The sequence below is a fragment of the Pogona vitticeps genome, chromosome 1 (assembly GCF_051106095.1).
Source record: "Pogona vitticeps strain Pit_001003342236 chromosome 1, PviZW2.1, whole genome shotgun sequence".
Classification (NCBI taxonomy): Eukaryota; Metazoa; Chordata; class Lepidosauria; order Squamata; family Agamidae; genus Pogona; species Pogona vitticeps.
Window position 1 is genome coordinate 34,513,314 of NC_135783.1, and position 288,358 is coordinate 34,801,671.

Genomic DNA, 288,358 nt, shown 5'->3' on the forward strand with positions numbered 1-288,358 from the left:
ATTCTTAACTCCCCGAAGGCGAAGCCCTTTCCGCCGTAGAATATTCGTCGCGCGTGAAAGAGGAGGAGGAGGAGGAGCAACCCGGGAAAGGCGGGAGGGGTCGAGGCTTGTGTGGGGCGGGAGGGAGCTGAGCGGTGCCGACAGCAATGGCAATGAATGGGAGGCGACCGTCTCTCCGCAGCGCCCTGCCAAAGCGCCCCTAGCGTTTCCCCGCGCTGGAAGTGGCCGCTGGCTCCGACTGTTGTTCTCGCCGCCCAGAGGGAGGGCAAGCAGCCGCGTCCCCTCGACTCTTTCGGCCGGGCCGGGCCCAGCCAGCAGGAGGAGGAGGAGGAGAACGGGGAGGAGCAGCCGACGCCGCCGGATGCGGTGAGGAAACGGCTCCGGCTCCCCTGCGCAGCCCTGCCGGCCGCTCACCTGAGCGCGCACTGGCCGCCGCCGCGTGAGAAGGAGGAGCCCGGGAGGCGAACCGCTGCCGCCGCCGCCGCCTCGATCCCGGCCCAGGGGGCGGCGGCGAGGGCGTCCAAGGGACCCAGAAACCATGGCAAGGACGGCGGGAGCCTAAGGGAGGAACGCAAGACCCCGCAGCCGCCGAGGCCTGGGAGTCCGGGGCGGGAGAGAGGCGGCAGCCCACTAGCCAGGCGGGCGGCCGCAGGCTCGGCCCTTCCCGCCTCGGTCCAGGCTTGTTTGTTTGGCGGCGGCGGCGCTCCTGCTCTGCTGCTGCTGCTGCTGCTGCCCGCGCAAGATGTCCACCCGGACCCCACTGCCCACCGTCAACGAGCGGGACACCGAGAACGTGAGTGCTGGGCTGGGTCCCCCTCTCAGGCTCCCTGCCTGCGGGGCTCAGGCACCCCCTAGAGACATTCCGGGGGTTCGGGTTCCAAGGGGGGAAGCGCGGCTGGAGAGGGGCGGGGGGGCATGCATGTCTGGCGGGGCGGCCTTGCACCCTTTCCGGCGCCGCGTCCCCCCCCCCCTCGCCGTCTTCTGGCAGCGCTTGAAGGCAGTGGCCCGTGGCCCCCGGGAGCCTCGCTTGCGTCCTCCCGTCAGGCCTCTGCCGGGTCGCCGCTTTTGCCTGCACCGCAACCACGCCTCAGCGGGATGCTCGCTCTCCTCCCCTCGCCACACCCGGGTGGGGGGCGCCTTGTTCTCCGTCCTGGGGAGGCTGGCTGCCCGCCCCGCCCCGCCTTCGGGCCGCCGGACGCCCTCCTTCCTCCCCTCCACCCCCCCCGCCGGCCGCTTCCCAAACCAGCCCCTGCCAAGTCTTTTCCCCCGTGTGTCTGGTTCCCCTGCCTGCGTTTGGCCAGCCCTGCCTTAGTTTACGCAAAGCCTTTTCCTTCAGGTAAACTTTCCTCACCGAGCCCTCTTCTCTTGCCCATCGTTAGGGAGGACACGCAGGGGCTGCTGGAGACGGTTAGGTCTGGCCTTGTGTTAAGGAGACTTGCTGACATCCTTTAACGGGCCAGGCCTGCAATGCCTGTGTTCATTGTGACCTCCAAAAAGGGGGGGGGGGGAGAAGAGAAGGCAGGCAACTGTTCTGTCAGTCCCCCCCCCCCCCCCCGCCACAGGAGGGCCTGGCTGTCTCTGATTTCTCCTTTTTTGCCCTGTTCTAACTTCTTCCTTCTGGCTTCTGGGTGGAGAGGCCGGGGAGCTGTTGCCTGCCCCATCTCTGTACCTCCTTTCCTCCATCTAGTCGTGTAGCGTTTCCAGGGAACTTTCCTCTGTTTGGAAACCTTTTGGGAAAGAGACCCAAGAAGACAGCAACAGAAATAAAAGGGGGTTATTATTTTTCCCTTGGAAGGTTGTTATAGGAACAGTACAGCAGGGGAGAATGAGAATGGAAAGCTTTACATGATCAGGATTTCTCATATACTGTACATACATTAAAAACGTAGTGTGACTGTTTGGTAAATAGAGATATATATAGTCAGAATGGAAGGAGATACTATATCTCCGCAGATGAGATGTTGCTGAGAATTACTTGAAAGGTAAATGAGAATTACTTGAAAGGTAAAGGAAGGGGGGCTGAAGCTTTAGGTTGTATAAAATGTGACAGTATCTCTGTATGTGCTGTTTCTGGTAGAGCAGGGGTCTCAAACATGCGGCCCGGGGGCCATTTGCGGCCCCCCAGATGATAGTTTGTGGCCCTCGCCTTGCCTGCCCCCCCCCAAAGCATCCACACATCCTCTGCTGTCAAGAGTAAAAAAAAAGCCTTGCCTCGCTCGCCAGCTCTCTCCCAAGACAGCACCTCTTGCACCCTCCATCCAGAACTGCAGCCTGCCAGCCAGCCCAACTGTCTGTCGGCTAAGGAAACTCCTGGGCGGCTTCCTCGGGCTCTTGCTCCGCTTGGCGGAAAATCTGATGCGGCCCAGCCTCACCCAGACTCTGTCTCTAGCGGCCCCCAGGTAAATTGAGTTTAAAACCCCTGTAGTAGAGAGTCCTGACTGATGGGAACTGTGAGAGGAAGAAAAGGGCATATTTCTGATACAGTAATCTAGCGGAAGTTGAATCAAACCCGCCTTTTATTAGACTGATGTGAAATGTGATACAATGTGAGCAGGCCCATTGACTTTGCTGGCACTCCTGACAGTGCTTCCTTTTGAAGGAAAACATAATCAGTGTTTATTCTTTGCCTGAGAACTCTGTGTCAATGTACTACTAAGCACCATATGCAAACTCTGATTTGGGGAGTTGAACTGAATGTGAAAGTGTGTGACAACAACATTTGGAAGAAGAGGAAATGCATGTTATGAAAATGGATTGGTTTTTGAGGTTCATGCAGTTAAAGAGTTCCAGGGCATCTTAATCAGAATATTGTCTAAAGAAATTGTATTGGGGGCTGTTAATATCTGATGATCCTGTTTATTGTGTGACATTCCTATCTGAGTTTAGAGATGATGCTTTCAAATGTAAACTGGAAAACATACTTTCTTGTATGCTATAAAGATCTCACACCCCATAGCTTTTATAACAGCTTAATAGGAGGAGAGATGTTATGGCCACAGAAGTACATGGAATCATTGAATACAGTTTGTAATGAGTAATATGGCTTTACTTTTGCTTTTAATGAGTTTGTCGAAGTTACTGGTGAAGAGAGGCAATGTTTGTGTCTGTTGACAACATTGCAGGGATTGTTTTTGAAAAAATTAAAAAATGTTTCAAATTGACCATTTTAAAAAAGAATATCATTTTTAATGAAGCCAGAGTTGTCACTACTACAGTAGTGCCTCAACTTATGAACGTCCCAACATATGACCATTTCTAGTTACAACCAACTCCAGCCGCAAAATTTTGCTTTGACATGCAGCCGGAGCTTCCAGTTATGAAGAGAAAAAGGCAGGGAATTCAAATTGCTAACCGTTGGTAGGTGAAGAGGCTGCTTCTATGTAGCTCTTTTGCCCCAATGGTTAGAATTAGTACTATCAGAGGAGGCTTCAGACTGCTTTCTGCTTTTTAAAAACTGTTCTGGGTGGGTTTTGCAGCGTGGTTTTTGGCAGGGTGGTGGGATTATGTTTCTATGCTGTAATGGGTCTTGCAGAGTTTGTTTGTTTATTGGTAGTTTCCCCCCCCCATTTCCGATGGGTCTCGCGGGGTTTGTTTGCTTTTTGGTTTTTTCTTTTCCCATTTCCGATGGGTCTTGCGAGATTTGTTTGCTTTTGGGTTTTTCCCCATTTCTGAAGGGTCTTGCACGGTTTGTTTGCTTTCTGCTTTGCTTTGTTTGCATTTCCAAAGAGTCTTGCACAGTTTGCTTTCTGCTTTGCTTTTTGTTTTGCATTTCCGATGGATCTTGCACAGTTTGTTTGCTTTCTGCTTTACCTTTTGTTTTGCATTTCCGATGGATCTTGCACAGTTTGTTTGCTTTTCTTCCCCCCCCCCTTTGGCCGGAACGGATTAATCACATTTCCGATGGGTCTTGCAGTTTTTTGGGGAGTTTTTTGTTGATTTTTTTTCTTCAGCCGGAACAAATTAATTGCATTTCAGTACATTCCTATGGGAAATGGTGTTTCGACTTTCCACCATTTTGAGTTATGACTGGAGTTCTGGAACCAATTAACTTCGTAAGTTGAGGCACCACTGTCCTGCCAAATTGTCTGAAGAGTGTTGAGGTACTGTAATTAACGGTCATTTGTCACTTGTGAAAAATCAGCTAAGGACTCAAGGAACTCACGAATAGACTGAAGAGAAGGGTTTTTGGTTGTTTTTAGGGAGTAGTACACTGGAGCCCTCCTGCAACCACTTTTTTTTGGCAACCATTCTAAACTCTGGAGGGAGAATCATTGAATTTCAGGCCTTTTTTAACAAGTGAAAATGAGTTGTGGTGAGCAACCAGGAGATCTTAACACTCTTTTCTTCTGTGCTTGTTGGAACAAACAGGGCTGAAGGTATCTCACAACAGACTGAACAGGGAGAGTGTACAAAGGAACTTCAAAATGAAAATGATCGGTGACCATATAAATGTATTTTTGTTCATGGGTGCAGCTCTGCCAGGGACAGGATGTGATCTTCTGGTTGTGACCAGGCAATCCTAAGATGAATTGATTTAGTTGTTCTCTTATAACTTTAGTTGCTCCTCATTTCTCTTTTACAGTGGAACTTTAGAGTTAGAAGGGACCCTAAGTCTTACCAAGTCCAACCCCTGCTCCCTTTCAGGAAACTTTCAGCTAAATAATCACTGACAGATGGCTGTAAAACTACTGTTAGAAAGAAAACTTCAAGTGACGCAGACTTCACCACCTTCCAGGGTTGTCCATTCCCCTATTGAACAACACTTCCTGTCGAGAAGCTGCTTCTAGTGTTTAGGAGAAACCTCTTTCTATTTTAAATAGCTTTGTTCAAATGCTATCCTTTGAAGCCACTGGAAACAAGATTTCACTGTCCTCTATGTGACAGCTCTTCAAATATTAGTTAATAGCTATGTTTCACTTCTCATTGTTTCCCAGGCTAAACATAGCTGGCTCACGCAATTGAAGGTTTGGCTTTCAGTCCCTTTATCATCTCGATTACCTTCTTCTGGACACATTAATCTTCTCAATATCCTCCTTAAATTGTGATGCCCCAGCGTTGCAGATGAGGTATGACCAAAGCAAAACAGACTGATGTGATTGATACATGATACTGTACATGGGACATGTTTGCTTAGGACCATTCATTTTCTGTAGTTTTTCCATTTATGATCACATTGTTACAGAATTATAGGTTTGGTGTGGTTAAGGAGTAATTGTCTTACTGTTCACAGAAAGTCAACAGGTAGTAGAATTAATGAATTGGCTAACTGGTTTCTCTTTAGTTTGACTTATAGGTGTTTTTTAAAAGCTCCTTGGCATTCTTATTTATACAGTGGTGCCTCGCATAACGTTTTTAATTGGTTCCAAAAAAAAAAACCTTATGCGAAAAAAACTTTATGCGAAACACCATTTCCCATAGAGATGCATTGGAAACCGGTTAATCCGTTCCAATAGGCACGGATTGCCGTCCTTAAGCGAAAAAACCCATAGGAAACATCGTTAAACGATACAATGTATCCTCCATTGGAATGTATTGTAGCTGACTCAATAGGTTTCAATGGCTTTGTGAAGTCAATTTTTGCAAAATTAAGTGTGTCATAAAAGGGTCAAAAATGGTTTTAAATGCTTGGATTAGCTTCTGCACCCTCTAAAACGGATGCAAAAGTTAATTTGGCTTTGATCTGACTCTTCGTTAATTAATGGTGAATTTTTTTCCCCCAACTTTTGACAGCTGTCAAAATCTGACAGCTCCATTATTTCCTATGGGGGAAGAAAAAATTCACAAAAAATTAATGAAGACTCAGCAACTGTTCTAAATTCTTGGGTTCGTTAGAGGACCCCCTAAGGTGTGTGCAAACCTGATTTGGCTTTGATCTGAACTTTCGTTAATTTTTTGTAAATTGTTTTCTCCCCCATAGGAAAGCATGGAGCTGTCAGATTTTGACAGGTCCATTGGTTCCTATGGGCCAAAAAACAAAAATTCACAAAAAATTAACGAAACGTCAGATCAAAGCCAAATCAGGTTTGCACATGACTTAAGGGGTCCTCTAACGAATCCAAGCATTTAGAACCGTTTTGGACCCTTCTAAGACACTTTTTAAATTGAAAACAAAAAAAACGTTAAGCGAAGCAGGGGACCTAAAACCAAAAACGTTAAGCGAAGCATGGTCCCAAAAACGCTATGCGAAAATCGCCCATAGGGAAAAACGTTATACGAAGCACAATCTGCCTCTGAAAAAATAAACGTTAAGCGAAAAAAACGTTAAACGAAGCAAACGTTAAGCGAGGCACCACTGTACTGCCTTTCTACTTATGCTAGACCTTTACCCAGATAAGTTTTGATATGTTAAAAAGTGCACTAAATAGGGTGTGAGCTGAGGATATTTTCTCTATATCTGTACTTGATGTATCTTCTTTTGTTAGGAAAAGTGAAGGACATGTGGCTAGAGATACAGCGCTCTAAAGAGTAACAGAAATCCTTCCAAAGTGGAGGAGGGGAGTCTGTTTAACTTAATAAGAAATGCAGTGCATAGTTAAGATAATGCTGCAATTCTTGATATTCAGGCAAAACTATAATTTGAAGGCATTTCCCCCTCTTGGACAGATCACATTTTGAAGTTATGTACTGAGAAATTACTTTTTGTTGGTAAAGCATCAGAGTTTGGGGTGATTAGTTTGTTCCATGGATGGATGATAGTGTTTTGCAGTACAGTGGACCCTCGACTTACAGACGGCTCAACTTACAGACTTTTCGAGTTACAGACTTCTCTGGCCGCAAAATTTAGGTTCGACTGGCAGCCGGAGAATTGTCCTACAGACCAGAAAAACCCCAAAATGGAACAAAAATGGAACAAAAACGGCCGGTTACGAGATTAATCTGTTTTCAATGCATTGTAGGTCAATGGAGACTCAACCTACAGACTTTTTGACCTGCAGGCACCGTTCCAATACGGATTAATTCCATAAGTAGAGGGTCCGCTGTAAGAGCAGTTTTTGTTTCCTTGTTTTCAGAAAGCATACAAAAGCTTGCTTCTTTGAGCATTCTTCAGAGTCCTATGCTCATCTTCAAAATGGATTACTTTGGTACTTATTTATGTTATGGTAATGCATAACAGATAACTGGACCTTCTGCAAAAGATAGGAAACAGGAAGAAGTTGGCAGTCTGTGCCCCAGAAGATTTGCCGCCTTTGTAGAAGAAATATCAAGCAAGCAGGCTAATAATTGGCCAGAGTTGGATAACTATGCTTAAAAATAATATTGCATTAGTAGAAGAAAAGGGTGAAATGTGTCCGCATTTAAGAAGCACTTGATGGATGAGTTATTTCCAAAGTTTGGCTTTACTTTGTACCAAATAAATTTGTTATTTCAAGTGTTCTACAGCTTTGTTTGTACATCTGTCCAAAGGACCTGCATTTATGTTACTAAAGCTGTATGGTTTTCACATTAGGTGATGCAGTTGATTTGTGCAGTGCATTCTTTCAGTCAAGGTGATTGGTGTAAAGACTACAATCCCTGGTAGTACATGTAGTGTGATTTCCTGTATACAGGCATAACTGGACCAGCAAGGATGGAGACATGAGGAAGGAATAGCTACATTATTCTGATGAAGATAATGTTTTCTAATCAGTTTTCAGGCAAAGAAAGTGTTATCTTGGAAGCTTGTACAGTGATTTGTGCTTTTGCATACTCGTTGAGCCTTTTTGGTTAGCCTAATAAATCACTTTGTATCACTTTGGTATATATTTGGAAAAGGTTTGTGCCAACATGGTTATCCTTGCTTTGTGACCTTCTGAACAGTAAAAGCTGATACAAGCCATGTTTAAATCTCTGGAGACTGGACATCTTCAAGCAAAAAAGGTAAAAATCTATATAGGTTCACCAGGCTTCCATTTGATCTACAGAATGCCCCTGATACCTTTCCAGGGATTGGTGTAAGAGTTAACTGGCTTTTCTGCCACATGGATGGCATATCAGTCTTTAGTACAGTGGTGCCTCGCTTAACGATTTTAATTGGTTAAAAAAAATCGCTATGTGAAAACATCGTTAAGCGAAACACCATTTCCCACAGAGATGCATTGAAAACCAGATAATCCGTTCCAATTGGAACGGATCACCATCCTTAAGCGAAAATCCCCATAGGAAAAAACGTTAAGCGAAACCCATTGAAATGCATTGAAGTCTATTTCAATGGGGGAAAAAATTCACAAAAAATTCAAAAAGACTCAGAACAATGCCAAATTAAGTTAACGAAGGTTTTATTAGGTGCACTAACGATTCCAAGCATTTTAAACATTTTTTAAATATTTTAGAATATTTTAAAAATAGCAAAAACGGGGCTGTAAAAAAAACATTAAGCGAAACAAGGGGACCTAAAACTGTCATCGTTAAGTGAAGCATGGTCCCAAAATGGTTAAGCGAAAATCGCCCATAGGGAAAATCGTTAAGTGAACCACAAGATCACTCCGAAAAAGCCATCGTTAAGTGAATTTTTCGTTGTACGAAGCAATCGTTAAGCGAGGCACCACTGTAATAACTGAGAATAGAACTTAATGATTTGAATATGGTTTTTATCAGAATCAAGGAGGCCAGAGGTTGCCTTCAGTGAAGTAAAGTACCTAGGTAGTGTCATGAGAGGTGCAAACTTATTAAAGGTGGAGCTTATTAAAAATAGGACTATACCCACCACCAAGAAAAAAGTAAGAGACTTCCTTAGTTTGCAAGGAGGAGGGTATTGCAGGGTATTCATGGCTGAAATGGGGTTAAAAGGCAAGATTATTTGGACCTCACCAAGCCTTCCCTCACTTAAACTAATTTCACAAACGCTAATGTTAATAGCACCAGATCTTGTCTCTAATATTGGCTTAGGAGACTATATTCAGTTTAAAAAGAGGTGGGGAAGATGATGAATTTTACCCTGTTGTGTTTTCTTTGTACAAAATTGCAGTCTTGGGAAAAGCAGCAGTAGAAAAGGAGGTTTCAGCAATCATCTGGACCTATAAAATCCTTTATCTGAGTAGGAAAGTTCGCTTTAGCAACTGATCATTCTCACCTGTGTTGGTGGCATCATGCAAAGGGGGATAATGGGAAATGACTAAGGAGAGTCTTATTGCAAAACTACCAATTTAATATAGCACATATAAAAGAGCATAAAAAACATTGCTGATGCCATTTCCTTCTCAAAGGGAGATATAACAATCATGGATGAGGAATTGAATGCAGGGATGACTCCATAACTGTATTTTGACAAAAATTGTTGCAGATGCACAAATGGTCACCCTGTTTGGATGTCCAAGGTTATTAAGGTCTTTAGTTCTTAAGAAAATGTCTGAATATGACATGTTGCATTGTACCAAATTTTGGGGGGAGGGATACACTATAACAATTATAAAAGCAAATAAAAGCATCAGAGAATCTCATTGGTCCACACTAACATCTCTTTAAGGTCTCATCCAGTCTGATGCTCTTTAAAAGAGGTGAATGAGAAGGAGTGTGTGACAGACAGATCTACTGCCCACTATTTGGTTCAGTTAATCACAACCTTCGGAATGGTGTAGAAGAGAGGGTTGAAGAATAGAATGGCTGAAATCCTGTTGCTTATCATAGTAGGTTGCACTAGAGTAGGCGCATTGAATTAGTGTAAACTTGGTGAATCAACTCTCGGCAAGTCCAAATAGACGTGCTCTAGCTATGAGTTTAGCATGTTGTTGTTTAGTCATTTAGTCGTGTCTGACTCTTCATGACCCCATGGACCAGACCACGTAGGCCCTCCTGTCTTCCACTGCCTCCTGGAGTTGGGTTAAATTCATGTTGGTCGCTTCGGTGACACTGTCCAGCCATCTTGTCCTCTGTCCTCCCCTTCTCCTCATGCCTTCACACTTTCCCAACATCAGCGTCTTTTCCAGGGAGTCTTCTCTTCTCATGAGATGGCCAAAGTATTGGAGCCTCAGCTTCAGGATCTGTCCTTCCAGTGAGCTGAGTTTAGCATAGTAAGTTATAGTAAAGGCAATTCAAAGGGTGATTAAGATGGCCCAAAACATCATTGGCTGTTCACTCCTCTCTTTGGAAGAATTGTATAAGAACAGATGTAAGAGGAAGATATCTAACATACTGAAAGACTCCTCTCATCCGGGACATCAGCTCTTTAAACTATTTCCATCGAGAAGGAGATTCAGGGTATTGAAAGCAAGGACAAGCAGATTCAAGAACAGCTTCTACCCAAGTGCAGTATTGAGTTTAAATGCGGGGTCATAAGTTTTTGGTGGAATTTTAATTGCTGGGAGAAACGGGGTATCTATATTTGTATGGTGAGTGTTGTGTATATTTTAACTTTTTTTGTAGTGGTGTTGTCCAGTTTTACCTTGGAGAAGAGCACCTCATTTCGTTGCACCCACTTGTGAGTGCAATGACAAATTTCTTATGTCTTATGTCTTATAAATAGAGTAGGCAATGTTCCCTCCAAATGGTGTAGCCTACTCTAGTGTGACTTATTACATTAACCAACAGGATTCCAGCCAAAAAGAGTGAGATTGAATATTGTTTGAGTCAGAGGGGGGTGTTTCTTGAGGATTTGAATGTTGTGGGAATGATAGAATGGTTGAAGGATTGTGGTGCAGATGTGAAGGAACAGTGTTAGAATTAATAGAAAGCTTAAAGTTGATACAGATATAGCAGCTGCTGAACATATCTCAGAATAGTTTTCTGATTTGTTCCAGATTTAGAAATAAAGCATTTGTTTTTATTTGGGGATTCTTATCATACTACTGCAAATAATGGATAATAACACAGTCATTCCTTTTGTAGAATTCACTTATTTCATTGGTGGCCCTGTGATGGTTTTGCAGTAGGGAAGTAAACTGAGGTGTAGGAGGAGCCCAGGAAAATGGGAGTTACTCAAAATGCTGGGGAGAACTCAGTTGCACCGCCACAGTATCAAACACCGTTATGACCTGATGTCACACAGTTATTTATCTGCAGAAACACTCTAGTATTATTTCCTGTCACTATATACGGACAAGGAGGACTTAAGATCTAGCCTTTCCTATGTTCCCTTTTCTCCTCTCGCTTATTTCTGATATCTAAGTGAGCATTTTGGAATTTTAAAGACATTTAGTATATATTTTGGAATTTGTTTTGTGCTAAAATGGCTGCGCCCAATCCTGTCTGCTATATTTTTCTTGTAATGTAAGAATGAGCTCTAATGCATCCACTCTTCTGTAGCTTATTTTAAAACATTATTTCTAGGCATGGAAGCCATGCAAATGTTTGTGGGTGGGGAGGAAGAATTCAAATTTTTTATTTGTTTGCTTCTGAATTATACAAAGGGGTAACTATCTCCCAGCTAGGCTTCCAAAAAGTAGCATAGAAAAACAATGAGGACTTTCTAGAAAAGGTATTTTCTATTCCACCATTTGGAGAAAATGCAGAACAAAATCCCATTAGGGTTTATTTAAAAAATCTTCAAAGAAAAAAAAAGAGAGAGCATTTTTTCCATTTAAAGTATTTACATTCGCACTGCTCAATATCCAGTAGTCAGTATTGCTGAATGTTTCTCATCACCATAGTTTTCTGGGACCCAACTATTCTTGAGCACAGCAAGATGCCTAACTGGGAGCATGTATTGCCTTCATATTTTGTTTAAAATGTTTCATTCTGCTTCTTCTATTCGTAGTTCTAAAATAGCCTGATAATTCTGAGCTGAAACCTTAGTGTTAGCAGAGCAACACTTAGGGAAGGAGAAAGTCCTAAAGCATTTGGATGTTGGATTGCAACTTGAATTGTGGAGCTAGAAATTACCTGTCTGTGCTAGAGTATTATCTCCTGCTAACTAAAAAAAGTCCTAATTTTCCCATTGTGGGCAGAAGGGTATATGGGAAGCTTAGACAGGGATATAAATGTATCTTAACTCCTGTGTAAAAAATATGGATCAAAACAAAGGAAAGTATTTCTGTGAGATAATTCCTGTCAGTGTGTCATTGCCTTAAGCAATGTATATGGTCTATTTTCCAAGCATTCCTGGTAGAAAGTACCAGGTTTCCCTTATAGACTGGTAGGGTATGGTGATGAGTGACAGCATTACCCCCCCCCCCTTCAACAGAACTAATTGAGATTATATTTCTATGAAACAACTTCTGAATGCTTGGGTAAGCTGCTACCAAGTCCACCATTGTTAGACTCTCAGCTGGCAGTTATCTTTTTACAGTACCTCATGATTTTGAGTTTAATGGGAGCCTAAACTTAGTTTTAGCTCCTTATCTCTTCCTATGTTGCCTTTTATTTTCATTTCAATGTGAAGAACTTCATACTTTTGGATGGGTAGCAGATTTCTGGCAGCAAATTCAGTTGTGTAAAATAAACCAGACATTTGTCTTGTGTGTTAAGTTATTAGACATAATAGGTACAGCATTGGGAAATAGTTTGTTTGATGATGGGATTTGAGGCGAAAAGAACATTGTCAGGTTTGATTGTATTGGTTGCGTTTTGTAGATATTGTTGTTGTTTAGTCGTGTCCGACTCTTCGTGGCCTCATGGACCAAAGCACGCCAGGGCCTCCTGTCTTCCACTGCCTCCCGGAATTGGGTCAAATTCTTGTTGGTCGCTTCGATGACACTGTCCAGCCATCTCGTCCTCTGTCATCCCCATCTCCTGTTTTCTTCACACTTTTCTAACATCAGGGTCTTTTCCAGGGAGTCTTCTCTTCTCATGAGATGGCCAAAGTATTGGAGCCTCAGCTTTAGGCTCTCTGTGTTGTAACGATAATTTGCATACTCGTGCATATTTCCTGTGATTGCCTTGGGTCACTTGAGTGTGAGAGAGGTTTGTGTTTGGGAAAGAAAAAATCTGGAATTCACTGTAGCAAGTATAGAGAGAAGGAATGTTGTAGGATGGATACATCAAGTCTAAAATATTGACGGAGAATGAAGCATTTCACTTCTGTTGTGTCTCTGTCATTTCCCTCCTGCAGTTTAGCTTGTTTACTGCAGCTTTGCTAGAAATAAATTAACACACTTTTAAATCTTGTAATAAAAAGCACTTCATTAAATAACAGTTCAACATATTAATAATTCAGAAAGTATGAGATAAAATCCTGATAAAACCAGTTAAACATTTTTAAAAAAGGACAGTTCTCCCCTTAAAATCCCTTCCTCAGCGTCAGTTTACATATTAAATACTATGTGTATTATGTATGTTTACTAAACAAAATAGGACCAACTGATTTAAATGGTGCTTCCTTTCAGGTGAGCACACATAAAATAGCAGTCTTACATCTGAGTATACAGACATTCTTAATATTGCATCTCCATCACTGATTTGAACCCAGGTCTCCTGATTCCTAGTCCAGCACACTTTCCACTGCTGCTTATGTACAGGAGACCTGTATATAAAGGTTTCAGCCCAGTAATCTGTGTTGCATCCTGGCTAAGACCATGAACTGTAGAACTGTTAAATGAAACTTTGGTCACAAACTAAGCAGAAGAAATTTTAGCAAGTTACTGTTCTGTTTGTATCCACTTCTCTTTGGCAATATGAGGGAATAATAAGACTGACCTTTCCTACTGAACTATAAGAAGCACTGAGCCCTAAACTACATGTCATGAGGAGATGCATGGATGCTATCCAACTACTGCTCACCCCCCCTTGTTGTGTAGTTAAAGCAAACATATGACATGACATAACCGTGTTTATTTATTTATTTTTACCCCACCTTCATTATTGTGCTAATATGTGACATTGTGTCACATACTTTTTCTCAATTGTACATTATGAGGAAAACATAGGTCGGTAGTTTCATGCTTCTCTCTTCAGGATGCATCATTTGGGCTGAGGATAATTTACTGAATAGTCTGTAGAGCTAATTCATCATTTATGTGGTTTTTCAGCACCTTGTTGTCAATCTGCTATATGTGTTTCATGAGTTTAAAGTTATTAGCCTAGAAATTAGTGCCTGAATATGAATGTATCCATTCCCATTAACTCATCAATGTTAAAGCTCTAAATGGGTGAAATATCCATAAGGGCATTTTTTAAAACAAAGCCCTGTTGTATTAGACCAAATGCCGATCTAATCTAGCATTCTCTTTGTATAATGATGACTCAGATACCCGAAGAAAGCCTACAACCAGGGTGGATTTGATTTAAATCAAATTGATTTAAACCACAGATTATGGTTTAGATTTTACAATTAGATTTTTTGATGATTTAAATTGAAAAAAAAATCACTTTTTAAATTTAAACCTTGATCTAAGTTCATTTTTTAAATCATTGATTTTCGTCCATCCTGCCTACAACTTAAACCACAAGTAATATTATCCCAATGTAGGCTGATAGCCATTGTATCCTGACCTGTGATTTAATATAATCCCCTTATAAAGCCATCTTTGTTGATGGCCATCACTACACCTTGTGGTAGTGGACACAGTAGATTAGTTATGTACTGTGTGAAAACACAAGTCTTCTTTCTGCCCTCATATATCTTCCAGCAATTTGCTTTATTTGGTGGCTCCAGATTCTATTATGGGTGTATGTGGATTCTCCCTCTCTTTTTTCTCTATACTATGAAGTGTCCCATTTAAATAACATTGTTTCTTAAGATGGAGATTCACAAGGTGGTAACCTTTCTTTATATAAGAGCGTCTCTAGTCCCTTGGTAATGTTAGTTGCTCTTTTGTAGAAGGTTAATGAAAGCAGGATTTTCAACATGCAGTAATTATCAGAGAAGCTGGGCTGTAATTGTTGCTTTTCTTCTTTGTGGCTTCTAGTTGGTAACAGCAGGTGCTGGCTGAGTTTTGTAGCTGGTTTAAATATTTGTAGTTACTGCTAGGCCTTTGGACTCTGCTTTTGCACTTAAAATCAGGGTTGCAGTCGTGTTTTGTAAGTTGCTCATGGAGTTAGAAATCCAAAATTCAAATGAAAGTTCTCAAGTTTTTGAATCGTTTTCACATTTTTGTGCGTGCCCATCACCAAAGCGCATCATGGGAGTATGGCATCTATAATATGATGGTATTTCCCATCCTGTTGAAATATGATGCAGCACAATGAGCCTTTCTGCAGTTTGTTGTTATGTGTGCTTTGTTCTTATCAATTCACGTCTGAGCATTCACAAAAGTGGAAACGTTTTTTACTTAGTCATGTAGAATATTCATACAAAGATAATATAAATTGGCTCATAATCCAACATTATTGTAGTTCATTAATGTTTGAATTATAATTATATTAAACCTTGCTGGAATGAACTGAGAATGAAGTTACTGTATTATGCATTCAAGAATGATTAAATTTAGTTTTCAAGCTAACTGCAAAGGGAGACAGGTAGGGAAACCATCGAGGCTTACTGAGGACTGCCCGCTGCATAGGACTACCTATGATTTGCTGTCCTTTGGAAAGGATTCTCTTTCCAGAGAAGGAAACAGGAGAAGATGACACCAAATGCCTACTGTACTTTCATTCTTTCAGGACTCTTCTCTTTCCCTCTCTGGTGCAGTATCAATCGCTGCCAGCTGCTGTGTTAGAACTAATCCTGATTCCCTGATTGCTTTTTATGTGTTACAATTTCTTATGTGTGATTTTATTGGCATATTTTCATGTAACTTGTAACCTGCCTTGGAATACATTGTATTATGAGAGTATGGATATAAATAAATCTAATAAATACTGTACGTTTCAAACGGGGGCAACCATTATGTTAAAACCTGCTTCATTTAGAACATGTAGCACTTGGTATAATGAAAGCATTCTTAACTGTGATGATGCATGTGTTGCTTTGGCATGAATGGTTGATGGTAGAACATTTTTGTTGTTGTTTGGGAAATAAGACAGCTTCCTTTGTTTTGCTCACTATGATTTTATTCTTTTACCTAGGAGAGCTGTTGCGTGAGAGTGGCTGAAGTGCTAAAAATACATGTCTTTTCAGGCACAATAACTGCAGGTCACTCGTATAAAGCTTGACAAATTAACAAGCATTTTTCATGGTTTGTGGGGTTTTTTTCATAGTTTGTGAACAAAGCATTATTGAAGAGGTGAAAATGAAGCCAATTGCTTTTTCACTGTCCTTTAGAGTGAGTCTGAATTATTTCTGTTGTTGTATAGGTACAAGGATATAATGACATTGTCTGAACAGTGGAAGTTGCAAAGGAATATCATATGCAGAACATTCAAGATACTGTAGAGCTTTTAATTGTAAGTCACCCTGAGCTTCTTAGGAAAAAAAAGACAAAATGCAGTAGTGGCAGAGGATCTGTTTAGGAGTAGGCAGGTTTTGCAAGTATCCTGTTGGGTACCTCCACCTGTGCAACAGGAATGACATCATCATCAGTGGCATATTGCTGGTGACTGAAGACTTCCTTTTTTTATTTCAGAGTTTGCCAACCTCATCTCATTGTGCCCAAGTTGTATACATCCTAAAATTGGACAAATAAGTATTTCATCAATGGCAATCTGGTCATGATATAATTTCTGTTATGTTGGCGGAGCTACACAACAGACTACAAGAATGAATGAAGCATAGGTTTAAAATTTCTGAGATAGTTTAAAAAGACAAACATCGAAAGGACACCAAAAAGTTATAGAAAAGAGGGAACACAAAAGAAACATAAAAGGTATCCTTCTTTTGTAAAACATGAATCATTCACGTTCAGTGGTTCTCTTTCAGCAGTAGCTAGAACAGCACACATTGCACAATAGAGAGCTTCTTGTGTTGTTTTTTGTATATTTTGTTTTTTAGTCCTTCCCAAGAATGAGTGTCCAGACTGAGCTACCTTGGAGTTACTTGCCAGTAAATGCTGCAGTAGCAAACTCCCTAAAAGAGTCAAATGCTGCTGCTGTCTGCATCTTGAGAGATAAAGCTGAACTACATGTGACTGTCTCCATATCTGATTCCTGTAAGGACTTTTGCTGCTTTAAGCAAGAAAGTTGGAAAGCTGGGCATTTGGCCTGAGATGGCAGAGGCTGTTTTTATATAACAGCTACCAGAACATCCAGGTAGGAAACATAGACAAGAAAGGTAGGGGTAGAGGTTAGCTGGCTTCCTGAACTGTTTCCCCCACCATCTCTGTTCTTGGCTGGGCATCACAAGAAGATAGTATGTTAGCCACAATGGTCTGTTAAGGCAGATGAAAGCATTGCTGCTCTGTCCATTTGGCTGTGGGACTGGTTGTTGCTGCATCAACTGTGTACTTTTTTCCTCTGCATCATAAGAGTGAGTAGAACGATTGATTACAATAGCATCCTCTGTGCTCCTGGATTAAAGTGATGCAGTGACAGAGAACTGGCTGTCTCTCAGTGCTGCTTTGTGCAAACATACGTCCGTTGTTTAATGCTTGTTATTTTTCCTGACATTATTCCTTGTCCTCTGGTCTCAAGTGGAGGGTACTTGAGCAAAGGAGCTCAGGTAAATGTAGCAAAGCTGGATTCTCGCTTGATCCTCTCTTTTTAATTCCATGAATACTATACAGTATCTGAAAAATCATGATGACTTAGCACAAGTTGTGGCATATCAGCAGATGGATAGCCACTTACACATCACCAGAAAAGGAGGACAGAAGTAGAGCTTGTTGTTGTTGTTGTTGTTGTTGGTGTGTGTGTGTGTGTAAAATTGTGTGTGCTGATTTTTCTGTTATGTGCCACCAAGTCATTTCTAACTCATGGTAGCCCTAAGAATTAACAGCTTCTAAAAAGTTCCAGTAATTAACAGCACCACTCCAAACTTTGAAAATGATGGTGTGGCTTGCTTTATTGTTTGCTCCTACTGTCTTTAGCTTTCTCTGGCATTGTCATCTTTTCCATTGACTCATCTCACAATCAGTCCAAACTATAATAGTCTCAGTTTAGTTGTTTTATCTTTCCTGAAAGTTCAGCTTAACTTGAACAAGGCCCATTTATTTGATTTCCTGGCTGTCTGTGGTAGCCAGAAAACTCTCCTCCAACACCATATTTGAAAGTAATCATTTCCTCCCTGTCAGCTTCCTTCTCACTCCAGCTTTCAAATTTGTACACAGCAATCAAGAATACCATATATAAATGATCTTGGCTTTGGTCTCTAGTGAAATCCTGATATTTAAGGATTGCCTCTGGTTCCTCATAGTTGCCTGCCTTAAATCACAGTTTTCTTTTAGTTTCTTAACCGCAGTTTCCATTTCATTGGATGATTGAGCCAAGGTACAGAAAAGCTGTGACAGTGTTGATTTCTTCATTGCTAGCATTGAAGTTGGGGACGTGGTGGCGCTGTGGGCTAAACCGCAGAAGCCTGTGCTGCAGGGTCAGAAGACCAAGCAGTCATAAGATTGAATCCACGCGACGGAGTGAGCGCCCGCTGCTTGTCCCAGCTCCCGCCAACCTAGCGGTTCGAAAGCATGCAAATGCGAGTAGATAAATAGGTACCACCTCGGTGGGAAGGTAAACAGCGTTCTGTGTCTAAATCACACTGGCCATGTGACCATGGAAAGATTGTCTTCGGACAAACGCTGGCTCTATGGCTTGAAGAGCGGGATGAGCGCCGCCCCCTAAAGTCGGACACGACTGGACAAAAATTGTCAAGGGGAACCTTTACCTTTACCTTAGCATTGAAGTTATATAATTCTTCTGTAGTCATAATTTTCCTCTTCTTAATCTTCTGCCATAATCCTGCTTTTGCACACTCTTCTTTAATTTATATCAGTAGTCATTTTAAGTTATTGCTATCTTCTGCAAGTAATAAGGTGACATCTGCCTATCTTAATTTATTGATGTTTTTACTACAAATTTTTACTTGTCCTCCACCTGAATCTAATCCAGTTTTCATATGAGATATTCTCCATATAGATTGAATCGGACAGGGTGGGAAATTACCCTTGTCTGACACCATTGTGAATTGGATGCCATTCTGCTTCTTCACATTGTCTTAACTGTTGCCTCTTGTCCAGAGCTATCAAATGTTGTGACAGACCAATTTCTTTTAGAACAGAGCAGGAGGGCCTGGCGTGCTCTGGTCCATTGGGTCACGAAGAGTCGGACACGACTAAACAACACACAAATTTACTTGGTATGCCCCAGTAGCTATCATCTACTTACAGTGATCAGACTGTAGAGGCAGGGGCTCTCCACCTATGGACCTGGAAATCAGCTGTTTGGCAAGCCCATAGGGGGAGAAGGAAGCCAGCCTTCCCTCTCTGCCTATGGAGGATGTATAAAAATGGAGAAGTATTCATCCCTTCATATTTGTCGGGATCTCTGGAATTGATGAATATGAAGGGATGAATATTAAAGGAATCAACATTTTTTAAAGAATATCACAATTCATTTTTTATTTGTCTCCGTCTCTAATCTAGTCCCATAATAGAGTCTGACCTCTTAACCACATGGACCTTGGCTTCCCTGATGCTTTCATATTCCCTGAATATATATGTAGAAGTGCTAGATTAGAAATAACTATAACTTAAATGAAATTAGATCGGATCTCACTTGAATGGTGAAAAGCACAATCAGTTAACTTGTGTGCCTGCAGAATCTCCTGCTCATGTGTTGCAAAATGTGGATGGGCAATTTCAGGGCCACTGAAATTTCTCACTGTGTTTTTTCTTTAAACTTTAAATGATATTTGGACAGCCTTTCAAATGGAGACCTTCAAAAAGAACATCATCCTCTGACAGTTCTTCACATGGTAGACTCCCTCCCCCCCCGCCAAAAGGACATGTGACCACCCTAAGAGCTCTACAAATCAAGAGGTGTCATTTTCAGAATTAGTATTTCAAACACTAACTGCTCATTTAGGCCAGGTCTGTTAGCTGGAGATGGAAATCCAATAATATAAAGTTGCACTGCGTAAGTCTGACAATTTCATCCGTTGTGACTGTATTTTGGTGATTAAATGTTGCCTGTTCCCCACTGCCCCACAAGGCTCCTAAGGCTCCCTTAGCATCCCTTTGGTCCTGGGGAAGCCTTTGAGGATAGCTGGATTGGAGTGGGTGGGGAGAGTGATCCTTAAATGGCCGCAGCAAGTCCTGTTTTGACTTTTATTCTGGAATGACTAGGTTTTTCTACAATTCCTAAACCAAGGTAACTATAATTTTTTAATGCGGCAAAGAAGAGGAACAAGTTATATTATCTGTTAAATCTTGGTTATAGTAAGTAACTTTTCCCCATTTCCCTGGCAGTGTACTGTTAGTTTGCAGGTAGCAGTTCTTAAGCACAGCTGCCCAGAGTAGAAGCCTAATGTGGCATTCTGTTCCTGTGGCAGCCATTGGGACCATGAGTTTTCCAGCACCTGGTGTTGAGACACATAGCACCTCAATTTACAGAAGGAGGCCAGCAGAAACAGGATTTGTCCATGCTGCCAAGTCTGTTCCTGGCTGCTGCAAGACTAGGAGGCACTGGACGCTTAACAAATGCCTCTGCTTAAGGAATGGCATTGTAATGAAATAGAAAAGGTAGGCAGCCACGTGCACAGTGGCATTCTTAGTTTTGTGGAGTATTTGATAATGGACAGTGGTCAGTTACTGTGTTTGCCCGGAAATAAGACAGGGTCTTATATTAATTTTTGTTCCAAAAACACATTAGGGCTTATTTTCAGGGGAAGTTTTTTTTTCATGTACAACAATCTACATTTATTGAAATACAGTCATGTCATCTTCTTCTGGTTGCTGCACAATGTTGGAGGGCGGGGTTTCACTTAACTGGGGCTTATTTTTGGGCTAGGGCTTATATTATGAGCATCCTGAAAAATCCTCCTAAGGCTTATTTTCAGGTTAGGTCTTATTTTAGGGAAAACAGGGTAATTGGGAGGAAGCTGATACGGTGTGCTGTGTTACCTTTTCTAATCTTTGCCCGTTTTGTGCATCACCCTCTGTCTCCCCACTTTCATTGCTGCTTTCTCAAAAGATGCGTGTTTACATGCTACTTTCCCATCTTAAATAGATAAGATTTTCCTCTGATCTTTTTTTTTTCATGGTGACCTCGTTCTTTGAATCATTTGGATCAAGGGAACACAGAGTTGTATGCTTTTTGCATGTTGTAAAAAGTGTAGATAGGATAAAGTACTTTTTAAAGGATACCTTCTGAGACAGGTGATATAGTTGAACATCATGGATATTTCTGATTTATAAGTTACCTGTAGATGCTACCTTCTGCTAGTGAACTCATGGCATCATACATGACTGTCTTTCTACCTGCAACAACCTATGAATAGATCAGGCCAAGAGAGAGTGACTGGCCAGAGGCCACCCGCTTAATTTCCTGGCTCACTGGGTACTGGAATCTGGATTGGCAGATCCTACTCAAACACTCTAACCACTGCAGCATTGGCTCAGAAACCTATATGCTCATTTCTTGTCTGTAGTATATTCTGTCCAAAATTCTTCAAACAGGTAATGAGGATTTACCAACAAAATAGCCATTTAAAAAAAATCCTATTGATTGGGCATAATCTTTATTTAATTCTTTTTTTTTTAATCCAGTTTATGAATGTGGCATATTGTTCTTCTGTATCCATGATTCAAGAAGCCAAGAAATGGCCCCATATTGCTGCACAATCTTGTACCTGCATTGCCAGCAAAAAAAGGATGCCAAGCTTTAGACAGCAAAGGACAGCCTAAATGTCGACAACACCAATGGCAGCAGTCAAGATAATCAGTAGGATACCCTCTTCTGCTCACTACCGTTCACAGAGTCATATATAGTCACCAAACATCATGTAGCATCTTTGGATTTTTTTTTCTCAATTACCGAACAGTTGTATAGTGACAAGATGGCTGGAATAATCATGCAAGCTCTGCTAACATAGATACAGACCATTCCCAGCCACAAAGCAAAAAACAGCAATTTCACAGCTTAAATAAGTTAGCGTCTGAATACAGTAGTGCCTTGACTTACAAACTTAATTGGTTACGGAACTCCGGTCATAACTCGAAATGGTCGTAAGTTGAAGCACCATTTAACATAGGAATGCATTGAAATGCAATTACAGTGGTGCCCCGCATAGCGACGTTAATCCGTTCTGGGTTAATCGTCGCTATGCAAAAACATCGCTAAACGGAACGTAAAAAGCCATAGGAACGCATTAAACTTCATTTAATGCGTTCCTAGGGGTTCCTCCATAGTGCTGCCATTTTCGTGCCCTCGGTAAGCGAGGGCAGGGTGCAAAAACACTTACGGTGGCCATTTTGGGCACCCGGTGGCCATTTTGGAACCGCCGATCAGCTGTTTAAAAAAATATCGCAATGCGAAGATTGGTAAGCGAAACACTTACCGATCATCGCAATGCGATGTTTTACCTATACAGAACATCGCAATGCGATCGCATTAGCGATCTAAAAAATTAGATCGCTATGCGGATTCGTCGTTAAACGGTGCGCTCGTTATGCGAGGCACCACTGTAATCTGTTCTGGCCGAAGGAAAAAATCACCCCAAAAAAAAAAAACCACTGCAAGACGCATCAGAAATGCGATTAATCTGTTCTGGCCGAGGGGGGGGGAAAGAAAACCAAACAAACCATGCAAGACCCCTCGGAAAAGCAATTAATCCATTCTGGTGGGAGGAAAAGAAAAGCAAACAAACTGTGCAAGACCCTTAGGGCATGCAAAAAAAAGCAAAGCAAAAAGCAAGCAAATTGTGCATGACCCTTCGGAAATGCAAAAAAAGCAAAGCAGAAAAACCGTGCAAGACCCTTAGGAAATGCAAAAAACAAAAAAAGCAAAACAAAAAGCAAACAAACCCTACAAGACCCATCGGGAATGGTGGGAAAAAACCCAAAAGCAAACAAACCCTGCAAGAACCATTGGAAATTGGGGGGGGGGACAAAAAACAAATAAACCCTGCAAGACCCATCACAGCATAGAAACATAATCCCACCACCCAGCCCCAAACCACGCTGCAAAACCCACCCAGAAGAGTTTTTTAAAAAGTAGAAAGCATCACCTCACCAGACAGTCCGAAGCCTCCTCTGATCGCACACACTCTAACTGCTGGGGCGAAAGAGCTGCAAAGAAGCAGCCTCTTCGCCACCAACGGTTAGCAATTAGCCTTTCCCCCCTGCCTTTTTCTGGTTGTAACTCAAAGCTCCAGTTGCAGGTAGAAGCAAAATTTTGCGGCCGGAGCTGGTCATGAGTGGAAATGGTTGTATGTCGGGACGTCCGTAAGTCGAGGCACTACTGTATGTATTTTTAAACATACAGTATCTTTTAAAATATTTGCACAGGAAAGAGTTAAATGTTTCTCCAGGAACAACTTAAATGTTTTCTCCTGGTTCTGACTGGCAGGGCCAAAAATTCAGATGTCTCCCTCTTAAGTACAGCATTTTGTTTACATTTAAAATGTTGCTGTTTATTTGATCTGTTCTAAATCTGCCAGCACAGAAAGTTGCCGTTGTCTGCACAAGGGTAGGACAGTGTTACTTGTTTTAAAAAACCATAACTTGAACACCATTTGTCCAAACATCCCTGACTTTGGCACAGAGCAAGAACAGATTGTCTTCTAAATCTGTGCCAAATCTGGTGCTTATCTGAGATCCAGTTTCAAAGTAACTTTTTTGTTTTGTTTCTGGCACCCCTCTTTTGTGACTGAATTCTGCTGTCACAAAACATCCATTGGTGCACTCCTGTGCACCAATAATTAAAAGACTGTGTGGGAGAGGATTTTGTATACATGTCTTCTCAAACTTACAGTGAAGCTTCTTGCTTGGAATGTATGCTTTACTGGAAAAATAAATGATCCCCCTTTCCTTTGATGTGAGTTGTAGAGGAGCAGCAAGTACTGGTAAAACAAGTTCTCATTAATAATGAAGCAAATAATTTTTTTTCTCTGTACTTCTGAAAGTTGCTCTTCTGCATAGCTATAAAATTGCATTGTGGCCCAGGTGCTACTATTTATTATTTTCTTCTTAAATTTAATTATTCCTATAGTGAACAAAGGGCCTTTATGCACTACAGAGCCAATGCCCACCTTTGCTGTTTTTTAGTCCAAGATGGTGGTTTCATTGGGGTTTTTCAGAGGCAGAGAAGGTATCCAGTTGATAGACTAGTCTGCCTGGGAAAGCGACCTGTTTCTCGCTTGCTGAGGATACAGCAGAAGAAATGGCTTCAGGCAAGATTGCCCTGTGCTGACTAATTGTCCTTGAGGCCTTGTGGAGCACTGGAACGCCTGCAGCCATCAGCTTGCTGATAGGGCTTTTTGAGCAACTGCAGTTGTGGAACAAGCAGCAGTCTATACAAAAATGAACTGAGATGAAGGACTGCTCTTAGGTCAGTAGAGCACCTGATGAGATGACAGAGCAAGCTGGAAGGACAGCATGTGTTCTTGCGGTCCCTGTGTTATAGGTTTATCTGGCTTATGAAACCATATCAAGTGATAACACCACTACACCATTCCTACTGGGAAAAAAAGGTATTTTGTATGTCAAAATTTCCATATAAATGGACCTCCTGTAATATTTTAATTTTAAAATTATTTAATTTAGTATTCATAGGAACAGATTTTTGTCAGCATTTGCTCCTGGCAACTTTATCATTTTCATGCTTAAGGGAAATAAAGCTATAAAAATGAGACAACAGTAAATTAGCCTTAATATTCATTTGATTCGCATATTTTAAGGATTGCTTTATTTTTTTAATATTACACACATAACATCATCATTTCTCCCAAGGGCTCATCTTTTATTTAATCCTGGCAACAACTTATGCAGGTAGGTAAACCTCATATAGGGTGAGCAGAAGTTCAGGCCAGTAAAGGAGGTTCTGTTTTTTCTAGTCACTGATCAGAAATACAGTAATAGTGGAGTTTTCCTTCACATGCAGAGGAGTCCCTGCTATTAACTCTGATCAGAGACAGAGCGGATTCTCTTTCCTTCAAGAAGCTGACACTTCCAGAAGTTCCTGGGTTACCGGGAGAAGGGGGGAGAGAAAAATATGGTCTTTGTCCTATTATTTTTTACCCACTCTTAAGTGCTGAAAAGTGCCAACCTGATCAGTACTCTAAAGCAGAGTTCCCCAACCCCTGGTCTGCGGCCCAGTGCCAGCCCGTGACCATGGTAGGACTGGGCTGCAGAGACAGATCTTCCGCCGCCCCTGCACGCACTCCCCTCCCGCACACACAACCCACCCTCATGCATGGTTGCCCCTCCCCTCTGAGTGCGCCTCGCCCCTCTGTGAGTGCACCCTGCCCCTCCGTGTGTGTGTGTGAGCGCCTCCACTCCTCTGCGCATGCCTACAAGTGTGCCCCCACCCCTCCTTGAGCACACCTCCCCCGCGCACGGACCCTGACCCCCAACAGTCCACGATTTAGAAAAGGTTGTGGACCACTGCTCTAAAGGTTGTGGACCACTTCCTTCGTAGGAAGCGAGAATTTCAGTCTTGTTTTACTGCACCCACGAGAAAGACTTTAGCGACATGGCTCTTGCTATGACAGATGACACAAGCAAACTGAACACCTTTGCAGTAGTCTATAATGACAAATTGGACAGTTCAGTTTATCACCTACAATAAACTTCAAAGTGTGGTGTGGAGATTTCCTGTGGAAGCAGTTGGTAAAGGAGTAATTCCTCTTTCCTCACTTTCTTGCATCTTCCCTTTATCTACTTTGTAAATGTGATGCCGGTAGGTCTGAAAATAATTCAGATGTGCTGCTCCTAAATCATATCCCAGTCAGTATTTGAAGGGATGCATTCTTCCTCTTACTGCGACAGTTTTCTTCAGGGGGCACAGTAGCCTGTGCTGTATGGTGGCATCCTGAGGATTGATTGAGGGTGGCAGAAGGTGCTGGGCACTGCTACTAGAAGCTGAACGAGAGGCAACAGGCCAGTTCAGGTACAAAACCTTCCTAAAGATTGCACTGGCTCAAAATGGCTCTACCAGGACCGCAGTTTTTTAATTTGAGGAAGTTTACTTGGAGAAATAAACCTGTGTGTGATATTTTCTAGAGGTAAACTAAATACAGGAGGGCTTTGACTACAATCTCCCAGAGGTCCAAAAAGTGTTAACTGCAGGTATTGAGGTAGAAAGTGAAAGGATATTAACCCTCATACCATTATATTTTTGCAAATAAAATCAAATGCACATCCTGTGAATGCACTATACCTGTACTGTGAGTCAAGTGAAATAGCAGCTTCCAGGTGGCGAATTGATTAGATAAAAGGAAGCAGTCAGAGAGAACGTTATATTTTTTCCCCTGACTGTGATTTGAGTCCAAATCTCCCATCCATGCAGCTATCATGCGCACGGTTAAATGGATGGGAGATGTGGTGCAGGAGATCTGCCAACACCTCTATTTTGGACTTAGATAGAAGGTTAAATAGGCACATTGAGCTGAATTAGAATAGCAGCTAATGATACGTAACTGGGGATGTAATTCAATAGTAATTCCCCAGGGACAAAATGAACAGTCAGCAGAAGCAAGATGCCTGTACAAGTCTACTAAAGGTTGTTGGTCAGTATTGTGCTTACAGGTGCCATTGCCAGAGCAGATGTTTGTCTCTATGAGTGTTTCATAGAGTGCTACTTTGCTCATGCACCGCTAGATCAGCAGTGCCACTTCATACGCAATAGAAATTGCTGCAGAGCTTCCCAGTCACACAAATACATCAGCTTCAAGCACATGCCTGACCATGTTTGTGCACAGAAAACTGTTGAATTAGTACCAGGGAAGGTTGTGTTTAATTTTTTAAAAAATCAGTTTTTTTGTAACAATTTAATTTTTTTAAAAAATCATTTTAAAAAAATGATTTTAAATGAAACCATGATTTAACTCAATTTGATTTTAAAAAATCATGGATTTTTATCCACTCTGATTAATACTGCGGTAATAATAATACTTTGAGGTTTTGGGGGGTAACATAAAATTCAAAGTAGACCTAGTAACATAAAATCTGCATTTTCAAAGAATTTCTTCCAAACTTATTCTTCATGATATTTCATATGATTGTATTTTGAACTGCTTCTGGGCTTGTTGCCACTAGCAGTATGGATAATGGGTCTCCATTCTCTTCAACAGCTGGCTGGATAGCTTAGTGAGCTAGAACACCTACTGTGGAGCTAGAGGTCAGGAGTTCAATTCTCCACTTTGCCCTCTAGGAAAATAGCAAAGTGGTATGATCTGCACAGTCCCAGAGAGCACTGCCAGAAGAGATTCATGAAACATTTTTCAGTATTTATTAGTGCCTATCTAGAAGACCCTGGAAAGGGTCAGTTTCAATTCCAATCAGTTTGATGTCACCTGATTATTATGATTATATCCTTTGACAGACACAACTGAATTTCCAGTGGATAAAACTGTTCATCTGTATTATTTTACTTATTTGTGTCACTAGCAATATTGATATCTGCTCCATAGTTTCTTCTGTACTGTACATCTGAGTGTATGTAGGGAATTGTTGTTGTCTTTACTCATTTAGTTGTGTCCGACTCTTTTGACCCCATGGACCAGAACACGCCAGGCCCTCCTTGTCTTCCACTGCCTCCCGGAGTTGGATCAAATTCATGTTGGTAGCTTCAATAACACTGTCCAACCATCTCGTCCTCTGTCGTCCCCTTCTCCTCTTGCCTTCACACTTTCCTAACATCAGGATCTTTTCCAGGGAGTCTTCTCTTCTCATGAGATGGCCAAAGAATTGGAGCCTCAGCTTCAGGGTTGATTTCTTTCAAAATGGATAGGTTTGTTCCCCTTGCAGTCCAGGGGACTCTCAAGAGTCTCCTCCAGCACCACAATTCAAAGGCATCAATTCTTCAGCGGTCAGCCTTCTTTATGGTCCAGCTCTCACTTCCGTACATTGCTACTGGAAAAACCATAGCTTTCACTATGCAGACCTTTGTTGGCAAGGTGATGCCTCTGCTTTTTAAGATGCTGTTGAAGTTTGTTATCGCTTTCTTCCTAAGAGGCAGTTATCTTTTAATTTCGTGATTGCTGTCACCATCTGCAGTGATCATGGAGCCCAAGAAAGTAAAATCTGTCACTGCCTCCATATCTTCCCCTTCTATTTGCCAGGAGGTGATGGGGCCAGTGGCCATGACCTTCTTTTTTTAATGTTGAGCTTCAGACCATTTTTGGCACTCTCCTCTTTCACGCTCATTAAGAGGTTCATTAATTCCTCCTCACTTTCTGCCATCAGAGTGGTATCATCTGCATATCGGAGGTTGTTGATATTTCTTCTGGCAATATTAATTCCAGCTTGGGATTCATCCAGTCCCGCCTTTCGCATGCTGTACGCTGCATATAAATTAAATAAACAGGGAGACAATATACAGCCTTGTCATACTCCTTTCCCAATTTTGTACTAATCAGTTGTTCCATTTCCAGTTCTAACTGTTGCTTCCTGTCCCATATATAGATTTCTCAGGAGATAGATAAGGTGGTCAGGTACTCTCATTTCTTTAAGAATTTGCCATAGTTTGTTGTGGTCCACACGGTCAAAAGCTTTTGCGTAGTCAATGAAGCAGAATTACCAGTTCCTAAAAATAATCTCTGTCCAGTTATTTGGAGATAGTTGTTGAATTCTAAACTTAAGTTTCTTCCAGCTTCTTTTCTCTTCTCCAGTCATGTATCCTAACACTTTCATTATTAATCATGGGAACATTTCTATTTCAATAAAGGCATTATTCAAACACTCTTGAAAATGTCAATGGCAGGTCATTTGTGTGATGTACCTTAAGAAATGAAAAAATCCTGAAGGATTTCAAGGCTTATTTTCCAATGGTATTTTAATGGTCTAATAACTCTTTTATTTACAGTCTTTCTTAAACTATAGGTATCTGTCACTTTCTGTTGAATAGATTAATGTGAGCTTTGTTACAGATTGCTGAATATTGATGAAATACCATTATGAGCAGTTACCTGTGACATTAAAATTTTAAAACCTTACCCTTTGCTTAGAAAGTAGAGACAGTAATGCAAGTAAAGAGTCCTTGATTTGCTGCGGAATGAGCAAAAAGCCAGTTTTACTAATCTTAGCCAACTTCATAGGCAAGAAATATAGTGGACAGAGCTGCTCATAGAGGACCTTTTCATTTAAAATTGAATTTGGGTTTTCTGAATGGCTTCCCCAAGATAAAATACATTTTTTTCCAGCTAACTGAGGCTTATTGAGAGAGCTTGAGTAATCTTTCCATCCTTTCTTATGTTCTTGCAAATTGACTGTGTCATTATATATTGATCTAACAAGGTACTGTAGGCAGCTGTATTTTCTGAATAAAGGACCATGCACTGATTTGCCCGTTTTAAAGAGACAAATTTTAAGCATGGTTTAATGAGTTGCTATGGTGGCCAGTCTGTAGAGCCGCTCAGAGTGGTCGCATAGACCAGATGAGCAGGATACAAATCAAATAAATAAATAAAATAAAAATAAATAAGAGAATGCTCACAGTGGCAACACAAATTTCCCCATGATTTTATAGCTGAGGAAAAGTTTTGATTTTCTGAACTGTCTCTGTAAAAACAATGATTGTGAAGGGTGCTGTGATTATCAAACAAAACTACAGTGCCAGAGAAATTGTTGGAGAGTGAACATAGGATTGGTGAAAACCAGATGTCTTTGGGCAACCACAGAACCAGTTACGTATTTAAACATAAACCCAATATTGCTTGTTTGTTGGATTGAGGATTGTTACTGAAGCTGTTTATTGTCAAAGAAAATTGCTATACAGCAAGCAGTGTTTTGTTCTTTTGCCAGCAGATTGGCATGACTGAAAGCTAAGAATGTGATGTTAAAAGAAAGAGAAAAAAATACATAATTGAAGCAAAGAATTAGCATACTTTCACTTGCTAGAGGAGCTACAGATCAATGGGGGGGACCTAGAGTGTTCTGGAAATGAAACCTTTACAGGGGTAAATAAATTGAAGAATGTGTTCTAATTGATCACAGAAGTGAACGCACACTTGTATTTCACCCAAATGGGTCTGGTCACTAGATGTATGTTAACTAATATTAACTGAATGTTAATTTTATATTTAAACAGTTGGGGAACATTGTGATTACATGTTTTAAACGTGGCTAGTTTAACGATATAACAAAGTGTAGTCTTGCAATTGTGTTCTTTTGCTCATCAACACCGCTGCTCTGTGGTCATCTATTTTATAACCTGTTTTAGGGTAATATCTGACCTATGTCCTTCCATTGATCCGTTAAGAAGGGTGGGAATAAGGCTGTTTTGGGCTGCCCTCTACTCCATCCATCACCAATCTGCTCTGGAGCATGGCCTGATTTTTCAGAACTGCATGGGACAGGGAAAAGGGGATTGAAGGGGAACTAGTTTCAAACATCATGCTTTCTTATTCCTGTGACTGGAGAACACCATTGGTTACTGCTCTTTGTTTTACATTTTGTGAGCTGCTTTCATTTGTTTCATTTGACTGGCTGTAAAAAAAGCATATTTCAAATTTAGAAATAACAATCATTTGATTTTCTTTAACAAATATAATATATAAGCTAAATAATTTCACCAGTTTCCCCCTTCCTTTTCCTCCTCCCCAAAGCATCTGGCTATGTCACTTTCTAAGGTTATCTGAATATATTTGTTCCTACAAGTACAGTATTTGCTGGCGTATAAGACTACTTTTTTGCCCTGAAAAACATGCCTCCAAATGGGGGGGGTCGTCTTATACGCCGGGTGCACTTCAGTTGGGATAGACATAGCTGCCCATAGTGGCCTTCCAATGCTCGCCCGGTGCCCATAGTAGCCTCCCGATGCCTGCCCACCTCATTCTACATACCGTCCAGTATCGCGCGGTATCCAGCGCGGCTGTGGCGAGCATCAGCAGCGAGACAGGGGTGCCAGCCTTTTCAACGTGACTGGCCCGTTCTGCTCGGCGGGAAGCAGCGGAGCTCTGGCCCGCCTCTTGTCTACACAGAGCTCACACATGCGGACTTGCGCACTAGTGCCAGTCACAGGGAGATGCAGGGGCAGGCTGGAGGCGCTGCAGTCGCACTCCGGCTGTACAATGGTGACAATGAATAGCACCTTTTATTTGGTGTGTGGAAGGTGTGCGGAAGAGGGGGTAGTCTTATACGGCGAGTATATAACAAACTCTATATTTTGAGTGGAAATGTTGGGGGAGGGTCGTCTTATACACCCAGTCACCTTATCCGTGGGCAAATACGGTACCATACTTTATCCTACTCTCTGCTGTAGTGGCATAATAGATGCTGAGTTCCATAACTTAGGTCAGGGGTATCTAGACTATTCAGTATGAGGGCCACATCAAATATTTACACATTTTTGAGGGCCGAAAGAGGGAAAGGAGACCCAAGCGACCCCTGACTCCCGCTGTCTTTCCAAAGACAGCAGGGATGGGGGTTGCTTGGGTCCCCTTTCCCCTCCTCTTCCTGTGCCCAGGCAGAATTAGGAAGAGGAACGAAGCCTGATGGAAGCAATCTTCCACCCCCACTGTCTTTGCAAAGACAGCGGGAGTGGTGGATCACTTGGTTTCCCTCTCTCTCCTCTTCCTATACCCGGGTGGAGATGGGAAGAGGAGCGAAGCCTGACAGAAGTGATCCCCCACTATTTGCAAAGACAGTGGGGGTGGGGGATCACTTGGGTCCCCCTTCTCTCCTCTTCCCATGCCCAAGCCGTATAAAAAAGGCAAGGTGGGCTGGATGTGGCCCACGGGCCATAGTTTGGACACCCCTGATTTAGATCATGGTGGACTGAGTGGTTTACAATGCTTGCAAGCAGATGATTAGACTAAATATTGGTCTTTTTTCACTTCTTTCCTGAAAAGTGTAGTAAAGCATCAGTTGTATTTATTAAATGAGTTATTAATTTAACTAGTTCTTAGTTATTTGGAGGGGGGACTTTTGGTGAATACATGGGAGGAAAATGTATTTCTCCAAATTTCTCCATTTCACTACCATGACGCCTTCAAAGCTCTACCTATTTTTTGATTTGTGTAGCAAAGCTATATATTGTACTGTTGGTAAACATATTCCTTATTGTTTATAATACAAGTTACAGTGTTGCCTCGCTAGAGAGTTAGCCCGCATGACAGTTTTTTCGCTAGACATTGACTTTTTGCAATCGCTATAGCGATTCGCAAAACAGTGATTCCTATGGGGGAATTTTGCTGGACAGTGTTTGGTCCCTGCTTCGCAAACTGATTTTCGCTAGATGACGATTTTGACAGCTCCCTCTGTGCTCGCAAAACAGGTGTCTTCGGGACCTAAGCTTCACAATACAGCGATTTAAACAGCTGATCAGCAGTTCGCAAAGCGGCTTTCCTATGGCTGATCTTCGCTAGACAATGACGATTCCTCCCCATTGGAACACATTAAACAGGTTTCAATGCATTTCAATGGGGAAATGCTTTTTGCTAGACAATGATTTCGCTAAACATCATCTAGTGAGGCACCACAGTATACTGAATCGTCTAGCGAGGCACCACAGTATACTGAATGTGAACCGTAATAGAACATTATTTTTTTAAAAAAATCAATGTGATAATAGGATTATTATGATAATATATGAAGATTGTACTTATGTTACTATTAACTTTTTTTGGTCTTGCATAATTGTTTTTATAGATATCCCTGTCTATAAATTGGGATAAAGGTTACTGGTAGAGGCCATTTTTTTTGTTGTGGAAAGAAGGAAAAGGAACAATATATTTTATTTTAACAAGTAAATAACATATTAAAATCATTAGCTTTATGGAAATTAAGACTTAATTTTTTTCACAAAGATGCATGCTTATTGGGTATATTTGAGTGTGCCCTATTATCTTTTCCTCTACCATTGTTTTGAAATGCCACCCAGTGGTGCCACAAGGTAGCTAGGCAGAAGTCCACTCAGCAGAGTGAGAAAGAGCCGCTTCCCAAATACAGCAAGAGTACATTACCACTTTTTGAAGTCAGTAGAGTGACAGAATTATGGTGTACTGAAACAATTAAGTTCAGAGTCTGAAATTACCTCACTTCATTTGCATCTTAAAAGGTGTAGTAAAAGAAATGTTATGTTATTTCAGGCCTTTTGTTGGGGGAAGGGGTGGAATCTTTATGGCAGAACAGAAGTTCATCAGTTTTAATATCAACATCAGATTTAAGCATGTGATCTCAGAATGTGATCTCAGACATGAACATGCTTTGTGAAATCTTGATGTTGTAGCACAGCTATCCAGTCAACACATACATTTCAAGTACAACTCCCCCTTCCCATTTCACTGCTGTTCTAATTGCCACATGAAACATGCAACATGATGTTCCACACAAAGCTGAAATGTTCTGAAGTGTTTGCCATTCTTGGTTGTCCTTTGAATGGATAAGTAATTCATCAATTATTTAAGTCCATTAAAATCGAGATGAGTAGATTGCCCTGTATTGTGGGAGAACTTATTACATATGTCTATGTATATTAATAATCTTCATGCTGGCCTATTGCATCACCTTTCAGTAGGAGACGACAAGGTAAACGTAAAGCAATCTGATCCATTAGGATGTGAATCACTTCAATAGTCTGTGAGGCTCGTTGCCCCCAGCGGAATCAGCGGCCTTGGGGTCTCCTGACAATACCTCCATCAGCTCCAGGTTGCTTGTAAGAGTGCCTTTTATTGGGTCCCGTGATTTCAACAGCAGCTTTCTGTAACTGCCCTCTTGCACCACAGGGGAATGAGTTTCCTTCTCTGGTCTCCTGGAAACAGTCAGTTTGGTATGGGCCTCAGTTCCCATCACTAAGCAAAGTGAAGTTCTGGTGATAACGAAACCTAGTTCAGGACTGAGCTTGGAGCCTTTTTAATGAGGATTGGTCAGGGCAGCTGATGAGCATTAGTTGTCCTCCCGCCCCTTGAGGAGCCCCCTTCTCCTCTCACTCTGGTGTCTGCACTGCCAGCACCTTAGGTAGATAGGGGTGCTGCAGGACCCATTGGATGTCTTCGGTGCCATGGAGCTAGTGGGGCTGCATCCTTCTCTAGAGCTGCAGTGGTGGAATCCCTCCTCCCCAGCCCCTAGTCACTGGGAAGCTGCATGCTGGCTCTTGCCAAGGATCATCATCCTGCTCCCAGAATACCTCTCTGGCTGCTCAGAGGATGGGCTGCAGCTCCTCTGCCACTGACCCCAGGTCTCCTCTTTGACTGATCCCTCGCTAGGTGTCACAGGCCCCAAAGAAGACCCCGATCCTTTATTCCCACCACCCTATAACCCTGCTCTCCTCATGACCTGTCAGCTGTTCCTCATCTCCCAGCTCCCCAGAGACATCTGGGCTTTCCTCCTACCAGCCTTCCCGAGAGCCCAGAGCAGCTGCTCCGCCCAGGCTCTTTGGGGGTGTGTGGGGAGCGGAGTGAGAGCAGAGAGCTCTCCAGGGACACCAGGGGAAACTCCCTCACATATCCCCACATTGCTGCTATGAAGTTGGGGAGAAAAGTACCCTAGAACCTACCTAATGTTTTATAATGTGACAGATTAATGATAGTCAAATGACACTCCTGGTTCCTTTTAGCTTCCTTCAAACTGGAGAAGGGTAAGAGAAGAGGAGACCATCTCCTGCAGTATATAAAAGAGAAGCCTTAGGATACCAGTGTATTCATGTTCCCTGGTGGAGTGTGAGGGTGGCTGCAATGTGGTTACTGCAACGCCTGAAAGCCAACAGAATGGTTACTTTCCATGCTGTCTGCCAATGAAGTTGATATTGAGAATAAACATGGGCAGTAATCTTGCTGACATGGTTGTTTTGTTCAAAGGTAGCTAAGATGTGATATGAGAGCAGCCATATTACTGTTGTTCCTGTACTGCTGCAGATAACAAGTGAGGTAGACCTAGCTGGAGTGCAGTTTGTATATTTCTGATTCAGCTGTCTTAATCCCTCTTTTAAGAGGGAAACACATTCACTCAGTGTGAATACTTAGGGATGGATCTAAGAATTGTTCAGGGTGGTCTACTACTATGCTGGAAGATAAAACTGTGTGGCTGTTCTGTTTAATTGGTTATAACTCCTGGCCCTCAGTTCTTGGATTGTGCCAGCTCCATAGGTATCTGTTCAAGAGCTGACCTGCTAAACCATTGTGTGCAGCAGCAATACATCAAATTATGATAATTGTAGTTTTGTAATAACCTTAACCAGCTATCTGCAAGCTAACATAGGTCGCTGAATGTAAAGTTTTTCCTGACATAACTTGCTGAGAGAACTCCACACTTGTTACTATTGTTTGTAAGAGTCTTGAGTTAATATAGTTATGTGTTCCTGGACTAGAACATACTTCTATTTCTATTAGATTGTTTAGGAGACAGGCTGAGTAGTTTACCTGGTTTTCTTCCAGCAGAGAGAGAGAGAAAAGAAGGAAAAATTCTCAATTTATAGACTAACTACTTTAGCACTTATGGGCTAAACCTCAAGAACATCATTCATCTGCTTTGGAGTACCCTGTCCTCTAGGTTCTGCTCCTGCCATCTTGGAAACATCATACTTTGTACCAGAGCTAATGAAACCTTCCAGGGCTCCCTCAGACTCCCTTTTGCCCCAGGGAATCCTTTGGGAACTTCGGGGGGGGGGGGAGCCTTTAATAGACAAAAATTACTGCCAGATTACCACTACTGGGATTGGTAAAAACAGCATCTTTGGCAAGTTGGATGCAATCATAATTAAATAGGTGTCCATCAGTCTCGAGGGACTATGGTAATGTGCTCTGTATGAAAGATTGGAACAACATCTAGTGTGGCTGAGAACGCCAATTTGAGAGTGACAATCTCTTCCACACTGAAGAAAAATACAATCTGTACTCTCTCCAGCTCCCTGATTTTGCTGCTTTCGGGACTGCCTCTTTGCCTTGGCCTGCTGAACAAGGGACTCTTCAAAATGGGAGAAGCTGTGATGCACCGCCTGTCTCTAGGCTGAACGCTCAGATGTCAAGGTTTCCCATCTGTTGAGGTCCATTCTTAAAGCCTTCAGATCCCGCTTGCAGATATCCTTGTATCGCAGCTGTGGTCTCCCTCTGGGGTGATTTCCCTGCACTAATTCTCCATACAGGAGATCTTTTGGAATCCGACCATCAGCCATTCTCACGGCATGCCCAAGCCAATGTAGATGTCACTGTTTCAGTAATGTATGCGTGCTAAAAATTCCAGCTCGTTCTAGGACTACTCTGTTTGGAACGTTGTCCTGCCAGGTGATATCAAAAATGCATCGGAGACAACACATATGGAATGTGTTCGGCTTTTTCTCCTGCCGTGCACAAAGGGTCCAGGACTCACTGCAGTACAGGAGTGTAGTCAGGGCATAGGCTCTATAGACCTGAGCCGTACTCTTTGTCAGTCTAGAGAACATGGTAGCTGCTTTCCCAATGTGTTTATCCAGCTCAACATCTAGGGAGAAAGTGTCAGACTTATATGGACTTATATGGACAACATATATACAGTGGTGCCTCGCTTAACAGGTGCCCCGTTTAACGACGAAACTTCATAGCAATTAAGTTTTTGTGATCACAAAAGCAATCACATTGCGATGTTCCCTATGGGGAAAAATCGCTTTGCGATGATCGGTTCACTGTTTCGCTTACCGATTATCGCATAGCGATGATTTTCCAACAGCTGATCGGCGGTTCCAAAATGGCCACTGGGTAAAAAAAATGGCCACCCGCTGTGTTCAAGGACAGATTCCTCGCTTACCGGGCAGCGAAAATGGCCGCCGTATGGAGGATTTTCGCTTTAAGGTGTGTTTTAAAACCATAAAACGCATTGAAGGGGTTTCAGTGCATTCCTATGGGCTTTTTAAAATCACATAGCGACGAAATCAGCAATTTTTCGCTGCACGGATTATCGTCGCTATGCAAGGCACCACTGTATGCAACAACTGAGAGTCAGCGTGTGAAGTGGGTAGGGTGTTGATTAGGACTCAGGAAGTTTGGTTTCAAATTCCTTCTCAGCCATGGAAATAAACTGGGAGATGTTTTTGTCTATAAACATCTCACGTACCTCAAAAACCCTATTAGAGTCACCATAAGTCAAAAGCAATTTGATCTCATGTAACGACATCAATGCAATAATTTCTTTAGTCTCATTTTTCCCCTTTGTTTTGACCCAAGCAGGGTTCTGTCTAAGATATGTGCCTGTACGCATTGCAACTCTCTCCCCCATGCACCCACAGTGATTGTTTTCAGCCCCTTTGATTCTAGTCGTGATGAAACCCTGTGGAGGGGACAGAGTTGTGCACATGAGGGGCAGAGCTCCACCCAGTGAGGCTGAAAATTAGAGAGAACATTGAACCCAATCATTTGTTGTTGTTTTTACAAGGGCTCTGATCTACCTTTTCTCTTTCTGAAGCTTTTTTACTTTTATGTTTATTGGCTTTTGTATTTGTTTTACATATTAGACTGTCCCTGCTTGACCAAAATGTATATAAAGACCAACCTCTGCAAAAGACGTACTCAAGATAATTTCTTGTGATTTCTGCTGAATAATGGGCTCTGTCGTTTAGGTAGTAGCCATGTAAATGGGCATTATTCTAGGACATATTTATGGCAGACTCAACAGGCCCTGTGCCCCAAAACAATTGAATCATCCATACATCCATCATCATCGTCATTTAGTCGTGTCCAACTCTTTGTGACCCCATGGACCAGAGCACGCCAGGCCCTCCTATCTTCCACTGCCTCCCGTAGCTCTGTCAAATTCATGTTGGTTGCTTCGCAGACACTGTCCAGCCATCTCATCCTCTGTAGTGCCCTTCTCCTCTTGCCATCACACTCTCCTAACATCAAGGTCTTTTCCAAGGAGTCTTCTCCTCTCATGAGATGGCCAAAGTACTGGAGCCTCAGCTTCAGGATCTGTTCTTCCAGTGAGCACTCAGGGTTGATTTCCTTCAAAATGGATAGGTTTGTTCTCCTTGCAGTCCAGGGGACATTCAAGAGCCTCCTCCAGCACCATAATTCAAAGGCATCAATTCTTCGGCGGTCTGCTTTCTTTATGGTCCAGCTCTCACTTCCATACATCACGACAGGGAAAACCATAGCTTTGACTATTCGGACTTTGGTTGGCAAGGTGATGTCTGTGCTTTTTAAGATGCTATCAAGGTTTGTCATCGCTTTCCTCCAAGAACCAGGCATCTTTTAATTTGTTGGCTGCTGTCTCCATTTGCAGTGATCATGGAGCCCAAGAAAATAAAATCTGTCACTGCCTCCATATCTTCCCCTTCTATTTCCCAGGAGGTGATGGGACCAGTGGCAATGATCTTAGTTTTTTTTTATGTTGAGTTTCAGACCGTTTTTTGCACTCTCCTCTTTCACCCTCATTACAAGGTTCTTTAATTCCTCCTCACTTTCTGCCATCAGAGTGGTATCATCTGCATATCGAAGGTTGTTGATATTTCTTCCAGCAGTCTTAATTCCGGTTTGGGATTCCTTCAGTCCAGCCTTCCGCATGATGTATTCTGCATACAAGTTAAATAAGCCGGGGGACAATATACAGCCTTGTCGTACTCCTTTCCCAATTTTGAACCACTCAGTTATTCCATACCCAGTTCTAACTGTTGCTTCCTGTCCCACATATAGGTTTCTCAGGAGATAGATAAGGTGGTCAGGTACTCCCATTTCTTTAAGGACTTGCCATAGTTTGCTGTGGTCCACACAGTCAAAGGCTTTTGCATAGTCAATGAAGCAGAAGTAGATGTTTTTCTGGGACTCTCTGGCTTTCTCTATAATCCAGTGCATGCTAGCAATTTGGTCTCTGGTTCCTCTGCCCCATCGGAATCCAGCTTGTACTTCTGGGAGTTCTCGGTCCACATACTGCTGAAGCCTACCTTGCAGGATTTTGAGCATAACCTTGCTAGCATGTGAAATGAGTGCAATTGTACGGTAGTTGGAGCATTCTTTGGCACTGCCTTTCTTTGGAACTGGGATGTAGACTGATCTTTTCCAATCCTCTGGCCACTGTTGAGTTTTCCAAACTTGCTGGCATATTGAATGTAGCACCTTAACAGCATCATCTTTTAAAATTTTAAATAGTTCAACTGGAATGTCATCATTTCCACTGGCCTTGCTGTTAGCCAGGCTTTCTAAGGCCCACTTGACTTCACTCTCCAGGATGTCTGGCTCAAGGTCAGCAGCTGCATTGTCTGGGTTGTCCAGGATATCCACATCTTTCTGATATAATTCCTCTGTGTATTCTTGCCACCTCTTCTTGATGTCTTCTGCTTCTATGAGGTCCCTGCCATTTTTGTCCTTTATCATGTTCATCTTTGCACGAAATGTTCCTCTAATATCTCCAATTTTCCTGAACAGATCTCTGGTCTTTCCTTTTCTGTTATTTTCCTCTATTTCTTTGCAATGTTCATTTAAGAAGGCCCTCTTGTCTCTCCTTGCTATTCTTTGGAAGTCTGAATTCAAGTTTCTGTAACTTTCCCTATCTCCCTTGCATTTTGTTTCCCTTCTCTTCTCTGCTATTTCTAAGGCCTCGTTGGACAGCCACTTGGCTTTTTTGCATTTCCTTTTCTTTGGGATGGTTTTTGTTGCTGCCTCCTGTACAATGTTACGAGGCTCTATCCAAAGTTCTTCAGGCACTCTGTCCACCAAATTGAGTTCCTTAAATCTGTTCTTTACTTCCACTGTGTATTCATAAGGGATTTGGTTTAGATTATACCTGAGTAGCCCAGTGGTTTTTCCTACTCTCTTCAGTTTAAGCTTGAATTTTGCTATGAGAAGCTGATGATCAGAGCTGCAGTCAGCTCCAGGTCTTGTTTTTGCTGACTGTATAGAGCTTCTCCATCTTTGGCTGCAGAGAATATAATCAATCTGATTTCAGTATTGCCCATTTGGTGATTTCCATGTATAGAGTCGCCTCTTGTGTTGTTGGAAAAGAGTGTTTGTGATGACCAGCTTATTCTCTTGACAAAACTCTATTAGCCTTTGTCCTGCTTCGTTCTGAACTCCAAGGCCAAACTTCCCTGTTGTTCCTTTTATCTCTTGGCTCCCTACTTTAGCATTCCAGTACCCTAGAATGAGAAGAACATCTTTCTTCGGTGTCAGTTCTAGAAGGTGTTGTAAATCTTCATAAAATTGTTCAATTTCAGTCTCCTCGGCAATGGTGGTTGGATTATTGTGATGTTGAAAGGTCTGCCTTCATATTGACATCATTCTATCATTTTTGAGATTGTATCCCAGTACAGCTTTTCCCACTCTTTTGTTGACCATGAGGGTTACTCCATTCCTTATACGGGCTTCTTGCCCACAATAGTAGATATGATAATAATCTGAGCTGAATTTGCCCATTCCTGTCCATTTTAGTTCACTGATGCCCAGGATGTCGATGTTTATTCTTGCCGTCTCCTGTTTGACCACCTCCTGCTTCCCAAGGTTCATAGATCTTACATTCCAGGTTCCTATGCAGTATTTTTCTTTGCAGCATTGGACTTTCCTTTCACTTCCAGGCATGTCCACAGCTGAGCGTCCTTTCGGCTTTGGCCTAACCACTTCATTAGCTCTGGGGCTACTTGTACTTGTCCTCCACTCTTCCTCAGTAGCATGTTGGACGCCTTTCGACCTGAGGGGCCCATCTTCCAGCGTCATATCTTTTAGCCTTTTGTTTCTGATCATGGGGCATTCTTGGCAAAGATCCTGGAGTGGCATTGCCAGTTCCTACTCCAGGTGGATTGCGTTTAGTCGGAACTCTGCACTATGTCCTGTCCGTCTTGGGTGTCCCTGCATGGCATAGCCCATAGCTTCTCTGAGTTACTCAAGTCCCTTAGCCACGGCAAGGCAGCAATCCATGAAGGGGAACCATACATCCACCTCCACCCAATTAATTTCCTTTCTCATATTTGCCTGTCATATAGCAAAGACTTTCATTGGTTTCCTTTATACAAAATGAATGGCCTTCCGTTGAGAGGACTGTGCGGGAAGTGCAGAAACTAACCCTCCTGTTCTAGAAACCACTGTTAGTACTTTTAAGGGCATCATTGTCCTTGTCTCTCCTGCACGATGATATGTAGCTCACGTTCCACTGACAGAGAAGGCGTTGCCACAGGGGCAGGGCTTGGAGGGCCTCTGGCCACGAGAGTCACGATGACTGGGTACTTCACTAGTTAAGCAATCCATGTCTTGGCCAGTCCTGCCTTACAGAGTTAAATTCACAGTTTCCAATAGTTTAAAATAAAAAACTGGTCCATGTGGATGGCATTTGTGTAAATCACAGATGTTTTTGGGATGTGGGTTCTTAAATACTGTACAGGAAATGCACAGGAAGTAAAAGGAAATGGAACTGAGGAGTAGGTAGAAGGGAAGTGAGTTGTATATCATGGGCCCCTTGCTTTGTAAGCTCTCTCTGTCTTTCAGCTGTATAGTGTTTCAAGTGGGTTCTTCCGTGTGATATTATTGCTTACCAATGAATAACACAGTGAAGAAGTTCCTTGAATATACTCTAAGCCCTGGCAACAATAGATCTTAGAAAGCCGGGTTTTGAATGGGCTTATTATCCTGAGATTTTTGTGAGGATTTTTCCTCTGGGGAGCAGGATGCTTTCAACATCTGATATAATCATAATAGCAAAATAATGTAATATATTTTACTGCTAGTTCCTTCAAGCCTGTCATTAAATACAAAATTTAAATTGTGAAACTTTATTTCTTTGAGAGCTGTGAAAGGCTGAATTTTAATACTGTAATCTGGAAAATAAAATTAGATTTAAGGCTGTGAATAAGGGCTTCAGATGCTGTACTACAATGTAAAGCAGCTTGCCAAAGAGTACCTTGTTTTATTCACTCATCCTCCTACACAATGTAAAAAGCTCAAGTTTTTCCAAATTAGGACACTTCATGCCTCACACATTTCAAAGTACAAACAGCAGTCACAATTGCCAGTTCCTACATCACTGTGTAGACTGATATGGGAGAAATATATTCCTTAATTCCTTATTTTAAAATAAAGAAATTATTTAATCGTGTTTGCTTATTTCTTTGACATAAAAAGAGGACAGTATGATTAAACTCAATGTTATATGTACAAAGAAACAATTTATTTTCATAGGCGCCCTTAGCACATGTATGTTTCTTAGACCATAGCTAACTATGATCTTATGTGCTATCAGGTTACATCCAAATTCTTACAACCATAACGGAAGTTTCAGAGTCAGTGAGATATTTAAGGAGTTGTTAATTTACCAGTACTGTCTCACCACCAGTGAGATTCTGTGGTTGAGTGGGGATTGAAAACCAGGTCTACTGATACCTAGTCTGTCACTACTGTATATCTACTACATCACAGTGGGTACCATAAGGAAGTCTTTCAGCTATCATGTCTTGGCTTCTCTTAGCTTTTTAACAATTTGTTGTATTTTAAATAAAAATAAATGTTGCTTTTTTTGGTAAAGGCATTGGCAGAATTCTGATCTGATCTTTAAATTTAGCAATTGTTACGTATTTAGGTCTTCAACAAAACCTTCTAACCATTCAAGGTCTTCCCAGGGCATACCTTTTTTTTTTAATTAACTGCCTTTCATCTGTTGAATTTCCTGAATTCCCCCCTTGCTTTGGTAAAACATATGTCATTGAACATATTGGCAGAAGAACTGGGTTCTGCCTTGAACCTTTACATGATGAAAATGACTGGTGCTGCAATCTATAATGTACATCTCAGAAAACAGAATCAGCTTTCATTTTAATTGAAGAAGGTATCATGCCACACTAAGATGCTATTGGGAGAGCTGCTATTTAGGTCTCTGGCCATGGAGCCAGAGGTTGGGAGTTCAGTTCCTTATTGTGCCTCCTTGATAGAGGCTGGACTCGATCTATAGGCCCTCTTCCGGCTCTGTAGTTCCAAGATTCCAGTATTATTTTGCAGCTGATCATTTCAGTTATAGCTGATTAGATAGGTCAGAAAAGTGTAATGTCAAGAACTGATATTGGATACCTGGGCTTTTTTCTGTGGTATATTTTGCTCAGTTAACTAATCGTGGGCAAATATTCTTGTGTAATCTTGTCACTGATGATGGAGTTTCTCTGACTTGCCGGGCCAGTTCTTGCTTAAGGAATCCTAACTTTAAGATTTGAGAGCAGATAATGGTAATATGTGTTATTCCCCGACTCCTCTCTTAACCATTATTTAAACATTACCTCAGTACTGAAGTTCTGTGTGGCTAAAGTTAATGGTGGTCCATACTCTCTTGCCTAGTCACACTGGTGTAGCAGAAACTGCAAAACTTCTGGAGGCAAATTGCCTCAAGTTAAGGAATCATTGTAGACATTATCATTTGCATACTGAGTTGTATGAGTCAGCACGCAACTGATAATGTCTGTGGTGATTTCTTAACCGGGGGCGATTTGTTTCCAAAAGTTACACTATTTGCATAGCTACACAAGCAGATGTTGGCAATAATTAGGACATTTTGTTTACTGACGTGTTGATTTGTATCTGGCAATTTTATGCCCCCCCCCTTTAGTTTTGCATTATCAAATTTGATTCTTTAACACATCAGGAATCCAGTGATGCCCAGTCTTGTCAAATTGACCTCTGCCCCTGTCTTACATTTGCCCATGAACTACAGAGAAACTCTTACAAGATGACATGCAATTACTGGATGAAATGAACAGTGTGTTATATGCCATTGGCCAGTGGTGCCCTATCTTCCTGAGAATTCAAAAACAGAAAAAAAGTTTCAATTATTATGTATTACATAAATCAGAAGGCTTAACCTTTGACTGATTTTATTTATATACTTCCAGGAAACTATTACTTGAATAATCTCTGTGTTCTAGTCAGCATGCTAAAAATGAATGGTTTTACATGGTTGATTTTGCATATGTTCTCACTCCAGAACAAATCTAATCCCAGACGTCTTGTAAATGAGGACATAGGGTTCACAAGGAAAGTCTGGGAACAGAGTCAAGATTCTGGAATCTGTTTTGTGAAGTTTTAGCTGCCAGTGCATTAGTTTCTTTAAACAGTATTAAATATTAGGAAAAATTATTGATTTTTATTTTTGTCATGTGGAATAGTATACAGTACTTCCTTTAGACTTCAGGCAATTGGAAGGCATAATTGTCATTAAAGCAAAGCTATAGCTATTTAGAATTAAATAATAATATAATATTTTATCTCCATATTTTACTGCATTAAACGTTCCAGATAGCTGATATACAGTAGATTGCCAAAATACCAACAACTCCCAGAAAGACTTTTTAATATCCTGTAGTATATAACGCACATAGACACCAGAATGAAGATAGGGATGCATGTCAAAAATGATTACATTAATTGTGAAAGGGTGTTGGAAGCATATATGTGTGGAACAGGAAATGATGAAAAATTTGTTTATAGGTTATTCAACTTCTTCCTCTCCTTCTCAGATAACCGAGAAATTGTTCAGAGAGAGTTGTCTGGCTGAATGATAGGGTGTTCTGATTTTCTGAATGACGAATACAATTCTCCTTTTTGAGCATTCTGCCTATCTTGCAGGAACCTTTCAAACATCTCAATGTGATTAATCTGGGGGAGAAGACCTAAATTAGAAATCTTTGAATGTATGCTGTGTCCAGATCATTTGGATCTTCAAAGAATACAATGATTACAGTACCTTGTTTCTAACCATGATTCCATTTGGGATCCAGCATTGCATCTTTATATTCGATCTGAGCTGCTGCTTTTGGACAGCTTTCAAGAACAGCATCTACAAGAGATTGCTGTAACCAGTCTGCAAGCAATAAACTGTTCTAAGATCTTTACTTTCAAGATGCAAGCAATATGATAGACCAATCTGATAAATATTAAACCAAACTCTTTAGCAGCCACGTTGAATCTCTAGGTCAGTTGCTCACTTTCCCCCCTGCACCAAGAGGGGTTTGTGTTTAGATGAGAGCACATGAGCCCTACGACCTTTTCTTAGGGTTTGTCTCAAGGCAAAAGATTGATTAAAAGGGGTCTCACAATCATGCATCTGTAAATTTTCTGGCATCTACCGTGTTTCCCCGAAAATAAGACAGGGTTTTATATTAATTTTTGCTCCAAAAACACATTAAGGCTTATTTTCAGGGAATGTTTTTTTTTTCATGTTACAACAATCTACACTTATTCAAATACAGTCATGTCATCTTCTTCTGGTTGCTGCACAATGGTGGAGGGTGGGGTTTCACTTAGGTGGGGCTTATTTTTTGGGGTAGGGCTTATATTACGAAGGAATGTGGTGGCGCTGCGGGTTAAACCGCAGAAGCCTCTGTGCTGCAAGATCAGAATATTAGCATTCGTAAGATCGGATCCACGCGACGGAGTGAGCTCCTGTCACTTGTCTTAGCTCTTGTCAACCTAGCAGTTCGAAAGCATGCAAATATGAGTAAATAAATAGGTACCACCATGTTGGGAAGGTAATGGAGTTCTGTGTCTAGTCGCTCTCGCCACATGACCACGGAAACTGTCTACGGACAAAAAGCTGGCTCTACGGCTTGGAAACGGGGATGAGCACTGCCCCCTAGAGTCGGATACGACTGGACTAAATGTCAAGGGGAACCTTTACCTTACATTACGAGCATCCTGAAAAATCATACTAGGGCTTATTTTCAGGTTAGGTCTTATTTTGGGGGAAACACGGTACAGGTGGTTTGTGGGGGGAGTGGCGGTTTATGTTACAGTCCCTAGTAATACAACTTACAACACTATTACTTGTTAAATTTGAAATACTGAAGCGTTGTGCTGTATCTTTTTTGTTGCTGAATTATACAACCACTGTTAATGCATTGTATTGTTGCAGCACTCATGACCTCTGAGAGAGTGATCTTAAAAGGCTGAAAATGTTTAAGGAGCTGTAATGGACATTCCATACTCTTACTGTGCATTCAGGCAATGGCAGTTTGAGCTTGAAGGCCAGAGTGTTTCTAAACATTTTCCTAGCATGGTTTCAGGAAAGCATGCTTTTATAGGCGAACTATTTCTTGTAAACACTCATAAAATATACATGTCCTCATAATCCTCCGTGTTGAAAAACTGCATTTTTTGACTGGAAGTAGGAACGGCTCTTTTTTGTGCCTGTCAGTCCATGTTCCATATTCCTGCTTTTTCCGGACATTTACCTCCATCTCATAATAATGATAGAAAATAGTTTCAACTACTGTACATTTTAATTACTTTTGTTGTTGTTGCAGCTGCAGCCTGCAGTCCTCCACATGCTTTGGATATGGATTCTCATCGTCTGCAATAACCATGATGGATAGGGCTGATGAAAGTTGTAGTGCAGAATATTTGGAGGGATCTGTTTTGGGGAAAGGGTGTTGCCGTCAGTGTGTCCTTAAATTAAGTGTACTTCCACCATTAGAGGTTTGTCTTACAATTACATAGTTGATACAGAGAAGACAGTGTGTGATACTCCTCATCTAACAGGCTTCTTTGGCTCTTGCCCTCTGTTGCAAGCCTCAGGCTAGGATTGGCTCACTCCCAGTCCTTACCTACTGTAAATATTGTTATATAGGGTTGGGGTGTTTTGCTTTGTTTTTTGTATCCACGGGGTGGAGGTGGGATGGCTCGGAAACTATCCTTGCTGGATATGGGAGTCCTATTGTATCTAAAAGAAGAGTGCATGTTTGCTCTAAAATAAACATGACAAGTGATTTTACAATATTAGATAGCAATGCAGGTCTCGGGTGATTTTTTATGTACAACCTTGGTGGGTTATGAATAACTTCCTCTGTTTCTCTTTATCTAGAAATGCAAAAAAAAAAATTGATTGGCTGGTGTGAAAATGACTTTTGTTTTAAGATGGGCAGTGCGTATGGAGCCTCGTGGTGCAGTGGTTAAACTGCAGTACTCTGCAGCCAAGACTCTGCTCACAACTTGAGTTTGATCTTGATGGATTTAGGTAGCTGGCTCTTGCTTCAGCCTTCCATCTTTCCAAGGTCGGTGAATTGAGCTTGCTGGAAGGGGGCAATGTGTGGCCTGCATAATTATGTTTTAAACTGCCCAGAGAGTGCTTTAGCACTATGGGGCGATATATAAGCAGCACACTTTGCTTTGGTGTGTGTAGTGTAAATGCAGAGCTCTGAAAGAATTCATTAAGAGAGGAACAGCTGGCTAGATAGCTCATTGAGTTAGGCATCTGGCTTCAGATCCACTGTTTTTCTTGCTTTAAGAACCACCCTATGTAGCCCTGGGCAGTTTACAGAGTCCTAGGGTACCTTGAGAAGAAAGTAATGGTGAACCACCTCTGAGTACGCTGTATCTGGAAAACCCTGGAAAGGGTCGCCATCAGTTGAAATCGATATCACAGCATACAATTATTATTTTAAGCAAGTATTTCTGTAGCACAGAGTTGGGTACCTGATTGTAGAGCCAGAGGTTAAGAATTCAGTTTTCTACTGTGCCCTCAAAAGAACATCCTGCCTGTGTAGCCTTGGGCAGATTGCACAATTCTGGAGTGTTCCCTGCAAAACAGAATAGTAGACCACTTTGGAGTACTTTATATTTAGAAAACCCTGTAAAGGTTTCTATACTTCAGAATCAACTTTATGGAATTAAATGATGATTAAAGTGGGTACACAAGAGGTATCATTGCACTTAAGCCATAATTGTGAGCTTAAATACATTTTGCACTGAAAACACATTGAAGTAAAGATGTCTCCTTCCCCACTCCCTTAAACAGATGTGGTATTCTACTATGGTTTAATGATTAATTGACCTACTCTTTAGTTCTGTGTTGCTGAAAGTTGAATTGCCTAAATATTAACATCATGATGTATGTTCAAATATTGGAATATCTGTCTGCTAAATTTTATCTTTTGCATTCAGTACCATTGTATCAGAGCGTAGAAGGAAGTCGTGAACTTTAATTTTGCTTTTGGAGACCATTTCATCCAGACTGTAGTTTTTTATTGTATTGCTGTCATGCTTACTAGAAACACAATCTAGCATAAATATATTTGATCCTAATGTCATTCATTTAAGACCACTGAATTCAGTGAAGGATTTTGGCCTGGCAATAAAGGTTTAAAGAATCCATAATTACATGTTATTTTTCTTTTTCTCTTTTGCTATTGAAAAAAAGCCAGTGAGTAATGATATTCAGTGATAAATGTTAAAAACCTCATTAGTGTTATAAAGGTTTTAGGTTGCCTAAAGTGTTGAATTACTTCTATTTTCTCTATTTAAGCAAAAATACCGTATTTGCTGGCATATAAGATGACTTTTTTGGCCCAAAAAACATGCCTCCAAATGGGGGGGTCGTCTTATATGCCGGGTGCACTTCAGTTGGACCAGGAAGGAGACGCCGCCACCATTGAGTGAGTGACGCGGGGCCGCACCTGCCGGGGAGGAGGGCAGGCAGTAGGTCCAGACGGAGGGAGGGAAGCAGAGCCGGCCATGCCTGAGCGGCCAGAGCCCACCGCCGGACAGCCGCTTCCCCTCCTCCTCCTCCGCTGCTGCCGCTGCCCACCCGACCGCTTCCCCTGCTCCTCGCCTTCCTCGCCGCTGATGACCCCCCCAACATTTCCACTCAAAATATAGAGTGGACGGCTCTGCCCACCACCAGACAATGGCTTTCCCCTCTCCTCCACTGCCACCGGCCGCTTCCCCTCCTCCTAGCCCGCCTCAGGCGGCCATGAACTTCCAGGGTGGGCCCGGGCAGAGCCCCAGGCAGCCGCCGCTGGTGCCGCAGCAGAGCCGTCCACTCTATATTTTGAGTGGAAATGTTGGGGGAGGGTCGTCTTATACAACCAGTCGTCTTACACGCCGGCAAATATGGTAAATAAATTGATGCACTAAAGCATTAAGCTATAAAATTAACAAATGATTTCCAGGATCTGAACCTTCTCTATATTTCATGTGGTTTCCAATTTAAATATCAATGGTCAGATCAATTAGTTGTATATCACAAATATTAGTATAATAGTGCTATATATTTTCAAATTTATCTTCTAATTTGAGGCATCTGCCTGTTATCTGCCTAATGTTAGACATAAAATTAGTAGCAGTGAAAGTAACTAAGTGCTTCTGAATGAGTAGTCCAGGATTTGTAATATTTTCTCCAGTCCTAATAACGCTATCTGGTTTTATAATTAAGCCCTCTTAATAAAAATGTCAGTATATAGGTAAATCTCCTTTCACTGTGGGAGTGCTGATTGTATTCTGTACACTTGAGAAATTGTTCATGTCTTTTTTGCGAGACGTTTTCATAGTAGTCTCATTAACTACTGGTGGAATAATATGTTGGAAAGGAGACTATGGAACCTGACGTAGACCATATTACCCTCAAACACTCTACTCAGTTCTGGCAGTATCTCCAGGGGGTTTGAAAAACCACAAGGCTAGGCACTTGGAGCACGCACCAACATATCAAGATACAGAGCTGCCATCACACACACTCACAAACACCAAAAACATGGTAGTTTGGTCAGGGTAAGACCTGATTTTAGTATCAGCAACCCTCTCACACAAAAGTCCAGACAACTGCTTGAAAAGACTTTTGTATTTTATTAAAAGGGAAAAAAAGCTTAAAAGGACAAAAGTTCCAAAATGTTACAAAAAGATTGCAAAATATGTTTGTAGCAAAGTACAGAGACAGTCTCAGGCAATGTAAGAGAAACTCACAAGAGAACAGCAAAAGCTAAATTGCCTACCTAATATTGATTCCTTAACAGAGCAATAGCTTGGATCTGGGACATACTCAGAGTGTATTCTTTCCTGGTACAGCTTTGTAGAACAGCAAGTGGATGGCAGGTGAGCAAAATCTGCCTTCTTAGAGACAAGCTAAGATATCCAACTAGTTTCTCTAATCCCTTTATGCAAATAAATGAGCTATATCACATCTGTCACAATCAACATCTTAATTCCTTTTCATGTTCCCTAAAATAATCTTCCCTTTTTCTCTGGCAGCTGCAGTCTGCATAAAATGTGAGATTCCTTATGGGACTGCTTCGATAAAAGATCTCTTTCTTTAAAGTGTTCATTAACAGGAGATTATTTGAAAGTGTGAATTTTCTTCTTGTTCTGGACACATACTGACCTCTGGCTGTTTGATCAGTTTCTCAGGCATTCCCAGAGAAACAAAAAAAAGCTACCATTTAGCAAATTCCATATTCCTTTGTTCCTCAATTTCTTCACAACATGGTTTTAGTATTTGTGATTTGCTGAAAAATGTTGCAGATAGACAAAAACATGCAATAGCTCAATTTCCTCTGACAAACATACCACTTACAGTAACTTTCCTTATTTCTCCAATTATATCTTTAATGCATATCTGGGATCTCTGCATAATTTGTCCTGATTCATGTTAGGAGCTGCTACATTTGAAAGTTCTCAGCTCTGATTCACAACTGAAAAATACACTGCTTAAAAACTTTCATAAATAATTTGATGATCTATTTTAAGTCACTGTATCTGACCAATGAATTACTGCATAAGATGAAATATACCATGGTGAAGAAATGCAATACTGGAGGCATTCAAGAGAAAATTGAATAACTATCTCTCGGATCTGCTTTGATTTGGATTTCTGCATTTGAGCAGGGAGTTCGTCTCCATGGCCTTATAGGCCCCTTCCAACTCTCTGATTCTATAAATGCTGTCATATTTGTTAAAAAAAAATAGGCAAATATTTTGCATTGTCTCATTGAGGCCTTCACAGTCACCTTCCCTCTCTAAAGCAATGAGGTCTGTATGAATCAATGAAGATCAAAAAACTGATTCTAGTAAGTTTGCATTTGTGATCCCCCCAACCCCCCAGTAAGCTTTTGGTGATTCCTGTTACATAGACAGTGCAGTGGCTCTCTAGCTATAGCAGTGGCTCCCAACGTTGGCTAACCCTGGTGTTTTTAGACTGCAATTTCCAGAAGCCTTCACCACCAGCTGTGCTGGCCAGGGTTTTTGGGAGTTGCAGTCCAGGAGCATCTGGGCTACCCAAGGTTGGGAACCACTGAGCCATCATATAGTTATGGTTGATTACAGATGTTTTGTTTTTGTTGTTGTTGTTATCTCCCCCCCAATTGGAACAAATGGTGGCAATCTTTTGATTACCACTGTTGTTCACTGATATTGTAGTTTTACCTCTCAGTTCTGCCACCTTCAGAAAACTTAAAATTTCTACTTTTCTTTTACTCAAGTGAATAATGTAGAATGGCATGCAAGGTGAGAATTCTAGGCATTTCTTAATCCTCTATCACTTCAGTTGAACTTTTGCTAGAATATATCTGACCCTAAAATGTACTTTCAAAATAAAGAATTTTGAGCAGCACATCAACAACTGGGAAGGCAGGAGATTTATCACTGACATCTTGTGGTCTGCAAAACATTGATCTCTAAGGGTAAACTTAACTAGCAATTTCTTCTTTGTGTATGACGTTTCCTCAGAGGTCTGTACAGAAATGTTGGGAGGAGCTGAATCTGTTTTGCATAGTTTGAGGTGGCAAACATAAGTGTGCCCATGTTTTGAGAAAGGAAGTGTGTATGGGCTTGTCCAACCTGCAGCCCAAGGGCCGCATGCGGCCCAGGTCAGCTCGTAATGCAGCCCAGTGCAATTTTTTATTTTTAAAGAAATTCCAAAGTTTCAAGTTACACTGCTGGTGCTTGCGGCCGGAATGTGGCTGGGGCATGTCACAACAGTAGAGGAGGAGTGAGGGAAGGAAGGAAGGAAGGAGTGGGAGGGGAGGGGACAGGGGGGATGCGTGACTGCATTGCACCGTCTCCTTCAATAGGCAGACCCCCTCCCGGCCCCATAAAGCCACCGGAGTCGAAGCTGGCAGCCTCTGCTGTCTAAGATCGCAGCTGCCGGTAAACGCGCTTGGAGCAGGGCTGCAGAGGAAGGCTAGGGCTGCCCCCCCATGCAGCCCAAACCAAATGTATGTGCGGCCCAAACCAAATTTTCATTTTCTAATGTGGCCCAGGGAAGGAGAAAGGTTGGACACCCCTGTTCTGTATGGTCTGAATAGCTTGGTTTTTTAACGAAGTTAACAGCTTTGACCATGACATATTGCTTTAAAGAAAGTGTGGAAAGTGTGTGGCTCATGGGCCACATCCATTCCTGTAAGGGTTCACTGGTGGCCCTTGTTGTTGTTGTTATATTCCATCAAGTCACTTCCAACTCATGGCAACCCTATTAATGAGCAGTCTCCAGAATGTCATGTCCTCAACAGTGCCACTTAGCTCTTGCAGATTCAAGCCAGTGGATTCATTTAGGGAGTCAATCCATCTTACATTTGGTCTTCCTCTTTTCCTGTTGCCTTCCACCTTTCCCAACATTATTGTCTTTTCCAGAGAATCTTGCCATATCATGATGTGCTCAAAGTAGAACAGCCTCAGCTTCAACATATTTGCCTCCAGATGGTTCAGGGTTGATTTGATGTAGGACCCATTTGTTTGTCTTTCTGGCTGACCAGGCTATCCACAAAACTCTTCCAGCACTACATTTCATATGAATTAATTTTTTCCTGTGAGCTTTCACACCAACACATGGCGATTGGAAATACAAGAATGTGAGTGATCTAGCTCTTTGTCTCCACTGATACATCCTTACACTTGATGATCTTTTCTAATTCTTCATTGCTGCCATTTCTAGTCTCAGTCTTCTGATTTATTTTCTGCAGTCTCCATTTGGACTGATGATTGAACCAAGGTATACAAAATCTCTATTTCAATTTCTTCATTGTATTTGTTATAATTCTGTAGTTCTTCTGTAGTCACGATTTTGTTCTTCTTAACATTCAAGTGCCCTGCTTTGGCACTTGCTTTCACTTTCCATGACATACTGTAATTCAGGGAGAACATTTCCAAATAAGAAAAGGTCAGACTTTGAGGTATAACAAAACAGATAACTGATTGTGTGATGTGGTGAGGAATGTATGGCAGAAGCACAGTATGCATTAACGGTGCATTGACAGGTGAAATTGATGCCTGAAATCAAACCCACAGTGACACAGGTCTGTGAATTGAAGGTTGAAGACAATAGGCAACACGAATCGGTTATCATCCTGTCCCTTCATTGTACCATATTGCATGAACTTGAAAATTTACTTAAACATTTATAGCCTGACCTATGTCATAGGATCTCAGGGCAGGTTACAAAGCTGTATAAATAAAATTTAAAAACAAAATATTTTAAACAAATGAAATTAGACAGCACAAAATTCAAACATTCAAACAGTGCATTGAAACCTCTGCAGGCCATGATCTTCAGTTTCCAAAGGTTTTAATAAGTACTGTAAGTATGTCTTGACTTGGTGCTGAAATGACACCAGTGTTGGCGCCAATGAAGCCTCCAAGGGAGGCATTCCACAGTTGGGGTGCTATGACAGAAGAAGCCCTCCTCCGTATCTTCACTTAACAAACTGTTCTCAATGTAGGTGCACAGAGAAGGATCTCTCCAGCAGATCTTTGTGATCAGGCAGGTTTCTACAGAAATATCCTTCAAATATGTAGGCCAAATGCCACTTAGGGCTTTCATTGACAATGTTTGGTCATCTATCATCTGTAAGCTTTTTGGTTGGTTGTTTTCATATGTTTGCTTAGGGAAGACATTAAAGAAAGCAGAGTTTACAATGATGTTGATAATCCTCAAGGATTTTTTTAAAGAAATCCCTCATTTATTTGTATGGGGGAAGGAAGAGGGGTGATATTTGTTTACATAACTGAGAACAACCACTTCCCTGAAATTTTCTCTTCTTGCGCCATTATGATATTTGTTGGGAGGGGGTAGGGTTGAAAATGTTTTTCAATTAAAAATGTTTCAATTCCCAGCTGAAAGTACAAAAGGGTCAGATTTTAAGAAAAGGAAATAATAGCAAAGACAATTATTTCATTGGCTTTCTTCCTATGAACACATAAAGGTAAAGGTTCCCCTTGACAATTTTTGTCCAGTCGTGTTCGACTCTAGGGAGCGGTGCTCATCCCTGTTTCCAAGCCACAGAGCCAGCGTTTTGTCCAAAGACAGTCTTCCGTGGTCACATGGCCAGTGCGACTTAGACACGGAAAGCTGTTACCTTCCCACCAAGGTGGTCCCTATTTATCTACTTGCATTAGCATGCTTTCGAACCGCTAGGTTGGCGGGAGCTGGGACAAGCGACGGGCTCTCACTCCGTCACGTGGGTTCGATTTTATAGCTGAAGATCTACAGACCTTACAGCACAGAGGCTTCTGCGGTTTAACCTGCAGCGCCACCCCATCCCTATGAACACATGATTATTGTTTATGTTTCAGATTTTTATGAGGTGGATTATTTCTTTCCTGTAAGGTAATTTTTTTGTAACTAGCATTTTCTATACAGATCAACAATGTAATGTTGATGCTGTTTTAATCTTACAGCACACATCTGTCGATGGATATACTGAGCCTCATGTCCAGCCCACAAAACCGAGTAGCAGACAAAATGTACCCCGTTGCAGGAACTCAGTCACATCTACAAATGAAGACCATCCTCACATTGGGAATTACCGTTTACTAAAAACAATAGGAAAAGGAAACTTTGCTAAAGTGAAGCTGGCTAGACATGTTCTTACAGGTAGAGAGGTAAGCCGTTCAGTTGTTTTATTTGATGGTAATTTGATCATATTACCTTATACTCTTTTGCCTGTTTGCAGTAACCCTGCTGTTCCTCTAACTCAGCCATTCTCAACGGTGGCTATATGGCCCTCTGGCAGGCCCTGGCACATTTGAAGGGGGCCACAGACCGGAAACAATTCTTCACACACCACCTTATATAAGGTTTGTTATGTGATTTATACAATCTTGATTTGGTCTGTATTTCTTTCATACCGAGTTTATGGCCGTGGCCAAAAAAAGGTTGAGAATGGCTGATTAAGTGTAACAGTTTTTTTTTTTAAGTTAAAGGAAACATGATGGTATGAGAGGATGATCTTTGGACAGAATTAAAACTATTGCTACATTCCTAGGAAGTGGAGGGATTAGGATGGAGTATTTTGAAGAATAAAGTGAGTGTTGATTGAGGTAAAAGAGCAGGAAGATTAACCCTAAGATAATTAACTACCTTTGTCCTGCTAGGACTCCAAACATAGAAGGACTCTCCATCTCTGAGGGAAAAATGGCTTGAAATGGGTTTTTTGGGGGGGAGGGGAAACATGGGCAGGGAAAGAATCCAGTTCACTTCCCTATCCATTCATATTGTCCTTAAAACCAGTTTGAACACAATCAGTATATAATAATTGGAAGGCTGGGTACTCATGTCATGTCTAGTTATGCCCTTCTTGAGAAGTGGGATTTATTTGTGCACAGATAGGATTTGATTTTGGTTTATGTTTTGAGACTTTTTAGCAACAATTGATTCTGCATACAGAACTGTAAAAATATGAGATGACAGTGAAAACGTCCTGAAAGGATTCTTATCCCATTTACTAAAACCTCAAAGAAAGAAAGAAAGAAATGGTAGTTTTCCCCTCCTGCTGCTGCTACTGCTGTTGGTTCGGCTGGATTACATAACTTGTTGCAATTACTCACATTACCAGCATAAGAAATCTGTAGCTGTAGAGGGAAAGTGGATGATAATCCACAAAATAAATTTTCTAGACATAAAAGCATTGTGGTGTGTTTGTTCCATTTTTACTCAGACTACCACGACAATCTCCCTGAAAAGTTTAAATAAATGTTGTTGGAGATATAAGGTAGAATGAAATACTCTACATAAAATGCATATGGACACATGTAAAATACAGTGTTCCCGTTTGAGAGAACCCACAACTATATTTGTATTTTCTACTTGTGAATAATATTCCACACTTCACTTGATACCGTGGCCAAAATCCTGTTGCTTAGTGTAAGCCAAATCATAAGGTTTTGTTGCTGTGAATCATGTTCTGAACATTTTGTTTACCAGGGATGAATGGACCAAAAATTACCATTTTGCTTACTCTAAGCAAAGGGTTTTCAGCCCATAAAACCTTTTAAACATATGAATATGCTATCCATTTCGTTGGAATTCCTGCTACTTAATATAATTTGGGTTCTTGTCTGTATATTAAAAATTGAAAATTGCAAATCTTCATGATGGCCCTATGCAAATCAAGTGCAATCTCCTCCTCTGGCATGATTGAACTGTTCACCACTGATGCCTAAAAGTGTTGGGCATCCCTTTGGCAGCGAGGACTAATTGGCGTGTGTTGCCTCCCCTGCCTGACATTTCTTTTCAGAAGGGAGAAGTGTCTTTGAAAGCATAGATCAGTCAACTATTAGCAGGTGTGATCCAAACCTATGCAGAACATTTTCCCAATTTTGATTCATTGAAATAAGGAAGAACTTTTTGTTTTTGTTGCCGTTAAATCATAGAGTTAAAACAAACTACTATTTATCCAGTTCTAAAGTAATGGTGAACTGAAGCAATGGTGAACAGCATAATGGGGAATTATGGTGAGTTAAAATATGAAAGCAGAAAACTTCTGCTCTTCTTGTGGTCACACTGGAGTATGTGGGCCCCAAGCCTTGTTCTCATCACACTGAATCATGGTTTAGTGTCTGTCCAAACAAGGCTGATATATATCTCAAACATGCACACTTGACTGCACCTTTGAGAAAGATAAATGGTTTTAAGGGTGATTTGTTTTCTTTCCATTCTTAGGTTGCTGTGAAAATAATAGACAAAACCCAACTGAATCCTACTAGCTTACAAAAGGTAAGGTTTTTTAAAAATAATTTACCCTATATACATATTCCAAGAATAAAAACTTTTTTTGTTTTCTAAGGAAATATTAGATGAAATCCTGAAATCTAAGTTGCATTAGAGTAAGCCCATTGAGGTTCCATTGATTCAAATGGACCTATTCTAGTTGTGACTCACTGTGCTAAAATAAGTCACAACTAGAATAGGCCCATTTGACTCAATGGAATTTATGGAGGAATTGAAGCACCAAATCCCCACGGATTCAGTAAAGCTATTCTTGTGTAGCTTACTATGCTAATCAACAGGATTTCAACCATTATTATTGGACATCTACATCGCTTTCAGAGTTGTTGGTCTAGAGTGGTCGAGAAGACCAGAGTTGTTGGCCTAGAGTGGTCGAGTAGACCAGATAGGCGGGATATAAATCAAATAAATAAATACAATTTATCTATAAGACTGGAATAGATGGTGAATGTTGCTTGACCTACATTTTGGCACAGGAGTATTTATTTCATTTCATGTCTATGTCATCTGTGCTAGTGAAGGGACCCATGATGACTCCCAAATAGCTAAAACAAATGCATCTAAAAGCACCATAAAATTGCAACATTAAAAAACAATTTGTTGTCATGTGCTGTCAAGTCATCTCAATTTATGGCAGTCCCATGAATGAGCAATCTACAGAATGTCCTTGTCTCAACAGCGTTGTTTGCCTTTTGCAAATTCAAGCCTGTGGGTTCCTTTAGGGAGTCAATCCATCTTGTATTTGGTCTTCCTCTTTTCCTGCTGCTTTCTACTTTTCTGAATATTATTGTCTTTCCCAGAGAATCCTGTCTTCTCATGATGTGCCTGAAGTAGGACAGCCTCGGCTTCTAAATTGCTAAAATGCAATTTAGCATATAATAAATATTAAAAAGCAGTTCAAACACATTTAAAAATATACAGTCAAAAATAAACAGAGGGCATTCCACAGTAAGACACCTTTCTTCTGTCCAATTTAATTGATAAAAGCTTGCTTTAAAAGGAATGGTCTTTACTTGTACTCCAGATGGACAGCTGGAAGGGTCTCACCCTTGCGAGGGAGGCATTCCAGCAGGATGGCCTCTGCTCCTGGTAGAATTCAGACAAGAGTTGTAGAGTGGTCTTGGCTGTTGTTTGGAAACAGGACATTTCACTTGGTGCTGGATGATCTAAAGTGATGTATACTGTATTGCAATGTGTTCTGTACAGTGATCCTAGAATAAACTGTAGCTTTTCATACCAGTACAAAAGTGGCGGTTAAACTACAGTGAGATGTCTAAATTAATTGTCCGTTTTTTGCATTGGTGTATTTCCGTGGCTGATGTGTTATGGAAAAGTCATATTTCCTCACCGACCAGATAGGCGGGGTATAAATTAAATAAATAATAATAATAATAATAATAATAATAATATTGTGCATGTGTCTACATTGCAAGCCTAACCTCTTTATCCTCCATTGTTCCAGTAATCTACTAGCCTTCCAAGATAGTGAATTTTATCCATTGCAACATGACAGTGGATGCTGTTGCTACTACAGAGTATAATAAGGGCTGTACATCTTCCCTTTGTTCATTTATTAACTCTTTTCCCTCCCTACTCCTCCTCCTCCACTGAACTGGTAATATGTTTTCCTGCTAGTGGAGAACTTGGCATTTCAGTCACACACTGGTTCTGAAGAGAATGGATGGGTGGAAGTTGTTGCCATACCATAGTGTGGATTGAGTGTTCTGCCAACTGTCCACCAGCTAGCTGGAAAAATCTATTTTTTCCCTTTTCCCTTTCCTTGGGATACATCACCAGGCGATCATAAAGAGCAGACCTTCAATACTGTTTTTTTGCAGTGGACTTTCTTTTGTTGCTACTGGTGATATGCCACCATATCATTCCATGGAGAATGACCTTGTGACAGTGTGAGACAGAGGGCGAGAGGGATACCCCACTCACTGGAGAGCCGTACCTCCTCAAGAGCAAAGCTAAGGAAGTGGACCCCAAATCCACACCAGAGCCTACAGAGAAACCTCAGCAGGTGACAGAGATAGAGGAATTGACGGAAGACATGTAGAAAGTGATGATGAGGGAGGTTCAGGGAGAAAAGGCAGGAAGAGAGAGGAAAAAGAGGGTGTAGTTTGAAGCAGGAACAAGGGAAATAAAGAAGAAAGAGAGGCAGTTACCACCCGGTTGGGAATAGGTGTGGATGCAGGATCTCTGGAGGATTATGGGAGAGATTAAGAGTTCCCAAGGAGGAAGCAGATTATACAAGGAGAGCGGAGATTCCACCTAGACCCTCTTACTGGGGAGAGGCCAAGGCGAGAGAGTGGAGGAGAAGATTGAGAGAGGAGAAAAAACGAGTAGAGAGAGAGAGGAGAGAAAGATTGGAATGGAGGGTAATGGAGATGAAGAGAAGGAGTTACAGGGAGGATCCTGGGAGGGTCGAGTTCCCGATGGACAGTTCCTGTGGGATGATGACCTGGACAAGGAGACCGTGCCCCTGCTGAAAGGCCCACCGGGGCAGGCTGTAAGAGACTGGGTCCCCGCTGATTTACCAAGACCATGGAACTATAGTTTTGGAAACCCATTCCTGTTTGAAGATTGGAAACCCCTTCCGGACCCATTGGCAGAAGGAGAAAAGACTCAGAATCATGTTCCAGACACTTGTTTACTGTTAAATACACCAATAAACCTTTCACCTGTTTTAAAACAGCAAAAATCGACTGATTTCTTTGAATCAAATATGGAGCTAAAAGTCAAACCCTCACAGACAGACCAAGCAGTTAATGCTGTGTGGCTATCACATTACCATTTCACCATGCTGGTTTGTAGGAATGGGGGTTTGGATTTTCTGGACTATAAATGCCATAATTCTCTGTTCTGGGAGTTCTACATAACTTGCAGCTACCTTACAGACACCTCAGTGTAATATACCTGGATGAAAGGCCTACATTAGAAGGCTTTGAGGGTTAGTTAGGCCCAAGCTTCCTGTTCCTGCCTCAGTGCTGGCTGGGAGCTTTCTTTCTAAGAAGGAAGCTTGGCTAAGCTAAGTTTCAAAGCCTTCTAATATAGTAGATTCTCCCAGGTATATCATACTGAGGTGTTCATAAGGTGCCTGCAAGACAGGTAGAATCGCCAAAATAAAGAATCGTGATATTTGTAATCTAGAAAATTCAAACATCTCATGCCTGCATAGGGTACCTTCCCACCACTGATAACAGAACACCCCTTTCAAGTCAGCCATGAGCAATGGATCCTCAGAATCTGGCAAAGTATGGGAAAGTTTCAGTTTGTGAGTAGGATCATCATGGAAGAACCATGGAGAACATTTATACTGCCAATCATGGGAGCAAGTAAGATGAACACACTCTGCTGCTTCAAATCCCAAAAGCGATCTATTAATTATCCATTAATCTACTTCCCATTTGTCGTGAAGTCACTCCACCCATTCCATCCCTTCCAACTCTTCCTCATCCATGCCAGAAGTAGGTGGTGTATAAGGTGTCACCACAAGTTGACGGTGGGAAAAGGACTGAGAAAATGCAAGGAATGTGGATATGGCATATAGAGGAAAATGTCACGCACCATCTGGTACAGAGAGCTGGTTATGAGACATTAATCAAGAGGAAGAGAGAGAGAGAGAGAGAAAGGCAAAACCAGCAGAGAATCATAATGAAACACAAAAATACAGAAATAAGTCATATAAAATTTACAGTGGGATGGGACAGTGACTGACTGTTTTGGTTTTTAAGCATTGTTAGATGTTCTAGATTGACTTTTAGTAACTTAGCATTTGATTTCTGTGCTCAATTTGGATTAGTTCATAGTTCTGTTTATAATATGTTTGTGTTTGTAAAATACTTTTGAGAAGGTATTTTACTAAAAAGTGGAGCTTTGCATGTAGAGACTCTGAATAACATCTCTTTCAAAAACATGCCACAGTTTTTTATGATGACACAATTTTGCCTCTGTTGAGAATATCTCTTTTTCTTCTAAAAAAAATTCAGCTGCCTGTCAGAAGGCTTTGTTATGTTTTTTCCCTTCAGTATGCCACAGTTGTTGATAGTTGGGAACCGAGCAACAGAATCCAGGAATAACAGAGAGGCATTTCTCACAGTATAGCTTGGAAGAGCTTCCTTGTGGCAGCTGTTCTATGCTACAAGCTGTTTTCAGGGGCTTGTTGGATAAGTGGTTTAGCTGGGTCTGTCATCTGTGTTTGATGACTCTCTAGACATGCACCATGCAGTGACACAGGGCGTTTTTGGAAGAGTCCAAAGTAGTCTTATTAACCGTGTTTGGATTCAGCTAAAGTCTATTCACTTTACTCTTCTGTCCCATGCCAATAACTGCATTCCTTCCTGGCAAACCTGCATACTTTCTCTAAATAAATAAAGTGCACAACTATTTTGTCACTGCTGTATGCAAAATATGAGATAACGTTTCTGAGCAGATCTTGACCTGCTGGGAATCATTCTTTGCAGATGCAGCTTGCTTGACAAAGAGTGTGCTATATATGTTCACACTCTACTGTAAGAAATGGTCTTTATACCTTTCCCGAAGAGCAAGGCCTGTCCTCAGATTTTTCTCCTAATCTGCCTAATTGCTATTTCTTTATGTACACTTGATCACCAATATGAGAAACAACTAAGTTTTTCTGATCATAGATGTTATTGAGTGTGGTGACATAGTAAAGTTTTGAGTGAAAATGATAAAAGTTGAGCAGATTTCTACTGTCAAAACTCAAAATCTAAGGCTGAAGTGGTGAATCTTTGGCTGTTTCTAAGGGACTATGTTTTGCAGTGGTTGTTTGGATATACTGATATAAAAATCTTTTAAATACAGTGGTTTCTTGTTTTTAAACAGCTGTTCCGAGAAGTACGAATAATGAAGATATTGAACCACCCTAATATTGGTATGGATCTGCCATTTTTCTGCTGAATTACCTGTCATGTTTGCATCTTTTTCTATTTTCTATCAACCTATCAATAGCCCCTGAGCAAATTCCCAGTACTGTACACATAAAGTCATTCTAGTTTTTATTAATTTCTCTTTTTAGTTTCTAAGTACAGTGGTGCCTCGCATAGCGAGGTTAATCCGTTCCGGATTAACCTTCGCTATGCTGAAGCATCGCTGAACGGGGCAGCGATTTCTATTGGAACGCATTAAACATCGTTTAATGCGTTCCAAATAGGCCAAATACTCACCGTTCAGCGAAGCTTCAGGATGGCCGGCAGCCATTTTCGCGCCCTCGCCTCGCTTAACAAGGGCGCGAAAACGCTGCGCGTGGCCATTTTAGGCCATTTCCCGGCTTCCGGCGGCCATTTTGGCCGCCGAACAGCTGATCGGCGGGGGTCGTTTTGCGAAGATCGGTAAGCGAAACGCTTACCGGTCTTCGCAAAGCGAATTTTTCCCTATGGGAACAACGTTGTGCGATCGCATTAGCGATCCGAAAAAACGGATCGCTATGCGATTTTATCGTTATACGGTGCGCTCGTTAAGCGAGGCACCACTGTAATGGAATTATGGCTGTTGTAGGTTTTTCGGGCTCTTTGGCCATGTTCTGAAGGTTGTTCTTCCTAACGTTTCGCCAGTCTCTGTGGCCGGCATCTTCAGAGGACAGCAACCTGTGCTCTAACGGAATTATGTTTCTTCTAGAAAATTGTTAATTGGAACTACAGTTCTTACCAGAAGAATATAACAGGGAAACTGTGGCTTCCATTTGAAGACCCACTGCTCCACAAGAATACAATCAATTTAGTTTTTCAGCTTTTTATGAGATCATGTTTATAGTGGACCTTCTTTTAGTTATCTTCAAAAGAGAGAAGGTTTTTTTTCTGCAAAGGAGGCATCAGACAATCAAAATCAGCCTTTATCAGGCAAAGATTTTCTATATATGTTCAGTCTGAAATCCTGATGATGACCAGCTCCATAAATTTTCAGGCTTACATAAGTTAGCATACTGTTGGTATTTGGAATATCTGAGTAGCCACACCATTGTAGAAAGACAAGAGGCCAAAAAACTTGGTCACAGTCTGCATTGACAGCCACTGTTGACTTTGAAACCAGTCTTGTGCTGACCACTGGGACTTTGAAGAGCACAGAGACCAATCCCAGCCTGTCAGTTCCCATCATGAGAATTCTCATAATTATAATTGATTATAATTGTCAGCTGGTATAGTGTAATGAGTAAGAGCATGAGCTGTAAATCAGCTAGTTCTTGGTTTGAATCTCATGTGCACCCTGAACTCACAAAGTCACCCTAGATACAATACGCCTTCACAGCCTTGGTTTCATATTCTGCAAAATGGTAGATAATGATAGAAATATTAACTGATAATTTTATTATGAAGGTTGCAATGAAGTAATGGATATCAACAAATGTGTATCCTTGAAAGTGCAATGTAGATGCTACCGTTTCCCCAAAAATAAGCCCTACCCCCAAAATAAGCCCCAGTTAAGTGAAACCCCGCCCTCCAACATTGTGCAACAACCAGAAGATGATGACATGACTGTATTTGAATAAATATAGATTGTTGTACATGAAAAAATAAAACATCCCCTGAAAATAAGCCCTAATGCGTTTTTGGAGCAAAAATTAATATAAGACCCTGTCTTATTTTCAAGGAAACATGGTAAGTGTTATTGTATGATTATGTGATGCTGATTTATGGATTTTAAAATTTGATTTTAGTTAAATCAATACCATTTTATTATGAAAAGCTGAAACCAGATAATAAAGTGTGCAATTTTCCCTTTCTGCTTTAGTCTCCCACACCTTTAGAGCCCTATTTTATGATGACAATTCTTCTGGCTGAGGAAGGCAGAATAATTTTGTTCCAGAGACAGTTATTGTTCCTGAATCGGCCAGAGGGCTTGTTGCATATAAAGGTACACACATTGTTGCATATAGGGTATGCCCTTCTTGCTCCTTCCACCATTTGAGTGTGCTGTTTTCCCAACATGCTTGGCTCTTGTTGGCTTATTTTTAAACTCTGCAATGACAACAATTATTTTGTTAAAATACTTGACAGCCAGTGTCCTTCCAATTCTTAACGGTTCTGCTGTTTCCCTCGGCATTTATAGTGTGGTGTGGTTTTTTTTTATGAAAACAAAATGTGCACAATTTCTAACCCAGTCTAGTTGTTGCAATGGGTGGTTTGGTTTTTAAAAATTTCATCTGTAGAACTCCACCTTTATTTCAGCATGGATTCTTCTTTGTTTGTAACTGGGATATGATGTAGTAGCTTGCCACATAACCTCTGCTCATTTGCAGATTATCTTTATTGTTTCAGTGACGGTGATATATTGTCATTATTTTATCTTGCAGTTAAATTATTTGAAGTTATAGAAACAGAAAAAACACTATACTTAGTCATGGAATATGCTAGTGGAGGTAAGTAAATGTTCAGATTTAGTTTCCAGAAATATCTGTTTGAAAAGTATTAATTTGGGGGTCAAGCTGCAGCTGATATAACACCTCTGAATTGTGGCAGTGCATTTGTTATCTACTGGATGGCATACAGTGCCAGAGGAACCATAAACTATAGCATTGCTCTCTCTGTGTGTAATATTGGTACATCCCTACATTTATATTTCCTGAAACAGAACACAGTTCTTTGAAGGCCACTGGGAAGACTGTCTTTTATGTTCTTATTAAGTGTGTCTCTTGGTTAAGAAGGATCTTAAAAATGAGCTCATGTAGGAGAATGTATTTTCCTTCTTCTGCACAAGGTTCAATTGCATGTAAGACTGAATTGGAAAGAATACCCTAACAGACTGGAGAGCTTTTTTTTTTTCTTTAAAGAAATGTAGGAGAAATTAAGAGAATAACTAATCCCTTTCTGATGAATATGGCAGAGTGCTGGAATAATTACAGATATATATTGAGTCCACAGTTCCCCAAAACTCTTCAAAATAAAAAGAAGTATTAATAGAGAAAAGGTTAAACACAATAAAGAGTTGGATGAAAAAGATAAAATATAAAAATACTATAAAGGAAACTTGAGGGGGGGAACAGGGAATATCCTGGTTAAATATACTCCAAATGGAAAGTTGGACTAGAGAATAGACAAGAAAAGGAGAGATTAGGAAATTGACAAAATTTGAGGAGATTATCGAACAAAGAGAAGATCAAGAAGAAGGAAGCAAAAGAAAGGGAACAGTTTAATTTATAAAATTTTTAGTACATTCACGATTTGAACAAGCAATGATGAAAAACAGTGGCAGGAAGACTTTGAGGAAGAAATTAAGGCAGAGAATTGGAACAAGATATGGTCACAAAGAATAATGAATACGTCTATAAGGTATAAAAGGGGAGACATTCTGTGGCACTCCAATTTCTCATAATAGTCTAGATGCTTTACACCATCATACCGCCCTTTAGAATATTGTATTTTTCCATGTATAATATGCCCCCACATATAAGAGCCCCCCCCACTTTTCTAACCCAGAATTCTCTGCAAGAAAGTGGAGTGGGAAGGCAGGGATCAAAGTGCTTTGATCCCTCCTCCTCCTTACTTCTGTGTATAAGACAACCCTAAATTTTTAATCTAAATGTTTTAGAGAAAAGTATCATACATGGAAAATACGGTATCTCCTCCTTGTTTCCCTCCATTTCTGTCCGTCATTTTAAAATACATATCTCCCACCAATGGACAGTATAGACTTCTTTATTATCTTTCTTGCTAAAAAAATTAAGACTGCGGCCTACTTTTCTTCTACAGCTCATGTGCTGATAAAACCAAGTTTGGTTTGTACCCCTTCAGACTGCAGTTATGGTTGCATACAATTTGACGTTCCACAAAAGAATCATTCTTGTGCATACAAAACTAAGCACATAAGAAAGAGTCCTGCTTAATTTGTAAGAATTACCAAAAGTAAAGAAAGTTTGGCCCAGGAAGCCTGTGTTTTGAAGAAAGAAGTTAATCACAAGGAGATGCCTATGTAGTGATAGAACTTCACCTTATATATGTTGGTTGATGCTGTGGAGAATTCAGATCTACAACAATTCCAGTTATTTTCCACCAATGATCAGGGAATTAATGGAGAAGCTGCCAGTTAGATAGTGAGTCATCCTAACAGATCATATTTAAAAATAACCTTTTATTCAGTCACTTACAATGAATAAAATTTACACTTTCGCCTGTAGTGCTGGGAAGCTTTTGACAGAGGATTTCTTTATTCCTATATTTTTGAGGCACTCACTGTACAATGAGAAACTTCTGAATCTATTGTTAGACCAGCAGTCTAGTTAAAATACTGTTTTAGGCCAGTAATTTTTATTGACCTTTTTGGAAATCTGAGACAGATTATTTCTTCTATTAAATTGCTGAAGACTCCTTGTATCTTCAGTTACAGAAAAACGGCATAGGTTCAGCAAGACTAGGAGCCAGTTTGTTAATACATTGGATCATTCATAGTTATAAAAGGATTTATTGTTCTGTTTACTAATTAAGACCTGCATAGTCAGCTTTTCTTTGCAGCAAGAGTATAATTTGAATGCCAAATTTGTGACGTGCTGAAGACATCTATTCCAGTATTTCCTAGAAAATAAATCTATGATCTTAGATCACAAACTGGTATGGAGATCTCAGGGTTTGGTTGTGGGTTGTGGTTGGTGGTATGAGTCACAATAAAATGGGGAAAATAATGAATACCAGTAATCTGGTTTGCTTAAATGAATCTGCTTTGTGACATAATTTTTTAAAATAAATACATACGTAATGCTAGAATGAGTGCTTAGCAGTAATCACAATACAATGTAATACTGTTGTATTCTCCTTCAGGAGAAGTTTTTGACTACTTAGTTGCACATGGAAGAATGAAAGAGAAAGAAGCACGTGCAAAATTTAGACAGGTATGAATTCATTATTATAAAGGGAACTATAACCTTTGTGCCTTCAACAGAAAATGTGTTTTCAGTGTTGAGCATGGGTATGAGAAAAGCTCTGAATAGTAATAGTTTTAAGAATTTGTTGTAGTAAGTTGCACTACAGTGTGTGTTTAGTCGTTTAGTCGTGTCCGTCTCTTCGTGACCCCATGGACCAGAGCACGCCAGGCCCTCCTGTCTTCTACTGCCTCCCGGAGTTGTGTCAGGTTCATGTTGGTTGCTTCGCAGACACTGTCCAGCCATCTCATCCTCGGTCGTCCCCTTCTCCTCTTGCCATCACACCTTCCTAACATCAAGGTTTTTTCCAAGGACTCTTTTCTTCTCATGAGATGGCCAAAGTACTGGAGCCTCAGCTTCAGAATCTGTCCTTCAAGTGAGCATTCAGGGTTGATTTCCTTTAGAACTGATAGGTTTGTTCTCCTTGCAGTCCAGGGGATTCTCAAGAGTCTCCTCCAGCACCACAATTCAAAGGCATCAATTCTTCGGCAGTCAGCTTTCTTTATGGTCCAGCTCTCACTTCCATACATCACGACAGGAAAAACCATAGCTTTGACTATTCGGACTTTTGTTGGCAAGGTGATGTCTCTGCTTTTCAAGATGCTGTCAAGATTTGTCATCACTTTCCTCCCAAGAAGAAGGCGCCTTTTAATTTCAGGGCTGCTGTCTCCATCTGCAGTGATCATGGAGCCCAGGAAGATAAAATTTGACACTGCCTCCATATCTTCCCCTTCTATTTCCCAGGAGGTGATGGGACCAGTGGCCATGATCTTAGTTTTTTTGATGTTGAGTTTCAGACCGTTTTTTGCACTCTCCTCTTTCACTCTCATTACAAGGTTCTTTAATTCCTCCTCACTTTCTGCCATCAGAGTGGTATCATCTGCGTATCGGAGGTTGTTGATATTTCTTCCGGCAATCTTAATTCCGGCTTGGGTTTCTTCCAGTCCAGCCTTCCGCATGATGTATTCTGCATATAAGTTAAACAAGCTGGGGGACAATATACAGCCTTGCCGTACTCCTTTCCCAATTTTGAACCACTCAGTTGTTCCATGACCAGTTCTAACTGTTGCTTCCTGTCCCACATATAGGTTTCTCAGGAGACAGATAAAGTGGTCAGGCACTCCCATTTCTTTAAGAACTTGCCATAGTTTGCTGTGGTCCACACAGTCAAAGGCTTTCGCATAGTCAATGAAGCAGAAGTAGATATTTTTCTGGAACTCTCTGGCTTTCTCCATAATCCAGCGCAAGTTAGCAATTTGGTCTCGAGTTCCTCTGCCTCTTCGGAATCCAGCTTGTACTTCTGGGAGTTCTCAGTCCACATACTGCTGAAGCCTACCTTGGAGGATTTTGAGCATAACCTTGCTAGCGTGCGAAATGAGTGCAATTGTACGGTAGTTGGAGCATTCTTTGGCACTGCCTTTCTTTGGGATTGGGATGTAGACTGATCTTTTCCAATCCTCTGGCCACTGTTGAGTTTTCCAAACTTGCTGGCATATTGAATGTAGCACCTTAACAGCATCATCTTTCAAGATTTTAAATAGTTCAACTGGAATACCATCACCTCCACTGGCCTTGTTGTTAGCCAGGCTTTCTAAGGCCCACTTGACTTCGCTCTCCAGGATGTCTGGCTCAAGGTCAGCAACTACATTGTCTGGGTTGTCCGGGATATCCAAATCTTTCTGATATAATTCCTCTGTGTATTCTTGCCACCTCTTCTTGACGTCTTCTGCTTCTGTTAGGTCCCTCCCATTTTTGTCTTTTATCATGTTCATCTTTGCGCAAAATGTTCCTCTAATATGTCCAATTTTCCTGAACAGATCTCTGGTCTTTCCTTTTCTGTTATCTTCCTCTATTTCTTTGCATTGTTCATTTAAGAAGGCCCTCTTGTCTCTCCTTGCTATTCTTTGGAAGTTTGCATTCAATTTTCTGTAACTTTCCCTATCTCCCCTGCATTTTGTTTCCCTTCTCCTCTCTGCTATTTGTAAGGCCTCGTTGGACAGCCACTTTGCTTTCTTGCATTTCCTTTTCTTTGGGATGGTTTTCGTTGCTGCCTCCTGGACAATGTTACGAGCCTCTATCCAAAGTTCTTCAGGCACTCTGTCCACCAAATCTAGTTCCTTAAATCTGTTCTTTACTTCCACTGTGTATTCATAAGGGATTTGGTTTAGATTATACCTGAGTGGCCCAGTGGTTTTTCCTAATCTCTTCAGTCTAAGCTTGAATTTTGCTATGAGAAGCTGATGATCAGAACCGCAGTCAGCTCCAGGTCTTGTTTTTGCTGACTGTATAGAGCTTCTCCATCTTTGGCTGCAGAGAATATAATCAATCTGATTTCGATATTGCCCATCTGGTGATTTCCATGTATAGAGTCGCCTCTTCTGTTGTTGGAAAAGAGTGTTTGTGATGACCAGCTTATTCTCTTGACAAAACTCTATTAGCCTTTGTCCTGCTTCGTTCTGAACTCCAAGGCTAAACTTCCCTGTTGTTCCTTTTATCTCTTGGCTCCCTACTTTAGCATTCCAGTCCCCTAGAATGAGAAGAACATCTTTCTTTGGTGTCAGTTCTAGAAGGTGTTGTAAATCTTCATAGAATTGTTCAATTTCAGTCTCCTCAGCAATGCTGGTTGGTGCATAAACTTGGATTATTGTGATGTTGAATGGTCTGCCTTGGATTCGTATTGACATCATTCTATCATTTTTGAGATTGTATCCCATTACAGCTTTTCCCACTCTTTTGTTGACTATGAGGGCTACTCCATTCCTTCTACGGGATTCTTGCCCACAATAGTAGATATGATAATCATCTGAGCTGAATTCGCCCATTCCTGTCCATTTTAGTTCACTGATGCCCAGGATGTCGATGTTTATTCTTGCCATCTCCTGTTTGACCACCTCCAGCTTCCCAACGTTCATAGATCTTACATTCCAGGTTCCTATGCAGTATTTTTCTTTGCAGCATTGGATTTTCCTTTCACTTCCAGGCACGTCCACAGCTGAGCGTCCTTTCGGCTTTGGCCCAACCACTTCATTAGCTCTGGAGCTACTTGTACTTGTCCTCCACTCTTCCTCAGTAGCATGTTGGACGCCTTCCGACCTGAGGGGCCCATCTTCCAGCGTCATATCTTTTAGCCTTTTGTTTCTGATCATGGGGCGTTCTTGGCAAAGATACTGGAGTGGCTTGCCATTTCCTACTCCAGGTGGATTGCGTTTAGTCGGAACTCTCCACTATGTCCTGTCCGTCTTGGGTGTCCCTGCACGGCATAGCCCATAGCTTCTCTGTGTTACTCAAGCCCCTTCGCCACGACAAGGCAGCAATCCATGAAGAAGTGCACTACAGTAGGCCTATGGAATCGGTGAGTCAGCTCATCCATAAGTTCCATTGTTTGAAATGGGCCTATTCTAGTTGTGACTTTCTTTAGCCTATTTCAATCAATGGAACTTACAGAAGAGTTGACTCATGAAATCCCCACTGATTCGGTGAGTCTACTCTAGTGCAACTTACTACACTAAGCAACAGGATTTCAGCCAATATCTTTAAAACAAATGTATCTGCTGAAATACAGTACTTTTAAAAAAAAGAATATGTAGATATTTTTTCTCTTGGACTGGCTGGTTTCCTATGGATACCTTGGAGTAACAGGTGCTACTGAAACCTCTGCATACCTCTAAGGGCCTTTTGTGAACTGGATGCTACATTATCTGACACTGTTTTAAAATACCTAAAGAAGAACTAGGAACCAGTGTCCTATATCCAAAATTACTTTCTTAGTGTTGCTTGTTATTCTTTCAAGTTGCTATATCTGCAGTTCATTTACTGATAAGCATCCCATTTCTTTGAGATATATTTAGAAAGACCAACTCTGCGCCATTAGTTATGGTTAATAGGATAGTCCAAGGGGTCATTATCATTATTGTTAGTTGTTGTTGTTACTAATAAGTTGGTTGTTCTGAAAATATGTGATTAAGAAATCATCAGCATATAGAGGTCAAATGTAGAATACTGTACTTAATTATTGATTTTAGGATTTGAAGCTAAAAGATTCCATAATTAAGGTATATTTTTTAAATATGAACATTAGACATGAGTACTCATACTCATTTCCTTGGAAAAACTAATATGAACTGCGGCACCAATTCTGCCCTCCAGAACTGGCCGGGCAACTTACCAGGCTCTGCATGGCACTCAGCTCTGTTGTCATCATTGTTGCATCAATCCTGGAAGGAATCCAGCTGGTCCTTCCCTGCCTCCCTGCACAGCCGGCCACTTGGGGGCAGAGATGGGATGGAGAGTCTCCCCACTCAAGTAATGTGTGGTTGGCTGTGTCAGGAGGCAAGAAAGGGCCAGCCAGGCTCCTTCCAAGACTGGCATGACAATGACAGTCAGGCTCTGTGTGGTGTCCAGCAAGTGGCCCGGCCAGTTCTAGGGGGCAGGATTGGGGTATCATAGTATGGTAAATTTGTTTCTGCAGGGAAATGAATAGAAAGTGCCCATTTCTAATGTACATTTACATCCCTACTATAGGTGTGTTGAGGTTTTAGACCATCAGTTCTTAACCTTTTCTTTACTATAGACCCCCCTTTAAATATCTTTTGTTTCTGCAGACCACCAGGACTTAACTTAAGATTTAAAACTCTAAAGTGCATCAAATATTTATTGAAAGTTTTTCATGAAGGGTCTTAAAATTTGGAGAGAAGGGAGAAATAAATTTGTCTTCCTTTGCTGCTGTGAGCCCCTCTAGTAACTGCATAGTAGCAAGAAATTTCATTTGCTGTCTCTCTGCCACTCAGCATATTCTCACTGTGTGCAAAAATACCGTTTCCCCCAAAATAACACCTAACTGGAAAGCCTTAAATGTTTTTCCAGGATGCTCGTAATATATGCCCTAATGCAAAAATAAGCCCCGGTTAAGTGAAACCCCGCCCTCCACCCTTGTGCAGCAACCAGGAGAAGATGACATGACTGTATTTGAATAAATGTAGTTGTACATGAAAAAAAATCCCCTGAAAATAAGCCCTAATGTGTTTTTTTGGACCAAAAATTAATATAAGACCCTGTCTTGTTTTCGGGGAAACACAGTATCAAACAGTTATTTGCTATCAAACCATTAGTTTCGTAACTGATTTTTACTTTTTGTTTGCTTCTAATGGAGGCGGTAGGTTAGAAAAGCCAAATTTTACACAAACAAGGGAAATTAAGATTTTTGTTCTACATTTCCTTTTCTTTCTTGCTGTGTTTCATTTGTTCATTATAACAAGATTATAACATTTCTTCAAGCCTTCTCAGACTCCCTGTGAGGACATTGTGGACCCCTAGGCGTCGCGAAGAGTCGGACACGACTAAACGACTAAACAACGACGAGGCGTCTGTGGACCACAGATTAAGAGACAGTGTTTTAGACCAACCCCCAGAAGCCCTAGCCAGCTTTGCCAGTAGAAAGGGGCTATTGGAATTGTAGTCTAAAACCACTGGAGGACCAAAGGTTCCTTGCATGAGGACCTAGAACTCAATAACAGTGTTTTGACATCTTGATAAATTAAAAGTTTGTGTGAAGTGAGCCTTGGGTTCACATGCTTCACCATCAGATACACATACTAGTTCAATAATTCCCAAACCTGAGTAACCCAGGTGTTCTTGGACTACAACTTCCAGAAGTTTTCACCACTAGCTGAGCTGACTGGGGTTTCAGGGAGTTCCATACCAAGAACAGCTTCATTACTCAGGGTTGGGAACCATTGCTCACAAGGTAGTTGAATCACAAGGTAGCATTCAGAAATGTTGTACTGTATTCTGCTTTTACTCAGCATGGCTTGTCAAAACCAAAAAACACTGGTTTAAAGTTGAGTATGATTAGTGGCAAACACGCCAATGATGGTTTTCAAACTTGAGACCTGAGCAAGACCATTGGATAGCATTAGTCAAGTTATTTTCTCCATATATTGGTCCTCATGTAGAACAAGACAATTATTTCTTTATTTTTATTTATTTTATTTTAAAATATTTTAACCTGCCTTTCTCCTTTAAAAAACAGTGTTTAAGATTAGTAGCAATGAGTATACAGTACTAAAAGGATCGATGAATATAATACCAAAAACCATAAGTAATACCAAAACACATTCAATGCAATAAGGTACAATAATCTGTTTTAAAAACCCCACTCAGCAGCCGTTCACTCGGGGAAAGCTTGTCTTTGCCTACTTGCTGTACTGTCTTATTGGATTGTAGAAGAGTTATACCCAAGTACTATATATGAAAACATTTTGAATTCTTTAAAGTATAAAAAGAATGCTAAGTATTCTTCCTAGGGTTATTTATGTGTGTTCTCTTCTTAATCATGACAATGGTATTCCAGATTGTGTCTGCTGTGCAGTACTGCCATCAGAAGTGCATTGTTCATCGTGATCTTAAGGTAAGATCATTTCTCTTCCTTCTTCCTTTCAGAACTGCTAATGTGGTGGAACATAACATGACATTATATTCAATTTAGATATTTTTCAAACAATCCTTCATTTCACACCGGTTTTGAGATTAATGATAGGCAACACACGCTCCTGAAGAAGAGAAGGTGTTATAAATGTGGATTTTAAAAAAACCTCTTGGGTAATATATTACCTCTTGGGTAATATCTGCTTTAGTCTTCTTCCCTTTTGATTCTGTCATGGTAACAGCAGGATTCCCATCCTGCTCATATCAAACTTTGAGCTTCCTGCCTTTTTAAATCAGGATCATGAAGGTGTCATTAGTTTATTTGAAATCAATCTCTTCTATTTGCCACTTGTTGTTTAGTCTTTAAGTCGTGTCCGACTCTTCGTGACCCTACGGACCAGAGCACGCCAGGTCCTCCTGTTCTCCACTGCCTCCCGGAGTTGGGTCAAATTCATGTTGGTCGCTTTGGTGACACTGTCCAACCATCTCGTCTTCTTTGCCACTAGTACAGTCTATTAATTTCCTTCTATTCTTATAAATATCTCCATGACCTTTTCTCTGGAATAGCTTCTCTGAGAGAATAGAAAATGCATTTTTAAAAACCTTATTCAGATCTGTGAGGGAGACTCCTTCACTGTCCCCAGAGAGCCATCCACCTCGTCCCTGCACATCTTGGACAATGATGCTAAGCCTGGCAGCTGGGCAGCCCAGGAACACAGAAGGCAAGAAAGGGTGCCCAGGTAAAAGCAAGGTGGAAGAGGAGCCACACTGAAGGGAGAGGCCACAGCCAGGGCCAAAGGGGGGGGAGGAGGGGGAGGAAGTAGTCCACTGCCATCAGAGTCAAGACCTAAAGGCTGTGCTGAAGCCTAGGAAGAACATTCCCCCATGATTTGTGTTTTAGGAGAGGACTGCTCCCTGCTCCTGCAAGATTCTTGGACCAGGGAGTGGGTCAGTTTTGCCCCAAGCAGGAGCTCAGAAGGGGAAACAGCCATCTTCCCCTCACCAGGGCCTCTGAGACAGCAGCCCTAGTATGCTATTAAACCATGACCTTGGAGACTCATTCCAACCCAGAAGAGGTCTTTGAGGTGGAAACAGTGGCACTAGCACTTGTTGCAAGAAGGCCAAGGACCGGACAAGCAGCTGGAGCAAGAGGACCCTCATCAGTCCAGCATTATTAGCCCTCCTTGAGGGGTGTCAGGGGGCTGAGGGCAGTGTTGTGGATTCAACCCCAGCCCCAAAGAATGAACACTAACAGACCAGTGATGGGAACTGGGCCACAAATAGGGACATTGGGCATTAGGGTGCCAGTGAAGGAAACTAAGCCACCTTTTAGAGCTCTGGGACAGGGGGCTCGAGGCGCACAAAGTGACTCTGTAAACTATTTCCCTGCTCAAATAAAACCCAAGTGGTGACATAGTTGAGTGTCCAGAGCCCATGAAACCTGTGGTTGAAGAGGCCCACCTGGCCACTATGTCCCTGAGCAGGGATGGCAGTGGTGACAGAATCTTTCTTTAGAGTTAGGCTTATTCGGTTTCCAATGAAGAAAATGGCATCTAAGAAATCTAATAAGCCTAAACCTAAAGAGACACTTTAAATGTCAGGGTACCTGCAGCAATTAAAATACACAAAGGTTAAAAACAAATTACAAACAAGACATTTACAGTATTTTGTTTGAAGTGAAACCCCACCCTCCACCATTGTGCAGCAACCAGAAGAAGATGACGTGACTGTATTTGAATAAATGTAGATTGCTGTACATGAAAAAATAAAACATCCCCTGAAAATAAGCCCTAATGCATTTTTGGATTAAAAATTAATATAAGACTCTGTCTTATTTTCGGGGAAACACGGTATGTACTGAAGTACTGTTCCTTTGCTCTAAATGCCCTCCCATTCAATCTCAGTGGGTGACTCAGCAGATGACTTGTGTGTGTGTGTGTGTGTGTGTGTGCGGATGTCTGTGTGGATGTGTGTGTGTGTGAGAGAGAGGAGCTTTGCCTTATCCATATTCTCCACACTATGCATCCTTTTAGTCACTTCTGTGGTATCTCCCATTACTGTCCTTCTAAAAAGCAAGTTTAATGTTGTAATCATGTATCATATGGAATTTTACCAGTACCTAGATTATGTTGGTTAGTTCTTCATTCTTAACCTTTGTATGGCCAAAGAGCAGTGGCCAGATCTTCCCAATTTCCAGTCCTGGGAAAATTTAATATCACTCCCAGTATGTCTTAGTGCAAGCATAATGCTGTCCATTTTCTTTACTGTACTGAGGTATTTGGAAGAGCCTTGCTGCTGGGTGTTCTCCCCTCTACCCACATTATCTTCATTCCCCATTCCCTAGTTTATTCAGTTCATTTTCATGTTCTAGGACAGAACAGCTCCTTTTCATCTAGGAAATGCTTATATCCCTATGGCATTTGAATTGCCCCCTTTTGGGGCTAATGATGTTAACATCATTTTCGATCATAATTTTTTGTCTACCAAAGTTTGCAAAATCACTTTCAATAATAACTGTGGGTAGTGATTTGGTGCTATAAAATAAAAGTGAAATTAACAGATCTCTCTTGATGAAACACTGTGGGACAGATTATGGTCTTGTGTGCTTTTAATGAAGTTGTTTCCTTGTTAAATGCATTGATAGCAAATAGGGAGCCATTACTACTGTTTTAGCATCTCTAAAGTCTGTCCTGTGCTTTTGGTATCTGATACAAAGCCCTTGCTTTGGCTTTCTTCAAATCTCATTGCAGTGCTATTTAACACCTGCCTTCTTGGCAGTCTGTCCTATTACATTTTCTGTCTTCAGTTGACCCTGAAAACTCACTACCAAATCCACTGTCCTCTGTTCTCAAAGTGAATCTTAAACCTACGCACAGGCTCTGTGTCATCTGTAGCATCTGCTTCAAAACTTTAATTCTTCCTTTTAAAGCTGTCCACCTTGCTGCCTTTGACTGTGGATCCATAATTTTTGAGATAGCAGTCATTGTGATATCCAGTGCTAATATAATTTAAATGATTCAGGAATAGGGGAAGTCGGGAAGAGATATGAAACTAGAAAACTGTTTATAAGTTCAAATTTATAACTTGAAGAGAAACAAACTTCTAGAATTTTCAGCAATCTTACGATGTGTTTATTGAAGGACGTGTAATTAAATGAGATTCTCTGTTGTGTTTTTTTAATGTCATCTAAGGCAGGGAAATATGTGGGAGGAGACAGAAAAAGAAAAAAAATCTGTGTTTTACATTGGAATCACTAACTACAGTAGTAGTAGGAATCATGCAGCTTGCGGTGCTGTTTTTGTCATCCTCGTGGATGCCCTAATTCTGTATCCCTTTGCCCAGAAGTGGAAACTGCAGCTTTTAGATGCCTCCAGGAACAGCAGTTCACTTCTGGAATAAAGTGTTCTGTTTCTGAGAAATCATACTCTCAGAAACATGCTTCGGGTTTCAAAATAAGCTGTGTGCTTCCAGAGGCCTTGTTTTAAAGGAAAATTGGCTGGAGACGTATTCAGCATGAGGACAGGGTATGGTGCAGACTCCAGTGGATGCGGGGAGCAGTGCAGATGGACATATTTTATATCTAATTCTACATTGCCAGCAGCAGTGATTCCTTCTTGTATTGTAATAGACAGTAAAGCAAGTAATTCTCTAAAATAATTATATGTCAAAACAAAATAAAAAGACAAAAATGTAGTGGCACCTCAAAGATTAACTTTTATTATTTTTTTAATGTGAGCTTTAGTGGACAAGTCCAGTTCATCAGAACTGTCCACGAAAGCTCACATTTTTTAAAAAAAAGGTATTAAGGTGCCATTACATTTTTTTGGCGTTTTTTACTTCTTATTTTTATTTTGTTTTCACCTATAATGCTTGCACAGACTAACACAGCTACCCCTTCTACAACTATATCTCTAAGACAAATGTTCTCCTTGTAAAGAAGATAGTAGAGGATTGTTTTTATGTTAATATTTATGTACAGAATTCTTTTTTCTCTCTCTTTCTCCCACCCCCATTAGGCAGAAAACCTTCTTCTTGACGGAGACATGAACATTAAAATTGCAGATTTTGGTTTTAGCAATGAATTTACAATTGGCAACAAATTGGACACTTTTTGTGGAAGCCCTCCATATGCTGCCCCTGAACTTTTTCAAGGAAAGAAGTACGATGGCCCGGAGGTTGATGTCTGGAGTCTTGGTGTGATTCTTTACACTCTAGTCAGTGGATCATTGCCTTTTGATGGTCAAAATTTAAAGGTACCGTTGAGATTTGAAAGAGCAAAGTCAAGTCTTCAAATTTTCTGTCTTAATGACAGATTTCTTCTTACATTTTTTTCTAAAGGAACTGAGAGAACGGGTGTTGCGAGGGAAGTATCGAATACCATTCTATATGTCCACAGACTGTGAAAATCTACTGAAAAAACTACTTGTCTTGAATCCAATCAAGAGAGGAAGTTTGGAAGTAAGTTATCTGGTCTTTTCTTTCTTTGCAAAATTCAGTAGAATAATTCAAACACGTAAGGAGTGTGTGTGTTTCTCCCCTGGTATCTCAGTAAAGGTAAAGGTAAAGGTTCTACTGAAATGTAAACAGAAAGTTGTTTCACTGCTTTATTTAATATACTTTTTTCTTGTTAAAAATATTGGACATTTTGTTACATGTGTTCTTAAATAGTTCTTCATTTTATTTTTATAAAAATATTCCTTTGGAAGATGCTGCTTTATACAAAATGTATCTCAGTCTACATTGCCATAGGGATGGGAAGCCTTGCTTTTCTTGTCCTTGTGTGTAGAGCATGATCAAGTAGCACATTTATTTTCTCCTTGGCCGTGAGATTTTTTTTCCCTAGCTCATTGGGAAGATTTACATATGAGCAAATAGTGCACTTGCTCAATGTGAGAAAAACTGCTGTCTCTTTACTAAGACTTTTAAGAATTAGAACTACTAGATTTCTGTTCTGTTCATGCTTGCTTTGATTCTCAAAAAGAAGAGGCAGTCATTTTGTCCAGAGACTTTTTGCATGAAGATAGAGGTCTTGATGTTATAAAAAAGCTCCTTGTTTCATTCTCATACTGCAAACAGAGGGCTTGAAAATTCCTCTTTGAAGTCTCTTGTCCAAGGAAGAATTTAGCAATGGTCATGTGTAACTACAGTATATGGTTTCTGATTGAGAATTTATAATTCTGGGAAGCTGTAGCCAGTTGTCATAGGCAATGCTAATTTTTTGTCCGTTATTCGAAAGCAGCGGCTTTCCATGTGGTAATTACATAATGCCATGAAGCAAATTTCTTGTGAAGCTAATGATTTCAAAATGTCTTCTGTCACTGAGAAGGGGTGCAATATTTTTGTCATTTTATTAGATCAAACGGCTGTAAAAATTACAGTTTAATATAAAGACAAGCACCTTCTTAGTATGGGAGTTAAGCACCACCACATGCAAAAGGATTTATCCTTTTACATATTGTCTGCTATAAGAATTATTTTTCTTTACCAAGATTTTTTTACTCATGCTCAGATTTATGCAGATTTTGATTAATCAGCATACTGTAACACTAAGGATTCCTTAATTTGATGATGCCACTAGTATTTAGTCCAGTATAGAGATGTAAATGATCTAACATAAGATTACCTTGAATCATAAACAGCATGGTTAAATAAATAGACTTGCAGGGTTCAAACAACATAACATACATTGTAAAAGAATGTAAAATACAGTATCCTCAGAGGTGTCACTTTTAGGTGAAACCGTATGTTAAGAATGTCAAAATATTAAATATTTGCTGTGTTATGTCACTCTTTTTGTCATTTCTTAATGTCTATCTAATATTTAGTGGGAAGTTGTAATGCTTTTACTAAAACTATTATGTAAGTATAAGTTTAGTGTGCCTGTAAGAAAGATAAATAATTCACAGAAGCCAAATGTTCATAGCAGTATTTTCAGTTTTTAGTTTTAAAGACAGCTAAGTACGAAAGTAATCTATTTCCATATTATATCTGCTCCCCGTTTGACATTGACAGTTGATGCCCTTTTGTTCACCAAAATATTTTGGTTATGTTGTAATTCCAACAAGCTGAAGTAACCAGTCATCTTAATGTCTGGGCTTTGCATCCAGGAAAGATTTACTACTTGTTCATAATACCCAAGAAAAGTACAGCAGATGATAAAATGATTTCAAAAGTACAATGTGTATTAGTCATCAGTGGCCTTTCTTTCATCTTTGTAGGTTTGCATTTGCAACTGGAGATGGTGTTCTATCAAATTAATCTCATTTAATCACTTTCTGTGATTAAATATACCGACTTGTGTTCAAGATAACTTGAACACAAGTCAGTAAAACTACCTCTGGTCAGCTGTGACTGTGTGCAGAATAATTCTTTGCCTGGTTGCTTGCCAGTAGAATGTGTGCATGAGCAGTTTCTGCTTCAGTGATGTGTAGTACTTACTATTAGACCTGTCTATAGGGTGGAACAGTTACAATCCTGGAAAGTCAATTTTGAAGTTTTCAAAAGGATGAATCCAGAGGATTTGTTGACAAATAATGTAAAGCCTAAATTTAGGCTAGCTATGTTTTGTAACTATGTAGGTAAGCAAAGAAGTCAATAGTTGGATGAAAATGCAGAATTCTGAGAATGCCAGATGCAAGGTTTTATGAAAGTGGAGATAGAACGAAATTGTGTGACCACTGCTTGATGAAATCCCAGATGCCAGAGTGGGAGAATGGAAAGGATTTCCCGCAATGAGATGGAAAAAATTCAGTGACATGTATGCTTCCCTATAGCAGTTGCAGAATGATCTCTTCAAAATTGTTATTTCAGTTATTATCCTTTTATAAACTGCCTTAAAAGTTTCTAGGTTCCAGAAACCTGTTAAAATCTTGAAAGTGTCTGTCTGCAGAAGATAGAGGGAATGATGTTAGAAAAGGAAAACAATTAGATATGACTTCTTTGGGGGGGGGAGTTTCACCTCATTTGTACAATGTGTGTACAGGATGAGGAGAAGGACTAAGTGTGCTGTCTCCATTTCTTCCTTTGAAAAATCCTGTCAGACCTTTGTGTCTTTAATGCAGCATTCCTGTGATTGGGAGCCCTAACTTGTCAGCTTACAGGCTCCTTTGCAGACCTTTCCACTGAACACACAAGATGGGAGAATACGTTGGGTGCAGGTGTTATGTGTCTTCATTTCCTATTTAGCACTGTTTGGTTTCGGGCATTATACCTGAATAGGGCTACTGAGAGCTCCTGTGAATAAGAGATAGTTGTCCTTCATGCCTGAAGGGTGACAGGAACAGGCAAGGGAGGAGACAGAGCTATTCCTTCCTTATATGTAGAATACGCAGATTGGGGGCAGCATCTGCATAGGGTTATAATTGGTCTTCTAATGATGTGCTGAAATGGAGACAGCTCAGGGAATAATAGCAGCTGGTCTGTGAGGAGCAAGTTACTGGTCTGTCCACCCCTTTGCTGTAGTTAGGTGGCAGGCATCTTAAAGGAAAATATCTGCCTGAATGTGAAGGGTGCGTGCAGGTTGCAAAACCAGCTTCTTATACTATATTTTTATTTATTTTTTTGCTATCTGTGGAGAAATTTGGTAAGGTTTGTAGTCAGCTGTAGGAATGTTTATCAAAAATGTGACTGGGTGATTTGTGTTGTTCATTCCCAGCACTTGGGAGTAAATATCAAATGGTTCTGTTTTTGTTTTCCCTCCTATCTTGGTCAGTACTATCTCAGAAGTATATAATAATATACAATAATATACAACCAAAGGTTGCTGAGAAAACTACACAGTCAGGGAATAAGAGGGCAGGTCCTCTTATGGATTCAAAATTGATTGAGAACCAAAAAACAGACAGTAGGTGTCAGTGGCCAATTTTCACAATTAAGAGAGGTGAAAAGCAGTGTGCCCCAGGGATCTGTTCTGGGACTGGTGCTTTTGAGCTTTGGTCACCTTGGTGGATGACGTACGCCATGAACTGGACAGGGGGAGTGTGTCCCTGTTGGTTCTGCTGGACGTCTCAGCGGCTTTCGATACCATAAACCATGGTATCTTTCTGGGCTGTCTCTTTGGGATGGGACTCAGAGGCACTGTTTTACAGTGGCTCCAGTCCTTCCTGGAGGGGAGAACTCAGAAGGTGGTGCTGGGTGACTCCTGCTCAACATCCTGGCCATTGGCCTGTGGCGTTCCTCAGGGTTCTGCTCTGTCACCCATGCTTTTTAACATCTACATGAAACTGCTGGGATAGGTTCTCCAGAGTTTTGGGGTTTAGTGTCACCGGTATGCAAATGACACCCAATTCTATCTCTCCTTTCTATCTAAGGAGGTCCAGAAGGAAAGAACAAGGAGTAGGGCTTTCTTGGCAGTGGCCCCTCACCTTTGGAACAACTTGCCAGTGGAGATCCGCCTGGCTCCTTCTCTGGGTGTCTTCAGGAATAAACTTAAAACCTGGCTATTTGGGCAGGCTTTCCCTCCTGCCATATCTTAACCGCCATTTCTTAATTATTTAAACTTCACCGTCTTGGACTTTTTTGTTTTTTGTTTTATTGTTTTTAAATTTGTAAACCACCCAGGGTAGACCCTTGGTCTAGATGGGCGGAATAAAAATCTAATAAATAAATAAAATAATTTCAGGGAAGCTGTCTTGACTCTGTATCAGTGCTTGACATCAGCTGGATGCAGGCAAACAAACTGAAACTTAATCCAGACAAGACAGAAGTGCTAATGGTTAGTCGGAAGGCAGATGAGGGAATAGGGTTACTACCTGTTCTGGATGGCGTTACATTCCCCCTGAAAACTCAGGTCTACAGCTTGGGTGTACTCCTGGATTCATCCATAAGCTTGGATGCCCAGGTTTCGGTGGTAGCCAGAAGTGCATTTGCATAGCTAAAGCTGGTGTACCAGCTGCGCCCATTCCTTGAGATGTCAGATCTGGCTACAATGACACATGCCTTACTTACATCCCATTTGGATTATTGTAACATGCTCTATGTGGTGCTGCTTTTGAAGGCGGTTCAGAAATTTCAGCTGGTGCAAAACTCTGCAGCCAGACTACTGATTGGGGTCAGCTACAGGGAGCATATCTTGTAACACACTTGTTACAAGAACTGCACTGGCTACCAGTCCATTTCTGAGCCTAGTTCAAAATGCTGGTTATTACCCATAAAGCCCTAGACAGCTTGGGTCCAGGCTACCGGAAGGACCGTATCTCCCTATATGTGGCTTCTCGGCATTTAAGATCAACTCTGCTGAGCATGGGGTGGCTCAGTGATGCTCTGGGGCTGCTTTGCATCCTCTGGCATTCAAAACCTACGGCATGTGGAAGACAAGATGGATTCACTGAAGTATCAGGAAGTCCTAGGAGAAAATGTCATGCCATCTGTGAGGAAGCTGAAGCTTGGGCATCACTGGACCTTCCAACAGGACAATGATCCCTGAAATACCACCAAGTACCACCAAGGCTTGGTTGTAGAAGAAGTCCTGGAAAATTCTACAGTATCCATCACAGTCACACAACTTGAACCTCATAGATAACCTCTGGTGGGATTTGAAGAAGGTGGTTGCAGCATGCAAACCCATGACCAATGATCTGGAGGTAATTGGTCATGAGTAAGGAGGGGGATATTTGTATACGCATATCCCTGCACAGGTGGCAGTAATGAGGGTCCAGCTCCATGGGGCCAGACGGTCCACTCACCGATCTGCTGCCGCCGCTGCAATTCTTCCAATGGCTCTGCAGATCGCAATCTGCAAGCCACTCTTCAACCTTGCAGCAAGGCTTGTCCTCTTGCCTCCTGCCACGAGTGGCTAGCCGATTGTGATCTGCAGAGCCATTGGAAGAATTGTGGCATCCGCAGCAGCGGCGAATCAGTGAGTGGACCATCTGGCCCCATGGGGCTGGACCCTAGTTATCGCCACTTGTGCGGGGATATTCATGTTTGTCTATGAATACCCCCATCTCTAGTCATGAGGAATGGACTGAGATTCCTCAGGAACACTGCCAGAAGCTGGTGTCTGGCTATGCATCTCATTTGCATAGAGAAAAAGTGCTTCAGCACTTGAAAAGGCATTGGGTTATTTTAGTGTCTGTGCTCAAACACAGCCTGTAATACCCATGAAAAAGCAGTCTGAAAAATGTCATAGCACTTATCTTGAGTATTGTAGAGCAGTGGATATCCATTCCTTTTGCAACAGAAAGTGTTCCTTGAGTAGTTAGAAAATAAGTACTCGCCTTCTGTAGTCAATAAATAAGCATTCGCCAATTCATACAAAGCTACTTTTGGAAGGTAAAGTAGAATCTGTTATTTAAAGCTGGGGGGATCAAATATATTCTAAAATATTTATTCTACTTTTATATCATTATTTCCTGCCTTTTCTGATTTTTGCAATCATATTCCAGTCTTGTAAGTATTCTGGCTGAGACTGCTTTTAGAAAACAAGACCTATTAGACCTCATAGTTTGGAAAAACTATAACTGAAAGCTTCATACCTCCAAACCACAAAGATCTGTGTCGCTGATAGGATATTTTTCAGAAGCTGAGCTCGGAGTGCTCCTATCTTGCTGAAATGATGGACAGAGCCTTCTTGGTTGTGGTTTTGGAGGTCCCCCCGCGACACACACCCGCACACATCTCCATTCATTTAGTATTCTCTCTTTTTGTTCTTTAAATAGCAGTTGAAAATGCTTCTATTAGGGAGGTGTTATGCCCTTTCAGGATGTTTCCTGTTGCTTTGAATCTACTAATATTTCTAAAATAAGTATGAAAATTCCCCCTTTTATTGGATATTGGGCGTTACAATTTTTCCCACTTTGTCACATTTTGTAGCAAATAATGAAGGACCGATGGATGAATGTTGGTCATGAAGAAGAAGAACTTAAGCCATACAGTGAGCCTGAACCAGATATCAGTGACACAAAAAGAATAGGTAAGGATTGCTATAGCATTAGCATACGTCTTTACTCTTATATCTTTATAATATTTCTCACAGTTCACTTCATAATATCTTAACTAAACAAGACATAGGTTCCTAATTAATTTGAGGAGGTTGGCAGTTTATTTTACTATTTCTGTATCTCAACTCCTATGTACTGGGTTTTATGCCAGTTCGTTGAACATATGTCACAGAACCACATCCTGATTTGTCTAGCTTCATTTTGCCTCCTTTTCTATTATCACATGATCCTACTGAACTCCACTATCCAATTAGCACACCTTGTTTGGGAGGCTCAGGAATATATGCCAGGCTCAACCTCTCCCTAAACTTATTTATTTGATTTTACTGGGAGATGATGTTTTGTACTTTTCTTTATAACCAGAATTCAGAATACTCTTTTAAGATGATTTCTCAATATGATTTTCAGGAAGCTACAAATCACCATCTACGTGACATGCAGGGAATAAATTTGATTTGAGCCTTTCAGGAGCATGCAAGCTCATGGCTCATTCCCATTAACTGAACAGTGCATGGGAATGTTAAAATGTTAGTTACATAGAGAGTAAAAATTGTTAATCCTTTTCCTCTAATTTCTTCCTTTGTTATATAAATTAATTCTGCAGAAGATTGAAACTTGAGGACTTCATGGCATTACATAAATTGTAATTGCTAGACAGTAGTGCCACGTGGAAAACATATTGGAATAGACCAGGCAGGAAAGTTTTTTTCAAAGAGAGAAACATTTGTGAGTAATGTACTAAATTCTCACATCCCTGAAAAATCCACCTGGGTAGCCAAATCTGAAGTTTAAAAAGTATTATGTAAATATACCGTATCTGAGAGAATTCTTTTGGTAGCACTGCTATGGATGAAAAGAAAGCAGAACATGTCTGTGGTTCACACTATATTCAATTAGCAAGATTTAGATATAGACTATCAAGAATAAATTGAGTTCTATTGTTGTTGTTGTTTTGATAGATATTATGGTTGCTATGGGCTTTGCAAGAGAGGAAATTCATGACTCCTTAGTAAACCAAAAATACGATGAAGTAATGGCCACTTACCTGCTTCTAGGCAGAAAACCGCCTGAGGTAATTTATCATTGCTTTTTTTGTTGGCTAGCTTTGGTGTTGTTTACAGTTCTAATCTGATTTGGTAAATCCCCATGTCCTGTAGGGATTATTGAAAAACATATGTACTGGGATGCTGAGATGTGTGAACATTTCATCTTAAAACTTTTTACTACAGTATTGATTCATGAGTGGCTTAAGGCTAGTCTAGATATCCAGCAGATTTTAAAATATTTTCCTGTATCAGGCGTAAATGTGGGATATGATGTGCAGGAGCAAACACTAGGGCCTGACCAGATGCACTACCACTATCACCACTATGACAGCTGTCAAGAACTGTGAAGGGCAGTACTGATTTGACTTTTGGGCCACATGTCCAAACGGACATAATTAAGGTGAGGAAGAGAGTTCAGCCTATCTTGTGTTTAAAAAAAAAAAAAGAAACCAACCAAAACAAATCACAGAAGATGCTTCGGCTAATTGACAAAGTCATAGTCATATGTCAGTCACATGACTGTTCAGATGCCCACTCACATATATAGCATGTTCTGCAAGTGTTCTGAGGGGGAAAAGAGAAAACGTGGAGACGTTTCATTCTAAAACTTGTTATTTATCCTTGCAGTTTGAGGGAAGTGAATCTCTATCCAGCAGTAATCTGACTCAGAGATCTCGACCCAGCAGTGACCTCAACAACAGTTCTATGCAATCTCCTGCTCATCTGAAGGTCCAGCGGAGTATATCAGCCAATCAGAAACAACGTCGGTTCAGTGAACATGGTGGGGATGGCATTCAACCAAGTAAAGTAGCCAAATACAATTTTGAGCTGTACATCATGTTTCTAGGGGCTTTGGAGCGCCATGTCTCTGTGTGTTATGGTGCACCTCCCTCAGGTTGTGATTTGACACCTTTATTTTGTGAGCCTTCTGTGCTAAATGTAGTGTGAGTTAGTCAACATTTGTTAATTTCCATTTGCATTTCTTCTGCTGTCTGTAGCTCTTTCAACTATATGCATAGTAGCAACAGCGGAGTTATATTTTGCAGGAGTCCCTATGATTCCTCAAGATTTCCTTTTGAACAAAAAAAAATTATGCTTCTGGGTATTATCCCCCCCCCCCCCGAGTACGGTGGTTTTTATATTAGATCCTGGGGAGGTCTCCTAACAGTCCCATACTTCAATAATAATAATAATAATAATAATAATAATAATAATAATAATAATAATAATAATAATAATAATAATAATAATAATAATAATAATAATAATAATTAGTAGTAGTAGTAGTAGTGGTAGTGGTAGTGGTAGTGGTAGTAGTAGTAGTAGTAGTACATATTTAGACACTGTCTGTGAATTCCCCTCGCTATTGGACAAGTATGGCCATTTGGGACTCCCTGTGGCCCTTGGAACCACAAATTAGGCTCCCACGTTCTCAGGGCTTTCCCACTCTTCCCCTATTCCTTTGTGCTTTTCGAAAGTCACCTTTTCTTTAACAGAGGCAGAGGAGTAGGAACAGCCAGAAAACTCACCTTTTTGTACATATGTCCTAAATAGCTGATCAATAGGGCACTGAGCTTAGTAGGAGTGGTGATATTGTTTGATCTGGCTCTCCATATCCAGTGCTTTCCCCCTATTCAGAAGCTTGTAGTTAAAAAGTTTGTGGTGGTGCATGTGAGGAGTGCAATGTGCAAGGGAAGTTGGAGTGCAGAAAACATAAAGCCTAAATGAAAGTTGCCTAATATGTTTGACATAGAAGTTGGAGAAGTTACTTGTGAGCTACAGCTCCTGGATTCCTCCACAAACGGCATCACTGGCCATACTAGCTGGGGGATTCTGGAAATTATAGTCCAAAAAAGTATGTTTTTCAAGCTTCCTTTTAAAGTTATCTCATGTTAAACATAATCAACGTACTGTACATGGTTGATGTTTAGTATACAGGTAAGGAACTTTTTTCCTACAAATGACAATTGATTCACAATAAAAGTCAGGCTACAGCCAAAGATGGATTTGGCCAGACCCAGAAATGGGGAGGAATTTGCACCAATGCAGACTTGCCTAGTATCTTTTTTTTTTTTTTTGGCATGTTTTCTCTTTCTTCCTCTCCCAACTCCCCACCCATCCCTTCCTGCCTCCACAGGTTGCATGCTGCTTATAGGCTATAGACTTGCCACTCACGATCTATAATCCTAGTGATGCATTGGCCATAACACTGGAAGAATGTGTGTTTTTCCTTATATATTTTCACATAAAAGCTAGAAAGATTTTTACTGAAAATATGAAAGGAAGGGACTTCTATACTAGTTAGTGCTGCCGAGAGAATTCAGTCAGAAATCTCAGAGCTCAGATCTGACTTGGATATGGGTGCATGGGGTAATATTCAAGTGGCTCTCCCATTACCGTTGTATTAAAGCAGTGCTCCCCAAAATGTGGCCCTCCATAATTTATTGTTCTGCAACTCAGAGTGTCTCTTACCATTGGGTATGTTGGCAAGGGCTGATGGTAGCTGAAGTCCAATATTTAGTTGTTATTTTTATGTATTTATTTATTTAAAATATTTTTACCTCGCCTTTCTCCTCGAAAGGACCCAAGGCGGCTCATATCATTAAAAAGATAATATACAAAGCTAAAAACAGTATGTGTATGGTTTGGGCCCTGGATACCTGAAGGACCGCCTCCTTCCATATGAACCTACCCAGCAGTTAAGATCTAGCCAGGGGGCCCTTTTGAAAGAGCCGTCCCTTAAGGAGGTAAGAGGGACGGCTTGTAGACAAAGGGCCTTTTCGGCAGCTGCCCCCAGACTATGGAATGCCCTCCCGACTGAGATTCGTCTGGCGCCGACGCTGATGACATTTCAGCGCCAGATCAAAACCTTCCTGTTCCAGAAGGCTTTTAATTGAAATAATATTAGCTGTGGGTCCGATGGCAATTTTTATATATATTTTAATTGTATTTTAATTGTTCTAAATTGTATTGTATTTTAATTGTTGTAAGCCACCCAGAGACCTTTGGATAGTGTGGGCGGCATATAAAATGAATGAATGAATGAATGAATAAATGAATGAATGAATAAATGAATAAAAATATGGTAAATTAAATCTATGCTGAAAACACATTTAAAAGCAACAGACCACAAAACCCCTCTCAGAGTGCCAGTCACTAAGGAAAAGCCCAGCTGAAGAGAAAGGTCTTTGCCTGATTGCGGAAGGACAGCAAAGATGGAGACAGCCTGGCTTTCCATCAAAGGGAGTTCCAGGGTCTGGGAGCAGCAACAAAGAAAGGCCTCTCCCATGTCCTCACCAAATGCTGCACCTCTGAGGGTGATGGAACAAAGAGGAAAGCCTCACCTGATTATCTTAATACCCTGATTATCTTAATATCATCCAGAGGGTCACATATTATTGATCCTTGCAGTAGGAGCTGATCATAGCAGAACTGATTACATGGCTTTCCCTCCTGCATAGGTAACAGTGTGCCTTGGATCATTAGCCTCTATATGACTGTCACATGTAGCCTATTGCAATTAGTAGGCTACTATACATAAGCAGGTTCAATTATTCATCATAGCATAAATATAACTGGATGGAAATATGTTTGAATTTACTGGCCTTATTTTATCTACTTCTAATCTTGTGTTTCTATACCTTTTAATATGTTTCTGTTAATTTTCAACTTTGAACAGGAAATACAAGCCAGTTAATATCTCAGACTTTTACAAAGTTAACTAAGTTTCTTTCTCATATGAAACTTCCACAGTACTTGTAGGAAGTTCTGTGTATGTGGGTGAATCCAAGAGATGCATATGAGGTACACAGTGTATTCCATAGAATTGCTGTTGGGTGTAATTACTTTATTTTGCACCTTTGGCAAATCAGAAAACACTTAGTTATATCTTGAGAATTGCTTATAATTGTGGATACACAAGCTGGATGGCAGCCAACCACATCCTTGAGGGTTTATGCATAGAAGCGAATAGGGTATCTAATGAACATGGCTCTTTATTGAACTAGTTTATTGGCATAATAATAAATTCATAAGAAACAAATGTTTTTTTTTTCATAACCTTTGTCCATGACATGTCATTTTTGAGGGAAATGTTGGTGTTTTTATATTAGTTCTGCGGATTTTGTAAATTTATTTTTTGCACAAGTAAAAATAATTGTCAGACAGAAGGTGATGCAGAGAACATCTTTTCATTGACGTAACCTCTACTTGACAGTTGGCCCATCAATTCCTCCCGCTGTCTCTTACTCAAAAAGAGCTCAGGCAAACAGTGTGGAAAGTGAGCACAAAGAAGAGTGGGACAAAGACATGTCACGTAAACTGAGCAGCACCGCTGTTGGGTCCAAAGGCGAAATGGCAGCAAGTCCACTGGTGGGCCCTGAAAGGAAAAAATCAACTGCTGTTCCGAGTGTGAGTGAGATTTTTTTTCCCTTCACTGATGGGGTCAACTGTGCATGACAGCAATAATTCATATGCCATTGGCTAGTGATGTTCTTGTGGGAAATTTTTTAATGGTGGCAGACACAAATAATCAAGGAGTCATAAAATCAGCTATCTAGTAACTGCTGGCATGTAGAAAATAGGGAGAGGCATGTTAAAAGAAAATCTGCATCTGGGTTGTTGGTGGGAGAAGTTTCCAAATCCCATTATGCCATAGTACCTCTTAATTAAGCATTGCCTGAACAAAAGATACTGCAGATAAAGCAGAACTTGGAGATCTGCCTGTAGGAGGAGTAAGAGGGTCACTCCTTGAACTGTTGTACTTGGGATTGTATTTCTCCCTCTGTTCTTAGAAACTCCTGGAGACCTTCTATATTTCAAAAATGCTTTGTTCTCTCAAAGAAGTACAGTAATGCCTAATTATTTTGAAGCAAGAAGAATATACGGCAGATAGCATCTTTTCAGTTACTCTTCAGCATTCCGTGGTACCAGTGGGGCCCAAAAAAGCCTGATGTTACAAACCAGCAGCTATCAGTGTGAACAGCTGTCCTTATTGCAACTAAAGTGCATATTGTGTGAGGGAAACAGAGCTGGTCTACCCTTCAACATTGGCTACGAATTGCTCACAGAATGAAGGCATGCCCCATATTGTTAGCTTTATAATGACTAAAATGGCTATAAAGGGTGAAGGGTTCTGCAATCTATCCTGTTCCAGTCACCAACCACTTCTGTTCTCTTCTGTTGCTTTTCTAATGGAACAGATCTGTTGTGTCAGTCCCATTCAGGAGACTGGGACTGGTCTCTTAAAATGGGTTCATGAAAAATCTTCTGTTAAAATCTGGTAGCCAAACCAGTTCACGTGCAAAGTTTGGGGTGATCAGATACTGCCTTCTAAATGTACATACTGTATATCAAAACAATTTAATATATGAATGGCTGACTCTTTAAATCAGTGTCTCCCCCCCACGCCCCACCCTTTTACAGAAAGATGATCCAAGGCAATTAGAAGATAATTGGGCTAACTGTTTGCCAGAGGCTACAAGAATTTGCATTTCCCTCTTGGACTATTCTTATTGTAGCTGTCAATTTCAGTATGCAATTTCCTAATAATGAAGGCAGGTTTTACCTCTTATGATACTGAAGCCTTTGATTCTGCAAGCAAATATAAGAGCTCTCTTCTTCTGTCTGTACTTTGGTAGACTTGACTAAATATCACTAGACAGTATCTCTCTAGTATGGAGGCTTTTCAAGAGGAACAAAAGAGAGGAGAGAACAAAGGGTTCACTCATGCCTTCAGCTAAGCAGCCGCTCAATAGGAGAGGTGAAAAAAAATGCTTACATATCCTTACCACAGTTACAACATAATGTGTGAATGAGCTGTATTGGTAGGTAATGTGAATGGTTGCTCCTCCCCTTTGAGGGAGAAAGGATTGTGCATGTTATCTGTACATATAACAACCTTGCATTCTGGTTTGGCTGCCAGCAAGAGGACTTCAGCTTTCCCGCTTTCCCACCAAGCCTTTAAAGCAAGGAAGAATAGGTGACTTCTGGGTGTTCTTTGCTCTCCCCTACACCTTGGGAGTAAACTACACACACCTCTCAACATTGACCACTCTGGACTAAATTTATCATGTTATCTCAATTTATTAGAGTATTAGACTCTATGATACATTAAATATAGATTGGAACCAACGCAGGTGTTATTGCCCACCTTCCAGAATTGGCTTTTATTTAAAAATACAGTGGTGCCTCGCATAACGAGCGCACCGTTTAACGACGAATCCACATTGCGATCTATTTTTTGCGATTGCTAATGCGATTGCATTCCGATGTTTAGATAGAGAAAACATTACATTGCGATGATCGCTAAGCGTTCCACTTACTGATCTTCGCATTGTGATGTTTTTAGAACAGCTGATTGGTGGTTCCAAAATGGCCGCCGGGTAACCAAAATGGCCGCTGCAAGCATTTTCACGCGCTGCCCTCGCTTATCGAGGCGGTGAAAATGGCGGCGCTATGGAGGATCTTCACTCAACTGTGAGTTTTCGCCCCATAGGAACGCATTAAACGGCGTTTAATGCGTTCCTATGGGGTTTTCCTATCCATATAGCGATGTTTCCGGATAGCGACGATTAATCCGGAACGGATTAACATCACTATGCGGGGCACCACTGTATACACATGCACACATTGGAGGGTAAAAGGGATAGGGTGGGAAAATAAAGGATAAAAAAGCAATTCCATCTGTACCATGTTCCCCCTCCCCTTGTTTTATTGCCCTACTTTGGAGTGATTTTTTTAAAAAAAAGCAGATTGAGAGATTTAAACCTTCCCCCATCCACATGCTGGTCTTTCTTCTTGGTAAATAAAGCATCCCTGTCTGCCATGATTCCTGAAAGTGTGCATGCACATCCCTGAGAATCACAGCAGAGGTGATTGGTTTATCCAGAAGGAATGGGTAGGAAGTTACACTTTGAGCATGTGCTACAAATAGAATTTGGTCATTTTATATTTAATGAATTTTTCAGTTTAAAATCAATGGACAATATTAACACAGAATCCCTGAGGTGCTTCTTTTACTTGCTTGGAGTGAAAATACAATTTTTTTAAAAAAGATAGGTAGCTTTGTTGCTCCTTTTGAAGGTATGTGGAGATTTTCTCTCAGAAAGCTACTGAGCATGGGCAATAAGTTATATATCAACAACACAAATACTTTCACCAAATCTCTGAACTTCTTTTGAATTCTGGAAGGCTTGCAAGAGCAATGCCAGGTTTCTTTGATGGATTGTTTTCTCTTTCAGAAAAATAAGGATGCCTGTTCCTCAGCAGACTGTTTCTCTGTTCATTCTATTGTTTATTCTGACATGCTATAATCTTAACAATTTTTTTTTCTTTATAGAGTCAGTGTCTCTTCAAAAGTTGCATTTGGGGAATGCTGGTGTGAAACTTTAGCATATTTGTTAGAATAGATAAAGTAAACATTTTTACCAGTGAGTTTCAATTAGAAACTAAACATGTACATATAAATGTGCCATTTATTTAGGCTTTCTTACTATATCATGTTTTCAGTTGTATTTATAACTGTGTGTACCCATTTTCTTTAGAATAATGTGTTTTCTGGAACTAGCATGACAAGAAGAAACACTTATGTCTGTGAACGGTCTACAGATCGCTATTCTGCTATTCAAAATGGAAAAGATAATAGGTAATGTATCTTGTCCCTCAGGAGTTTTAGAACTGCCATGGAGTTTAAAAATATGTTCGTTTACATTCAGATTCAAGCACAATTTTAGAGCTCTTGGAAACAGTCATTAAAGGAGACCCTACAGCTAGACAATGTAATGAAAGCACGTGGAACTAAAGAGAGACCTGCCTAATTTCCAATGGTTTTATTTTGATGTCACCTTCCCTTAGAAGGCTGGACATCCAAAATATAAAGTTCAATTTAGAAATTATTTTCATTTTACATAATGCAACTCTACCAAACCATGAAATTTTTAGTTTCTGATATTCCTTTATCCTTCCACTTATCTCTGTTTTTAATCTATCCAGATTTATTTTAATTATTTCATGTAAATTCCAAGTGATATTAATCCCCAAAGATTTCATCACATTTCCAATTTTACCTTTAAATATTATTTTCATTTTTCTTTTCTCTTCATCTGAGTGGTTTAACAATAAACATTCGGACTTCCCCCAATTTACCCTTAAAACCGTTAAACTCTCAAATTCCTTCAAATGTATTTTAAGTCTTTCAATTGTTTCAGCTGGATTTTTAACTATTAATAATGTGTCATCAGCAAATAAATTTATCTTACCATTTTCTTTATTATCTGTCCCTCTAATCTGTTTATCATCTCTAATTATCTGTGCCAATATTTCAATTATCATTGTAAAGAATACTGGGGATAAGGGGCAACCTTGTCTTGTACCCCGGCCTAGGTGTATTGTCTCAGTTATACCATCATTAACTATTACCTTGGCTATATTCTGTGAATAAAGTTGGTGGATTATCTGATTGAAATTAGGTCCAAACCCTAATTAATTAATTAATATCTTTAACGAATCCCATTCCACTGAATCAAAAGCTTTGAATATGTCTAACGATATTACTCTCGCCTTAGAATTACAGATAATGATAAATTGTTACTGTAACAGAAATAAACGAGTGAGGATTAACAAAAAATTATGGTATGTTACACAAAAAAGGGAGGTCTTGGATTACCTAATATAAAATTATATTATATAGCGAATCAGCTTAGACATATCCCAGACATAATCAAGGATTATAAAAATTTAATTTGGACAGATATTGAGATGGAGGGTATACAAGAAAGTGTGGAGAGAATATTGTTTAAAGAAAAAATTGGAGAAGAGATTAAAAAGTTCAAAAATCCTTTCCTTAAAAATATGTTGGAAAATTGGAAAAAATTTAGTGGTGTATTGAGTCCACCGATCTCTCCTTTATCTCAGGTGGTGGAATTAAGGAACTTTCCGGAAAATTTAAAAAATCTAAAGAACACATTAAAAAGTAAAGAGATAGGTAGATTAAAAGATTGGATAGAGAAGATAAGAGGAAAAGGTGACATAAAAAAGGTACTAGAAGGAGAAGGGATTTCACGGTTAAATTTAATCCAGTTAGAAACGTGGACAAGTGAATGGTATACTAAAGAAGGGAAAGGTAGAAAAATGACAAAATTGGAAGAGATTATAGAAAAAAGATTGAAATCAGAGGAAAAGACAAAAAGAAAAGGAACTGTAAGCCAAATATATAAATTATTAATTCAAGTTGAACAGGGTATTCTAGGATTAAAAATGCAATGGCAAAATGATTTGGATAAAGAAGCAATAGGAGAAGAATGGGATAAAATATGGGATCAGAGAATTATGAAGAACATGTCAGTAAGGATAAAAGAAAATTGCTATAAAGTAATATGGAGGTGATATTTAACGCCGGTCAAAATGAATATAATGGATAAAAGTGTGTCAACATTATGTTGGAGCTGTAAAAAAGAGAAGGGGATGTATTTACATATGTGGTGGTTATGCGAAAAAAGAAAGAAAGAATGGAATTTAATATTTGAAGAAATATCTGAAATAATTGGATTGAATATTCAAATGTCTCCATTAATAGCCTTATTGAATCTGATTAAGGAAGATCTATGTGTTTGTTTGTTTGTTTGTTTGTTTGTTTGTTTGTTTGTTTGTTTGTTTGTTTATTTATTTATTTATTTATTTATTTATTTATTTATTTATTTAATATCCCGCCTATCTGGTCCTAAAGGACCACTCTAGGCGGCTTACAACATGAGTAAAATACACAAAATAGACAGATGGATATAAAATTATTACGTGGTGAACAATAAATCCAACAAGACAGCAAACAAACAGTAGAAAAGGAGAAAGAAGCAAAACATCAGGGATTAACTGGAGGGAAGGCCTGCCGAAACATCCATGTTTTTAGTTGATTTTTAAAGATACCCAGTGAGGGAGCCGGAGGTAGGTAGTTCCAGAGCCGAGGAACCACCGCCAAGAAGTCCCGGTTTCTTGTTTTTTCCTTCCGAGCCTCCCTCAGCGTCAGGCTCCTCAGCCTCACCTCCTGACTCGATCAAGTGATACGGGTAGTTCTTGGTGGGAGTAGGCGTTCCGTCAAGTATCGAGGCCCTAAACTGTTTAGGGCTTTGTACGTAAGCATCAACACTTTGAAGTCGACGCGGAACCGAATGGGCAGCCAATGCAGTGCGGCCAGAGTGGGTGAGATGTGTTGGTATTGTTAGTTGGACTACTCCACTAAGTAGTCTGGCCGCTGCATTCTGCACCACCTGGAGTTTCCGCAACTGCCTCAAAGGCAGCCCCATGTAGAGCGCATTACAGTGGTCTAATCTTGAGATTACGAGCGCATGCACCAAGGTAGTGAGCACCCCAACATCGAGATAGGACCACAGCTGGGCTATCCGCCGAAGGTAAAAAAAGGCGGTACGGACCACCGACGCCACCTGGGTTTCCATAGTGAGCGCCGGATCCAGATGGATCCCCAAGCTGCAGACCCCATCCTTGGCGGCAAGAGTCACCCCCCCAAAAAAGAGAGGGAGTTTCCCAAGCCCCCAACTGAGGGGGCACCCACCCTCAGTACTTCCATCTTGTCCGGGTTCAGCCTCAGCCCGTTTTCCTGCATCCATTGCAGTACAATCCCCAGGCAGCACAGAAGGGACAGAACGGCATCTCCTGCGGTTGGTGAAAAGGAGATGTAGAGCAGAGTGTCATCAGCATACTGATGACACAATGCTCCACACCCCCTGATGACCCCACTCAGCGGACTCATATAGATGTTGAACAGCATTGGGGAGATAATCGACCCCTATTGAGACTCCACGGGGCCGAAACACTCTCCCCAAGCTGTACTCTCTGGGGATGGTCCTCCAAGAAGGAACGGAGCCAGGCCAGTGCCAGGCCACCAATTCCCAGCTCAGAGAGCCTCCCCAGGAGGATACTGTGGTCAATGGTATCAAAGGCCGCTGAGATGTCGAGGAGGACCAGCAGGGACACTTTGCCCCTGTCAGCCTCCCTCAACAGGTCATCACACAGGGCGACCAATGCTGGTTCTGTACCATGGCGTGGCCTGAAGCCCAACTGAAATGGATCCAGGGCATCTGTTTCATCCAAGTGCACCTGAAGCTGGTCCGCCACCACCCTCTCAACCACCTTGCTTAAGAAAGAAACATTGACGACGGGCCTATAGTTGCCAATTTCGTCCGCCGCCAAACTGGGTTTCTTCTTAATGGGCCTAATGAGTGTCTCAATTGGTGAAAGAAAATAAGGATCTAATAGTAATAATGATTACAGCAGCAAGGAGAATTTTTGCAAGAAACTGGAGAAATGATAATCAATTTAACTTGGAGGAATGGTATAGAGAATTATGGGACATGGCAATTAATGATAAACTGACATATGAAAATATTTTTTATTTTATTTATTTATTGTATTTATACCCCGTAGTATAAGTATAAGTAGAGGCCAAATGAAAAATAATGATTTTAAGAAAATATGGAATGTATTTTTGGAACATGTATTTCGGAGAGGGAGGGAGTTTACACCGAGGGAAGAAACAATGAAATTTTGGAGTGAAAATGGATGGAACGAAGTGTAATACTAGTCCTAAAGGTGATGGGAGCACATGGGTAATTGTATTTTGTTGTATTGTATTGTTTTGTATTTTATATAGGGTTTTTTGTGTAGTAGTAGGTTTATTTTGTATTAATAAAAAAATTAAAAGAAAAGAAGGTTGGACATGCCTGAACTTCCATGGTCCTCTGTCTTGTTTAGGTCACTCTATTACAGTATTCTCCCTATATAGCATAGCCCAAATAATACAGTGCCACCTGAAGTTAAATAAAGATCCCATGTTCCAGTTATATCCATTGGCCTGCCTCAGTCTCAACTGTTTCTCAGGTTTTGGAAATAAATAATTTTGCAGGGAAGAATCGCTATCTTGGCATTACATCAGGTATGCTGAAAAGCACCAAGTAGAAATAATATTTTCTCTGCTTTAAAAATGACAGTCAGTAGAAAGGTTTTGCCTGATAAAAAGTTGCTAACTGTATTCTTGGCCAGTTGATACATTTGCACTGAAATACATGTTTTGGCTTTATTCCCCCCCCCCCACTATGAAATTACTACTGAATTCACTTATAATGACAACAGCATCTTTTCTTAATGGAACATAATGGTAGTGCTAATTCATCAAGCTTCTTCATGGATTGCTGCCTTGTCGTGGCGAAGGGGCTTGAGTAACTCAGAGAAACTATGGGCTATGCCGTGCAGGGACACCCAAGACGGACAGGACATAGTGGAGAGTTCCGACTAAACGCAATCCACCTGGAGTAGGAAATGGCAAGCCACTCCAGTATCTTTGCCAAGAACGCCCCATGATCAGAAACAAAAGGCTAAAAGATATGACGCTGGAAGATGGGCCCCTCAGGTCGGAAGGCGTCCAACATGCTACTGAGGAAGAGTGGAGGACAAGTACAAGTAGCTCCAGAGCTAATGAAGTGGTTGGGCCAAAGCCGAAAGGACGCTCAGCTGTGGACGTGCCTGGAAGTGAAAGGAAAATCCAATGCTGCAAAGAAAAATACTGCATAGGAACCTGGAATGTAAGATCTATGAACATTGGGAAGCTGGAGGTGGTCAAACAGGAGATGGCAAGAATAAACATCAACATCCTGGGCATCAGTGAACTAAAATGGACAGGAATGGACGAATTCAGCTCAGATGATTATCATATCTACTATTGTGGACAAGAATCCCGTAGAAGGAATGGAGTAGCCCTCATAGTCAACAAAAGAGTGGGAAAAGCTGTAATGGGATACAATCTCAAAAATGATAGAATGATGTCAATACGAATCCAAGGCAGACCATTCAACATCACAATAATCCAAGTTTATGCACCAACCAGCATTGCTGAGGAGACTGAAATTGAACAATTCTATGAAGATTTACAACACCTTCTAGAAGTGATACCAAAGAAAGATGTTCTTCTCATTCTAGGGGACTGGAATGCTAAAGTAGGGAGCCAAGAGATAAAAGGAACAACAGGGAAGTTTGGCCTTGGAGTTCAGAACGAAGCAGGACAAAGGCTAATAGAGTTTTGTCAAGAGAATAAGCTGGTCATCACAAACACTCTTTTCCAACAACACAAGAGGCGACTCTATACATGGAAATCACCAGATGGGCACTATCGAAATCAGATTGATTATATTCTCTGCAGCCAAAGATGGAGAAGCTCTATACAGTCAGCAAAAACAAGACCTGGAGCTGACTGCGGTTCTGATCATCAGCTTCTCATAGCAAAATTCAAGCTTAGACTGAAGAGATTAGGAAAAACCACTGGGCCACTCAGGTATAATCTAAACCAAATCCCTTATGAATACACAGTGGAAGTAAAGAACAGATTTAAGGAACTAGATTTGGTGGACAGAGTGCCTGAAGAACTTTGGATAGAGGCCCGTAACTTTGTACAGGAGGCAGCAACGAAAACCATCCCAAAGAAAAGGAAATGCAAGAAAGCAAAGTGGCTGTCCAACGAGGCCTTAGAAATAGCAGAGAGGAGAAGGGAAGCAAAATGCAAGGGAGATAGGGAAAGTTACAGAAACTTGAATTCAGACTTCCAAAGAATAGCAAGGAGAGACAAGAGGGCCTTCTTAAATGAACAATGCAAAGAAATAGAGGAAGATAACAGAAAAGGAAAGACCAGAGATCTGTTCAGGAAAATTGGACATATTAGAGGAACATTTTGCGCAAAGATGAACATGATAAAAGACAAAAATGGGAGGGACCTAACAGAAGCAGAAGACGTCAAGAAGAGGTGGCAAGAATACACAGAGGAATTATATCAGAAAGATGTGGATATCCCGGACAACCCAGACAATGTAGTTGCTGACCTTGAGCCAGACATCCTGGAGAGCGAAGTCAAGTGGGCCTTAGAAAGCCTGTCTAACAACAAGGCCAGTGGAGGTGATGGCATTCCAGTTGAACTATTTAAAATCTTGAAAGATGATGCTGTTAAGGTGCTACATTCAATATGCCAGCAAGTTTGGAAAACTCAACAGTGGCCAGAGGATTGGAAAAGATCAGTCTACATCCCAATCCCAAAGAAAGGCAGTGCCAAAGAATGCTCCAACTACCGTACAATTGCACTCATTTCGCACGCTAGCAAGGTTATGCTCAAAATCCTACAAGGTAGGCTTCAGCAGTATGTGGACTGAGAACTCCCAGAAGTACAAGCTGGATTCCGAAGAGGCAGAGGAACTCGAGACCAAATTGCTAACTTGCGCTGGATTATGGAGAAAGCCAGAGAGTTCCAGAAAAATATCTACTTCTGCTTCATTGACTATGCGAAAGCCTTTGACTGTGTGGACCACAGCAAACTATGGCAAGTTCTTAAAGAAATGGGAGTGCCTGACCACTTTATCTGTCTCCTGAGAAACCTATATGTGGGACAGGAAGCAACAGTTAGAACTGGTCATGGAACAACTGAGTGGTTCAAAATTGGGAAAGGAGTACGGCAAGGCTGTATATTGTCCCCCAGCTTATTTAACTTATATGCAGAATACATCATGCGGAAGGCTGGACTGGAAGAAACCCAAGCCGGAATTAAGATTGCCGGAAGAAATATCAACAACCTCCGATATGCAGATGATACCACTCTGATGGCAGAAAGTGAGGAGGAATTAAAGAACCTTGTAATGAGAGTGAAAGAGGAGAGTGCAAAAAACGGTCTGAAACTCAACATCAAAAAAACTAAGATCATGGCCACTGGTCCCATCACCTCCTGGGAAACAGAAGGGGAAGATATGGAGGCAGTGTCAAATTTTATCTTCCTGGGCTCCATGATCACTGCAGATGGAGACAGCAGCCCTGAAATTAAAAGGCACCTTCTTCTTGGGAGGAAAGCGATGACAAATCTGGACAGCATCTTGAAAAGCAGAGACATCACCTTGCCAACAAAAGTCCGAATAGTCAAAGCTATGGTTTTTCCTGTCGCGATGTATGGAAGTGAGAGCTGGACCATAAAGAAAGCAGACCGCCGAAGAATTGATGCCTTTGAATTGTGGTGCTGGAGGAGGCTCTTGAGAATCCCCTGGACTGCAAGGAGAACAAACCTATCAGTTCTAAAGGAAATCAACCCTGAGTGCTCACTGGAGGGACAGATCCTGAAGCTGAGGCTCCAGTACTTTGGCCATCTAATGAGAAGAAAAGACTCCCTGGAAAAGACCCTGATGTTGGGAAAGTGTGATGGCAAGAGGAGAAGGGGACGACCGAGGATGAGATGGCTGGACAGTGTCTGCGAAGCAACCAACATGAACCTGACACAACTCCGGGAGGCAGTAGAAGACAGGAGGGCCTGGCGTGCTCTGGTCCATGGGGTCACGAAGAGTCGGACACGACTAAACGACTAAACACACAAACACAATTCATCAAGACTAGCTGGGTTGATGAGTATAAAACATTTACCAAGGCTGACCAAGGAAGTAGATCTCAGGTGTTGTTTAAATTCATTTATGCAAATTGATGAGATTTGGTGGGAGATTACTCCCCTTGATTGGAGTAATTATTTTCCGTAGCAAAGCTGGCCTAAGGTAAATAGTGCCCAGACAATGTCTCAGTACCCTGGTCAGCTTACAGATTTCTTTTATATTATTTGTAGTAGGATTTAGGATATTAGTTGTACTTGGTCATGCTGCTTAAATGTGAAACTATGTGCTGCTGATTTTTTACCTAAAATTTTAAAAAGAAAAATTGAAGTTGATACCAAAGCAATCAATACAACTTTGAAAAAAATGAGCAAGATATTTAGTGATCCCCACTGTCTAGCTCATTATATACAGAACTTTGGATAAAAGTGGAATAACCAAGTTGGCACAGTGCCTTTTCCAACTTGGTGGCCAGGGCAAAAGCCCAGGTTATTCACTCACCTCTAAGATGCTCCATATTCTCTGCACTGCCTACAATTATTGGTTGGAGGTCTAAATGCCTCTCAGTATAAGGGTTTAGGAAAACCTGCACTCTTTTCTTGCCATCAGTTTTCCCTTGAAAATCTATAAATGTCATATATTTTCTGTTGTCTACATCTAAACAAGGCTGGGAAGAGTATAGCCATTGAAAAAAAATCATTCAGTAGGCTTCCTCTGTGGATAAAAAATCTTTACATGCTGAAAATATGTGTCCGTAACCTAACATAAGCAGTATAAAACAGCAGTGGAAGTTGGCCGTGCTCCTGTCTTAATAGTAAAACAAAGTTATGTAACATTGGTTTCAAAGCTTTACATGGAAGTATTTTATTAGATTGTGTCATCGTAAAATATTCCTTTTGACGCCTGCCTTCTTATGATAAAAAGTCTGACAGAAATGTCTGTGAGCAGTACTTCTTCTGCCGGCTCTGCTGTAAGCTCTGCAATATCAACACGGCCGCGACACCAAAAGTCCATGTCTGCCTCGGGTCACCCTATAAAAGTTACACTGCCAACTATCAAAGACGGCACCGAAGCTTATCGACCAAGGTATGGAACTTGTAGCATTTGTACGGTTCTTGCTGGACTAGATGTTATACCAACATGCACAGTTATGTTAATTACAAGGGACACAGTGTTTGTATGCTATTGGCCTCTGACAATCTGTGTGATATAGAGTTTGAGAGAGATGTTCAAGTGTCTTAACGCTGGCTGAGCTGCTGTAATAATGTTGAAATGTTGACAAATATTGTAACTGCTCAGGGAACAAAGGTCTCAGATTGTTTTGCGGCCTATCTTCTGTGAGGCAAAGAGTTGGCTGATAAACACTTCATATTGGCTGGAGAGACAGGAATGGAATTCTACAGTCAGATTGAAAAGAGGCCCCAAGAGCCAGAGGTAAGATAGCTGAGAGAAGGGTGCAGACCAGTCAGCAAGAAGAGGATAAGTTAGGGACACAAGGAAAACGATTCCTATTCCCTTTTTCTTTTTTTCCCCTTTATTGCATTTTACTGCATGACTTCTAGCTTTATTTTCGCAATTCTCTCTTTGTCATCCTTTCCACCTCTATTCTTTTTTCACTTTCCTGTTGGGAAGAAAAATTCCAAATAAAAATCTGCACAAAGCAAGGACCCTAGCTGAGCAATGTAAGATAAAAAAAAGAAAAGAAATTCATTATCAGGCTTTTGTTCTTCCTGTAAATGCTTTCAGTGTATAGGATTCTGTTGCTCTCTATCTCTTTGTAGACTTTGGCAGTGCAGAATCCACATTTCCATAAGATCATACAGTGAGGTTATGCAAATGGACTGCCATGCCCAACATCTGACCAAAAAGAGCATGAACTTTGAGAAATACTCATTATAGTGACAGATTGTTTTATCTCAGGTCAACTGTTTGTCTGTCTTTCCAGCAGTGCAACTCAAAGAGCACCTGCTGCTTCCCCATCTGCTCACAGTATTAGCGCTACCACTCCAGACAGAACCCGCTTTCCTCGGGGGAGTTCAAGCCGAAGCACTTTCCATGGTGAGCAGCTACGGGAGCGGCGCAATGCCACTTACAATGGGCCACCGGCATCACCATCGCATGAAACAGGCACGTTTGCTCAAACTAGAAGGGGGACATCAACCGGCATTATAAGCAAAATAACTTCTAAATTTGTTCGCAGGTTAGTACAACCCGTTGTTTTAATTTCCAAGTACGTGGAAAGTGAAATAAGAAGCTGCATTGTTCAAACTAATCTCTCCCTGTTTAGTCCCTGGTTGCATGACTGCTTCAGAGCCCTGTGTAAGATTACATGTAATCAAGTTGGATCATAGTGCTTGGTGGTCTTGGTGCCATCATTTGAAAAATGTAAACTGTCTTGAATAAATTGCAATGTTCGTATGAACATGAGATAGATAGGACTGGTCTTTTATCTTTGACACATCTATGAAAATATTGATAGGTATGCTGGCATTTCTAATTCTAAATCTGGGATGGAGAATAAACATCCCTCCCAATGCTGCTGGACTTCAGTTCCCATCATCCCTCAACACTGGTCATGCAAGCTAGTCCTAATAGTGTTTGCAATCCGAGGGTTGTGGTGCGTCCATCCTTGTACAATTGTTTCTAACACAGCAAATTCGCAGCATGGGTTTCACTTCTGTGGAAAAAGCTACATCCTTTTGTTAGGAGCATACATTCGAATCTGTTTTACCACATGTAAATTGCAGGAACCTTCTGCTATTCTGGGTTTCCTAGTGTGTATACATATGTCAAAATAAACCTTAGCTGTCTCTGTACATGTGACAGAATAGGTACAGTTTCTCACATGGACATCATACTAGTGTAAGATATTCTGGTAGTGTGAAGGAAGCCCAACTTTTTTAAAAATCATTCTTTTTTTAAAAAATCTAATGGTTGCGAAAGATAAAGCGCTATACATTAGGGTACAGTGGTACAATGTAGGGATAATCCTTTTTCACAAATGTCTTCTGTTCATACTTCCTCAGGCAGAAAAAATAGTACTTTGAAGTAGAACTCTGAGAATTTCCATGTTCATGCTAGCTGTGGAATTCCAAGAATTCCAAAAAGTAACTTTCCAGCCTATTGCAACTTGCATAGAGTAGCATTTACTTTGATTGTTAATGACTCTTATTTAAACTAACAAGAATAGGGGAGCTGCATGGAAGTGACTGATTTAAAGTCAGCAGCAGCATACACATTCTTGTTCCGTAGTGGAGTCTGCATAGACCCCCTACATTTCCATCTGCTTTTCAAAAATCATATATGCATGATTACAAAACTAGACCCATATGGCACAGATTCCCTCGTTTACTTGTTATAGCTCCAATGCTTAGTCAATTATTTAACCAGTTTAGCGAAGTAACAAGATTATCAGGTAATACATTTAAAACTGACAATAAAGGTAAAGATGGGCACGAACTGTTGGTGTGGCAGTTCTTGTGGTTTTGTCCTTCTGATGAACAGGTCTCAACTGTTCCCAGCCCCGCCTCCTCCAGCAGCCACCCACTCAGGGACAGCATCCTGGCTTCCCTGCCCTGCCTCCTCCAGGCACTGCCTCTGAATGAGTGCCCACTGGAAGAGGTGGGGCTGGGAACTGACGAACACATGTTAGTCTGAAGGACAAACCACCGAACCGGTGATTCATGCCCATCTATAATTAAAACACTTTGAGAAAAATACGAGAGATTTCAGATCCAGGCACCATCACAGAAGAGACATTCTGTCATTCTCTAACATAAGAGGGAATGCCTCATCTAAGCTGATGACTTTTGCAACATGCAGACACCATCCAGAACAGGAATAGGAAGCTTCAGAGGTAGTCCAGTAGTAATTCAGTGACAGGAATAGTCCTTTCAGATGTTCAGCTCCTGTCGTTTCTCACTATTTGTCGTGCTCACTAGGGAGTTGCAGGATCTGTGAAGCCACTTGTTTCCTGTCTCTAATCCTAAAGAATTTCGATTCCTGTGAGAACATAATTCAAACATAAATGGATTTGTTCAGTCAGGTTGAAATCACTTGGATAGTGATACAGAGACTGCTGGGAGTAAAACTGTGAATCAATCTTCCTCAAATTCAACTTTCAACATTTGCCTACTTTTCCCAACACATTTCTTAAGAACCTTATATCAAGTTTTTAATTCACTACCATCTTCATCAGGTAATAATTGCCATTTTGAAACACAGGTATTAAGTTTATGTTGAAACCTGTATAGTAGTTATGCTTACAAACATCAATGGGAGGTCTGCCACTAGTTTTGTTTTCCTAGGGACCTTGGCTGTGATAGATTTCTTAAAAGGCAGTTCACGGTTCTGAAATTCTTTTCATGCTCAGTTTGAGAAGCCACTTGGCAGCATATCAGGCTTCACCCTACAAATCTTCTCAGATATGTAGGCACTTGGAAAACTGACATGTCTTGTTTGTGTCATATAATAACTACATCTAAACTTTCAGATCACTGTTATCACATTTGTTACTTCCCACCCCCTGCCACAGCCAATATACAGTAGGTTGAGAAGTACATTTGTTTAATTATTGAAAAAGTTATGCAGTGAGCAAACATGGGGTGGAATCTGGTCTACATCTTTTAAAATAACGCAACAAAGCATATTACAATGCTATATGCAATCTGCCATAATTATGTTTTTAATGTCACATAAAAATTTATGTTCTATTGTTATTTTTCAAAATTCTGATTTTATATGCAACATTTTATATAGAACAGACAAGCATAGTTTGGAACCCACCAAGCTGAATCTATGGGTTATAGCCACTGAATCATTAAAAACATTACTATACCTTTTTGTCCCTGCCCAAGACTACAAAAGTAAGTAGTTACGATCAATACCCATGCTATGACAACTGTGAAGGGGTTCCTGCCAGCGTCTCTAGTAGGCAGTCTGCCTCACCCTGTGCCGTTTTGAGGGCCAAGCAAGGGCAGCAGCTCCTGGGCCCCAGAAAGACATAGAAAAGGGAGGACAGGATTCTGCCAGTGAGCCGGGTAATAGGGCACAGCTAGGGGAGCACCTGGAGTAATTGGAGGATGAGGAGCCTCAGGGATATAATAGGATGTGGGAAGGAAGAGTAGGCCACTAAGACAGAGGAGGAGAGATCTGCGTCTTCAGAGGCAGTGGCAGCAGGTAAGGAAACCTCAGGGGAGGAAGAAACCAGAGTGGAAGCCATAGAGGAATGGGACTGCGACAGACTGCTGGACTTCTGCTCCCATCCTGCTTCCCTGTTTTGTAGGGGGAAAGCTAAGGTGCTTTTCACCAAAAAACAACCTGTATAAAATACACAACAACAGTTATACATACCATATTATACTTACTTATACTTACATTCTAAGTTAACCATAGCAATTATGCATTTAAACATTTACCATTAACATTACATCAATTTACCTTTATTCTTACAAACCAAATTCAAAACCAGGTACATTTAACTTTTTGTCATCATTATATACACATAGTCCATGTTCTTTCGCCGTCTTCATTCTTCAGGTCTTCTTGATAAGGCGTCAGCAACACAGTTCACTGACCCTCTGACCACCTTCACTTCAAAGTCATAGTCCTGTAGGTTTAAAGCCCACCTCATAAGTTTGCTATTGTGGGTTTTCATTGTCTTTAACCATTGTAATGGTGAATGGTCAGTACACAGAATAAAATGTCTTCCCCAGATGTAAGGCTTGGCCTTCTGGATCGCGTAGACTATGGCCAAACACTCCTTCTCCACGGTTGCCAAATGTCTCTCACCTTTTTGAAGTTTCCTACTCAGGTAGGACACTGGATGCTGGTCACCATTCTCATCCTCCTGGCACAGAACTGCTCCTACGCCGCTGTTAGACGCATCGGTGTAGATGATGAACTCCCGGTCGAAGTCTGGAGCACGCAGGACTGGATAGTTGATTAACGCCTCCTTCAACCTCTGGAACGCCGCCTCACAGTCACTGGTCCACGGGATGCGGTCATCAGCCTTCTTCCTCGTCAGATCGGTCAGCGGAGCCGCAATCTCGCTAAACCTCGGGATGAACTTTCTGTAGTAGCCCACCAACCCAAGAAATGATTTGACTTTTTTCTTGGTGTTGGGTCTAGGCCAATCACGAACAGCTTCTATTTTGGCCTCCAGGGGTTTTATCACTCCTCCCCCTACCATGTGACCCAAGTATTTTATTTCTGGGCTACCCAGCTGACACTTGCTGGCCTTTACTGTTAGCCCTGCTGCACTTAACCTCTGCAGCACCAACTCCAGGTGTATCAGGTGATCTTCCCAGGTATTACTGAAGATCCCTATGTCGTCAATGTAGGCCACTGTAAAGTCACTGAGCCCTGCCAAGGTCTGGTCCATCAGCCTTTGGAATGTGGCTGGTGCATTTCTGAGACCAAAGCTCAGGACTCGAAACTCATAGAGACCAAAAGGGCTGCAAAAGGCAGTCTTTTCTTGATCCCTGGGATCAATTCTTAATTGCCAATATCCCTTTACCAGGTCCAATGATGAGATGAACCGACAACCCCCTATGGTTTCAATCAGGTTGTCTAGCCTGGGCATTGGGTAGGCATCAGGAATGGTTACACGGTTTAATTTCCTGTAATCGACACAAAACCTAATGCTCCCATCAGGCTTGTCCACAAGGACTATCGGAGAGGACCAAGGACTAGAAGAGGGGACGATTATGTTCTCCCTCAGCATCTCGTCCAGCTCCTTCCGCACCTTGTCCCTATAGGGTCCCGTTACTCGGTATGGGGATACTGCCTGCGGGGGTGCATCCCCTGTGTGGATCCGATGCATCACTCCCTTCACTATCCCCGGCTTGTTGGAAAACACCTGTTGATATTTACTAAGCAGCATTTTTAGTTCTTGCTGCTGGTCTTGGGTGAGTGCAGGACTGATCTTTACCTCCTCTGGGTTGTATTTTACTTCCCCTCTACCCTCCCAGAAGGGTAATTCAGCTTCCTCACTCTCAGCTGCTTTTATCGCGAATAAAACCCTCTGTTCCCCTCTGTAGTAGGGTTTTAGGGCATTCACATGAACCACCCTCCTTGCCTGGTTCTCCTCCTGCTCGATTAGGTAGTTCAGGTCTGACATCTTGGAAATGACCCTATATGGTCCTGCCCATTTGAGCTGCAGTTTGTTCTCTCTGCAGGGCCTAAGCCAAAGCACTTCCTCCCCTGGGTCAAAGTGCCTCTCTCTAGCTTTGTGGTCATACCATGTTTTCTGTCTGACCTTCTGAGCTTGCAGGTTTTCTGCTGCCAGCTCTAGATTTCTCCTTAGGTCATTCATCAAGGTGTCTATGTAAGTCACAACGTCTTGTGGGCCATCCTGGGTGATCTGCTCCCAATTTTGTTTGATCAAATCAAGGGGCCCTTTCACCCTTCTCCCAAATAAAAGTTCAAATGGACTGAACCCGGTACTGGCTTGTGGCACTGATCGATAAGCAAACAAAAGGGATTGCAGCTTCTGGTCCCAATTGTTTGGATTCTCTGCCAAGTAAGCCCTAATCATGCGCATTAGAGTCCCATTGAACTTCTCAGTTAACCCATTACTTTCCGGATGATAGGCAGTGGTTTCCTTGTGCTTAATTCCACAGATCTGCCATAAGCGTTTCATGAGCTTTGATGTGAACGATGCGCCCAAATCTGTGATTATCTCTGAGGCAAATCCCATCCTGGACATATACCCCACCAAAGCATCGGCCACTGTGTTAGTTTCGATGTTAGTCAAGGGTATGGCTTCAGGATACCTTGTGGCATGGTCCACAATTGTTAGAATGAACCTGTTCCCCCTCTTTGTGGCCTTGGGCAAAGGTCCCACAATATCCACCCCTATGCATTTGAACGGAGTGTCAATCACAGGCAAAGGGCACAACTTTGCTTTGGTCCTGTCGCGGTTATTCCCCTGCCTTTGACACACATCACATTGTTTACAGAACTCCCTGATCTGCTTCCCTATGTCAGGCCAGTAGAAATTCTGTGTGATTCTCTGCTGTGTTTTGTTCACTCCTAAGTGCGCAGCAAACATGTCAGAGTGCCCCCTTTGTAAGATCATGGGGCGATACTTTTCAGGTACCACCAGCTGACTTCTGATCCCATCTCCCCCTTTTGAGATATTCCTCAGGGTTTCTCTATATAAAATCCCCTTTTTCTCCAGAAATCTCACTGGGGTTTCAGGTGTTAGCTGGGCGTCAGTCACCTGTTCAAAACACTTTTGGAGAGTGGCGTCTGCCTTTTGCTCCTGTCCAAATCTGCTGTCTGTGGTTAAGGTTTCCACCACAGCTTCTGAACTCCCCTCTGCTTCCGTCTCTGGCTCATCATTACCCCCCTGAACTGTCCCTGTGGTGGCTTGTGAGCGTGTAATCACTAGCACCCGTTTCACATGTTCAGCCAGGTCATTTCCCACGAGCACGGCTGCTGGCAGAGTCGATGAAATTGCTAGCCGCCACACTCCCCTCCAGCCTTGAAAGTTGACAGGTACCTCTGCTACTGGCAGAGAGATTACCTGCCCCTCAATCCCTGCCACCTTCATGCTCTCGTTTGGGATTATATACTCCCTAGGAATGATATCTGGATGGCACAGGGTTACCTGGGAACAAGTGTCCCGCAGCCCCCTATACTGACGGTCAAGTATTCCTACGTCCACCCCTGCTGACTCAAACAACTGAGAATCTGTTTTTATCAGCAAGCAGCGCTTTACCTCTATAAGAGGACCATTTTCCTCAGCCTGATCAGCAGAGGTAGCTGTTCCAGACTGAGTAGCCATAGCAACAGGCTCCCTCTGTGACAATGAGCCTTGCTCTTTCTGGACACAGAACACAGCTTTCGGCTTGGTCCTACTAGACTCCTGAGGCACCATTCCTTTTAGCTGCTTTAATTTCTCACACTCTGAGATTAGATGACCCTTTCCCTGACAGAAATAACATTTTCTGGTGTATTTTGATTCTCTCTCATCTTGTTTTGGTTTTCCCTCCAAAATCTGAGGTCTTGGTTTCATGTCTGAGGGCTTCCCTTCACCATGGGCCCCTCCCCCTTGCTGGCTTTTCCCTGGTCCCTGAGAGTACTTGCTGTAGGTTTCTCTGGGTTTACCTACAGATTTCCCCTCACCCAAGGGCTTTCTTATTTGGGAAATAAAATCTGCAATCTCTGCGGCTGCTGCCACAGATTTCGGTTTCCTTTCCCTCACCTGGAATTTCAATTCCCCATGCAGGACTGAATAGAACTGTTCCAGGGCTATCAAGTCTTTAAGCTGCTCATAGGTCTCTGTCCCTTCCTGCGATAGCCATTTCTCAAGCAGCCTCACCAATTGGGCCCCCACTTGGGTAAAAGTCTGTTCTGGCTTCTTGGTGAGGGACCTGAATCTTTGTCTCAGCTGCTCCGCATTTATCCCATGTCTGGCAAACACCAGTTTTTTAAACTCTGCAAAATCTTTCATCAGTTCCTCAGGCATCTCGGCATAAACCTCAGCCAGGCTACCACTGATTAAAGATCGCATGATGGTCATCTTCTCAGTTTCCCTCACTGAGAAGTCCACAAACGCTCTTTCCACTAAGGAAAAGAACACCTCGGGACAATCTCCCTTGTGGTACACAGGGAATTTCTTCAGGTCAGCTTTAGACAGTTGGCCTCCCTCAGATTCCCTATTATTATTATTATTCTGGTTCATCATTTCCAGTTTTCTTAATTCATACGCCATCCTTTCTTTTTCCAGAGCAATTTTCTCTCTCTCTAATCTTTCTTCTCTTTCCAATCTCTCTCTCTCTAATTCAAATTGCCGCTGTTTCTCCCTTTCCCTTTCTTCTATTTTTTCTCTCTCTAACCTTTCCTCCACTTCAAATTGCCTCATCCTCAGTTCATGCTGTTGGGCTATGAGCAATTTTCTAAGTTCTGGGTTCTGCTCTCCTGTGCTGTCACCCTGCACTGAGCCAAATTCATCCTCAGAACCTTGGTCAATCTGGGGGTCTTTCACATCACTCATTTCCGCCATCTGGCTTCGAGTCAAGGGCATAATCCCCCCCTCAGAACAGGCTGCTTTAAAAGTCAAGCCTCAAAATAAAACGACCACTTTTTTCCTTCTTGCCTCAGAACCAGCTCTCCCTAGAGATTGCTGCTGTTCTTCAGCACTAACTTGCAACAGTATCGAGTCAGAGCCTACCCCCCTCTGCTGGGCCTCTCAGCTGGCAAGCTAGCTCACTGTTACTACGCAGTTTTGCCTCAGCTTTTTCCCGCCAAAACTAGGCTGCCTCAGAGCACCTTAATCTAAGTCTCCCCAGTTGGCACGTTCTTCTACTAGCGCACCTCCCCGTGAGGTACACCTAGAAGATTACCTACGCGCCTCAGACTGTCCCTGACTAGACCCCCCTTGCTCTGGGCACACTTGCCAAGGCTTTGCTGGACCGCTGGACAACTGGACCAGTCGTATCCCACACGCTGGACACCAATCAATGTGACAAACCCAGACCTACTGGGATATGTCACACAGTTACACTAAGCTGCCACCAACCATTCCCTACAAGAAGTCACACAGACCAGGGATGGATTTTCAAACAATAAAAAGAATAAGGTTTATTTTAAATACACACAGGGTAAATAAACAATCAGGTGAATAACATAAAGTAACGTGGCTTATTCTCACTCATACATACACACAGTTTGGTTCACCCAGAACCCTTAACTTAAAGCACAGACCCTGAACCTATCAGTTCTGGCTAACCCACAGACACCTGAACCTATCAGGTTGGTACTCTGACACACAGTAGTACCCTGTCTGACACACAGACTTCCACAACAGCTTCTTCTTCCCAGCTGCTGCTTCGTCACAACCCAGTGTCTCTCAGCATCTCCTCTCACCACACAGGCATCACATATTTATACAGTACAGCCCCTCCTCCTGATGTCCCGCCTTCCACTCCCCATAGGATGGAACTTTCCCTCCAAACCCATGACAGACAGGTAACATCAGTGCTGTATGTAACAACAGGTAACCGCAATGAGTCTACCTGGGGTCAGGACTGACAGGATAGTTATTGTCCCAAAGCTCTAACTTCCAAGACAGCAGGCATCAGCAGTGTTATAAAGCCTAAGTTAAATTCTAATAAAGCCTGATTCTGGTTTCAGCAGCAACCTGGAGCCCATGGGTTTCTTGCCAGAAGACACAGATGGTGGAGACAGTAGATTTCAAACAATCATGCTATGATTTCTGTTCCTGGCTTTTAAATACAGGTCTTGCAGGCATCAATTGCTCACAAGTGTAAAGTACTCACAAGACACAAGCATGACCATTCTGAATAGAGTGCATGCACATGCATGCATGCACACATGTTCACATAGAGAGGTATATATATTCTTCAGTAACTTGGATTTTCATCCCAGCAACAAAAGAACTCTTTGCCTTAATAGTCCACTGAATGTGGCTGCCAACAGCAGAAGTAAGAAGCGAGGCAACTGGTAAGCAAATTGCTATTCCATAGCAATTCCATACAGTTGAGAACAAGTAGGCCCTGTGGATTTCCTGTGGACTATTGATCATTCAAGGGGGAGGGCTTAGGGGTATCTGCATACCATCTGGATACCATCCAAATTGACCTGGAAGTCTCCTTTGAGAAGGAGAGGGATAGACCGACTGATTTCCAGAATGGCACACAGTTCCCATATCACTTGTCATTGAGCTTCTGTATTTGGCTTGGTTGGTCACAAACTTTGCAACTTTGATTCAGACAGGCAGTAGTGTTCTTATATAGTTGGATATAATACTTCCTGGCCTATGTAAGCCTTGTCTAAATATGTCTTGCAGAAACTAAGATGCATCATTCAGTACAAAAGGTTCATAGAGATGTTGTCATCTACAACTGAATTTACTGAATTAATACAAATGTTGTATTTGATGTATATTTTAAAATTCTTGATGCATAACAATTTGCTGGTACTGTGCAGTATACAGGCATTCCCCTCAAATGTTTCATAATTCTTTGGAAAATGTTTATCACCTACTTGACAAGACTGTTGATCAGATCAAATTTAACAAGGGATTGTTAGGCTTGTCGTTTCTGAACCCCAAGACTTACTTCTTCTCAAGTTGCTTATTCTGTCAGTAATCTTAAAAATTGGTATCTTAATCAGGAGCTAGTAAATTTGGGAAAGCTAATGTGCCATTTTTAAGTGCATCTAAAGGCCTGAATTCACAGAAAATGATATGTATATAATTGCCAGATCAGCTATGCCACTATGATTTAAGGCACTAGTGAAGATCACAAAGGCCATGTGCAGCCTCAGGAGCTGTTTTTGGCACCTCCAGCGCCTTCATTACATGCCACAACGTGTTTTAGCAAAAACCTGGGGAGCTGCACCTCCGGAAACTTCCAGGATTTGTTTCTCCTCTAAAACAAGCCTCCACTCCTTGCTTTAGCAGAACAGTTATTGAAAAATGGGAAGTGACCTACAGTGGATACAAAAAGTTTACACACCCCTGTTAAAATGTCAAGTGTTTGTGATGTAAAAAAATGAGACAAAGGTAAATCATTTCAGAACTTTTTCCACCTTTAATGAGACCTCTGAACTGTACAACTCAGTTGAACAACAAACTGAAATCTTTTAGTTGGAGGGAAGTAAAAATAAAAAACTGAAATAATATGGTTGCATCTGTGTGCACACCCTCTTGTAACTGGGGGTGTAACTGTGTTCAGGAGTAAACAGTCACATTCAAATTCATGTTAAGTAGGAGTCATTATACCCCTGCCATCATTTAAAGTGCCTCTGAGGAATCCCAAATAAAGATCAGCTGTGTTAGTAGGTCTTTCCTGATATTTTCTTAGTCACATCGTACAGCAGAAGCCATGGTCCACAGAGAGCTTCCAAAACATCAGAGGGATCTCATTGTTAAAAAGTATCAGTCAGGAGAAGGGTACAAAAGAATTTCCAAGACATTAGATATACCATGGAACACAGTGAAGACAATCATCATCAAGTGGAGAAAATACAGTGGTGCCTCACTTGACAGTGTTAATTCATTCCAGCGAAATCGCTGTAGAGCGAAAACTTCGTCAAACAAAATAAAAAAACCCATTGAAACTCATTGAAAATCATTCAGTGTGTTCCAATGGGCTGAATACCTGCTTGTCCAGTGAAGATCCTCCATACGGCGGCCATTTTCGGTGCCTTTAAAGCAAGGAATCAATCCTAGAAACAGCGAGGGGCCATTTTCTTTAGTTGGCGGCCATTTTGAAACCCGACAATCAGCTGATTGTCATAAAGCAAAAATCGGTTCCCGAAGCAGGGAACCGATCATCTTTAAACGAAAAGAGCCTATTTAAACCATCATTTTGCGATCACAAAAACCTAATCGTACAGCGATTTCCTCGTTAAGCGAGGCAATCGTTAAGCAAGGCACCACTGTATGGCACAACAGTGACATCACCAAGAACTGGACGTCCCTGCAAAATTGATGAAAAGAAAATTGTCAGGGAGGCTGCCAAGAGGCCTGCAGCAACATTAAAGGAGCTGCAGGAATATCTGGCAAGTACTGGCTATGTGGTACCCTGTTTCCCTGAAAATAAGACCTAACCTGAAAATAAGCCCTAGTTTGATTTTTTCAAGATGCTCGTAATATAACCTCTACCCCCAAAATAAGCCCCAGTTAAGTGAAACCCCGCCCTTCACCATTGTGCAGCTGCCAGAGGAAGATGACATGACTGCATTTGAATAAATGTAGTTAGTTGTACATGGAAAAAAATAAAACATCCCCTGAAAATAAGCCCTAATGCATTTTTGGAGCAAAAATTAATATAAGACCTTGTCTTATTTTTGGGGAAACATGGTACATGTGACAACAATCTCCCGTACTCTTCATATGTCTGGGCTGTGGAGTAGAGTGGCAAGACGGAAGCCTTTTTTTACGAAGAAAAACATTCAGACCCGGCTAAATTTTGAAAAAACACAAGCTAGTGGGAAAAAGTGTTATGGTCTGATGAAACCAGACCCTAATTCCAAAATACTGTATACGTTTGGCGCAAAAACAACACTGCACATCACAAAAAGAACACCATACCCACAGTGAAGCATGGTGGTGGCAGCATCATGCTTTGGGGCTGTTTTTCTTCAGCTGGGACAGGGACCTTAGTCAAGCTAGAAGGAATTGTGAACAGTTCCAAATACCAGTCAATATTGGCACAAATCCTTCAGGCTTCTGCTAGAAAGCTGAACATGAGGAAGAATTTCAGCATGACAACGACCCAAACCATACATCCAAATCAACAAAGGAATGGCTTCACCAGAAGAAAATTAACGTTTTGGAATGGCCCAGCCAGAGTCCAGACTTGAATATGATTGAATATCTGTGGGGTGATCTGAAGAGGGCTGTGCACAGGAGATGCCCTTGCAATCGGGCAGATTTGGAGCATTTTTGCAAAGAAGAGTGGGCAAATATTGCCAAGTCAAGATGTGCCGTACTGATAGACTCATACCCAAAAAGGCTGAATGCTGTAATAAAATCAAAAGGTGCTTTGACAAAGTATTAGTTTAAGAGTGTGTGCACAGATGCAACCATATTATTTCAGTTTTTTATTTTTACTTCCCTCCACCTAAAAGATTTCAGTTTGTTGTTCAACTGAGTTGTACAGTTCAGAGGTCTTATTAAAGGTGGAAAAAGTTCTGAAATGATTTATCTTTGTCTCATTTTTTTTACATCACAGACACTTGACATTGTAACGGAGGTGTAAACTTTTTATATCCACTGTACAAGGAGCTGGTGTGGCCCACAGCAGATTGAGGGGGTAACAGCCCTTAGACCCTCCAGAGTTGCTCATTCTGAACTAAGGCTATGTTGAAATAAACTGTTAAGTATAAAGTAGATTCCCATATGGGTTGGGTAGTTATTGATTGCAGTGGTGCCGTTCACATAAATATGGGGCAGATAAGGAGAACAGAATATTTATACATTATTCTAGCTTTTGAGCATATTAGAAAATGGTTATTTCAGCTGGCTATAATGTAAAAGGGGAAGATGGGGAACTGAAATTACTGACCAGGATAAAAATAAATTGGGGTTTCGTAGGAAGTAGTATGAAAACTGATAAAAACTCAGTAAATGACAATTTCATGCTGAATATCTGCTCAACAGTAATTTTAATTCTATTCTAGATACAAGTTTTCTTGACTCATTTTTTAAAATCTTCATTTATTAAAATCTTGACCTTAACTTTGTTTTGAGGGATCCAAGTGAAGGCGAAGCCAGTGGCAGAACCGACACCTCAAGGTGAGGAGCCACTATTAATACTTCGCTCTTAGGTCCCTTTGTGTTCACCATTTAATGATTCTAGAAGCCTTTAAATTACTATGTAATACAGAGGAATTTTGCATAGCATGTATTTTCAGAAATATTATGTATGAGTTAAGTGTCCTATTTTTCCTTTAAACATTATCAAATATTTAAGGTAACTTAAAAAACAGTAAGTCACTCTGAGTTTGCAGGTTCTTAGACATTAGTTCTCAACTTTGGGAGCTGCTTTCAAAGAGTTTGCAAAATCAGAGCTTTAAATATCTTTATAGCGTTTGAATATTTAAGTGTTACTTTTCTTTCCATAGTAAAATCATGTATTATGGTTCTGAGAACCAGGCCTAATTGCCTAATAATCTAAATAATTAAGTTCTCCCTCTGCTTTTTCTAATCTTTAAACAATTTTCTAATTTTTAGGCAATTCCTTTTGGGGTTAATGGTAGGCATGAGAGTTTCAGATTATTTTGGACTACAAATCCCATAGGTCTCTGTTCTGGGAGTTTCACTTCCCATACTACACTTACAGACAGCTAAATGTGCTTCACCTGGAGAAAAGGCCTAGCTGGGAAGGCTTTAGAGTCCTCACATAGGCCTAACTTCCTATAGAGGAAAGAAATAGCTCCACAGCTATCCAGTGCTAAGTCTCTCTAAAACCTTCTCAGCTACACCTTTTCTTCAAACAAGACACATTTAAGTGTCTACAGGTATGAATACAGTACAGTATGTGAAGTAGAACTCCCAGCATGGAGAATTATGGGATTTGTAGGCCAAACATCACATGCCTATTAATGTGTATGTATAGAAATAAAGTAGACCAATGTCATCTTTTAAAAATGACCTTCAGGAAGTATCTTCAATTCAGGTCATGCATTGTGGGGATGTGGGAGCAACCTCTGCCCACACACACATGTTCCTTGCAGACTGCTCTGGTTGACCCCCCCACACACACACACACATAAATTGTCACCCTCCATCTGTTGCTCAGAAAGGGGATGAGGGCTGAGTACTTTGGGTTTTAACCCCCTGTCCTACAGATGTGCGTGATTAGACTTATGTTTCTATGTAAGGTAGGCCATAGGGACCCAGAGCCAGGTCCGTTGTCCCACTTCATGTAGAACATAAAGGATATGTGCATGAAGCTGCTCTTAGAACCTGCACAGGCACTGTTTTATTGTCCTAGAAATTGAAATTATGCTGGACTAGTGCTCCCATCAGCTTCATCCAATCTGTTCATTGGTTTGGGAGAATGATCACTATAGTCTAACATCTGGAAAGTCATAAGGTCCCCAGTCCTGATCTGAAGGAATTCTGTTACTTCTAGTACTCAGTTGTCAGTGAGATTTCATGCATTTAGTCTACAGACTTCTTGTTGATCGTAGCAGTGAGCTGACAAGCTCTGTGGTTTTCAAGCCCTGGAACAGCCATAAGCTCGCAATGCTTCTCTAGCACACATAAGCTGCTGCCACTTCTGTGCAGCAAAGCCCATGGAAGGGGGCTACAAAAAAAAAAGTTCTCACGTCTAGTTTGTGGGAAAATACCAAACAATAGATATGTGTCATTCCTGCTTTAATCTTTGCATGTGATAAAGATTAGCACTACCCAGTCTCAAGGATGCAAATGTGTGGATATACACACACCACCAATGGCAAGAAAGCCTTTTGAATGCTTTGGAGAGTCATACAATTTCTAGATAGCAAGCTAAATGCAAATGACACTTTGTTTTTCCTGCCCTTAATCATACACAACAATCTGCAAAAAGATCCCTAAATTCCCAGAAACATTTCTGAAGCAATATATTAGGATTTTTCTCACCATGGTCACCCTCCAGAAAATCTTCAGGTCCTCACCTAATGCTGTCCCCTGGATTTACGCTGTTCAGAATTTTTTCCTGTCAGGAGGTTGTGAAATATCAGGGGTTGCTTTCAAAAGAGCAGGCAGCTTTATGGGTCTTTTCAATCTGGGCCATGGTAACCCATGGCCAGATTATCTACACATTGGGGTGGAAAAATTGTGGTTTTATAGTGTTATGAAATTGATACTCCCATGATGTTTATCACTTGCTGTCCTAGCTACGAGAGGAACTTGTAGAATTCCTGGGAGCTGTATTTCAATTTCAGCTGAAGAACCACAATAACCCATCCCTGGTCCATATAAATATGATGTATTATTGTATAAACGGTAAATTATGTGATCCTCCTTTTGTTGAGGCTTCACATCCTAGGATTTATTCAGATATATGTACCATTTCAGGATAATCCTCTGATACTTAAGGCACACTGAGTAATGCTCAACAAGAACAGACAGTGACATTGGGGCTGAAAGGAATTCTGTGGGTGATGTACATACTTCATTACGGCTACTGTTGTATAGCAGCTTCCTTTGAAATAAGCCCTTTTAAGCTCAGTGGAGCTAAATACCGAGTAAGCATGCACAGAACTGGAATATCTCACTCCCTGCCTTTCCCATGATGAGTCAAAGCAATCTTGGGAAAATGCTGTCCAAAGGTTATAAAATGACATTTACTACTTGGTAATGTATTCCCTGTCGATTATTAATTCAAATTTACAGCTATTCTATGTTGCACAGAAGGTGTGACATACTGTATTTGGAGAGGAAACACAGTTGCTACGTATGATGGCATGATTTCTGCAAGTGCTATTCTTTGCAGTGAGGTGTCTGATAAGGGAAGAGAATATCCACCATAGATTTTTGCTCACAGTGTAGAATTTTAAAAAAATACTATGATAAATATTGTTTATTAAATTTCACAGGATGAACAAGCAAGATGCATTCAAATTTTTAAACTACACGTATGGAGACATTTTTTTCTGGAGCCATTTTTTAAAGAATCATCCAAGATTATTGCCCTTGATTTGCAGTTCTTCAGTTTTAAAGCAGAAAAATTAACTCCGTTCGTAAAGAAGTGTGGATATGTTTTTGTTGAATGACAGAATGCCTCCTTTACTCCCAGCCCCTACTTTTTTTAATAAAAATGCCTTGGCTTCTGCTTGATTGACTCTGAAATGTGTGAACTCCAAATGGTGAGCTTCTAAAGGAAGCCTACTGGTTGATAGTTGAGAAGCCTCTTTTTGCTACTCTATTTAGCAACACATGTTCTAAACAAGGATAGCTTTGAAGTCTGTCTTAACTGAAGTGTATTTCCTTTGTTTATTTCAATATTGCTTCCATTTCAGGAGCGCTTCTGGGGAACCAAAAGACAGAGAAAAAGAGGATGGAAAAGATTCTAAGCCACGGTCATTGAGGTTCACCTGGAGTATGAAGACCACAAGTTCCATGGACCCAAATGATATGATGAGAGAGATTCGGAAAGTGTTAGATGCTAACAACTGTGATTATGAACAAAAAGAGAGATTCCTGCTTTTCTGTGTTCATGGTGATGCACGACAGGATAGCCTTGTCCAGTGGGAGATGGAAGTGTGTAAATTGCCACGCCTATCGCTCAATGGAGTCCGCTTCAAAAGAATATCTGGGACTTCAATTGCCTTTAAAAACATTGCATCTAAAATAGCAAATGAGCTTAAGCTGTAAAGAGCAATGATGTTTCAGGGATCAGGGAAGATTCAAGCTTACATTTTGAATGTACTGGTTGTACCTTACATGATTGGCCTGTGAACTCCCCATGTAGAAATTGCCCCTCTTGCAATAAGGTTATACATAGTTACTCTGAATTGTAAAATTTAATTCAGTATGGCCTACTTTAAAAGACAAAAAAACTGTAGCTAAAGAAGTTATGCTCACATGTACAGGTAAGTATACAGAGCATTCTTTTTGTTTTATGTTGATAGAGTTGTATAATAAGAAGGCTTAAATACAAACCTTGTGTATAGTTGTCTAGACATCAGCACAGAAGTGTTTGCTTTGAGTTGAAAAATTCTTCCTGGTCATTATTTACATTTTTGTGGTTTTTATAATTCTTACCACTATTGAGCATTTTTTAAAAACTGCGCCCATAGTAGAAATGCACAAAAAATTGTTTTCACAACTGTAGCATGAACAATTTTAGTTATTTTGGGAAAAAACATATATTAAAATTGAATGAGGTAAAAAATAGGTTGGCTTTTGTGGTACACAGGATCCTTCCTTGTTCCCTTTCACTCTTATGCTCCTTTACAGAACAGTGTTTAATTGAAAAAATGCAAATGTGTTTACAGTGTTGGCACTTACAGTGAGGAAAAGAGAGTTCTGAATGTGTTTTGACTCTGGCTGCTTGGAAATAAAACATATTGATGAAGAGAAGACACATCTTGATAACATTTTATTTACCAACCTAAGTCTTGCTCTTGTGACTTATGGTCAAATGTACCAACAGATTAGAAGTACAATTTATATTCATTCATCATGGTGTGAAATATTGTTTGCTGCCTTCAAAAGGATACAAATCCCACTTTATGGAAAACAAAAATCTTCGTATTGAGACTGTTTCATAGCACAAGGTATTCTGCAATGTTGACCAATAGTAAGAGCTAATTAATGCCGCCTCAGGAATTAACTGGTTTTTTAAAATATTTTTGCCCCAAAGAGTACATGCAGTTTCATATACTTTATGGCTAAGCATAAACTGTTTAAAACAATATCTTACTTATGTGCTTGTACAAATTTTGTTCCCATATATCTTGTCCGTTTTCAATATTTTGCCCACCTTCTTGTATTTATTCCATATCATTACACCTGTAATGTGCAGCTGTGTATAGGCATTTGCCTATGGAAGAAGAAAATATCCTCCAGAATTAGTGATATAAATTCTGTAAAACCACTAGTACTTGGTACATTTTAATATTTGTTATTTTGTACTGAATTAATCATAGCGGTTGGTTGTGCAATGTTATTTAATGTTGTAATTACTGTAACTTCAACATATTGGCCCCATATGCACACTCCTGTGAAAAATTAGAAAAGTCATTCAAAATTGTCACTTTATTAAAAACAAAACAAAAAAACTAAAAAAAAAACTGTGGTAAACTCTGTAACCCGAAGTTAGGAGGCTGTAAGTGTAGCTAAATGTGCCATTTGAGAATGGCTTTCTGACAGATGGACTTGACATGCTGTACTGTACTGTGATGTAGCTCTCTCTTCTGTAACAGTTCTGTTCTGAAATGAACGTGTATTGTTGCCTTAGGAAAAAAAGGATGGTGTTATGGCGAGAAAGAACTGTACCCCTTTTTATCTGATATTCCTTTTAAAAAAATAATTTTTTGACACAAGTCATCCTAATTCACATTCACTGGTGCACTCTATTAAAAACTTACTTGAATGGTTCTCATACTACCACATTTGTCGTTTCACTTTTTAAGGTGTTCAGTTTGGATAGTTTGAGAAATTGATGAGAAAAATGAACAGGGTAGTTGATGCTTAAAGGCTTTGTAATGCTGAGATAGGTATAGAGAACTGTGACTATTCTGGATTTGTGTTTTCCTTTTATTTCATAATAGTGCTATAAAATCAGCCCAAATGCTAGTTTTTGTTGTGGTTTACTTTTAATAGCCCCAGGCTTTTGTGGTGAATTTCAAACACGAACATGCGATTATTTGTTCTTGAGTGAGTTTTAGCTTTTCATCTGCCTAATTCCAAAGATTCTGGACAGGAATCGTTTGTAGCACTTAAAAATACAAATGCATAACCAACTACAAATTAACAAAGATTGTTTAATTCATCAGACATACATGAGCATCCCCTGGTGTCATCAGCTATGCTCTCAAGACACATGTATTAACTCATGCATATTCTGAGTGTTCGTGACAGGAAGGAACATTATGAGTAGTTTATCTAGTAGATTGCTCCCAGAACTCCCTTCACATGGAGCTAATTCAAGATAAGTTTGTGGAAAATATAAGAATCAAAATATGCACTGTAACTGTGTTGTAGAATAGCATATATTTTAAGTAGCCAGCCATATGTGCCTGCAGCAAATAATTAGATGTTAAATACATTTGCTTTAGAATAGGAAAACACTAAAAGGAGTAAACTTACAAAGACTGTGAAAGGATTCTAATATCCTGCTCATTATTGCATGGCAAGAATAGAGACTGGAGATAAGTAATTCAGGGTTCAAAGAAGGGAAAGAATGAAGTCCAAAAGGAAGAAGAATCAAATATATTCTCTTATTTCCACGCATCAAAGAAATGGGGTAGATGGGCAAGCTGCCAGTTTGCAGAGAAAATAGTCCCAAAGACAACAGCTGGTTGGGTAATGCTACCTTTCGTAAGTTTAATTGGACCTTCCTGAAAAGATGCCGGTGAGCCATGAAAGTTTAATGGAATACATTGACCAAATTCTTTGGTTAAAATCACAGGTTCTGCAGCTCAGAGGAAGTCATTTCAGACGTAAGTGAGGCTGTGCGCTTTGTATCTGTGATTTCTAAAAATTGGCGAGACAGATCCTGAAATGTAGCTTGGTGATCTCAGCAAGTCAGGGTTTTGTCACAGGAACCACCACTACTTGTAGAGATGTGGTCAGCAAAGAAGACTTCTTGGGAGATGAAGGCAAGTTGACAGCATATTTTCGAGATGGGACTTGGAAATGTGACTTTTTGCAGAGATTAGAGAAGTAAAGTGCCCAGAGTAGACCTTTGGTCTAGATGGGTGGGGTAGAAGTCTAATAAAAAATTAAATAGAACGTGTTCTTGTGAAAATAGAAGCAGAAAGCAGAGCAGCAGTACTTTTTAGGGCTGCAGTTGCACATATAGGAAGATTTGAAGGAAATTCACAACTTCAGTTGCTGCACATGATGCAAGCCCTTGTGCAATATTTAAAAATGCACATTGGTGCCATTTCTAAACTGCCATGGCTTCCATTGCCAGCCAGCCAGTGGTGGGACACTTCCAAGCTACTGAAAGTGCATTTTTGGCAAAAATGAAGCCACTGGAACTGCTCCTCAGTTAAGAACAGCATCGCTGTCTGGCCAGGAGAATCCTTGGATATTGTGGCACTGGCTGGCTGGTGACATTTCTAGCAATGATTAGGACATCTCCAGCAGTTCCTTTATCCCCGTATGGCAAGTCGATGAGTCTGTCGACAGCTGTAGAAAGCCTCCAGCATTGGCCGAAGCCCATGCAGCTGCTCCACATCCTGCTTCAATGTGAGGCATCAATTTAAAACAGAATGTGTGAACCAGGTAGTTTTGCTTACTGTAAGCTCCTGCGCAGGACAAGCAAATAGTAAAACTCTTAATTCTAGTGTTTTACACCCTGAAGTACTGAGTTGTTCGTACGGTTTTCTCTTATTATGGAGAACTAGTGCTCTATTTTCTTCTCCCCCACTTTAATAAACAAACATTCCAGGACTTGGAGCGATATTGGTCTGCTACAATGAAAACCATAAAGGGTCTTGCACTACCTTAAAGACTAACAATTTCTACTTGGTGTAAATGTTTGTGGACTTCAGCCCACCTTCTCATTCCCATGCATCTTATTAAATGGCCTACATCCCACAAATGTTTATGCCAAATAAAACCTGTTTAAGGTGTTGCAAGACTCATTCTTGATACAAAATAAATGACTGAAGTCTTACCTTGCTGTCCTGAGAAGCATTATAGCCAAAACAAAACCCAGCTATGCGGTCATTAGAATTTTTAAAAAGCAGAGGTGGGTAATTCCTTTATTAGGCCATACAAAATAAAATAAATAAAAATGAGGAAAGCAAGCTTTCAAGACCCTTAGAATTCTTCATCAGGCTGAAGGGTGGGCTGGGGAAGAAGCAGGAACAAGATATACAATAATTCAGCTTCTGGTAGCTGCCCGTTACCCCACCTTAATGGCTGCTCCAGCTTGGCTAAAAGGACTACTATTTGTAGCTCCATGTCAGCACTACAGCCATGTGCTTCAGCTGAAGTGCCTGTGAGCCTTTTGTCTGAACCTGATTAATTCTACATTCTGGAGATGTCTCTGATCTTTTTCATTCATGTTAGATGCAATCCAGCTGGGTGTTTTGTTGCCCAAGGGATGCCTGAAAGTGTTCACAGTCCACACATTCTTCAGGAAGGCTCCTGCCATGATCCCCATGTAATCGGATAACTCCACATCTCTACCTGACTCTGCAAGCTGACAATCTCAATTTTTGAGCTAAAGCAACAACAGTTTCTGTGATATGTCCCAAGATAAACTCTGACCTTTTCTGCTTTTTCTCCCCCAGTTTTATAATGGCCAGTTTGATGAAGAGTTCTGAAGCGTTTGAAAGATTACTTTTTTCTTGTTACTGTTTTGCTGGCCCAATAAAAGTAGCACATTGCTGCTTTTATATAAGGCTGTACAGTACTTAATTTAAAAAAGGAATAGTGCTGAGCTGATCACTGTAAGGTCATCTTGTCAAAAGAGCATATTTCCATCAGTACAGAATGCTTAGATGCAGGTAAAGTTTTTCGCTTGGACAAGTTCATGCCTAGTATCACGGACTGTTCTCTAGCAATATTCATTAGTCAACAGTGACTTTCTGGAAGTTATATTATTTCTTAGAAAGTTGACAAAACTTCATAACAACCGCATGAGGAAAGTTAGAGATGGAGAGATGGTGGCAACCCTAAGGTTATACAGTAAGCCTTATGACTGAGTGGAAATCTGAACCCAGTGCTAGGTGACTAACTGTACTAGATCTGATTTTAGACCTTCCAAAATATGTGAGGGGTAATGGAGTTGGGACCCACCTTTCACAGGAGGTTAATTTTTATTGAACTGTCATCTGTCATCTAATGAGTTTTATCAGTTGTTTTCTTGTAGTTAAGGCAAACTTGCAAGCCCAAGGTTTTAAGGGAATACATTTTGGCACCTTCCTTGTGCTGTATTTTATTCTCAGAAAAACAGTAAACTACAATCTGTTTTCAGATTTCATCAAACCAAGCATATGGTCTTATGAGCAGCGGTTTCTTTTCTTCCAACACATTGTTGATATATAATGAAATAAATACAAGATGGCACAACTCTGCAAGAGCTAGGAGGAGGGGAGGGAAATGATATTTTTGTCCAGATAACTCCCAATTCTTCATTTCTAAATCTAGCTTTTCTGACTTACCCAGTACTTAAAATAATACAGCTATCGTAACATCCCAATATAAAATGTGCACTGAAGGCCAAGACAACCATATGAAACTACAATGAAACTGTGCACTACAGAAGATTAATAATCATTGTTTACAAAATGGTGAGAGGAGGTAAAACGAGGTAAAAGCAAATAAAAGCAATTGGTAAATGAGATTGCTTTTCAGTTATATTGGAAAATAGCACAGCAGTGTGTTGGGTTAACCCAGCTGAAATGACTTTACCATAAAGTTGCCAGATCAGTCTGACACCTGAACATTTATTTCCCCAAGATCCCTACAGAATGTTATAAATGTCTAGGGAAATATCAGAAGCCTGTGTTCATCAAAGTTGGCATCCCAAAAAGGGTTAATTCCAGAATTAAATCAGACAACCTTTTGAAGTTTTCTACCTCTCTTCCACTACTCTTTGTGCCTTCCAAAATTACTCTGGGTTTTTGGCATACAGTAGTTTTATGTGTCTTGTGTTGTGATAATTCCAGGCAACATCAGCATGTCTAGTTCTACAAGCTTTATTTCTATATTACTTTTATGTTCCATATGCAAATAAAATCCTGAATATTCTAGTAGATAATTATACAACATTTTAATCAGTTTTTTCTTTATATTCAGAAGTATCTTATCTAGTGGTGTCTGTTCCTTACAAAAGCCTAGTCTTTATCTCTTGTATATCTTGAATCTATTTGCGTTTTTGTCCATCAATCAAGTATTGTACCTTGTTCTTCTAGTTCTTCCTTAGTTTCATACTTAAGTCCTACTTAACAAATCTCTATGTCTCAAAAGTTTATTATTTTCCATTAATATTGGTTGTGTAAATGCTTCCATTGGTGAGACCCATTCAGGAACTTTTTGGTGATTTTCTTCCTGGATCTTGGTCCATGCCCAGTTTAAAGCTTTCCTTATCAGATGGTTCTTAAATTGTTTAATGTCTTTTTGATAACATAGAAAGGTGTGCTATCCTAGGTTTAAATCATGTCCTTCTAGTTTAAATATTCTATCATTTTCTAAAACTATCCATTTCTTTATCCAAATTAGAGCACAAGCTTTATAATATAAAACCAATCTGGAAGTCTGTGAAGATCGGAAGAACAGTGTGCCGTCCTCAGAGTCACAAAACACCGTGACAGAAAGTGGATGCGCTGAGGGCATATTAATAGAAATAGACCCAGAGGAAGTGGTACAACCAGTACCCACGGAAGTGTGTCTAGCAGACGAAGGAGGGGAGGAGCTAGACCTAATAATATGGGAGGATATAAAAGGGGAAGACAGCACAGGCATTTTCAATTTACCAACGGACGGGGAACTGGGGAAAACCATGAGTCGCGGGGTACAGACCGAGCCCATGCGGGACTCAAGTGAGGCATCCAGAATTACGAGAGATTTCCCCAATTTACAGCTGGGAGGAGGGCTCCTACCCGACCCCATTCTAACAGGTTCAAAAGGTAGTGAATTTAACACTCTGGAATGGACAGTGGTCGTGTACCCTCGAAACCACCCTGGGGGATGGAGGGTGATCCGTTCTGGTCCCTCTTTTCTTCAGAAGCCACCCGAGGGGGACTGGGCATGTCACCCATGTTGTGGGACGGTATGCGCAGTGAGGCGTGCCCCCTTGAGACCCATGACGGACAGAACGCTTTGGTCCGGCTCCGTACTAAGAGAAGATAGAGGGAATGAGGGAATAAGAGTTAAGAAGTACCATGTTTTGCCTGAAATAAGTTTATTGGATCTGTTCGATACAGTTGAGCTGTTAAAAATAAAGATGTTATTGTTGAAGGACTGGATCTCTTTTTCCTGCCTTTACAACGAGCGCGCCCCCGGTCGATAACGAACTCCATTACAAAGTCCAAAGCCTGTTCTTTGTTTTGTGTCTTGAAGTGCTTTGATTTTTATTCTAGTTTTTTCCCCTTGCCAGACAAACTTTATTTTTTTGTAAATTCTTTAAGTATTAATTGTTTTGTAAAAACTGGTATTGTCTGAAAAATAAATACCATTTTAGTTAATATATTCATCTGTGGAAAATACTTCTCCAAAACACCAAAGTTCTTAAAAGGAATTATAAAGTACAATTAATTTTTTACCCTTTAAGCATATTATAAATACACACAAAGCTGCTTACCCAAACAAACCAGCTTGAACTCTATGGAGGAAAATCCATGATGATTATGTTGCTGGGTTCTGAAAATGAAACCTGATGCTGTGCTGCTACATAATTATTATTGGTATCTGATGTGTGTGGCACAAAGCATATTGCTTTGCTGTGTTGATGGTTTGAATAATTATGTTGTATATCTCCCATATTTATATTTTTCTCAGATGTTTAGCTTTTGCCATCCAACTATCAACAATCCTTTCTGCTATGCTTGGAGGTACAAGGGGCTGATGCACCAAGGAAAATATTAAAATAGCTGCCTGGAGTGGTCGTTCGACTAGATAGGTGGGGTATGTATGTATGTATGTATGTATGTATGTATGTATGTATGTATGTATGTATGTATGTATGTATGTATGTATGTATAAATAAATAAATAAATAAATAAATAAATAAATAAATAAATAAATAAATAAATAAATAAATAAATAAATAAATAGGAATCTCTGTTGTTGATGATCCTATTGTAACTCCAAGGGCTTGTAACTCAGAATCTGGCAGGCTGCCACTATGATTATAAATAATATTATTATGACTAAAATTTTGCAAAGCCTAGGAAAATAAAGGCATGGAGTATAAAAGACCTGGTACTGTAACATGAGTACTGTAGCTACAGAGTGTTAAAATGACTGCTATCTCCAGTCATATTAACACATTGCAATATAAATACGCGCAACCTATTTCAATATACTTTTAATTCTCTCTATTGTTTACGCTTTGTTATTATTTGTAAAACATGTTCAGCTGTCAGGAATGTTATGGTACTCTGACCTTGCTTGGCTTGAGAGCTGGCTAATTGTTTGAAGCAATTTTAATAAACTACTGTTCAAACCTTGTTTTTAAAAGCACAATATACATTTCTCAGGGCTGCTTTTTCTATACCCATTACTGTAATTGTTTTAGCACTCTATACACACAACATTTGACAAAGTGGTTGAGAATTGTCTTCTTAAAGTTTGTTTGGTATTTACTAGGAATGGCTTTTTTCATTATTCATTCTTTTATGAAGCCACAAGCACTAACGATTTGCTTGGCTTTTATATTAATACTTAAACGCTGTTATTTTTTAAGTATTCGTTGTTTTTCCCCATTGTACATGATGGCACTTTGGGAAAAGGAGTAGAGGTCCTCTAGGGCCAACATTTGACACAGGAGGCAAGCAGGCATGAATCAAAATATCCAGTCATTTTAATTGCACATGCTGGGGCTCACTTCCAGGTTTAGCAATGGGAGGCATGAGAACTATCGTACTGAGCCAAGACTTCATGAAAAAAGCAGGTTCTCAAGATGGATTTAAAGGAAATAAAGGGTAACATGCAGGTGATCTGACAGTTTCAAGCAGAGCTTGCAAATAATACATCTAATTTAACATATTAACATTAAAACCATTACGTTTGCACTAAAAGAACAAGTGCTTCAAAAGAATAACTATTTAAATAATGTTTTAAACATTTTATTGTTAATTTTCAAACCATAATTCCTTTAAAAGAACATATTATTTTTGCTCCGCTTAATGCAAAAGTCATTATTTTAACACTGACGTGTTATAGCTAATGTGTTAGATGGAAGAGGTTATTTTAAGCATATGAGATGGAGCACGGAAGGAAGAGCAGAGAGAGCAGGAAATATTTGAGTGGCTAATGGAAGGACAAGGAAATTAACCTGGAAGAAAAAAGTTATCAGGCAGTAATGCATCAAAAGACAGCACAGCATGGAAAAGGTACGATTTTGCACCTCACAGAATAAACTAACCAGTCACCACCCTGCTAGGGGGAGCATTGGGAGTTATGGTCCAAGTTCTACTAGAAAATAATTTTTTCACACTGCTAGAGAAGGAATGTGGAGGAAAGCCACGTGATTTTGAAAGTAACGATCTGTGTTGGTTCTAGAGTGGATAAGAAATGAATATGAACATTTAAGAAGGAATATATCACATAATTGGTCTGACAAGAAGTTAATGATTTTGGAGCAGAATACAGTGGGGTCTTGACTTGAGAACTTAATCCGTATTGGAAGGCGGTTCTCAAGTCAAAAGGTTCTCAGGTCAAATCTGCATTTCCCATAGGAATGCATTGAGAACCATTTGATCTGTATCTGCTCTTTTCCGTCCATAGAAACTAATGGCAAGCTGCTATTCCGCCTTCGACCACTGGAGGGGATATTTTGTTTCTTTGTTTCTTAGGTCAAGAAAGGTTCAGGGAAGGCAGGGAAAATACAGTCCAGGCAGTACAGTACCAGGTAGTCCGAAGACTGTCTCCCAATCCACTCTCTAAACGCTGGGAGGAGTGAGGAAGCAGACAGGCACCCTTTTCACTGGCCAACAGTTAACTGAAAGTTCAAATTTTGCACTTTCCCTGCCTCCCACGTGGGTTTTTTTCAGTTCTTAACTCAAATCTAACTATGTAAGTCAAGTCAATATTTTCCTATGAGAGTGGTTCTTAAGTCAAAATGTTCTTAACTCAAGCCGTTCTTAAGTCAAGACCCCACTGTACAGGATCCATGAGAAGAGACTAAAGCGAAGCAAGGAAGGAAAAGACTGCAGTAGATAGCAAATTACCAGTTAAGAGGACCTGCTTGATTCTGTCTGAGTGCTGTATTGCTTCAACCACAAGAAAATAAAACAAGACTCAACCTCATTATGTCCAAACGTGCACACACACTTAGTACTAGAAATCCAGGAAACAGAAATACATTGAGAGGAGAAAGGGAGTATGATGAAATGCTTTGTGACAGCTCTCACTGGGGAAAAATGTGTGCAGTTCTTAATATCCTGCTAATTAAAAATTGTTTTAATGCAGTGATTAGACAGTGAGGCATGGGATAATATTTAATGACTTGATAAATTACTTTAGCAGCTATATCCAGTGAAAACAAGGATAAGCTTATTAATGAATTCCTGGCAACAAGATACCAAACTAAAGGATAAATAACATGCTGTAGTAAACAGAAGCAGGAACAGGAATAAGGATTGCATCTGTATTTACGCAAACGGAAAAATTGGTCCATCCTGTCAAAAGCAGCACTGTGGGAGACAGGAGAGGGAACCACATCAAAATAGGTAAGGAACTAGTAAAAGAACACCTAGCTGCTTTGAATGAGTTCAAGTCTCCTGGACCTGATTGTTTACATGCCAGGGTAGTAAAAGAATGGGCAGATGGGATCTCAGAACCAATGAATGAAATCTTTGAGAGGTCCTGGAACACAGGAAAACTGCCAGAGGACTGGAAAAGAACTGATGTAGTTCCAATCTTCAAAAAGGTGTGTGTGTGTGGGGGGAGTGGATCCAGGAAACTTGTAGACCAATCAGCTCAGCATCAATACCTGGGAAAATCCTGAAAAAATTAATCAAGCAGCAGATTTGTGAGCACCTAGAAAATAACAAGGTGATTACTAGAAGCCAGCATGGGTTTGTTAAGAGCAGGTCATGCCAAACAAATCTTATTCCCCTCTTTGATAAAGTGACTAACTTAGTGGACCAAGGAAATGCAATGGATATAGTTTACTTAGACCTTAGTAAGGAATTTGATAAGGTAGACCACAAGCTACCATACCTCTGCGTAAGATAGAACAAAATGGGATAGGCAGTGCAACTACCAGATGGATTTGCAGCTGGCTGACCAACCGCACTGAACGTGTGGTCCTCAACGGAATCACATATACATGGAGGGAAGTGTGCAGTGGGGTCTCTCAAGGTTCTGTCTTGAGCCCAGTACTCTTCAACATCTTTGTCAAGAGCATGTGGTTAACGAAATCTAGTTTACAGTTTTCTTCCTATATACCTGGTTAATCAGTTTCTATAATAGTTCCCCACTTAAGGAAAAATGTTCATGTGTCTCCAGGCTGAAAAGGCTAGCCTAAGAAAGCAACCCAGGACTTCACCTTCATTATCAGTTCAAAATCAACTAGGAAAGGTAGTGTGATTTAATATCTGGAATGACTCATATAGATGTCTGACACATACAAATACCTATCTACTGATGTTGTCAGGTTGCCTTGACCCCAACCATGCAATCACTTGCCTGAATAAATCCTGGAAGAGGGGAATGGCGGATTTCTAAAGCATGTTACTTTGTTAAGCATGCCTTATGTTAGAGCCAACTGAAGTAATTCTGTTGCCTGAAAATGGAGCAGCAAATGATGCCCTCTGCCAAATCAGCACCCAATAATCAATTAGCCTATATTGTCACATAATACAGAACACTGTGCAAGGGCCTTCCCCTACCTTTGGCATAAAAAATACAAACTAAATAATTAGCAGTGTTTTCAAGGGGGGGGGGCTGCCCTATCCTGTTTTTTTTCTGCAACAGTCTTGTGCCAATTTAAAAACTAACAAATTTTATTTGGCATAAGCTTCTGTGGCCTTTCAATGACTACACATTTGAAGAAATGGGCTACCCCGCACAAAAGTTTATGCCCAGTAAAAACCTATCTGTAAGTGGCCAGAAGACTCTGCTGTTTTTTGTTACATAGGGCCGGACCTGCTTTCATGATCTGTTGGATTGCATTAATAAAATAGAACAAGGAGAAGACCCTGGGGTCCCCAAGATTACACAAATACAAGAGCGAGTAATACTTTTTATTGGACTACTAAAAATTAAACAATTTTAGGGGTCCAATAAACGGTATCCCCCCAGTCTCAGAATAGGAACATGGTGAGAAAACTGGATCCAATGGTTTTTAAATAGAGAGGGATTTAGGTCAAGGGCACACTGAGGCCAAGGTGTAGCTTGTTATTTTCCTACCACTGGTACAGAGAAAGCCCTTCTTAGACTGTTATCGCTGCTTCTCACAAACCCACGTCCTTAGCACCGTTTGGAAACGTTCCTTTTTTCAGACTACCACTCCCAGAATTCCCGCGGGGCCAGAATTATAGTCCAGAAAAGAAACGTTTCCAAGCTCTGATTTTATTTTCCCAGTTTGGGTGTGGGTGTGTGTGCGTGCTGAAGTGCTGGGACTTTTCGGCGCCACAGGAAACAGCCTCCCTTGGTCTGCACTGTCAACAGTGTCCCGCAGGGCAGTGGACGTTGAACTTTTGAAGGAGGCCCGCGACGCGACGGCGGCCCGAAGGGAGGAGGAGGGCCGCCTTTCCTCCCGCCCTCTCCGCTCGCCCCCTTTCTGAGGGGAAGCAGGCGGCTTCCCGGTCGGGGAACCGCGGCTGTTGCTGCGCCAACAGCCGACGTGGACGTGTCCCTTGTAGCTCCACCTGTTGCTTCCCTCACGTCAGGGCCCGGCGAGCTGCTCGTCGTCGCCTGCCGTTCTCCAGGGAAGGAAAAGGCGCAAAGGTATCTTCCTCGCCTTCCCAGGGTCGACCTGATTCTCCTCAGGAGGACCTCGGCGCGCCATGACCGTCGGGGAGAAGCTGAAGGCCAAATACTCACGGCGTCGTCGAGGACCCGTGGAGGATAAACTCGCCATCCTCGAGAAGGAAGAAAAGCAGCCGCAGCAGGAGGAGGAGGAGGAGGCAGGCGAGGGCGGGAATCCGCGGCGCTCGGCCAGTCCCCAGCCTGAGGACGGGGCCGCCTGCGCCTCGAAGAAAGTCTCCTTTGCCATCCTCTCGGAGAAATATGAACCTCTAGGCTGGAGTGGGGAGAAGGCGCCGGCCGGGGAAGAGGCGCGTAAGGGCAAAAAGCGCAAGAGGAAGCTCAAGAAATACGGCAAGGTATGGAGGGCAGCGGGGAGGCAGCCGAGGACGGCGGGGAAGAGGCCGGGGGGGGGCCCTCTGGCGTGGGGAGATCGCGCCTTGGACGAGCGATCCAGGGAGCGGGCACAGTCCTGAGCGGAGCTTGGGAGAGCTTTTTTTTTTTTTTAAACTGGACTGCAGCTCCCCGAATCCCTTTTTGGACTGCAGCGCTGGGGTATTTAGGGAGTTGTAGTCCAAATAAAAACTCCCCCCCCCCCGTGCTGCGCCTCTGAGCCTCTCATCTCCTCCCTCCCCATCCCCGGGACTTGCTCATATTTATGACCCCGTTACTCAGGGTTCGCCCTCGCTTGAGCCTTGAAATAGGGCCAAACTTTGTGGTAGGTTTGAACTTTGCAGCCTCCCCGATCTGGCTGCCTAAGTGGGATGGGGCGATCAATCAGATGGTGGATATGCAAACTCTTCTCCCATGAGCTAAAACTAAACTTTTTTTAAACTGCTTTGAAAGAGAATGAGAGGGGATGGGGACAGATTATTAATTGGTTAGTTGAACCACGAAAATGGCAAAACGGCTCCACGCTCCTGTATGATTTGTATTGCAGTTGTTAAGAGATGAAATCGCATTCGAGGGCAGGGACCCGATATGGAAGGGAATGTTAAGTTTTCCTGTTATATTGCATGTCGGGGATATGTTTGTGTGAACGTTTCTATTCGGACGCCTGTTGGGGCAGTGCATTGATCTTTTCTGAATTGCAATCTCAGCCAGCATATTCACATGTCATCGCAAGGGTATCTGCAGAAATTTGGAATAGAGGGAGCAGCATAATGGTATATTTGCATCTTTTGCATGCATCGTCCTGCTGCTGTGAACGAAAACAGCACTTGAGGATAGCGGCAAGCAATTCCCTTGCCCACTGAGATCTCAGGTTGGCCACAGTTTGGTTCCTGATATGGTTATATGAAGCCCCGTAAACTACTTTGACTGGAGGAGGAGAGAAGGCGGTCCACCCCAAAATGGTGAGATGAAGCAACCCATTATCACTTGGCGGTAGCCTGGAGCAATGCAGTTGTGTATTTTCAAAAAGTTGTTTGAGAAGGAAGGGAAGAACTTTTTATTTCCTGGAACTGATGATTAAATATGCATCTTGCTCCAGTTATGTAAGATTACAGGGAATTTGGTGGAAAGTATTTTTGTGTTTTTTTAGTTTTAAGGCAAATGAATGGGTTGTGGAGATGAACAGGGTGTATGCATTACTTCTCCCCCATGCCATTACATACTACAGATTTTTTTAAAAAAATGATTACATGATATTCCACATCTGCATTAAGTATTTCAAGTTCCTTGTCTTGCTTGCTGTTACGAAAGTGGATTGAAAATGTTTCTGTGTTTACATTGAAATTCCTACCTTTCAAATAATCATAACATATTAGGAGGATGTTAAAGGACTAAACAATTTCTAAAATATATATCTATTAAAATAAGATAAAATAAATAATGGTAGCAGAGAGATCTTACTATGCTACAACTAAGGGATTTCCATAAACTAGATAGAATCATAGAATAATTGGAAGGGGCCTATAAGGTCATCAAGTCCAACCCCCTGCTTAGTGGAAGAATCCAAATCAAAGCAGATCTGACAGATAGAATTTTCTCTTGAATGCCTCCAGTGTAGGAACACTTACCACCTCCGGAGGTAATTGGTTCCATTGTTGTACTGCTCTAACAGTTATTTTTTTTATTCCCGAAGTTATTTTTTTTCCTAATATTCAGCCTAAATCTGGCTTCCTGCAATTGAGTCCATTATTATATGTCCTAATACTGAAAAGGCACTGTCTTTGATCACAATCTCCCTAACTTCCGTGGGTGAAAGGGTATGAAACAGAGTGTCTGACGGTTGTATAGATCTTATGGTTCCAGCCATTTAAGGGATTATAAATGAGATCTAGCATTTTGGATAGGGCTAGAAAGGGGAGCAAGATAAGAACTTCTTTGTTACAGATAAAGAAAGTTGAAAGAAATTAGAGATACAGTATGACATGAACTACACCAGTTGAATGGAGAGAAAGGAACACATGGATGCCTACTGGTCTTGAGTATGCTCACTAAGTATAAAACTATGGTCAAATGTCTCAAGAAATATTGTTGTTATATGCCCTCAAGTCACTTCCAGCTTAGGGCAACCCTGTGGATTAAAAACCTCCAAAAGATCCTATCATTAACAGTCCTACTTATATCTTGCAGGCTAAAGGTTGTGGTTTCATTTATAGAGTCAATCCATCTAATTTTAGTCTTCTTTTTCTGTTACATTTCTCTTTCCTAACATTACTGTCTTCTCCAGTGTGTCTTTGCTTTCTCATGATATATCCAAGGTGTGATAGCCTCAATTCAGTAATTTTTAGCTTCTAGAAGCAATTCAGGTTTATTTTGATTTAGAACCCATTTGTTTGTCTTTCTGGTAGTTCATAGTTTCAGTAAAGTTCTGCTCCAAAACCACATTTCAAATGAAATGATTTTATTCTTGTTGGCTTTTCATTGACCAGCTTTCACATTTGTACAGAATAATTGGGAATATCATAGTGTGTGTGAGAAGTGTGATGCATAAAGCCCAGGAATTCTTACATTTAAGGAACTCCTTAAAAGTAAGAACTCTAGCTTCTTTCACAGCTGCCCTTCCAAGTTTCAACCTTTTGTTTTCTAGCTGTGGTCTCCATTTTGATTGATGTTGAACTAACAAACATAACATCTACAGTATACCTGAAAGGTATACTGTATATATAAGGCAGACTTAAACTAAAGCGGCATTAAAATCTGGGGTGGGAAAAGTTACCTTTTTGGACTGCAACCCCCAGAATTCCAGAGACAGCATGGCTAGGAGTGACCATACTGGTAAATCTCTAGGATCAACAAAGATATGGCTCCAAACATTTTAATTATACCAGTAAATAGCACACATGCCACCTGGTATTATAGTGCTGAAATGAGGAAGACAAGAGGTAATCAACTGTTGTTTTGAAGAAATGTGAGCTCTTTTTGGAATTTGCTCAAAACAAATTAATTGGCTTGGAATTCTTTAATTCCTTAATTCAAAGTCTTTGATATCAAAATCTAGTAGGTGGTGCTTCAGTTTCTAGGAAAAAGCAAAGCAGATACCAGAAATATGAAATCTGCCCACCAGTATCTTGGAAGATCTGATTGACTGACTGACTGACTGACTGACTGACTGACTGATTGATTGATTGATTGATTGATTGATTTGGGATGTAATCTCTTTTATTCACAGAATGTGAAAGTAATTTGTTGCAAGTAATGCTTCAACTGTAATAACTGAGATAATTGGTGTGGATGGAGAGTGTTTCTCTTGAAAGTAATGTAACAACTGGTAACATCATTATTTTCCTTCATGTAATAAGTTACATTTACTAATTGTTACTTCTGGGAAGTAAAAAATGTTTTGAGACATTTGAGGTAGCCTTTTAGGCTATTTTCTGTCTGGTTTAGATGGATTTCTTTTTCCAAAAAGAAGCTAAAAAGCAATGGAAAGCATGGAGCAATGTAACAAATACCTCAGCTAGTTGCTTTTTAAAATTTCAGTGAATCCACTTTTCAAAAGTGATGAGTAACAATTCCTTTTAAAAAACATTTTTTCTAAGCTCTGTGTCTTAACTGGGTAACTGGGAGAAAGGCAATTTTTTCTCAGCCCCATTCCTTGCCTGAAAAATATGAGTAGCTGTCCTTTGCAAGTTGCCTCTGAGGATCGGTTAGAGAGCATATAAAGGATATCATGCATGACAGCTTGTTATAAAAATAACTGAACTGAGACCAACTATATTCAAACAGTTTTTCTGCAAGTCACAGTGTTCAAGCTTAGTTCAATATCTGAAAAAACTGTATGCTTGTGAGAATAGAAAATAAGGAAAACATATTGGAAGTGCTGACTCAGTTAAAAACTGCTATAATTTGTTGAGTTGCTCTAGTTAAAATCTTTTATGTTACTTCACACACATTTGTGTCTTGGCTTTATATTTTCCAGTTCGTTTTAGGATCTCTGCCAATGTAAAGGTTTAAAAAGGCTCATCAGATCCTTCTTCCTTCCTTCTTCAAGATTCCATTATAAAATGTTTGGTTCTTTATCTCTCTCTTCAACATTGATCTGGAAACACTCAAGGAGGTCCTCACCCCATGTCACCAAAGAAGCTATCACAGTTACAGTGGGGTCTTGACTTGAGAACTTAATCCGTATTGGAAGGCGGTTCTCAAGTCAAAAAGTTCTCAGGTCAAATCTGCATCTCCCATAGGAATGCATTGAAAACCATTTTATCCGTATCTGCTCTTTTCTGTCCATAGAAACTAATGGGAAGCTGCTATTCTGCCTTCGACCACTAGAGGGGGATATTTTGTTTCTTTTTTTCTTAGGTCAAGAAAGGTTCAGGGAAGGCAGGGAAAATACAGTCCAGGCAGTACCAGGCAGTCTGAAGACTCCCAATCCACTCTCTAAATGCTGGGAGGAGTGAGGAAGCAGACATGCACCCTTTTCACTGGCCAACCGTTAACTGAAAGTTCAAATTTTGCACTTTCCCTGCCACCCACGTGGTTTTTTTTCAGTTCTTAACTCAAATCTAAGTATGTAAGTCAAGTCAATATTTTCCTATGAGAGTGGTTCTTAAGTCAAAATGTTCTTAACCCACTGTATTACTACTCACTTCTTTTTATAATTAATATAGAGGGCACTCTCAAGTTGGTGGACTGCAATGTTCTTTAAAATGTAAAAGGGAAAATACAGTACCTGAAAAATGTCCAAGTCCTACTTTTGGGAAAAGGCTGATTATGAATCTAATGAATAAAGAAGAACTGGAGATTGGATGTTAGCATGGCTGTCTGGATTTTGGATACAGCCGATCTCAACAGTGATGTTGGGTTGTGTCCAAGCCAGCCTCCCAAATTCTTCAGCCAGCAAAGTTCTTATCCTTTCTACACCTCTTTGCTTATTTATTTTACCTTGGATGAATACTTGCGACACAGTCACTGCTTTTGGTGTCTTACTATGTGGCCAAAGTATTGTAACTTTTGCATTTTATGTATTTTATGATCTTTTGGTCTTTATTGACTCATTTTTGAACATCTTCATTGTTACTTTCACAATCCAATAAATTTTTAGTGTCTTGCAAAAAAATAAAATAAAATAAAAATCCACATTTCGGGTGCTTTATGTTGCTTGTGTCAAAGTCCACAATTCCTTGTTATACAGTAGAACCCAGAATGTATGGCACTGTGCAATATGCCTTCTCAAATACAACACTAAATTTTTGTTGCATATTACATTTTAATCTTAAGAAAGCTTCACCACAGCTTTTCAATAACAGTCAGAAGAGAAATGGCTATCTCTGTTTTGACTGTTATTGCATAGTTTGCACTCACTGTTCATTCAACTAAATTCCAAGTTTTATCTGTCAGCAAAGATATTTCGTTTACCTTTGTGTTCTCAGCTCTGATGATATATTAAGCATAGTGTCACTTCGCTGTCTTTCAAAACCATCCTTAAGGTAAAACTTTTACTCCTGATTTGTGTTTACAAAGTGGTCACATTTGCTTTTTGCAGCACTATTATCCCTTTGCCCTCACTCACACACATGCACCCAAAAACACTCTTTAATTTCCCCATCATCAGTTTAGATTGTCAGCTCCTAGAAGGCAGGAATTGGAGAATCTATTACTTACTTGCTTGTTTGCTTGCTTGCTTGCTTATTTGTTTATCTATTTGATTATTTATTTATTTATTTATTTGCTTATAAAACAAAGTAAAACATCCTGTAAATGCAAACAGTAATGTTTAAATAATTCCAGAAGAACAACAGAGATTGGTTTATGAAGAGCTGCATGAGGGTTTTTGTTTTGTTTTATGTTGTTTGCAGTAATCCACCAAACAGAATGCTGCTGTTGCAGCACAAACAGAAATATTTTTAGGGGTGGGGAAACCAAATAGTTATATCTGACAAAGCAGCAGCCTGGATTCTCTCCCTCCCTATGCACACACACATTTCTTTCTTTTCTGTTTAGAAGAAACTGGTCCTATGAGCAGCTGATATTCAAACAGATCAAAAGAGAGAGCTGTCATTTCAGTCTGAAAAAGTCTTTAGGGTTTTATCCATATGACAGATGCTTCACATCTCTTTGTTCTGCATTTCACGGCATCCTTATTTTGACAATATTCCCAATTAGCAAGAAGTCTGAGGTTTGTTTTATACTCCCCCTCCCCTGCGACTGACAACAGAGGAACAGAGAAAATAACATTCCCCACAGAGTGGTGAATATGTGACTATCCATGTGTTTTTGAACTGCAGCTTCCGTCTCTAGCCAGCATAGCCAGTGGTGTTATATGATGGGAGTGGCAGTTCAACAACACTGAGATGTCCACATGTTCTCTGTTCCTAATGTAGAGAATGTATCACCATTGGGGCTTTATTGTTGGTTTACTTCTAAAGCTACCAGAAAGTAACTTCTTCTTTCTGGACTATACACGATGCCATTGAATTGAATTCTTATTGTCATTAAAGCCCTGTGTCCCACCTATTTATTAAAAATATTTATACTCCGCCTTTCTCCTCAGGAGGACCCAAGATGATTTACTGTATTAAGACAGTATTAAAAGCTAAGAAATACTACATTATTATAACTTTATAAATAAACAGATATATTTAAAGTACTGTAGTAGATAAAAACAATTCTAAGAAGACATTAAAAACTCAAAAACAGTCCCTTTAAAAAAAGCATCCAGACACTGAGAGAAGGACTGCCTGAAGAGAAAGGTATTTGCCTGCTTGCAGAAGGACAGCAAAAATGGGGCCAATCTGGCTTCCCATGGGAGGAAATTCCAGAGTCTGGGAGCAGCAGAAGAGAAGTCCCTCTCCCATGTCCCCACCAAATGCACTTGTAAAGGTGGCAGGACTGAGAGAAAGGCCTCCCCCAACGATCTTAAAGCCCAGGCAGGCTCATAGAGGGAGATGCCGTCTTTTAGATAGCTTGAACCCAGGTCGTTTAGGGCTTTATAGGTTAAAACCAGCACTTTGAATTGTGCCTGGAAATGGATCAGTGGCCAGTGGAGCTGTTGTAACAGGAGTGTTATATGTTCCCTGTAACCAGCTCCAGTTAGTTACAGGGAACATATAACACTGCGGCATTTTCAACCCTCTGAAGTTTCTGAACACTTTCCAGGGGGAGCCCCATGTAGAACATACTACAGTAATCCAGCTAAGATGTAACTAGGGCATGTGTCACCATGGCCAAATCAGAATTCTCGAGAAACAGGCACAGCTGTCATCCTAGTTTTAACTGTGCAAATGCATTCCTGGCCACTGCTAAAACATGGGCATCCAGTCTCAGAGACAAATCTAGGAGCACCCCAAGCTGCACATACGTGTTTTCAGAGGGAGTGTAACCCCATCCAGCATCCTTATTCCTTGATCTGGTTTTCGACTGACCAGGAGCACCTCTGTCTTATCTGGATTAATTTTCAGTTTATTTGCCCTCCAGTCCATCACTGACACCAGACACTGATCTGGAGCTGAAACAGCTTCCTTGGATTTAGATGGAAATGAGAGATAGGGTTGGGTGTCATCTGCATATTGGTGGCACCTGTTCTTATGATTGTGTAATCTTGGGGACAACACAGCCTTTCCCTTGTTCTCTCCAGAAAGTACTATCAGGTAACATGATAGTCAAAGTCTAACATGCAGCAGTCATATCAACCAAACCAAAACTTTGTATTTCATAACCATGAACTGTTATTCTTGCTCTTTCCTACAACTCTCAGAAAAATATTTACATCCAGCCTCTCAAAAATAGTACTACATTGCCCACAGGAAATAAAACCAGGGAAACCAGTTACATTGTTTATTTGTCTGGGAGAGTACAGGGCTTCTTGTGGAAATCAGGGCTCTATTGTTCTAGCAGAAGCACAGTCGCTGCCAAGATGAGACAAAGAGGTAAAGGCATTTTCTTGAGGTCATGTAGTGAAGGACGTGAGGATAATTCCTTTTAAGTGTAGAGTTTTTAATGCTATGAAGTTTCTTCAGAACAAGATGAAATTGTGCATATTTGCTGATTCAGCTTGTGAAGGAATGATTTACCCTAAAGTACATCAGCTGTTTACAACCATCTATTAACATAGTTTTTCCTCAAGCACTTAATACTGTACATTATTCCTCTTTTTTGCTTGCCCTTTTCATGATCCATGTCATTTTTTTTAGAGTGTGCTAGCTTTCAGGCCTCATACTTCTCTGTTTCATATGTCTCTGGCCTAAAGAGTTCTAGAGAACTCAAAAGCTTGCTCACGGTTTTGTGTCCTTATATTGTTGTAGCTCTATCTTTGATACAGCAAGCAGGGAGCGAGAGAAAGAGAGATGTTTTAAATCAGTGACCACAATCCTATTGGGAATTTATGTAATTCTAATTGCATAAATCATGGCAGTGAATTGCTATTAATTAATGAGCTGTCACCTGCTTTGGTACATGAGAAAGAATGCAAGTGGTAAATTGTTAATTAGTAGTAGTTTTACCACTTTGATTTATATGGTTGCATTTATGCTAGCTTAAATCTCCTAAAGGTTTCTGACCAATAATTCTCTTTTGGCATATTAATTGGTCCTACTCAATCTGTTAGCCTTTTGTGACTTTTGATTTTTTTTCTAGTGAACCTGCAGGATTATGTTAAATTTTGTCTATACACAAGAGTTATAACACAGAGTTGGTGGCCTTACTGGCTAGGCACTCCAGCTACGTGTCTGATGCAGTAAATCCAGAATAGAATATCTGAAACTGATGGGTGTCTACGTCAACCTCTGCCTAAATCATCCATCAAGAGATAACTCCATGATCTCTCCATCTAGCCAGCAAGGCCATAAAGGTATAGTTATAAAGGTGGTCATTGTGTAATTGTGGTCATTGAGTCCTTGAATTGTAGAACAGAAGGGATCTCAAAGAAAGGATCAAGTCCAATCTGCAACAGATGCAGGAAATTCACAGCTAGAATATCCTTCACAGATAGTTGTCCAATCTGTTTGAAAACCTCCAAAGAAGTGCATTCTGCTGTTGTACAGCTGTTAGCTTTGAAAGCTCTCCCTAATAAATGGTCAAAATATCTTTTCTTGTAATTTTAATCCATTTGTTTAGATCCTTCCCTCCGGAGAGCAGAAGACATGTTTGCTTAATCTTCTACATTGTCGTCGTTATGTGCTGTCAACTTGCCTCTGACTTATGGTGACCCTATACATGAGCAATCTCCAAAATGTTCTGTCTTTAACTGCCCTGCTCAGATCTTGTAAACTCAACACTGTGGGTCCTTTAAGGCAGCGGTACCCAACCTTTTTCGGACTGCGGACCAGTTGGGGGATGCTGGCTCTGTATGTGGAGGGGGTTGGGGGCACCCCTGCGCTCACAGGTGGGCGTGTTGCGTTCACCGGTGGGCATAGGAGGGTGGAGATCAGTGTCTGCAGCCCAGTTCAAGGAAGCCCACGGACCAGCACTGGGCCATGGACTGGGGGTTAGGGACCCCTGCTTTAAAATGGGGTCCCCAACCTTTTTAATCCTGTGAACTGGTTAGGGAAGGCGGGGCACCCCTGCACTCGTGCGCATGCGTAAAGGAGCAGGCATGTGGGTGCATGCACAAAGGAACAGGAGGATGCTTGTGCAGGTGTGTGCGTGCTTCTACGCATGTGCGAAGGGTGCCACTCATGTGGGCTTGTGTGCATATGTGAAGGGCAGTGCAGCACTCGGGGGCACTCACACACATGCACAAAAGGGTGGGGGAGTGCTCACGTGGGTGCAGGCATGCACGTGCATGCACAAAGGGGCTGTGTGGGGGGAGTGCGTGCAGGGGTGGGGGGCAGTCTGTCTCGGCTCAGGCCATGGACCAGCACCATGCTGCGGACCAGGGGTTGGGGATGTCTACTTTAAGGAGTCAATCCATCGCATATTTGGTCTTCGTCTTACCTGCTGCCTTCCACCTTTCTCAGCATTATTGTCTTTTCCAGGAACTGTGCCTTCTCATGCGGCGTCCTAAGTAGAACAGCCTCAGTTTCAACATTTTTGCCTCCTGAGATGGTTCAAGGTTGATTTGATCCAGGACCCACTTATTTGTGTTCCTGGCATTTACAGGATATTTGCAAAGCTCTCTTCCAACACCACATTTCAAATGAATCATTCCCCCCTCAATCATCTTTCTTTACTGTCCAGCTTACATACCTATATATGATGATCAGAAATACAAAAGTGCAGATTATTTTGATCTCCAGTGACACATCCTTACATTTGGCTATCATTTCTAATTCTTTCATTGCTACCTTTCCTATTATCAGTCCTCTTTTGATTTCTTGGCTGCAGTCTCTGTTTGGATTGAAACAGGGTATACAGAATCAAACTATTTCAGTTTCTTCATTGTCAACATTAAACCTGTGTTGTTCTTCTTTAGTCATGATTTTTGCCTTCTTAGCATTGAAGTGCAATCCTGCTTTGGCACTTTCTTATTTCACTTTCACTAAAACTTGTCCCAAGTCATTGCTGCTTTCTGCCAGTTAGATGGTTTCATATGTGCGTATCTTAAATTACTAATGTTTCTTCTGCCAAATTCCACTCATTCTTCATCTGAATCGAGTCTGGATTTCCATACAATGGATAGAGATTGAACAGATAAGGGGATAAAATGCACCCTTGTCTGAAACCTTTGCTTATAAGGAAACCAGTCTTTCTCTTCATATTTTGTCCTAATGGGATTCTTGTCCACCATGCAAGCTGCATATCAGGACAATCAGGTGCTGAGGCACATCTGTTTATTTCCGAACAACCCATAGTTTTACAACACTTCAAATATTTGAAGGTGGCTATTTTTAAAATTCTGTATTTATATTTAGTTAAGTCATCTGCTTACAAAAATGTCATTTAAAATGTTGCATTCTAAAATGTAACAGGTTCAACAAGGGTGGTACACTGCATGTTCTTGAAGGGAGCTGTCATATTACTAGTTAGTCATATCTTCTCCAAGGAAAACATACCAAACCTGTTCTTATAATCCCTTCACAGACTTGCTGAAGGATCAACAAGTGATTTCTTCCTAGGCATACAATGGCCATGGTTCTGTGGCCAAGCAAGGCAGACATTGACATTGCATAACCTCTTGCAAAGTCAACCCTCCCCAGACTAAAGGAAATGACTTGGATTCCTGAGATTTTCATTTCAAGTGCATATACTCCTCCAGTTTAGAATATTTGCAGTGCTAGTACAGCATCCTTGCATGAGCCAGTGCTGGGGCTGTTTGATGTGTTAAATAATGAATCACATTGGAATGGCTGGAATGTCTGTTTTCATCATCCACAGGTTGTTGTTTTCAACTCCTTTTTCTCCCTAAGGCTAGTATGAATAAAGTAAACATTACCTTTGACCATTTTAAGTCACATCCAAAGTCACAAGAAGATGAAATCCATATGGTATTGTTATCTTGTAGACCCTGTTGATTGTCTATATGTATATTGGCTTCTCTTTTCAAGTAGCATACAAGAGCTTCATCCCACTCCATATTATTCTCACAATAAACCTGTGACCTAGAACGGATTGTGTACTTATTAGCTGCCTGGCTAATAAGTACATGCCACCAAGTGGGTTCCGACTTATGGTGACCATTTACAGTGTTTTCTGGATTTAAAAAAATGCTCAGAAGTGATTTACTGGAGGGTGGATTTTGACCTCAGGCTCTCAAATCTGAGTTTGACTCTTCAACTGTTACATTGCCAGTGTTGCGTAATAATTAGTGTTCGCGTGGAACCAAGGAGATCCAGATTCTACTACAGTGGTGCCTCACAAGACGATGTTAATCCGTTCCATAGAAATCGCCGTCTTGCAAAAACATCGTCTTGCGAAACCAAATTTCCCATAGGAATGCATTGAAAATTAATTAATGCGTTCCTAGGGGAATTTTTTTTAAAAAAAAGGAACTTAAGGGTTAGGGAGCTGGAGAAGCACCATGGGAGGAATGGCGGGGGGTCCCCTCCCCGCAATCACAAGCTTTGGAGGTCCCCCCACTAGTCCTCTGATGGTGCAGAAAAAGCCTGCAAAGTGCTCTAAAGCCGGCCGGGTGGTTTCGGGGCACCACCACCAGGGCTCTGATCGTGCAGGAGAAGCCATCAGAACCCTGGCGGGGGTGCCCCGAAACCACCCACGCCCGCTTTAGAGCACTTTGGAGGCTTTTCCTGAAAAGGCAGAAAAAGCCTGCAAAGTGCTCTAAAGTGGGTGCGGGTGGTTTCGGGGCACCCCCGCCAGGGCTCTGATGGTGCAGGAGAAGCCATCAGAACCCTGGCGGGGGTGCCCCGAAACCGCACTCCCTGGCTTTGGGGGTCCCCCGGGGCTTACCTTGCAGCATGGGAGGACTCGCGCGGGTCCCTCTGCTCAGCGATCGGCGTTTGGAGAGGCTTGACTGAAAGCAATTTTAAAGTTCCCGCCTCTTCCTCCAGCCTTCGGCAAGCCTCGGAAGGGAAAAGGAGGGGGAAAAGAGCATTTTTTTGGCTCAAGAAGAGGATCAACTAAAATTAATAAATAAAGACAAAGTACAGTGGTGCGTCACAAGAGGGGTGCCCCGTTTAACGATGAAACTGCATTACAACGAACTTTTTGCGATTGCAAAAGCGATCGCTTTACGATGGTTTCAGTGGGGGAATTTCGCTTTTCGATGATCGGTTCCCTGCTTTGGGAACCGATTCTCGCAAAACGACGATTTTAAAACAGCTGATTGGCGGTTTCAAAATGGCCACCGGGTAAAAAAAATGGCTCCCCGCTCTTTTCTGGGACGGATTCCTCGCTACACAGGCAGCGAAAATGGCCGCGCTATGGAGGATCTTCGCTGGACGGTGAGTTTCAAGCCCATAGGAATGCATTAATCGGGTTTTAATGCGTTTCTATGGGCTTTTTAATTTCGCAATACGTTTTAGTTCTACAGCGATTTCACTGGAACAAATTAACATCGTAATGCGAGGCACCACTGTAATTGCAAAACTCATAAAGTGCAGGAATAATGAGGGCTCAAAAAATTTTGAATTTCTCACCAGTCAGTCAAAACTTTCAACAGTCAGCATGACCAGACTATAGCCTTGCAGTTTATTGGGAATCGCTGATTTATACCCTCAGACTTGCGTTGTTTTATTACCTGCATGCCTGCAAGATCATGAAGCTTGCATTTTGAATGCCTTTCTTTTGAACGTCTCCAGCAAAAATAAAACTGAAAGCAAAAGTGCCCAGCCTCTTAAGAAGCCATTGTTCCCTCTCACCCCAGGATGTGTCTTTGTTTGGTTGAAATTGGGAGCAGGGAATCTCTATATTCTCCAGCATGGGACTAGTCTACATTCTCCTACAGAGTTATATGTCAAACGCTCTTCTCACAAGAAGAGGGCAGTTTTCTTTTGCAATGGGAGGGGGAAGGGGAGGACTGCAGGATTAGAGAGAGAGACAGACAGACAGACAGACAGACAGTCGGAGGGGAAGGAGGCAGGCTGGGAGGGAGCTGTGACTCGTCCAGCAGCATTTTTCACTCTTCACAGATGAGTGGACGAGTGCATTTTTCAAGCCTTGTAGATAATATTACAGTCAGGGACTGAAATGAAAACATGCAAGTCCTCACAGCTGACCATTCAGGGTAAAATAAATTTAAAAAACAGTGCTGGAAGGAAAAAAAATATTCTCTGAAGAATCTGGGAATTCCCAGGATGCCACATCCAAAATCAGGATAGCCTTGATGGCACCCAGCCATCCAGTAGGAGAGAAGCAACAAAATGAAATAATTTTGCTGAGTGGTTTCCATTTTTTAATGGTGTTTGTCCATTTTTCTTTCAGAATGTAGGCAAAGCACTGCAAAAAGGCTGTCGTTATCTGATCCTTGGCCTCCAGGGTTTAGCCAATGCCTACTCATCGCCACTTGGAGTGGCTGTTTCAATAGCAACCGTGTTTCGTTAGATGTGCAGCCTGTGACCTCTGACACGAAGATGCCAACAGTGACGGACATGACAGATTCTTCTTTGCTCACACACTTTGCCTTCATAAGTGCCTGCAAGCTGGCAGTAAGAACAAATGTATCAGATTAAACATTTGGGGTGACATATTTGCTCTTGTTTGAGCAATTTTCTTACTGTTTTCATAAGCACTTTGTGGGAAATCATATCAAAAGAACGTGTGATACCAAAGGTATAAAACTTTTATTAGGTAGGCCAGAACTTATAGTACTTTTACACATGTACATGTGCACATGTAAAAGCTGTGGAGGAAGAGGAGGGGAGCAACAGGAGCAAGAGAGAGGAAAAGTTGGAGAAGGAAAAGAAAGAAAAGGAAGGCAATAGAAAAGAGGAACTTTTTGCCCTTTTTTCTGGCAAGGCTGCTTTGCTTTTTAAATGTTGGACGGTGGCTTGGTGTACAACAGATCTCTGTTCAAATAAAAGCTGCATCAGTAGAATTACTGTATGCTAAATCCAGGAACACTGGCAGAACCAGGCAAAGCTAAGAAGAGGTGTGGGATCAGAAAGGGAAATTAATTCACAAAATAAGAATGTAGAGGCAGTTATGCATGTTTGCACTAGGTCAACCACACAGGCGTGCTATTGGCAATCACAAGCACAATCCTGTGTCCAGCAGAATAGTTTGCATGAGTTTATTTCAGATTACAACATAACAGATTTGAGACCAAAGTATTAAAACACACTTTAAATCAATAGATCTGCCTTTCCCAAGTTGGAGCGTTAAAAATATGCTGGACTAAAGCCACTGTCATCTCCAACAGTCATGCTAGCTGGGAAGCATGTCGCTGGAGGTAGCTGTTGCTAAGTCCTATTATCAGTGGATTTCTGTTTAAGGGAATCTTTTAGGACAGTGGTTCTTAACATTGGGTTAGTCAGGTGTTTTTGAACTGCAACTCCCAGAAACCCCAGCCAGCACAGCTGGTGGTAAAGGCTTCTGGGAGTTGCAGTCCAAAAACACCTGAGTAACCCAAGGTTAAGAATCACTGTTTTAGGAGATCAAAGCTGCAATCCAGTAGTCTTTGGGAGGGTGTCTTGGGGACCAAGGGGAAAAGTGAGTGATATGACTCTGTGGGCCGAGGAGGAAATCACCCCATTCTCCTTGCCATTCTGCTTTCACCATGATTAGTTCTTTGGAAATTTCTGTCAGCACTCTATCTGATGGCACAAATGACAAAAATAGAGTGTGGATCATGGGATGGTTTGGATCCTTGTGCTACTTGAAAGTAAGGGAAAAGAGTAACAGATGGGAAGGGGAAGGGGATTTAAATGACACCTTCAGACCTGTCAGTTAAATAATTAACAACACTAAGCTTTTGTTTCACAATAAAAGGGCCTTCTTACATGGTCTGACAGGATTTAGGACTAGCACCTGATCTCCTGCATTAAAACTATGGTGCTTTGCTTTTGCTTCCCCCCCCCCACACAACTACTCACATCACCAAGACACTATCTACAGAGAGACACCCGTCTTTACAAGAACATATTACAGCTAACCACATGGGGAAAAACCCATTCAACTCATTCCGGCTTGAAGAAATAGAAGCCCCCAGCAGCAGAGAGAAAAAGCTGCTTTGAGAGCAAAAAGTGCTGGACCAATTTGAATTAGCCTTTACATAATACAATCAATTAAAAATACTTTGAATCCACCCATTTTATAAGCGGAGCAAATCCCACAATATTTGACCATATAGTTACATTCAAAGTTGTGTCTCTTATCAGGTTCCAGAAGTTGCACTAACTATGTTACACATTCCACTTTACCCAGTTGCAATTAAAGCAAATGTACAAGATCAGATTGCCCATGTATATAGAACAGATGTTTATATTTTGGTATTTAATAAAACGCATATTCCTGAACTCTCTTCGGTGCCAAAAGGAGGGAGTCACATGTACAACTGAATGGGAAATGTATGAAGCTGGACTGTGTAGTTCAGCCATCAAGGTTGAAAGAAGTCTTTCAGCACTGTCATTTAAAGAAGAATTATCTTGTTCACTGTTGACAAAACAAAAAAACTCAAACTTTTGTATATTTCTAAATGAAAAACTTCTGTTTAGGTAATAGGTAATTCTGTATATCTTTTATTTCTTCTTTCCCTTACAGTATTCATGTACACATATTTTTGAAAACAGTTTTTAAAGACTAGATTGTTGTACTTTTCAGATACCAAAGACAATTATGTACAAATAAAAATTAAACACATTTAACTAGACAACAGTGTGACTGTAAAATGTTTTTGATTCTCCAGATACCTTTGTTTGTTGAATAAGGGCTGGGGACAAGGAGCAATAATACAATGCTGTGGTTATGGAACATGTTGCTTATGGATGGTCTGCTTTTCATGAGACATTGGCTGAAATCCAGTAGGGTAACCTATGCTGCGTAAGGCTTATAATGCCATCAACTGTGGTGGCTTTTCAGAAATTAACGATTCCAAATACCTCTCCCACCCCATTCCCTGATGTCTCCAAGGCTCCCTTGAGACCCTTTTATCACTGAGGCAGTATTGGAGGCGTGAGGTGAGGCAGACGTCTTTAATTTTTGAAATCATCCTCACAGTGGTGATTTTTGGACATTCAAGACTTCCCACCCCACCCCATCCCACAATGTCCAACAGTTTCCCCATGATGAAAAGGATCTCAAGGAAGCTTTAGGGTCTTAGGAGAAGATTGGAGTTTTTTAAAAAAAAACTGTTATGGTTGATGATTTCAGCCAATGTTATATTATAAATCGTACTTTCTATAATATATACCATATTTTTCCGTGTATAAAATGATACTTTTTCCTAAACTAATCAGAGGAAAAATTGAGGGTTGTTTTGTACATGGAAGGAGGCAGTCGCACGTGCACTGGGGCGCCTCTTGCTGCCACTGCTGCTCAATTGCCTCTTCCAGAGCTCACGGCTTGTCCCCTCCGGTGGCCGAGGCAGCAGGAGGCAGAGACGGAAGTGAAGGAGCAATCACACGCGCTCAGGCACCTCTTGCTGCTGCCTCCCCCGCCCACCCCATCACTTCCTCCAGTGGGACTGACAGGGCTCAGCAGGAGGCAGAGGCAAATGAGCGCTGCCACGGCCACCAGATCATCTCCTCCAGCGATTGTCTCCTTAGGGCAGGGGACAAGGCGGTGATGTGAGCTGGAGGCAGTAGGAGACGGAAATGGAAGGGGAGTTGCCCATTAACTGCTCCTCGACCTCCGTCAAGGGTCAAAATTAGGGGGTTGTTTTATACTTTGGGGGGTCGTATACACGGAAAAATATTGCACATTTTACATTACACTATCAACAGCTCTACATTACACTATCAACAGCTCTACAACCAAAAGGCTACTGACTAAACGCTGTATCAAATAAGATCATCTGCTTTTCCAGCCAAAATAAATGACAGAAAAGGAAAAAAGGAATGTGGAGGAAAGTGGAAAATTAGGGTAGTTGGACTGCATTCTGTGCCAACCTCCTAGTGAGTCTATCACATGGGCTGATATGCAAAATGCTGAACAGAAGGGTGCTACTGCGTATAGTTCCTAGGAAAGCAGAATTCAGATGGAGGTCTATGTGGGCGTGTCATCCTTAGAAATAGGAGGGTGCCCAGTAAGAGAGAGGTAGGAGCTACTTTGCCTTTGGCACATGGGGGATATAAAAGCTGCTTTGCCATCCAAAGGAGAGGAGAGAAAGGCACCAGAAAGGAAAGGAACCCTTGAGGGATGGGAGAAAGGGGGAATTCAGGACAGGTCAAGAGGAAGAAGAGGAAGATGCCTTGGAAAAGACAAAGGAAATCTAAAGGTGAATTGGTATAGAAGGGAAGAGAAAAATGAAGGGTTCAGTGAAACTCAAGATGGAATTAGAGGAAGGAGAGTGGGGTGATGCCCAGGAGGAATGATCAAGGACTTACTTGGCTGAGAAATCCTCAGGTGAAGAACCAGAGCCCCTAGAAGTGTAGGATTACATTTACAAAGAAGACCCATGGAGAGGGGTATTAGTATAATTCAGAGTCCCTAAGGGAGAGGGGGGAAAACACGAGAACCCTAAGACTGCCTCCTGGCCATCATATTGGGGCAAATAGGAGAGACAAGAAGGCGGGGAAGCCCAATCCTGCATCAGGTTGACACTGGTACAAGAAGAGAAGTTGGGAAAACAACATTGAGAAGCAACCAAGGAGGAGAACCATGAGAGCCAGAAATATCTTGTTATTATACATGGAAATCCTCCTCAGGTATACCACCCCTCCCTGCTAGGAGCAGGCAGGGACCCCCTGAACTTAGGATTCTACAGACTTGTTAACCCTAGGGTCTAACATGGAAAACTAGATGTACTCGAGGGCTGGGCTTACCTTCAGTGGATAAATCCTTTGCTATGGCCAAGAGAAGCAGACTGTTTTGAACCAGTTGCTGTTCACCCCCCACCCAGTTCAATAAAACTTATTTTATTTCAACCCATTTATCAGAGGTGTATGGATTCAAAGATGGAAGATGGAATAGCTGCTGATCCAGTGGGGACTGGTGGAGCTTACACTGGCACCCAAGACGGGCATCTCAAGTTGCCAGGGGACTGCCAAATGATGTTTAGCATGGCCCAACAAGAGACAAGACATTCTGGTCAGACAGCTAGCTAAGTAACAAAGAACACTACTGCAACAAGTTGTGAACATCCAACAAGGAACCCAAGCTGAGATGATACAGCTGCAGCTGGTTGGCACATTGTGCTGCCAGGTAAGCCACCAAAAATCTCCTTACCCTACAGTTCTGGGTAGTCCTATTAGCTGCTTAGCTAGGTTTACCCAGATTCTGGGTTCATTTAGTCTGGATTCCATGCATGTGTAGTTCTACAGTTAACTGATCCAGAAGCACCTCTAAACCCTCTCCCAATCCTTCAGCTCTGAAATCTCAAGGAATGTGATGCTGCTGAACTGGCGGGCATTCCTACGCTTAGGACACTCTCACAGAGCTTCAAGTACAGTAGCTGCTGTGGAGCAAAGAAACATGAAATGGAGAGAGTAGAGAAGAGGCTGCTGAATTGCAGTTCATTGAGAAATGCCAGTCAATCAACAGAGCTTTGAATAACGCATATCTGCAAACTCTCCCTTTTTTCTCAGGGTTTTTCCAGGAAGTGTAGCTGTGGGATTCCCAAATTTCCAAGTTGTCATTAAAACAAACCAGCCTACAAAATCTAACACTAATAGAAACTGATCTACGAGGCAAACCTTCAGGAATTTCCTTTCTCATTGTTTTGCTACTGCCTTTCAGTGTGGTTAGCCAATGAGTAAAACTATTGAACTGTTTGATCATAGATTTATCATGTAAAGTAGGCCGTCTCCCAATTTTTGGGTAAATGTTTCAAATCTAATAAAGCCTATCCTGTTTGTAGATAACTAGGCCGGTTTCCCAGAACTGCCTGCAAACTGATGCAGTGGGGAGAGAGCAAATGATGCAGTGGGGAGAGAGAAAAAGAAAAGAAAAAACAGAATATCCTGTGAGCCTACCCCAGCTGTAGCTGGCCTTTGTGGTGGGCAGACCACATTGTCCACATGCTTTCTTCACCTGCTACACCTGGGTCCTGGGGTGGGGTGGGGAGAACACTGCTGCCACCTCTGCAGGCACTGCTGTGGGAGATGGCTGAGCTAGAAATCAAAGGCAAACTAGAAGACTCAGAGGGAAGATGCAGAAGACTGGCTGGCATTTGAGGGAAAAGAAGTCTGTGCTGATCCACCCCAAGGGAAGCTGTCGGGATAAGATGGGACAGGGTGAGGCTCCAAGAGCCGAGGCATCTAGAAAGCTGAAGAGGCACCAAGTGCTGCTGGAGACAAGGCAGACAAGTGGCTGGTCCCCTACCCTAGGTTCTCCACCATACCCACTCAGCCTGATCTCTGCCTCCAGACCCAGCCATCTCATGCAGCAGTTTCTGCCTGAACCTCTCCCAGGAGGGAGTGTGCATGAATGTTCTCTCTGTCAGAGACCAAGGACTGGGGGGGATGTGGCTGCGGAAGAGCAGTGTGCCACCTGCCTGGAAAGCTTCTGGCAGTTTTCTTCAAGAGACCTCCCAAACAAGCTGTACTTATGACCTCTGGGGAGGGAAGTAACTCCCTGGCACCCATAAAATTGTGTTGACCCCTTGGACTAGAGTTTGTGGTTCATTGCAGGAGCTGGACTGAGTTTTGGACTTGTCTGTTACTGGCCCAGAAAGGTCGGTGACCAAAAGGACTTCTTATGTCCCTGGCTCATCAGAGCCTGGCCCTAACCAGAACTGTGTTGCACCAGGCCTGAAGCGGCCCAGGCTTACCTTCAGAAGGTCCTGAGTCTGCAAAGGACTATATGCCCGTTGCCTGTCAGGGCCTGAGTCTGCCAAAGCCTATTTCTGCTCAGGCTCAAACTGGACCCAAATATGTAAAATACTTTTGGTGCAAGTTGTTTTCTCCTCCTCTCCACTTCAATAAAACTTCTTCTTCTGCAAAGACTCATCATTGAGGGGGCGGCAGTGGATCACAGAATAATTTTTTTTAGTACAGTACCATAATAAAATTATTATTAGTGATAAGGTATCATGGACTTTGCAAATGACCTGATATACAAACGTTGTTGGGAATTCTTACTGAAGTTCCAAAAGAAAAAAATTAAAATGAAGTAAGCTTAAGGGAGAAAACCAGGTCTACACACCAGATTTGCACTTGCTTTGCAATTTTTTTCCTCATACCCTTCCAAGTTTTCAGAGGGTTAGGGCATCTGTGCTAATCTATTGCAATTAAAACTATTGTACCTTAAAAGATAAACCCGTTTTGCTGTAATCTTCCGGTTCAGATTCTGTTGAAAGGATGTTTGCACTTTAGGGTATAATCCTATACACACCTTCCCAGAAGTAAGTTTGTACTGAATTTAGCTAAGCTTTCTTCTAAGTAGAAATGCCTAGGATAGCACTGTTAGCCTGTCTCCAGAGAACTAGGAAATGTTACTTGGCTTTATTAGTATTTCCCAATGAAGAAATCACTTTACAGAAATGACTATTCTGGGTTGTTTCTTTAACTTTTTATTAATACACACCAGAAGGTAGGTAGTAGAAAATGCACCTTATTCATAACAACAGCCCAACAAGCTCAAAGAGCAACAACCATTAATTTTCCATTTTGGCATAATTTTTTTTCAGTTCTTTTTTAATAAAGTGCAATGGAGCAGATTGTAGCTTGGGGGTGGACATGTGAGTGTAGCGTTCAGCCCTGCCCTCGCCTGTCCATCACAGCTGAGCAGTGGAAAAGGAGCCAATGAGGGAACGGAAGGTGGTGCTAAAGGGGGAGGGGCTGGGATATAAAGGGGGGTGTATGGAGTATGAGAGGAAGATTTTGTGAGTCTGTGAGTTTGTGAGACAGTGAGAGTAGGGTTCTGTGTGTCAGTGAGTTTAGTGAGTGAGAGAGATTGATTATCAACTTGTGATTTACCTATTACTTATTACTGATCAAATAAACAAGTTTAAGTTTCAAAGTAACACATGTCTCAGTGAATAATTGGTATTGATACAGCAATACCTGGTGGCAGCAACTAAAGAAGAAGAGTGAGCACCTCCTGGAGGCCTGAAATAATAGAGGCTTCAGTGCACTCGCTACAGTGAGGCATTTTGCATTCTCAGAAATACTGTACAAATGTTAAGGTATTTTTCTTCTCTCAGGCTTCTGTAAATGAAACACACATTTAAGGATTTCTATGCTTGAAATACTGTCAGCTTGGACATTCCTCCTCATTAATAGCTTTCATATTTGAGCCTGTCCTTGGATTGCATGACCACTCCCTAGACCATGCTCTTGTGTTGTCTGGCTACATTGTCATATTGCTCACCTATACCCTTTAACTGCACCCTTGTTTTCACCAGTGAGGTGTTGGACAGTATGGAATCATGGTTTCTTATTACATTTCCTATGTTCCTGTGTCTCAAACACTTGTGTCATCAACAACAATTTGGTGAATGGCCAGGGTACAGAACATAATAGTCACTTGGCAATTGTTTCTGCAATTTCCCTCTGACCTCCTTGTCTGAGTTTCTACCACTGTTCACACATAAAGCCAGCTGTGTATACAGTGTGTGTCCTTAAAACTCTGAGAATTCCTCCATGCTACAGATAATGTGGGTACCGCTCCAGAAAAGCTGTGTCGAATGAATGTTTTGCATTTTTAAGATGTCAACAGGATTCTTAATTACTTTTCCTGCAACAGATGTAACTCAGCTATATGTGTATTTGAGAAAATAAAATAAAAGGAAAGAAGGAAAAGACTTTTCTCTGTGGTTTGCATTTGGTTTCCTCTATGGTTACTCCCATGACAGTCTTTCTTTTTTTGAAGTCAATTTCTACTTTAAATTTGTTCTGGATGTGCTGAGGATGTTCAATTGTATGAAAATTTTCTGGATGTGGATGGGGAAGAAAGGAAGAAGGGGTGTTTAACTACAGTAATGATTTCATCAGGTTTTGATGTGCAGGATGACTTGACATAGTGTCACACATCCTCATATCAACCAGTTTCCAAGTCTTCTTCAACAATGAGAAGATCTTTGCATATACAATTTTTTTAAAATATTAAACTATTTTAATTGTTTTAAACAATTTAAATTGTATTATTGCCTTTTAATATGATTGTTTTGAATGTATCTTCACCTTAAGACCTGTCGTTATAGGAGATGTTATGATTTGTAGAATAAATAAATAAATAAATATGTTGATTACAGGTATCTTTGATTCTTTTTCATCATCATCATCATTGCCATGGACATTATGATTGTCATTGTCATCTTTAGTCCAGATACTGCCTGAAACCAACAGGCAAAGTGAGGTGGCCACCTTAGGCTGCAGGTGTGTGGTATCATGAAAGGACAGCAAATTGTTGATTATTTACTTTGTTACGATTGCACTTCTATGACTAAGGATGGCAAGAGAGGCTTGTTGACTTTACTGCCTCATGTGCCCCAATGACTCAGCTGCTTTTTGGGTACTGTGTATTTTAATACAGGAGGGCACCATTTGCTGCTCTGCTTCAGGCAGCAAATGGCCTGGTTTGAAGGGATATAGGGAGAGCAAAAGGTTCCAGAAACCTACAGTATACTGAACAATGGCTGATCAGCACCTGGACGGAAAAATGACTGAAAAGCATACTGTCATTTGTTCCATGGGGAGGGGGGACGGCATCCTTCTAATATACATAACAATGAGTAAAGAAATACGAAAATTAAACGTTTTCTGTTCAGTCTCTGGACTAAATGGAAATCAGTGCACACAAAATACACAGCTAAAAATGGGAACAGAGAAAACTCATCAGCAATTTAGAATTGTGATGGCACCTAAATGAGAATACATGTCACACCTACCACCAGTAATGCTCTGCTGTTTCTGTGGATGCTTAAACTTTCTACATTGTAAGATTGTTCTTTAGCACCCTCTACTGTGCATAATTCAAATTCTACTGGGAATTAGGAAAGCCAGATTTTTAAAATTGTGTTTTAAAAAATGAGAGCACAAGAAGAATGCTCCTGAATCAGGTCACAGTGTCCTCTCCCCAGTGAGTAACTGGATTCTCATGGGGTGGTCCAGATTTTATGACCTTTGAAGGAAAATCTTCTCTCAGGCACACTTGGTGGGGACATGCAGGAGGACCTTCTCTCAGGCCAGAGGTGAAATTTAAAACTTACCATATCTGAGCTAGGTCTGTAGCCCAAATTTTGTAGCTTTTTGTTATGTTTTGTTTTTAAGGAAGCCTCACCCCCACATCTGGCCATGAATTTTGCATCTTTTGTGTTTTTTCTGCACCAACCCATGTTCTGTTATGTCCAGCCTGATAAAAGCTCATGTGGAGTCAAAAGCTGGTTTGTGTTTGTGATTTTTGTGGCCCAATAAAAGTATTACCCACCCTGGTTTTTGGATTAAGCCTATAGTATTTTTCCTCCTCTCTCCTTTAAATGTTATTTTCGTGTCATGTTTTGGTTAAACAATATTCCTCTGCTCTTCAGTTGTGTAGGCTTCTAGCCATTTTATATCAGATGCAAACAACAGACAAATTCTTACGTAAGCTCAAGAGGGTATTTTCTATAGTTTTGTTGTCCTTGCAGTCCAGGGGACTCTCAAGAGTCTCCTCCAGCACCACAATTCAAAAGCATCAATTCTTCGGCGGTCAGCCTTCTTTATGGTCCAGCTCTATCTTCTATACATCACTACTGGAAAAACCATAGCTTGGACTATTCTGACCTTTGTTGACAAGATGATGTCTCTGCTTTTTAAGATGTTTTGCTTTCCTCCCAAGAAGCAGGCACCTTTTAATTTTGTGGCTGATGTCACCATCTGCAGTGATCATGGAGTCCAAGAAAATAAAAGCTGTCACTGCCTCCATATCTTCTCCTTCTATTTGTCAGGAGGTGATGGGACCAGTGGCCATGATCTTAGTTTTTTTGAAGTTGAGCTTCAGACCATATTTCTATGCATAGCAAAGGGAATTTTACCAGAAATTAAACTCTGCAAAACATTGTAGAAATCCCTTTTAGATACACATATATTGCATAAATATATATATTAAATATATATATTTAATAAAAATATATATACAAATATATATATTTATCCTGTAAGATTTCTGTGCTGTTGTTTCAGGGCCTGTGAAAATAAATTAGAAAAATAACAATCACACAAAAGTATCCCCCGTCTAAAAAAAAATCTAACCCTGAAAGGTTATTTAGAGAAAAGGGAAGAAGTGATGAAAACATCCAGTGTGCAATTTATCATGTCAAGGGAAATAGCTTGGTGAGTCATGGACTCCAAACGAACTCAGTGTAGCTAACAGGATGAGGGAATTATTCTGGCGAATAAGTGGCCAATGAGCAAATTATAATAGAGTAATTAATAATAAATGCCTACAAGAAGAGAGCACTTGTGCAAAAACAGCAAGATAATTGGTTTCATTTGCAGTTCTCTTCCTCCAGAAGAAATCACTTCTGTAGGTGCACGTGGATTTGCAACAACACATACTGTAATTTGTTGTGAAAATAAAAGGCTGAAGGTGGGGATAGTCAGTGTACTTTGATAGCCTTCTCTGGCTGGGAGCACTTATACCTTGTTCCAGTGATGGCCAACCTTTCTGAAAGCACATCATAAATTAAAGTGGAAAAACTGTTGGGTTGCAGCTCACATCATCCCTAGTCACAGTACCCAAAGGATATTGGGGGTTGTAGTCTAGCTGAATTGGTAGGAGGGACATTTTGCATGAAGGTGTGGGTGGTGTCCCTCTTAGTTGTTCTCCATTCCTACCTCCCCATCAAGAGCTTTCCCAAGCCAGACAGTTAAGATGATACAACACTGATCACTATCTAATCAGCGGAAACACCCGAGCAAATGTTAATTGCAAAATGCAAGATATCCAAGCAGAAATCTTGAGTGTTATTTAATTTACACCCCCCCCCAGAGTCTGGGAGTTAACTGCACTGGCAATTAACACTAGGAAACTGCAGCAGTACATTTACAAGAAAACTAATTTAGCATTTCAAAAGAATCTTAGAATAGCTTCAGGCTCTACTGAAGCCTACAGAATTAATGGGTATGTTGTATATAACCATCCACACAGAAGTGACTAATGGATTGGTAGCAAGGGGGGGGAGGCAACCCCTTCCCTGGCCACAAGCTACTTTCACATTCACATAATGTGTAAATGTGAAATGTCTTTTTGAAACTGCCAGTACACTGTGTTTACGTTTTGCAAGGATCCCCAGCCATTGAGTTGGCCATGTGCTATCTACACAGCTGTTATAAGAACACAAATGAGTAGTACTTTCTTGATTATTGTTCAATTATTTTGCATGTGCTAAAGCCAGATATTCTGTGGTTCAACTTTCAAAAAGTCCCATACTAATGAATGTGAGTAAACTCATTCCCATCATAGCTACTCTTGTGAGATGATCAACTGGAAATAAACAGGAAGCAAAGGGTATGAATAAATGGGCATTTGTCACAGCTGAAGAATATTAGAAGTGCTCTTCCTCAAGGATCTGTATTGAGGCTAGTATGTTCTAGCTTCTTCATACATGATCTGGAGCTAGGGATGAACACAGAAGAGATCAAGTTTGCTTAGTACTTCAACATATCTGAAGTAGTAACAATAACGAAAGTTTCAAAATGGTCTCTTCAAACTGTGTAAATGAGCAAAAAATAAATGAAAAAAAGTCAAATGCACTTGAGGGCAAGTAAACACACTGACATACATTATTGCAAACAAATCATTTTAATTTTGCATACCTTCTGATGGATTTTAAGCTAAGGGTGACACATTAACAAAAACAAAAGGGGCTGTGTGATCCATTCATGGAAACATAGTCCGGGGTTGAAGAATAGCTTTATGGGATCACCAAAGAGTTACAAATAAGATACGCTTTTGAGATCTCTAGAGCTGTTCACAAGGCAAAGTTTGTATAAAACCTGAGGTTAAGGCAAATTATTCAAACGCGGGGCCAAAGATAAGGTCCTTGGCTCATGAAGCCAGACTGCCAACAAAGCAAAATGGAGTTTAGATTGTAGATAAAGCAGATGTGACAAGGGTATCAATTGGCAGCTTGTGCCCCCAGCCCTAGGCAGGAGAGTAACTTGGCTGTCCTGCAGATATAAGCTCAAGAAAGGATTAAGAAACTACTGTATCAAGAAAGAAATTTCATCCCTCACCCCCAGTGTGTGGCAGCTGCCAAAAGGCAAATTCCATACATGGGATCATTGGAAAGGTATAAAAATAAAACTGCTGATATCATAATGACTTTATACAAATTTATACTGGGAACATCCTTTGACTATTGGTTGCTGTATAAAGTGTATTGCATCATCAAGTGTACTGCAAAAATGTAAAAGAAAAAGTGTGGGACTCCTAAACTGATATAAGAGTACAATGTTTAGGTTTCTTTTCTTTTAGAAAAGGTGCATATGAAGGGGGCCCATGAGAGATATGTACAAAAAGTAAGCATGATATGGAGTAAAAGTGTGCACAGGCCAGTTTTGTTCCCTCTCTGATCATTCTAAAACCCAAGAGCATTCAGGGGAGCTAAGTGGCTTGACATTCAGGATTCTTGCCTTGGGTACAAAGTTGGCAGGACTAACTCATTTTCTTCCAGTAGACTTCCCCATAGACATCTGGTGAAACACTGCGGAAGGAGGATGCCACAGAAGATATGCTCCTGGAACAATCCTGCAGAAATTTTATTGCATTCTTATGTTCAGATGAGCCTCGTGGCACAGTGGTTAAACTGCTGTACTGCAGCCAAAACTGTACTCATGACCCTGGGTTCAATCCCAGGTAGCCGGCTCAAGGTGGACTTTGCCTTCTATCCTTCCAAGGTTGGTAAAATGAGTACCTAGCTTGCGGGGGGGGGGCAATGTGTAGCCTGCATAATTAACTTGTAAACCACCCAGAGAGTGCTTGAAGTGCTATGGGGCGGTATATAATCACAGTGTCTGCCCTTATACCAGTCCTGAACTGGTACTATAACCACCTGGGTTTCCCAGTTCTCATGTGCTCATCACTCCCGTAGATATACATCAAGTCCCAAGTCACTCTACTGTGTCTTCCTAGAGTAATAAGGAGATTGCAATTTTTTTCCACACAAGCAATAAGAATGTTTTTCTGGAGTAGCTGTCATGTTTAGAAAAGTTACTTTTTAGAAGGGTGATTCCTATAGTCCCATGGGGCTGATTCAATGGGGTTGCTTTCTAGAAATGAATGCAAAGGACCAGTGGTAACCTGATTTAGTTGACAAGAAAAGCTAAAAATCCAGTTTTTTAAAAGGAAGTTTCATGTGTTTTCAAAAAATAAGTAGGACTAAAAATAATGTTTGATGTATTTGCTTTTAAAAAGTAGCCCTCAAATGGAATTTATGGTGTATTCTAGAACATTAGAGCCATCTCATGAAAGGCCTTATTTTGTTAATGGGACGTGGTGCCGCTGCGGGCTAAACCGCAGAAGCCTGTGCTGTAGGGTCAGAAGACCAGCAGTTGTAAGATTGAATCCACGCGATGGAGTGAGCGCCCGTCTCTTGTCCCAGCTCCCGCCAACCCAGCAGTTCGAAAGCATGCAAATGCGAGTAGATAAATAGGGACCACCTCGGTGGGAAGGTAACAGCATTCCGTGTCTAAGTCGCACTGGCCATGTGACCACGGGAGATTGTCTTTGGACAAACGCTGGCTCTGTGGCTTGGAAACGGGGATGAGCACCGCCCCCTAGAGTCGAACACGATTGGACAAAAATTGTCAAGGGGAACCTTTACCTTCACCTTTGCCAGAAATAGGGATTCTAGTTGCAGGACTCGCTAACAAGTCAGACTTAAGTGGCACCAGTGAATTGACACCGGCTTGACTTTTTTTTTTCAATGACAAACTCGACTCATGACTCAGAACCCATTCACCCTCTCCCTTTTTTCTGGGGGGAAAAACTCTGACTTGGGACTTGGGTCTCAGGACTTGGTACCAAAGACTTGTACTCAGGAGTTGGACCCAAAGACTTGCAAACATCCCTTAGGTGTCACATTGTAGCTTAAACTCGGGATGATGTTGGAAGTATGACATATTTGGCATTCAAGATTCATCATCTTTCCACCAGATTCCAGCAGCCAAAATCTTGTTGCTTAGTAAATTGCTTTGTAAACAGTGCTACAGTAGGTCCACTGAATAAATGGGGATTGAATGAATCAACTCCTCTGCAAGTTCCATTGATACAAAGAGGCCCACTCTAACTGTGATTTAAGTATGCTAAAGTAAGTCACAGTTAAAGTACTGTAGACCTATTTGAATTGACATAACTTACAGAGGAGTTAACTTGCCAAATCAACATTGATTCAATAGACTTACTCTAGTGCAATTTACTGTGCAAAGCAACAGGAGAACAATTTCCTTTATAGCAAATACACTGGAATTTAACATAATGGCCAGGATCTTATTATTTATGCAAGCACAAGTGCAATGGCTAAACTGTGATAGTGTGCATTGCTGCTAATTAATGTATACTTGCTTATATTCCTTGTCACATACCTCACATGACTGGCACACAACTAGTGGTAACTTGTTAACTAGTGGCTATTTGCTGCTGCCATTTATATCGCAGCACTTATACCAATGTAACTAGCTAGTAGCATTCTGGCCAGTATATTGTTAGTTATATATTGAATCCTGTATGTTTTCATACCAGTATAATGAAAATTTCCACAAAAGAAGTCATTCGCTGTTGGGTACCAAATCATGTAACTTCGAGCACAACAACAAATAACTCCTGACTTCATTTGCATCATTTCAATTATGAAATTTAAACCTTCTGATCAGGTCTGCCCATTCTGTAAGATTGTCTCAGGCAGGGCGGTTGAGAGTTCTAACCTCGAGAGAGGCCTAAGAAATGACCACCAGACATTGGGCCCTCTTGGTGGTAGTTCTGCAATTATGGAACCGTCTCCCGCCCAAGATTCACCTAGCCCCTTCATTGGGAACCTTTAATAAGCTATTAAAAACCTGGTTATTTAGGCAGGTATTCTCTGATCTAAAAACACCTTGATACAATAATGCCTCCAATAACCTAATGTCTAACCTAGCACCATGCTTCTCACTTTATTTTTTTATGTTATACCATGTATTTTTATTGTAATTTGTTTTGTACTTTTTATATTTTAATAGATGTTGTTGAGTTCTCTGTCGTTATGTTGAATCCTTTTCGTTGTTGTAAACCACCCAGAGTGGCCTTGGCTGCCAGATGGGTGGTATAAAAATCAAATAAATAAATAAAACCAATTGTTTTGCCAACAGATGTATCTAACAGGATTTGGTTTTATAACAATTATACGGTACAAGTTTTCAAAACTATTGACAATGACTGTTGGGAGTTTTCTTTGTGTATATGAGAATTGATATGTACCTTTTGCATTGGCACAAATACTGGAATTAATGTTTTCTGACAACTTCTGCATTTCACAGTGTACACTGTGTTCTCTTCAGCGTGTAAGAGCAGATCATAGTGCCAGCAATCAGTCTGGGCATCAAAAGAAGCAGTGACAGCATGAACTCAACTGAAGCCAAAGGCAGTGGTTTCCACCTGTTATTTAGGTGCTTCCTAAACCTGGCCTCACAAAAATGTGATGTAAGAAGGAATAACTAAACAAGGGGTGGGAAAACAAGTAGGCTGCACATGAACATTGTGAAACTAGATGGCATATTTCTGATTTATCTCAAAGCCTGGAAAATTTATGTGTGGCTTACAGCTGCCAGAAACCCTTCATCAGCAAGGCGACTGGGAGTGGTAAATCTGTGATCCCAAGAGTTCTTAATAATTACATGCTGTTGATTCCAACTTAGGGCAATGCTTTCAATGTTTTCCTACATATAAAGTATTCAGAAGTACCGTAGTTCAGTGGTTCTTAACCTTTGTTACTCGGATGCTTTTGAACTGCAACTCCCAGAAACCCCAGTCAAGACAGCTGATGGCGAAGGCTTCTGGGAGTTACAGTCCAAAACTCCTGAGTAACCCAAGGTTAAGAACCAGTGCCGTAGTTCACCATTCTCTTTTTCTGGGGAGGGGGTGCTATCAAGCTTCACAGTTTGCTCTTCTCCTGGGAAACACAGTGAGGAACTGAACTCCCAGTCTCTAGCTCTGTAGACACTTAACTCAGAAAGTTAGCCAATCTCCCAATTCCCAAATATTTCCAAACTATGGTACATGACCTAGTTAATGACACCAGGATCTTAGAAGTTTAGGAAAAGTTAGGTGTGGCACAGAATAATTTGTTGCCTAAGCACACTGGCAATCCTGACTCCATTCCATGTATGTCCATTTGTGGGCTTCCACCTTAATCTTACTTCAACACTGCAAAAAGGTGGCATTTTCTGTAACACCTGAAGACAGCTAGTTCAGGAAATTTAGGACATACTCCAATAGAAGAGGATGGCTCAGAGGCTGCCACGGCTGCCCAAATATGCCACTTGAGTTGACTAACTTACTCTCCTAATAGCAGGGCTGGATTTGTGGAAGGTGGCTATGTTCCACTAAATAGTCTACCTCACACGGCTGGTGCAAAGATGGCAAAGATAATGTTTGTGCAATATTTTGAATGCTTGAAATGAATTATATAAAAATGCTAAATTGGTGGCTCTTGTATCCATTGGTATTTGTACAACCCCACTCCTAGAGTGGAGGGATCAGCTGACAGATGCTGTCATTGCCTTGGGACACTCAAATGTGTTCACCTTCTTTGGGGAGGCTCTTTTTGTGACCCTTTAATTTATGTATTTATTTAGATTTATACCCCGCCCATCTAGACCAAAGGTCTACTCTGGGCAGTAACCATCTAATGAAAGTAGGCGAACCACTCTTCATTCCCCAACAGGCTGGCTTTAGACTTGGAAAGAACTCTACAGGAGAAATCCAACATTTAACACAATGTATGACTTTGAAACTAAGAAGAAACAGTTGCCTTGTTAACTTCTGTTGACCTCTCAGTCATCTAAGAAGCTCCTCAAGTTCCACTGCAAATGTTCCGCAATATAACCAAGGATTAAGAGAACAAAGTTGTCCTCACTCTAATTTAGAACTACTGTACTGGACAAAGGTAGCTTTAAAAGAGGTGCCTTTTGCTTGAAACCTTAGAAGAGGGGTGGGTCAAGTTCAAACCTGTAGAATCTACAGTGTAGATGCTGCTTAGACTGCAACTTCCAGCATTCATCATCAACAGATACCTGTTGTTGTGCTTGCTTGGGATGTGTGAGTTGCAAACCACATACATCTGGAAGACTGTCCTTGGAATAACTGTGCATGTTTATTATCTTTTATTATCTCCCCCCCCCCCCAAAACAGCTTTGACCAACCTGGTACCTTCTCCCTGTCTTGGCATCACAACTTCCATTATCTGCAACTCAGGACAGTGTCTTGACAGCAGCAACTTGGACAAAGTAGTCTACTTTAATTTAACTCGACTGCCGGATAGCTCAGTGGATTAGGCATAGGCCTCCTTGATAAAGGCTGGACTCAACAGTCCATAAGGTCCCTTCCAGCTCTGCAGTTCTAAATTTTAGGTAATAGGAACTACCAGACAATTGATTTAAGTTGTATTTAAGCTGATTTACCTCACAACTCAAAGCAACAGAGAGAATTTGGCTGAATGCCTTTTTTATTTTAAAACACGTATAGTTCCCCTCCATGGCTTTCACCCAGGAGAACATCAATGCAGAGAAGTCTCTGGCTCTAGCTGCCTTTTGTTTGCATGCTTGCTATAATGTCATGCACCTTCTTGTTAAGAACTCCTCCATGGACTCCCTTTTTGCCCATGAGGAAGATAAGAGCCTTCGGAGTCTTCCCAATACAGATTGATCTGCTGTCACCACCTTTGGTTCGAGTGTCCATCACAGCATCTTTTTCCACTAGCAAATAGTCACGGATCACACTGCACTTCTTCCCAGCAATAGTGATTCCCGTCTGCAGGAATGCTTTTCGGTCTTGCCCAGTAATCAGTCCTACCTCCTGGGGAGAGATAGCAGCCAGCAAGCCTCCTGGCTTCGAAGCCCACACACATTTGTTGTCTGAATGCCCCACAATAGCTATATCTTCAATGTTCTTGTCCTTCAGGATTGCATTGATGTAGGCTTTCCAGTCTCCCATCCTGTTTTGACTCCTAATTTTTTCTTTGCCAAGTCTTCTTTTCTACTGGGCCTCAGGCTGTAGATCTTCTCCACTTAATCCTAAAATATGTTATTTAGTTATATTTGTTAATTTAAATTAGTTATATAAAACCTTTATCAATTTGGCTTTTTGCAGTTTATAACAATATAAAAGAATATGCAGAAACCTAAACTACAACACAGTAAAACATACAAACAGTTAAAAAGCAACAGTGTCAAATAAAGAAGAGGTTAAAACCTAAAGTACTGGGATCAGTATTTTTTTTTCCAATCCTGGTTCCTAAAGATAATAACATTAGTGCTAAATTACTTTAAGGTAGGGAAGAGTAACCCCCAGGCTGCAGACCTAATCCAGCTCATTCATGGTCCAAATATGGCTCATAGAGGATCTGGAGAAGGTTGGTCCTCAGAAATCTTCTGCTTTCCTTCCCAACTGGAAATGTGAGCAAGGTGGCTTGAAATGACCACATTATCTTTGATTCCATACCATTTTCCCCATCTTCTCTGGATTATTCCCCATCCTCTGATACAACTGGGACTGCCATATTGCTCTTGGGGGAATCTGGCCCCCAGGATCCAACAGCTTTCTTACTTTTGCCATATAGAGAATGGGCAGATTGATATGAGAGTAAGTGCTTCTTCAAGAAACCAGGTCTCCACCCTGCTCAGGAAGAGTCACAGCTCTGAACTGGGATCAGAAGCAAACAAAAAAACAACCCAGTGAATCTATTTTAATTGTGGTTCACATGAGCTATGCCAGTTTAAATTCTGGCAGCAGCTGAAGCTTCTGAACTGCCTTTAGATTATTGTGATGTGTACATATAACACATCATAATAATCTAACCAGGAAATTACTAGGGCATGGATAACTATGGCAAAATCATTCCTGTACAGAAGAGTTTGCAACTAGTAAATCAGTTATAGTTGGTGCAACTCCCCCAATGACACAGACATAACTTGAGACTTTACAGATAACTCTTAAGAGGGAGCTGTCTAGAAGAATCCTAAAGCTGTGAGCCTAATTTGTCAGGAGGAACACATCCAGAAATTGCCAATACCATTTCCCCCCAAACAGGAGAACGACTGACGTACTCACATGTAATGTAAACCCGTTCTGGAGTTCTAATAAGTGGTGCAAATTTAGATGAAAGCTTGTAAAAATCAGAGATAAGGTCCTAAAATGAAGCCATTAGAGGGTATGGGTCTGAGGTTTCAGCTCAGGATACTGAACTCCCTGGGAGTTCAAGACCAAACTCCCAGAAACCTAGACTCAGATGTCAGGAGAGGTAACTAATAATCACTTCTTTAACTAGCCAAAAGCAGGTCTGAGCTCACAAGACAATTGTTTGTTTCAGCTGTTGCTAAGAGACAGATTGTGATGTCAGAAGCAACTGTCACCCTGAAACCATTATGGCTACCATCATCCATAAAGCAATATTATTTTTTACTTGGTATAATGTATCCTGAAAGGAACAAATAAATATTTACTTATCTTTCTGTCCTCCTGCCCCCATCCCCCCCCCCCCTTAATTTGAATATTCCGGCACAGGAACAGGTTATCTGTGCATCTCTGCAGCTGAATAATGAAGGGCCACATCCCTGCCTCAGTGAATATGAGATGATCTAGTAGTAGTCTGGGGTGGGTAATAGCAGGCACAGCATGATCTCAACCATGCTTACAAAGGATTCAGGTCCAACAGTTTTTAATGAAAGAAATGCTCATGAATGGTAGCCTAACCTAGGTAAGAGAACTACTGCATAACAACAACAAAACAGTTGAAAATGCAAAGAACAATTTATTAACTGAAGATTTCCAAACATCCATTTATTTTAAATGAATTATTCATCCATGGGAAACAGGCAACTTTTCTTCTCCTTTCATAATTCTAGAAATAAATTCAAGGCAACCCCCAATAAAATTTGCTGTGTTCAAATAAATTTGTAACCTTTTTTATATTTCACTATCATATGTTTGGATTATGGCTTTGGAAATGTTTAGACAAATTCATAGATTCATGAAAGAGCGATGTGATTGCTTTGCTATTTTTTTTTAAAGTGTGTGGAAGAAATGTTTCATCTTATAACGTTTGAAAAACTATATTGTTACATATGGCCTTTGGTTTTAAAACTAATGCTTAGAATTATTTTTATTTTGTTTTAAGAACATGTTTTAGTTTATTTTATTCTGTGTTGCTTTGGGAGCCATGATGAACAGTAAAACATATTAATTTGCTAATAAATATTCTGAGTCATTTATTTGCTGCATACCAGGTGACAGATCCAGCCAGTGATGGTCAATTACATACGTTGGTTGTGAGCAGTAGATTCAGTTGCATCTAGAAGATTCACATATTAGACTGAACTGACTTTGCTCTGATGCACCAAAGCAAGCTCTAATATTCTTCTCAAAATGAATACTTGGTGGTATGACGTTTAATTTAACATTCATAGACTGAATTGAACATGCCAAAATCATAGCTCTAAGACAAATTATGTTTTAAAAGAAATGTATCATTAGTGCAGAGTGGTCACTGAAGCTAATGGCTAAACAATGTAGGAAATGCAAACAATTAGGTTCATGTCCCCATTGCTAAAATAATCCTGTAATTATTATTTAAACAATTTTCCTGACATAGAAGTGCAATCTAATTTTATTCTGCAGGTGAGTCTAAATGCAGACATGGGACTGGGGTTTCAATTTTTAATTTTAAGGTTTTCAAGAAATCCCACTGAGTTTAGCACAAATTCTTCTTGGTAAGAGGGCAAACTGCAGCTTAAGAGAGCCAAAATGCCTTCAGCAGTGGAACTGGTATGCAGTGTACACTGTCCAACATACAGTACCTTGTAATTCCTTCCATACATGCTTATTTTGAAGATTGTTAGATGTAGTCTAAGCAAAATAAGTCCCATTGATTGCACTGAGACTTAAAATATTTAAGTTGCACACCATTTTATCTGTATATTCCATGTCTTCCAAAATGTATTATGGAAAGCTTGATGTTAGTTGCCCTAAATGTTCTTAATGTTGTCTACAGTATTTTGGGGAGCAAATCATCTGATATATTAATTGTACAGTACTATGGTGCTTCAGACACAAACAAAGAAACACCTCTTAAATGAAGACCGATTAGACATCCTTTTGGTTTTATTGTAGTTCCGTGATTGGAGACAACATTCATACTTAATATTTTATTTATTTATTTTACAGTATTAAGATTTGTACCCCACCCATCTAGACCAATGGTCTACTCTGGGTGGCAATTATTTTGTTCTTCTGTAGTAGCTGAGTGTATATCACTGGGAGTCTTGTTTCCAACACTATCTCTTGTTTCATTCTAGATTATCTCATCATATGACTTCAAAGGTAGAAAATATACAAAGGTGGTTTACCACTTCCACTTTCTGCATAGCAATAACAGGGATTAGTTTCAGTGTCACTGTGGCAGTCTATGAAAAATCTTTATCAGTGTAATCTCTCAGTACTGTTGATGTCTAGTAGCTGCTTTTCAAGAACTTCTCTGCCCTTCTCTGGAGCTATCATTTCTCTTCTACTAATGTCACCACTAATTCCAGAGAAAGGTTGGTGCATCTCAGTTTAGTATCTCAGCTTTGGCAACTCAACCTTAGGCAATCCTGGTACTTGTTCAGACTCATAACTGAGTTTAGTCTTCTTATGGCATTACACTCAGTTTCCATGGCATACTCAAACCCTCTCACTGCACTAGGTGTGCATCTAAGGTTGGCAGCACAAATGACACCCTGGATAGAAGTTACTGTTAAGACAGCAAATAGAAAAACAATGCTTTCTAGCTGGAAAGGCTATCTGACAAAGGCTGTATTTTATCTCCCTCCCTGTCCAATCTATATGCAAAACATACCATAGGAAAAATAAAATTCAGATAAAGGAGGAGTGAAAGCTGGTGCAAAAAGCATGAACTATTTAAGATATGCAGATGAGACCATATTACTGGCAGAAACAGCTATGACTGAAACAACAACTGAGGAAGGTGAACATGCAAAAGGAGAATTACAGTTGAATATTCAAGACGACAAAATGACTACAGAAAAATTACCTAACTTTCAGGTTGACAATACTGTACTGTACTACACTTGATCTTAGCTAAAAGGCTGATAAGTGACAATACAGAAGCTGAAAGTGTTAATGCCTTTTGCACTTTGGTTCATATCATAAATTAAAAAAAGAACGCAGCCAAAAAACAAACATCAGAAGTCTGAGACTTGGAAAAGCAGCTATAAAAGAACTCTAAACTCTAAAAAGAACTAAATATCCTTAAGATTAAGGACTGGAAAAATCAATTCCTTTAAAATGTCGTGTTAAAGGACAGCTTTATGGATACCATGGAACTCCCAGAAAGACAAGCAAGTCCAAATCAAATCAAGCCTGGATTCTCATTAGAAGCTGCAGTAACGGTGAGGCCGATCCTACTTTTAGATGTCCGTGAGAAGGCAAGCCTCGCTGAAAAAGGCAACAAGGCTGGGAAAAATAGAAGGCAGCAAGAAAAGAGGAAGACCTGACCTAAGGGTTGATTGACTTCGTCAGGGAAAGGTCTGGCTTCCAAGACCAGAGCAGGCGCTTAATTAGAAGGGCCCTCATTCTGAGGGCTAAATTGGATTTTTGGGTAAATTTGCTTTCCTTCTACAACGCCAGCAGCCCCACCGCGTCGCAACCGGAGCTCTGGCTGAAGATTCCCGCCCTCTGGCTTCCGGAGAGGCTTGGCAGGCAGCGAGCCGCCCTTCCCCGGCCCAGAAGGGAGCCGCCCGCTCGCCTTATAGCCCCAGACGCCTTCGGCCCTTAGCCACCCACAGCCTCCGTCGCCATGGTCAGCCCCGGCCTCCGCTGGCCCCCCAAGCCGCGGCCTGGCTGGGCCTTGGCCTTCGTCGCTGTGGCCTCGCTTGCTCTGCTGGGGGCGGCGGCGGCTTGGCGCTGGCGTCGAAGCCGTCGGTCTCGGCTGCGGCCGGTGGGGAGAGTGTCGGCTCTTTTCGTTTACCCGGTCAAGTCCTGCCGGGGGGTGGCCGTCGAGCAGGCCGAGGTGACCCAGCTGGGGCTCCGGAACGGGGAGATGAGGGACAGGTAGGTGGGTCGCCCTCGAGGGCGGCACTGCAGCGGGGGGCTTTCTCTTCGGGCTCCCCGCACGCCTTCAGTTTAAAAACCATTGCAACACAACGTGCTTTTCTCCCTCGCCCCTCTAAGCCTGAACGTTGATGTTCAAGAGAATGCATGCAACCTGCCTGTGTCTTAACTCAGAGGTAAAACTTCCTAAGCTAATTGGGACTTGGTTTCTTGTAAATCTGCTTAGGGTGGGAGCAATCAATCCTGCCCATGGTCAGTGCAGGGCTTAATCCTTCCCAAACGCTTTACTAATTTATGATCCTGAGCACCCCACGGTGGACAAGAAGATGCGCTGGATTTTTTTTAATAAACTGTTGAGAGTCGTTGCTGCTTAATTGGTAGTAAATTGAAGTCCCCGTTTTCATTGGATGGCTCCTAATGGTGCTTGTCAAACGGCTCTGGGCAGCTCTTCTGCCCACTTCTTTCGTTAACATTTTTTTCTTTGCCAGCAGTAACAGGAAGGTAAATTAGTTACCGGTGCTGATAGCAAGTCACATGAAGAACCATTGGAAAGTTGTTTTATTTCCAGCTAGAATCGAAGCCTGTTGTGGAGTAATGGATCTGGTTTCCTAAGCTGCTCTGGAATGTGGGTAAATGTTTTCCAAAAAAGTGTGTGATTGGGTTAAAGTCCAGTGAAATCTTGCCAAGTAAAAGTACTACTGAACTCAGTGGGTAAATATGCTGAAGTAAATAAATATGCTGAACCCAGTGGATCAATAAGCTTTATAGCCCATGGCAGCCCTGGTGGTTTTTAGTAGAACCAAAATGTCCCAGGGAGAGCCACTGTGGTGTAATGGACTAAGGGTGCGACTATCCTCCTTTGATTTTATCCACAGCCTGTATTACACTTGAAATTACAATTAGTCTTACTGATTTCAGGAGTTCACCCTTCATACTGGATGCAATGCAAGTTACATTCCGCCCCACAGCTCCCTTTCTTTCTGGTCCTGCCTGTGCTGGTCTCTGATCCTTTTATGGTTTGCCTTTTATGGTTTAAAGCTTCAAACTACAGTGGTGCCTCGCTTAACGAGCACCTCGCTGAGCAATGAAATTGCTTAACGAGGCGCTCTGGGCCATCGCTGGAGCATTCGCTCAGCGATGGCCCCTATGGCGATTTTTCACTTTGCGATATTCGCTAAGCGATTCGCTTAGCGAATATTGCATAACGAAGCGGGGGAGAACAGCTGATTGGCGGTTCCAAAATGGCCGCCGGAAGGTCCGCGCCGCATTTTCGCGCCCTGCCCTCGCTTACCGAGGGTGCGAAAATGGCGGCGCTATGGAGGAACATCGCTTAACGGTGAGTTTTAAAGCCATAGGAACGCATTGAACAAAGTTCAATGCGTTTCTATGGCTTTTTAAATTCCGTTTAGCGATGTTTCGCTATAGCGAAGGTTAATCCAGAACGGATTAACCTCGCTATGTGAGGCACCACTGTATTACATTTGTCAAAAACTTTTCTATAGAAAAATAACATGGAATGGTACTTAACAGTCTAAGCATATAGAACATCAAAAGTTTGAACAGTGATTTTTGAAAATATATTTTATTTATTTAAAATATTTTACGCTGCCTTTCTCCTCTCCAAGGGACATGGTGGCGCTGTGGGCTAAACTGCAGAAGCCTGTGCTGCAGGGTCAGAAGACCAGCAGTGGTAAAATTGAATCCACGTGACGGAGGGGAGGTGTTCATCCCTGTTTCCAAGCCATAGAGCCAGCATTTTGTCCGAAGACAATCCTCTGTGGTCACATGGCCAGTGCGACTTAGACACGGAACGCTGTTACCTTCCCACCGAGGTGGTCCCTATTGATCTATTTGCATTTGCATGCTTTCAAACCGCTAGGTTGGCCGGAGCTGGGACAAGCGACAGGAGCTCACTCCGTCGCGTGGATTCGATCTTATGACTGCTGGTCTTCTGACCCTGCAGCACAGGCTTCTGCGGTTTAGCCCACAGCGCCACCCATAGGAATTCATTAATTAGATTTCAATGCATTCCTATGGGGAAACGCGTTTCGCAAGACAACATTAGCCACGGAATGAATTTAATTTGTCTTGCGAGGCACCACTGTATTTAATTTCGAAATCTGTATCTGGGAAGAAGAAAACGTTCTCAAAAAGAAAGAAAGGATATCAGGTTATTCAGAATGATATGAAGGAAGCAGATGTATTTGTGACGTCTGAACCTTGTTACTGCTTAAGAGGAAACCTTCCTTGGAGATTATGGCCACAGTCCCACTGGTGTTTGTGTACAATTTACATAGCTTGCAGCAGCTAATTATGTATGTTTGATGACATGCCAGGCACATCTGTATTGTGTAATTGGTGCATGACCTAGCATCTCATCAATTAGCCAGAATTAGCCATGGAAAGTTATGCAGACCTTATGCGAACATTAGTAAGATTTGGGCAAGTATGTACCGGTAACTAACTGCAAAGTTGAATAACAACCCAGTGTTTTTGCTTTATTATTAATGGGCTGAATATTGTCAAAGGGTGAGTTCTATAAAATTTAGTTCACAATCAGGAGTATTTAAAGAATTTTGCTCTGTTTTTCTAAATCAGGTGTTGGCTTGTTATAAAGGAAGATGGACATATGGTGACAGCTCGGCAAGAACCTCGACTAGTATTGATTTCTATTGCCAATGAAAATGACTGTTTAACTCTGAGTGCTCCAGAAATGAAGGATATTCATATTCCTGTCAGGCTATCAACCAGAAATCCAGTAAAGAACTGCAGGTGCTTTAGACTTAGCCTCCTGTCAGATTTTCACCTTTTTAACATACTTTGTAATATTTCCCACCTCACACTGCAACTACAGAAGGTATGCTGTTATATACAGTACACTTAGAATTAATTTGAAAGGTGGTCCCCTATTTTAAAACATTGTGGAAACCCTTGACAATGTTAGCAAGAGTACTCTAGAGAAGTGTATATATATGAATTCTTTTGCAGAGAGAGAGAGAGAGAGAGAAAGGGAGAGAGTAATTATATATGTGTGTTCTTCATCCAACCAGGCTTCTGTGCAGGGAGAGCTTCTTTTCTGAGTTGTATGAAGAAGCAGCAAATTGTGGGTGCTCCGGTGATTGTGTGAGTGGTTCTGATGGTGGCAACAGTAGGTCCCTTGATCCTGCTTGTGATTCCCATTAAGAAACATAATGGAAAGAAGCTCTAATCAAAGACTTTCAGTTCAGAGTCCATGTGCTGAAGTCATGATCCAGATAATCATCAGAGTGAGGGACTAAAGATTAAAAATCTCTTCCCTCTCTCCCCTGCACTAGCATTTAGATCTGAATGAAATTCCTAGCATCCACAGTATGTAGTAGGAAGGAAGAAGATAGTCACTGTACCTAATGGGAGGCTGTTTTCTTTTAGAAATTGCAAGGCTGGGTATGTGTTTGTGGATGAATGGAAATAGTGTGTGTATGTACATGAACAAGGATGTGGCTGCTAACATCTACTTTGAGCCTTAAATCCAGCCACTGTAGACATGTTACTGGCAACTGACTCATCGTTGTCATGGGTTATATCCCATGTTTCCTGTACTAAGCTCAAGGTATCATTGAGCTCTGCCTTCCCGTTTTATGTTCATAGCAGTAGATTGACATAGGTCAAACTGAGAGAGAATGATGGGCCCAAGGTCACCCAGTGAGTTTCACTGAATCTGGATCACACAAGTGGCTGTCTGGTACTCTAATCAACATGTGGGTTTTCACACTGATTTATAGGTTTTCTTCACTTGATGTTCAACTAAAAATTCTTGTTGGAAAGGTAAAGAGTTATAATGAGGTATACTATAGTAAAAAATTTTTGAATCATTGATGTTTTCTCTAAGAGGGAATATACCGTATGAGATACAGCTAGGAAATAAAATGCAGATGCAAGAATAGGCAATATCTTTGCAGACCACTAAAAAATCACCATACAATAAGTGAGTTTTCCTGGATTAAACACCACTTCATTGTACCAGTGTGAAGAACTTAAACGTTCAAAAGTTCATGGCAAGATAGATTTTTCTAGGTAAGTTATTCTTGGATGGTCTATAAAGGTATCACATATTCTTACATTTGTAGTTTATTTTGTATGGATCACATGGCTGCCCTTTATTTCATTTAGGAAACATTGCATGGAAAAGAATTAATTCCCTTTCTGCCAGCACTGTAATCCTCATGCAATACACGATCCCCATTACTGCTTCTAAAAACAATTTAAATATGAGATATATAATTGCAGATACAACAACAGGTGCAGAGTTTGGAATCAACATGTTAGAATTAAGATGTTAATGTTCAATGTGTTACTTTTTTGACCAGTGCCAGAAAGAGGCTTTCGAAATTTAATGCTTTAAAAATAATTTTTGGAAAAGCAATAGTAGGAATACTTTTACTTGTTAAAAACATTAGCTTGTGGCATTTGTTCTCCTGAGGGTACCTGTCATTTCGCATTCCTATTTTCAAAAAGGAAAAGGGCCTAGGGCTCCTTTCTAGTACTAATTTTATACTAGACATCCCACCTTTGGACAAATTAATGTATTTGGACTATAACACCTTGAAGACTTAGTTGCAATTGCCAACAGGCTGACATTTATCAGGGCTTCTGGAAATTACTGTACAGTTTAAGACCATCAGGAGAACCAAGGTTCAGAACCATCGCTATGTAGAGAGCAAACAAGCCACTTCCGGTTATATCTGGCTGGCATAACACTGCAGGAAGGTCTGATTGAAAGTGCTGGCCAAGTAACGCTGGATCAGAGATCTTCCTACCCCATCCAGGGTGGCTACTGAGATTGTATTGATCAATTCTTGTTGCACCCAAATAAATTCAAAAGCACTGTCCACTCCACAACTGAAAAAATAAATACTGGCTTCAGTCCCCAATAGTGATTGAAAAATATGATTTTCGTAATTGTATTTGGACTGAGCAGCCAAATTTGGCGTTTTTCAAAGTAGTTTCAGAAGCAAAGGTAACTATGTTACTCCATAAGATTTTTTTAAAAAGTCATAAACCCACGGGAAATCAGTAAAGGCATTGCCTTCCCGCATGTCATTTTATTTATCTGAATCAACATGGCCACTATGCTTTTTGGATTTTCTGTTAGTGTTGTGATATTAACTCTGAACCTTGTGATATTTACCACAATATATGGTGGTTTTTAAAATTATAAATTGGAAATGTATTTTGAAATTAATGTTTGCTGTTGCTTAGCATAGTTTCCTCACCCGTTTTTAAATGACTTTTGCAGATCTTACTGACCTAACTCTTGCAATTGTTTTAGGTTGTTTGGCACTGATATCCAAGGAAGAGACTGTGGAGAAGAGGCAGCTCAATGGATCACAGATTTCTTAAAATCAGAGCCATATCGTTTGGTTCAGTTTGAATCAAACATGGTTCCCAGGAATGCAAAAGATTTAATGGAACCTTTTCGACCCAACGATAAGGTCAGAAAGTAGCGCTCTCACAATCTGTACTATGTGTCCATCATAATTTTCTATGGTGAATGTGCTTTTCAGTGTACATGTCAGTGCAAGTGAAAAAAAAATCTTACATACTTGATGGCTGCCACACTATGATGTTCTTGGCAGGTATTATTAATCAGGTTTTCTTTAGAGATGGCAATTGTATATCTCTATAGGTAACATGATGAAGAGAGATATAAGGCCTTGGAGATATGTGTGATACGAAAATAAAATCTCACCACTGTATTGATTTTGGCTGAAATGGGTTATCTCAGCATGCAAGACAGCCTATCAAAGAAAGAAAAAGGGAAAAAGTGCTGCTTGTATACTGTCCCATAGCACTTCAGACACTCTCTGGGCAGATTACAAGTTAATTATGCAGGCTACACATTGGCACCCCCAGCAAGCTGGGTACTCATTTTACCAACCTCAGGAGGGTAATAGGCTGAGTCAACCTTGAGCCGGCCACCTGGGATTGAACCCGGGTTGTGAGCACAGTTTTGGCTGCAGTACGGCAGTTTAACCACTGTGCCACAAGGGTACTAAGGTTCTTCAACCTCCATGAGACATCTCATTTTCAGTGTGAGACCAAGACACCAAACAAAATGTCTCAAAGCAGGTGCCTTCCCTCCCTTCTTTTTTAAAGTTAAACATGTCTACAGCAAGTTCAGAAGGACAACTGAGTGATAAAGGAAGACACCAAGCAACCTATTCAATGCAACTCCATTTGTTAGTTCAGGCAAGAAGGCAACACTTGCCACATTTTCCCATAATGCACATTTTATGGAAATGCAGCAGAATCTCCCTCTCAAATGTACAGAATTCTCTCCTTAGCTTGTAGTGAGGAGATTGTGTACGTAAGTGTGTGTGTGCTTTCATGTTTACTCTTAAGACAGTAGTTCCCGACCTTGGGTCTCCCAGGTGTTCTTGAATTGCAGTTCCCAGAAGCATTCACCACCAGGTGTGGTGGTCAGAATATTGGAGAGTTGCAGTCCAAGAACACCTGGGTTACTCAAAGTTGAGACATTGCTCTAAGAAGATGAGCCAGGGAAGAACTGACATCCCTAGAAGAGAGATATCTAATTTTATATGCCTTCCCGCATAAGCCTGAGGAAGGTGGTTGACAAACGGTTTCTTCAGTGGCAGTGCTCCTTTGTTGGAGAATACAAAAAATAGATATTCAGGAGGGCAGTGAAGCTGTAGGATGCAAAGCCCTCCCATGCCTCGGAAACATGAGAAGGACTTGTGGAATGGTATAGTTCTTTTCCCTCCCATTTTATTAATGCAAAGGATACTTACTGTTGAAGAAAAAGAAGTAGAACGTGGCGATGGCGGCAGAGGAGGAATGCTATTCTCTCCTTCTCCCCTTTGCATGTACTGTACTGACAAGACTACCTATCCATGACTTATGGTCAGATATTTGAGCTTTAAAATTAAAGTTGTTAATTAAGTAGTTTGAAGGTTTCATCCAGTGCAACCAGTTTGCCACCTCTGATTTAGATGTATTGTCTTTGGATGTCTTCAGAGTTCTTATCTCAGTGAATATCTTTCCCTAGATTGCCTATCCTGACTGTAGTCCCATTATGGTGCTCTCTGAAGCTTCTTTAGAAGAGTTGAATTCCCGACTACAGAAGAAGGTTCAGATACGAAACTTCAGGCCAAACATTCTGGTCACAGGCTGCAATCCTCATGAGGAGGTACTATACAAAATATTATTCACACAGGGAATAACTTTGCACTTGTATATAAATGGAAGTGTTTAACAGAAGTGACAGTTTTATTTCTAAACATTAACAAGGTGATAGCACAGACTGTTGAGGGAATAAATGTTAGGGTTTTTAAGATGCTAGGATTTATAATTAAAGCCAGTTGGATAGCTAAGGTATGTTATTGCTGAACTAATCCTTGGAGTACTAAGAAATAAAATCTCCATTGCATCTTATTTCCTTAGTTTTATGCACAAAATATTTGAGATATGGAGGTAGAAGAGTATCAGATGTAAGCAAACCTTTACAATTTTAAAAGAGAAAAAAGGTGTGTTCCAAAATCCATGGTCAGATGTGTGGACTGACTTTCCTTGTTTAAAGGAAGTTTCAAAAGTGGTGCTACAGAATTTGTTCAAAGGTGGTAGGTTTCAGACTTTATGTCTGGTGGAACAAAGGCACACAGAAATGTAGCTAACTCATATCAGAGAAGCTGGGATAAAATTTTGTTTATGTCCAAGGTAGGTTGCAGCCAAATTAAACATATTACTGAGTGCTTAGGGAAGATGTTGTTCTCAGTTCAGTTTCCTGTTTGGGTGAAATTAAATGCCCTTGTTTGGTTGTTAATACTGCCCTGGTTGGCTGTTCAAAATATCCTCCATTGTCCAACAATAATCATGGTTATCATAAATCTAACAGAAGAAGGTTGGTGCTGTTATTGAGCTGATGCCCAATTATTTTTCCCCACCCTGAAGATGGGAGATACCTATTAATCAAGGCTTTATTTAGCCAAAGAGCAGATCAAAGAGCCAGTCTCAAGCAGATTAAATAAAAGACTGGTGTCATGTAGCAAATAGGTTTTATATACTGCTTAAGGAAAGAAGAAGAAACACTGTGAGGTGCCAGGTAACTTATTTACACTGAATAATAGGAGCGGAGGTATGTGAGAAATGGTTTCACTTTGGGAGGCAAAATTAAATATGTAATATTTGCCTAAATCAGGGACGGGCAGTCTCTGGAAATCTAAGGGTTGCAGATGCCCATTCCTGGACTTTCAAGGGCTGTATCTTATCCCACCCTCCCAAATTTTCTTACAAAAATGTCTTTTTAATTGAAAAAATCTGTTCCCTCTAGTGGCCAAAAAGCTTCTTCTTCGTTATTTTCTTTTTTCTTTTACCATGAAGGATTGTTAGGAACTCCTTAAAAATGGCAGAATTGCCCACCATGATTCTTAGAGGGAAGAAAGGGACTTTTTAAAATCCTTAAATAGACGTAGACGTACATGGGTACATCCCTGCTGATTCTGACCTAAATAATAATAATTATAATCATTACCTGCAATCAAATCAATTACAACTTAAGATGAGGCCAGAATTTCTTAGATATAAAGTAGTGAGAAATTGTTTACCAGTCTGTTCTTTGGGTAGTGTTCCGGGATAATGCAGCTTGCCCATGGCCGTACAGGTTGGTTCTCCTCCCAGGAGGATGCCTCTGATAGGAATAGGGACTATTAAAACTCATTCCTGCAGCAGCAACCATGAGATTCTGACAGAGGTGCTGCGTTACCAGACTACGCCAGGGGCGTAATGGTGAAGTGAACTGCCCAGAGATTAAACCAAACAGACACTGTTGTGGTGTTGAAAATATTATTTACATTAAAGTCCATATATACAGGGGTAAATACAGCTTCTCTTGGTCTTTATACAGTCCTGGTCATTCACAGTAGTTCTTCAGTTAGCAATGGTAAATTACAGTTTTCAGTAACCAAAGATTGTTACCAATGTAAATAGTCCAGCATCCACGAAGTCTTCTCCTCTCACCACGGAGATAGTCTTCCTCCAGGATCTTCTTCTTGCAATATGGCAAGTCTTCATCCAACGATGCAGAAAATACAGTTCTCAGCAACACAATCACCAGCAACACAACAGTACAACCACCCAAACTATCCAACAGCCCAACTACCCAAACTACCCAACAGTTTGTCTCTGTAAGCTTGGCTAGCTTTATTCTTAGTTTCTCCAATCAAATTGGTTGTCCCACAGCTGCCTCAATTAACTCAGCTGTGCTCCTTTGTTACATGTTGCTTACTAAATCTGATCCTGTAACAACTTATCCACTGAATTGCAATGAACAATTCCCTAGGTTGACTTTGAGACCTGTCAATCTCCTCCAATTGTTTATAGCAATTCTGTTACATACATTGTACATTGCCTTGAACATATACAGAGTTCTTTTTTACATTCACATACATACTTTATATCATTCCCAACATTTCACATGCTTTGTTATGTTTAGTTGGCCCCAATACTTTTGTTAAACAATCAGCTTTGTTATTTTCTGTTCCACAGTATACCAGTTCAATTAAACCATTTTCTATACTTTGCTTTACATTTTGGTACCTGATATCTGTGTGTTTGGATCTGCTTTTTACATTTGGTGAGTTTGCCATTTGTATGGCAGCTTGATTATCTTCAAAAACCTTTATTTGTGATTTTATATTCACACCAAGATCTTGTGCCAATTGTTTATAGAATACTAGATCTGTACACAATTCAGATAATGCTGCATACTCAGATTCGGCAGAAGACAACGATATAAATTTCTGTCTAGCTGTCTTCCAGCTTATCAAACTTTCTCCCAAATGCACAGTCATGCCTGATGTTGATCGTCTGGTCGTTAAATCACTACCATAATTTGCATCGGCATAGGCAGTAACAGACAGTTCTCCCACTGGTTCTAAATTTAGCTTCTTATTTTGTGCCTCTTTTAAATACCTAAGTACTCTTTTTGCTGATTGCATGTGCCTTTCATTCGGCTTGCTCACGTTCTTAGATAGCAGGTTTACAGCTATAGAGATATCTGGCCTTGACCATCTGCTCAAATATAGTAAGCTGCCTACCAGTGATCTATATACATCAATATCACAATCTGGGCCACTAATATCTTCTTTCTCGAACTCTGTGTTCATTGGAGTTGCTGCACCTTTACAATCCTCCATCTTATATTGTTTTAGGAGTTTTAATATTTTGCTCTTTTGGGCTATTTTAAATCCTTTCTTACTTCTTTCTATTTCTACTCCTAAGTAGTTACTTATTTCTCCTAAATCTCTCAATTTGTAGTGTTTCTTTAACATTTGGATTATTTCTTCAGCCTCTTTCTTACCTTTGGTAAATATGGCTAGATCATCCACAAATACTAATATTATAGCTTGTGTTCTCTCATTTATGAATAAACAAGGGTCAGCCTTTCCTTGCACAAAACCATTATCTTTTAAAGTTTTAGTTAAATGTTGGTTCCATTCATGGCCACTTTGTCTGAGACCATATAGACTTTTTTTCAATATCCAGCATTTACCTTCACTTTCAATTCCTGGTGGAATTTCCATATAAATTATGTGTTTCAGGTCAGCATATAAATAGGCTGTTTCTATATCAACATGCCTGGTCATGAGATTTGCTTTAACCTATGCAGCCAAGCATAATCTCAATGTCTCTGGTCTTAGAGCCGGTGCAAAAACTTGATCATAGTCGTTTGAAGTTTGTGCATATCCTTTTGCCACTAACCTTGCTCTATACCTCACATTACCATCGGCATCCACCTTCCTTTTAAATACCCATCTGGAACCAATTACTTTTGATTTTTCAGGCAGTTTCACCTCCTCATAAACTTTCAGTTGTTTTAATGAATTTAACTCCTTCTCCATTGCCTCTTTCCATTTTATTTGTTCTTTCTCAGGCATATTACATATGTCATCATATGTCTCTGGTTCAGCCACATTGAGACAGTAATAGGTCTCAGGCTTGTACCTGTCTGGAGTTTTTCTCTCTCTGCTAGACCTCCTAGGTAATTCTCTGTCCTCCTCTAGAGTTTCCCTCCTTTCTGAGTTGGATGGAATTTCTTTATTTGATTGCATTTCCTCAGGTTCTACCTCTCCTTTAATTTCTTGCTCTGTTTGTGAGTCACTTTCATCTGCACTATCTTCACTACTTTCATTCCTTTCATGCAATTTAATTATTGTTTCTGGGGGTTTGCATATTTTGTCCCAGTTACTGTGCTCATTAAAAGAAGCACTGCTACTTATTACAAGTTTGTTGGTATTTGGCAACCCAAACCTAAATGCTCTCCTATTTTGCTGATATCCAAGGAAATACATCAACCTGGCTTTCTTCTCTCCCTTTCTCCTTATTTCTTTTGGGATGTGAACCCATGCAGGAGATCCAAATACGTGTAAAAATTTTAAATTTGGTTTTCTCCCAGTCCAAACTGTGTAGGGTATATTGTTTATTCTACTGTGCCAAAGAATATTAATATAAAAATTCGCACAAAGTGTAGCTTCACCCCAATATTTCTCTGATAGATTACTCCCCCTAATCATTGCCTCAGCCATGTTCTGCAGAGTTTGGCCCCTTCTTTCAATAAAGGCATTCTGAGTAGGTGTATAGGGAGCGGCTCTCCTGTGAGTAATGCCATTTTTCTTTAATATTGCTTGAAATTTGGCATTTGTAAACTCTGTTCCATTGTCAGTTTGTACCACCTTAACCTTTTTCCCTGTTTTACGCTCTACAAATTTGAGCCATTTTTCAAACTCTACATGTACTGCACTTTTATCTTTCATAAGATAACAGTATCCAAACCTGGACTTTTGGTCTTGGATAGAGAGAATGTATCTAGCTCCTCCTAATGATGCACTTTTGGGTCCAATTACATCAATTGACACCAAATCTAATATATTTTTCACTTGTACATCACTATGTTTCATTATAGGAGCTTTCTTACTCTTGGCTAATTGGCATGCTTGACAATTCACATATTCATTACATTGTTTTAGATTAACTCCTACTGAGTTTTCAATTGTTTTTCTAAGTGTTTTGTAGTTTGCATGTCCAAGTCTTTGATGCCATAAATGAATACAATCTTTGTGTATACATTTGTTCTCATAGACATTGTTAGCCTTAGTACAGTTTAGTCTATATAAATTATTTCTAGCATAGCAATTCAATTTTTCATTGTTCTTGCTAGTTATTATACATTTACTCTCATAGAAAGTGCTAACAAACCCATTCTTTGCTAATGAACTCACAGAAAGTAAATTATGCTTCAAATTTGGAACATGTAAAACATCTATTGGTCTAGCAATATAAGGTAATTTCACTTTACCTTTTCCCAGTACCTTAGCACTAACACCATTTGCTAAGCATACTTGTTGGTTGGATACAGGTTGGTAGTTAAATATTAGCTGTTTGCTCTTACACATGCTGGCAGTTGCTCCTGAGTCGACAATCCACTCTTCACCCTGTTCAGAGTTATAAATTTCCTCAGTCAGGCTTAGTGTTTCTCTCTTGCGTCTGGTTTGTTTTTCTTTTCCTTTCTTAAATTTACAGTCTTTCATCAGATGTTTTCTTGAGCCACAGGAAAAACAGCGTTTTCCAGAATGAATGCTTGCAGCTGTGTCCCCCTCCTCCTCACTTTCTTTCAGCTTATCACGTTGATTAGTGAGTTTGGAGTCTCGGAGCTGTTTGTTATCTTTTCTCTTTTGTTCCTCTTCCAACAGTTTGCTCGTTATATTTATTACTGTTAGCTCTGCTTGAGGAAGAATTTCTAAATTGGTCACCAGCTGATCATATGACTCATCTAATGAAGACAGAATAATAAATGCTTCTTGTATTTCTGTAAATGTGATGTTCTTTTCCCGTAAGTCCATCAACATTGACTTCATTGCCTCTAAATGTTGAAGCATACACCCTCCAGCTTTCAGTCTAGTTCGAAAAAGTTTCCTGGCAATTTGAATCTGGCTTCCAACGTTATCTCTTACGAAGAGTCTCCTTAAATCCTCCCATGCCTTCTTTGCTGAGTTTTGGCCTCTCAGGTGGATAAGAAGACGGTCTTCTAGAGTTAACCCAATAATAGCCAGAGCTTTTGCATTTAGTTTCTTTTTCCTCTCATTTAGGACTGCTGGGGGATTTTCTACAATGTCCCATAATGCTTCCTTTTGCAATAGCAACTGAACCTTCTGCTGCCAAGTTGCATAATTTTCCCCATTCAACTTTTTTATGCACAGTCCAGCCATAGATATTTCGTTGGCCATTTTCACCACAGACTGTAGCCCACACTACTTGGCTCTCTCTGTTCAGCAGTTTCTTCAATAACTTCTTAAATTTTATACCTGGATGCAGTCTGGTGCGCTGTCTGGGCCCATAACCAATTGACAGAGGTGCTGCGTTACCAGACTACGCCAGGGGCGTAATGGTGAAGTGAACTGCCCAGAGATTAAACCAAACAGACACTGTTGTGGTGTTGAAAATATTATTTACATTAAAGTCCATATATACAGGGGTAAATACAGCTTCTCTTGGTCTTTATACAGTCCTGGTCATTCACAGTAGTTCTTCAGTTAGCAATGGTAAATTACAGTTTTCAGTAACCAAAGATTGTTACCAATGTAAATAGTCCAGCATCCACGAAGTCTTCTCCTCTCACCACGGAGATAGTCTTCCTCCAGGATCTTCTTCTTGCAATATGGCAAGTCTTCATCCAACGATGCAGAAAATACAGTTCTCAGCAACACAATCACCAGCAACACAACAGTACAACCACCCAAACTATCCAACAGCCAAACTACCCAACAGTTTGTCTCTGTAAGCTTGGCTAGCTTTATTCTTAGTTTCTCCAATCAAATTGGTTGTCCCACAGCTGCCTCAATTAACTCAGCTGTGCTCCTTTGTTACATGTTGCTTACTAAATCTGATCCTGTAACAACTTATCCACTGAATTGCAATGAACAATTCCCTAGGTTGACTTTGAGACCTGTCAGATTCACTCAGAGAAAATCTTCCATTCCATGTTCTTTTATCTGCATATTTTTAGAGAGACAGGTAGTGAGCACTCAACCCAGGATTTACCTCCTGCAGATATAAGTTTTCTGTCTGTCCGCAGGCAGCTTCTGATTCAGTAAAGGAATCATGCTGATGGAATAGAAGAGAAGCCAACAATCTTTGTCCATTCCTCCCTCCCCTTGCAGTTCCCTATGCCCTCTACCATCTGCTGGGGTTCCCTCTGGAATAGCAACAGTGCTTAAGGGTGGCAGAGAAAGTAGGAAAACTGAAAATGTCACCTGCCGTCATCACCAGGATATTCTGACTGGAACACCTCAACGCAGATAACTCTAAAACCTAATTCATCTAACTTTGTGGAAATCTTTTATGAATGAGACATCATGTCTTATGAACAGAAAAATATAATTTGTAATTTCATTTAGTTTTAACTTTCTTATATTTGCAAAAGAAAGCCAGCATATAATAATGCTAGTATACATGAAACTAGTATACATGAAACAGGAAGTCATACATGATTCAGTATACATGTTGAATCCCTTTCTCTCTCAGTGTTTTCAAATATTTTCAAAATTGGATAAAAAATATTAAAACATCAACCCAAATAGGGAGCATAATAAGCTTGTAGCCATGAATTGGACTGCTTATGTAAGTGTAATTCTCTTACAGCATTTAGATTAATGATGTAGGAAAGTTGTTACATATTGTGTAAAGGAGAAAGTCCCAAAATGAATAATACAGTGTAAATACAAAACATTTTATTTTCATAGGATACCTGGGATGAGATTAAGATTGGAGGTGTAGAAATGAAAGGAGCAGCAGCCTGCCCCAGGTAAGCATTTTTGGACAGTTTTTAGATTGCTGGGGAAAAGATCTGACGTTTCTGTTATCTCATTTTATATTATTGTTATAGATGCATATTTACTACAGTTGATCCAGATACAGGAATCATGGATAGAAAAGAGCCTCTGGAAACTTTGAAAAGGTAATGAAACATTCTGGGTTCCTCTTCTACACAATCCAATAGTTATTGTAGTATTTAGCGACTGCAAACACTACATGGTTACGGCTGACAACATGTTTCAGTATTGGCTTGCCCTTAGAAGTGAATGGTGTGGCTGGCCATCAGGAGGTGACACTCCATTACTAGTCTAGACTAGAGATGGGGTATTTGTATACGAATATCCCCACACAGCTGGACTTAATGACGGTCTGGCCCATGGGGCCCAACTGGCCACTCACGTGTCCGACAGTGGCAGCGGCCTCACTCATCTTTCCAATCACTCCTGGAGCACCGGTCTCTTCCCGTTTGGCTAGCCACTCCAGGCAGTGGGAGTGAGGACGAGTCTCCCTGAATGCCTGCCAAGTGGCTAGCCGAGCGGGAAGAGAGTGGCACTCTGGGAGTGATTGGAAGGATGAGCAAGGCTGCCACCAGCGCCGGACGCAAACCCAGACCCTCGTTAAGTCCAGCTGTGTGGGAATATTGAAATACGAATACCCCCATGTCTAGTCTAGACTTCTAAAAGGGTCATCCAAGATGGAATGGCCAAAGTTGAGACACCAGACTAAGATGCATCCACCATTTTCATGACTAGAGGTCACATCAGCAGAAGAGTATGGGTAGTTTCAATGGTAATGGAGGTGGAGGACCTCCTGGAAGGAAGCTGTTGGACAGTAGCAGTAGTGGAAGCTGACACTGATGGAGGATCTTTCACAGACAGACAATGGCAGTGACATTTATTCTAACTTTTGTTAGTACAGAAAGCAGTGACAAACACTGCTGAATATTTCTTACCTTGAAAACCCTATGATGACATAATCCAAAATGAAAAAAGGAGTAGTGCTGGAATATGAGACTGTCAAGTCAGAGAGCGTTCAAGCAGCTATAGAGATAGCAGAGAACAAGTAGGAATAGTGTAGGCATCCTTCAGTCTCGAGAGACTATGGTATCGTGCTCTGTATGGAGGTCTTGGAACAGTGTCTTGTGTGGCTGAGAAGGCCAATTCGAGAGTGACAATCCCTTCCACACTGGAGATAAATCCAATCTGTCCCCTGTCCAGCTCCCTGGTTTTGCTTGTTTCGGGACTGCCTCTTTGCCTCGGTCTGCTGTACAAGTGTCTCTTCAAATTGGGAGAGGCCATGATGCACCGCCTGCCTCCAGGCTGAACGCTCAGACGTCAAGGTTTCCCATCTGTTGAGTTCCATTCCTAAGGCCTTCAGATCCGGCTAGCAGATGTCCTTGTAACGCAGCTGTGGTCTCCCTCGGGGGCGGCTTCCCTTCACTAATTCTCCATACAGGAGATCTTTTGGAATCCGACCATCAGCCATTCTCACGACGTGCCCAAGCCAACGTAGACGGCGCTGTTTCAATATTGTATACATGCTGAAAATTCCAGCTCGTTCTAGGACTACTCTATTTGGAACGTTGTCCTGCCAGGTGATACCAAGAATGCGTCGGAGACAATGCATATGGAAGGTGTTCATCTTTCTCTCCTGCCGTGCACAAAGGGTCCAGGACTCGCTGCAGTATAGGAGTGTGCTCAGGACACAGGCTCTATAGACCTGTATTTTGGTGTATGCCGTCAACTTCTTATTAAGCCATACTCTCTTTGTGAGTCTAGAGAACATGGTAGCTGCTTTCCCTAGGGAGAGAGTGTAGGAATAGCACTCTTGCTAATTATACAATTAAATTAAAGCCAAAAGGACTTCTAGCAACTCATGTACTAAATTTATACTCAGAACAGATATGGAAAGCTGGATTAGATTCAGATGGAGGAGAAGTGAACAATGGTGAAAGAAACAAGAATAATTTAAGACATCCAGATGATGCTGGCAGAAAGCAGCAATGATTTAAAACAACTCCTGATGGTTAAAGAAAAAAGTGGAAAAGCCAGGATTGCAGTTGAATCTTATGACAAAAGTCACAACTATAGAAAAATTACTCAACTTTTATGTTGACAATGAAGAAACTGACATTTTAAATATTTTTGTATACCTTGGTTCAGTCATCAAACCAAATGAAGTCTGTAGCCAAAAAATGAGAAGAAAGAAGACTGGGTTTTGTGAGGTAGACTGTAAAGGAATTACAGAAGACTATCAAGTGTAAGGATGTGTTACTGAAGACCAAGGTCAAGATTATCGACACAATTATATTTCCAGTGACTTTTTGTAGAAATGATAGCTGGATAGTAGAGAAAGCCAACAAGGGGAAAAAATCAATTCATTCGAAATACAGTGCTGGATGAGAGTTTGCAGATATCATGCAATGCTGTAAAGGCTCTAACAGTTGAGTCACAGATCAAATCAAGCCTGAACTCTCTCTAGAGGAAAAAATGTGATCATATTTTGGATATATCATGGAAGCTACAGCTTTGATTTTGCAAGAGCTGACCAAGGCCATTAATGACAGGACATTTTGGATGTCACTAAAGGCTGGAGGTGATGTGACTGCATGTAACAACAGGGCATATCATTTACAAGGAAGGGCAGGTAGCTGAAATCTTAGCAGCCTTCACCTGGCTCAGGATTGCTCTCATTGCTTGTTGTGTGGTTAATTTTTGTTTTGCTGGTTAATTTTATTTAACAGTGATAATAATAGTAGTAGTAATAATAGTGGTTTAAGTGTAATTTGGTTAGACCACATTAGCAAATTTTCAGAATGGATCCCCCCCCCCAATTTTCAGTTCAATAAAGCAGATTTTACTTCATTTCATGGACATTTTTTCCTGTTATAGAAATGGTCAGATAATTGCCACATCATTTTAAGGAAGCAGTCACTGGAAGATGACCACATATAGCAGACCTGGGCAAAGTGCGGCCCAAGGGCCACATACGGCCCGCAAGCCGTTCCTGTCTGGCCCACGGACAGTTTTGAACATCAAATCCATTTATAGCTTTTTGTCTAAAGTTGATCAGTTGCTTATCTTTAACATAGCGCAAGAAACCTCTTTAGTATTTGTGAAGATTAACAAGTTTAAAATAAAAACAATCATAACATCACTGTTTCATTTTATTTTTAAGTAAAGTTGGTTCGGCCCCTGAACACAGTTCAAATTTTTTATGTGGCCCCCCCATAGAATTTAATTGCCCACCCCTGACATGTAGTATAGTCCTTATATGGTAAAAATTCTTAAAAGCAAAAAACAGAACAGAACAAGATTTCATTCCCAAAGAGGAAAAGATGGCTTAACTCAAAACAAACACTGTTATGTATGTGACTTACTATGATTTAATCTTTTTTACAGTTATCGCCTGTGTGATCCTTCTGAACAGCATATATACAAATCGCATCCTCTCTTTGGATGGTATTTTGGAGTTGATAAAACAGGAACAATTCAAGTTGGAGACATTGTATACAAGATGATCTAGTGATACCAATATTTCTCAAAATAAATTGCTTATTTTGTATGTGAAAACTCTACATGAAATAATAAACTTCTTTTCTAATGGAAATTTCCTATCTTAAATTCACTAATAATGGCTGTTGCTTAGTTATGCATATGCATACAGAAGGCAAATACAGCGGTGCCTCGCATAGCGAGGTTAATCCGTTCCGGATTAACCATCGCTATGAGAAACATCGCTCAATGGAACAAAAAAACCCATTAAAATGCATTAAACTTGGTTTAATGCGTTCCAGTGGTCCCTAACCTTACCGTTGAGCGAAGCTTCTCCATAGGGGTGGCCATTTTTGCGCCCTCGCAAAGCAAGGGCGCGGCGGGAAAAGTTGCGGCGGCCGTTTTGGAACCGCTGATCAGCTGTTCTTCCCCCGCTTCGTTGTGCGAAAATCGCTAAGCGAATCACTTAGCGATCGTCGCACAGCGAAAAAATGCCATAGGGGCCATCGCTGAGCGAACGCTCCAGCGATGGCCCAGACCCCCTCGCTATGCGAATTCATCGCTCAACGGAGCGATCGCTAAGCGAGGCACCACTGTATTAGAATAGTAATAAGCCAGGCTTTTCTATCTAATGATCCGTAATTGGATTGTCCCCCTTAGAGAATTCAATTTGTTATTGGTACAAGCAATTAATTGGAGCCTAGTAGGAGGTAAAACAAATTAGGCAGAAGGAATCAGGCATTTTAGTGGCCAGTTGTTTTGGGTTATGTTTTGGGACACCCCAGTTATAATCACTTTACTTAGGAATAAGTTGCACTGATTTCAGTGTCATTACAGTTATGTTTGACTGCATCAGATTTAAACAAAATGTTAGATATTCAGTATCTTGTAAAATTGCAGCACTATCCATATTGGACAAAATTCTATTCCATAATTTTTGCCTGGTGTAACTCAGATTGAGAAACATTTAATTTACATTAATTAAATGCTTCCTATCCCCAGTTTTAGGTTTTGAGGCTTCTAGGGTATCCTTTTGCACTGGGGAAGCATTTGGGAGCCTCATGATGGGGCATGGGAGGACTTTTAAAGTAAAAAATCGCTACCAGTGGCAGTGGCTGCAATCCTGGCTGCTGCAATCTGACAGCAATTTTCAGGGGGATAGGAAGTTTTAGTTCAAGTAAATTAAATAAGTCTCGTGCTTGGTCTGAGTTGTGCAAGGTGTAGTTATGCAACAGGATTTTGCTCACTGTATTTTCTTCTGCTTCATATACTGCTCTGATTAACAAATATAATATTTACATTTATAGCCAACCACACAATAAATTTATCAACCCTAATATGTAGTTTATACTTCACTGATTTAGTCTGAAATAGGTAAAATATCTCAGATTTAGTCTGGAATAGGTAAAATAGCTCAGAGTTGGTACACCCAGCTGAAGAGTCAGAGGTTCCCCACTGTGCTTTCTGGGAGAACAGCCAATCTGCGTAGCCTTGGGAGAGGTGCACAGCCCTACAGCACTCCAGAAAGAGATGGTAAACCATTTCTGAGTACAGTACGTTGCAGCCAGGTTATCTTGGCAAGGGTTGCCATAAGTCACAACCAACTTGATGGCACATAATTAATTAATGCTCTATTTTTTGAAAAACATGTTTCTGTTCAAAAGGAATTTAGAAAGCAGCAAGTTCACAAATTTTAATTATTGAAAGAACCAGTGAGGTCTTGAAAACTCTATAAGGCTGGGTCACTGTAAGTTGGAAACATTGGTACATAATAAAAATTGTTTGCAGATTATTTGACTTGGGAAATATTATTTGAATAGGTGGTTTTGCCACATAACTATTAGACTGAAGCAATGGAGAGAAATTCCATGCATGTTTATTTACAATCTCATGTTGTAAAATGGATTTTACAGCTGTTGGTAAACTTAATTTACTCAAAATGTGGAGTCTGTAACTTACACACTTGGAGTAAATGTAGTATCTTTTCTTTGTAATTATTATTTTAACAAAATGTACAATAAATTTAGAGAAAACAGCTATAGGCTGCAATCTTAGGCATGTTTTCCTGGAATTAGCCCTTACTGAATTCAACAGGACTTACTTCCATATAAGGATATGTAAGGATTCTTCGGTTAACTAGGAACTAAAATTGGCTCAATATGAACATTATAGATTTCTCTCAAGGTAAGGTAGTGATAAGATAGGACTCAGGAAGGTTTAAAACCACTGGCAAGATAATCATTCTTTTAAGATCTTGCTTTGACAAAATGAAGAGACTCAAAACATTGTTATGTACCTATTACAGTACAGTGGTGCCTTGACTTATGACCATTTCGAGTTACAACCCGCTCTGGCTGCAAAATTTTGCTTTGACTTGTGGCTGGAGCTTTGAGTTACAATCAAAAAAAGGCAAGGGAAAAAGGCGGGGAATTCAAATTGCTAACCGTTGGTAGGCGAAGAGGCTGCTTCTTTGTAGCTCTTTCGCCCCAACGGTTAGAGTGAGTGTGATTAGAGGAGGCTTCGGACTACCTGGTAAGGTAAGGTGCTGCTTTCTGCTTTTTAAAAACTGTTCTGGGTGGGGTTTGCAGCGTGGTTTTGGGTTGGGGGGGTTATGTTTTTGTGCTGTGATGGGTCTTGGGGGGTTTGTTTTTTGGGTTTTCCCCCCATTTCTGATAGTCTTGGGAGATTTATTTGCTTTTTGGGTTTCCCCCCATTTTCAATGGGTCTTGGGTTTGTTTGCTTTTTGGGTCCACCCCCCATTTCTGATGGGTCTTGCATGCTTGGCTTGCATTCTGCTTTGCTTTTTTGCATTTCCAATGGGTCTGGCAGGCTTGGCTTGCTTTCTGCTTTGTTTTTGCATTTCCGATGGGTCTTGCTTTTCTTCCCCCCCCCCCCACATTGGCCGGAATGGATTGTGTTTCTGATTGGTCTTGCAGTGGGTTTTTTTTTGTGTGTGTGTGTGTTTTTCCTTTGGCCGGAACAAATTAATTGCATTTCAATGCATTCCTATGGGAAATGGTGCTTTGACTTACAACCATTTCGAGTTACAACCATCTTCTGGAACGGATTAAGTTCATAAGTCAAGGGACCACTGTATATGAAACCTGTTGATGTGAGAATGAACTTCAACAACCAATTTTATTTTCATTGATGAAAGTGATAGCTAAATTAAAAAGTTAGTTTCAAACCCTAGGAAGTAGGCTTACTCATAAAGCTATGAGTAACTGCTCTTTGCAGCAGTGTTGCACTTTCTGGCTTGTCACTGCTGCTGTGGCTGCACCAAGACAGCAGGTTGGAAGCTGGGTTCCCAGCATTCTGGAGCAGTTTTAGGGCAGGAAGGGTGCAGGAAAGAAGATCATCTCACTCCAACTTCCATTACCATGAGCACCTTCCATTATTATGTGGTACAGCATGCTTGATTGAGGATGCGGTCCCTTCAAGCCTGGTTTCTCTCACTCTTTCGGACATCTTGCGACCACCCATCCATGTTGGTCCAGGTGACTCCAGAGCTTGCTGCACAACTTTCATCTTGCACTACCACCTGGATGTCTGTCCAAAGGCTCAGGCTGTGTTAGGTCAAGCTGTCCTGGCTTCTGCACTTTCGTGACATCCCTTCTCCTGGTTAGTCAGTTTACCAATCCCCCATTAGTGTGCATTCACAGAGACCACGAAGGAGAAAAATAAGTCGCTTACCTGTAACTCTGGTTCTTTGAGTGGTCCTCTGTGAATTCACACTCCCTGCCCTCCTCCCTGCTGTCTGTCACGTGTGCCAGTGCATGCTGGGCAGTGGCAGTCGGTTCCTTGGAACTGAGGCACTAGGTGCTGTGGGCGGAGTTATATAGTTGGTGTAGGGGAGGTCCTGGCACCAAGTGCTTAAAGCTGCGAAAGTTTCCGAAACTGCTCTGCTCAGGCGCAGATTAACCCATTAATGTGAATTCACAGAAGACCACTCGGAGAACCAGAGTTACAGGCAAGTTTCTTCTTTTCCCATTTGAACATACTTTCTTTCTCCCTTGCATCTTTATCTGGGAATGTGCATATAAGCAAGGATTCAGACCTAGACCATGTGAAGAAAGGAACATTAAAAAAAATACTATAAATACCTTTTAATCCTATCTCACACCTTAGTTCCTAGTAAAGGACATGCATACTGTACACCCCTTTCCACACTACTGTGAACCATGCCCCTTTGAAATCCAGTCAAATCTTGAGGGTGGAGGTTTTGGGATTTTTATTTACTCAAATTTATACATTTCTATATTCTTACCAACAGTCGTTTCCACACCAGTTTGCAAACACATGACGCAGCTGTCTGCTCAGAAGTAAATCTCACTGAGCTGAATGCGATTTACTGCCAAATAAGTGTGTGCATACCGAAGGACTGGCAGACCAATTTGATCAGCTGATTTGTTCCAGTCTGTGGGGGCATCACCCCCCCCCCCCAGGTGCACTAGCAAGACAGCGACAGCCGAGGACATTGCATACTACCTTCCTGTTTCCTCTGCCCTGGGCAGGGCTGGATTAAGATGTGTGGAGGATCTAGAACAAATCACGTTGAAAAAGACCCCACAACGTTGTCTCAAAACATGTGGCTCTAAAGCCCTGAGCTATCTGGCACTGGATCTTGAGGGTACACAAGATTGCCTTAATCTGAGAACGGGACCCTCTCCGTCGCCTTTCCCCCCCCCCCCCCCCCGGGATTATGGAGGGGAAAGGCAGCAAAGTAACGCGCTCGGGATTTTTACGGTATAAAGCCTTCCCACGATGCCCGCTCTAGGTTACTGAAAGAGGGGAGGATTTCTGTTGCAACCTGAGGGCGAAAAGCAAGGAGCTGAAGCGGGCTCTGCCGTCTGGGCGAGGCCGGGAGATCGGAGGTCGGCGACCGGGAGGACCCGCCTACTTCGGAGGGGCTCCAGCCGGGCGGGCGGGCGGCCTTTCCCCGCAGCCGAGGGGCGACGGCGTGAAGAGCATGCCGGGGGCCGCTTTCCCGTCGCCGTTGGCTGCCTGCGTCTGCACGGCGGTGGCTCTCGCCCTGGCAGTCGCCACGGCTTGGCGCTGGCGGCGCCGTCGAAGCTCCGGGCTGCGCTGGAAGCAAGTGGGGAGGGTGTCGGGTCTCTTCATCTACCCGGTCAAATCCTGCCGCGGGCTGGCCGTGGAGGAGGCCGAGGTGACCAGGTTGGGGCTGCGGAGGGGAGACCTGGGCGACAGGTAAGCGCGGCGCGAAGGGGAAGGAAGGCAGGCAGTGGGTGACGAGCCCTCCCGCCAATTCCGATGGCGCGCTATGGGCGCCGAGGTAGGGGTCTCTCTGTGTGTGCGCGTGTGTGTTGAGGAGGGGGGGGGACACACGGTCGCGTGTCTGAAATAGCACAAAAAAGGAACCCTCTCCTGACTCCGGGATACTTCGGGTGTCCGTCCTCTTCGGCCAAGCGCAAGGATGCAGAGTTTGTTGCGAGGGTTACTTTTCAGAACTCGGGTTCCCATGCTGGCGGAGGAATTCTGGGAACGGTAGTCCAAAAAAGTTACCTTTTTGAAGTTTGGCAGAGTGGCGTGGGGAAGGAAGGAGCCACACACCTCCTGATTCAAAGGCCAGCGAAGGGTTTCTTAGCCTGCAGCTGCTGGACACCAAACCTGCCCTTGGAAAGTGATATGAGATCAACTCAGAAGAAATGACACCAAGAGTGTGGCATGAAAGTTTATCAGTTTCCAGCTCCATTCTTCTCTTTTTCATCTTCACATTTTGCATCCAACTGTGTTCTTAAGAAGCAAACCAACCAACACTTTACCTGTTTGAAGTGATGCGCCCTTCAGGTCTATTTTCAGCAGGAACTGACAGGAGATGTCCTTCCAATTGCATAAGAATCACCAGCGTATTCTCACGAATCTTTGCAAAGAGGGTGGCCTGCTTGATTTCTAGGTATCTCCAGCACTCAGGAGTGGATCTACTATCCAGCTAATGAAGCTTAAATTTCAGAGCCCCTAATCCCTGTGAGGCCCCAGCAGTGACTTTAGTCTATGCTTTTAAAACTTGTGATCTGTTATGAAAGAACCCTTTTGAAGAAGAATAACAGTGTTTACCCAGACCTTGTTGCTGGCTGACAAGGAGTTTCAGGGCTCAAAAAATATAGGTGCAGCTGTACAGAAGCGCTAGACCTTCCGCTCATTCTGTTTTGTGTCCGTTTGGCTATTTTGTGTAATCCACACATTGTGCAATTGGGAAACAGTCATCAGCTCCCCTGAATCAATAAATAACTTTGTCCTGGAAAAGTACTCCTTTCTCTGCAATTAACTTAAAGCTTCAGAGGGAGAAAGTCAGGAAAACAGGAAAAAGCAAAAAGGATAGTCTATGGGCATGAGCTGCACGTGCAAGAGAGGCAGAAACTGAGACTTAAATATTGTTGGGGTCACAGGGGTGGTTGGTGTCCTTTGTAACTTGTGGAATAGAAGGCACAGCAACCAATGGTAGGCAGGTTAAGGGCAAAAAGGGGATATTCAGAGAGAGAGGATGAGAGAGAGAGGAGAGAGAGAAAGAGATGCTTGCAGGCAAACATTCACATATCCATGTGCACAAAGACCCCCTGTGTCTGCTAAGCAGGCTGGCAGATAGACATGGTCTGGCTATGGACAACCTGAGCCTCTGGTGTCCTTGAAGTGGAAACAAAGCACAGACTCTATTCCACTGCTATTCCACTGCACACAGAAAGAAAGCAGAAAATAAGGCGGCTGTCTTGGATATTATGCACATTGACTTGAAGGTAGGTTGATTTGCTCTTCTGCCTGAAGGAAAGCTTGGAATATATTCAAGGACATGAGTTACAATGACTCAAGGAAGTGCTGAGAGTGGAATCTTTTCTCTCCCTATCGTATGGTGCTGCAGTCTCAGCCACAACTTCTACACCACCTGTTGTAATGGCCCAGAATGTTTTTAATGTTAGCCAAGAGGCTTGGGAATTAAAGTCTCCCTATCCTCATTTGGGACGTGGTGGCGCTGCGGGCTAAACCGCAGAAGCCTGTGCTGCAGGGTCAGAAGACCAGCAGTCGTAAGATCGAATCCACATGACGGAGCGCCCGTCGCTTGTCCCAGCTCCCACCAACCTAGCGGTTTGAAAGCATGCAAATACAAGTAGATAAATAGGGACCACCTCGGTGGGAAGGTAACAGCGTTCCGTGTCTAAGTCGCACTGGCCATGCGACCACGGAAGATTGTCTTTGGACAAAACGCTGGCTCTATGGCTTGGAAACGGGGATGAGCCACCGCCCCCTAGAGTCGAACACGACTGGACAAAAATTGTCAAGGGGAACCTTTACCTTTACCAATCCTCATTTGAGGAGACTTTCAATTGAAGTGGTTGCACATGATCTCCTTTCTTTACTTCTCATTCCCTTCAGGATGCCATGCCCACCCACCTTTTTTTCTCTTGTTTCTGATCAGGGAGTTACCTTTACAAATGCAGAACAGCAAAATAAGAACAATTACTTATCTTAGATACTGCAGAGAATGGACTCTATGGATCATTAAGTCCAGTCTCTGTCAAGGAGGCACAGTGGGGAATTGAACTCCCAACCTCTGGCTCTGCAGCCAGAGACCTAAACCACTAGGTTATCCAGCAGTTGGGTGCTGCTGCCTCATTAATACACTAGTTGTGGACATTATGGAGACCTGAGCTGTAACACTGAAGAGTGCCTCATGTGGATATGAGATTTAACAAAAGGAAACAGAATCCAATATATTGAGGTGGGGGGACAAGAGATTTAATGAAAAGGATCTTAAAGAAGAGTGTAAAAATACTCTGAAGATATACACCTAGTTTTTTTTCTGTATTGCACAGTGGGGTTCAGTTATAACGCAGTATCTCTACATCTTGTTAATAAAACCACTACAGGGCGTTTTTTCCCCCCAGAGTGTGCTGTGTGTTTGGGATTGGATTTTTAGTGCGATTTACAACTGTATTGAAACTTTCTAAAATACTGTAATTATTTCTTATTCAGGTGTTGGACTGTGATAAAAGAAGATGGGAATATGTTATCTGCTAAGCAGGAGCCTCGTTTGGTGCTCATTTCGGTAACTTGTAAAGATGGGTGTTTAACTCTGAACGCTCCAGAAATGGAGCCACTGAAAATTCCTGTTGAACTCCCTAGAACAAATTCAGTCTGGAATTGCAGGTATTAAGGAGGATTTTCCTTCATTGCTCCATGGATAACTGAGGTTTTCTATTTTCGTTTTCCTTCCTCCTTATTTTTTAAATACTTCAAAATGCATGAACTTTGTTATAATATTCTAAGTACTGTATATAGAGCTAATAGATAAAAATGTCAGCATAGTATTTTTATATAGTATTTTTTCTTTTATTACTGAAGAGTAATATTTAAAAATTGTGACACAACCTGTCTTGAGAATATTAAGTTTACGTAACAAAATAGTACAAAATTGAGTGAGAGAAAAGATATTAGGATTAATAGCACTCTACAAATCTGAAACAATTTAAATAATAGTTAAAGTAGCCATGTTGGTAACACTTTGGGCCTGTATTGTCTTAAGTGGAAATCAGTGTTCCTGAAAAGTATCCAGTGAATCAGTTCTCCCTTTTCAAAAATATTTGTATCTAGCAATTTTGCTCATAAACATAATTTTTCAGTATTCTCTTTCTCCTCCTTATCTCAGCAATATAGCTATTTTCCCTTCCTTTGTCATTCCATAATAATGAAGTTTGTCTTTATTCTTTTTATCCATTGCCACACTACTCCAAACATACAGCAAAGCATTACTGCAATGTTCTCTTGGCACCAGGCAAGGTGTGTCATTTGGATCAATTCAGGTTGGAACCATGGTACTTTTCCTCCGTTGATTTGGATTTACTTACTCCAAAAGTCTTTATCTGGTCCGCTTTCTTTCAGTGTAATCAAGAGTTTCCACACGATAACACATCCCCTGTAATGGTCTGTAAAAGGCTGATGGTTTTAGGTGATCACCAGATAATTACGAAAGCAATTAGTCTTAGAGAGAGAAGTTAAAGAAGTCAATCACACACAGAGATGTCCGCCAGCGGAGCCCTAGTTGCCTAGATCTTGGCAACGCCCCCAGGAGGACTCCTTCTTATTACTTTAACAAATTGTTGATAGTACTGTATATAGATAGTTGACAGAATTCAGATAGGGTACTGGTTACATAATGCCAATTAGGATTGGCCAAAGAAAGGCTTTGAAGTTAGCTCTTTATCTCTAAGAGAAAGAGGAAGAATGGGTAGCCACTCTTCCCTCAGAAGCAGCTGCATCATATCCAGGAGAGCATGCTGTGCAACTGTAGAATCGGATAACAGCTTAGCAACCTCGAGGAGGGGTTCCCCATAATCTCCTCCAGCTCTTCCCACTCCTTCCTGTTCTCCATCCTGCCTTTACCCCTTTTCTTTTTCCTTCCCTTGATGTTGCCTCATTTGGGGAATACTGTATAGGGGTGTGTGGAATCCAAACTGCCCTCCCCCCCATATAGTAGTATATAGTATACTGAATGCCTAGTTTTTGAACAGTTGCAGAAACATCTCTCATGATCTTTTAGACGGTTTGGAATCCAGGCTGAAGGCAGGGATTGTGGAGAGGAAGCATCTCGATGGATCAACACCTTTCTGAACTCAGAGTGTTACAGGCTGGCCCATTATGAACCCAACATGGTGACAAGGAAGCCAAGAGATTTCCTGCCTTATTTTCAACCTACAGATGAGGTTAAGATGACTGTACCTCTCAAATACATATATATATATTTGTTATTTGCTAAAGTATTGGCACTTAGTCTTGTTAACGAATGCTGCTGTTAGGCTGCAGTGGTTAGTGTGCTTGCTTGGAAGGAAGGTCCATTAAATTTAATAGATGAAAAAACAAAGTACGTAATTGTACATTGTTTCAGATCATTGTGAAAGCACTGTATGAAATTTTCAGCATCTAACAGCATTTGCTAGGAGATGAATGAAAACATATTTACATTTATACCATATGCTTTCCAGCTGGAATTAGCATAAGCTTTTAATAGCTTGAAAGACTACACTAGTGTGGATAAGGTACTTTCTCCAGTGATGAGATTGAAACTACCTTATCTGTAACTTTTTCCCTTCCATACCTTTGTTATCTTCCTAGTTGCTATGGCCAATTCTTCACCTGTAGCCAATCTTCTAGTGAGGAACATTTTAGCATTAGTTAGACTGGTTCTTGATGCCAGACAGAAAGTCTCCCATCAGAGCCATATTGGGAACTTTATCAATATTTGTTGTTGATCTTGCTATCCATTGTTGATCTTGCTATCCACTGACATGCCATTCAAGAGCCCAAGGTTATTTCCACATCACAGTGAAACATATCACAGACAGTAATTTTGTAGAGAACATTCTTTAAATAAATAGATGTATAGTTCCACCAACAGATACTATTTATTAGTCACTGATATGTCTTCTTTAAGCTAGCAGTCAAGTCTCCTGTTGTTGAGTTAGGAATAGATCTTCTCCTACAGTATGTGCTCCTATGTTTAATTTCTTGGAGAAAATGGCCAGAAAAGGTCATTGTAAATCTGACATATATCTTTAAGGCAGTGCAGGTTTTTCAAGCTCTACAGAGGTCTTGTGCCAAGTGAAAAATTGTGTGTTGCTTAAAAAGCTTGGATTTTGGCACATCAATGTACAATGGCTTCACATGAGACCACCTGACCTATTTCGTATTTATACATAGATGAGAGTGGCCACTACCAATGGCAGATCTTTTTGCATTTTTTTTTAGGTTGCTTATGCTGAAGGCAGTCCTACTCTGATAATCTCTGAAGCTTCCTTGGAGGATTTGAATACCAGGCTAGAAAAGAAAGTTACAATAACAAACTTTCGCCCAAACATTCTTGTTACAGGTTGTAATCCTTATGAGGAAGTAAGTAGTGATCATTTCTTTTAATATATATTATGAATCCTTATTTATTCAAAACGATACATTTTCAACTTGGTATTTTCCAGAGAAGAGCTCTAAGTACCTATGTGACTTAAAGCGAAGCACTATTTCAGTTAGGAACTATTAAGAGAATTTTCTTGTATGACCCTGTTGAAGGTGTGATTTTGGAAAGGAAACTATAGATGTCTTGATGTTTCTGTTAATATTGGCATGTATTGAGTTAAATGCAAATACATACTGTATATGTAGTTTTATCTTTTTATAGGATACCTGGGGTGAAATATTAATTGGCAATGTTCAGCTGAAAGGAAGAATGTCTTGTCCTAGGTAAGAGAGGGAGAAATGCAAACTTCACATCAGTAATTGCTTGATTTCACCCCATTAAGGGTACCTTCAGAATTTTTATTAGAAAAGATGAAATAAAAATTGATATTGTAAGGTTAACAAGAAGTCCACTGTTATTGCTTTCTTTGCTTCCAGATGCATTTTCACAACAATTGATCCAGATACTGGGATTAAGGATCAGAAGGAACCACTGAAAACACTAAAAAGGTAGCAGATATATGACAGTGTCTTTATCCATCTTTATGTTGCTGTGCTTGTTCACCCCTACACTTCAGCACTTTGATGACCTTAATGTCAGTGATGCCTTGACTTGCAAATGGATCCAATATCACAGATTCATGTCACTTCACAGCACCTTAAATACATTTTTTTTAAAAAGTTACTTCTCACATTCACAACTGCAATTCAGACAAATCAAAAACAAGTGATAAACATATGCATCTACCTACTGATTGATTGCTTAAGACCCAACATGCTCTCATATCAGCTTCATCAATCTCCAGCAGAACTTTCCAGAATAACTTCTCAAGTCATTTTTGTGATAGTCTCAGCTTTTAATCAAGTAATCCATATGCACCTTTCAGATATCCTCTTTCCTTCCTTTATTGGTGAATTTCCTCTTTTCTTTTTTATTTCTAAATCACAACTTATCAGAGTTTAACAGGAAAACTCGATTGCTAAAATATTTTACAAGATTTTGCAATACCACAAGGCTTTGTGCCTTTAAAAAAAAAGAGAGACGAATACCTGCCTGCAACTTTTGAACAGGTTCAAAGAGCATTGATAACATTTCTAAACCTTGCAATACTGGCAAAACAGTGCTGGTTCTGTACTTTTCCTCTTCTGCATTCCCGGCAGTTCATGGTGTTGTAACAATCAGCCGGCTTGCAGCATTGGACATACAGTGTGTTTGACTGGCTTTTCCAGTGTTAACTGAGGGAGTACATTGTCACTATGTGATAAGTCATAAGTTTATAAAACATGCATAGGTTTGCTTTTAAACCATTATGAGCTTTACACTGAAATGTTATATTGTAGCAAATGAATGCCCCAATAACCCTGTTAATAAACTATATGTTCATTCCTCTAAAAATGTACATTGACAATCGTTTAATAATTCTCTTGTGTATTACTTATGTGATGCTAGAATATTCTGTTTTGTCATTAATCGCCTTTCATTCCCCCGTCTTTGTTTAGTTACCGAGAGTGTGATCCTTCTGAACAACATGCCTTTAGATCTAGTCCTCCCTTTGGATGGCTGTATGGCGTTGAAGAGACTGGAATATTGAAAGTTGGAGACCCTGTGTACAAGATATTCCAGTGATGGAGACATCTGTGCAGCAAAACATACTTGCTGTGATTCTGCAGAAAGAGCTTCTGCACATATTTTGCTGGGATATCCTCGTTGCATTTGGTGACTGGGAGAACTTCCTATGAAGTCTTGAATTAAATGTTATAAAATGAGCTGGACAGAAGGACATACCTGGACAATAAATGTGCCTTTACCGTTTCAAACCTCGGTTGTTAAATATTTTCCTGAGCAGGGAAACTTTACTTTTTTTACACTTTAATTCCTAGATTCCTTCAGCCTGCATGGACACTCGGAAAGGATTTTTTTCCGAGCTCAAAAAAGCTGTCAGCTTTCCATCTTACAAATCTTCCAAGAGAAAAATGATTGTGAAAATAATATGAATTTCAGTATAAAATTAAGAGTTGATTTGACACTCATTGCCAACGTATTGATGACTCTTTTGTAGTCCACTTGGAAAAAATTCTTCAGAAGAATAACTTCACTCATTAAGAAAAATAAGGAAGGATCAAGAGTTCTGCCAATCAGAGAGTTCCTCATTTCAGGCCCTAGAATGTTCCTGAGCTAGGGAGTGAGAATGGCACCCCATAATTTTTTAACTAGAGGAAGAACTGAAAAAAATCCTATTTCAGGAAAAATGTGGAAACTTTCTAAAATTTTCATCTGTGGCGGATTGCCCAGCTGCGACCCTACCTTGATGGGGGGGGGGGGGTCCCTCACTATTCTCGTCCACGTGGTCGTAATCTCGCAATTAGACCACTGTAATGCGCTCTACGTGGGGCTACCTTTGAGATTGATGTGGAAGCTTCAAATGGTGCACAACGTGGCGGCCAGACTTCTTAGTGGGGTGAGAAAACACCAGCATCTCTCCCACTCTGGCTGCCCCACACTGGCTGCCCATCCACTTCCACATCGACTTCAAAGTGTTAATGACGTATAAAGCCCTAAACGGTTTGGGACCTTGGTATTTGGCAGATTGCCTTCTCCCACCCAGATCTACCTGAATTACTCAGCATAGCCAGGAGGGTTGGTTGAGGGGCCTAACGCCGAGAGAGGCCCGGAAAGAAAGAACAGTGACCCCTCGACTATGGAACGGCCTTCCATCAGAGATCCGCCTGGCTCCCTCGCTGGGTGTTTTTAAGAGCCATTTAAAAACTTGGCTCTTCAGACAGGCTTTCCCTCCTGTCAATTCTTGAATTCTGTCTTTCTGTTTTTATCCCCCATCTTGATCACGCTATATTATTGTTCAAATGTTTTTACGATTATGAATGTTGTTTATTTTTGATTGTGCTGTTTTTATTGTTACTTAATGATATTTTATGATTTTGTAAGCCACCCCGAGTAGACGCTGTCTAGGGGGGCGGGGTATAAATTGAATGAATGAATGAATGAATGAATGAATGAATGAATGAATGAATGAATGAATAAATAAATAAATAAATAAATTGAAGTAAAATACAGAGCCCTTTATGACCCATTAAAAACACTGCAATTAACAAAAAATGATAAAGATTTTAACTCAATTTTCAGTTCATCTCCCTTGCCCCCGCCTGTTGGTTAATACATTAGCAAACCACTAGCCACAAGTATTTGAACACTGTGTTAAATATCTTATGCTCTTTACCTTAATTGTCAACCACTTAAGGCAGTTGCATTCTTTGAGCATTAATGTGGACAGAGCATTAGATGACGCCTCCGGAGGCCTGAGTTGATACCTCTGGCCACAGAAATTCACTGAGGGGGTGTGGGTGATGGTAGACCAATTCTTGAATGACTCACAAACCTTGAAAGCCCTATTAGGGACACCATAAATTGGAAACAACTTGAGGACCAATAATAAACACACAGTTGCATTCTTTATTACAGCCTTAACAACAGCATTATTGCAATGGCGTATGAGTGGATAAAGTAAAAATGATTTGAGTATCATGAGATTTGTCCTCAGTCTGGAAACTGAGGAACATTCACTGAATGCTGTGAATGGGCTATGGGAGAAACCTAGTGGTGTAACATCTAAATTAGCTATGTTGCAGGCTCCCATTCATATGTCAGTTTCTGGTGACATCCACCTATATATGGGGGTTACGACTTTTGCATCAAATTTTGTGATTTTTATTTTAATGCGGCATGCTTTATGGGGACTATGTATCCAGTTCTCTGCTGTACTAGTAACATGCCCTGCAAAGCTAACTCACAGGGGAACATCAATTAGCTCATTGGAAAGTAAAAGTGGTAGATTTGAAGTGTAGATCAGAATCGGAAATATCAATTTAGATCGCTCAATGAAATCACTCAATTCTTCTGGAGATACTTATGAACGGCTGGGCGGAAAAAGGGAACTGAGGGGAATCTTAGGTGGGCGGAGCACGTGCCCCACAGGGGAATGTCTCACTAATCATGTACTTTTAAGCTCTAGAATCTTCTGAGACGTTCAGCACAGGCGCAGAACATCCCCATTTGTGTGAATTTACAGAGGACCACTCAAATAACTGTGGTTACACATAAGTAACCTCCTTTTCTCTGCTATCCTAGTAATATGCTCTGCAGCCTATGTAGCCTGCAGCAAGATACAGTGGGGTCTTGACTTGAGAACTTAATCCGTATTGGAAGGCAATTCTCAAGTCAAAAAGTTCTCAGGTCAAATCTGCATTTCCCATAGGAATGCATTGAAAACCATTTGATCCGTATCTGCTCTTTTCCGTCCATCGAAACTAATGGGAAGCTGCTATTCCGCCTTCGACCACTGGAGGGGGATATTTTGTTTCTTTTTTTCTTAGGTCAAGAAAGGTTCAGGGAAGGCAGGGAAAATACAGTCCAGGCAGTACAAGTACCAGGCAGTCTGAAGACTGTCTCCCAATCCACTCTCTAAATGCTGGGAAGAGTGAGGAAGCAGACAGGCACCCTTTTCACTGGCCAACAGTTAACTGAAAGTTCAAATTTTGCACTTTCCCTGCCTCCCACGTGGTTTTTTTCAGTTCTTAACTCAAATCTAAGTATGTAAGTCAAGTCAATATTTTCCTATGAGAGTGGTTCTTAAGTCAAAATGTTCTTAACTCAAGCCGTTCTTAAGTCAAGACCCCACTGTACATGATCCTACAGCACCAGCGGAAGGAGGGACTGGCAAACCATGTCTGATGGCTTTATATTTACGCCCGATATGTGTAACTAGCAACTCAATAGTTAGCAGCATGTTGACATATGCAATTTAACCCAACAAGATTCTTTAATGGGATTTAGTTTTATTAAACCACTTTTATTCATATTAGGGGAGCAATTCCACAACCTGTGTACATTGGCAACATAAAGTGATTATTCAATTAGGACTGTGATAGTCTGCTGACCTTGAAAATAATTTCATGCACTGCATTTTTCAGTGAACGGCTCACTTTGAGGAATGCCATCTATTATCTGGACACCTTTTGTGGTGATGGACAATTCAACACAGTGTATAACTTCAGAGGTGTTGATTCTGAATGTGCCTATATGATTATTACTTTGGGAGTTTCAGACCTCATAGCATATTCCTTTTGTACGGGTGGGTGTATAACTTGATTTTAGCATTTTGGTAAGAAAACAATTGGTATGAATATGCATAACATACTGTACACGTGCACACTTCCACACTGGGTGTGATGTTGGAACTGGAAAACACAGTATAGAAGGTATGTCCAGACTGAGATAAACAGATGTCTACTCGACTGTCTGAAGTATTTTTGCTCCATGCTGGAAGACAGAAAGGAACCACTTTCTATTTAAAGACATTTTAGCTGGAATCCTATTGACACTTGCTTAAGGTTTCTGTAACTTGCCATGGCTAATTGCATCAGGAATGTGAAGAGGGAATGTGACCCAGACACTCCTTGGCACCTTTCAATTAGCCAAGACAAGGAAACACCAGTATACAAGCAGCAATAAGAATTAAATTTATTGCCTGGAATCCATAACCTAATGCCACTTAAGGCCAATGATGGCATCAGCATTTATTGATTACTTTCAAAATTTTTCTTAGCTAAGAGTATAGGAAAGTTCTTTTTGGTGCAGATGCTGGAAGATAACTTTTTAGAGTGCCAACCTAGAATCATGTCAGAAGGCCAACATGGGGAGATTTAATAATCATAGGGATTGGTGACAGGGATTACATTAATAGGCCGCTAATAATTTTTTTAAAAAAATCGTACAAAATGCAAGCTTTTCTGGGCAAATCACATGATCAGATACTCCTCAGTCTTCTTTTCTCAAGGCTAAACATGGGCAGTTCTTTCAGCCTTTCCTCATAAGGCTTGGTTTCCAGCCACCTGATCATCCTTGTCACGCTCCTCTGAACTTGTTCCAATTTGTTAGCATCCTTCTTGAAGTGTGGTATCCAGAACTGGACACAATACTCAAGGTGAGGCCTAAACAGTGCTGAATAGAGGGGGACTAGAACCTTGAATTTGACCCAACTCCGGGAGGCAGTGGAAAACAGGAGGGCCTGGCGTGCTCTGGTCCATGGGGTCACGAAGAGTCGGACATGACTAAACGACTAAACAACAACAAAGAACTTTGCAGGATTTTGAGAACTATACAAATCCTGCAAGGTTCTTTAATGCAGCCTAAAATAGCATTTGCCTTTTTTGTAGCCACATCACACTGTTGGCTCATGTTTAGCTTGCGATCTATGACAATTTAAAGATCAGAGACAGGTGATACATTTATAGGCCACTAATAAAAAAATATAAAATATAAAATGCAAGCTTTTGTGATTGAATCACATGATCAAAGGCATTGTTGACATCACCTCCAGGACTCAGCCAATCCCGAGGGGGGTGCTGCTGCTGCTGCCTTGGGAACCCAACTACATCCTCCTGGGTCTTTTGTGACCTCACAGGGGCCCCACCTCTCTCCTGGCATATAAAAGGGGCTGCTGGGCAGGGCAGGAGATCAGAAGGGAGGCGAGTGGCCAGAGGGCAGTCCAGCAGAGAGAGCGGAGGCTGCTATTGCTGTTGCTGCTGTTGCTGCTGCTGCTGCTGTTGCTGCTGCTGCTGCTGTTGTTGCTGCTGCTGCTGTTGTTGCTGCTGCTGCAGGGGACCCAGCCCTTCTGCCCAAGGCAAGTTCTAAACTTGCTAAGTGGGCTTGCGAGTTCATAGCTCGATGCTGGCGGAGATCCATGGCTTGAAGCTGGCTGATGTCGGGCGATGGACCGGAGGGAAGTTGGTGGACGTTGGCAGACAGAAGCTGGTGGAATCTGCCCGCGGACGCTGGTTGAAGCCGCAAGGTGGATGCTGACAGAGGTGGGCGGATGAAGCTGGTGGAAGTTGGCCTCCTGAAACCAGTTGGCGGAAGCTGTGTGGATATCGGTGGATGGAAGCCCGGGCGTGTCTCGGAGGGGGAGTGAATGTGTGTGTGTGTCGGGGGGGGCTGGATGGTGTGTGAATGTGTGTGTGAATGTGTGTGTGAAAGAGCCGGCTGATATTCCGTGGGGATGTCGCTGGGGAGTGTGTGTGACCCAAGCATTCGGGAGCTGGCGGTGGCCGGCTTCAGAAGCGGAGTGGAAGAGATGAACGGGTGGATATTCCTGGAGGAAGCCAGTGGAAGTTGACAGGTGGAACTTCGGGATGAAGTTGCCCGAACATTGGTCGGTGGATACGTCTGGGTCGGAGCCGGTTGACAGCCAGTGGACGAGCTCGCCCCTTAGTTGTTTTTTTCTCTTTCTCTCTCTCTTTCAGGGCCAGAAGTCTCCTCTTCTCCAGGGTGATGCGAGGGACCAGAAGGCAGGCGTCCTGCTGGAGCTGAGCCTGGCTGTCTCCGCTGAGGACCGGAATACCCGGGATACCTGTTAAACCTCGTTTCAAAAAGCAATAAAAGTATTTTTCAAGAATAGTTTTGAGTGTTGTCCTGTTTGTCAGGGGCTGTCATGGGACGATCTTCCCCATCCCCTCATATCTGGGGCCCAATGCCTGGGGTGGATCTTGTGAAGTTATGGTGTGGGGCCTTGTGATGTCACAGGAGGCAGGGGCCTCTCCAACAGTGGGAACATAATATTTCTCCATGCATGTGTGTAGGAGTGGCCTAGGCATTGGGGCTTCCCTGTCTGAGCTCCTAAGCAGTTTAGTGCTGGACAACCACAGAAAGCCAGTGAGCCCTGGTGCCAATTTGGAGAGAATAGTAGTTGTGTACCAAGCAGTTTAGCTACCCCATAACAATAAATGAGTTATTTCTTCCCTTCCCCCACTGGCCTTTGGATTTATCTTCCTAGCTTGGAGATTCAGGGGAGCACCGCCATTTCCTGGCACAGCAGCTCATTTCTCTGAGACCTGGCAAGCAGCCTCCCCCCACCCCCCAATTAATAGTTCTTTGCAGAGTACATGCCTGATCAAATAAACGTACCTTCTAATCTCTCACAGCAGTTCCACAACAGAGGAAGTGGAACTGGGGAGTAATTTGGGAATGATCTTGCATTAAAACCATGCGGATCTAACCCCCCCCCCCCGCGACACACACACACGCACACACGCACACAGACAGACAGACACAACTGGGATACACTGCAAAAAGACACCGATACTGCTTGGTTTGCACACTGCCGTTGTATTAAAGGCTGGTGTCAGAATTACACAGTATCTAGGTACAGTAGTCTTCTGAAGTGGACTGACAAGATTGCTGCAGCTTTTTTGCAGGCAAGAAAAAGGGCCGGGAGCAACCAGGGGACGGGGTTGCAAAACAGCATTCTGCTGCCAACGCCAGCCCATGCCAGAAGGATCGCGGGGTCGAAAAGGGCGCCCTCGTCGCAATGGCAACGGGCGAAAGGCTGCAAAGCGAGCCAGCTGGCAGAGGAAGGAGGGAGGGAGGAGGCTGCCTTCGCCCAGGGCCACCTCCAAGAAGTGATCGAGGCGGCGGGGCACACGGCCCTCTCTCCAGCCATGGCTGCCGGATTCCTTCGGCTCCCGGTACCGGCGCTGCCTCACTCTCGCCTCGCTTGGCTCTGGGCCTCGGCGGCGGCCGCCGCTGTTGTGGCCCTGGGGGCCACCGCGGCCTGGCAATGGCGTCGTGGGCGCCGAAGCCGGCGGCAGCTGGTGCGAGTGGGGACCGTGTCGGACGTCGTCCTTTACCCGGTGAAGTCTTGCCGGGGGTTCCACGTGGAGAACGCCCAGGTGACTAAGCTGGGCCTCCGGAGCGGAGACTTGCGGGACAGGTACGAAGAGGAAGGCGGGAGCGTGTGCGGATTATGCAACAGGGCGGCGGGTCTAGAGCGGCCTCGACCGCGGGAGGGCAAGTTTCCGAGTCCAGAGGCCTGCCTGTGAGCATGGGCGGCCCTAGCAGGTTTTCCAAGCCATGAAATACAGTATATTTAAGGAATGGTTTTACCAGCTCCCACCACCCCAGCCGTGTGAGCTTTCCTGGATGAGAGGGGATTCGAACCCATGACTGCTCAGTCCTAGTCTGACACGGTTTCCCCTGTTCCTTTTAAAGCTGAGTAGGAGAAATGAGAAGAGGCTCCCGTCTCTCCCCCCGCCCCCCCCCCCCCGTTCATGTTCTTTGTGTGCGTGTGTTTGGTGACTAGTGTTTTGCTTTCTTCAGCCATTCAGGTTAGAATTTTTCTTAAAGTCTTGTGAATCAAGCGCGGAAAGCAATGTTGTTGTTGTTTAGTCGTGTCTGACTCTTCGCGACCCCATGGACCAGAGCATGCCAGGCTCTCCTATCTTCCACTGCCTCCCGGAGTTGTGTCAGATTCATGTTGGTTGCTTCTGTGACACTGTCCAACCATCTTGCCCTCTGTCGTCCCCTTGTCCTCTTGCCCTCACACTTTCCCAACATCAGGGGCTTTTCCAAGGAGTCTTCTTTTCTCATGAGATGGCCAAAGTACTGGAGCCTCAGCTTGGGAATCTGTCCTTCCAGTGAAGCACTCAGGGTTGATTTCCTTCAGAATTGATAGGTTTGTTCTCCTTGCAGTCCAGGGGACTCTCAAGAGCCTCCTCCAACAGCACAATTCAAAAGCATCAATTCTTTGGTGGTCAACCCTCTTTATGGTCCAGCTCTCACTTCCATACATTGCTACTGGAAAAGCCATAGCTTTGACTCTGCGGACCTTTGTTGGCAAGGTGATGTCTCTGCTTTTTAAGATGCTGTCTAGGTTTTTCATTGCTTTCCTCCCAAGAAGCAGGCGTCTTTTCATTTTGTGGCTGCCGTCATGAAAGCAATGTAGCTTTCTTAATATGCTAGTTGAGGCCTGTTGACTTCCCAAAGACTACATGATACTGCTTGCCCTTTGATCCTTGACTCGCCCTTTGGTTCATATGGCAATGCGGGCCTGGAAATGAGCCAGATTTAGGCAGGGCCAGGCCAAGCCTTTGTGTGGCCTGAATATCGACACCCAACACCCACCCCCCCCGCGGCAAGACACCTAGTATTCCAAGCCAGCTAAGCTATTTTGATCCGTAAAATATAAAATATTGCAAGTGCCTTTCTCCTTCCCTTGCAACCGAAATGCAATCAGAATTAATTAAATAACAATTTATTGTTTATTTAGTAAAAGGCCTGTGTTGTAACTTTCCCCTGTAAAGCAAGAACATTTCTTAAAAACCTATGGGGGAGGTTAAAATTATTTTTAAGGAGATATAGCTCATCATCTAGCTGGCCATCACAAACACTCTTTTCCAACAACACAAGAGGCGACTCTACACATGGACATCACCAGATGGGCAGTACCGAAATCAGATTGATTATATTCTCTGCAGCCAAAGATGGAGAAGCTTTATACAGTCAGCAAAAACAAGACCTGGAGCTGATTTTGGCTCTGATCATCAGCTACTTATAGCAAAATTCAAGCTTAAACTGAAGAAAGTAGGAAAAACGACTGGGCTAATCAGGTGTAATCTAAACCAAATCCCTTATGAATACACAGTGGAAGTGAAGAACAGATTTAAGGAACTAGATTTGGTATACAGAATGCCTGAAGAATTATGGATGGAGGCCCATAACATTGTGCAAGAGGCAGCAACAAAAACCATCCCAAAGAAAAGGAAATGCAAGAAAGAGATGGATGGATGAGATGGCTGGACAGTGTCACCGAAGCTACCAACATGAATTTGACCTAAATCCAGCAGGCAGTGGAAGACAGGAGGGCATGGCGTGCTCTGGTCCATGAGGTCACGAAGAGTCTGACATGACTTAACAACTAAACAACAACAGCTCCTCATTAACAGATAATGCTGTGAATAAAAAGAAAGGCATTTTTTTCAAACGAAATGAAACATCTTTGCTTAAATAGAATAATCTTTGCTACATGATAGGTGCCAAAAAGAGAGGCAAATATCTTTCTGGATAGAATTTGAATTTTGTATCCGGAACTGTGGATACAGGAAAAAATTAGAGCTTCAAAATTAAAGTTTCTACAACTCCCAATCTTACCATGTAAGATCTTTGCATGTATTATATCCATACATTAATTGGTTTTGTTCTGATATACAGTGGTGCCACGCTTAACGATTACCCCGCTTCATGACAAAATCGCTTAACGATGAGGTTTTTCCGATCGCAATAGCGACTGCAAAACGATGTTTAAATAGGGAAAATCCATTTGATGATGCTCGATTCTGTGCTTCGGGAACCAATTTTTCGCTTTACGACGATCAAAACAGCTGATTGTCGGGTTTTTAAAATGGCTGTCCACTGTTCAAAATGGCTCCCCGCTGTGTTTAGGGGGGATTTTTCACTTTACAGGCACCGGAAAATGGCCGCCCTATGGAGGATCTTTGCTGGACACTGAGGTATTTCGCCCATTGGAACGCATTGAACGGTTTTCAGTGCATTTTAATGCGCTTTTTACTTTCGCTTGATGACAATTTCGTTCTACAGCGATTTTGCTGGGATGGATTATCATCGTCAAGCGAGGCACCACTGTAGAGAAAGACCTCCCCAGGAAAATGTGCTGTAGCTAATCCTTTATCACTCCCATAATCTATCACACACTCTCACTCTCACTCTCTCTCTCTTCAAATTTTGTTCCCACCTTTGAAAGGAGCCATTGTGGAAATAGTAGGTGGGTGGGATTTACAGGGAAAATTTGAGATTAGGGTCAGAAGCTCATCTAAAATTCCAAAGGGGAATTCTCAGTTAATCCTGTTGTTCCAGGAATGTGGGACCACATGATTAATGCAGAATTCTCCTTTCAGCATAAAGTGCATACTTAACTCCTGATTTCTGTGTGATTGAAATCTATCTATCTGTCTGTCTGTCTGTCTGTCTGTCTGTCTATCTGTGTATCTGTCTATCTGTCTATCTGTCTATCTGTCTATTTGATTTTTACCCCGCACCTCTAGACTACGTCTACTCTAAAAGATTAACATGGTTTTCTCTGTTTAACCATAGGTTTTGGCTTGTTATTAAGGAAGATGGACACATGGTCACTGCTCGGCAGGAACCTCGTCTGGTTCTGATTACTGTAAATTCAAAAAATGGCCACTTAATCTTGAACGCTCCAGAGATGAAGGAACTGACCATCCCTGTAAAACTCCCTAAGAAAAATCCACTGAAGAATTGCAGGTGTCTTTTTTAAAATTTCTGAGTTGTTCCAAGTCTTCTTTGTATATACCGCTTAATTTTTTTATGACAGATTTGGTTAGTCAATAAACCTCTTGGGAACCAGCGTGTTATTGTGTGGATTGCAAAATGTTTGTGATGGTATCTCTCAAGAACACAGTAAGGAAGACAAACTGTTTTGTGCTATATTAGAATCTTTCTCCTGAAAAACAAGTGATGATACTCAAATGGCTACACAGATATATAGTTTAATTGTTTTTATGATGAACAGTATAAAGCCCACATACCAAGATGGCTCCACTCTGTTGATCTATGAACTCAGCTCTGGTTCAACTCCAGGTTTTCCCCATATCTGAAGTTTGCCACAAACTCACCTTAAATAGAAATGTTGACTGCAGAAAGCTGCTTCTTGCAGCACCCCTCCTTTCCCAATACAGCCAACTGCTTCATATTTTGACTATGAAAAGGCACCTTCAGCCTTCTAGGGCACATAAGAAGGGACTGTGATTTCTTCACAACCACCCACTTTGCCTAAGAATAGGGCCGGCTGTACTGCAGAAGGACACAAATAGAAAACCATGTTAACAAGCCATTGTCCTTTACTTCAGTTAACAAAATGTCTTGGCCCACCCCAAATTGATTGAATGGCAACAGTTTAAATGATCTTTGTGGTCCTTACCAACAGGGGTGGGGTGTGGGGGTGGGGTGATGTGCTTGTTTTACAAAATATGTGCAATTTTACCACATAGAAACCCCCTCTGAAGATCTTTTAATCTATGTATATTTAGTAACAAAGTTGTAATTAATTTCTTTCAAAAACAGTGGTTTTATTCAGCCTTAAGTCTCAATAATTATAAAGCCTCTACAATTTAAGAGTTTTATTTATAGTATCTTAAATACCAAGCACGGGGTCTAGTAACCTCTTTTTCATGACTATTGGGAAAAGATAGGATATCACTTTGAATACTCCTTATCCTGGTAACATACAATTAACCTGGAGGATTATTTATCATGTAACTCTTTGGTTTATTTTGTAAACTTCAACAGGGTGTTTAGCCTTGATATTGAAGGGCGGGACTGTGGTGATGAGGCAGCTCATTGGTTCACTAATTTCTTGAATTCACAACCATATCGACTGGTGCATTTTGAGACCAACATGGCACCAAGAAAATGTGAAAATATTAAGACGCCTTTTCGACCTACTGATGAGGTTTGAGAATTATTTTTTATTATGAAGATGCATTGTTCCTTATCTTTTAAAAAAAAAATCTTGCCTCCTCTTTATATCTGAAACCAAAGTCAGGAAAGTTAATTTTCTTGGCTACAAGCCCCATATTCACCTAGATGGCTTAGCCCATGGGCATATCGGCTGGAAAAAGTGTTTGTCCAAAAATCAATATTTACAAGTCCTGAACTGAAGTCATTGCTAGTTTAAAGAACAGCGGATACCTGTGAAACCCACCAGATATTTGTCTGATCCAGCATCCTACTTCCCACAGTAGCCAACCAAATATCTTGGGGAGATCCCGCAAAAATATCATGTGGGCAGCAGCACTCTTATGCTCATATCCCTTTTGCAACCAATATTCAGGTATATTATTTCTGATTTCAGAGATAGCATGTAGACATCTTTAATCCTCATCATCATCCCAGAACTACAGAGCTAGAAAAGACCCTATGGATCATTGAGTCCAGCCCCTGCCAAGGAGGCACAGTGGGGAATTGAATTCCCAGCCTCTGGCTCACCAGCCAGATCTCTAAGCCATTGAGCTGTCTTACAGTTCTAACTAAAAGAGTGTATCTTCCCATATGAGCCTGCCTAGATTTTAAGATTTTGGAATTTGGCATGTTTAGGGAGGGCATGAGAGAAGGCCTCTTTGGTCGATGCTCCCAGGCTATAGAACTCTCTCTTATAAAAGGGCAAACTGGCCACATCCTTGTTGTCCTTCTACTGGCAGGCAGAGATCTTCAGTCAGGCTTCTGCTGAATTACTGACTGTACAGAATGGATTTTAATAGAGAGATGTTGTAATATTAAAAACTTTGTTTAAATGTGCTATTTAGAGTTGTTATGACTCAGTGGGTTGGAATGCCTGACTATGGAGCGATGGACTAGAAGTTTGAATCTCGACTGTGTGCTTCCCTGGAAGGGGGCTGTACAAGATCATGCAGAGAGTCTGTGTCTGATGGAGTTACATTCGTTACCACCTGTGGGCCTTGAGCAAGCTGCTTAGTTCCAGAGCTGTGGAATACCATTCTAATGGAGATATCTGAGAGGTATACGAGCAACCTGCTAATTACTGTATTTTTATTTGACATTTCTAATATTCTGTACCTTTGCAACACAGGTTCCGTATAGTGACTGTGGGCCAGTCTTAATAATCTCGGAGGCTTCTATGGAAGACCTAAATACTAGACTGGAGAAGAAAGTGGATCTGCGAAATTTCAGACCAAGTATTACTGTTTCAGGCTGTGGTCCTTATGAAGAGGTAGATACGCTCTGATTTTTTTCACAGAATTCATGAAATAATTCATTGAAAATGCAAGTTTTTTTAAGAGAGCATAGGGAAACTTCTTTCAAGATATGAGTTAACATGGTTATTCTAAATTCCACACCATCTTTACCCTAGGATGAAACATGAAATTTAGTTTCCAGTTATCCTAAAAGTTTCAGTCACTATAAGTAAAGAAAACTTGGTGTGGTGTAGTCATTAAAGTGATTAAATTAGCATAGGAGAGGTCCAGGTTCAAGTTCCCATTCAGCCTCGACTTGGATGTGACTTTTGGTTACTCATGGTCTCTCAGGCTGGCTTGCCCCACAGGGTATTTGTCAGGACGAAATGGGGAGACAGAGAGCCTTGAGCTTGCATGAAAAAAGGCATCATATGAATGTCAACAAAGCAAACAAACAAGGAGTTGAAAGGGATTACTGACATTGGTTACAAAGAAAGGGCACCGTATTTTGTATTGGAGTGGGTTGTGCTTGTGAGGGTACAACCATATTTCCTCACCCCTCAAAAGGATGAATTCCAAAGCTTCTGAACATTTTATGATGTTGCCTTTAGGGGGGGGGGGAGATATTTCTCTGAAGGCTTGCACGTGTACATTGCATTAAATCATTGGCTATTGCACCAAAGTTAATGTTCACATAATTATGATCGCTATCAGCCATTAGATGCAAGCCAGCCCACGCTAGGGTCAGTTTATAGCCTGTTTCTAGGTTTTAATGTGGCTTACAGGAACTATCCTAGAGTGAAACTAATATTCCCTAGAAGAAAGTACACAAGCTTTCAAACTCTTTGGATGCGCTCACATAGATCACTCTTTGGATTTCTTGTGGAGTGGTCCCATACAATCTGTTTCTTAGTGATCATATGATATACAGGGAAATGTGCTCCAGCCCTACCCTAATCCATGCCGAAGATGGATCTTTTTGGTCGAGTTGTTAGGCTACTACTTTTTGGTGCCAGGCTGGAGTGCTTCCCCAGCAGAAGGAAGGGTTGCTTTGAGCTCTGGAATTTCCCAAAGTGCTTTCCTAGTTGCTGTTGCATCATCTTTAAAATGTGGTTGAATCAGGATGAATCAGGATTTTTTCAGGGCAACATGATTCAGGATGCCAAGTTTAGGCCAGGAGTGCAATACCAAACTGCTTTGGCATCTTAAATATTGTTTAATCCTAGTATGAGAATGTTGCAAGAATAGTAATGGTAGGAGTATGGTATGTAAAACAAAAGCAGTTTTTCTTTGATCACTAATTCATTGACATCTTTATTGATATCATAGTTTTGTCTGGAGACAGATTCATATGGCATCAGTACCATGGACAGGAAGTGAAGCTCATAAATGCCGTCAGCACTGGGGCATCGTTATCTGAGCACATGTAGGGTGGAAGATACAGGTCCGGGAAAGTTTGGGATGAGAGTCATGAGAAAGTCAAGACAGCAGCTTTGTATTTACAACCAGACAACACCATTTTTATCCAGCAACAGGCTTCCACAGTTTCTTGCCTACACATTCAAACTTGCAAATGAAGCCTGTTTTTACTTCTTGGCAACCAGTCATAAAAAAAGCAAACTAATTTGCTAGATTAAAGGAGTTTAAAAATTTGCTTCCAAAAGTTACACCATTTCAGCCACTGATTGCAAAGCAGAAGTTTAAGCTTTGTTGTCATTATAATGATAGTTATATTGTATTTATTTGTTTTATGAATTGCTCTGAGTAGAAAGCATTGTGGAAAATATGCGGTACAAATAAATAAAATATGACTATGACAGTCAGTAAAGTGAGACAAGAACAGAAATGTAGGAAAGTGTTGGATAGAATGGCAGGTAGGAGTGAGAAAAAGCAACCATTTGGTAACCAGACATGGCAACAGAATAAAGAAGGCAAGAGGTCTGGGCAGAACATAGGCTTGTAAGTTAGGAGAAATGGACTTAATGGGATATCTGTGAGGTGGAGCCATGCAGGTATCTTGGAGGACAATGCTGTCCTCTTCACCCATTTTCAAGAGACCAGTGCAGTGGAGTGCCATTGTACAGGTCAGCAGGCTTCTGCTTAGAATAAGGCTGATCCTATCAGATAGGACAGTTTGTAGCTTTAAAAATGGATGCAGATTGAGGATATTGTTAACAGTCATAAACCGTTGGGAAGTATAGCTGCCAATGTCAGGAGAAATCATATTATGTGGGGCCAGCTCAAGATTTTTTGGGGGGGAGGGATTGAGGCAGAACTGCCAATGGTTTTCCTATCTGTCTCAGTCACAGTACACAAATGCCATCAAGTTACTCTTCTGCAAGACAAGCAATTCCCCAAATGCCTTCCCCATTGCTTTCCAATAAAAATGTAATCATCAACGTCCTCTAATAAATAATTCTCTTTCATAACAATAAAAAAAAAACAGTATGTGTCCGCTGTCTTGCACTAAGGCTAATTATTAAATTACCCAGAAGTGTTTCTAACAGTGCTAGTGAGCCACTTGCCAGTGAATCATTACATTCTGATCCCTGTTCATCTCAGCATTATTAGATGGTGCTAGAAGATACCTAGCTGGCTGGATAGATATCTGGCAGTGGAGCCAGAGGCTGGGGGTTCAGTCCCTCACTGTGAATCCTGGGCAGAGAGCCAGCCTGTGTGGCTTTGGACAAGCTGTCCCAAGGTTCCCCCAAAGGAAGGGAATGGTAAACCACTTCTGTGTACTTTCTAAAGGGTTGACAATATACAGGTTGCAAACCAAAAGAATGAGCACCATTTAATCAACGTAGGTCTAATAGACTACTGTAGATTTGCCCACTTGCGTCTTCTAAAAGAAAAATCCAAGAGTTGGAAGGGACCTCTCCGACACTCATACAGAGCACGTTACCGTAGTCTCTCGAGACTGAAGGATGCCTAACCTGGAAGGGGCCTATAAGGCAATTGAGTCCAACCACCTGCTCAATGCAAGAATCCAAATGACCCATTTATCAGAAAATTCTCAAATTATGTGTATTTAATATTTACTTTTACTGTGTCTAATACTGTTAAACAGCTGTAGAAAGTACTTTAAAGGGGGTATTGTGCAAGCATAATACTCTTTTTAGATTCATAATCTTTGCTTTCACTTTCTGATACTATATTGAGAATGAAACATAGCTTTTTTATGCACACCCCTTCCTCTGCATGTTGGTTAATTGGTTGACAAGGTTAATACTGCCATCTTGTGGCCAAGTATTTGAAAAGCAGCTTTTGTGCCATTTGAAGGGAATTAAATTTCATGCGCAATGAACTTCTAACTGGAAGTAGAAGAATGGGAGGGTTTTATTGTTTGGGGAATCTTGTAGTAAAACTATAGGGATAGTAGAGTGCTTTATCATCTTTATGGTTGCTCTGAGAGACAGAACTTGAATGCATGAGCAGCAGGCAGTGAAACTAGTTCTATACATTGGATGGAGGTCCATAAGCTACTGCTTTCTTTCTAGCCATTCTGCCCCCTAAGCTCCTTATCCCTGAAGGCTACTTCTAGAAGAGGTGTTCACTATGGAGTGAGGTTGAGTGCTTACAAAGTAATTTTGCAAAGGAGTCTTGTTATGTACTGTGGAAGTAACTAGTTATATTGCTGGTTGCTTTCCTTATTATTGTTCTATTACTATTTGAATTTTTGGGAGGGAGGGGACAAAACTTAAAATTGATAAAGAATGGCATAACATCTGAAAAAGTCTTGTCGGACTCCTTCTAGAATGCTCTTAAATGTAAATGTTTAAAGTACCGTAACTATTAAAAATGTTCTTACATGTTATGTTACTTTTGAACTATAGCTTTGCTGCAGCCTTGACCATTGACTGTCTTCTATGCAGAGCCTGGAAACCTTACTTTTTTGGCCTGGTACTCACAGAAAACCCCAACCAGTATAGATATTCTAGAAGTTGTAATTAAAAAGGTGACTTTTCCATGGTTTGGACTCTAATAATACATCTGTCATTGCTGAAAGAAAGATACCATAGGTGATATGAAATGTGCCACTTTGTGCAATCCCTGTTTGTGTATACATTTGTGCTGTTGGTGTTGCTGCAGCACACCCAGTTTTACCAAAGCTTTTCAGTTCTTTAGTCTAAGAAGGAAGGCACTAAACAAGAGAAAAGATGGAACAACCATTATGGTCAATGGTCAGATATTCTGTTATTTATTTACTTTAAAATTTAATTTAATTTATAATATTTATCTGCTGCCTTACTCCTAAAGGAATCAAGGAGCTTAAAATATTAAAAGGAACAAAATTAAAATTCAAATAATAAATTACAATATTAAAAAAGCATTAAACAAATTTTGTATCAAAGCTCATAATAAGAACAATATTAAAAACACAAATAAAACCTAGAATTAAATGCTCTCTTTAAAAGATCCCCTTAGTCAACCAGTCATTTAAAGCAAGGCCTGCTGGAAGGACAGCAAAGATAGGGCCATCCTGGACTCCCATCGGAGCAGCAATGGAGATGTTCCCATGTCTACACCAAACACACCTGTGAAGGCGGCAGGATGGAATGGCCCCTCCTGATGATCTTAATACCTGGGTAGTCTCATTTGTAGTCCAGACCTCCTGGAAGGCATCATTTTTACTACCACTGCTATTCAAGAAGTGGCTGCAACCCAAATATTTGTCCTTAAATTGATTTCTTTGGAACTAAACTGCAACTTGCTTTCTCTGGATTGGGAATAATGTGTTGTGCATTCCTTAGTACAGTTTTTCTAAATCTCATGTGCTCTAGAAATGTTGAAGTATGTCAATCACCATCCCCGGTCAGTAACTGGTTAGGGTTGCAACCTAACATATCTGCTGGCAAAAAGGTTTTGGAAGGGTGGCTTGCCATGTTCCTTTTAAAAGCCAGATTACATCACCTTGTACAGAGAGGAGAAAGAGCAAGTTCATTGCCATTTGGAGGTTTTTGTGAAATATTGAATGCTTCAGACAGCAAAGAACCATGTGGTCATGAATTGCACGTTCTTGCCTTAAAGACAATAATTTTGGAGAGGAATATGGGTTTGTTTTGCTGGCTGGTTTCTTTGCACAGTCCCAGGATGCCCCCAGAAGAAGGGAATGTGACCCTTTTCAGGTTTTTCTCAGTAGAGAGCACTCGGAAGTGGTTTACACTTCTAGATGTGTTTGTTTGCTGGACAAAATGATATTTTGTTTGACAAAATGGTATTTGAAAATGTTTGCTACCATAACATCCTTGGGGTTTAGGAGGCCATGCAACTGTTTTGTTTTGGGCAGACTAAAACATAGCTATCCTTTTAGAAGCAGCATAGAAAGAATCCTGTTCATATACCAAACATCCTGTTTTTTTGTATCTGGAGACACAAAAGCACTTTATTTTCTGTTCTTTTCTCCACACTTAGCAACGGGAGAGCACATTTTAGGCAACTTCTCAGTTACTTGCTTTGAAGTCTTAACTTCAGACAACTGTAGCCCAGTGGTAGAGTACCTGGTTGGCCCCAGATGGCCCCAGACTCAGTCCCTTAAATGCCTAGATGGACCTGGGAAAGACCCTTGCTTGAAAGCCTGGAAAACTGCTGGCGGTCAGTGTAGACAAACATATTCTATATGGTTTTAGACATCAGTTTACAATCATGAGTTTACATCCTGTGTTCCTTCTATTTACATGACTGTGTTTGAACTGGAAGAGTAATCATGCAGTTACTTTCTCCTCATAGTTGTCTTCTTGTAAAGTCAAAGCATGCCCAAGATGTTTTGCCACTTGAAATGAAGCACCAGATGGCTTCATTACACAAGCTGACTTGGTCTGACAGTCAAATCTTACTCTGCACTGGCAACAGGACAGTGTCCTCCACTACATCTTGAGGGCAACTAGCTAGTTTAGGGTATGTCAGGGAGGTGAGTGTCACACAAAGCATGGTCCAACCGCATCTTGCTGCCTGTCCTTGGTTCCCAGAAACTTCAGCCTGAGGTACCTGCTTCAGGCCAGCCTACATACAATAGTCATGTGGCCATGTGAAAATCGTAATCCACTGTAATCTTTTATCAGAAGTGAAAATCTTGAAGTTTTATTGTGGGCTGAAGGAAGCCCTCCCCCAACTATTCCATTAAAAATATGGTCTAAAGTCATATCTGGGTGTTTCTTTAAATTTAGTCATGATAATTTAGTTTGAAGAATGTAATAACTAGGCTTATTACCAGATAAGAATGATCAGCTAACCAGCTCTCCTTTCTATTATGAGAATTTGAAAGTTACTTTTGGGGTGATTGACTGACTGAGCTTCTAGACTGTCCGATTTAATTACTACTCAGAGCAGTTTACATAATTAAGCAAAACATACAAATTAAAATAATAAAAGGTGTAGATACAACAAATGAAAACAAAAATAGGAAGGTGACTGAGGATTGTCGTCTGGTGGCTTAGGTGAACTAAATTATACAAACCATAACATAATAAAACAAAATGTCCAGTAATATAATAAAATAATCAATAGCTACAATAGAATAGGGTTCTCAAAAATTAACCTAGGATGTTGCCAAGGGCCTCCTTAACTAATTCGGTTTTTACTGATCTTCTAAAATTGTATTGTTCTCCTGTAACTCCTAGACCCCACTAGTGCTCAAAGTGATGGTTCCTGTGGCCAGCAGTAGTTCTAATCATCATCATTTTCTGAGCTCTCTTCCCAGAGGAAAATAGTTTTTGTTATTACCTCATTCTTTCACTGATGTGGTTTAGCCATCATCTTCCCATGGAAAGATGAATAGTTTAATTTTAAGAAGCTGTACTTAAATGGAAAAACATTTCTTTGTATATTGTGAGAAAATTGTATGAAGTCTAAGTAGGCACTTTTTATTTTCCTTAGGATACCTGGGACAAGATTATAATTGGTGATGTGGAAATGAAATTGGTTATGCAATGCGGCAGGTAAGCTTCTGGTTGGCAACAGGGAATAACACACTGTTTGATCATATTTCTTACTAAAATTTGTTTACTACTGCAGGTGTATTTTGACAACCGTTGACCCAGATACAGGTATCATAGACAGAAAGGAGCCCCTGGAAACACTGAAAAGGTAGTGTAAGACAATAATTGTTCACAACTTTATATCTGAAATGAAATCTGAAAGTAGTATTAGTAAATGGGCATGTCACTGCTTCTAAAGCTAAGGCTTCAGTCTTCCACACATTTACAAATATGTTTCACTGAATTCATTGATGTTTGCATAGAATTGGCCGGTATGTTGCTTTTTAAAATTAAAAGGTTGTCTGCATATTTTTGTCTAAAATGTATTAAATTAAATAGCTAAACTTAAAGAAGTCATTAATTATAAAAGTTTAAATGTAGATATTATATCCGGAGCACAGATCAAATGATACATGCCTTAGACGGAACACACCTGAATTACTCTACTGTGCTGTAACTAGGATTGCCATTGAAGAGTACTCAGTAACTGTAGTTGGTCCAGAATGCAGTGGCTAGATTGTTACCAGCATCTGCATATAGCAAGCATGTGACTCCATGCTCTGGCTTCTAGTCTACTTCCTGTCACAATTCAAATCGCTGATGATGACCTTTAAAGCACTGCATGGTATAGCCCCTGACTGCCTGTGCTACATCTTGTCTCAGTAGTAGAATCAATCCATATATTCTAAGTTTGTCATTTCTAGAGTAGAACACTTTTTAGTTGTCTGACTGAAAATGTCCTGTTCTAGTCCAGTTTAGTTCACTGACGCCAAGCACTGTAATGTTTATACATTCCATTTCTTGTATGTGTTCTGCAGCATTAGACTTTCCTTTCACTTCTGTGCATGTCAGCAGTTAGATGTCCCTTTGGCTTTAAACTAGTTGCCTCATTAGCAACAGAACAATGTTCTTGTTTTGTTCTTTTACACTTTAATTATAGAGAAATTCTGTCAGAGGAAAAGTAAAGAGCTGCATTTAATGCAAAGAGCTACTTCTAACAATGAACAGTACTTTTGTTTATTGAATTGAGAGCAGTCTCATACTTCCCCCAATATAGTATTTTATGGTTGAAGTAATTATTTGCTTTTAAACCCATGAAGCAACTGATCATTCTTTGACTAGTTGACAAGTCTAACGATAACACAGTGGATCCCACATGTAACCTTCCCATAATCTGCCCTGTCACTTAATGGCCTGCATCTATATCTGTTGTAATAAAGCATAAAGGTTTTAAGAAACAAAAGCAATGCCCTCAATGTTACCGAGCCCTTAAGCCATTATAAATATAAGAAAATGTAAACTTTCAAGTTGGGGTACCATAAATTTGGGGGCAAGAAGGTCCTCGGTAATCATCTCAAAGGCTCATCTGGTGAATGCAAAGTGCCTTCTATGTCTGCGTGGGGAGAGCTCACTAAGACAGGACACTAAATCTCTGTTGGGTAAATGGTAAAAAGAAAATAATTCTCTGACCGGTTCTTTCTTCAAGACATCTATGCTGCAAAAGTGGTCCCCCCTTCCCTCCATCAGTTGCTTGACAGTACCACAGTAGGCATGGAGATAAATTACAAGGTAGCAAGGACGTTTCAAAAGATGCTTGAATTCTTTTAGCATCTCTCACGGTGCATGTTGTACAGTAACCCCAAAAGAATCAAATGGGAATCAACACTAAAAATTAATTAATTTGTGCCTCATGTAAGATTTGAACTGTGCTTGATGCTCAGCTTTACAGAAAGTTGTACTATTTGATGCCCAGCTTTACAAAAAAGTTGCATTTGGGTAATGTTTGAACAGAAAAATCAGATTTAGCACCGCAAATTGGAGGATTTCTTTGTTAGACTACAATCTCCAGACTCTCCAGCTAGTATAGCCAACCAGTACCTCTACATTTCTCACTATATATGTAGACATGTATGAGGTTTGTTAATCTTTTTCTTTCTTTCTTTCTTTCTTTCTTTCTTTCTTTCTTTCTTTCTCTCTCTCTCTCTCTCTTTCTTTCTTTCTCTCTCTCCCCCTCCCTCCCTCCCTTCCACTTATGCCCCACCCATATTTTCCAAGAAAGTAACATAAATATAATAACAATATTGAAATAACATACAAAAGCAAAACCCCATTTTAATTCATCCACCTCCCATTCTAACACATATTACAAAACTCAAGAAGGTGAACCATGAGGTCATCACAGAACTGATGCTGGAGTGCTGAGTCTAGCTTGAGGAAACCAATGTTCAAATTCCCATCTGATTATAAATGTTTACTGGGTGACAGTTATGCAGTCCTTAGATCTCATTGTAACTGAACTCACAGAGATAACAAAAGAGTAGACAGTGGATCTCACTGTGAACTCATTGGAGGGTGCTTTGTAAGAAGTCAAATTGTTAGCAAGTCTCCAGAGTCTTAGGCACATCAATTTCCCAACCTCTGCTACCTGAATCCTTCTGCTAGAGATCCTAGATAATGGTTTAGATATGTAAAGTCAAGTTGGAACCATCCTATAGCAAAGGGCTTTCAAAGTAAGAGATCTTTAAGGAGTGGTTTTACCAGTTCTGTTCTCCCACTGAGTTTCTATGGCCAAGTGAGGATTCAAACTCAGATTTCCAGGGTCCTAGTCTATTATTTTATCCAGAACATCTCAATGAATACCAGAAAGACAAAGAGTAGGAGAGAAAAAAGAGAAATAAATAGTTCACCTTTTTAAACATACCTGCTGAAATAAGCTTCTTGCCATAAATTCATTAATGAACCTCCTTTGTTCTTTGCAGATACCGTATGTGTGATCCTGCTCTGAATCATATTCACAAATCAGCTCCCTTGTTTGGGAGCTTTTTTGGTGTCGATAAGATCGGAACCGTCAAAGTTGGAGACCCAGTATATAAGATAATTGAATATTAGGAAGGTGAAGGGCTCAATGTTGGGACAATCACATATTTTAAAACAATGTTTATCATGTACTATAGCTGTAATACAAAATTATCAGAGGGCACCATCAAGATAGAACTTGGTATTTTAAAGGCCCACTAATTTCAGAGGTGCAGATTAATGCATCTCTTTTCTTTCTATACATCTCTTACCTTTTTGATGTCAGAGAGTAGGCAGAAATAAGATGGATTACTGGGGGAATCACTCCGCATGTCTCAAGAGGTATTTGATCCACCAAATAGAAAACCTTGCTAGACTTCATTAATGTCTTCCAGCAAGGAGGAAAAAAAAGATACACCATTCCTGGTGCTTGCATTAAAAAAATCTTTGGCTTTGCTTGCATTGGGACAGAAACCATGTTTTCAGAATTTTAAAAGTTTTCGAACTGCAGAGCTGGAAGAGACCCTGTGGATCATCAAGTCCAGTTGCCTATCAAGAAGGCACAGTGGGGAATCGAACTCCCAACCTCTGGCTCTGCAGCTCATTGCTTAAACCCCTGAGCTACCCAGTAGTTCTTTTAAATGGGGTTGCATTTTGTTCTTCCTTCCTTTCTGTTGGCCTCATGTTAGTAGAGTTCTGGTTATATTGCAGGGTCTAGTGCGGGAGCATTCCTATTAGGCAGATACAACGATCATATCTAAGAGCTGAATTGGGCTAGTTTGCACCTATACTGTCTACTAGATTTAATTTCACATTGTTTACACAAAAATCTTCTTATGCTAATCTTACACGTACGTATATAATGTTAGCAGACAATTTTTTAGTACAAGGATCTAAAACTGAAGTGAAGCTTAGCAGAAATACAAAAATATACAACTACATCTAAAACTATATGGAAAACAACAAGGAGTCCTGTGGTATTTTGAGGACTGACTGGCACATTCATTTTGGTAAAGGCTCTTGTGAGCCAGAAAACATTTTTCAGATGCCTGGTGTTAACCTCAGTTCCAACATGTTTTTATTACTGTATCTTATTTTGAACTCTTTATTGTTGTAAATCACCTTGAGCCTCTCCTTTGGAAAAGCAATGTACATTTAAAATAAAATATAGACATAAATCGTTCCTTCTTGTCAGATCATAGTGAACTATATCAAGCATATCCAGGCTAAAGTTTTAGATGGGAGGGAGGAGACATGAAGCCCTGGGACTGAATCCAATCTTCTTAGGGTCCCAGTAAGGCTGTCTTGGGTTCCCTAGATGGCTATGGTTCCTTCTCCATGGTGCTAGTATTTAGTGATGTAGCAGTTTCTTGAATGAGTTTCTCTTTTACAAAGTGTCCTAAGGTTTAGTTGCTTGCCACGAGCGCTTTAAGCTGAAACATGCTAGTATTTATGCCCCCACCCTTTTGTTTTTGCCCATCACTGATAGCATTCCTCCTAGAGCTTCTTTGGAACTGAATTTGAACTTCAGTCTGAAAGCAATTTTCCAACTGTACAGTACTTCCAATGACTGGAAAGGCCATGTGTCTTCAAGGCCAAGTGGGGTACTTTGATTTTCTATGACGAATCGTTGAGAGCTAGATACAGGGCTTGGTAATACGGTCTGTTTGCTAAACAGGTGATCCGTCCCCATGGTCATTTGGGTTTAATTAATAGTCACATTTTGATATGTTTTCATTTGACTTTTAAAATAGTTGATTTCTCTATTATATACCACATCAAGACATATTGTGTCTTACACTTCAAACCTAAGCAAGTGTACCAAAAAGTAAATCCTTAGGCATTACTCTTGAGTTCAGTGAGGGTTACTCTCTAGTAAGCATGCTCAATAAATAAAGTAACTACAGTATATCCACTCATGTGGGAGTCATCCTTTCTGACCTCATGCAGGAGTGGGCAACATGACACTCCCCTTGTCATATCTGTGCTTCCTCAGCATGCTCGGCTAGAAAGAAAGAAAAAGGAAATAAAATGTCTCTTTCCATTCCTGTGAGCTTCCAGGAGCATTTGTTTTGTAATAAAATATAGTGCAGCTCCCATTGAAAGGAAAATAATGAGAAGTACACCCCGCCCTCAAATACTCAGTTTTGGCATTTTCTCATTTTTGCTCATTTGGGAGGTTGGTGCAAGTTTTGGGGTGTAAAATTGTCCTCCATATCTTCCAAAGTTGCTCACCCTAATTAACCAAATGCAATATTTGCACTCTTACCATCATTAAGTAAAAGGGGCCAAATGTTGAAGGTCAGTTTTTCCTGCGAACTGCCTATTGTTTTCACTCAACAGCTAGGAAGGTAGATTAGTTTTATGGGTTGCCAGTACTGCTTCTCTCCAAATACACACAGAGTGTGGTATAATGGTCAAAGTATTGGGAAATACTAAGTTCATATGTGCATGCAGCCCTGAAATTTATTGACACAAACCTTGAGCTACTCTGTCAGCAGGCAATGGAAAAATGCAAATAAAACTGAAAAAATGGTCATGCATCATACCAGAATTAATTTTAGAGATTATCCAAGTTGAATTGGGAAGCAAATGGAATGGAATGCTAAGCAGAACGAACCTATATAGTACATTAATTAATGGAATGAAGAACTTCTGCTTAATTTAGCTTCACCCAGCAATCTTTTACTTTGAAAGTAAGACATCTGTATTTCATGCCTAGTTACCCACAAGAGTTAACAGGCTAAAATGAGTTTCAGTCCTAGCTGGAATAGACCCTTGAAATAAATGGGACTTATAGAGAAGTATAACAAGAATTATTCATTTCCATAAGCCCTCTCTCCCTGGGACTAAGCTTCAACCTATGTTTACCTAAGTATCCTTAGAGTGCAGCCCTTTATCTACTTCCCTAGGAATAAATACTATTAAACTCAGTGGGACTTATTTTTGAGTTTTTTGTTTGTTTGTTTGTTTGTTTGTTTGTTTGTTTGTTTATTTAATCCTGCTTTTCCCTCCAAAAGGACCCAAGCAAGCTTACATTATCAAAACAGTATTTAAGAGCTAAAAACAGTAAGTATACAAATATTAAAAAAAGAATTAAACAAGTATTAAAAAGGTAACTAAGATCAATATTAAAACATATTTAAAACAAAAAAGCATAACAATCCATTTAAATCCCTCTCAGACCACCAGACCTTAAGGAAAAGCCTGCCTGAAGAGAAAGGTCTTTCCCTGTCTGTGGAAGGACAGCAAAGATGGGGCCAGCCTAGCTTCTTGTGGGAGGGAGTTCCAGAGTCTAGGAGCAGCTACAGAGAAGGCCCTCTCCTGTGTCCTCACCAAATGCACCTGTGAGTGTGGTGGGACTAAGAGAAAGGCCTCTCCTGATGAGCTTAATGCCTGGGCAGGCTCATAGAAGAAGATCCAATCTTTTAGATAGCTTGAACCCAAGCTGTTTAGGACTTTGTAAGTTAAAACCAGCACTTTGAATGGTGCCTTGAAACAGATTGGTAGCCAGTGGAGCTGCTGTAGCAGGAGTTATATGTTCCATGTAACCAGCTCCAGTTAGCAATCTGGTGACAACAGTTTGGACCCTTTGAAGTTTCCAAATACTTTTCAAAGAGAGTCCCATATAGGGCATGTTACACTAATCCAACTGAGATGTAACTAGGGCATGTGTCTCTGTGGCCAGATCAGACCTCTCAAAAATGGACACAGCTGGCACACTAGTTTTAACTGTGCAAAGGTACTCCTGGCCAAAACTGAAACCCAGGCACAGAGATGACTCCGGGAACACCCCCCCAAGCTGTGCGCCTGTATTTTCAGAGGGAGTGTAGCCTCATCCAGCACAGGCTGCAACCCTATTCCTTGATCTGGTTTTCTACTGACTAGGAACACCTCTGTCTTGTCTGGATTAAATTTCAGTTTATTTGTCCTCCTCAAGTCCATCACTGACACCAGACATTGGTTTAGAACCAAGACCGCTCCCTTGGATTTAGCTGGAAAAGAGACAGATTGTTGTGTGTCATCAGTGTACTGGTGACCCTGAACCCCAAAACTCCGGATGACCTCTCCCAGTGGTTTCATGTAGATGTCAAATATCATAGGGCAGTGGTCCCCAACCTTTTTCCAACCGTGGACCAGTTGGGGGGCAGGGTCCATGAGCACAGGGACGTGGCACACTCGCAGGGAGCAGTGCTTGTGGGGGGGCAGGAGATTTGCGGCCCGGTCCTGGTCGTGGACCAGAGGTTTGGCATAGGGGACAAAACAGATCCCCGAGGGACACCACAGGCCAAAGGGTGTCAAACAGGAGTCCCCCAGTACCACCTGCTGGGTTCTCCCCTCCAGGAAGGACTGGAGCCACTGTAAAACAATGCCTCTATGTCCCATCTCAGAGAGTCGGCCCAGAAGGATATCGTGGTCGATGGTATTGAAATCTGCAGAAAGGTCCAGCAGAACGAACAAGGACACACTCTTCCTGTCCAGTTCCCAGCATGGTCATCCACCAAGGTGACCAAAGAAGTCTTTGTCTGTAGAATCCTGAATGTAAACAACAGACATTTTTGGACTACAACTCCTAGAATCTTCCTTCTATCACTGTCACTGAGATAACAAGCATGCTATGGTCACACTGGCTGGTGATTGTTTGTGGTCCGAAACAAGCCTCCCATAGGATAGTATCTGGTGCTCCAAAGCATCTGAGGGAGTAAGACCCAGTGGATTCAGGAGACATAATGAGGATGAAACATAATGAGGACTGTTACCTTAGGAATCGATCATGACAGTGTACATCTTGAGGATACTTGCATTGGTGCAAACTTAGTTGAGTAACCACTATGAAGAGAAGGAAAGGAGAGAAGGCACCTGTGAACACACAAAAGGGAAGAGGTGGAAATATGATTTATTATTCAGAAGGGAATGGCCAAAGCACCCTCAAAGTGTCTTGCAAACCCACCATTTCTCCTTTGCTGGATCATTCAAAATAGATTGAATAAAATATTTTGTTAGTCTGGGCGCATGCTCTGTCCATGGCAACCGCTGGGATATATTCTTTCTTTCTTGAAGCTCTGGTTAGCATCACTTGGGAAAGCTTTCAGTACACAACAGGCTAATTGATCGCTCAGCTTTCACATAGCTACCGCCATGCTGTGTTCACATCTGTGTACCGTTCCTGTCATCCTCATGCCATAACATTGGAGGAATGATGACTGTTTCTTAGAGATTCTTTTGTGGGCCCAGTTGCCAAGACCAAAGCTGTAATGGTTTGTTATTATGACCTTTTGTTATTCCATTAGGGCTCAATTGCTTAGAGGGGGGAAAAAGCAATGTGTGCATACTTTAGGAAAGTTTTCACCCTTTCCATTGACCTGACATCACAGTTTATACTAGAAAATATATTAATGACAAAGTAGTGTTTTCATGTCAGGAGGACCAACTTTAACAGCTATAATCTGCCCTTAGCCATCATAAATATAAATGTATTGGTAAAACAGATCTTGTTAATGTAGCCAAGATAAATGTTAGTCTATATTTCAAACCAATTGAAGCAGTCTCTCTCTCTCTCTCTTTCTCTCTCTGTGTGTGTCTGTGTGTAAGAGAATGAGAGCAAGAGAGAACAAGTGTGAGTCAGCTGAAACACACTATCCTTGAAAGACTGTTAACATGATTCCTCCTTCACCCCACCTTAAACTGCTTGTTTTTCTTTCTATTCCTTTTTCTTTTTGCAGAACAGCAGTGATTTACTCTGTAGTTTTTGGAAGAGGATGCACCTCTTTATGCTATAGAAAAAACTGTTTCCAGGACACCCATGATATAACAGTACAGAGAAAATCTTGCATTATAAATGTGAAGTTATAAATTATTACTTAATGGTATATGTTTAAGGTATTTCACAATCACACCACTGTGTCTTTCCAAAATGGAAATTGTGAGCTCCATCTTTCCTATGTTCAATCTGTGTAAATCAGGATGTTTTTTTCCCCGATGGAGGTAGCAGCCATCTTGTAGCAAAAACATAAAAGGGTCCCGTGGCATCTTTAACACAAACTAGATTTATTTACCATAAGCTTCTGCAGACCTGCAGTCCACTTCTTCAGATGCATGGAGTGTAACCTTAGCAGACAGACAGTGGTGGGGAGGACAGAAAACAAAAAAACTATGGGAATGAAAGAAATCCAACTTCTTGATGATCAGTCAATGACCATTAAGGGCAGATAACGTTCCTTGGACAGGACAGAAAATCAACAGATGGTTCTAAAAGAAACAGGCATATCATAACATTTGATCGTTCTAACAATAACCTATACCCTAGACAAGAGGCTGCTGGTAGGACAGAAAATGGAGAAACAGAATGGGGAAATACTAGGAAATATTACAAGTAGGAGAAGAGACATCATCGTCGTCGTTTAGTCGTGTCCGACTCTTCATGACCCCATGGACCAGAGCACGCCAGGCCTTCCTATCTTCCACTGCCTCCCGGAGTTGTGTCAAATTCATGTTGGTTGCTTCGCAGACACTGTCCAGCCATCTCATCCTCGGTCGTCCCCTTCTCCTCTTGCCGTCACACTTTCCCAACATCAAGGTTTTTTCCAAGGAGTCTTCTCTTCTCATGAGATGGCCAAAGTACTGGAGCCTCAGCTTCAGGATCTGTCCTTCCAGTGAGCACTCAGAGTTGATTTCCTTTAGAATTGATAGGTTTGTTCTCCTTGCAGTCCAAGGGATTCTCAAGAGCCTTCTCCAGCACCACAATTCAAAGGCATCAGTTCTTCGGCGGTCTGCTTTCTTTATGGTCCAGCTCTCACTTCCATACATCACGACAGGAAAAACCATAGCTTCGACTATTCGGACTTTTGTTGGCAAGGTGATGTCTCTGCTGTTTAAGATGCTGTCAAGATTTGTCATCGCTTTCCTCTCAAGCAGCAGGCGTCTTTTAATTTCGTGGCTGCTGTCTCCATCTGCAGTAATCATGGAGCCCAAGAAGGTAAAATCTGTCATAACAAGATACATAACATGTGATAAATTGACTCAGTGAATGAAACTACAGTTTCCTATACTTTGCTGGGCCTAACATCCAAAAAATGAGGAAAATTCATGCCATATACCTGGGCTGTGAGGAGTATTTACTTAGGTATGGCTTTTTTTAAAAAAGATCCCTCACTGGGTACTTATAGGTTGTTTACAACTGATTTTCTCCACATATGCTTTTAAGTTAATATTAATTCCTAACAGAAAAAAAATTCATTACTTTATATCTATTCTCTGGGACTGCATCCTGCACCCCAAATGCTTTCGGGAGAGCAGGAAGGTAGAATAGAATCTACTGGCAGTAGCAGTTTCATGCCCTCACAATACTACTACTAACATGAAGCAAGCTTAGAGTAAGGGGGTGAATTTTTGTGTTGAAGGATTGCCAGCAAATTTCTGTTCCAACACTCAAAACAAAACCCTGGACTCAGACCTCTGGGTAGTGTGGGCAGCATATAAATTGAATAAATAAATAAATAAATAAATAAATAAATAAATAAATAAATAAATAAATAAATAAATAAATAAATAAATAATTCCTAAGTTCTGTTAGGCATCCAAACGTTGTAAATATGGTAAGATATGGGGACATGTTTCCAATCCTGTGTCCTCCACTCACAATCTCCCTGCAGAGGGAATGGAGTTTTATTTAAGCAGACCCAGTTACAAAGCTACCCATGCTAAGGAGCTCTGCCTTATCCCAGTTCCAAGACCCTGGAGCTTTATAACTACACCTGTCCATATCCAGGGATCAGTTGTGAATGGGCTTTTGTAAAGTTACTGGGTTTTAATTACGCATCCAGGATCAAGCTACCTTAAAATGCTTTGCATTACAACAGGAGTGTCTTAGAACAATAAATCTACCTCCCCCACATGTATGCTACGGTGAAGACTGCAGCTAATCTCTGAAGAATAAGGGAAAACTATGTGGGAAGCAAAAACTGTTACCTTCCCTGTTAATCAAAAAAATCAGGGCACGTCAACCATGTGAGCTCTCGCTTCAATACAATGCTGGTTTGGTTGTGGCTGCATTATTTGAGGGGAAACTAGCATGGCGCTAGTGCCAACTCCAGGTTATTATAGCTGCATGCATGCTCCTTCATGTGGAACATAGCAAGCTGCTTTATTCTGGTGATGTCCTTCCAGCTGCCTGATTCTACCCTGATGTCAACTTTGACCACATTCAGGTCATTAAGGTTTCACGCAGGATGGTTGCTTAGTTCTACCTATCTTGGTGGTCTTCCATCTAAATACTAACCAGGTCCAATCCTGTTTAGCATCCAAAATCAGACACTATCAGGTACATTCAGGGTGGCAAGGTGTTCCAGTGAAGTCAGTTTCAAGTAGTCTCTCTGCGTGGTAAATTAAGGGGCGGGGAAATCAAGGGCCCAAAGCAAGCCCTGAAAACTCTGCAATTGACTCATATAGTTCTGTTTTAGGAGAAGGGAGAAGTACAATGTGACGTGAGGGAGCACACAGAGGAAAAAATTACAAATGTGTCCTTTATTCAATCAGGATGACAAAAGACATATTTAGAGGCTCAGTGTTCAGACTTTAATCCCTTTGGAAAACAATATGCCTCTCAGGAATCCTGGAGGGAGAATAATGGTACTCTGTGTTGCTTAACTGCTCTATTATTTAACTGCAGTTACTTAAGTCTCTGGAGGGAAGGATGTAATAAATCTTTAAGTATTTGTTCTGTTTTATGGCTGAAGGGAAACTGTATAACTCTAAATCAAACGTTGTAAACATCTGGAGTGGCATATTTTTCCTATGTGGGGGCATTGTGGCATAAGATTTGGAACGACAGGCTTTCAGGGTCTAATCTTTTTACATTTTGCACCCTCTTCTCATGTGATATGTGGGGGTCGAAGGGATGAACATAGAAGTATTCCTCAGAGCCTTAGAAATGTTGTATAAAAGGGAACAGAGATACATCTAACCTGCTTCTATGAGATATACACACGCAGATGCTGTGGAATTGTGCCATACAGTTTGAATATAGACATGTACAAACTAAAATACACAACAAATTAAAGGTTGGTGGTGGTGCACGGTCTGTCATTAGATGGGACTAGATATTTGCATCAGATAGTAGACGCTGGGTAGCAGTGGTGGTGGTCTCCAGGAGCTAAAGAAGAACCTCTTATTTCTGAGCAAACAGGTCATGCTTCAAACTGAAGCTTTGGTTAATGGTCATCCCACCATGTGGGTATTCTAACTGTGGTGACGGAACCCACATGGGTTCAGAAACATTCTTGGAAATAAATATGCTTTGGAGACTAACAACACTCTGCTATATGTGATTTAAAAAAAACCCTAAAAGGCTTGCAAAACCTGAGCAAGTCTGTTAATCACATGACCTTTTGGAGGTCATTCATTCATAGGCCCACCACGACTCACAACATAACAATTTAAAGATAAGCTTCTCAAATCTCTTCCAGATAGGGCAAAAGTTCCTCTCCCGCTCTTGCTTGGTCACAAAGGAATACAAAGCTTACTGAGATGTACATCCAAAATTCCTTTTTAAAAGTCACTTCCCTTCTCTTTAAGGAAATCTGTAAAAATATTTTAAAATATTTTTTAAAAAATATCTGCTTCCCTTCTGGAGCTTTCTTTTTTATTTGTTTGGAGCTAATAGAAAGATTCAAACCACACCACGGACACGAACTGTAATGGGAAGGGCCACAATTTCTAAACTCCTTCTCACCCAGAACAAAGTGACACACATTCTTAGGAGGGACAAAAAAGCATGAAAAGTCACATAAAAAGTCACGGCTTGTAAGCACAAGACGAGGAGCATTCCGTGGATGGTGAGAAAAATGCTAACAATATCACTGTAGAACCTAATTCCATTCCTTCAGTCACTTTGGACCAAGAAGCAACAAACTATAGTTACAACAGCAACTAAACTAACTTCTTTGGGTCTTGGAACTGTAGTGGTAACTAATTACCTTAAAAAAAAAACAGAACATAACCTTTAGTGAAAGAACATAATCAAAATACGGGTACAGGTCATTCACAAGAAATCTATAATCCGATATAGCATCTCTCCAGAAGATCATAGTACAAATTAGAAAGCAAATACATTTGCACCAATTTAATCTGTAAGATTAAATATATCAGGCAAAATGTAAAGAAACAAAACAAAATAAAACAAAAAAGACATCTTCAGATTAACTAATGTGAGCTTTCATGGATAAGTCCACTTTGTCAGTCATATGGAAAAAATGAAATGCTGGATGAAATACCTATATACAAGTAAAACATACTAAATATGCACTGGATCTAAGAGTCTTCTTTCTGAATTGGGTATTTGGTTACATATCACACTCAGTGATTTATGGCCTGTGTTTGGTGTTAGGTTGTAAATATTCTTCCAGGAGACAGAAAACAGATGACAGGCATGAGCAAAAGGGAGGTGGGAGAAGAGATGGGGGTCACACCAAAAACTGTTATGAGAAGTTGGTTGGAAATAAGTCTTCTTCTTATGTATGTATGTACGTACGTACGTACGTATGTATGTATGTATGTATGTATGTATTTATTTATTTATTTATTTATTTATTTATTTATTTATTTATTTATTTATTTATTTAACTAATTAAATTTAATTTATATCCCGCCTATCTGGTCGATTAAGACCACTCGACCACTCTAGGCGGCTAACAGCATAAAATAGAACAGTGAACATATATAAACAATTTTACATAAAAATAAACATAATAAAATAGATAAATAGAAGGAAGAAAGAGGGCATCAGGGATTGACTGGAGGGAAGGCCTGCCGAAACATCCATGTTTTAAGTTGATTTTTAAAGGTACCCAGCGAGGGAGCCACACGAATCTCAGGAGGTAGGTTGTTCCAGAGGCGAGGAGCCACCGCCGAGAAGGCCCGATTTCTTGTCTATTCCTTCCGGGCCTCCCTCGGCGTTAGGCTCCTCAGCCTCACCTCCTGGCTCGCACGAGTGACACGGGTAGATCTTGGTGGGAGTAGGTGTTCCGCCAGGTATCAAGGCCCTAAACCGTTTGGGGCAGGCTTGTCCAACCTGCGGCCCAAGGGCTGCATGCGGCCCAGGTCAGCTCGTAATGCGGCCTAGTGCAATTTTTTATTTTTAAAGGAATTCCAAAGTTTCAAGTTACACTGCCGGCGGTTGCGGCTGGAATGTGGCCGGGGCATGTCACAACAGTAGAGGGGGAGAGAGGGAAGGAAGGAAGAAGTGGGAGGGAAGGGGACAGGAGGGCTGTGTGACTGCATTGCGCCGTCCCCTTCAATAGGTGGACCCCCTCCCGGCTCCATAAAGCTGCCGGAGTCGAAGCTGGCAGCCTCTGCCCTCTGAGATCGCAGCTGCTGGTAAGCGCGCTTGGAGCGGGGCTGCGGAGGACGGCTAGGGCTGCCCCCCTCATGTGGCCCAAACCAAATTTTCATCTTCTAATGTGGCCCAGGGAAGGTGAAAGGTTGGACACCCCTGGTTTAGGGCTTTGTACGTAAGCATCAACACTTTGAAGTCAATGCGGAAACGGATGGGCAGCCAATGCAATGCGGCCAGAGTGGGGGAAATATGCTGGTATTTTCCCAGCTCCACTGAGTAGTCTGGCCGCCGCATTCTGCACCACCTGAAGTTTCCGCAGCAGCCTCAAAGGCAACCCCACGTATTAGTACAGACATAATTGATAAAGAGAAAACATGTGGTGAAAAATCATTGTGAAAGTGTGGTAGTCTAATACAGTATGTGTTTCAATTTGAGTCACAGTGTATTTCTCTTATTCGCCGTTAGAGGGCAGTGAAACCCAGCAGGACTGCTTGAAGCAAAGCAAAACAAGACCTTCAGATGAGCTGGTTTTGTAAAATCTTAGTACATATTAATCAACATTTTTATTTGGAGAGTAATTTAGGGCATTCCAGGCCCATATTCCCCCACTGGGTTCTGTTGAAAGATTACACGGTCCCTCGTCACCGAAGGTTTCCTGCATCTTTTGGTCACAGGCTCATAGCTTTGGACTTCTTTGGTGTCGCGCAAGGTGGTCTTCGGACCTTCGGTTATGGGGTGCGCAGCTCGGATCACTTCTTACAGACTTAATTGTCACAGCCTTTCTCAATTTTGAGTAGGCTGGCAAAGGCTGATGGGAGTTGCAGTCCAACACTGGCAACATTACACTTTGCTCGCTCCTGCTCTACAGGGGTATAGCTCCTACTCGGGAACAGTCACAGCCTTTTGCTGTCGGAGAAGAGGGACAAGGCGTGGACTGCAAACGCTGTCTGAGTGTTCCATTTAACCTTATTACAACTGCAATGCTGGGAGAATATCCTCCAATATAGTTATCATGAGAATTTAGACCAGAGTTTAGGAAAAAAATTAAAAATTAGTACTCTCATTTTTTTTCAGCAACAAATTAACATTCTTTAATTGCAATAGATGAAACTGCAATCGTACTTCACTGTATAGATGATAAATGGTATCAAATTGATGCTGAAGACTAGAAAAGATGATATGGTTGCTTCCAGGAAGTATGTGAAGACACAACTTTTCAATATATTTTTGTGATGATTTTAGCTGTCTGTAAACTAAACTGATGTCAATAGTTTTATGGTTGCTTTTTTAAAAAATCTGATTTTAATGGTTTACAGCTCCCTCCGTTTTTCAATTTGTTGTATTTATTGCTTTAGCGGTTCAGGTATCTGGCTGGGGAGCCCGATGTGGGCAGTTCTATTCCCTGCTGTGCCTCCTTGACAAGGGCTGGACTTGATGACCTCCAGGGTCCCTTTCAGCTCTGCCATTCTAAGACGAAGTTCTAAAATAGTTATGAGCTGTCTTGGCAAGTATTGTGTAGTGGAGGAATGAGACAGAAATGTAAATGGTGATGGTGGTGGTGATGATGATATCTGAGACCTATCATGAAATGAAAGGAAATCAACAGTGTTCAGTGGCAAGCCCAGATGGGATGCCCAGTAGCAGTAAAAGGGGGTGCAGTAGAAGTGGTGCCCAGATTTCTTCTCAAGCTTTGGTAATGGAATCTTTCTGTCCCCTGCTGACTTGGAAGCACTCTGAACAATTGCTGTGTTAAATGGAGTGAAGGGTTTTGTAAATTCAACAAACCTTTGTTATTATAACAATGTGAACAATACATTGTAAGTGAGAAAGAAGGAAAGCATGCTGGAACCCAGGGAAGTTTGCAAACTGAGTCTGTCATACTTTGAAGTCATATCAAATCTGAGAACAAGAGGAGTTTATTTCTTTTGTATGTGTTAGTGAGACTTAGAGTTTGGAACTCAGGGTGCAGTTACATGTTGAAAAAAAACTTTTTGAATTGAATTTAAAATATCTGTTTAAAAATCAGATTAAAAAATTCTGACTACACGATGCACAGAGAAACATGTTGTTTTTTTGTCTTTGTTTTTGCCCAATAAGCATGTCTCCTTGGTTGGAAAGTGAGGTGTTTTACTCAGCTGCAAGAGGGTCATTTGCTTTAAAATCCATGAAATCAATTTATTTTGAAATCTTGTAGGTGTAAATTGAGTTTGTGGGGTTTGTCAAGTAATGGATGGCAGGATCAAGGGTTTGGGGCTGCAAGGAAACCTTGCAGTCCAATCTATTTTATAGTTTTTTTCTCTCTGTAATATTGATCTAGTGCTATCCCACTTTGAAAGAAATAAGAAATAAAATAGCAACAAGTGCTGTGAGAGTGCTGTTTCAGAGTCTCTGCTCTCTCCTTTGTCCTTTGTTTTCCTTGCTTGCAACTGAAGCTGGAGGGAATCAGAATAACAGAAATATAGCTTCTATTTAAAAAAAAGATATCAGAAAAGATAGCCAGCAGAGAGAGAAAGGCAGGGTGGAGTAAAGTGCTCCTTCCTTAGCAAGCCTGGAAGCTGCTGATCTTGTCAAATTTCTGGTCAATTTCTCATACTTTTTTTTAGTAGTAGAAGATTCAGCTTAGTCTTTAAGTCAGTCATCCTCTATCCATCCAGATATGCTGAACTAGATCTCCAATCCCCAGTCTCCAATGTGAAAATAATGGAGGGAATAACCAACTCTATGAGACAAGTTTGGCTGGACAACAGGAAGAAACCAGGTCATGCTTAAGCATGGCTCCTTGCTAGTCTTTGTCAACATTCTTGCCCTCTTTGAGGACACTACAAATTGTACAAAATATCCCTTAGACAGGGATGACAGGGATCTAGATTTAGTTGACAGAAGACTTCTAGCCCCTCCCAAGCTGCCAATGGATCAGAGTAAACCTGAAAGGGAAAGTGAGAAATGCTTTACCAGTTACACTTGTAACTTAAGTGTATATGTTCCTTCCATTGACAAATTCCAAGCCAAAACATGCTAAATGCACTACAAAGGAAAGCTGTGTGTGAGGAAATATAGGTGCCATTCAACATTTGACAGGGCACCTCTTTGTTAAAATGCACTAAACACATAATCTAGTCTCACTCTGAAAGACTCCAGTGCTGCTTTAGTTTCTCAGACCTCCATTTTTGCACTACCAGATTCTTCATTCAATTTGATGTCTCATTTTTAACGATAGCCAGTGGACTTTTGGATTGGGTTGGGCGGAAATGAAGCACTACCACGAGGATAAACAACCCAGGGTTTTTAACTGATGGGAGTGGCGTGAGAGAGCCAGGAAGGGTGAAATGGGGAGATATCAAGATTCTTTAGGCCTCGACATTTTATTTGGATTGAATGTTCCACAGGGAACTTTCATCACAGAGATGCTGCTTGTAAAACTGGATGTTGCAAAAGCTTTGACAGTTAGACAGTTATAACTGCTCCCTGGATGACTTTATAACCAGATTTGGAAATTACTCCCATCTGTTACAAATGGATTAATTGATGTGATTGTTTTGTTGGGTTGCTTATTTTACTCGCGAGAGGTCCTGGCTTGTGAACATCTGGATGGGAAGAGATAATCAGGACAACAAAATTCAAGGGGGGGATGCATAATGACTGACACTCTAGGATAGGGCCCACTGAGACTTTTGCCTGTGCAAGACCTAGTAAAATAAACAAGGCTGACCAAAAGCAGTATCTTTACTCAACACCATCTGTTACAGTTGTGAAGGATATATTTTGGCCTTGAATCTGAAAAATCTAATCAAAGTGCATTGAGATCCATTTTGCACTATCATCAGGAATTTCTGACCTGTGGTGTCTGTGGACCTTCAGCAAGTTTAGTTTGCATGGTATGTGTATGTGTAACATGTAGCTTAATCTGCCCACTGTGGGGTGGAATGCCTAGTTGGTGCCATCTTAACAAGAAGATTCTTCCCCTCCTGGAATCCTTGGCAACTGTAGTACTTCTAAGGTAAAGGTTAAGGTAAAGGTTCCCCTTGACATTTAGTCCAGTCATGTCTGACTCTAGGGGGCAGTGCTCATCCCCGTTTCCAAGCCATAGAGCCGTAGACAGTTTCCATGGTCTTGTGGCCAGCACAACTAGACACAGAACACCGTTACCTTCCCACCGTGGTGGTACCTATTTATCTACTTAGACGTTTACATGCTTTCGAACTGCTAGGTTGGCAGGAGCTGGGACAAGCGACAGGAGCTCAATCTGCCATGTGGATTCGATCTTATGACTGCTGGTCTTCCAACCTTGCAGTACAGAGGCATCTGCGGTTTAACCCACAGCACCACCATGGCCCATAGTACTTCTGCCTCTCTGCACTTTTCTTCCATTTCATGAACCTCTATGTTTCGGACTGTTTGTTGCATTTTTATACTGCCTTTTTTTCCTGGTAAGGGACTCAAGGTTGTGTTAGAACAAACAAAATTAGAATAGAATTAGAATAGAATAGTTTGTAATAAACCATTACAAACTATTAAATGTGACCATATTAAAACAGACATCTAAAAACAACAGCAGAAGGCAGTGGTCCCCAACCTTGGGCCTCCAGATGTTCTTGGACTACAGCTCCCACAAGCCCTCACCACCACCTCTGCTGGCCAGGATTTCTGGGAGTTGTCCAAGAACATCTGGAGGCCCAAGGTTGAGGACCACTGGCATAAGGGACAAAACAGATACCTTCTGAGCCCACTCCTCTAAGAAGAATAAGAGTCACTGTAAGATAGTGTCTCAGAACCCTATCCTGGAGAGATGGTTAAGAAGGATACGATGGCTGATGTTACTGACAACCATTGAAAGGTTTCGCAGAACCAACAGGGACCGACTCCCTCTGTCTAGCTTACAGTGTAGGTTATCTACCAAGGTAACTAAAGCTTTCTCTGTCCCATAACTAGACTTGAAGCAAGACTGAAATGAATTAGATAATCTGTTTCCTCCAAAAAAGCTTGGAGAAGCAATCACTCACTCTAACGGCATGCTCAAAAACAGAATATCAGAGACTGGTTGATAATTCCCTGATGCCACTGAGTTCAAGGAGACCTTTTTCATCAAAGATCTTGCAACAACTGCCTCTTTTAACCATGAGAGAAGCCTATTTTGCTGCAAGGACGTGTTAAGCACTCCTCTCACCTACTTGACCAGTCCTCCTCTGCCTGCTTTCATGAGCCAGAAAGGGTAAGGATCCAATGCACATATGGTGGCTTTCATCTCTCCAAGATCCTGTCTACATCTTCAAGCTGCACAGATTGAAATGTATCCATTATAATGGGCCAAGCAGGAGCCCACATTGCATCCATAGGACCTTCTTAAACTAGAATGTCCAAGTCAGAACCAATCTGAGTGACTTTATCTGCCAAATCATGTGCACATTCATTACAGCAGGTTGCTGAGTGGTCTGCCTCTTGTTCTTGTGGGTAAACATGTAAGAAGCCACAGACCACCTGAGACAACCAAAATGGCTAATTTTTTTTAGTGTAACTGGTTTTTAAGCTGCACGGCTTTTTCACGCTCATAGTCCTCTTTCATAACTGAGTTGTTGGAACTGCAGTTAGAATATTGTTCCAGAACAAGTCTACCTTCCATCCATTATGTGGATCCATAATGACTATATAGGCGGGATATAAATAGAATACAGTAAATTAATTAATTATATGGAGACAAAGTATTCCACTGCTTCAGTGCTGCAGTGATACTTTTGGATCCGAAGTTTGGAAATAACACATGAACATTAAAATGGTTGTTTTCATATTACATAGAAGGCAAATCAACTGATGCACGTAGAAAGCCATGTAATGTGTCCTATAGGTATCACAAGGACCAGAGCTATGAAAAGTTACTTTTTTTTACTACAGTGGCACAGACTTCCATGACATCTATGGCCACTGTTCATACTAACTGATAGAGAGGGACCTAAGAACAGTTTTTAAGGCAGGGGACTCGAGACTGATAGGTAGATCATTATCATTTACGCCTAACTAGATGTGTTTTCACATCAACGTATTTAATGGGCTAAATGAGGAATAAAACAACAATATCTTATTTGATATTGTTAAACTGAATATCGTGATTATACACGGAGCTGAATAAAATGTAGTGAAGCATAAAATTGGTATGTTGAAGAAAGGGTTGAATACTGTCTATCAGATCCTATTAAGTGAATGCAAAGATGGTCCTATGGTATGGATGAAAACATGTGCTCTTCTGCTGATCTATGGATTCCCCCAGTTATGCAGCCATGGAGATATGTGCTGTCTGTCTCAAAATGGGAAACCTCACTCTGTGGGAAAGGCACCTCTGTATTGCTACCTTATCCCCCTCCCCTCTGCCACTGATCTCTTTTATCATTTCTCTCATTGTACTAAAATGCTACTTGCCAATTTGGCCTCTCCGGGCTTTTTGAAGGAGTTGCAGCTTGCTCTGGGCCCCCTGGTCTCTGCTTTTTCCTTTCTGGAGAACGTCACAATTCCAGAGAAATCCTGGGGCGTTTCCAACACTATCAGGGGTTTGTTCATCACTTTCTCAGGCCTCCCAGGATAGCTTTGTACTCTCACACTTTATCACAGCTAAAATGATGTCTCCTGGAGCTTCTATTCAGCCATGTGTCAACCTGGGTGAAACTCAACGTATCTGACGGGCAAGTGCTTTCTTGGCAATCAGGGTCTTTAATATAGGAATAAAAATGAATATTTTTCTTTGTTTGTTAAAACCTATTCCTTCATATTTTTGTTTATACTTCCTTACCTAGAATTAATAATGGAAGATAGATCAGTTTTGCTGAAAATATTTTGAACATAGCTAACACCAAACTTTTGAACCAATGCAATAAGTGCAATTCAGTTATCTGTCAAAATCCACACTTTCTTGTATTTTACATTCTTTAGTTTAAAAATGTACATAAAATGCATACGTGAAGGGAAACACACAAACAAAACTGTGTACACTGTGTATGCTTAAGGACAAACCAAAGTTTAAACTAATGAAATGCTCAATGTTAAGGTGAACCAAACCTGACATTGGAAACATGAAAAATGGACAGAAACCAGAATGGGCAGGTTTGGCCACATTTCCCCTGCCGTACAGGCACTGAACTAGTACAACCAATAGCCAAAGAGACATATAAGACTGTATTCTGACTTACTCTTCCAAGTTTAAAAATGGAATGCACACAGGTCTCAGGAAGACAAATACCTAGACCTTGGAAAAGTCAAAATATTTTTGGATAGAATCCTGTTGGCTTAATGCAAATGTATAAGGGTGATTGCTCAAGCAATGTGCGTTGTTTTCCCATCTGTTTCTGATGCATCAAGTGTTTGACTGATAGTGCTGCAGGCAGCCTAGAAAATGCACAAAGTGCTTCTGTTAATACCATCGCACACTTTTGACTACAACTCCCAGAATCCCCCAGCCAGCATGACTACTTTTATGAGCTTTGCTGTTGCTATATAAACCACCAGAGCAGGGCTTGCTTTTTATTCTGTTAGCTGCTGTCTCTTGTTGCCACTGAAAAACAAAAAAACAAAAACCCCAGAGCTTGAATATTTACCTGACTACTTTGAAGTTATTATAAAAGAACATCTCTTTGGATATATTCATAGAAGTTAATGGAAGCCTCAAATACCGCTGTATTTTTTTTCCTGCCAGGCCAATAAAACATATTGCTTTTCCTCCCAATTGGTTTTTTTAATATACACACATATACATATAACATATACACACACAGTATAAGCTACCTCTAGAAGAGACCAGCTCTTGTGTAGTAAAATGCCTCCAGATGGAGACCTCGGTGTAGCCCATTGACTCCACAGGCAATGTAAACACAAAAGAAAGGCTTATGCTTCTAGTTCTCATCTTTATCCAGGAAATAAGAAGCATGCCCGTTGGCTTAAGAAACTGTAGATTTATTCCACTAAAAATGTCTGTTTCACTATGTGCTTTTCCATCTGCTTCCAGAAGGGCCTCGAAATGAGAGCTCCGTGAATGGGCCTTGTATACTGGTAGATACAAGTTGATAGACAGTCCGTGGAAAGTAGTCTCCAGGGACACTGGGCTACAGTGAGATTCCACGGCCTACCACATCTGGCAGGTCAACTGTTCTCTGGCTTTGAAAATCTTGGCCGGTTTCTTCCAGCTGCTTCCACCACCCCTCTTACAACCCCATCAGAAAAAGAAATTATATTTCCCCACTTAGCAGATGGGAACATTTGAAGAGCAGTGGAGAGGAAGCAAAGCAAGCTGATTTGCAGTGTCCTATGGAATATCCCCATGTGTCTGTGGTAATCAGGATAATGAAGTCCATTTTTTAAAAAAAAAGCCACCTGTATTTTCTTAATGTCCCCATTTTTTTTCAGATGACAGTCATTGTTAAGGGAACGGAAAGTGGCGTGGCTGGACCCATCACTACTCCAAACAGCGCCCCCTGTGGCTCCTCTCTTTGATTGCATCAGGAAGTGCTTGACCTGATTCCTCGTTGGTGATGGAAATTTTATGGGATGGTGTTTCAAAAACCTGCAAAATGTCTTTGACCGCAATAGTTAGGCATCCTTCAGTCTCGAAAGACTATGGTAGCGTGCTCTGTATGGAGGACTTGGAACAGCGCCTAGTGTGGCTGAGAAGGCCAATTCGAGACTGACAATCTCTTCGACACTGAAGACAAATCCAATCTGTCCCCTGTCCGACTCCCTGGTTTTGCTGCTTTTGTGACTTCCTCTTTGCCTCGGCCTGTTGGGCAAGGGTCTCTTCAAATTGGGAGAGGCCGTGATGCAGTGCCTGCCTCCAGGCTGAACGCTCAGATGTCAGGGTTTCCCATCTGTTGAGGTCTATTCCTAAGGCCTTCAGATCTCGCTTGCAGATGTCCTTGTATCGCAATTGTGGTCTCCCTCTGGGGCGCTTTCCCTGCAGTAATTCTCCATAGAGGAGATCCTTTGGAATCCGACCATCAGCCATTCTCACAACGTGCCCCAGCCAACGTAGACGTCGCTGACATTAGGCTAAAAAGGACACATTGGGTGAACATTTAAAGTGTTACTCAAAAAGAGAGTACTGATTGTACAACGTGTGCATGTGCACATTTATGTATGTCTAGGTATCTATTTAGAAAGACTTGCTGTTAGTTAGATAGAAATGCAGCATGTCTCAGTATGCCAGGATCAGGCGACCAGTAGGTCTGTTCAGTCTCCTGTCCAGAAGTCAGCTGAAGGTGCGAACCTCTGCAATTTTTCTACTTATGGTTCTTTATCTTTCAACAAGACTTGGGTGGACAGTTGTTCAAATGGAAGGCTGTTCTTTGGAGAATGAGATACATGGCTACTCTAAGGACACATCGTATGGGCTATGTTGTCGCTTCTCTCCAACTCCAGTAGCAACTCATTTATTAGGGCAAGTGGGGCATTGCCCACCTTAGGATACCATCAGCCATCTTACTTCACCTGAGGGCTAAATCCCATTGTCAGTCCCAACTACAGCAGATCCATTGAATCAATGGGACTTACATTGATGTTGACTTAACAATTCCCATTAATTCAAGTAGTTTACTCTGGTGGGTTGAAGATTTGGATTTAGCAAAGCCAGAAAGGAAATTTTACTTGACCATTTTAATGCCAAATTGCATGTAGAAGCCAGATTTTAGGCCAGCTTTCAGATCTGATGCCTTTAAAATATGTTGGGCAGCAATTCCCATAATCCTCTAGCTATGGCCACTTTTCAGGCTTAGTCATATTTTTAGGCTTGCTGTAAATACCACCAGTCTTGTTTGCATTAATGGAATTGCTTTTTGCCAGTACCACATCTGGTACCCTTGTGGTTGCACATTTGCTTTTCGTTTTCATAGCTTCTACAAACAAGACATTGTTTGCCTTGTTTATGAACAATTCCCAAAGACGTCTCTTTTCAACAAAGTCTGTCTGTCTAGCTGGTCAGCATGAGGATACTGTCAGCACAATAGTTCTGTCTTGTTTATCTCAATGTGCTTTTCCTCTCTGCTTAGCCATCCAGCAACAGAGAAGTCATTTGCAAACGTTTCAGAACAGCTGATTGCTTTTTATGTGTTTATAAGTTGCTAAGAGGAACAATGGTCTTGTGAACAATAAATGAAAGGAAGTTGATCAAGATAGTCACTTCACCCGAGAAATAGAGTTCTTCAAGGTTCCTTGGGGAAGGGGTTTATGTCTGTACTACAGACACACATTCCTCTTGGGTCAGATCCAGCTCCAGTCATTTGGAGCTAGGCAGAGGTGACTTCCCTGGTCTTTCAGATTGTGTTTACAGCTCTGAGACCAATGACAAAATACACCAAGTTAATTTGCAAACTATGAGGTGAGAAAAGTTCCTGCTGAGACAATCAGATGTTGTCAGGACTTAAGAAATCCCCTTTTTCAACAACAAGAGAGTCTTTGGCTTGGAATTTGATCCTCATTATGTAAAGGCCTCCTGTTCAGCAGAAGATGGATTTTGTAACCTAAATTTTAGAGATGGCTGGTAAGGTGTGGTGTTACTTTTGAGAATGCTGATGTTGTCTCCGGAATGCGGTTCATTTGCTTCCTCGTTACTTTTGTATCCCTACTTTTCCTGAGTTCAAGGGAAAGTGTATACCTCTCCTCCGCCCCTTCCTTATCCTCACAATAATAACCCTGACAGACTGAATAAAAATGACTCATTCAAGGTTCACCCAAGGAGTTGCATGTCTTAGTGGAGGGTAGAATTTGGATATTTCAACTTTCAGGACAGTGTTCTAACCACTAGATCAAACTGGCCTGCAGTGGCACTCAGGGCCCACCCATTACCTTTTCTTGCCCCCAGTGCAAATCCATCCAAGTCCAGGTTGTACATCAAGCAAAGCTGAACAAGCTATTTTGGCATCCAAACTAGGAAGTTTTATAAGCAAAACCCACCTCCACCCCCAATTTCTGGCAGTGAAAGAACAATAACCTAGCACATAACTAACAATTTGCTGCCGTTTCATCATGTTGGTTTCGTAGAGGTGGTCCTGATGTCACTGCTGGCCTTTGCTTTCCACTAGCATGGAGCATGCAAAGGTCTGCCTTGTCCAGCATCCTGTTTCTTCCCGTAGCTAATCAGATACCGAGCTTAAGTAGTCCTCTCAGTTTTGCCTTATAGCAACTAGCATTCTGCTTCTCGGCAATGGATAGACTGTTTCTGAACGTGAAGGTTTGTTTACAGCCATTGTGGCGAAGAGCCATTGATAGACGTATCCTATCTCCAACCCATGGTCTGGAAAAATTACATGCAGAGTAGGAGTCTCTGGGAGTTGCTGTCCAAAAAAACTTATTTTTTCTAAGCTCTGCATTCCCTTTGAATGCTATATAAACAATATAATAATTGTGAACCATACAGATTTCTGTAAGCAATAAAGAACCATAGCACAAGTAGCAATTTTAGGCTCTCTTTTTCTATAGAATAATAATTTTAGAAGTCCCAATAATTTCACATTCCTCTGGATGTCTTACTGTGTATGTCTCAGCTACATATATACGCACACGTAGAGCCTCCAAGCACTAGAGTCCCATAAGCATTTTTGTAGCTTTATACACTAATGAGATTTAAAGGTCATTTGCTCCCATCAGCCTTAAAATTGGATGATCTTTGACAGTCACTTTTTTACCCATTTCTAATTTTATCACAATCATCTTTATTGTTAAAACAGCACCGCGTATCCATATAACAGATGATGAGGGGCATTTTTTTTGGCCTCCAACCATTTCTTCGTGAGTTACGGTGACCCTTTCTATGGGAAAATATCATTATTGCAATTCTTCGTCCTGTGTATTTCTTCTAGTTTTACTTCCACCTTTTGCCTCAAACATCGGTATGACTATAATTTCACTGGGAAATTGGAACCATCCTATAAAATGAGATGCTTTGCTGTTCTCCAAGGAAAATAGTACTTAGCATTTTTGGAATCACATCAGGATTCTACTCCCAAATGACTCTTCCATCTAGTTGGGTTGGATATGAGACCCAATAAAATGCCATCCTGATGTAATTGATTACAGCATCACCAGCATCCCCAGCCAGTGTGAACTTCTTAGCTGGGGATTATGAGAGTCGTAGTCCAATGCATGTGGTGAGCTTCAGGTTTGGGAGAGAATTTCTAGTAACATTCCTCAGCATGAATATATAGTCAGGCACACAATGAGACCTTATTACATTTGCATTTTACTTTACCCTTTCGCTGATGAGCTCAGGGTGGGACATGCCTTACCATGGATATGCTCACCTTCAGCACCCTTGTGGGTTACATGGGGAGACAATGGCTGGTCCAAAGGCTGCTTTACATCTGAGCAAATTTGTGTTCCCAGGTTTATTTGCATAACATTGAATATGCTTTTTAGTACAAATAGAAAACATGTCCTTTTTAAAAAACAATTTAACCAAAATTGTAGTGCATCTGACTCAAGTGGGGAAGACTAACCAGGTAACCTGTGTGGCCTGCCTGCTGTCAAGGGCATTTGAAGGTCTCTGATCTCCCTCTTTATGGTTCTTAGCTGGATAGCTCAGTGGTTTAGGTATTTGACTGTGGAGCCAAAGGTTGGGAGTTTGATTACCCACTGGGCATCATGAAAGAAGAGTCAGCCTCTGTAGCCTTGGGCAAGCTGCACAGCCCCAGGATGCACTTGCAGAAGAAGGGAATGCTAAATTACTTCTGAGTATTCTCGACCTGGAAATCCTGAAAAGGGTAGCTATTAGTCAGAATTGATTTAATGGCACATCATCATCATCATCATCTTTAAATTGGACTTAGTCTGGACAATCCCTCAAATGGAGGATAGTTTCAAAAAAAATGATACAGTGGTGCCTCGCAGGACGACGTTAATTTGTTCCGCGAAAATCGCTGTAAAAAGAAAATGTTGTCATGTGATTTTAAAAAGCCCATAGAAACGCATTAAAACCCGATTAATGCGTTCCTAGGGGCTTCAAACTCACCGTCCAGTGAAGATCCTCCATAGCGTGGCCATTTTCGCTGCCCGTGCAGTGAGGAATCCGTGCCAGAAAACAGCGGGTGGCCATTTTTTTTAGCCGGTGGCCATTTTGAAACCGCCAATCAGCTGTGCGAAAATAATCACTTTGCGATGATCGGTTACCGAAACAGGGGGCCGATCATCGCAAAGCGAAATTCCCCCATAGGGAACATTGTTTTGCGATCGCTTTTGCGATCGCAAAAACATCGACATAAAGCGATTTCATCGTCAAACGGAGCATTTGTAATGTGAGGCACCATTGTAATCTTCTAGTAGGCCATTAAATGGAAGACTTGTCCTTCTTCAAAGAGGACATGTAGCTAGCTTAATCTGCTGTTGGGGTGGGTGCTCATGCTGATTAGCACTTCAGCTCAAATTCTTTGGACCAGCATTGGTGTAGACCCAGAGCCTGGAAAAATCACTTCTTTGACCTCCCAGAATCCCCTGGTCAGTGTGGCCTTACCAATTGGGCAAAGTGAGATGATTACCACTGGTGACGGGTTTGGATTGCCAGGAAAGGGCAGCAATTTCCAGATGTTGTTCTTTAGTCATTAAGTTATGTCCGATTCTTCATGACCCCATGGACCAGAGCACATCTGGCCCTCCTGTCTTCCACTGCGTCCCAGAGTTCGGTCAAATTCATGTTGGTAGCTTCGGTGACACTGTCCAACCATCTCATCCTCTGTTGTCCCCTTCTCCTCTTGCCTTCACACTTTCCTAACATCAGCGTCTTTTCCAGGGAGTCTTCTCTCCTCATGAGATGGCCAAAGAACTGGAGCCTCATCTTCAGGATCTGTCCTTCCAGTGAGCACTCAGGGTTGATTTCCTTCAAAATGGATAGGTTTGTTCTCCTTGCAGTCCAGGAGACTCTCTCAAGAGTCTTCTCCAGCACCACAATTCAAAAGCATCAATTCTTGAGCGGTCAGCTTTCTTTATGGTCCAGCTCTCACTTCCATACATCACTACTGAAAAAAACCATAGCTTTGACTATGCGGACTTTTGTTGGCAAGGTGATGTCTCTGTTTTTTAAGATGCTGTTTAGGTTTGTCATCGCTTTTCTCCCAAGAAGCAGGCGTCTTTTAATTTCGGGGCTGCTGTCTCCATCTGCAGTGATCATGGAGCCCAAGAAAGTAAAATCTGTCACTGCCTCCATATCTTCCCTTTCTGTTTGCCAGGAGGTGATGGGACCAGTGGCCATGATCTTAGTTTTTTTGATGTTGAACTTCGTTGTTTTTTTTTTTTTTGCACTCTGCTTTTTCACCCTCATTAAGAGCTTCTTTAATTTCTCCTCACTTTCTGCCATCAGAATGATATCATCTGCATATCTGAGGTTGTTTCCAGATACTGCCAGACAATATGAAAGCCAATACAGCATACTGGAAGCGGTAGTCCAAAGAAGAGTAATAGGAGAGCCATCCACGGAGATCCCAAGTTTTCCATGGAGCATAATTGCCACTGAATGCTGCAATTTCAAGCTCCAGAATTCAGAGAGGAAACTCCTGCTCTGCATCTCATTTCCACAAAAAACAAACAAAAAAACAAAACAAAAACAAAAAAAAACCCTGATGATTTACGAGGCAGAAAAAGGCATGACAGAGCTGGAGTTGGACAACTTCAGTCCGGGACCCTAAGGCTAAGTTCCAAGGTATTTCTCTTATCAGCATTCAGAATCCCACATTTTAAACTGAAATTTCACACACTGGAAATCTTCTCCCCAAAACAGGTTCATTATGGTTCTGTTAGTCAAGTTGGAGTGCAATTTCCTGGAAACTGTTAGCTATTCTTGGTCATGGTTAGTAATAACACAACACTTCTTGCCATAATGGTGCAACAAAACGCAGTGTGTGTGTTGAAAATGATTTTTAAAAATCGGCAAACTTCTCAATGACAGGCCAAATCCCATTGCTGCTCTTAGTTTTTAAGGAAATCTGGTTGGACCATTGGGCTTTCTTCAGTGTAACTATCCAAAATGCATAGCTTCAAGGGGAAAAATTGCTCCAATTCTCTCCCTTTCAGTCACTGTATTGGCACATCCTTAGATACCTTATATGCTGGAAATACCAAGAGAGCAGAAACTTTCTCTCCAAAAGTGAATTCTGCTTTTGTTAATAATTGTTATAAGATGTCATTTACAGAATGAAGCCATGGTGTATAGAACAAAGATAGATCTTTGGGGAGTTGTCAAGGCTGAGAAAGAGCTCATTCCCACCATCTCTGCACTCCAAATAATTTACAAAAACTGGTGTCTTGGGAGTCTATTGAGGTACATGCAGAGACTAGGAAAGAGAGAGAAGGGAAATGAAATAGGGTTGCATTAATGGGGAATTTTGAAAGGCCTGATGCAAAGCCCACTGCATTCTTTCCATGGATTTTAATAACTCCTGGACTGACCAATAGTGAGCCATGTGTTTTTACAGTACTATCATATCCCCTTTGAGCAGCACTGTCTGCAATAATTGTCTTTTTTCCCTTTTTGGCTAGGGGGATAATAGTATAAGTGGTAAAGTAGCACAATACGGCAAAACCCTAGCCAAAAATCCTACTGCCCAATGTAGTAAGTTGCACCAGAGTAGGCTCATTGAATATCCTAATAAATATGGAAAACAAAACATTGGCTCACAAACTGTAAATGGTCACTATACATTCCAATCCCCAAGAAAGGAGATGCCAAAGAGTGCTGTAACAAAAGGATCATTGCTCTAATTTCCCATGCAAGTAAATTGATGCTCAAGGCATTGCAACAAACACCTTTACCTTATATGGAGTGAGAAATTTCTGAGGTTCAAGCTGGATTCTGAAAAGGAAGAGGCACTCAAGATCACATTACAAATATCCACTGGTTACTAGAGTGCACCAAAGAATTTCAGAAGATGATTAGTCTGTGCTTTATAGCCCGTGGCAAAGTCTTTGACTATGTGGCTCATGAGAAACTATGGGTTATTCTGAAAGAAATGGGTGTGGTCTCAGCACTCTCCGTATTCTGTCTTAACAGTAGTTTCTTATCTACAATACAATTACACATTAGGATAAGCAATGTGTAATTGTATTATGGATAAGAAACTACTGTTAAGACAGTATATGGAGAGACAGGATGGTTTCCCATAGGCAAAGGTGTCAGATAAGAGTGCATTTTATGCTGGGAAAGGTTGAAGGCATCAGCAAAAGAGTAAGATCAAATATGAGATAGACTGCCTCCCTAAGGAAGCCAGAGGCTTAAGTTCATAAGAGGCGAGGAGGGCTGTTGAGAACAGGACATTTTGGAGATTATTCATGGGGTTGCTGTAAGTTGGAGACCATTTGATGGTGCATAACAACAACAGGCCCATTGAAACAATGGGTATTTGAGGAGTCAATTCCTCCATAAGTTCCATTGATTCAAATATGTCTACTCTAACTGTGATTTATTTTAGCACAGTCACAGTTAAAGTAGACCCATTTTAGTCAATGGAACTTACAAAGAGTTGACTCTACAAATTCCCATTGATTCAATGGGCCTACTCTGGAGCAATTTATTATGCCAAATAACAGGATTTTTCCCAGTGTCCACCTTTATACATTAAAATAACAAATAAAGATTCTGGTGGGATTTCCCCTTTACGCTCCTTTACCCATGCCATTTTGTTGGTGAACCTCCATCTCAGGTTGTGGAATTTCTGGGCATGTCCTCCCCTTAAAAGACTGATGACTCTGCAACTCAATCATTTGGTTGAGATCTTGAATCAGAAGGTGACCAGTGCATCTCACCCCACTTTATTACTCAGCATTAGGACTCATGCAAGGTGCAGCTCCACCAAGGTCCTGTGATTCCACCATTAATCTCCTGGCATTCTGAAGTTTTTCCTTTGTAGTCACTTCACTAAGCTCAAGGGAAGGAACTGAGAGGAATTGAAACAGAGGACTCTTTCACCAATAGGTCAAAATAAGTCCAGTTATAGTTTGCTTGTAAGAAGATATACTCGGGAATCCTAGTGTGGTGTAGTAGATAGAGTGATGGACTAGGACTCTGGAGAACAAGATTCGAATCCCTGCTCAGCCATGGAAACTCACTAGGGGGGTGGAATTGGTAAAACAAACCCTTAACTATATCACTTACCTTGAAAGCCCTGTTGGGGTTGCTATAGATCACTCATGACTTGACAGCACAGAACACATACACATCCTTGTAAGGAAATCCCTGTTGGATAAGACCAATGATTTGTCCTCTTTTCAATGATGGGCAGACACAGGTTTTCCAGATGCCTCTGAAAATCATCTGAGAGTCTCATGGCACTTTAAAGACTAGCAAAGTTTTGCTTTGCGTACGTTTTCATGGACTGTGGCCCAGTTCACCAGACAGATACAATGGACTGATGAAGTAGACTGCAGTTCCCAAAACATAATGCCAAATAAAACTTGTCATACTTCAAGGTGTCACAAGATTCTTTGTTGTCTTTGCTACAACAGACTAATGCACCACCCTTCTTGAAAAATTTCTAGGAAATCAGAAGTGATACAGTGGGGTCTCTACTTAAGAATGTCCCTACTTAAGAACAATTCTACTTAAGAACAGCTCCGTTTGCTAAATTTTGCTTCTACTTGAGAACAGAAATCCTAGATAAGAACAGGAAAAAAAAACCTTTCCTGCTCTTTTTTTAACCTTAGGTCATCTTAGGTTAAAAAAAGTTCTCCCCCTAGTGGTAGAGTACGTATTAACCAGCTTTGGATTAGTTCCTATGGGAACTAATGCTTCAATGTACGAACGCACCTCTACATAACAAAAAAACAGCCAGAACGGATTAATTGGTTTTCAGTCCATTGCTTCAAAATTAGCTTCGTCAGAAGTGCTTTTAACACTGTTCCCTGACCTAAGAAAAAAAGAAAAAATATCCCCCTCTAGTGGCAGAAGGCGGAATAGCAGCTTCCCATTAGTTTCTATGGACGGAAAAGAGTAGATACGGATTAAATGGTTTTCAATGCATTCCTATGGGAAAAGCAGATTCTACATAAGAACTTTTCCACTTGAGAACCACCTTCCAATACGGATTAAGTTAAGTAGAGACCCCACTGTACCAGACGGGGGGGGGAATGGAAATTTTGGTAATTATAAAGGATGTATGAATACAGCTCAGCCTGTGATGTATCCAAATATGTGCTGTACAAACTGCAATCGACCTGCCCTGAGCCGATTTGAACTGATTTGTTACCAGCAATGTTGGGGAGAAAGGAAGTCTTTGGTGCCATTTTGATCTAGCATATCAAAGCCCACACAAGAAAGTCCTCTCTTCATGCCAGTTGCTGAAAAGTTGAATTTACGATTGTGATTCTATTTCTACAACCCTTTATTTTTCCTTCTTGTCTGTCCTTGGTGATTTTAAAAGTTTCATTCTCTCTCTCTCTCTCTCTCTCTCTCTCTCTCTCTCTCTCTCTCTCTCTATCTATCTATCTATCTATCTATCTATCTATCTATCGCTAACCTTGATTTCTTTAAATACATTGTTGTTGCCCTTAATCTAATCAAAGCAGAAAGTGATGGTGCACCAATGAATTCAAAGCCTGATGCTCCTCCATGCAGACAAAATAAAATAAATAAATTGTTTATATAAATTGTGTTTTTCTATATAAAAACAAAACATCATGGAGTTACCCAGCAGAATATTTCAGAAAAAGAGATGCTTCTACTGGAAATGACCTGCTCCTCCAAATGGATATTAAGGCAACTTTTGAGAAAGACCTCCTTGTCATATGTGACAGTTCATATACAAAAATTATAAGCCATACTCCTTATCAATATTTGAGGGCTCATATTTTCTAAGAAACCTTTCCCACATTCAGCTCAATGACAGCTGCCCTGGGTTTTCAAATACAATAGTTACAAAAAAAGTTACAAAGGGGTGTGTGGGGAAAATTTATGCTGTTATGCTGTTACAATGTATATGTCTGTGGCAGTAGCAAATGTATATCTATGACAATGGCAGGCCTCATGCTAAAACTGCAAGTCACTAGTTTCCAGTAAGGATGATCATTAACCTGCTGTCTATTATCTCTGGGTAATGTAGTTAAAGAGTCTACCTCAGGAATGTTTACTGATGCCTGTGTATTCAGGAAATTAGTTACCTCTGTATTGATTAACTAGAGCAAATGTAGTAGGGGGATACAATAAAAGAAGAGGAGGTGGGGGAACAAGAGATTCCGCCTCTGAACGGCTGCCACACACTCGAGTGTCCCGTCTTTTCTTTTCCCCCTTGCTGGTCAAGGAGAAAGATCCCTGCCCATGAGGCTTCATCTGCAAGACCCCCACTTTCCTTCATCTTGCAGATCCCGACAAAATGGTGCCCTCTCTGAGGTAATTCACCTCTCTGAGGTCCATTCTTGAAGACCACCTACTCATCACGCCCGGTGTGGAAGGGCTACAGCGCGCGCATGCATCCTCTGGATCCCGATGAGTAGGACTGAGGTCAACTTTCGACAATTCGCACTCATCTCGCCTGGCACAGGCCCCAAGACGCGTCAATCATCCGCAAGGATCCCTCGGGTGAGTGGAATTTGTCAAGTAAGACACCTACACTTCTAAGCAACATGGGAACTTCTTTATCCAATCTTCAAGAACAATTTGTAGTGTGTACTTGCCTCCAAGACACACGTAACATCTTTTTCGATCCAGAATTCGAGGCTAATCTAATCAAACAACTCCCTCAAATTCTGCCTCCGCTCCCTTCAGCCTCTTTGGCTTGCCTGGAGCAGCATGAGAACACCACCTGGAAAACTCAGTTGCCTCCCAGTTCTGTCGTCCCTCAGGCAACTGAGATTGATAACCATCCTTCAATGGATACAACAGGTGCTTGTTCAGAAACTTGTCCAGAAACTGGTTGTGTAATTTCCCCCCCTCCTGTCATTGAGGGAGCAGCAGAAACACAGAGAGATGTGCCAGCTGTTTCTGCTAGTTGTGAATTGTTCCCAGCTCAAGGCATCCACAAACTGCAAAGCAGTAACCAGGACAATGGGATGGACTCTTTATCTGCCCCATGGTTTAATGACTGCAAGGCCTTGACAAAAGATTCCTTTCCACCAGCAGAAGGACTCATTTGCCCTAAGCAAGTAGAAATTAATGCTGGTGCATCCCCTGATGGTCCTCTAATGTTTATGGGAGGAGCTGCATTTGCTACTACTGTTCAGCAAGGCTTCATGACAACAGCTTTAACTCAAGCAGCAGGAGTAGCTATAAACGCATTCCAATCAGCAAATCAAACTGCATGCCTGACACCCTTCCTTGCTGGTCTAAAAGAAGAAGCAGCTACCTCAGTATCTCCGCCTGTTCAGCCAAAGTTGCATGATATCTCATGGAATTGGGACCCAGGCCCAGATTTCTTTGATATCATAGACTGGGGGTACAAAAGCAGCTTTACAAGCATTAGATGCATCATATAAGGAAGGGGAGGAAGAAGAGAATCTAAGGGGGGTAACTGTTACACACCCAACATGAAGCTTGTTTTGGACTGCTTTTTCCATGTGTTAATCCTGTTTGAATGAAAAGTCCTACTCAGCCGGACATGGCAATTATATAGATCACCAAAGAATGCCTCCCACCTGGACAGTAGAGAGACTAATGCTGCATATTGGGGTGGGAGGAGGCGAACCAGAAAGTTTTCCCCCATCACCTTCCAATTTGGAGAAAGCACTGTTTACACTCAAGCCACTTGTAAGGATCCAAATGATGTCCTGCACACTCTAGGTTCCATGTTCTTAGAACTACAAATCCTATCATACTTTGCATTGCTGTGAGCATATGGGACTTCCTACAAGACTGCATTCCTGTCTCTGCCTTCCAGGAGTAACAGTGTCACATCCCTGAGAAAATGTTTGTTGCAAATGCTGTAAATTGTCAAAAATGTTTGTTTTTCTTTCTGCAGGATAAAAGTGAATGACATGTGTTTCCTCTGTTAGCCAGATCTTAAAGTATTGAATTTTAGAGAAGCAATTCTTAGTTTTATGCTCAGAATTAACTGCAGTTAGCCTTTGAGTTTTTCCTAATATGAATTTAATTTTATTGTAGACACTGTATGTTTATTCTTTTACATGCCACAGTTTTCCTTGAAAATTATTTTCTAATGTAATATGAAAATTTTATCTGTTTATCCCTGAGACAGAGAAACATATTATTCCCTACAAGTAGGCCCCACAGTAGGCAATTTTGTACACTGTGATGCTGATACATCTGACATGCTTGCCTGTAGAAACATATTTTCAGTCCAAGGGAAATTTAAGGGCACTAGCAGGCAACTTTTAATTCAGTCAGTTGTACAGTTTAAGAACTTTGCCCCGAAGCCAGACAGATGCATACCAGCATCATTCTTTACTACTCATCCCTCAAAATAAGTTGCTGTTCTTTTGCTAAGCTCTATATGTATCTCTCCAGTCAAATGTCATACAAGAAATTCATGGTGTGTGTGTCTTCAGTAGGGAAGTTGTCTGTGTCACATATTTCTATGCAAAAGTTCTGTATACCTTAAAGTTTTTTGCTTTTGCCTCTTAGCAGTATATTGTGCTTATATATCTGAATAATTAGTGATCAATATGTTTGTTTTTCTGAAAATTGTTATGTACTCGTTATGCAAACATTATTGTAATTGTAATTTTAGCTATCCACTATTGTGTTTTCTGTAATCTACACTGTAATGTTGATGTCATCAGAATATGCCATCTAATTCTCTTGCTAGATTCCAGGTTTTATTCCATCAGAACAATGTTTTAAGGTTGTAAAGAGTTTTGGCTCTCAGTGCAACAAGGAAGCAGGGTTGGCTATTGGAATGCTTCCCTAATTCCCAGTGGCCTGGAACATGCTATGCCACCCTCTGCTGAAGATGAACCAGACGGTCTGCTATCATACCTGCACCGGAGCCCCCTGGATTCAGAAGATTCAAGAGTCGACAACAGCCATTGTCTTCAACAAAATAAATAAAAAATGGTTGGGATGTGGGGAAAATTTATGCTGTTATGCTGTTACAATGTATATGTCTGTGGCAGTAGCAAATGTATATCTATGACAATGGCAGGCCTCATGCTAAAACTGCAAGTCACTAGTTTCCAGTAAGGATGATCATTAACCTGCTGTCTATTATCTCTGGGTAATGTAGTTAAAGAGTCTACCTCAGGAATGTTTACTGATGCCTGTGTATTCAGGAAATTAGTTACCTCTGTATTGATTAACTAGAGCAAATGTAGTAGGGGGATACAATAAAAGAAGAGGAGGTGGGGGAACAAGAGATTCCGCCTCTGAACGGCTGCCACACACTCGAGTGTCCCGTCTTTTCTTTTCCCCCTTGCTGGTCAAGGAGAAAGATCCCTGCCCCTGAGGCTTCATCTGCAAGACCCCTACTTCCTTCATCTTGCAGATCCCGACAGGGGTGATTTATTTTTTTCACCCAGCCAAGGACAATAATTCCCCCCCTCCTTTTCTTCCACAATAAACACCCCACTGGAATGTGCTGCAGCAAATGGCTGAAGCTTTATTATATTTCATGCAGCTCTCTAAACAATTTTCAACCCTGCTGGCTCTCTGTCAAACAGAAGGCGACCAACAATAGCAAAATCCCATTAAAGTTGAGAAGGTTCCTTCCTGAGGTGAACATGGCCAGAAATAGCACTCTTGGCTTGCTTCTCAATTTGGCACCAGGGGACTAATAATGTGTGCTCTGCTAATGGAAATTCTCTAATTTCATCCAAGTGCAGCTCCAGAGAGAGCTGGGCTGACGCACAAACAATCAATATAACAACATTCTTCATGGCGAACTGAACAATAAGAGGTTGGTGGGACTGCGACGAAGAGCAAACAGAAGGTGTAAAAATAGGCATCGAAGGCATAGACATAATGGGCTGCCGTTCATTCAGAAGGAAGAAGAGTTCATTGTGTTCTCAGCCTAGCACATTTCATCAGATGTGAAAAGCAAGGCTATCAAGAACAACTACCCCTCCCCACACACACAATGCGGCATGCCACTATTACAATGGCAGCTAAACACTCTATGTATGGCATTTGCCTTCTTCATGCCCATCATGCAATTCTGAGAAGCAATGCAAGACCATTTCCCAATGAACAATTTATACAACAGGACCAACAGTATGGATTTCCATATAGCTTGAACGAAAGGTTTTAAAATCTAAATGTTGTTCTGAGCACATTGAAATAAAAGAGTAGGTGATACCTTTTATTGGACCACTTAAAATTTTAAGACAAATAGCAAGCTTTCATGGATGAAATCCACTTCCTCAGGCTCTAAGCACATTCCCTTACTGGATGGTGCAAAATAATTGCCCAGAAATTAATGTTACGTATTGGGGAGAGAGATGCCCTTTCCTTTTTTGTTTTGAAATAAAAGAGTAAACTGAAGCACTGAACAGAAAGTCACCGAATCATAGAGCTGGAGGGCACTCATCCCAGCCCCCTGCCCAAGCAGTTTTACTCTTTGGAGGAGTTAGGAGGCATAAATGGGCAGCAAACTGTGAGTTATTCTTATCCCAGGGACAAGTGTATGTAGGCTTTTCAGCCTTGGTGCCAAAATAACTTGGCCAGCTTTGGCTGGTGTACATCTTAATTTTGGAGGTGGGTGCCATCTGCCACTCTAACAGGCATCAGAACTATACATGCTCTGCTTTAAAGACACCAGTCCCCTTCCTCATGTTCCTTCTATTTCTCTCCTTCGTTGGAGGTTTTTAGAGAGAGGTTAGATGGCGATCTCTTAGGGATTCTTTCAGTGTTCTTTTCCTCTCTCCTTGATGAAACAGTGTTAGGTGTATTTGATGCTGCTTGGATTTCCAAGTCTGTTGCACACACAGAACAGATGAGATTGCCTCTGAAGGCTTCCACATGCTTCCTTAGGGGAGCTTACACTGTTGAATAGAGATGGACACAGACTGAACCACAAACCACAGAAAACTCACAAACTGGGCTGGTTTGTGGATCTCGTTTTGCTGAAATGAAACAAAGCACCAAACCTTTCGCCCTTGGCGCTTCATTTTCCTTCAGCCAAATAGGATGCCCATCCCTCCCCCGCCATCACCTTCCTACCTTCTCCTGAAGCTGCCTCCTCCTCCTCAGCCACTGCCACCACCATCCTGAGAGGCAGCAGGCCTGGCTCCTTGCTTGGAAGCCAGGCCTGCTGTCTGTGTGCATGCGCCCCCTGCTTCGCTAATAGGCAGGCGCATGAGTAGAAGCAGCAAGCTGCAGCAAGCCTGGCTTCCAGGCAAGGAGCAGGCCTGCTGCCTGGGCGTATGGGCCCATTCACTCCACCGACTGTCTGTCCAACGGGACAGTCCTGGATGGGGGTGCCGGGTCTACTGAGTGCAATGCGTTGCTCCCAGAAGCGCTGGCGCAACTGGAAAAAAACTCTACCCATCAGGAAACAGTATGTGACACATCGATGTACTGTTTATTTATTTTTTTAAAAAAAAAAGTTAAGGGGCTGCAGTGCCCCATAAAACAAGAAAGAAAATAAATTGGTAACATGGCATAGCCAGCCATTACATTTCAAATTGAGGAAAACGAATCAGTAGTGTTAAAACACATTGGGACGCTCATCCAGGTATATATACCATGGGACCGTGATACATTACAGCAGAGGTATGAAAAGTATTGTCAGAAGTGAGGAACATTTCCCTGGTGTGGCCGCGGCCTTACCCTGATGCATGAAGTCATAGAAATCTGGTTAAAGTTTAAATTGTTTTGCTCAAAAAGCCCCTTGTGCCCTGTAGGGACCCCGGGGACAATTTTGCCATTTGCTCTGGGGAGCACCAATATTCTTGAGCGTCTCCTTCTCCCCAAATTTGTAAAATAATAAAAAGAAAACAAGTACGTAAAGATAGCAAGAGGTATTTCTGAGTAAAATTTCTTTTAAAGAAACATATTTGGGGTGGGGGTGAGGGGTGCCACAGGTCCAGGGGTGGATGTATGCAGCTCCTGGATTTCTTGAATTTCCCCACCCCTGCTTAAAATCCAAGTTGCTACAAATAGTTTAACAATATGCAGTGAGTCATACCTAAATTTTGAATGAGAGTCAACCGTCATAGCCCTATTGCCCTGCTCTTAGAGAGTTAACAAATTTGGACGTTTGGGGCGTGGAGGTGGGGAGGAATTCTATCTGTTTTCATCTTCACCAGTGTGGGACTTTTGTAAAACTACAGTAATGGCTTTTAATTGGCCATTTGAGACTAAAACATAAAACCATGTTAGAATGCAGATAGCTTGCAAGCATATAATGATGCTTAGAAAATCCATCCTGCCCCGCCACCCTTACAGCTGAGTTCGGAGGCAATGGGGAATCCAGAGAAGAATGACGTCCTTCTCTCTGCTACTAGGAAAGTACTGGGGTTTTGACCTTACAAGCCTTACCTCCACTAGGTTGCTGTTTACACCCATCCTATCATCGAATGGAGGCAGGACAGACGGTGTGCCAAACATTCTCCCTTCAAAGCTGCATCAGCAAAGTGGCTACACCATATGCCCACCTCTTCCAGTGCGGTGGCCCAGAACAAACCTTTGTGCTTTGCACTAATGGAGGTAAGGTGTTAACCATGGGGCTGTAAGGTAACCAGCTGATATTTTCTGAGAGAGCCTGGAGCAAAACACTCAGGAGTGAGAGACAGGGCCAGAAGCAAAGGAGCCCAAATGGTAAGGCAGGCTCAAGGCCGCTGGGAAATAACGGGTGATGTGTTTTTCATTAGGACCAGGTAAGGTTGCTGTCCTTCTCCTTGCAGTCAGCTATTCCATATAGCATGAATATTTCCACAGGCAGGATACCAGACCAATGGATTGTGTGGCCATTCCCCTAAATCCCTGCTTCCAGTGCGTGGGATCCCAGGAATTTGCTGTCGCTGCATTTTGTGCTGCCTGCCCATCAGGCCAATGGGTTGCAATTTTTAGAAGCTGACAAAGGCACTATGGCTGCTCCAATCAAACTGTGCCTGGAGGGGGAGTCTCTCTCTTTCCTTCCTCCTAGCTATTTCTGCAGGGAAGCAGCTGACTGTGTTTTTACACACACACACACACACACACACACACACACACACACACACACACACACACACACACACACACACACCCAGAAATTTGACAAGAAGGAAGCAATAGTCCATGGCACTGAGAAAGAGATGGTAAACAGTGGCTGAGGGGCTTGTATTTCAGCTGCATAATCTAAGACATTTATTAATTCATGAGAATTCTGAGTATATTTTTGACTATGATGAGGCTAAAAGAGTGGGGAGGAGACAACAGAAGTACAAAAGGTCAGCTGTTACTTATTTTGGGAGATGGAAGATTTTTCTAACCAGGTTGATACACCATGAGTTTTCCACAGGGCTGGCCCTGCCATTGGACAGGATGAGGCAGCTGCCTTACACAATGCACGCTAGATACAAGAGTGTCTTTGAGAATTCTGTGTGGGAAGGGAGATTTTATGTTTGACTCTGCTTGGGCACATTTGAGGAGACAAAATGCAAATTCAAAATAAAAAAAGGCTTTTATCTTTCCAGCTGAGTCTCATTTTCTTTGCCTGCACATTTCCTTCAACAACTCTGCTGCTGAAGGCAGAATTTTCACACAAAGTAGAATGCCTCCAACAAGCTAGATGCAGAACCACAATTCTGCACTTGTAAAGTGGAAGTTATGCTATGTACTATATATATAGTACATACTGTACTAGGAGCCGTGCATGTGTTTGTTATTTGGTGGTACATGAATTAATGAAGTCAAGATTTTGATTCTTTCGAATTTTGTTTGTTGACTGACTTCATGCAAACTTTTGAAGTCATCAGACTTAAAACTTGCAAATACTGATGTAAGAGTTAACTAGGAACATTGTTACAGATGTTCATGGAAGAACAGTTTCCTATTTCTGTCTTCATACAGAAAACCACCCCATGTTGTTCAGGGGGGGTTCCATGTTGCAGAGTTTTCATTTTTTTAAAATAAAATTCCTTTTTTTAAAAAAACAGCAGATGTTCAGGGATTCACACAGCAGAATGGCTTCTAGTTCCCCAGAAATTTGTTATTAAGTGCCGTCAAATCACCTCCAAATTATAGTGGCCCTATGAATAGGCAATATCCAAAATTCTTGTCCTCAACTGCCCTGCTCAACTCTTGAAAACTCAAGCCTGAGGTTCCTTTAGGGAGTCAGTCCATCTTATATGTGGTCTTCCTCTTTCCTGCTGCCTTCCATTTTCCCAGCATTATTGTATTTTTCAGAGAATCCTGCTTTCTTATGTGTCCAACGTAGAACAGACCCAGCACCAGCGTTTTTGCCTCCAGAGATAGTACAAACTTGATTTGACCTAGGGTTCATCTTTCTGGCAGTCCAGGGAATCCATAAAGCTCTCATCCAGCACCATATTTCAAACAAATGAATTATTTTCCTATCAGCTTTCTTAATTGTCCAGCTTTCACATCCTTACATGGTGATCAATTATCAGAAATACAAGAGTGTGAACAATCTTCTTTATCTCCAGTGACCCATTCTTACATGTGGTGATGTTTTCTAGTTCGTTCATTGCTGCCCTTCTGAGTCTCAGTCTTCTGATTTCTCGGCATCAGTCTCCATTTGGATCCATGACTGAACCAAGGCATTAAAAAAAATCTCCAACTATTTCAATTTCTTCATTGTCAATGCTGAATTGTGTACAGCAGTTCTTCTGTAGTCATGATATTTGTCTTCTTTTTCCTGCTTTGGCACTTGCTTCTTTCACTTCCCTAAAAGTCGTTTGAGGTCATTGCTGCTTTCTGCTAGTAAGATGGTGTTATCTGCATGTTTTGAATTACTGATGGTTCTTCCACCAATTTTCACTCCTCCGTCATTTGAATCTAGCCCAGTTTTCTGTATGATATGTTCTGTATACTGATTGAACAGATAAAGGAATAAAATGCACCATTGTCTAATTCAGTGGTTCTTAACCTTGGATTACTCAGGTGTTTTTGGACTGCAACTCCCAGAAGCCTTCACCACCAGCTGTGCTGGCTGGGATTTCTGGGAGTTGCAGTTCAAAAACACCTGAGTAACCCAAGGTTAAGAACTACTGGTCTAATACATTTGCCTATAGGAAAAATTTTTGTCTCTTCATATTCTTACATTCTCAATAACTCACTCTGAGTCATTAGTTGGTGAAAGAATCAAAACCATTTAGAGTTGTGAACAGATCAAACAGCAAATTGACAAACATGGCTGCCTTTAACAACAGAGGGAAAAGAGCTTTCAGCAGAGAGACGGTGCACTCTTTGAATTCAGAGGCAGGGAAGGAATGATTGGTTAGTGCTGGAAAGATTGCTAGTCACTCCAGTGCAGCAGAGTCCCTCCCAGGCAAACCCAGCATGCAAGGTTGCAAAAATTCCAACACTCCAAGCTCTAGAAGGACTTTTACAGGCCTATACATGGCTGCATACGAAAGAGGAGAGTGAACATTTCCTTCTGTGAACTGCTGGAGATTAAGATTTCTTAGATTTCAGTGGGGTTTATAAGGTGCATTATCTCTTGAGCTGCATTAATACATCTACTTTGCATGCACATGTTAAACCTTCTGGGCAGTAAATGATTTAAAGGGCTCTTTGAACTTGGGAAGACATTGATTTTTTTAAGGAACTATATATTTTTTAAAATTAAATATAATCATGCTTCAAGATCAATAATATAATGCAATCATAGTAAATACTTTTGTTCTTGTTGTTCTTTAGTCAAGAGTGTCCGACTCTTCGTGACCCCATGGACCAGAGCACGCCAGGCCCTCCTGTCTTCCACCGGCTCCTGGAGTTTGGTCAGATTCATGTTCATAGCTTCAATGACACTGTCCAACCATCTCATCCTCTGTCGTCTCCTTCTCTTGCCTTCACACTTTCCTAACATCAGCGTCTTTTCCAGGGAGTCTTCTCTTCTCATGAGATGGTCAAAGTATTGGAGCCTCAGCTTCAGGATCTGTCCTTCCAGTGAGCACTCAGGGTTGATTTCCTTCAAAATGGACAGGTTTGTTCTACTTGCAGTCCAGGGGACTCTCAAGAGTCTCCTCCAACACCACAATTCAAAAGCATCAATTCTTCGGCAGTCAACCTTCTTTATGGTCCAGCTCTTACTACCATATATCACTCCTGGAATAACCATAGCTTTGACTTTGCGGACCTTTGTCGGCAAGGTGATGTCTCTGCTTTTTAAGATGCTGTCTAGGTTTGTCATTGCTTTCTTCTCAAGAAGCAGACGTCTTTTAATTTCATGGCAGCTGTCCCCATCTGCAGTGATCATGGAGCCCAAGAAAGTAAAATCTGTCACTGCCTCCATATCTTCCCCTTCTATTTGCCAGGAGGTGATGGGACCAGTGGCCATGATCTTAGTTTTTTTGATGTTGAGCTTCAGACCATTTTTGCACTCTCCTCTTTCACCCTCATTAAGAGGTTCTTTAATTCCTCCTCACTTTCTGCCATCAGAGTGGTATCATCTGCATATCGGAGGTTGTTGATATTTCTTCTGGCAATCTTTATTCCGTCTTGGGATTCCTCCAGTCCAGCCTTTCACATGATGTATCCTGCATATAAGTTAAACAAGGAGGAAGACAATATACAGCCTTGTCGTACTCCTTTCCCAATTTTGAACCAATCAGTTGTTCCATATCCAGTTCTGACTGTTGCTTCCTGTCCCACATATAGATTTCTCAGGAGACAGATAAGGTGGTCAGGCACTCCCATTTCTTTAAGGACTTGCCATAGTTTGCTGTGGCCCGCACAGTCAAAGGATTTTGCCAAATAGTTTTACCTATGTTTAATCTGTGGTTATGCTCTGCATGTAAGGCACCCAACGTGTCTCATCTGATCACTTTCCCCTACCTATGAAAACCTAAAACTGCCTTTGATTCATAAGAACTGCCGAGAGTGGGCAACCCTTTCAGCCAGAGGGCCAAAGTCAGTTTCAGAGAAGTGAGTGGATGTGTAGCATTCCTGTGGTGGTTGGACCCCAAGAAAAGGCAGGAACTCTCTGTTACACTCCGATTTGCAGACAAGTTCCTGAATTATTGATTAAAAGCACTAGAAAAGGCCTATAAAGCTTGGTGGGAATGGCTATGTGCCAACCAACTGGTTGTTCCATCTTACACATTCTGTAGCATGGAAAAGCCCTGAGTCATCCACGGGAATTTCTACTGACTGGATTGGATCCTAGCTTAGCCACCATGGAAATCAATCAAGGAAGTGAATCATGAATCACTGACATTCTCTTGATTTCAGGGTCTCTAAAAGTGACTAAAAGGGTGACATATACATCTGGATCCAAGTTACTAGTCTTCCTAGGACTCCAAGATTAATTCACCCATATGGGCCCTTTTTGGGTTTCTTGCCAACCTAGGCATAAACATCTACTGAAATAAGAGCTTCTTGGCAACCTCTGGAGGCAAGCTAGCTCTGCTGCCCAGAGGATGCTCAGGAGGAGCTGGCCACTTATAAATAAAGATACAAAGAACATCAAAGACGTTCAAGATGTGGAGTACAATTCCTGAATTCCCCCTGCCGTGTTGATTGGGCGAAGGGTTCTGGAAATTGTAGTCCAAAAGAGTTACTTTTTCAAATTCTGCATTTAGCACCATGCAATCCCAGATTGCAGAGATGGTTGTTTTTTTGCAGTGGTATCAGATGGCCAGCAGGTGATGCCAGAACACTCCGTTTTCTACACAGCCCTTCTCTTTCAGGCAGGGGTCTGTGCATCCCCTGTGAGTGAATCTAAATCATGGTAAGCGTGAGTCAACAATTACAACCAATTACATCTCAGCCACGCTAACTATCAATGGTATTTGTGGCCTATTAAAATGGATGTGATTTTCTACTAAGAGTTAAGGGTTGGGAATACTAAGGCTTGATCTTTCTTAACTTACACAAAGGGGCCTTGATAGAGGTTTAAAGAACTATGATGACTGGGGAGTGAGAAAGGGAAAGGGCTTTCCCAGAAAGGTAGCTGCATTATTCAGTACTTTGTTGCAGCAAAACAGTTTTGTGGTTGTTGTGGGTTTTTCGGGCTCTTTGGCCATGTTCTGAAGGTTGTTCTTCCTGACGTTTCGCCAGTCTCTGTGGCCGGCATCTTCAGAGGGCAGCAGCCTGTGCTCTGGTGTAGTTGGCTTGGAAGTGCAATATTTATGGCTGTGAGATAGGCTTATGTCTTTTTCTGTAGATGGGTGATTAGTGTGTACCAAGTCCCAAGCCCCATGTCCAAGTTCCTATTGGAACCAAGCTTTTCCCCTAGGAAAATAAGGAATGGTGGGTGGGTTCTGAGTCCCAAGTCAAATCTGAGTCATTAGAAACAAAACTCAAGTTGAGTCTGAGCCAAGTCACTGGTGCGGAGTGACTTAGGTCCAAATTGATAGTGAATCCTGCAACTCAAGTCCCCATCACTGGCTATATTTTACAACAACTTTAATAGATGGTATTCAGTTGGTTGGATAACTCATGGAAAACCAGGAGTTGGAATTCATCTTCACTGTGCCTCCTGTCAGAAGAGCCAACCTGTGTGGCCTTGGGCAAGTTGCTCAATCCTTAGAGCGCCCCCAGAAGTAGAGAATGGTAAACCACGTCTGAGTACTCCAAACCTAGGAAATTCTGGAAAGGGTTGCCATCCATCAGAATCGCTTTCACAGCATGTCATTATAATAATTTTATTTGAAAAAGTTGGCTTTTGCCAAATAAAATTTAGCAGTCTTCAAGGCACCACAAGATTTTATTGTTTCTCCTCTAGTAGAAGGGATTTGCAGCAGAGAGGGGACGGAAGAGTCATGCACACATCCAGGCAGTTAGGTTTCTCAACCACTGTTCCAAGATAGACAAATAGTGAAATTAAAGAGAAATTAGACAAATTCATGAAAAAGGATGGAGTCCCAGAATCAAATCAACAGACCTCGCTACCTGAGACAGAGGAGCAAAATATACCCTCCATGAACTCAAACCACACAGTACCTAAAGCCAACCAGAGATTGGATATTTCACATTCAGATTGCCAAAGTATCTATGGAATTCTAATTCAAAAAAAATAATTTGAAGCTAACCAAGCTATTCTGGCACATAAAGCAGAAAATTCCAAAAGGGCCTGTCCTCCTCAATAGAAATAAAAATAGCGTAAGAATGTGCAATTTCTGTACCCCAAAATCCTTTGAGACCAGATTGACTACAGAATCCTGGATGTTCTAGTGGGAAAACTAAGCGTTGCTGTGATGATATAGCTATCTCATTAGCTGGATATGCTTTATCAACAACAATTTTCCCTTTAAATTTCTATTTAAGTGGGAGAATGTCAGCAATGGGAGAATCTCAACAGAATGATATTCAGCCTTGCTCCAATGTCTGCAACCACTTTTCACATTTCATTTTTAGACTTTCAGGATGTAGACTTCATAAGTTCAGCAAATCAGCCTTTTCTTCCCCCCTGTACCTCTTCCCTGCTTTTGATAACTCCTTGACCAGTAAAGAAATCTGGAGATACTGAATGTTTGCACTTTTGGAAGTATGACTTAATTTGGCCAGATGTTTCTTGCAGCCTGAATGGCTTTGCTTTTTTAAAAACAGCCGTAAGCTTACTCTTAAGTCTATTTTGAGCTCAATCAAAGTTACCACAGAGTAGGGAAATGTAGAATTAAGTAACAGCAATACCTTATGCAGCCCACCCCTGGAAAAGGGAAAAAGTGGGTCTTCTCACTACTGTTGGACTACAGCTCCCATCAGCCCTATCAAGTATACCCCATGGTAAGGGATGAGGGGTCTTGTAGTTCAACAACTTCTGAAGGAGCATATATTTTTTTTACCTCTGGCCTGTCCTAGGCATGTGTACCTGGAAACAAGTCTCACTGAGTTCTACACAAGTGAAGCATGTGTACCTTTATAACCTTCCCACTGACCTTTAATAAAACAGGGTAGAAAAGAAAAGGCATGGTGAAGTCAAGAGCTGGGGTTTTACCCTAATACTATGTAGTGTAGCCATTGATTGAAATCTTCGTTCCAAGAGATACCATGGGTTTCATCACACTAACTTTTATGAATCTCAACTCCTAGAAGAAATGAGGGGAATTGTGTTCTATTTATCTGTGGAGGAAAAGTGGCTTATAAATGTAATAATATCAAATATAATTGGACTAAATCTTTGGAAATTCAGCTGCCGACCCATTATAAACCCAAATTGCAGTATAGATCTACAAAAAATCTTCCACTGTGGAGTGGGAAAAGAGCATAAAAGAGAGGAGCAAAGTCCAAGTCAACCACAAGAACTTAACCCATGGCCGATTACGTAGGTTCCTTGAGTGCTTCCTTGAGGACTTTGCAAGGAAGATAAAAGCTGAGGAGGATAATTGCACTAGTTTATTCTGGCCACGTGGTCTGGCATGGGCAGCATTCAGCCACTTCAAAGAAGTGTTTTAAAACAGCAGTCAAACTAAACAACATAAAGAACATTACACTCCTGATGCAAGAATTCAGCTCAACAACACACCAAATGCCCCTATTATTATAAAGATTATATGTAGGATATATGCAGGGTTCAGTGGGGCTTTGCTATCTGGATCACAACTTTTGGCATTCAGGTCTTCTGAAATATAAGCATGATCATAAATTCCATTGACTTTCAACAGAATGTCCTTCTGAATAAGTAAATGTTAGGATTGCCAGCTTCTTTAATGAATGGAATCTAGTCTGCCGCTACAGATGGAGAACTAAGACACAAGCGTCCTCCTAGAAAGAAAATTTGGCATCCAAGCATCAGGAACATTTAACGTTATATTTGCTCCAGATGGGTTCTGCAGATTGCACTGTGGTGCTTTCCTCAAGGTAAATATTCATATTTGTTTAAGCCACTGTACTGTATATAATGCTTACTGTGATATAGCTGTGCAGGACAGCTAGCCAGCCTTCTCCAGCCTTTCTCAGAAATCACATTTATGGGTGGGTGGGGAGCAAGTTACAAGCAGCTGATATCTGATGCACAGATTAGTTTGGGATTAACACATCATTTGGGGCCACTTTTTAAGTTACATTCCCCATTCTGTTACTAGGTATGCCTAAAGCCACAGAAACTACCAGATTTTCAAGGACACACTCAGCATAGGATCTGATTCTCTGCATGCTTTGAATTGCAGACTTGAATGTTACCATGTAGATATTGAGATCAATTTGCCAGTCTAATAAGATTTAGATGGAAAATCAGTGTAACGTGGTGATTGGAATGGTGATCAAGGTATCTCCCCTGCCAGGTAAGTACTTACCTGGCAGGGGAGATACCTTGATCAAGATTGGAATGATGCACTGGGATTGGAGAAATACGGGCTTCTGGTCCTTCCTGGGCCTTGAAACCCATTGGGTGATCTTAAGCCAGTCATTTTTGTGTGAGCCTAATCTACTTTACGAAGTTACTGTGAAGATAAGTGAGCCACCTATGCTGCCTTGAAGCCAAGAAATGCAAGCAGTATAATATACTCAATTCGTTGCCCTGAGGCAAACAGGACTTTTCATACATGCCTTGGCTGAATTGTTAAGATCAAGGAAGAACAGTCACCCTTAGAGGGCCACTGTTTTCATAAAAGGGTTAAAGTTAGCCTGGTGAACCGCCGGAGCCCACGGGCATATAATCCTCCACCATTCCAGGAAACCACAGACTCCCACCGGCCTGTGCAAGAGGCTGTCCTGCCCCCAACACCTCCTGGTCAGAAAGTGCCATTAAACCAAAGAGCCTTCGGAAGGTGGCAAATCATGGGGCAGGGGTGGGGGATCAGGGGAGAAAATTCCTTTTTCCTTAGATTGTTTTGAAAGGATTCATACGTTATGGTGTTTTTTGTGTGGAAATATTAAAACCTGGAAGATCTTTTTTTAAAAATGCACTGCTGGAATGCCCCAGCTGGCTAGTATTCTCTTCACCCAAAAAAGTATATTTTACAGACTTTGTGACTGACATCTTGTTCGCCCAGAGGGAAGAGGGGAGAAGTCATGGGTCTTCTCTGGAAAGGCCCATTACAAAGCTTGCTCGGGAAATGGATAAAGAGGTGGTAGGAGACTCAGAAGGGGTGAAGTGAAAACCAGAGGGCCCGAAATTCCTCAAGGAGGAAGAGTGTGGTGTTGCACGACCAGGAACAACATGAGCAACGTAGTGTTGTGATATGGCTGCTGAAGGAAGTCGCTGGGGGTCAGCAGATCAGTGTCACTTCCTTTCTTCACGTGCAAGCCAAGAGAACAATTTACTCCTCGGTCTCGACCCTTGGCTCTTGCCGAAGTTTAAAATTAGTGAGTCATTTGGGCATGCTGCATGTTAAAACTGTGTCTTTCTTTGGCAATGTTATTTTTTTGTTACCAAAAAGGATCTAGTTGGCACGTGCACGTGTGAATCAGCTTCATGACCTACCAAAGTTTTAAAGTTGATTTCGGCTGCAAGCCTATGCAAGTTTACCTAAGAGTAAAGACTAGTGGGATTGACCTCTGAGGAGACATGCATGGGAGTGTGCTCTGCATCCTCAATTTCTCACATCTACGTAATCTGACTGAGAAGGTCATGTTGAGGAAGGTGCAACAAGTCCAATGGCAGGAATGGGAGACGAAGCAGCAGACTTCAGAATTAGAGTATCAGTAGCAGGATACAGACTTGAAGGGCATGTTGCACCCAATTCAACTTGTTCGTAACACACCTCCATGTATAGAAGTATTAGACTACCCTAAATTCAGTGGGATTATTCTCAATCCAAGGTTGTAAAGTGGAGGCAGAAACCCTTAAAATCCATTTGCTGGTCATGCCGGTTGTTTGTGACTATTTTAATATCAATAGTTGTTAGAGAAAATGCCTTCTCTATGCATGTGTGTTAATGTGCACTCTTATCAGGCATCAAGATAAACATTAATATTTGGTGCACTGTGCAACCTAATGAAACGGCATGACTGACCATTCAAAAATCCTGCAAATTTGAGGGCTTTGCATTTTTAAAAATCCTTCAGCTCCAAACGAGGAACAGCCATGCATCTCTCAGAGCTGAAGCCAGCAACTTGGGTATAATAATCCTATAGCTAATGACACCCATCAACCACAGGGACAGAGAATCTCCCCTCTTTATCAAAACAATACATCCACAACAAAACACATTAATCAACCATCTCCTGATTAGGACAATAGCCTACCTCACAAACTAGCCTTCTCACAGCCACAAATACTCCACCCACTCCCAAGCCTACCCAGAGCACAGTTTGCTGTCCTCTGAAGATGCTGGCCACAGAGACTGGCGAAACGTTAGGAAGAACCACTTTCAGAACACGGCCAAGAAGCCCGAAAAACCCACAACAACCAATCCTATAGAGATTTGGACAGATCGAAATCTGGCATTTGTGAGACTGATCTGGGTTGGAAAGCCAGTTCAGCTCATGGGATGGGAGCAGAAGAAGCAGGGCCATTCGCTGTGGCCACGTTGGCAAGGAGAGGAGAGGAACTGCCCTCCATAAAATTCCACTGTTCCAAAGCATGGCGTCCTCTCAGGCCTGCTCTACGCAAGAGGACACCGGTGCAATGGCGAGGCCACCTTAGCTAGTCGTCAGCACCTTTTTTGAACTCGAGCGGACTTACTCGGGCGTAAACAGGACCCTAGGCTTGCGCCGGAAGTGCCTGCCAAGAGCCGCCGGGTTTCTTTGGCCCAAGAAGAAGAAAAGTCTCAGCAGGAAGCGGAGCGGCTTTGCCGAAGCGCGGGTCATCTCCTGTTTTTTATAGGCTCCGAGTCGGCCTAAATGAGCGGATGTCCCTGCGAGATTGGTGGCCCAAAATAGAAACGGCTCCAGTATTTTAAGCTCCAGCAGAAATCCTTATTTCTTCCGGAGAGAGAAAGAAAGAGAAAAGGGGAGGGGGAACAAACTTTTCTAATGAGCCCGACCACTTCCCTTTTCAATATTTGTGCAACTTTATCTCGCCCAGCAAGTTGCTGAGGTGACGCAAATCCGCCCTTGTGTATTACATCTACGAAAATAAATGCAAGGAAATCAATTCCCTTCTAGCAATGAAAACATAAATATACAGCTGCGACTTTCCCCTTTAATCTTGTCATCCGGGGGACTTCTCGAAAAGTCCTCGATGAAGTCGGGAGGGAACCTATCCGAGCCGGCAGATGGGATCGGTGGAAGGAGGCCTTCGGAGGGATCTTTGGAGGGGAGCGAAGATCCGTGAAGTGTGTGTGCCTGCGTCTTTAAGCACCGTCTTTAAACAACACCTTCACCGCCTTCCATATTTCTTGCCTGAAAGAGGGCAGCAGCCTCTCACGACCCACTGCCCCCGGGACCACATGTGACGTACTACAAACCCTATCACCCTAAACAGGCACATCCCCTGATTTGCTGCCTCGAGATGATGAAATTTTGTAGCCCAACATATCTGGAGGACATCAGCTTGTGTGTGGGGGAGAGATGTGGGACAGGTCAATTTGCTGTAAAAATAGCCTAAACAGAACCAACATTACCCACTGAAATTAATGGGAACATCCATGACGACTTTTGTAAGATGCTAGTGGGTGTGTGTGTGTCTTATAGCTTTAGTAGATACATTTCATACCATAATGTTTTCCGACAACATAATAAATTCTAACGAAATTATGAGATTCACCCCATCCACAGAATAGCATACTGTACTGAGGATGGGAGTACCAATATTAGTCTGTATATCAGTCAATTTATATTTCATTCTCATTGCTAGTTTGCTGTAACTGGCACATGCAGACGTGGGCTCTGAGTTGAATAAGCTGCAACACAGACTATTATGTCGCCTCCTATGGCTATAGGATTGCCACTCACCGCTGTTCTCATGCACGATGGCCGCCTGCAACTTTTTACAAGCTAAGGCTCAAATGTCTGACCACAGGACGGGAGGTGCTGAGCAGTGCAGATCAACCTTGTAAGAGGAAAGCTGCATACATGTGTGTCTCAGAACAGAACTGGAGGGAAAAAGTGACCTGTTGGTTACTAGAATATCTAGAATGCCTCGGCCAATACAGCTGTGCTGCCTGGGAGATGCTGAAAGTTGTAGTCGCCAAAGGGTGTGTCTCTCTCCCCCACCCGGTTCAGCTCAATGCTGCAAATGAAAACACAATGCTACAGAAAGTGGGAATGCTTTGGGATGTCTGGTCTTCAACCAGCTGCTGGCCATGAGAGCTGAATGGAATCTCCACAATCAAATGCTGGAATGAGTGCCAGATGCTGGGAATCTTCTTGGCCTTCTTGTGAACTTCCTAGAGAGGCATCTGCTTCGCCATGGTGAGAAACAGACCTGAGGGATTAGAGACACCCTTGGTCTGATCCAACAAGGCAACCCATCTCTCTCTCTCTCATCTTGAAAAGTGCAATGAAGGTATGTTCAACAGACTAGCTAAGTGGACCTAGGTGCACGATGGTCCCATTTTGGTGTGTAAGGTTATCAAGTCAACTCAAAAGTGTCTCTGTTTATGTGAGACATTTTGCCCTGCTCTTCACCCCAAAGCTTCCCTAAACAGCTTACAAAAATCTAAGAAAGTGGAGAGTTCCTGTCTGCAGGCTGACATGCTAAAAGACTGGACACAAAAAGAAACATAGTTAGGGGGGAAGAGGAAAAAGGCAAACTTTCCCTTCTTGCCTACAAAGTTCAAGTAGGACCTTTCATAGATCATAGTGCTGGTTCGAAACCAATGAAAGGGCAACTGCTTCCTTCTCCTTTGGGGCCACAACAGTGGCAGTTGTAGCCAAAGGAGAGAAGTCCATGAGTTTTGCTTGGAGGCTCAGAGACTAATGATAGTGATAGTGACTCCCACTTCCTCTCTTCCTGATCTCTTACGGCCATTAATATTATAAAAGTTGGAAGGAACCATCTGATAGGACGATTTTGAATGTTCCCAGAGACCAAAAGCTGAAGGCTAGATAGGCTGAAAGATGGCCCAATACTGCTTCCTCTGCATGGTGACTTAGAGCAGTGCTCCCCAACCTTGGGCTTCCAGATGTTCTTGGACTTCAACTCCCAGAAATCCTGGCCAGCAGAGGTGGTGATGAAGGCTTTCTGGGAGTTGGGGACCACTGACTTAGAGGATATTTGAACCTGATCCTAATCTGGTACATTCACCCAGCCTTTCCTGCTTCATCTCCCCTAGGGGTGTTGGACTACAATTCCTAGAATCCTCTAGCCATTGGCTCTAACTACTAGCCACCCAGGCTTGAGCTTCAGTAACCCAAGGAGGGGCACCACCATCTCAACAAAACCTCTGATAGTAACCAATCATAGGCATGCCTCTAGGAGGTGGAGCAAAAACCTTTAGATGGGATTGGCTCATTGGGCTGCCAGGTCCCCCACAAAGGTTCCGTGAACCTCTAAAGCTGCAGTTCTGTGCATATTTACAAGGGAGTCTGTCGCCTCAAACTGAATGGGGTTAACTTAGCAAGAAGCTGCAAGTGTGTCTTGGGGCTATAATCATGATCTGTTGAGATGGGAAGGTGTCACAGGCCAAGGTTTGGGCCCAGAAACTTTCCCATAGTTTAAATGGGCCACAGAAGAAGGGGAAAGTGGCAACTTGCCCCCTGCGTAAAATACAAATTACAGAAAAGCCCAGTAGAATTAGGAAACCAAAGCAGTCCTGTGCATGTCTAGTGAAGTGCTTTACCTCTGAATAAACTCAGTGAAATTCAGGGGGGTTTTATTGTGAGCACACATCCACAGGGTAACACTGCACCATCCATTTAATCTAGTTATCTCCTTCCGACAGTGGATAGTCAGTATATTTCAAGATGTCCTCAGAACAGACCAGGAAGGTAATGTCCATCCATAGTTTTTTCCATTCTGTTTTGTAGTACATTCTCTGACTATGGAAGAACTAGTCGGGTAAAAGGACTAGTAAAAAAAGGATGGAAACAGCCTCCATTGATTGATTGATTTATGATGCTATATAAATAATAGTTGTGTTATTTATATAGTGCCATATAAGGACAATGATATAGCAAGAAAAAGAAAGAAACTAGTATTTTTTTAAATGAAAGCTACACAACCCCAGCTATGTTGGCCACATGAAATGGAGGACCAGGGTCCTACATCTAATTGTTGTGTGTAGTAGTTATGTGCCACTCTCCTGACAAGCTATGTCTGCTGAAATCTTCCACACAACTATCAAAACTACAGAAGCCTGGTCCTCCCCATCATGTGGCCTCTTGAGGCTAAGCACCTCCTGCAGCAGTGAATTCCACAAGTTAACAGTAATGTAAAGAAGATAAAGTACCTCATTTCCTGGAACACAAAAGGCATGCCTTATTCAGGATGAAAATTACTACCCTTTGGCTCAGCTAGAGTAAGTTACTTTTTGAGAAAGCAGAACTCCCAGAACAACTCAGGGAAGTGACCATGAATTCAGAGGATTCTGGGAGTTGGAGTCCAAAAATAAATTGTTGCAAGGCATTTATTTGCTGTTCCCTGCAGACAAAGGATATTGGAGAGAAAGGATACGGGGTCTCAGAATCTACAGCAGGTCTTTAAAAGTAGCAACAACATATGGCTCCCACCGGGGGAAGAACCACCCTTCTTTGAGACATTCCCTTACCGTTTCATGAACCAAGAGGCTCAGCCCGGGGTCAAACTCTTTATTGGAACATATTTGGGAGAGTATTTCCTTCGGGTTATTTTTAGATATCCTTAGATACTTAAAAGCTGATCGAGCATCTTCCTACTCCCCGCATCTTTCCGTTCTTTATTTAAAATAAGACACCCCCCTTCCATCATTCCATACGCAGAAAGTAGGTTGTAAAGCGGTTTCCTTTTGTGCATTAGGAGGGCTCAGAGGGAAAAAGGCAGCATTGGGCCGGCCAGGTACAAAGCCCTGGGCTGGCGCGGTGGGAGGTTGGTTTTGTTTTGTTTTGTTTTGTTTGTTTGTTTCTTTTTTTCTGAGATCTAATGCAAACTGAGGCAAATAAACATATCTCATTTGGAGACCTCTGGACTAGGTGATTGTTCAGAGGGAGTTTCATTTCATCCGTTTGGGTGGTTTTGCGCTTTCTAGACAAAACACTGACAACAGAGTCTGCACGAAAGGGATTCATAAGTGACAAGCTAATACAGTCGCGGTCCAGAAGCACTGGGCTCGAAATTACGCGGCGTCCAGTTGCATCTGCGCGTCCCGATCCACGCACTTGTGACCGGAAATAACGCCTTAATAAAAATCCTTGTTTTAAAAACAAGTCTATTGCGGTTATAGCTTGCACCCTTACAAAATTTTTTTGGAAACAAGCTTGATCTAGACAAGACGAATAAACATGATTTGGTTAGACAAATCCTAGCAGTGTATTCATTTTTATTGGTTTTTTTTAAAGAAATACTTTATATCTCCTTGAATTCGCTGGCCAGTCTTCTGCTAACAATCATGAATTAAACTGCGTCGACAAAGCTCGTCTCTAGCCTGCCTCAGCCCAGGACACCCTGTTATCCACATTTCTTGGGATTTCAGTGCGAGGTAACTGGATAGCTCTGTGGTTGGAATCAGTGGTATTCTAACGTGCCGAGCTTTTGCTGGAACTTTTCTTTCGGTCTCCGCCACTCGGAGACGAAACTTTTACCTGAAGCAATCTGAAATTCCAGCTGGCTTCAGTGGTGTCTACTTCCAAGTAAACATACAGTACTTGAATCTGGATTACGAATCTAAGACGAACCCATTCCGAATCTAAATAAGTCCTTCTAGAAGTAAACCCCGCTGATATGTTGGGATTTATGTTTAAGAATCCTCGGAAATTCCGTGTGTTTTCTTTTTAAACTAAGTTTTTGAATGAGGCTGAGATTTGGTAAGCCTTTCTGTCATTTGTCCATTGCAATTTTTGGAAGCTCGAGTTTTAGCTACCTGCAAAGATACGCTTTGAACGGACCGTCTGCCTTTGCTAACCTCTGATCCCTGAATCTGAAGATGGGCCATTTAGTTTTGGACTATGCCCCCCAAATTGAAACTGGGCAGCCTTGTTTGGAATTCAGTCGCCAAAGGGGTTGGGTGAAAAATGGTTTCTCACAGCAATCCCGAAATTATTCCCTCCCAATCTTTCCATAGCCTGCTTTCTTCTCCTGGAAATATCTATTCCAAGACATTGTGATTCCCAGACTCTAGAAATCCCTCCCACAGGAAGCCAGGCTGGCCCCATCTTTGCTGTCCTTCCACAAGCAGGCGTAGACCTTTCTCTTCAGATAGACTTTCCCTAAGTGACTAAAGAAGGATTTTAATATGGAGTGGTCTGTATTTTTGTTGCTTTTGAATCTGTTTTAGTAATGCTTTTACCTAACTTTTAAATATAGTGTCTAATTAATTCCTTTTAAATATTTGAATTACTTAATGTTTTTAGCTTTTTTAAACCTACCTTTCTAACGATACAAACATCTTTTTTTAAGGAGAAAGGCAGTTAAAATATTTTAAATTATTAAATGCCAGCCTGAATAGCATCCGTCTTTGATCAATAGGCAAGGAGTAATCACTGGCCCTTGAAGTACAGTAATAGCTCTCCCAAAAACTCAACTAGGTTTTCTTTTCTGCCTGCTGCCAAATGGAAAGCACCTCCCCAAGGAAAAACAACAACAACACTCATTCTTGAATGTATGTCTGTTTGTATTAAACTGCCCAATTCTGATTTTTGATATGTGGGAAAGCACACTAAGAAGCAGGCTGATACTAAGCACTTTTGCTCCATAGGATAAAATAATACTTAACACTGCTATTATTATTATTATTATTATTATTATTATTATTATTATTATTATTATTATTATTATTATTATTATTATTATTATTATTATTATTATTATTATTATTATTATTACCACCACCTCTGGTTTATGTAGCATAAATTTATCTAGGCAAAAAGCACACGAAATATAGGCAAAAAGGCATATGGGTACTTCTGCTTTATGTGGGCAGGGGAAAATCTAAAGCTTCTACTGTATAGGCAAAAGGCGAATGGCAGTCGGAGGGTTGAAGTCAGCCAAGCTCCGTCGCCTTCGGAAGGAATGGAGACCAAGCCCCGCCGCTCAGACCAAGTAGGGGAACCTATCGATATCCAGGGAGAGGAGGTAAAGAAAAACGGAGGCGAGTTGGCTGGGAAATCCAGCGCTCTAAAACTCGTCATTTTTGGCAGGTGAAAGCGGCTAGACCCGGTAACCGACGTGCTTGTAACGCTAGGCGAGGTCTTCCCCGCCCCGGCCATTCACTGCGGCACCTCCAAAGGAGGGCATTGGTTCTGCTGACTGAGCGCTTTCCAGTTCCTGCCATCGCGACCACCCCTTCCGAGGAGCCGAGGTCACTGACGCCTTCGGTCCTCGCACGGCGCCGTTTTCTGTCAAAGTCCTAGGCACCGTCCAGCCACCGCCAGGGCCACGGATGTCCGTGGGAGAAAGAAGCATATGTAGCCAACTCTCTCCTGTTAAACCGGTCGTTTGAAAGGACCACGTAATTTCTGGCTGTTTCGCCCCCCCCCCCCCTTCCCCTGGTTCTTTACCGGAGGAACAGAAAATGTTGCCATTTGAGTTTTTTTTAAAAGGTGGAGGGATGAAAGTCCCCTTAATTCATCTCCTCCTGATCCTTTTAGGCACTTCGATAAATCCTAGTGAAATTAATAGAAATACACCCAAGTTCAGCATAAGCGTGTCCATCTACAGAAATAATAAAGGCTGACGTGGTCAAGTGCGGGGCAACCTTTGGCCCGCTCCCTTTAATTCTTTATGCAGATCTCAATGCCGTGGATCGCCTGGTCTACTTTCGGGAAAACGAAGTTAAAAACCGGTGATGTTGCTTTCCGTGCCATCAGAATCTCTGCTGTCACCATCCTCAAGTCTGCGCAGTCCTCTTATTGACGACATTTCCTTTCAAGCTCAGGCCACCATTGGCTAGACGGGCTACTGGATTAGCCGTAAATATACTGGATACACTGTAGCGCTGCACACCTGTTTATGGCATTAGTAAAAATAAAGGCATAATGAAGACAAAGTCCAGCATTTTAAAACTTCTGGAATCGATTAGCTGGGGAGGTGGGGGGGCTTTGCTGCGGGGATTAACCTTCTCATGGAACATAATTTTGGAAGGATCGTGACCTAAATATTTCATATATTCTGCGACTACTATAATCCTAGGCATGCTTCCTGGGGGAACAGCCTGATGGTTCTTCCTTCAGAGTAAATGCACTAGGATAGAACTGTTTGTGCACATTGTAATCACACATCATTGAAACGTCTCCTGTGTGGATCCACCAACCCACAAATACGTTTTTCATCTGCAAGAAATTCTGACGCACTAGTTGTATTTGCCCCAGATCTCCCCATCCTTTTTAAAATTGACGGGCTACATATTTTTGCCATCCGTTAACACAAGTTTAAAAAGGTCTTTATGTGACTATGTTTTTAACTTTCAAGTCCTGCGTCATACTTAGTCAAACTATGGACCAATCGAACTCAGCAATGTCTTTTCCTCGTGGTCCAGCAGCGGATCTCCAGTGTTCTCGAGAAGGGCTCCAGACTCAGATCTTGGAAAAGTTAGTTTTGGGGGAGGTTTGGGCCAACACGTGCCAGAACTCTCTGCTACAATGGATGCTTCCTGTCCGGGCTGAGAGACTCTCGGAGAGGCAGTCCCCCCCCTGCACCATACGTTTTCTAAATTCTGCTTCTGTTCAGACTTACCTGGGTTTACTAGGAACCGAACCGGAGATCTGTGGTCTGCCAAGCCTTCCCTTTCCATCCTGACATGAGAGTTTAGATAGATAGATAGATAGATAGATAGATAGATAGATAGATAGATAGATAGATAGATAGATAGATAGATAGATAGATAGATAGATAGATAGATAGATAGATAGATAGATAGATAGATAGATAGATAGATAGTGATCACAGCCAAAAATGTTTATGCTGAACTGGGAAACAGATGCCTCCTTCCTTATCTCCTAGGCAAATACTCTACTTAAAAGATCTCTTAAAAGGGACAGCGGAAGAACATGGGCTGAATGAGGATTTTCTCATTCGCCTGCGGCTCGTGGCGGGCCAAGAGACTGGGAAAGAGCCTGAGGCCACACGGCTCTAAATCTGATAGGTTTGCACCTCACCCTCTGCCCAGGGTGCAGGAGTCGGGATCATTCCTGATCACAGGCGCGAGTCGCGTCCTTTCCTTCTCCTTGGAAGGAGGCGCACCGTGGAGAGCAAGCGGGCGGCGCCGCGACCGGGAACCCCACGGGCCCCGCAAGGCGGATTCCACCACCCAGTGCAGCCGGCGAGACTCTCTCTCTCTCTCTCTCTCTCTCTCTCTCTGCGTGGGAGGCGCGCGGCTTACCCGCAAACTTTCTCCGGGCCGCCTCTGCTCCTCTGATTGGTCAAGGGCTGACCAATCCGCTGTCAGAAGAAGCTCGGCCTCTGTACGCTGAGTTAAAAAAAAGTTAAGGAAGGCAAAAAAACAAAAAAAGTTTGGGAAGTTGCTTCGGCCGCCGAGAGTGGGCGGGCGGGTCCTTTTCGTTTTCTCCCGCCCTCCCCTCCCCTCCCCTCCTTTGACCGTTCCTTCTTCCAGCAAGGGGAGTTTCTGGGGTGCGTGCGCGCCTTGGCTTGTTGTTATTTGGTTTGACGCGCCTGCCCTTTCCCAGCGGCTGCCTCGAGGAGCGTGGCGTGGCCTCGGTTCGCCTCCGGTGATGCGCCCGGCCCCGGAGGCATTGCCCGGCTGAGATCTCCCGGCTTGGCTGACCGGCGAGCGGGCGGGCGGGCTGGGCAGAGGAGGCGATCGGCTGGCAGGCGAGGGCGAGCGCCTTCCTCGGGCTGTTGTGCGCGGCGAGGACTCCGCCGGGGTGGCAAGCGGAGCCGGGAGCCGAGGAGGGAGCGGCGGGCCCCGGGCGCCTCGGCAGGATGTACACGGCCGGCCTGGCCCCGTTCTACGCCTCCAACTTCAGCCTGTGGTCCGCGGCGTACTGTGGCCCGGGCGGCCCGGGCGCCGGCGGCTGTTTCGCCTTGGATCCCGCGGGGCTCAAGAAGCCGTCCTTCTGCATCGCGGACATTTTGCACGCCGCCGCCGCCGCCGCCGCCGCGGGCGGGGAGACGCCGGTGGAGGGCCTGCATGCGGGGGGCCCCTCGGCCAGCCTGGCCGCCCACTTGGGGGCCGCCCATGCCCACGCGCAGTTCCAGGCCGCCGCCGCCGCCGCCGCCGCCGCTGCCGCGTCTCCGCTCCGGCCGACTCCCCTGGTGGCCCCGGACCCTCCGGTCGCCTTCCCCGCCCGGCTTTCGCCTCTCTCGGCGCCTTACCATCACTCCCACCCGCCCCATCCTCAGCGCTCCCCCACCGGGGGCTCCGGCGGAGGCGCCCCGACCCCGGGAAGGGGCCAAAGCCATCAGACCCACCCCGGCTCGGCGCCCGCGCCGCCTTCCAGCAAAGACTTGAAGTTTGGGATTGATCGCATTTTGTCCGCCGAGTTCGACCCAAAACTCAAGGAAAGCAACACGCTGAGAGGTAGAGAAAGCGACCCCGTGGCTTTACGGTCACTGCCCCCCCTCCCACTCCCATTCCGGCCCGAATACAAAACACGCACATCGTGTGTGTGTGTGTATGCATATAGACAGGGAAGCTCCACTTACTTCAGTGGATCTGGACACAAACGCCCGATGGATTGTCGGTCTGTCAACTTGCTGAAGGGTGATGTTTTTATTGTTGTCTGCCTTCAAGAGGCATCTTACTTGTGGCAACCCTTATAGGGTTTTCAAGATACGCGAGATATTTGAGTAGTTTTACCCGTGGCACCCGCCCCCATAAGTTGCCATGCCTGACGAGGGATTTGAACTCAGCTCTCCTTACTCCTGCTCTGTGGCTCCATCCATTGTACCATACCGGCTCTCTGATTTATGATTATTTATGGGTCCCATCATACTAAAGCCAGGGCGATCTCTGGCGTATGGGTTTACCTGTGGCAATTGAAAACAGGGGAGGGCGGGTGGAAAGCAGGCGAGGAGACGATCCTCCCGCCGTGCTAGTCAAGCTGTAGTGTTCAGTACAGCTTTAAATTACACTTTTGTTTTTGTTTTTCCTTTGCCGGCGGAGAGAGGAAACTCGGGCTTTGCTCTTTCTGTTGTTGCACAACGGAAGGAGCTCTTGTGCAATGGAGTTGCCTAAAGTTTCAGAAATTATCAGGAAAAAAAAAGTTAGGCGAGAATCCCCATCGGGAGCGTTATTTACTTGGGAAGTAAGTCCCGTTGATTTCGGTGCTGCTGTCAAAAACCTATTGGTGCCTCTGCCCTTCTACCGGTTGAGAGTGCGGCGATATCGTCGGCATATTCCAGGCCTCTAACTCGATTCCCAAGGCTGCAGATGTCCTCTTGAGCCCAGTGGGCCTTATTTGTCGCTGGGAAAATGTCCATAGGTTGTACCTGTCGCCTTTGAGTCGATCTTTGCCGCAGGGAGGGGAGAGAACCGAGGCGGCCGCCGTTGGGTTCCTGATGGTCAGACAAGCCTGGGCCTGTATCGGTTCAACCCGTATCAGGATGCAATAAATGTTAAATATGCGCAGTGATTAGAAGGCGGGTGAATTGTACCCAAAGTAATTTCTTTCCCCCTTTTGTTAAATGTGTCAAGGATTTAATTCCATGAGAGGCTCGTACTTCCCAAGCAAAAGCGAAATAGCTTCGTCATCCAGAGGCACCCTAATGAAAACCAGCTGATTGGATCAAAATCCAGTAGGCCCCAAATCCTAAAACAAGCGCTGTTGCCATTCCTCGACCCCATTTACTTGTTTGCAAAATAAATTAACCCTATACTTCCTTTGGAGATAAATTCGGGCCTGTGGGGTAACGTGAATATATGCATTAAAAGAGAGGTTGGTAAAATTGTAACTCTCCAGAGTCTGGCGGCACCCTAACGGCCTTTACATTTTATTATGGCTTTAGTTGTCGTGGACTGCGATCCACTTCGCTGGGTGTTGCAGCGCATAAAAGCTTCTGCCTTAATTAATGCAAAAACCCTTAAGGTGCTACAAGAGTCTTTGCTGATTTTGTTGCTACAGGGCCTTAGCAAAATGAATTCTCCCCCCCCCCGACGAATTGCATTGAATAAATATGTAACTTTCGACTTGGGAAAAGAGGGACGAAGTCGAGTGCTTACATCGACAAAAAGAAGTCCCTTTCCCTTTTATCATGTTAATTCCCAGGCCCCAAATTTCCCGGTGCTTCAACCACTTATCTTTCTGCCAGCCCTAGAGGTGTCGGGGAAGGGGCAGGATGGCTCAAGGTTCTTCCCAGCCCGATCCAAATACCCTTATTGAGGAAGGAACGAGCCTTTCGGCCCCCCCCCCGGCAGGTTAAACGGTCTGGTCTGAGTTTCTTGGAAGTTCCGATAAACATCCCTCCAGGCCCCTCAGCTCGAGCTCCACTCCCTTTAACTCGGGTGGAAGCCCCATGCATTCAACGAGACTTGCTCCCAAGTAAGCCTTGCAAGTAATGACGGGCTTTCTCAATCGGTCTGGCTGGGAAAGCTGGAGTCTCCTTGAAGCGAGGGCCCCGCGGAGCCCAGCTTTTCCGCTGTCGCCGTCTGAAGAAGCGAGCTGGACAAACGGAAAGCTCGCCTTGTTTGTTAGGTTTCTGGTGACCCCATGAAGGTTCTGTGCCCCCCCCATCCTAAATGTTGGCGTCTAGGGAATAAATCTCAGAGTCTTGAACCTCACGGGGAGGGTAGGTGTTTGTGCGCGAGCAGAGGCGGGTGGGAGAGCTTCCCGTTTCGCTCCTGTGCGCGCACCCTTGGCCACAAACGCCCCCGAGCGAGAAGGGAGTCCCTGCGGAGCATTAGCCACACAGTGTCACCGGACCCTCCTTCCATCGGCGGGCTTCCTCTCCCCCCCCCCAATGCATTCAGGGGTCGGCCTGTAAGTCGGTTGAACTTGCTCCGGGTCCTGCGCCTCTTTTCTCTCTGCCTGTAACCGAGCTCTCCTTATTCCTGTGCCCACAGATCTGACCTCCTTATTAAGCACCAGCCGCCCAAGCGGGGTTCACGTCCCTTCCTTACAGCCTCCGGCCGGCCAGTTCTTCGCCTCTCTAGAACCCATTAACGAGACCTCCGGAGTCCTGGGGACTTTAAACACAACCCCACGGAATTCAGTTCAGCACCAGTTTCAGGACACTTTTCCAGGTACAAAGTCTTTTAAAACCCAGCCCTGCCACTGCCACAGCTGAATTCAACCGGGCACCCTAAGCGTGTATGCGAGTGGACTACAACTCCCATGAGGCCTCGGGCAACATAGCCAAGATGGTGGGACTTGCAGTCAAATACCACTGTGGGCGCCAGGTTGGAGAAAGCCAGATCTGTGTTTCTCTCGTTGCATTCCTGTGCATCTTTACGTGGGAGTAAGTGCCGTGGAATTCGATGGAGCTTGCTTCCTAGTAAACCTGCGAGGGAGGACTCGAGCGCTTTAATTAGGATCGCCTGGCGCCTCATCCTAACTACGCCACTGGCTTCAACAGAGCTTACTTTCCAAGCAAATCGTGTTAGAGTTTTGGATATGGTTTGAGAGCCGGTTCAGTTTTCAATGGCAAGGCATTTCCAACCCTTTCGGCATATTGGATCAATGCTCGATGAGAGAGAGAGAGACCTGCCTATCTACCCAGTCTTGAAGCTTGATCTTGGGTGGGCTTTCAAGAAAAAAAAAAAGAAAGTGAGGATTTGCTGCCCCGTTCCTTATCTAAATGTCACGTCCTGCTTGGATATTTAGGCTTGGAACAAAGTTCCAATGCAATGCACGGGTGTGAACACTTGCAAAGAGATACAGCCGAAGTTCGGGAAGTCAAAGGTTACCAGATAGCTCACCTTCAAAGAGAACCAGTGAATGGGAGGATTTTATTCGAGGGGGGTTGAGAGGGAACCATATTAAATCCAGTAGATGCTTTCCAAAAAGAAATAGAATCCACAGCAGGGAAAGGGTGTAAATAATAATAAGCAAGGAATTACATGGGCGGATGCGGGGAGTACTTTTATATATATTAGCAGCAGTTAAGTGCTATCTTGCAAACATGGAACACGTGGTTAGAGCTTCCCCTAAAATACCAATGGATCTATTAATAGAATCAGGATCGGAAAGAGGTCTCCTTAAAAGCCCGGCTCTTTGAACTCCCTTTACCTTTAGGCGAGGAGGGGGCGGCGACCAAAGGGGTTGCTTTGCTACCCGGCCAAGTCCAGGCATTTAATTTTCCTTCCCTTCTTTCCGCTCCTTTGTGTTCAACTTTTCAGGTCCTTACGCGGTGCTCACGAAGGACACGCTGCCTCAAACTTACAAGCGGAAACGCTCGTGGTCCCGAGCGGTGTTTTCCAACCTCCAAAGGAAAGGGCTGGAGAAACGCTTTGAAATCCAGAAATATGTCACCAAACCGGACCGAAAACAACTTGCAGCCATGTTAGGACTCACAGACGCTCAAGTAAGTCCTAGGATGTGGTTGTTGTTGTTTTTTTCCCTCCCCTTTTAAAATATATGCCTGTTTCGCCAGTTCTTGTATCTCCACAATCCTCATGCAGAGCTAACCGGAAATTTTTCCCCGTGATTTCTTCCTCCTCCTGTTATTATTGTTGTTGCTTTTCAGTGTTGGCAGCTCACTTCAGCAAAGCAAATTCCAGAGGGGTAGGGTAGTGTTATAACTCTGTTATAATCAACTCTCTGGTGCGGCAAGCGTACCCCTAACCAAGACATGCCCACTTTCTGTGGGGCACCTTAAAAAAACCAAATGCATTAGGCATAAACTTTCCTGGGTTAAGGCCAGGATAACCTGGTCTCCAGCCCACTAAAATATATCTTGTGCTAAGAACCCTGTCCTGTATCCAGAAAGAGAGAAGAGGCAATTAATGTTGGGGGTGGGGGAAGGAACACCTGGAATCCTCCAGCCAGCCTGAAAGTGTCTTTCCCACCCCTACCCCGAAAGTCACGTTCCTGTCTGCTCCGCTGTAAAGTCAAGGGAACTCACAAAATACCACTGGCCAGTCTCCGATCGCTGGTCCCAGTTACAAGTAGGTCTACTGAATTGATTGCTGAAGGGCAAATCCAGATTAGGTAAATCCAACGGAATTAGTACGGCTGCTCTGGTTGAGATTAACAATAGACAACTGACCACTGAGTTTAAGGAGCCTTGAGCTCCTGGCATTAAAAAAAAAATTCAAGAAAATCTTTAAAATAATCATGGGATTCTACTGCCCATATACACAGGTGGGGTTTCTCCAGAGTTTGGGGGGGGGGGATACCCTTTTTTGGACTACCAGAATCGAGGGTGTTTTCCCCCCTTGAAGTTATAGTGGAAAAATGAGCTTTCTCGAGGTCTCGGGTTTTTGCAAGGGCCAAGGGGAGCCTTATAATCATCCCCTCCTTCTTTGCTTCCTCCCTCCCTTCTTTGTATGGCTCGAATCACGGGTCCCTGCCCGTGAGATTGCAGCCTGTAACGACACTGCTGTGTACGGTTCCTCGAGAGTAAGTCCCAAAGCATTCGACGGGGCTCCCGGCCAAGGGAAGACGGCCTGCCTCCCCCCCCCCCCCCGTCCTCCCGGGGCCGGAAGGGGAAAGGCGAGTGAATCGAAGAGAAAAATGGGCCTGGGAAGGAGAGGAAAGGGTGGCTTGAACCTTTCCGTGTTCCTCCCGCCCCCAATCCTTTCAAGCTCGTAAATAATTGCCGTGCTAATACGAGCTATTTTCACATTGCTTCGGGCTTAGTAATGCAGTAAATAACGCCTCGATTTTTCTGAACCAAGTGGAGGCGAAAGGGCCCCGTTAAGTTTAAGTGGAAGATTTATGCCCGTTCCTCTTGGCCTGTTTATTTTGGCTGTTTGTGGAAAAGGACAGCTAGGGCGATAGCGGTTGGCAGGGGAAATGACTACAAGGGATATAAACTACAATGCGGTCCTGATAGGAAAGGCGACCCGAGAAGAAGTGTGGGGGGGGGGGAGGAGGGAGAAGAGATATCTTTCCAGCCCCTTGCGCTCCTTCTGCAGGATTTAAAAGAATCCAGTCCGGATTTTACTCCCCGTGGGGTCAGATTTGGGTTTAACCAGAGCTCCGTCAGACCACAACCGTCAGAATACCAGCTTGGAGGTGGGGTGGGGTGGGATTTGGGGAGCTGTAGTTCAGAAAGGAACTTTCCCAACTCGGGATTATTTATTTGCTCTGCTGGATTAGTGACTGAGGAGATCTGGCTATGGAGCTCGAGGTTGGGAGTTCGATGCCCTGCCGTGCGGTGGTGTTTTTTTTTTAAAAGTCCGGTGGGAGAAAGAAAAACAAATGTCCTTCTAACCTGACCCGGTGATGCCTCTCTAGCACATTCCAGCTCCCTTCTGGATGACCAGGAGCCAGCGGAGAAAAATGTTACCATTATCAATATTATCAGATCTCAATCTGGAATTGAATCCCATAAAGAGAGGCGAAAGAGCGATTTTCGGTCTCTGACAATAGAATCTGACTTTTAGAATGGTAGTAAATTTTTATCTGTGTTAGAAACCTAACTCATTGATTTCGATTATCTTAGTGCTGCTTAAAATTTTAAAGATTGTGACCTGTATACATGTACTAGACCGGCTTACTCCTATAGCTGGATCTATTGAGTAATCTCAACCACGTACAGTACAGGATACTAAAAACATATAAAGGAAACATGTGGGCCGCAGAGTCAGACCCACTAGGATTGCAGTCTCAGTATTTCCCCTTGAAATTAAAGGGGTCCGAAAGTGGGTAACTTCGGCTTGATCGCCTGCTTTAGGTGTTGCCACCAAGAAAGGAGAATTTTGGCATAAGCTATGCAAGAGACTTACCCAAGTCAAGGCTGCTCCCTTGCCGTTAGGAGAACGTGTTTTTTTAAAAAATAAAGTTATTTTTTATCTGTTAAAAATAAATCCCTGCACGGATCAACCACGAGAACTGGTAAAGATATTCAGATGTTATTTTATTTTAAAGTGCCCCTTGTTCTCCCGCGTGTAGCCTTGCAGGCACCTGCGCACACAAAGAAGACACTGCTGATTGCCCAATAAATATGTCTTATTTCAGCAAGACCTTTTCCCCCTTTCTTGACGGAAGTTCCTCCGGTCTATAGATTCCAACCTGTTAGCAGTATAAAGGGCTCCACGCGCCAATGAAAAACAATCTCAATGGGCTGGAGATTTCCCCTTGCTTGCCAAAATAAACACACTCCGATTAACACTCCGATCCGGGTCGTGTTTATTTACCTTGGGAGGGTCGGTCCCCCTGATTTCAGCAGGGCACGCAGGTGGGCTGATCGTTAGGAAAATAATAAACCTCCTGACACATCCCGTCGGTGGAACAATTCTGTATTTTACTGTACGGTACAATTAAGTGGTGCTTTACGCTGTGCTTGGAGCTTCGAGCGAAAACGCA

The 288,358-nt window shown here is 41.6% G+C and overlaps 7 protein-coding genes across 20 annotated transcripts in view; 6 read left to right on the forward strand and 1 right to left on the reverse strand.

Moving 5' to 3' along the window:
* Positions 1-598: 598 nt before the first annotated feature.
* Positions 599-120,721, forward strand: MARK1 (microtubule affinity regulating kinase 1). 11 transcript variants are annotated; one of them, XR_002299952.3, is made up of 19 exons: positions 599-793; positions 54,122-54,325; positions 56,385-56,438; positions 61,299-61,347; positions 63,763-63,828; positions 66,221-66,291; positions 72,671-72,727; positions 76,761-76,997; positions 77,083-77,202; positions 83,557-83,656; positions 84,644-84,756; positions 85,358-85,532; positions 88,947-89,140; positions 92,275-92,375; positions 101,065-101,226; positions 102,086-102,340; positions 104,182-104,338; positions 115,370-115,414; positions 118,630-119,692. XR_002299952.3 is itself a non-coding variant. In XM_020786548.3 (18 exons), exons 1-18 carry the CDS (start codon positions 743-745, stop codon positions 118,982-118,984), a joined length of 2,409 nt encoding a protein of 802 aa, XP_020642207.3. In that variant the 5' UTR covers positions 599-742; the 3' UTR covers positions 118,985-120,721. The 11 variants fall into 11 exon arrangements, 10 of the variants coding, with proteins under 10 accessions (XP_020642207.3, XP_020642208.3, XP_020642209.3 ...); XM_020786548.3 differs by lacking the exon at positions 104,182-104,338 and having other exon boundaries at positions 118,630-120,721; XM_020786549.3 differs by lacking the exon at positions 104,182-104,338 and having other exon boundaries at positions 102,089-102,340; positions 118,630-120,721.
* An 11,106-nt stretch (positions 120,722-131,827) lies between these two features.
* C1H1orf115 (chromosome 1 C1orf115 homolog) lies at positions 131,828-148,523 on the forward strand. 2 transcript variants are annotated; one of them, XM_020786616.3, is made up of 2 exons: positions 131,828-132,288; positions 146,135-148,523. In XM_020786616.3, the coding sequence occupies exons 1-2, from the start codon at positions 131,971-131,973 to the stop codon at positions 146,252-146,254; spliced, it is 438 nt and encodes a 145-aa protein (XP_020642275.3). In that variant the 5' UTR covers positions 131,828-131,970; the 3' UTR covers positions 146,255-148,523. The 2 variants fall into 2 exon arrangements, with proteins under 2 accessions (XP_020642275.3, XP_072846631.2); XM_072990530.2 differs by lacking the exon at positions 146,135-148,523 and adding an exon at positions 133,147-133,544.
* A 15,557-nt stretch (positions 148,524-164,080) lies between these two features.
* PFN3 (profilin 3) lies at positions 164,081-178,773 on the reverse strand. 2 transcript variants are annotated; one of them, XM_072990548.2, is made up of 2 exons: positions 178,633-178,773; positions 164,081-165,000 (listed from the first exon to the last, which is right to left on the reverse strand). In XM_072990548.2, the coding sequence occupies exon 2, from the start codon at positions 164,918-164,920 to the stop codon at positions 164,507-164,509; it is 414 nt and encodes a 137-aa protein (XP_072846649.1). In that variant the 5' UTR covers positions 164,921-165,000; positions 178,633-178,773; the 3' UTR covers positions 164,081-164,506. The 2 variants fall into 2 exon arrangements, with proteins under 2 accessions (XP_072846649.1, XP_020642298.1); XM_020786639.3 differs by lacking the exon at positions 178,633-178,773 and adding an exon at positions 166,037-166,124.
* LOC110075395 (mitochondrial amidoxime reducing component 2) lies at positions 164,944-188,506 on the forward strand. Its single transcript, XM_020786636.3, has 7 exons — positions 164,944-170,032; positions 172,631-172,804; positions 175,341-175,503; positions 177,078-177,218; positions 184,825-184,886; positions 184,968-185,039; positions 188,299-188,506. The coding sequence occupies exons 1-7, from the start codon at positions 169,779-169,781 to the stop codon at positions 188,420-188,422; spliced, it is 990 nt and encodes a 329-aa protein (XP_020642295.3). The 5' UTR covers positions 164,944-169,778; the 3' UTR covers positions 188,423-188,506.
* Positions 188,507-193,192: 4,686 nt separating this feature from the next.
* LOC110075388 (mitochondrial amidoxime reducing component 2) lies at positions 193,193-202,242 on the forward strand. Its single transcript, XM_078382970.1, has 7 exons — positions 193,193-193,599; positions 196,378-196,551; positions 197,942-198,104; positions 199,147-199,287; positions 199,571-199,632; positions 199,786-199,857; positions 200,848-202,242. The coding sequence occupies exons 1-7, from the start codon at positions 193,361-193,363 to the stop codon at positions 200,972-200,974; spliced, it is 978 nt and encodes a 325-aa protein (XP_078239096.1). The 5' UTR covers positions 193,193-193,360; the 3' UTR covers positions 200,975-202,242.
* Positions 202,243-206,064: 3,822 nt separating this feature from the next.
* On the forward strand, positions 206,065-224,886 carry LOC110075368 (mitochondrial amidoxime reducing component 2). Its single transcript, XM_020786573.3, has 7 exons — positions 206,065-208,130; positions 211,307-211,480; positions 212,525-212,687; positions 213,825-213,965; positions 220,807-220,868; positions 220,945-221,016; positions 223,667-224,886. The coding sequence occupies exons 1-7, from the start codon at positions 207,859-207,861 to the stop codon at positions 223,794-223,796; spliced, it is 1,014 nt and encodes a 337-aa protein (XP_020642232.3). The 5' UTR covers positions 206,065-207,858; the 3' UTR covers positions 223,797-224,886.
* A 55,613-nt stretch (positions 224,887-280,499) lies between these two features.
* Positions 280,500-288,358, forward strand: part of HLX (H2.0 like homeobox) — a 10,069-nt gene continuing 2,210 nt past the window's right edge. Inside the window, exons 1-3 of one of the 2 annotated variants that reach the window (XM_020786583.3) lie at positions 280,505-281,469; positions 283,951-284,130; positions 285,226-285,410. In XM_020786583.3, coding sequence (XP_020642242.3) covers positions 280,872-281,469; positions 283,951-284,130; positions 285,226-285,410 — 963 coding nt within the window. In that variant the 5' untranslated portion in view covers positions 280,505-280,871. Of the gene's footprint in view, positions 281,470-283,950; positions 284,131-285,225; positions 285,411-288,358 lie in introns of both variants that reach the window. The other variant, XM_072990571.2, reaches the window with a different exon arrangement.

Coding starts and splice junctions, on each gene's coding strand:
- LOC110075395 (XM_020786636.3), top strand. CDS start 169,779: ATGGTCAGCCCCGGCCTCCGCTGGCCCCCCAAGCCGCGGCCTGGCTGG. Junction 175,504..177,077: donor CTTTTCGACCCAACGATAAG/GTCAGAAAGTAG, acceptor ATCTTTCCCTAG/ATTGCCTATCCTGACTGTAG. Junction 184,887..184,967: donor GGAGCAGCAGCCTGCCCCAG/GTAAGCATTTTT, acceptor TTATTGTTATAG/ATGCATATTTACTACAGTTG.
- LOC110075388 (XM_078382970.1), top strand. CDS start 193,361: ATGCCGGGGGCCGCTTTCCCGTCGCCGTTGGCTGCCTGCGTCTGCACG. Junction 193,600..196,377: donor AGGGGAGACCTGGGCGACAG/GTAAGCGCGGCG, acceptor TTTCTTATTCAG/GTGTTGGACTGTGATAAAAG. Junction 199,858..200,847: donor CCACTGAAAACACTAAAAAG/GTAGCAGATATA, acceptor GTCTTTGTTTAG/TTACCGAGAGTGTGATCCTT.
- LOC110075368 (XM_020786573.3), top strand. CDS start 207,859: ATGGCTGCCGGATTCCTTCGGCTCCCGGTACCGGCGCTGCCTCACTCT. Junction 208,131..211,306: donor AGCGGAGACTTGCGGGACAG/GTACGAAGAGGA, acceptor GTTTAACCATAG/GTTTTGGCTTGTTATTAAGG. Junction 213,966..220,806: donor GCTGTGGTCCTTATGAAGAG/GTAGATACGCTC, acceptor TATTTTCCTTAG/GATACCTGGGACAAGATTAT.
- C1H1orf115 (XM_020786616.3), top strand. CDS start 131,971: ATGACCGTCGGGGAGAAGCTGAAGGCCAAATACTCACGGCGTCGTCGA. Junction 132,289..146,134: donor AGCTCAAGAAATACGGCAAG/GTATGGAGGGCA, acceptor TTTTTCTTTCAG/AATGTAGGCAAAGCACTGCA.
- MARK1 (XM_020786548.3), top strand. CDS start 743: ATGTCCACCCGGACCCCACTGCCCACCGTCAACGAGCGGGACACCGAG. Junction 56,439..61,298: donor ATCCTACTAGCTTACAAAAG/GTAAGGTTTTTT, acceptor GTTTTTAAACAG/CTGTTCCGAGAAGTACGAAT. Junction 92,376..101,064: donor CAAAATGGAAAAGATAATAG/GTAATGTATCTT, acceptor TATGATAAAAAG/TCTGACAGAAATGTCTGTGA.
- PFN3 (XM_072990548.2), bottom strand. CDS start 164,920: ATGGGAGACTGGAAAGCCTACATCAATGCAATCCTGAAGGACAAGAAC.